This window comes from Elgaria multicarinata, chromosome 6, assembly GCF_023053635.1.
Source record: "Elgaria multicarinata webbii isolate HBS135686 ecotype San Diego chromosome 6, rElgMul1.1.pri, whole genome shotgun sequence".
NCBI lineage: Eukaryota > Metazoa > Chordata > Lepidosauria > Squamata > Anguidae > Elgaria > Elgaria multicarinata.
In genome coordinates, this window is record NC_086176.1 from 118,930,335 (window position 1) to 119,217,098 (window position 286,764).

General features: G+C 48.8%; 3 protein-coding genes across 3 annotated transcripts; 2 read left to right on the forward strand and 1 right to left on the reverse strand.

Moving 5' to 3' along the window:
- The first annotated feature begins 955 nt into the window (after positions 1–955).
- ARID3C (AT-rich interaction domain 3C) lies at positions 956–120,916 on the forward strand. Its single transcript, XM_063128807.1, has 9 exons — positions 956–994; positions 1,598–1,741; positions 1,785–2,246; positions 89,338–89,410; positions 111,887–112,070; positions 113,689–113,936; positions 115,791–116,060; positions 117,920–118,009; positions 120,780–120,916. Exons 1-9 carry the CDS (start codon positions 956–958, stop codon positions 120,914–120,916), a joined length of 1,647 nt encoding a protein of 548 aa, XP_062984877.1.
- Positions 120,917–157,223: 36,307 nt separating this feature from the next.
- On the reverse strand, positions 157,224–165,351 carry SIGMAR1 (sigma non-opioid intracellular receptor 1). Its single transcript, XM_063128307.1, has 4 exons — positions 165,185–165,351; positions 163,143–163,343; positions 160,488–160,580; positions 157,224–160,404 (listed from the first exon to the last, which is right to left on the reverse strand). Exons 1-4 carry the CDS (start codon positions 165,348–165,350, stop codon positions 160,178–160,180), a joined length of 687 nt encoding a protein of 228 aa, XP_062984377.1. The 5' UTR covers position 165,351; the 3' UTR covers positions 157,224–160,177.
- Positions 165,352–165,843: 492 nt separating this feature from the next.
- Positions 165,844–180,422, forward strand: GALT (galactose-1-phosphate uridylyltransferase). The gene is made up of 11 exons (XM_063128309.1): positions 165,844–165,951; positions 166,682–166,851; positions 168,913–168,988; positions 170,122–170,170; positions 173,395–173,524; positions 173,835–173,891; positions 175,423–175,545; positions 175,621–175,753; positions 176,824–176,907; positions 178,147–178,301; positions 179,128–180,422. The coding sequence occupies exons 1-11, from the start codon at positions 165,909–165,911 to the stop codon at positions 179,191–179,193; spliced, it is 1,086 nt and encodes a 361-aa protein (XP_062984379.1). The 5' UTR covers positions 165,844–165,908; the 3' UTR covers positions 179,194–180,422.
- Positions 180,423–286,764: the final 106,342 nt, after the last annotated feature.

Genomic DNA, 286,764 nt, shown 5'->3' on the forward strand with positions numbered 1-286,764 from the left:
TGCTGGGGAACATGGGTGGGAGGGTGCTGTTGCACGGTCCCTGGCCGAGGGCTGGTTGGCCCCTGTGTGGACAGAGTGCTGGACTGGATGGACCCGCCTCGGCCTGACCCAGCAGGGCTCTTCTGACGTCCTTGTGCCTGGGCTTTGGCGCGTCTCTGCCACTGAGGCTCAGCAAGGCCGGTGTCCACTCTCTAGAGTTGGAGAACTGCGGGAAGCGGCAGCCGAGCTTTGGCTCCAGCAAGCCGGCTGCCCCACGGCGCAGGCCAGAAGAGGGGCTCTGTGGCGCGGGGGTCCTCCTCCTCGGAAGGCAATCGCGCCGCTCGCAATGGGGCGCCTGCCCAGGTAGGGAGGCAGCGGCACTGCCGGTCTCTCCCTCGGCTGGGCCGGGCCCTCCTCTCCCCGCCGGGGGCCTGCGAGCGCCGGAGCAATTTCCCCCTGCGGCTGTCAGTCCGCCCCCCCCCCCCGGTCGATTTATCACTCCCTTGACGTGTTGTTAGCAAATGGGGACGCGATCTCGATCTCGGGGGAGGGAGGAGGAGGAGGAGGAGGAAGGGGTCAGCCCTGCTTCGCCTGCCACTTGTTGCAGGGGGGAAACGGGGTGTGTGGGGGAGTGAAGGGAGGGGAGGAGGAAGAAGAGCGAATAAGGACCCCCCGACCTCTGATCTCGCCCACAAAGCCGCAGGATCAAAAAAGGGAGGCATATTGGGGGGCCGATCTGACACATGCCCTGCGGCGGGGGGGGGGAGGTGGAGAGGAGGGGGGGCGAGGAGCCCGCGCCGCCCTCGCCAGACCTGCCCACCGCGTAGCAGACCGTGATTAAAATTACATTCAGACGACGCGGCGATCTGCGCCTCCCTGCCCATCCCACCCCCCACCCCCCCGCAGCCCCGCGCGCGCGCCGGCTGGGCTTTATTTTTTTGCCCGGCGCGGCCAGGTGCGGAGCGAGAGGCCGAGCATGGGCGAGCACACGCGCCTCGCCCCCAAGGCCGCCCTGGTAAGCCCGCGCCGCGCCCGGGGTCGCCCTTCTCCGGGGGGGGGGGGAGGCGGAGCGTTTCCCGGGACGGGGGCTGTTTGCAAAGAATGCCGTTTGCAAAGGGTTGCATGGAGTGGACGGGGGGGGGGGGCGAGAGAGAGTTTATTGGGGAAGGAGAGCGCGCGGGGCAACTTCTGAACTACTCGACGTCCCCCCCCCCCCCGCTCCCCAATCCGGCTCCCGGACGTCGAAGGAGCCATGCCGGGGACTCCGCGGAGGGGGGGGGCACACGGGGCGTTCTCGTTTCGCTTCCTTCCAGGGATGCTGCTTTCCCAGCAAACTTTTTACGCGCTCGACATTGGGGTGGGGGGGAGGGCGTTCTCTGGCTTCCTTCCTGGCCCCCCCTCGGGCTCGTTCCCCTCGCCTTCTCCCCCCCCCCCCCGCTTCGGTGGTTCCACTTTCCTCCCCTCGCTCCCCCCCGTCCTTTCCTTCCTCCCCTTTTCTCTTCCCTCCTTTCTCCCCTTCCCCCTCCCCCCCAGGCGCCTCTTCTCTCCCCCCCCCGCCGGGGCTCTCTTGCGTTCCCCTGACCCCCCTCTGTTTTCTCTCCCCCCCTCCCCCCCGCAGGCTGCCAGCGCCTTCTGCTCGTCGGCGTCGTGCTCCCCCGGGCGCGGCGCGGGCGCCTCCGGAGGGCTCCGGCTGGAGGCGGTGATGGAGAACCTGCAGCGGGCGCAGGCGGCGCGCCTCGAGGAGAAGCTGCGCCGGGCGCAGGCCGCCCCGCCCGGCCTCGCCGCCGCCGCCGCCGTTCCCGGAGGAAGCGGGCCGCCGCCGCTGCGCCCGGCGCTGGAGACGCGCGCCCCCCCCGCCTGCCGGCCCGACGGCGCCCCCGCTGGCGCTGCGCCTCTTCCCGGCGGGCGGGCTGCCCTCGGCCCGCGCCCCGCCGCCGCCGCCGCCGCCGCCGCCCCCTGCGCGCCCCCTGCCCGACGCCGCCGACGCCCGGCGCCGCGCCGCCTTGCGCCCCGAGGAAGAGGAGGGCGGCGGCGCCCAGGAAGAGGACGACGACGACGAGGAGGAGGACGAGGAGGGGGAGGAGGAGGAGGAGGAGGAGGAGGAGGAAGGCGAGGGGGACGAGCCGGAGCGAGCGGAGGAAGGCGCCGCCGCCGCTGCGCCCCACCACCCGCCGCCGCCGCTGCGCCCCGCCGCCCTGGCCTCGCCGCCGCCGCCCCCCGCCCCGCAACAGCCCCACGAGTGGACCTACGAGGAGCAGTTCAAGCAGGTAGGGAGGAGGGGGCCCGCCGCACCCCCCACTCTTCGCCAGACTCCCCCTTTGGGTTCCCAAGCGGCGCCCGGAATCTCAGGGTTACCGTCCCCCCCCGACCCTTCTCGTTTCCAAGAACACCCCCGATCCTTCCTTCTGCCGTGTGCGCCGAAGCGTCCACGCCCCGCCCGCCCCCCATATTGTAGGAGGCTCATAATCCCCCCCCCCCCCAGTCGTAAATCGCATTGGCCCCACGTCGGTCCTCCGTGTGCCCCAATTAACCTGCCCACAACCCCAAGCATTTCGTTTACCCAAACCCTAACCCAAGTCTCCCCATACCTGCTGCAGCCGGGCACCTGGGATGCCTGGGCAGCACTTCTTTTTTGCTTATTACAAAATTCTTCCCACCATCGTTTCCAAATATGTACCTTCTTGCATTCTTTGTCTCCCCTCCCCAATATATCATGCCCTCCCCCCCCCAAGTCCCATTAATTGCCCAACATTACATGCCCTTTGCCAACTTATTTATTTGGAATAGTTATATGCTACTTTTCAACGCAAAAAGTTCTCAATGTAGTTTAGGTAGCAAAAAGTTGGCTTACAAATAACCTTTTTTGGAGCGACCTGCCAGAGGGATACCCTAACATCCTAAATCCTTCTCCATTCACATAATTTTTTTTTCTCCAGTCCCTCCAAAATTCCCTTTCCTATATTAGCACCAGAGTAATGTGTGTAAATTAGTCCCAAACTGGAACAACCTTCTCGTTCAGTGCTACTGAGTTTTCTCCCTGATTCTCAACTTCCCTCGTCTTTCTATGTGGCAGTCTAATAAAAAGAGGTATCAGGTATCTAGCAGAAGCAACGTCTCCTCCATCTGCTCCACCCATAATATTTAGTATTATCAGATGATCAAGCAGGCAGGTTTTTCTTGGACGAAGTGCCGCCATATCCTGATCTCACCTCCAATTATTTAGATATTTAGGGCTGGAGAAATATTTCCATTCTTCAGATGCCAGTTATATCACATTTTAAAGAGCCAATAATATCATTTTTGGGATTCCAACATATCCCCTTATATCTCAATCTCCTTAGTAAGGAGTCCAGCAGAGTACATCCTGGAGTCGCTCAAAATATACCCTGGATCTCTGCTCCCAAATCCATTTGCAAGTGTTGCGATAGCTGCTTCGAAATGTTCATGGTCTTGGCTCCTATTAATTCCATCACCCTTCCGGCCTCTGTGTCTTCTCGCCAAATAGCCCCCACTGTCCACCAGAGACATGCATATTCCACCAACAAGTTCCCTTCCCAATTTTCACTCCTGAGTATCTTCCAGTTATCCTGAGTGGATGTACGGGATTTTGAGGCGTCCTTTTGCCTCCTTAAACTTACCAGTGTTCCCAAATAGAGAATCAGCATCTGCTACCTTGATACAGAACGACTTCTACTCCTACAGTGATCTTTCTCTGAATATCTTGAGTGAGAGAAACTATATATGCACACACTGTGGCAACCCACAAACTAGTTCAGCCTTCTCCAACCTGGCGCCTTCCAGGTGTGTTGGACTGCAATTCCCATCATCCCCATAAATTGGGCTACAACTCCCATCATCTGGAGGGCACCTGGTTGGGGAAAGCTGAACAAGAGCCAAGGGGCCATATGATTGTGTCAGAATTGTTGCAGAATCCCTATAAAGTCTGTGTGGGGTGGAGGAAGGGGATGCTGAACCCCCTCCCCACGGCACTTTCTGCAGCCCCTCCCCAACCATCTCTTCCTAGATGTTTTTTTCTGCTGGTGGGGCTGTGAGACTAGGCAATGCTTCCGGGTGTGTGTGGAATGTCTGGGGAGAGTTGTTAAGGTCAGGGGAAATGTCTCCCCACGCCCCCGTGGCCGTGATTTACATTAATTTTCAATTCCCCCCCCCCCAATAATTTGGGTTGAGTCCACTATCTAGTCTACTTTGGCCCTCAGAATGTCCAGCTTATGTCCCACAACTCAATCTCTTGGCAAGATACTCCCAGCTTAAGGTGATTTATTGTCTAAGATCTACATCCGTTTGCTCCTTGTCCTTTGCAATTCCCAGAATTTCCCTTTAAAAATGCTCTTCTCAACAAACTAGGCCAGTGGTTCCCAATTAGCTAAGTGCTGCGGACCCCTTGTTTTTCAAATGCCAAGCCACGGACCCCCTACTTTTGAAAATGTTGTTATCTCTATGGTAGTTACCTGTGCGAAGCAATTTTTTTTGGAGAAAATAAGGGGTAGCCCCTAATAAGCAAAGGATTTTAGGTATACCAAAAAAAATCATAAAATTTGTGATATTTGTGATATTACCATGCAAAAATGACAATGATTTAGTTAGGAATATAAAGACGAATTTAATTTTACTAAAGTCTAGTTTACAATTGAATAACTTATGACTTGTCTAGCAGCTACTAAACCTGAATGTGATGGGAGAAATCGTGCCTCTTTTTGTCCCAAACAATCCCTTCCACATCCGGTTCAATATTTCCTACTTTTAATCTCAAATCTGGATCAATGTTGAGCGTATTTTCTTTTATTGAAATGTGGACCTTGCAGAGCTAATATGTGAATGGTGCCACGGACCCCCTGGGTGGCTTACACGGACCCCCAATTGGGAACTGAACTAGGCTATTTCAACTTACTGCTGTGATCCTAGAAACTCTTACCTGGGAGTAAATCCCTTTGAACGAAATGGGTCTTCACAGCCAAGTAAGTGTGGCGAGGATGGGGCTGTCCTAGCATGTGACCCTGGGGCTTGTCTTTTTTGCCAACCTCTGCCTCTGATGGAGAAACATGGAGTTGGAAGGGAACAATGAGGGCTAGCACCTTGTTACCTTGAATCCTGCTTTGGAGTTGTGAAGAAGGGAAGAGGCCCAAAGGTTGTGTGGCTAGATACTAAGGAAAGGAGGTCTGATTTCAAGAGCAAAAAGGATGCCCAGGTGAGGTGGGTGGAGCCCTCCGGCTGCCCACTTCCTGGCAGACTTTCTGCTTGGTGCTTTCCTTCACTATAGGAGCTGGGTTGAGAGCAAAATGATGTTGGAGGGCAGAGGGCATTCAGCGCCCCCCTCCTCCGTCGTTACACCTGTTTGCTCCTTAAATCGGACCCCCTCCCCTTCTGCACACTTTATACGTGCTTGGGACAAACCTGCATTTTATGAGCCTGCCGCTGCCTCGCTTCCAGACTGCCGCTTGGGTCTCTTTTCCGTTGGGAAGGAAGACGCCTCTGCGGTCCCTTGTAGGCGGTGCCAGAAGGAGAAGGGGGGATAATAACCATACGAAGACGTCTTGCTCGCCTCTTCCTGAATTAAAATAGAATTTTGTTTGGGGAGATCGTAAGATGTGAAAACCGTTCTCACCCTAAATAGTTCACAGATTCACGCCCAGAATCTGCCTGCCCTCTTCTTGACCCAGTTGAGATGGTGGGATGGAGAAGAAAGAGCCCGTGTCCTTCTCACTGAGAATGCGTGACTTGAGGGAAGAAGGTGCTTTAACCACTTGATTTCTGATCGGGGGTGGGGGTGGGGGCGGCGGCAGAGTAGGGGGGGCATAAACGTCTTCCTTCCCCACTTGGCACAACATTATTCCCGTGATCTCTGTGGTTCTGTCAAATGATGATGATTCTGCACTCGGAGTCCTGTGTGAAATGATTCCGTTGCCCTAGAACTGTTTGCAAAACGTTTTGTCTTTCGGCTAGGTTGGCACTCTGATCCTAGACATGTTATGAGGAATCAGCAGGGGTGCTTCAGTCATCAGGATGTGCGTGTCTGGGGCCACAGCTAGACCTAAGGTTTATCGTGGGATCATCCAGGGTTCGCCCCTGCCTGAGCACTGGATCCCCTGTGTGTCACCTAGATGAACAGGTTTGACCCCTGAACGATCCAGGGATAAACCTTAGGTCTAGCTATGGCCTGTGTCTCCTTGGTATCTTTTGTTAGGAAGATGCCTTATACCGAGTCAGACCCTTGGTCCATGTAGCCCACTGTTGTCCACACTGGCTGGCAGCAGCGGCTCTCCAGGGTTAGGGTTAGGGTTCATCATGAATCTGATGAAGTAGGCTGTGATCTATAAAGATGCCGGAAAAGAAACTAATTTAGGCCAGTTCACAAATGCAGTGAGTTTTCTACATGCAAAAGGAATTCCACGTCGAAAAAATTGTGGAAATGGTAGGCAGGTCATCATGTGTTCTTTATTGCACATGCAGGGTAGATATACTGGTAAGCCACACGTGGCTGCAGCCTCCCAGGGCGTGTGCGGTGCATGTGAATGTTGATTCCGTGCTATGTCCGACATAGAACTGCTTTAAGTGCAAAGAAATAAATCCCATTTCACGCGGCGCTTTCCTTTCTAAGATGTCCAAATGCATTCCTTCCATCTTGAATGAAATAATTTAGCAGGAAACTCTAGAGAATTGCAAAATTCTGGTGATTGTTGCAGAGTAGATTTGTGTGCCTGCTTGAACTTTGCTGAGAAGATGAATACGGCCTGTTTGTCATGTTGGTGTGTCCTTCTTTTTAAGGCTAGCATGTCAGTATTGGTCAGATCCGACCTCCAGCCAACCGATGATGGTCCAACCTGCTGCTGTTCTTGCATGAAGATGGGTTAGGGGACCTCTTCTTGATTCAGCAATCACACTTCAACTGTGTGTGTGTGTGTGTGTGTGTGTGTGTGTCTATATGGCCACAGGAAGCATAATGCATGGCCCTAGTTTTGGACTAGGGATGGTCATAAAGACCATCTCTGGCTCACAAATAACTTGAGCCCGTTATTCCGAGCAGGACATGGAATAACGGGCTCACGATAAAGGAAGCCAGATTCCAGCTGGACATCAGGAAAAACTTCCTGACTGTTAGAGCAGTGCGACAATGGAATCAGTTACCTAGGGAGGTGGTGGGCTCTCCCACACTAGAGGCCTTCAAGAGGCAGCTGGACAACCATCTGTCAGGGATGCTTTAGGATGGATTCCTGCATTGAGCAGGGGGTTGGACTTGATGGCCTTGTAGGCCCCTTCCAACTCTGCTATTCTGTGATTCTATTAAGCCTTAGTGAAATAATGTTGGCACTTCCATAAGGAAGGGTGCTAAAGCACCTGCTTTGCATGCAAAAAGTCCCAGGATTGATCCCTGGCATCTTCAAGGTGGTGTCACGAAAGACACTTATCTGAAACCCTGGAGAGCCATTGCTGCCAGTCAGTGTCAATACTGCTAGGCTAGACGGACCAAAGGTCTGGCTCAGCATATAAGGCACTTTCCTGTGGGTTGTATCCATTGTTAGTCCTTCTTAGAGTAGATCCATTGAAATGAATGGGACTTAACTTAGGCACTTTCTACAGCTATGGGTGTAGAGAGGGAGAAGGGGTGATCCTGGACTTACCTTCTTCTGGGATCATCACCCACAGTCTAAATGGGCCGCACAACGTCATGGGCATCACGCCTGTTGTGGCCGCCATTTTTTTTTAAAGGGCCAGAGCTTGAGTGCAGTCACGCTCCAGCGAAAATTAACAGGTAAGGGCGGGGGAACGCCTTGACCCTGCTCCCCACCGCACTCCCGAAGGCCCTGGACTCCCCCCGTCCTGGCTCCTTCCCTCTAATAATTATTATTATTACTTATTTATTTATTTATATAGCACCATCAGTGTACATGGTGCTGTACAGAGTAAAACAATAAAACAGCAAAACCCTGCCGCATAGGCTTACGTTCTAATAGAATCATAATAAAACAATAAGAAGGGGAAGATGACCCCTGCTACTCATGAGGAAGAGGGAAGAAGCCAGGACGGGCGCCCCCACACCGCCCGCGGTCCTTGGGATCGTCCCAGGACCACATGTAAAACTGGGATAACTGAGGTCTCAGTTATCCTGGGAAAATGGAAGGATCAAAGGAAGTGAGGCAGGTGGCTACCAGGAGGAGCAGGGCCTTCTCTGCTGTGGGACCCTGGCTGTGGAATGAGCTCCCTAAGGAGGTTCGCTTGGCACCTACATTATATGCCTTTAGATGCTGGGTGAAGACCTTTTTATTCTCCCAGCATTTTAACAATTTGTAAATAAATTTTAACTTGGTGTTTAAATTTGTAATTTTGCATTGCTGCTGTTTTCATCTGGTTGAGCTTTTATATTGTATTTTATAGTATGGTTTTATACTGTTGTTTTATGCTTTGAATGTTTTTAATTTTTGTGAACCGCCCAGAGAGCTCCGGCTATTGGGCGGTATAGAAATGTAATAAATAAATAAATATCATCCCTCCCTGATCCCAGGATCTCCTGTGCGTCATTTGGACACACAGGGATGATCGTGGGATGATCCCTCCAAAAAAACAACGGTGTAGAAAGGGCCTTAGACTAACAACCCGTCTGTCCCTAAGACGTCTTATAGCAAAAGAACTGTGAGCAAAGCTTTACTCAGGTGTGTAACCCCGTTACAGTCAAGACCTTGATCCTGCTGTGCTTATGGTAGTTCCTGGTGGGCTTCAGGCGGTCACAGCAGATCAGAAACGAAGGTTGCAGGGCCCGCCTCGCTCATGTCAGGATGGGTGTTCCCCAGTGCAAAAAGGTGACGATTCCCAGACGCTCCTTTTGCCTTCGCCTAAAATTCCTGGTAGGAAATATGCCCTTCGGAATTAGGAAATGGACATGGTGGATCTCTGTCTTGTTTATTCAAAGGGGAGAGAAGCTGAGCTGTTTGACATGCTTGGGGGCGATAAGGAGATGGAAAGGGCTGATAAGGGACTGGGGCTACCAGGCAGGCGCGGCCCCATCCCCCACAGACGGACGGACAGACAGACAGACAGTGGCTGAAGGCCATGTCAGGAACAGACTACCAGACCTGTCTCCACCACAGTATTTGGCAGGCAACCTGGTGCTCTCCAGATGTTTTGGACTACATCTCCCATCAGCCTTAGCTAGCATGGCAAATGCTCAAGGATTGTGGGGATTGTAGTCCGAAATACCTAGAGGGCACCAGGTTGCCTATCTCCTTGAATAACTTCAGCTTGTTTGAAGTGTGGCACTTTCTACACCTCCCGGTGTTCCAGGAGGTAGCAGGGAGGCTCTCGCGATACCTTGATTGCAAGAGCCTCTCCCAGCGTGCGCACATGGTGGTAACGTCCTGGGAGGAAGCAGGGATGTCACAGGTGCTCTTCCCCCCCCCCCACTGACTGGGGCCGGTCGCACAAGAGCGAGGCCCCGCTCCAGTGAAAATGTGAGTTTAAACAACAGCAACAACGGAACTGCCCCACAAGCCCCCTCCCTGCCATCCCAGGGGTGGTGAAATTGCTGCCACTCCCTCCCCTGATGGGCACGGAGCCACACAGCGCAGCTCTGTGCCCATTTCTGGTGGCGCGCTTACTTGGGAGTAAGCACGGCACAAGGCAGGACAGCCGCATCCTCACAACAAACCTGTGAGGTAGCCTAGGCTGAGAGTAAGTGACTAGCTGATAGTCAACCAGTGAGCATCATGGCTGAGTGGGGACTAGAATCTGGGTCTCCTGACACTCAGTCCAACACTCTAACCACTATACCACATTGGGCCTCCAGTAGGCTGGCCCTATGAAAAGGAGGACAGGGCTCCTGTATCTTTAACAGTTGCATAGAAAAGGGAATTTCAGCAGGGGTCATTTGTATATATGGAGAACCTGGTGAAGTTCCCTCTTCATCACAACAGTTAAAACTGCAGGTGCCCTGCCCTCTTTTAAATCTGGTCACTCTAGTATAGCTCCTGCACTTTAACTCTTGTGATGAAGAGGGAATTTCACCAGGTTCCCCATATATACAAATGACTCCTGCTGAAATTTCCTTTTCAATACAACTGTTAAAGATACAGGAGCCCTGTCCTCCTTTTCATAGGGTCACCCTAGCCTCCAGTGTGAACTGGAAGTGAGTATGGCTGGGTGGCAAACAGTCTGGGGGGCATTTGCAGGGGAGAAGAAGCCGGCACAGAAGGGGTTAAGCTCCTGTTGCTCCCGCCAACTCTCCCCTGCAAGTGCCTCAACCCCTGCACCCCCGGGATCCTGGAAAACACAATGTTAGGACTTTGCAGTTGCTCATGGACGCCTAGTCCGCCATTGCTCAAGTTGTGTTGTGTTGCCTTCGACACAACATCTGTGGGGAAGATCAAGATTTCTCCCTCCCCATCACTGCTAGAGAGTTTCCTTGTTCCAAAGCGGATCGCTTGAGCGGCTGCTGCCTGAAAATCCCGAGGGGCTTGGCTGTTTGAGGTCCTGGGCCCAGCGTGATGTGAACATCAGAAGAGCCATTCTGGATCAGGCCAAAAGCCTCTGTAGCCCCACATTCTGTTTGCACAGTGGCTGACCAGATGCCCCAATGGGAAACTCACAAGTGCAACGGCACCCTCCTGCCCATGTTCCCCAGCAACTGGAGGTAATCTATAGCCATGGTGATTAGCAGCTATGGGCATCTCTGTCGGAAGGTTTTGGAATCATTGCCCTGTTGTGTAAGGGACCCACGGGGTTCCAGGCAGAGCTGGAAAATGGATGAAAGATAGCTTGTGGCTTTAATTCTGTGGCTTCATTTGTTGCTCTCGGGGTCCTGGAGTGGTTTAGTTTCCACTTTTGGTGTGGCATCCAAGCAGATGTCCGTGAAGTGGACTCAGCAGGCGGCCTTTTGCTCACGCTGAAGGTCTGAGCCCACCTTCCCCCTCCAGGTGTCTTAGACTACAATTCCCAGCATACACAGCCAGCACCTTGCCCATCCTGGAGCTCTCCAGATGTGCTGGACTACAACTTCTAGAATCTCCCAGGCCCCTATGCTGGAAGACTGGTCTAGAGTGTTGTCTAGGGCGACCCTATGCAAAGGAGGACAGGGCTCCTGTATCTTTAACAGTTGCATAGAAAAGGGAATTTCAGCAGGTGTCATTTGCATGCATGCAGCACCTGGTGAAATTCCCTCTTCATCACAACAGTTAAAGCTGTAGGTGCCCTGCCCTCTTTTAAATCTGGTCACTTTAGTATAGCTCCTGCACTTTAACTCTTGTGATGAAGAGGGAATTTCACCAGGTTCCCCATATATACAAAAATGACACCTGCTGAAATTTTCTATGCAACTGTTAAAGATACAGGAGCCCAGTCCTCCTTTTCATAGGGTCACCCTAGTGTTGTCCTCTTTGACTGTTCATACCTGCTCCCCCCGCCCCCTGTGATGTGCCTTGAATTTGTGTTTAATACTGTTGTTGCCCGTTTAGCTGCCTCAGGGCTCTCTTACTCGAGCGCTGGATTTCACAACGGGCTGCTGTTAGTAGTGTGTTGAAATTCTAAGGGTTCTAATATTCAGGGAATGAGAGGAAATACAGGGGCAGTTCGAAGTAACTGGAAAAGCAGGCTGTTGGGGTTTTCATACTCGCAATTGTGAATAACGTGTAGTTTGATCCCTGGATCTCCTGGTTTAATAATAATAATAATAATAATAATAATAATAATAATAATTTATTTATTTATTTATTTATTTATTTCTTACCCGCCTCTCCCTCTGGATCGAGGTGGGGAACAACGCTGAATACAAAAATACATAAAACTAATACATTATTAAACTGGCAGTCAAACATTTAAAAACTTGACTGGGTAGGCCTGCAGGAATCTGGTTTGCTTGCTGCTTCTGTGCTGCCAAATCTTCTGGCTCCCTCAGTTCAAACACATCTGTAATTTGCCCTGTGGACGATAGGCTGGTGTGACAAATGGTGATGGGAGTGATGCGGTGGGTGTGGTGGGGGAGCTGCCCCCCCCGGGGGCCCAGCCCTGGCCCTTTTGGATGAGCAGGGAAGCTGTCCTCACCTGCCACCTGACTTAGACTCCCCTGTTCCCTCTGAGTGTAGCGGCAGTCTTCGGAGTAGCCATTGGCCATTACACCATTGGGAAGATGGAGCCAAGGTTGAAAACCAATGGGGCCAAACGTTCCAGGATTTGGGGGTGGAACAGGAGTGGGGGCGTAGTCCAGTGGTTTGGGTCAAGGGGAGGGAAGCTCCGAAACGGTCTCTTCGCCCGTAGCTCCCGGGCTATGGAATTCCCTGCCGAGGGAGGCCAGGTTGGCACCGCCACCACGGCCTTCCCACCGGCGGGCAATGGCCTTTTTATCCCAGCAAGCGTTGGGCATGCAAACAGGCCTGCTGGGTTGGCTGCTGTCTGTATTCTGTCATTACTCTGGCCTAATCTACACCGAGAAGGATATAGCACCATGAAAGCTGTCTATGGTCTGTGTCCATGGGCTATATACGACAAAAGGTATAAACCTTAACCGAAACAAGCTTGTAGAAGGAGTGAATTGTAGCCAGCAACAGCAAAACTGAGCCTGATGTAATTAGCTCCACGGGAGTGACAAAGGCTATCTAATTTTGGGGCCTCTTAATTTGAGTCCGCCCGGTCTAATACATATACAGAAGCTTGGTTTATTTAGGGGTCACTGAAGAAGACACTTCTGTCAAAACGCGTTTGACCTGTTTTTATCGTTGTGTTTTTATAAAATTTCTCTGTTTATATTTGTATACTCTATGGTGGTTACTAGTTTATTTGCAAGTTTAATGTCTATTTCAGATGTTAACTGCTAGTGACATGATTTTGTAAATATAGTTACTTACGTGACCATATGAAAAGGAGGACAGGGCTCCTGTATCTTTAACAGTTGTATTGAAAAGGGAATTTCAGCAGGTGTCATTTGTATATATGGAGAACCTGGTGAAATTTCCTCTTCATCACAGCAGTTAAAGCTGCAGGTGCCCTGCCCTCTTTTAAATCTGGTCACTCTAGTATAGCTCCTGCAGCTTTAACTGCTGTGATGAAGAGGGAATTTCACCAGGTTTTCCATATATACAAATGACACCTGCTGAAATTCCCTTTTCTATGCAACTGTTCAAGATACAGGAGCCCAGTCCTCCTTTTCATAGGGTCACCCTTCCCAACAGTTGTCAGTGCCCTATAAAGCAGTAGTGTGGCTCCTGCCTTTTATATACCACTTTCATAGTGCAATAATCATCATCATCATCATCATCATCATCATCATCATCATCATCTCCCTCTGGATCGAGGCGGGGTGCAACACAAATACAAACACCATAAAATAATATAACTAATTAAAACATTTAAAACTAATACATTATTAGAGTAATAGAGAATCCTGACACATAGGATGAACAGAGGACAAGGGGGTAGAAGAAACTAAATCATTGAGATTGGGCCTAATCTACCCTGCTTGGTGTAGATTAGGCCCAGGTGTGCTGTGTTTTGAATGTGTTGGTTTTACCACTGTTTTAACCAAGTTTTCATTTGACTTTTGACTTTTTAAAAAATTCCTAAGGCCGTTGGCCGCCTTGAGCGCCGTTTTCTTGATAGAAAGGCAGGATGCAAAGCAAAGCAAACGGGTTCAATTGGCCTGAAAACAAACAAAAAAGACCCAATGAAAACATCAGCACGCCAGCAGTGTGTGTGCGCACGCGTTTCTTAGTTAGGTGGAACCCTTAATACACCCAACGGGTCTGGTTTAGTAGATCCTCCGTGCTTGCGTCACCTCTGGCCTGCCGGGTGGCGGGCTTCAATGCAACGGACCCCAGCCTCGCCCCTCCCCTCTTTCCAGCCTCCGCTTGGGACCAGCCCTCCTCAGTTGGTAAATATTTAATAAGGAGTGAAGTGGCTTTTCTATTTGGTCCCCCTCCCTCTTTCTCTCCCTGACCTTTAACCCCTTGACCCCTGTACATAAATCAACTCTCTCTCCCCCCCCCCCCCCGAATTATCCAGATCTGCTCTTGTCAGGAAGTGCCTGATGGTGGCCGGAACACTTGGAATCTAGATTTGGGGCTGTGCTTGGATGCCTCTGGTTCATTCACTCCCAAGAGATCAGGGCTGTATGGATATTCCCCCACCCCCCTGTGGCCCCATGCTTAGGAAAAGGCAGAGAGGTAAGAAGCTCGTCTACTGCCCTGATCCTGAAACATTTCTCCTTGCTCCAAGTCAAAATCTTCCCAAGCTGTTCCTAGTTCCATGGAATGGCAGGGTTCATGTCTTTTCCACAAGGCATATGTACCTGCAACACCTGTGCATAGCGCAGGATGGTGCCTGCTGGTCCTGTCCTTTGCCTCTGCCGGTTGATCTGGAGAAGAGAAGATTGAGGGGAGACATGATAGCACTCTTCAAATCCTTGAAAGGTTGTCACACAGAGGAGGGCCAGGATCTCTTCTCGATCCTCCCAGAGTGCAGGACACGGAATAACGGGCTCAAGTTAAAGGAAGCCAGATTCCGGCTGGACATCAGGAAAAACTTCCTGACTGTTAGAGCAGTACGACAATGGAACCAGTTGCCTAGGGAGGTGGTGGGCTCTCCCACACTCGAGGCCTTCAAGAGGCAGCTGGACAACCCTCTGTCAGGGATGCTTTAGGGTGGATTCCTGCACTGAGCAGGGGGTTGGACTCGATGGCCTTATAGGCGCCTTCCAACTCTACTATTCTATGATTCTATGATCAGTGTGGTGCATTGCCTTTGTGCATGAGATCAACAGGCCAGAGCTTGTGGGCAAAGCCAGCAGGCACAATCCTGCTCTCTTTTGCACGCACTGATTGCACGTGCAATTTTTGCAGGCGCGGGGGGTCCTGTTTATAAACACTGCAATGCCAGAGGCGTATGTAGGCTCAGGCGTAAAACGGTACACTGTATGCTTGAAAACAAACGAAAACAAAACTCCAAGCTGCAAAAGATTCTTGCACTAATTTCTGCAGCCTGTTTACATTATGCAGACTAAGCAGGATGTATTTTTCCTGTTTGCATAAACCTGCTCTGTTCCACCGCCATCATGCAAAGAGTTCTGCAAGGCCTTATACTTTCCTCTCTTTGGACTCCCATAAATCTTTCTTAGGCTCTCCTCCTCTCTTGCATTGCACTCATATTTTACTTGATGCTGCATGGACCATTTTTCGAGCCTTCCTTTTCAGCCAAGAGGGCTAGGAACTTGTTTTTATCAGGGTGAAAGCTGAGCTTTTCCAAATGCTGACTTCTGCACTCAATATAAAATCCCCTTACTTTTGTGTAACATTCTCGCAGAATTGCTGAATGTACTGTGCTTAGAAGCGCGCACAGTTTTGACCTGAAATCAGCCAAAAGAGCTGTTTTCGTCTACTCACACCAAACAGCAACAATATGTAGCATAATGCGCAATTTATTAGCATCAGCATGGCGGCAATCCTGTGCAGTTACCTGGGAGGAAGCTCCATTGAAAATGTGGTCTGACTGCATCGGTTCAACTTGTAAAAAGCCTTGAGCATTAACAAAAGATCTGAAGCCAGCTGAAACGCAGCATTTGGCTTTTAATTAGAAGTGCAAACAATCTGGAAAAGAAGTGTTACTGTGAAGTAGGAACTCCATCAAACAAAAGGAAAGAAGTAGCCAACCTCTACTTGACTATATTGCTCTTTCTCTGACTTCCTTTATGCATGTTAATGTGTCACAAACTAGAGTGACTCTGAAAATCTCATTATTATCTCTTTCACTTGCCAGAGCAAAGAGAGCCCTTAAATTTCCCTGGTTCAGTTATCCTGGTGCTCAGAGATTGCTTCTCCTACTCTGAAAAGAATCCCGGAGTTGCGCTCCCCTGCATTACCAGAACACTACCAGTTTGGGGGCTAAGCCCTCCTGAGCCTTAGATTGCAGTATGCCCTACAATTTATTACTGGCATCACTGATGTTTGAGTAGAGTGAAAACCTCTGGCTCAGAAGTCTGAAGAGACATGACCTATGCACACACTTCCTTTGGGTGCGCCTCCGAATGGTTGTTTTATGTCCAAATATCATTACCCAAACTACTGGATCATCTGGATTGTCGGAGGGTTGCATCTCTACCTGTCCTGTTTGGGCGTTGTGCAAGAATTTGTTCATTTGCTGAGATTTCAGGCTTGATAGCTGGCCAAATGAGAACTAGATTACTTCAGCAAATACCGATCATGCATAAAGCATGCAAGAAGGTAGAATTCCTGGGTTTCCTCTGTCCGCTCCTACTGCTGTTGGCCTTTGGCTATTTGTGGGTGAAAGCTTATATTTATCAAGTCAGAATGGAGTTGGCCATTGGCTGTTCTTGTTGGGGCTGAAGGACAACGTAGTTCAACACAGACCTGGAAGGCACCAGGTCGGGGAACTTTGAGTCCTGGAATATTGATTCATTTTTTTAAAAAGTATACTCCATCTTTCCTCTAAAGCAACTTGCATGCCAATATTAAAACAATAGCAAGACAAAACAGAAATATTATAACAAATGACTAAACTCTGTGGGTAAAAGGACGCTTTTGATAAGCAGGGAACGCTGATCAAATTTGCAGATGACACAAAACTGGGTGGGATAGCTAATACCCTGGAAGACAGAAACAAACTTCAAAGTGATCTTAATAGGATGGAGTGCTGGGCTGAAAACAACAGAATGGAATTTAATAGGGATAAATGCCAAGTTCTACATTTAGGAAATAGAAACCAAAGGCACAGTTACAAGATGGGGGATACTTGGCTCAGCAATACTACAAATGAGACGGATCTTGGGATTGTTGTAGATCACAAGCTGAATATGAGCCAACAATGCGATATGGCTGCAAGAAAGGCCAATGCTATTTTGGGCTGCATTAATAGAAGTATAGCTTCCAAATCACGTGAGGTACTGGTTCCTCTCTATTCAGCCCTGGTTAGGCCTCGTCTAGAGTATTGCGTCCAGTTCTGGGCTCCACAATTCAAGAAGGACGCAGACAAGCTGGAGCGTGTTCAGAGGAGGGCAACCAGGATGATCAGGGTTCTGGAAACAAAGCCCTATGAAGAGAGACTGAAAGAACTGGGGAAGTTTAGCCTGGAGAAGAGAAGATGGAGGGGAGACATGATAGCACTCTTCAAATACTTGAAAGGTTGTCACACAGAGGAGGGCCAGGATCTCTTCTCGATCCTCCCAGATCGAGAATAACGGAATAACGGGCTCAAGTTAAAGGAAGCCAGATTCCAGCTGGACATCAGGAAAGACTTCCTGACTGTTAGAGCAGTACGACAATGGAATCAGTTAGCTAGGGAGGTTGTGGGCTCTCCCACACTGGAGGCCTTCAAGAGGCAGCTGGACAACCATCTGTCAGGGATGCTTTAGGGTGGATTCCTGCATTGAGCAGGGGGTTGAACTCAATGGCCTTGTAGGCCCCTTCCAACTCTACTATTCCATGATTCTTTGATTCTGTGACACCAGAAGACATGTGAAACATGAGTCCAGTGAGCTGCATATCTTGCTTACGTGCAGATGGTGAGATAGGTGTGGAAGACGTTGCTCACAGGCGTGTTGTTTTCAGTGCAGCCGTAGCCACTGCTGGTGCAACACTTGGTTGGAGTCGGTACAGTTGGGTCAAGCTTTCACATTGTGACTCCCTTAATGGGTGACCCCTTTTTGTTAGAACCTAGATCTGGGTCATTTGTGGTTCCTGGCGAGTTGGTGAATTGAGATGCTCCTCCTTGTTATGCTCTGGGTGAATTGTTTTTTCCCCGGAAATATTCCGACGCATCAGAAAACGCTCAGTTTGCTGCTGCAGTTATGTCCTGCTTGTGGATTTCCTGTGGGCAGCTGGTTGGCCGCTGTGTGAACAGAATGCTGGACTAGATGGGTCTGATGCAGCCTCAGGGCTCCTCTTATGTTTCCACATTCTTCTGCATCCAAAATTTTTCTGATGCTACAGAGCAAAAAAGTGTTGAACCTCCTTCAGCCTGAGAGACAAAGGGCGACATACGGGTGTAGAGGGAGGAAAAAGGGAGGATTTTGCGATACTCTGATCGCGAGATCCTCCCCTGAGTCCAAGCGGGGGCGCGACATCCCAGGAGGAAGGAGGGATGTTGCAACCGCCAGTGGTTTTTTTTTAAGCAGAAGATGAGCGCACCTGCGCTCCGACTAAAACCGCTCCCCCCTCCACCCGCAATGGGCATGGAGCACCTGAAGAGCTCCATGTCCAGTGCCCATTGCAGCGTCCTCCCATTTACTCGTGAGGAAGCAGTACGAAGTCAGGACGGGCGCCCACACACCTCCTGCGGAAAGATTCGGACAAGATCCCGAGACCGTGGGAAGATTTGGGTTTTCCCAGGGATAAATAATCACTGCTTGCCCCTGGGAGTCCCTGTGTGTCATTATTTATTTATTTATTTATTTAGCACCATCAGTGTACATGGTGCTGTACAGAGTAAAACAATAAAATAGCAAGACCCTGCCGCTTAGGCTTACATTCTAATAGAATCATCATAAAACAATAAGAAGGGGAAGAGAATGCACCAAACAGGCACAGGGGAGAATAAAACTAACAGTATAAAAGTCAAATCAAAATCAAGTTTTAAAAGCTTTAGAAAAAAGAAAAGTTTTTAGCTGAGCTTTAAAAACTGCGATTGAACTTGTAGTTCGCAAATGTTCTGGAAGTGCGTTCCAGGCGAAAGGGGCAGCGGAGGAAAATGGAAGACTCGGCTGTGACCAGCCCACATTTTTGGGCTGGTGTAGAAACAGCCAAAGTCAATTTCAGAGAAGCACTATCGGGCCACATTCCAGTGGTGGGTGGAGCAAAAATGCCAGCATATGTTAGCTTAAAGCTCTTATGCCTAGTAACTAAGAGCTCCAGCACACCAGCGATTTAGGGCGCTCTCGCCGAGCCTGGTGTGCGGTTCTGCAGCACGGTATTCACATGACGCCGTGCCTGTCCTGCTGACACCCCGCCTCTTCCCTAGCCTTTTCCGTCTTTTCTTAGAACGCTGAAAGTCAGGATTATTTTCCCTAAGTGCATTTTGCTTTGTTGGCGGTGTGTGCTGTGACGGGAGCCTTGCTGTTGGCTTGAATGGATTGCATCAGGTCCTGGCAGGGAAAATCGATTTCTCCCATCAGCCGGCCCCAAGCCTCAATATAAAACCCAAACCTTGCATCCCAGGCTTGAAAGCATTTTTTAAAAATAATTTAACGCCCGAATCTCTGCAGAGACAGGGTTGTACTCGCTCAATGCCTCCAAAGAGCCAGACTAAAGGGTCAGTCCATTTTTGCTGGCCAGAAAGGCAGTCTGGTTGAAGTACTAATCTGACAGGACTCATCTGAAAGGGGGGAGAAGCAGCAACCATTATTATTATTATTATTTATTTATTTATTTATATAGCACCATCAATGTACATGGTGCTGTACAGATTATACACAGTAAATAGCAAGACCCTGCCGCATAGGCTTACAATCTAATAAAGTTGCAGTAAACAATAAGGAGGGAAAGAGAATGCAAACAGGCACAGGGAAGTGTAAACAGGCACCGGGTAGGGTGAAGCTAACAGTATAGAGTCAGAACAAACTCAATATTTAAAAGCTATAGGGAAAAGAAAAGTTTTTAGCTGAGTTTTAAAAGCAGTGATTGAGTTTGTAGTTCTCAAGTGTTCTGGAAGAGCGTTCCAGGCGTAAGGGGCAGCAGAAGAAAAAGGACGAAGCCGAGTAAGGGAAGTGGAGGTCCTTGGGCAGGCGAGAAGCATGGCATCAGAGGAGCGGAGAGCACGAGCGGGGCGATAGTGTGAGATGAGAGAGGAGAGATAGGCAGGAGCTAGACCGTGAAAAGCTTTGAAGGTCAACAGGAGAAGTTTATATTGGATTCTGGAGTGAATTGGAAGCCAATGAAGAGATTTCAGAAGTGGAGTGACATGGTCAGAGCGGCGGGCCAAGAAGATGATCTTAGCGGCAGAGTGGTGGACAGAGACCAGCGGACTGATGTGAGACGAAGGAAGGCCAGAGAGAAGAAGGTTGCAGTAGTCCAACCGAGAGATAACCAGTGCATGAACGAGAGTCTTGGCAGAAGAGACAGACAAAAATGGTCGAATCCTGGCAATATTATACAGGAAGAAACGACAGGATTTAGCTACTGCCTCGAAGACCAAACGATCAAAAGAGCATTGGAGGTAAAAAACACGGAGACAAAGCAGGGGGAGAAATTACGTGTGATGGAGCCCTAAGTGTTAGGTGAAGCATTTAGAATGGGTGGGAGGGCGGAGCAGAATATGCAAAAGCTTTGGAAACCACCCAATGAGTGGTGGTCAGAGGAAACGGGGTGGGGCTGAGGAAGGTCCATCTGGGAAACCCCAGGGGGCCAGAGTTGTGCACTTCTGCCATAGAGAGTGACCTACTTTACCATGTTCACATTAAATTCATTTAAGAAATAAAGCATAAAAAGGACCCCGTGTTATTATTATTTTTGTCCCCACATACCACAAGTATTTCTACTGAAACCTTTAAAGAGAGAGTTAAAACTCACTTAAAGTCATTTAAGTATAACGTTACGTAGAATTTTCATTTTTTAAAAATGGAATACTTGTAACTTTAAAGGCAATAGCGTTTACTTCTCTTATAATGTTTCAATTAACAAAACACGCACGAAGGTTTATGAAAACTGTTGACACACTAACAAATTTTAGCAAGCTAAGGAACTATGCATGATATGCCGATGGCAACCTCCCACCTACAACTTTGACACTGCCAGATTTGCCTGATATTGAATCTACAGTTGGCATTATTTCAGAATTACTGGAAATGGAAACACTTCCAGGGAGAAATAAAGCACTGGGAATTTTTCGGCCCCACATCACTGGTCTTGATAAGACCAGACATTCTTGGCGTACATCAGCTCACATAAGGCAGCAGCCGCAGTGCTGTTTGTCATGCTAAGATAGGAAATCCAACGAGTTTATTTTATGAACTACGTGTTAGTAGAGGCTGGTGGCTCCGATGTCAGTGGGTCGGCGAATCCGTTCTGGCTTTTAATCAGAACGCTGAAGGAGCTCTCCAACGTAGCTCCCCAAGGTAACTCCTTTAGAGTTCTGACTGAAACCTGGAGTGGATTCACTGACCCACTGATATCAGAGCCACCAGTCTCCACTGAAAAGAGTTGGCTCTAATAATAATAATAATAATAAATACATTTATTTCTTACCTGCCTCTCCATTCTGATCAAGGCGGGGAACAACAATAAATGATGAAATACATAAAACTGAATTAAAACATAATATACATTGTTAAAAACATCCTAAAAAACATCCTAAAAACATCTTAAAAACATCTTAAAATTCCACTGGATAGGCCTGCCAGAAGAGATCAGTCTTTATAGCTTTCTTGAATGCTAGTAGACTGTTAAGTTGACGAGTCTCCTCCGGCAGGCCATTCCACAGTCTGGGAGCAGCAGAAGAGAAGGTCCTCTGGGTAACAATTGTTAATCTAGTTTTTGCTGACTGAAGTGGATTTTTCCCAGAGGACCTGAGTGTGTGGGGCAGAGTGTATGGGAGAAGGCGATCGTGCAGGTAGCCTGGACCCAAACCACATAGGGCTTTAAAGGTGATAATTAACACTTTATACTTTGCTCGGAAACTAATTGGCAGCCAGTGAAGAGATTTTAAAGCTGGTGTGATACGGTCACGCCTAGGTGGGCCGGTGACCAGCCTGGCTGCCCTATTTTGAACTAGTTGAAGTTTCCGAACTAGGCACAAAGGTAGCCCTATGTAGAGCGCATTGCAGAAGTCGAGCCTTGACGTTACCAGCGCGTGCACAACCGTCTTTAGGTGTTCTGACTCTAGGAAGGGGTGCAGCTGGCGTGTCCCCCCATTGCTCTGGTCCACCCCTCCCCATCAAGACTCTCCTTTCACAGGACTGCATGCCTGGACTAGGAGGAGGGGTGTGGCTGTGTCCTGCGCTTTGCTCCTGCTGTTGCACCGTGTGTGGTCTTTGCATTCTGCCCCCCCCTCCCCCCGTGCATCGCACAGATCCCAGAAGGACAGTCAGGCTAAGCAGAGACCTTCTCTTCATGCTTCATTCTGCTCCACACTCTTTTCTTCGCTGCCCTGACAATTCACCAATCCCTGCATTTCTTTTCGAACCGTGAAAACTCTTGCGCTACAACCACGTAGTGAGATGCGTGTGTGTGCTGCGAAACGGTCTTTTGTAGAAAAATGGGAGAGTTGCCACACTAGAGAAAATACGGGCAGGAGTAATCCTTAGCATTTATAAGGCATTTTAGAACACATCGAATCTTATTGTAAGCCTTACAACAACCCTGTAAGGTAGGTCAGTATTATTATCGCCATATTCCAGGTGTGGAGCTGAGGAGGAGGGTCTAGATTTTAGCGACTTTGCTATATCCAGCTTTGTACTGGATTCTCCGTTGTTGTTCTTCTATTTTTCATACTGCGAGTTTTTTATACAAACAGTTCTGAAGTTGCTGAACATAGGGTGGCCATATGGAAAGGAGGACAGGGCTCCTGTATCTTTAACAGTTGCATAGAAGAGGGAATTCCAGCAGGTGTCATTTGTATGCATGCAGCACCTGGTGAAATTCCCTCTTCATCACAACAGTTAAAGCTGCAGGAACTATACTAGAGGGACCAGATTTAAAAGAGGGCAGGGCTACTGCAGCTTTAACTGTTGTGATGAAGAAGAAATTTCACCAGGTTCTCTATATATACCAATGACACCTGCTGAAATTCCCTTTCCAATACAACTGTTCAAGATACAGGAGCCCTGTCCTCCTTTTCATAGGGTCACCCTACTTAACACAAATGTATTAGTCTCCAAAAATAAACATAAGAATAGCTGGTGAAGCAAACAGCTCAATGTGGGAAGTGGGCATTTGAATCTTTGCTCAGCCCATGGAACTCCGTGCGGGCTCTTGGGAAAGTCTCTTGTCTCTCTCCCTAACATGCATTAGCAGGGGTGATATGAATATAAAATACCCCCCAGTACTCTGAGCTCTTTGGAAGAAGGGTGGAATGCCATTGCGGCAAAAAGATACATCTCTTTTGCTCTTTGTTTCTCCTTAAGCCTTTTCCCACCCCACAGTCCATTAACCCCTTTCTCCCGTCTTCTGCTGTTTCACAGTCTTTGCACAGTCTTGACAGACTTTATTCTGTCAAGACCCACATCAGTTGCCTGGTGAGGTTGTGGGCTCTCCCACACTGGAGGCCTTCAAGAGGCAGCTGGACAACCATCTGTCAGGGATGCTTTAGGGTGGATTCCTGCCTTGAGCAGGGCGTTGGACTTGATGGCTTTATAGGCCCCTTCCAACTCTGCTATTTTATGATTCTATGATTCCCTTGGAGATACTCTGGGCAGCCAGGCTGGTGTAGTGATTAGAGCATTGGACTGGGACTCGGAAGATCTGGATTTTTAGTCGCCACTTGGCCATGAAAACTCACTGATATGGGGGATTGCATATTTATGAGAGCGAATGTGGCATAGTGGATAGAGTGTTGAGCCGGGATTCCGGAGATCCGTGTTCTAGTCCCCGCTTGGCCATGAAGTTCAGTAGGCGACTTTGGGCCTCTCCCTGTCTCTCAGCGTAACCTACCTCACAAGTTGTTATGATAAAATGGGGAAGTAGACATTGCTCACTTGGATTTCCAAAAGGCTTTTGACAGAGCTCCTCACTAAAGACTCCTGAGCGAACTTAGCAGTCATGGAATAAGAGGAGAGGTCCTCTGATGGATCAGTAACTGGTTCGAGAACAGAAAACAGAGAGTAGGAATAAATGGTCAATTCTCCCAATGGAGGGGAGTAAATAGAGGGGTCCCACAGGGATCAGTATTGGGACCCATTCTTTTCAACTTATTCATAAATGTTCTGGAATTAGGAATGAACAGTGAAGTGGCCAAGTTTTGCCGACGACACCAAGTCGTTAAAACACAAAGGGATTGTGAATTTATTTCTATACCGCATTTCTATACCGCCCAATAGCCGAAGCTCTCTGGGCGGTTCACAAAAAGCTCTCTGGGCGGTTCACAAAGAGCTCCAAAGGGATCTCTCCAAGCTGGGAGAGTGGGCATCCAAATGGCAGATGCGGTTCAATGTAAGCAAGTGTAAGGTGAGGCATGTTGGGGCAAAAAAAACCAACATCAAGTATAACCTGATGAGATCTGAGCTGGCGGTGATGGAACAAGAAAGAGATCTTGGGATTGTGGTGGTCAGCTCGATGAAAATGTCCACCCAGTGTGCGGCCGCTGTAAAGAAGGCAAACTCCATGTTAGGCATTATAATAAAAAGAATTGAGAATAAAACGGCCAGTATCCTACTGCCTTTATACAAATCTATGGTGCGACCACTCTTAGAATACTGTGTATAGTCCTGGTCACCACACCTAAAAAAAGATATTATAGGCAGGGCATGAGGTCAACAGCAGCTTCTCCCTTGGGTTCCCCAGCATTGAAATCCTGGCTGCAAAGGAACATTTATGTATGGCAGGAGACCCATGTAGGTTCCCACTGTGGTCCTCTGGGGTTCCATGGCTGGCTACGCTCCTTCCCATTGCCCACTAATCGTTGGGGAGTTTCCTGGCTTTTCTGCACTTTCCTCCCTCTTTGTGAAAGGCTGAAATGCCTCTCCTCAGGCTGGCAGGAAGAGCTTTAAGCTAAAATAGGGTGGTGTCCTTGGTACTTTCATAGAATCGTAGAATAGCAGAGTTGGAAGGGGCCTACAAGGCCATCGAGTCCAACCCCCTGCTCAGTGCAGGAATCCACCCTAAAGCATTGATCCCACCCACTTTGCCTTTGGCCCCGCCCACCTCTGGAATGTCCCCCCATCCCCAGCGCTCCTCTGAAATTGAGTTTGGGCCTTAGGCTGAAAGTAATTTGACCGGCTTGATGTACGGAACCAAACACCTGCTTTTTCAGGAGAAAATAGCACTTGACTTGTCATCAGGGTTGGACAGTCTTGTGGGTCTTTTTTGCATTTGATCGTAAGAACATAAGAAGAGCCGTGCTGGATCGGACCAAAGGCTACATGAGGACCAGCAGACCTCGTCCAGCATCCTGTTTGCACAGTGGCCAACCAGATACCCCAATGGGTTGCCCAGAAGCAAGGCGTGAGGGCAGGAGACATCTCCCAAGTCGTATTTAGGATCATTATTTTTGCATTTCATATGTTCACTCCGAAGAGGAATTTCCACCTGGCTAGAGACTTTGATCTCTCTGCTCTGCCATCGTCCCTGCTCCCAATCTGGCTCAGTTGCTTGTAGGGATGTTTGGGAAATTTATTTCAGGTCGTTTTTGATCAAAAACTACCCAGTTTGTATCTTCTGGATCGATCACAGACACAGACTTTGAATCTGCAGTCAAAGTCTGTACATTTCTGAGCTTGCGATGAGACTCACGGACTCCAAAAAATTGTGTCCTCCAGAATGTGGACATTTGAAAAGTTAGCATGAAAAAAACTTGTACTTTTTCAAATATGCACATGAATGCACTACAGTCATTGGAAGAAGAATGCTTCCATTTCAAAGCTGTGCACAATTGATGTGTACATTTGGAAAAAAACCATGAATTAAAATACCCACGGATTTTCATGCGAAAGAAACCCAAAGTTTGCAATCTGATATAGGCTCAAGTTGGAATTCGCTTCGGGATTCGATTTGGACCACTTCGTTGTGTTCGAGTTCTGCCGATTTCGCACATCCCTTCTATTTCCCTGCCTTGCGACTTTTTGTTCCGCAACCCCCTCCTCAGCTACGGACTGTGTTCATGGCTGCTGCCTTCTGAACGATTTGGCTTTTGTCGGTGTGTGGGCCGTCAGTGGGAGAACACTGCTTTGCAGATAACCTCTTGATCTCCTCCCAAACCTTGGATTCTGTCTTGCTGGGGGCGGAGGGAGAGGAAGGGGTAGGAACAGGAGCTGCTACTGCAAATGCCCCAAGAGCCCAACGCATGCCTCGACGCCCTTCTGGAGACCTTGCTTTGCAAGCGGGTTCGATCCCCGGCAACTTCTCCAGGCAGGGCTGGAAAAACTCCTGCCTGGACCTTGGAGAGCTGCTGCTGCCAGTCAGAGTCCACAGTCCTGCGCTAGATGGGCCAAGGTGGGTCTGACCCCGTAGGAGGCAGCTCCCTGCTTCTCCTGTGCAGAAGGTCTCCGATGAAAAGCCTCCGGCGGGCGTTTCTCCCCGCTCAGCGCTCAACACCCAACCAGAAATCTCTTTAAGCAGAAATGCTCCCCGTTGAGCCCGCGCTCCGCCCCCTCCCTCTGAGATCAAAACCGTGCGAGGAGGTCAGGGCTCCCATCCACTGGGCCGGTCAGCTTCTTGTGGCCGGCTTGGCAACTTCTCTCGCCGGCCCGTTCCCCCTCCCCTGCCAATCCTGTTCCTGGAGCTTTGGCCGGTGCAATTTCAGGAATGCTGCTTCGGCCACAGCCCTGGCTGGGGGAGGGGAGAGAGTGAGTTGAAATCGGCGTGAGCAGCGGGCGTCCTTTAGCGATCCTTACTATTACTCATGTGAAATGTTTAGGTGCCAGCCTTTGTCATGAAATCGCAGGGCGGGGTACCACGGTCGTGAAAACGATTGAAATAAAACGCAGCGGTAAAACCCAAGTTTGTTTGACAAACTTACAACGAAGGTCCACGCTCATAAAATGGGAGTGCAGTTAAGCGGGAGCTGTTCCCCTGTTGTCTGCCTGCAGCATTTGGTTGTAGGTTGGCTAGTTTAGGGGTCACAGTGGGCCTGTTCAGGTGACACGCTAAGCCATGGTTAGGTCGCTAACCCTTTGGCAGCAAGTGGTTAGTGAGTGTGTTTAAACCGTGGTTAGGAATGGTTCACATGTCACGCTAAGTCATGGTTCACACGACACGGTAAGCCATAATGTTTAGCTCAAAATGCTTCACTACCGTGGCTTTAGTGTGTCATCTGAACAGGGTCATAGAATCATAGAATAGCAGAGTTGGAAGGGGCCTACAAGGCCATCAAGTCCAACCCCCTGCTCAATGCAGGAATCCACCCTAAAGCATCCCTGACAGACGGTTGTCCAGCTGCCTCTTGAAGGCCTCTAGTGTGGGAGAACCCACCACCTCCCTAGGTAACTGATTCCATTGTCTCACTGCTCTAACAGTCAGGACGTTTTTCCTGATGTCCAGCTGAAATCTGGCTTCCTTTAACGTTGATCCATGACCATATCAATGAATGGTCATGGATAGAGCGGAACTCTGTGGAGTTCTCCAGTCATCATCCCCTCTGATTCCGATGTTCAGGGGTGAGTGCCGTTCCTTAGCCAAAAGAGTGGGAGAGGACCTCAAGCTTTGCAGAGTAGGAAAAATAGTTTGAAAAACAACCACCACACTCTACAGAGGGGAGCACAGTCAGGACAGAGGATGCCCTGTGGCCATAGGGTGCTGGCTGACTGTGGTGGGGGGAAGACTAAAAAAACCCACACCCCCAGATGGGAGGGAGAATGGAATAGAATATCGTGGAGGAGGTCATGGCTGGCTGGCTGGAACAGTGAACAAGAGCACTCCACACTGCAACATTCTGTTGCAGCTCCCAACTGCATGTGCAGACAGTGCTCTCGGTTCTCCGTGTGGCGGTCCTGAGGTAGCCAAAATGGCATGGCCCATGTTCAAGAGGGTGGCAGCAGCAGCCTTGAGGGGAACGTGAGGTTTGCAGAAATACAAAAACTGTTTTAAAAAAACACATCAGGAAACTGGTTGGATAAATTCCTGGAGGCGAAGGCTATCAACGGCTATTAGCCCTGATGGTTGTGTGCCAGTATTTGAGGCAGTAAGCCTGGGTGCACCAGTTGCTGGGGAACATGGGTGGGAGGGTGCTGTGGCACCGTGTCCTGCTTGTTCATCCCTGGCCGAGGGCTGGTGGGCCCCTGTGTGACCAGAGTGCTGGACTAGATGGACCCTCGGTCCGATCCAGCCTCAGGGCTCTTCTGGTGTCTTTGTTCCCTGATGAGCCCAGTGAGGACTGAGTCTGCTCTGGATGAGTCAGTCAGCAAGAGATCCTGACTGACAGAAGGGGTGGGGTGGGAAAATGGGGAGGGGGAGGTAAAACAGAACAGAGTGGCAGGAATCCTGAGCAGGGGGCAAATTCTATTGCTGGAGTCTCTGTTCCTTTTTGATAGCCACCCAAGCGAGTGGTGGCGGAGAATCCCCTGAGTGAATTTTGGGTTGTACGTAGCTGTAAATCAGTCTTGAACCTCCTGCCAGCCTGCCTTGCTGGATGACTTCCAGCCCCAGTGTTTTTGGAGCAGGAGCATAAATCGTTCCTGCTCCCTCTTTGCATGGAAGTTTCTTTGATACAGGCGTGTGAAAGGGTCAGAAGCATCCGCCCTCAGACAAGCCCCCCACCCCGCGCCCGGCCCGGTGTCTCTGCATGATTTGCTATCCTGAATGAGCCTCCTGCTTGTGGTGGCGGCTCATACAGAGGTGTGACGGGCACCCTCCTCCAAGGGTGGGCAACTCTGAGGCAGGTCAGGCAAAGTGTGTGTGTGTGTGTGACTTGGAGCAGGTGGTTTGGAAAGGACTGGGCTACAGCACGCCTTTCCTCTCCAAAATTGCCTCTCCCTGGCTGCGTTATCTCGGTGGGTCTCTCCGAACAGAAGTGCCCCCTGACCTGGCAAGAGGAAAATGTCCCGGGAGAAGGTGCTTTGGGAAGAAGAGCTCCCATGCCAGGAGAAAGACTCCATTCCCTGCTCCTCGTTCCTGTCTTTGGTCCCCTTTTCCCACTAATTCTCACCCGGCCCCCATCACTGGATTAGCCCTGGCACGTCCTTGCAGTGCTGAGCTTCCATAGAACTGTGAAATGGGGAGGGACCAGAAGAGGTACTTCTAGAAACACTGGATGCCTCAAGGAAGCAAGTCAAGCCGCATTTGACGGGGTGGAACAGAATGCTGGGCTAGAAGGTCCCTTGGTCTGATCCAGCTTGGCTCTTCTTATGTTCTTATTTATTTATTTATTACAATTCTATACCACCCAATAGCCGGAGCTCTCTGGGCGGTTCACAAAAATTAAAACCATTCATTCCACAGCCGGGGTGCCACAGCAGAGAAGGCCCCGCTCCTCCTGGTAGCCACCTGCCTCACTTCCTTTGGCAGGGGCTCGCGGAGAAGGACCCCTGAGGATGACTTTAGGGTCCGGGCAGGTACATATGGGAGGAGGCGTTCCTTCAGATAGCCTGGCCCCAAGCCGTTTAGGGTTAATACCAGCACTTTGAATCGGGCCCAGACCTGGACTGGCAGCCCATGAAGCTGGAAAAGGACTGGCGTGATGTGGTCTCGCCGGCCAGTCCGTGTTAGTAACCGTGCTCTCTTATGACTCTTACATTGACTGGTTGGGGCATTATGGGAGTTGTAGTCCAGTAGATATAGAGGGTACCGTGTTGGGGAAGGCGGCATTAAGATCTCCTGGGCAGGCTTTGCTTGTTTCCCACCACCTTCTTGAGGTGTGTTTGGTGGGTGGGACATAGACTTCTTGGTGGTGGCACCGAGGTTCCCTTGGGAGAGTTGATTAGCCTGTTGCCTCTCGCCTTTGAGGAAGGTGGCCAGAACTGTGCTTTGGATGAAGCCTGATCCCCAGAGACTCCGCGAGCGAGTGTTGTATTCCGTGTTTTGGTTTGTTTGTTTTCGGATTGATTTTATTTTTGGATTGGTCCTGTTTTATGATGCTTGCGAGCTGCTTTGGGGCCTCACATGAGTTCGAAAAGAGGCACATAAATAGGCACATCAGTCAATCAATCAATTAATCAATTGCTGCAATCATTTTCCTCGTCATTTTCCTCACAAAGCACCTAAAACCACCCCTGTGCTCCTTGCAGTGTGGCCCACTGGGCGCTCTCTTCCCACCCCGCCCTTGGGCTGGCTGGGGTGGGAGACCCGTCCAGCGTCCTGCGCTCCTTTCCGTAGCTGCATCCTCCCAAACCGCAATAAATCCATCCCTTGAAACAGGGCTGGGGGAGGGGAAGTGGCAGATTCAGGGAAGGAAGTGCAAAAACCAATCAAGGGTGTGAAAAAGAAAGAGGGGCCTTTGCGGGGGGTGGGGGAGGCTGCCTGGCCGAAGAAATGTCCTGGGGAGGCATGGGGGTGGGGTGGGGGGAGGCAAAGGCCGAGCGATTTGTAGGGGAGGTACAAGAAGCAATTTCCCCGATACTCCGTCCTCTCGAAGGAAAAAAAACCCCACACATTGAAATTAGTTCTTTGCTTGGTTCATAACGGGCACAGAGTTCCAGAATCCGGTGCAGATTTCCCCGGGGAGATGTCAGTGGAAATTGTGGTGGAGATGCCACAGGTGCAAGTGTGTGTGTGCATGAGCTTTGCCGTCTCCTTGGTGACCACACAGAGGCCTCCTCCGAAGGAGAGCAAAGACAGGATGCTGGCTGAAAATCCTCAACTGCCCCCAAGGTGATGGAGTCGTGCTTGTTTTGCAGTTAAACATATCTGCGGGTTTTGGGGGATGCGTGTTTAGTGCGATATGGCTGCAAGAAAGGCAAATGCTATTTTGGGCTGCGTTAATAGAAGTATAGCTTCCAAATCGCGTGAGGTCCTGGTTCCTCTATATTTGGCCCCGGTTAGGCCTCATCTAGAGTATTGTGTCCAGTTCTGGGCTCCACAATTCAAGAAGGACGCAGACAAGCTGGACCGGGTTCAGAGGAGGGCAACCAGGATGATCAGGGGTCTGAAAACAAAGCCCTATGAAGAGAGACTGAAAGAACTGGGCATGTTTAGCTTGGAGAAGAGAAGATGGAGGGGAGACATGATTGCACTCTTCAAATACTTAAAAGGTTGTCACCCAGAGGAGGGCCAGGATCTCTTCTCGATCCTCCCAGAGTGCAGGACACGGAATAACGGGCTCAAGTTAAAGGAAGCCAGATTCCAGCTGGACATCAGGAAAAACTCCCTGACTGTTAGAGCAGTACGACAATGGAACCAATGACCTAGGGAGGTTGTGGGCTCTCCCACACTAGAGGCCTTCAAGAGGCAGCTGGACAACCCTCTGTCAGGGATGCTTTAGGGTGGATTCCTGTATTGAGCAGGGGGTTGGACTCAATGGCCTTGTAGGCCCCTTCCAACTCTGCTATTCTATGGCTCTATGACTCTATGAGAGCCAGTGTAGTGTAGTGGTTAGAGTGTTGGACTGGGACCCGAGAGATCTGGGTTCCAGTCCCTACGTGGCCATGAAGCTCCCTGGTAGATTTTGAGCCAGTCACTGGCTGAGTTCACACAATACGCTAAGCCACCACGGGTTAGTGCGCTGTGTGAATGCAGTGTGTTTTCCGCAGGGTGGGTCATCGTTTTGTCTGAACTCAGCTCATTTTGTTAACCATGCAGTGTGGTTTATTTTTCCTCGAACAGCCACCTTGAGAACCCATGGTTTGTTGCTGGGTTGTTCAGGGTGGTTAACGAGCCACACTGCACGGTCAATGAGCAACACTCCGGAAAACATGCTGCATTTAGACAACGTGATAACCCATAGTTCTGCAACAACCCACACTAGTGGGGTGGGTGTTAGTGTGTTGTGTGAACCCAACCACTGCCTCTTAGTCTAACCTGCCCCAAAGGGTTGGGAGGATAAAATGGAGAGGAGGAGGACCCTGTAAACTGCCTTGGGCTCCTGCTGTTGGTGAGAACCGGGCCATAGGCTTCTCCACACTGTCGTTCTGCCAAGACAATTGCATTCTCCCCATTGTATGGATGGCAAAACTGAGAGAGAGAGGGAGAGACTGACTAGTGACATGCAAGGAGTTGGGTTAGCCAGGCTTGTGATGCAGCTTGTCTACCTCCTAACCCTCCCCTAGTGCCCCCCTCAGTTATATTTATTATTAATTTATGAAGACATTTGTGTCCCGCCATATATCACAAGGATCCCACTTTTCCCTGTCCCACAAGGCAGGCGGTTTGGGTGTGAATCAGGCTGGGGAGGAAGCTTGTGAGCTGCCGTGCTCCGTTCGCAGCATCTTTGGCCAGCTGCTCCTGTTTAATTGAATGTGTCACAAGAATTAGGGGGGAGGGGAGATTCCTGACCCTCCCCTCCCTTGGGCTGAGACCGGACTAATCCAGTAATGGGCTTAATAACGAAAGGGCACTCTCCTACTGACAATCAGGCGTGTGCTGAGGAAGGGGTGGGTGGGGGTGGGGAGTGGGCTCTTGGCTGTCCTCAAGATGGAGGATTTGGGGAGGGAGAGATATTGGGGGGGGCATAAAAGCAGAAGACTTCCCTGCCTCTTCACTTCCTCTTGGTAGCTCTCTGGATACAAAGGGTGTGGATTTGTGCTCCTCCGAGGCCACATGCCTTGGGCTTGTTGTAGGTGCCCACACAGCGTCCTCTTCCCCCGCCATCCCGTGCAGGCTTCCTTGGGAGTAAGAGCCGTTGGACTCCGTGAGAACGCCCCTCTGAGTACACATGCGTAGAACTGCGCTTTTGGCCCGGTAATTGTGTCGGCTCAGTTAATAACACTCCGGCCGTTTCAACTGACGTCCGGATCCAAGAACTACCCTGAAACGCTGGGTACGGAGGCGTTTTGGAAGTATGGAACGGAACGGCAAAAAGCGGCAGATCTCAATTTGTGAGCTTGAATCCTCCACGGAAGCAGTTCCTGGGAAGGAAACGAGCAAATGTGTGTTGAAGTTATTATTTCCAAATCATAGCTGAGCAATACTTCCAATCCCCACGGAGTCCGGTTGCTCACGTACTTGGACTTGTGCGGCGTCTCTGCGGAGAAGAATTGATGAACCCACAGATGCCAGTGGGGTGGGGTGGGGGCTCAGATTTTCTCTCCCCCCACCCCCAAGTATACTTTTCTGCCCTGTTTGACCACATGAACAGAGTGAATCATGACATCTTTGTAAGAAAAGGGTCCTGGAGTCTTCTGGCAGAATATTTATGTATTTATTTATTGCCCAAAGTGCAAGTTGGTTATGAGTGTTTTTCTCCCCTCCTCGAAGGAGCTCAGAGCGAGGCCTTTTCTTCGCCTTACAACAACCCAGCGAGGCGTGACTGAAAAGACTCTCAGCTAGGACTGATCTTGTTTTATAGAATCATAGAATCATAGAATAGCAGAGTTGGAAGGGGCCTACAAGGCCATCAAGTCCAACCCCCTGCTCAAGGCAGGAATCCACCCTAAAGCATCCCTGAAAGATGGTTGTCCAGCTGCCTCTTGAAGGCCTTGAGTGTGGGAGAGCCCACAACCTCCCTAGGTAACTGATTCTATTGTCGTACTGCTCTAACAGTCAGGAAGTTTTTCCTGATGTCCAGCTGGAATCTGGCTTCCTTTAACTTGAGCCCGTTATTCCGTGTCCTGTACTCTGGGAGGATCGAGAAGAGATCCTGGCCCTCCTCTGTGTGACAACCGTTTAAGTATTTGAAGAGTGCTCTCATGTCTCCCCTCCATCTTCTCTTCTCCAGGCTAAACATGCCCAGTTCTTTCAGTCTCTCTTCATAGGGCTTTGTTTCCAGACCCCTGTTCATCCTAGCTGCCCTCCTCTGGGTTTTACAACAACCCAGCCAGGGATGTGGAAGAAACCTACCATACGCGGGCGCAGCGCATTTCATTTGGGTGTGCACCCAGGTTGTGGGGTGTGTGTGTTTTTAAAGGTGAACATTTATTGAATTCTCAAACATAAAAGACATTATTTTTATTCATTTATTTATTAAGCTTTTATATTGTATTTTATAGTATGGGTTTATACTGTTGTTTTATACTTTGAATGTTTTTAATTTTTGTGAACCGCCCAGAGAGCTCCGGCTATTGGGCAGTATAGAAATGTAATAAATAAATAAATAAATAAATAAGCACTGCAGACACTGATGCCCTGACCGCGGGAGGGCTGTTGTGTGTGTGTGTGTGTGGGGGGGGGGGGGGAAATGAGGGGACTCTGCTCAAGTCCTTGCATTTTGGGGGCATTGTGGTGACACCGACCAGAGGAGGGGTTTACGAGGCGCTATCGGCCTTCGGGCCTTCCTCCTGGCCTTCTTGAAGCAGTGCTCCTTGCAAAGAGGCTCCCAGCTGAGCGATTCCTTTTCGCTCCTGTTCCTGCTGCGTCTGGGTCCCTGCTCAAAGGCCCCCTCATTTCGGTGCTTATTGCTTGAGACATTAGGGTGTGCTTGAGCACACCCGGCACACCCCTTGCACGCGCATATGAAACCTACCAATGTGGGGCTCACTGCAAGCCGTGGGTTGATGCTCCTGGAGCATGCAGCATTAGCACGCCACCAATCTATGGCTCTGGTGCACACACTGCCATCACTTGTCTGAGCGCATTGCATCTAACCTTTCTACCCTTAAAGGTCGACTAAAAATAATGAATGAGTGAATGAATACAATCGTGTCTCCCGTGCAGCCACCTTGCTTTTCAATGGGTCCTTAGTCCGGATTGAGACAAGTGTCAGATTTTCGCCCAGGGCAGCCTGTGGGGTTTATGGCAGAGTGTGGGGGCATAGGTGTGTGTGCGTGTGTGATGCTGAGTTTCTGATCTGAGCCCAACACCCTTCTCCCGCCTCCAACACACCAACGTGCTAGAACTCTGGTGTGTTTAAAGCCCTGAAAGGGAAGGACCAGGTGCACCCGGTCAAACATGCCCTGAGACAGCTCCTAAACGTAACTTTGAAAGCCGTTGGGAGGTGTGGCTGGACCAGCCAGTATTTGATGAGGGGGGGACGACAGAGGTAACAGATGCCGTGATCACACAGGAAGGAAACCCTAGAAGCTTGTTGTCAGGAGGGTGATGGTTTGGCCGCTGGATTTATGGCTCTGGCGGGCAGCGCGCATTCCTTCTTCAAGAGGCTCTGGGGAGGGGTGTTTCCTCCCCCTGGCAAGTGTTGCTGATTGGGGAGCAGGAGGTCACTTCACCCCACCCCCCGAGTGCCTGTTGAGGGTCTGAAGGGCAGAGTCAACCTTGTTAGCATCCTGGTGAAGGGTAATGGTTCTGGTTATTATTATTATTATTTATTTATTTATTTATTTATTTATATAGCACCATCAATGTACATGGTGCTGTACATTGGTGGTCAGCTCTCTCTGAAGGTTGTAGAGGAGTCCAGTGAAAGTCAGGCTTCATTTGGTCTTTGGCACCATGTCACTCCGCTTCTGAAATCTCTTCATTGGCTCCCAATTCACTCCAGAATCCAATATAAACTTCTCCTGCTGACCTTCAAAGCTCTTCACTGCCTAGCTCCTGCCTAGCTCTCCTCTCTCATCTCACACTATTGCCCCGCTCGTGCTCTCCGCTCCTCTGATGCCATGCTTCTTGCCTGCCCAAGGACCTCCACTTCCCTTACTCGGCTTCGTCCTTTTTCTTCTGCTGCCCCTTACGCCTGGAACGCTCTTCCAGAACACTTGAGAACTACCAACTCAATCACAGCTTTTAAAACTCAGCTAAAAACTTTTCTTTTCCCTATAGCTTTTAAATATTGAGTTTGTTCTAACTCCATACTGTTAGCTTCACCCTACCCGGTGCCTGTTTACACTTCCCTGTGCCTGTTTGCATTCTCCTTCCCTCTTTATTGTTTACTACAACTTTATTAGATTGTAAGCCTATGCGGCAGGGTCTTGCTATTTACTGTTTTACTCTGTACAGCACCATGTACATCGATGGTGCTATATAAATAAATAATAATAATAATAATAATAACAATAATAATTCTACTGCAGAATAGGGGGAGCAGGCTGTTGCTGCTGGGTTTTTTGGGGGGGGGGGGCACACATGGCACAGTTTAGTAATTCTGTGGCAGAGTCCCCCCCCACCCCAATTTTTTGGTTAACGCAGTGTGGCGGCCATAACTGCAGCCCCATGAGTCAGCTGCCAGAATGTCTCACGTTTAGCGTTCCACAACTTTATGGGCCCGGAAGCAGCCAGGAATGTTGACACGGGCTGCAGATGGACAGGATGAGACCAGCTGGGGAAATTTATCAGTTGACCCTTGAGGCACCCCTGAAATTCTCGCTGAAGGCACGTCAGCCGCGGTTTATAATTACGATTTGCAGAGTCGTATGAGCACAAAAAAAAGGTCCCCTGCCCCCCAGGAGTCTACAGCCTGAAGTAAATGAAATGCTTGGCGTCCTGGTGCAACCACTGGTTCCTTGAGGTGTCTGCAAGCGTGCTGAGATGCAACTCTGTGCAGAATCCGAGAGTTTTCACCCCCAACATTTTCACCCCACAAACCTCTGCAACATTTGCAAGATGTTCTGGGCCACACAACGCAGGTATGCGTGGGGGTGGGAGTTTGCCTTGGTTGGGGCAGAGATTGCTGGTTCCAGAAGGTGCTCTCAGTTAACCTGAGACACTGTGATAGGAAGTGTGTGTGTGTGTGTGTGCGAACGAACTTTTACCGGAGGTCTGTAAGAAGCAGCAGCCAATGGGACGAGACACCTCACAGCTCCTTATCATATGAGCTGTGCTGGATGAGACCAAAAGCCACTCTAGCCCAGCACTCTGTTCCCACAGTGGCCAAGCAGATGCTCCAATGAGAAGCCCACAAGCACAACAAGAGCGCAACAGCACCCCCATGCCCATGTTCCCCAGCAGCTGTCTTGCAGAGGGATACTGCCTCTGATACTGGAGGTAATGGATAGCCATCACGACTAGTAGGTGAGGAAAAATAGCCATTTAATAGCTCTCCTATCCGGCTGCACGATTCCTCCTCTCTTCCCGTCTGGCGATCCATTCTCCTGCCGTGGCTTCGGAATTTCTTAGCGCGAGTTACGCCTCCGCTTCCACACTTCTCCCGAGCGCAGTTTATGTCTACGTGCATATAAATCAGCCGCCATCTCAACCTCTCCCATCATACTCTGACCGAAGCCTTTGGACTCCCAACGTTACCCTCCAGTTTGCAGTCCTTTCTGCTCCTGCATTTGATGGGAGCCTGATTTCAGTTTTGCACACCGTACTCTTCCAAGGTAGTGGCAAAACAGCACAGCCCGAGAATTCCCCCCCCCCCGCATTCTGGCTTGCTTTGCCCTCCCTCTTGATCTGTGTACTGTTTGCGATCGTATTTTATATCCTGCAGTTTGACCATTTCTTTGCATGTCTGTGTGACTGTTTGTTTCACGTGTCTTGGTGGTATTTAGCCCAAGTAAGGAAAAAGTAGAATCTGCTCTCGGCCTCGAAAATGGCAAAAGAACAGGCTGAATCTGGAGAACCCCAAGCAGAGTTTGGGGCCGGATCTACACTATTGCTTTAAAGCTCTTTATAACAGTTTTATAGTGCTTTAAAGCAGTTAAAGCGCTTTATAACTGTTATAAAGTGCTTTAAAGCAGTAGTGTAGATCTGGCCTGGGTGTTTGCTGACAGGTAGCTTTGGGCAGAGGTCTCCTCTAGGACACAACTGTGCAGATTGGTGTGTGTATGTGTGTGTGTGAGAGGGGGGGTCTCCATGGCCCCCTCCTCTAACTACTTTGTTTGCTCTGTAAACACTCTGGGCTTCACATTCAGCCATAGGTGAGGAAAGGAAGTGCTTTAACTCTTTCCCTCCTGGACGGCCCAAGCTTGTTGAGCTGGCTAAGGAGGCTTTGCAAGACTGACCACCTGGAAAAAAACCCCCCCCCACCTCCTGCTGGCTGTTACACATTTGCATTTAGTCATTCACGGAAATGTTACATGTATATACACTGGCCCATTCAGAGGGTTTTGATTACCAATCCGCATCCTCAACGCTAAGTAATGAAGAAGAGAATGTTCCTGATCATGTACAGTGTGCCAAGTAGGGCTGTGCACCGCTTCGGATCCGAACTCCGAATCCGAAGCGGATCGGGGTGGTTCGGACCCTTCCGAAGCGGATCCGAGGCGGTGCGGGTGAAGGCCGAGGCGGTCCGAAGCCGAAGCCAATTGGCCCTAGTGCACAGCCCTAGTGTCAAGTAGCTTGTTAGCTCCTCACCCCACTCCCTGCTCAGAGCCCTGGGTGTTTAATGGCAGCTCTTTCATTCCTAAAATAAGCAGGTGGACGTTGTGCCCACCCACCCCAATTTTCAGAGATAATGATTAAAATTGCAGGGAGCGGAAACAACACTGGCAGATTTATCTGTGGCTGGATCTGTGCTACTGCTTTAAAATGGTTCATAACAGTAGCGACAACAGTTGGGGCCCAGGACGCACTCCAGACGCCGTTTTCAAAGTGTCACGACCTGCTCGGTGTAGATCTGGACCTGGTCTTTCTGCTGTTCAAAACACAGGAGAAGATCCAGTTGTGGTGCTGAGGGGGAGGGAAATGTGGCCACCCGACCGGAGAATAATAGCAGCCACCTCCGACGCATCGTGAGTAGGAGTGCTTTTATGGCACTGTTGCGCGGCCTCATTTGCAGAATTGGAATGAGAGGTTTTCCCACCTCCTCTTCCGTCTCTCCCCCCGCTATACAATTAAGGAAAGCAAGATGGAATTGCTGCACGGTGCCTTCTGATTGGTAGTGCTAGGAGCCCTCCGTCTGGAAGCACCCCAAGCGGGTTGGTGGTGGGTTTAATGGTGTCATTTTCAGGGCTCAGCATGGCCCGGTATTTAGGAACAAGCCATTGCATGTCCTGGCTGTGGCACCTAGCTGGGGCTTTTTGTTGGAGGCTACTGAGAGGCATTGTTTTAGCTGCTGAGTGTGTGTGTCAAGCTGCAGAGGAAGATGGTCACTTCCATGCCCCTACCTCCCCCCTGGACACACTTTGGTCTGATCTGGCAGGGGTCTCACAGTTAGCTTCTCTTTGCTGTTAAGACCCTGCCTATGTGAAGCGTTGGCACTGCTGGCATCTCTGTTTGGTCTGAACAAACTGGGGAGAGGCAACGAGTGGGGTGCTGCAGGGCTCTGTCCTGGGCCCAGTGCTCTTCAACATTTTTATTAATGATTTGGACGAGGAGGTGCAGGGAACGCTGATCAAATTTGCAGATGACACCAAATTGGGTGGGGTAGCTAATACCCTGGAAGACAGAAACAAACTTCAAAGTGATCTTGATAGGCTGGAGTGCTGGGCTGAAAACAACAGAATGAAATTTAATAGGGATAAATGCTAAGTTCTACATTTAGGAAATAGAAACCAAATACACAGTTACAAGATGGGGGATACTCGGCTCAGCAATACGACAATCGAGAAGGATCTTGGAATTGTTGTAGATGGCAAGCTGAATATGAGCCAACTGCGTGATATGGCTGCAAGAAAGGCAAATGCTATTTTGGGCTGCATTAATAGAAGTATAGCTTCCAAATTGCATGAGGTACTGGTTCCCTTCTATTCGGCACTGGTTTGGCCTCATCTAGAGTATTGTGTCCAGTTCTGGGCTCCCCAATTCAAGAAGGACGCAGACAAGCTGGAGCGTGTTCAGAGGAGGGCAACCAGGATGATCAGGGGTCTGGAAACAAAGCCCTATGAAGAGAGACTGAAAGAACTGGGCATGTTTAGCCTGGAGAAGAGGAGATTGAGGGGAGACATGAGAGCACTCTTCAAATACTTAAAAGGTTGTCACACAGAGGAGGGCCAGGATCTCTTCTCGATCCTCCCAGAGTGCAGGACACGGAACAACGGGCTCAAGTTAAAGGAAGCCAGATTCCAGCTGGACATCAGGAAAAACTTCCTGACTGTTAGAGCAGTACGACAATGGAATCAGTGACCTAGGGAGGTTGTGGGCTCTCCCACACTAGAGGCCTTCAAGAGGCAGCTGGACAACCATCTGTCAGGGATGCTTTAGGGTGGATTCCTGCATTGAGCAGGGGGTTGGACTTGATGGCCTTGTAGGCCCCTTCCAACTCTACTATTCTGTGATTCTATGATTTCAGGATGAAGCTATTCTGTCCGTTTTTTCCTTTCCAGATTCTGCCTGCATTTGCTTTCATCCATGATCTCTCTCTCTCTCTTTCTGTATCTCTCTTTCTGTATCTCTGTGGTCCATAGAGCTGGAAAAAGTGCAGAAAAGGGCAACTAAAATGATCCAGGGGTTGGAGCATCTCCCCTAGGAGGGAAGGTTACATCAACTGGGATTGTTTAGCTTGGGAAAAAGGAGGCTTATGGGAGACATGATAGAGGTGTGCAAAACTGTGCAAGGTGTGGAGAAGGTGGAGAGGTAGACATTTCTCTCTCTCTCTCAAAATACTAGAACCCAGGGTCATTCCATGAAGCTGATTGGTGGGAGATCCAGGACAAATAAAAGAAATGACTTCTTTACACAGTGCATGGTTAAATTATGGAACTCACTACCACAAGATGTAGGATGTTTTAAGGATGTTTTAACAATGTATATTATGTTTTAATTCAGTTTTATGTATTTTATATTTACTGCCTTGATCAAAATGGAGAGGCAGGTAAGAAATAATTTTTTTTAATTATTATTATTATTATTATTATTATTATTATTATTATTATTATTATTATTATATTTAGTGATGGCCACCAATTTGGATGGCTTTAAGAGGGGGTTGATAAATTCCTGGAGGCGAAGGCTATCAATGCCTAGTAGCCCTGATGGTTGTGTGCTACCTCCAGTATTCGAGGCAGGAAGCCTGTGTGCCCCAGTTGCTGGGGAACATGGGCAGGAGGGTGCTGTTGCACCATGTCCTGCTTGTCCATCCCTGGCTGATGGCTGGTTGGCCACTGTGTGACCAGAGTGATGGACTAGATGGACCCCCGGTCTGATCCAGCATCAGGGCTCTTCTTACGTTCTTATGATGTATGAAGTTGCTTTCTATACACCAAGCCTATATGCATCAGTTGCTGGGGAACATGGGTGGGAGGGTGACGTTATACCATGTCCTGCCTTGTTGGTCCCTGGCTGATGGCTGCTTGGCCCCTGGGGGAACAGAGTGCTGGACTAGACGGACCTTTGGTCTGAACTAGCCTCAGGGCTCTTCTTACGTTCTTATGTTCTTGTTGTTTAAACCTGCCACTTGGCAGACTTTGTCTGCGCTGTTCTTCTGCCGCTTGCCTGGCAAGACAGGAGTTCCACGGACCAAAGTGTCTGCCCAGGCTGTCATCTCCATGACCGCTTGTCTGAGCTGCTTCTTTGCGCCTCGGACTCGCCCTGAAGAGAACGAAAGCTTGCCTCTTCTGGCAGGCCCTGCAGAGCGAGATGAAACAGACTTGGCTGCGTTCAGCAGCGCTGGCACGGGGAGGCATGTGGGCAAACCGCACCGTCCGGGAGCAGAGTTGTTCCTTGAGGGCACGAGGGCACGGAGCGGCTTCTGGGCACGGCGCCCGGAGTCCCCGTGTTTCCTACTCCAGCTGCGCCTTGGCGGGGAGCTGGTGGCAAATGTGTAATCGATGTGGGCGCGACGCCAGCCATGCCCAGCGAGAGACAGAGGGGAGGCAGCATCACAAGGTGAGCTTCTGCCAGGCCTCCTGCGTTGCTTGTTGATTTTGGACTACGGGTTGTTTATTTAGGGCAAGCCGTGCGCGAGGCACGGCCCAGATCGTCATAATACTTAAGAGCGTGTTTTCGAAAGTCTTCAGAACTTATTTTATTTATTTATTTACTAAGACGTTTGTATCCCGCCCTGTATCACAAGGACCTCAGGGCGGCGTACAGATAAAATCATACAACCCATATAAAACAATAAAGCTAAAAACAAATTAAACCATTAATAAGCTAAAACCAGTGCAGAATTTAAAAACAGTAAAACCAATTAAAACTATGTATAGGCTTGGTGAATATTAGCCACCAAAGGCTTTGTTAAAAAGCCATGTCTTAACTTGGGGCCGGAATAAAATCAGCGGTGGCGCCAATCAGGCCTAAAAAGGGGAGGGCATTCCACAGCCGGGGGGCCACCACGGAGAAAGCCCTCTCCCATGTCCCACGATAGCGTCTGTCTCATGTTGGTGGGATGTGGAGGAGGGCTTCTCCAACTTTCAGCAGTCCTTAGAAGAGCCCTTCTCCACCAAAATCATTCACCTCTGCACATGGGACGCCCCTCCTTAAATCCGTATACACCAGCAACCTGTTTGACTCCGGAAACAGGATACACTCTTTATCCTTACTTATTTCTTTGTTTATTTATTTGCCCTTACTTATTTCTTTGTTTGCACTTTTAAGCTGCCTAATAACTCAGGTTCTCTGGGCGGTGTGCTAAAAGAGGGGTCTTGAATCTTATTCAGCCGGCCGGCCGGCTGGCCAGCCCAAGTTCCATTTGAGAGAAGCTCTCAGGGGTGGTGTCCCAATGGTGGGCGGGGCTGAAGGCAACATGGGTATGTCAAAGGCAAAATGGGCAGGGCCAAAGTGCTGGCACATTTCTGCTTAACGCTCTTCCTGCCAGTCACCTTGGGAGAGGCATTTCAGCTTTCTGGAATGGGGGAGGGGGGATGCACAAAAGATGGGAAACCAGCAAATGATTGGTGCTTGGTGGAATGAACGTGGGGGCAAAGGAAGGCAGAGTAGCCATCTGGGGAACCCCAGGGGGCTGGATAAGGACCCCAGCTCAAAGGTTCTACACATGTGATCTAAAAGCAATAAAACCTGTTCGTGAATTGCCTGGGAAAATAGAAAGGACTTTCCCTGCTGGCATCAAAATGTAGGCACCAGGCGAACCTCTCTGGGGAGGGCAATCAACAGGCAGGGTGACACCACCGAAAAGGCTTTCTCTTTTGTAGTCACCCACCCCTCCTCATTTGGTGGGGGCGCTGGACAAGGACCTCAGATGATGACCTTATGGTCCAGGTAGGGAGTTGCAGCAGGAGCTGTTCTTTCAAGTATCATGGCCCCTAGTCTTCAAAGCCCTCTGTGTGCCCCCTGGCTCCCATCTCTCTGGTTTTATATTCCACTACACCCCTGACTGTGACCTTCACTTTGCCACCCTCAGCGATCCAAAGGTTTCCTGCTCGTTCAAATCATCCTTTCTTCCCTGTTGCCACTTAGGCTTAGTTCTTACTTCCTTAATGTAGGGTGACCATATGGAAAGGAGGACAGGGCTCCTGTATCTTTAATAGGTGTCATTTGTATGCAGAACCTGGTGAAATTCCCTCTTTGTCACAACAGTTAAAGCTGCAGGAGCCCTGCCCCCTTTTGTATCTGGTCAAGAGGGCAGGGCTCCTGCAGCTTTAACAGATTTAACAAATGCTATTCTGGGCTGCATTAATAGAAATATAGCTTCCAAATCACGTGAAGTACTGGTTCCTCTCTATTCGGCCCTGGTTAGGCCTCAGCTAGAGTATTGCGTCCAGTTCTGGGCTCCCCAATTCAAGAAGGACGCAGACAAGCTGGAGCGTCTTCAGAGGAGGGCAACCAGGATGATCAGGGGTCTGGAAACAAAGCCCTGTGAAGAGAGACTGAAAGAACTGGGCATGTTTAGCCTGGAGAAGAGAAGATTGAGGGGAGACATGAGAGCACTCTTCAAAGACTTCAAAGGTTGTCACACAGAGGAGGGCCAGGATCTCTTCTTGATCCTCCCAGAGTGCAGGACACGGAATAATGTGCTGAAGTGACAGGAAGCCAGATTCCAGCTGGACATCAGGAAAAACTTCCTGACTGTTAGAGCAGTATGACAATGGAATCAGTTACGTAGGGAGGTTGTGGGCTCTCCCACACTCGAGGCCTTCAAGAGGCAGCTGGACAGCCATCTGTCAGGGATGGTTTAGGGTGGATTCCTGCATTGAGCAGGGGGTTAGACTCAATGGCCTTATAGGCCCCTTCCAACTTTACTATTCTATGATTCTGTGAAATCATGAGCCCGGACCTTTGCAAGCCACGCCTTGGACCTCTGCGCTGCTGCCCTTTCCCTAAGAGTGGTGGATGCCTTACCCACATGGCTTCTGTCCTACGCTGGACAAGTCTGGGGATAGGTGGCTGGGAGCAGAATGGGCAGGAGACACAGCAGACCTAGTGGGATGGGGGTGAGGACTCAGGCCAATGGCAGGGAAGGGACAGGGTTGTCCGGGGTGCTTCAGGAATGTCTTGAGCAGGGGCCTAAATGGCAAGAGGAAAGCAGCCACTGAGGAAGGAAGGAAAGGAATCTCTCGTGCAAGCATTGAGTCATTACTGACTCTTGGAGGGAAGCCAGCTTTTGCTGATGTTTTCTTGGCAGTCCTTATAGCGGGGTGGTTTGCCGTTGCCTTCCCCGGCCGTTATTACCTTTCCCCCAGCTAACTGGGTACTCATTTTACCGACCTCGGGAGGATGGAAGGCTGAGTCGACCCGAGCCGGCTGCCTGAAACCAGCTTCCGCTGGGATCGAACTCAGGCCATGGGGAGAGTTTCAGCTGCAGAAACTGCTGCTTTACCGCTCTGCACCACACGAGGCTCCACTGAGGAAGAGTTCTATCAATTATCCCATGACAATCTTATCTCAACCGCCGATAGCAACATGGCCAGGGCTTGAAGGTCTGACCCCCTCCCAGCTTAATCCTCAAAGTCAGCCCAAAGGGAAACTCTTCCAAAACATGCCCTGGCAAGTCTCCAAGCTGAGGGTGGAGCCCTGTCGTGACATGCGGATGGCAGGGTTAACTGGGGATTCTGAGTCAATTCTACGCATTTTGCCAGGCAATCGGAAGGCAGAGGGGATACGGTCCTCAGCTGCGTTGAGCTCAGGGAGTGGAATGTTTCTGTCTTCGCCGCACGAGGCTCCTCCTGTGCTGGCAGGTGGCCGGGAGTCGGCGGAAAGCTGACAGGACCCATCTGCTCTGCCTGTGCGGATAAAACAAGGATTTATCCATTCCTCGTCCCCCTGCGGAAGAGATTAAACTGTTAGCAGGCCTTTTCTCCCGCTAGGTTTAAATGCTGCCTGCTTTGAGCAAGAGGTCTCCTGCGGAGACAGCTGTGGTCCACCGATCACGGCAGCCAATCACTAAGCCCAGCTTGTGGGGGGTGCCAAAGAGTGCGGGATCCAAATGGGTCTCTCCGAACCGGTCGACCGGGCCCCCAAATAGGAGGCAGGGTCCAGTGGCAGTCAGTGCGAAAACCGCCCCCTCTCTGTATTACAGCGCATTGACCCCGAACCCTTGTTGGGGCTGATGCAGAGGTCTTTGGTGCCGCTTGGCTAGGCGGCGGGAGGTATCTGGTGTCCTGCCGGGGGAGACGGGCCGGCTGGAGGCTCTAGGAGCTCAAAGCCTCTTGAGCCTGCCTGCCTGTGATGGCCCTCTCTGACCTCTCCGTTTCCCTGCGTGACTTGCCTTCCTTCTGGGTTAGGGCTTGGGGGAGAAGCTGAGCGGCTCCCCGTGGAGGCTGTTAGGTAATCGGTGCACACTGAAGAGGTCACCAAGCATCCTCCGCTGCGGACGGAAGACAGCTTTGCACCTCAACTGAACCTACGGTCCCAACTCAGTAGTGGAATGCATCCTGATGGGAAAAGCCCGGGGTTCTGGAGCAGTGGGTTTCAAGCAGTGGGGCAGAGGAATCTGGTATTCCTCAGCAATGAGGAAAGAACGTGAGAAGAGCCCGGCTGGATCAGACTGAGGGTCCTTTGAGCCCACCGCCCTTTTCCCCAGAGGGTTGAATCGGATGTCGCTGGCACTCAATCTCACAAGCAGCAGGTGACGGTACCAGCCTCCCCCGGCTGTTGAACCCCTCCCAGGGCCTGGATTCAGGGGTATGCATTTGTCTAAGCCCACCTTCCCCAACCTCACACTTCCCAGTTGTGTCATAGGCCATGCTTTTTGGGAATTCGGGGTGTTGCGGTCCACCACAGCTGGTCCCTTGCACGAAGGCTAATCGCCCGCGGCGATCTGCGTCTCCATTAGGGCCTCACAAAAGGGACGGAGGCAGGAATGATGGCATCCTTTAGCCCCTGCCTGCCTGTGACAAAGAGGGAACTGTTGCAATGTTGAGAGGCAGCGTCGTCTAGGCTTCCCCATAGCTGGCTGGGGGATGCTAGGAATTGCGGCTCAACAAATACGGAGGTCCCCAGGTTGGGGAAAGCTGGTGGCACTCCACAAGTGGAGATTTGGGAGTTTCCCCAGACACAAGGTTTGCTTGTGCAGCTGCCTCCAGCACTTGTACGTTAAGTGTGGCTGGGTGGGGTCTGATGCAATGCTGCTCCCGGGGTCTCTCCAGAGCCATTGTGAGAGCTTCCATCAGTGGAGAATCATAGAATCATAGAGTTGGAAGGGGCCTCGAAGGCCATCGAGTCCAACGCCCTGCTCAGTGCAGGAATCCACCCTAATGCATCCCTGACAGATGGTTGCTGAGCTGCCACTTGAAGGCCTCTCGTGTGGGAGAGCCCACAACCTCCCTAGGTCACTGGTTCCATTGTCGTACTGCTCTAACAGTCAGGAAGTTTTTCCTGATGTCCAGCCGGAATCTGGCTTCCTGTCACTTGGTCCCATTATTCCGTGTCCTGCACTCTGGGAGGATCGAGAAGAGATCCTGGCCCTCCTCTGACTGCAATAAGGGTTATTTTGCAATGAAGGTTATTTTACCTATGGTGGGTTAGGGTGTGGTCTGCTGCACAGTATTTATTTATTTTATTTATTTTTTATTTATTTTATTACATTTATATACCGCCCCACAGCCGAAGTTCTCTGGGCTGTTTACAACAATTAAAAATAGTAAACATTAAAAGTATACAAAAATTTAAAAAATATAAAAACAGTATAAAACAACAGTATCCATTTAAAAACAACAATTCTGGGGTCCAATAAAAACAAACTTAACGTTGTTAAGTGCTGTTAAAATGCCTGGGAGAAGAGAAAAGTCTTGACCTGGCGCTGAAAAGATAACAACGTTGGTGCCAGGCGAGCCTCATCGGGGAGATCATTCCACAGTCGGGGGGCCACCACCGAGAAGGCCCTCTCCCTTGTTGCCATCCTCCGAGCTTCCCTCGGAGTAGGCACTCGGAGGAGGACTTTAGATGTTGAGTGCAGTGTACGGGTAGGTTCATGTCGGGAGAGGCGTTCCATCAGGTATTGTGGTCCCAAGCCATGTAGGGCTTTATAGGTTAAAACCAGCACCTTGAATTGGGCTCGGAAACATATAGGCAGCCAATGCAAGCGGGCCAGAATTGATGTTATATGCTCAAATCTCCCTGTTCCAGCTATCAATCTGGCCGCCGCATTTTGCACAAGCTGCAGTTTCCGGACCATCTTCAAAGGCTGCCCCATGTAGAGGGCATTGCAGTAATCTAATTTGGAAGTTACCAAAGTATGGACAACTGAAGCTAGGTTATCCCTGTCCAGATAGGGGCGTAGCTGGGCCACCAACCGAAGTTGGTAGAAAGCACTCCGTGCCACCGAGGCCACCTGAACCTCAAGTGACAAAGATGGTTCTAGGAGAACCCCCAAGCTACGAACCTGCTCCTTCAGGGGGAGTGCAACCCCATCCAGAACCAGTTGAACGCCCCCCATCCGATCAGAGGAACCACCCACCAGCAGCATCTCAGTCTTGTCTGGATTGAGTTTCAGTATGTGTTATGGAGAACGCCTACAGAGCTACTCGGCAAGAATGGCCGAAAACACTGCTCCTCTTGAGTGATCTGTACTCCTGCCACAAAGGAAGCTGGGATACCTGCCCAGCTGAGCGGGAGGACTACAAGAGCAGGATGGGCGAGGGGTGTGTGCGAAATAAAATACTATGTGTAGCTTGTCTGCCTGATCATCTGGTTGGAAAACGGTTGGTTGTTTGTATAACCACCTACCCAGCGTAGCTGGCCACCCACCCATCATGGGTTAGCAAGTCTTTGCAAGACTGGGAGCGGTGTTGCCCATGGAACTTTGCCAGGGAAGAGGCTAAGAATAGTGGTGGAGATTGTGATGATAAAGATCTTCTTTGGACGTGGTGGAGGCCCACACGGAACCAGAAGCACACTCCCATCAGGCCTCTTGGTAGGAGAAGGGTTGCCATGTTACTATAAGTGCAATTCACTCATGTTAATTATAATGATGCACCTGATCTGGACTCCTGCGCGGACTCCGATACACATAATTTTTGCTTGCTTTTGTGTGTGTGATGTTCTGTTGCTTCTGCAGTGCATTGTCCCAGGAAATGTTAAAAAGGATAATGCATAGGGCCACGGTGGGGTGGGGTGGGGAGCATTTTCTGTCTCTGCAATAAAAGCTTTGCAGGACCCAGGGACAAAGGCACTTAAAAACAAATATCTCATCCGGTCACTCGATACAAAATGCAGAGCGTAGGCAAAGAATCAGATGACTTTGGACTGAAATGAGCAAGTTGGGGATAAAACCACCCCCCTTCTACATCCAACCAGGAATGTTGAAGTTCGTTATTAAAGGCCTGTTTCTTGCAGGCAGAACCTGTTTAGCCTAGGATGAAATCGAGCCAAGTAGAAGGTCTTTTGCCTCAAATGCTGATGACATGGGGGTCTGTTCAGAGATAGAGGTTGGTTGGGAAGACCCCCACGCAAAAAGCTCCCTTTATTTATTTTTATTTTTATTTTATTATTGCATTTATGCCCTGCCTTTCTTCCAAGGAGCCCAAGGCAGTCCTCCTCTCTGTTTTATCCTCACAACAACCACCCTGTGAGGTAGGTTAGCCCGAGAATCACCCAGTGAGTTTCATAGCCAAGTGGGGACTAGAACCCAGATCTCACGAGTCCATGCTATTTCCCTTGGCATTCATGCCTCTCTCCCTGCTCCTCTCTGAACGGCTGTCCCCCACTTCCGCTCTAGGCTATAATTCATGTGGTCACTAGGCAATTTCTTTCCTGTTGGTCAGAGCCAGCTGCTGGGTGCTGCTCAGTCCGCCTTTCATTTGTAATAAAGGACGTTGGTGCTCCAAATTGACATTGATTCATTGGTCCTCCTGTGGGGAGGAGACGGAGCACGGAGCTCTGTGATCCGGAGATGCTGATGGAAGAGAGCTGTTCCGATCTGAGGCCTCCTCTTTTGTAGTTTGGCTGATGAGACAGAGACAGGAGATAGGAAGCGGAGGCGTTGTTTTGAATCCATCAACGGGGGCCTGGCATGGGATGGGAATTAGGAAATGCTGTCAGGATTTGTTTTGGTTCAGTAGGAATAGAAACGCTGAGGGTCACGGAAAGGGACGCTCAAGGAGGCCATTCTCACTGGGGGTGTAATATTTCTGCCTTTTTAAAATGGGAACGTTTTGTACACCGAGGGTATAGAAGATCCCAGGGAGATGCCCAGCTGCTCATCACTTTATTCCACATTTTTAACATGTGCAGGTCTTCCTCCTCACCACAACTTTTAAGTGTGGCCGCTGTTATTCCCATTGTACAGTTGGGAAACTCTGGCTGGCACCATCTGGTACGTTCCACCTTTGAAGAGATTGTAGATGTTACTGCTTTTGAAACACTTATTTGGCTTTGTAGAATGGGGTGGGGTTGTGGGGTATGTGTGGAGAAGATAAAGTAGGCAGAGATCTACTGATAGATCTAGGAATGGTTTGCAGTAGATCAGCAAGGATTGAGAACGTAAGAGCCATGCTGGATCAGGCTGTAGTAGCTGACCAGCTGCCCCAGTAGGAAACCCACAAGCAGAGGACATGGTGCAACAGCGCTCACCCACCCATGTTCCCCAGCAACTGGGGTACATAGGCCTATTGCCTCTCTGATACTGGAGGTTGCACGTAGCCCTCAGGACTAGTAGCCATGGATAGCCTTCTCCAGGAATTTGTACAATCCAAATTGGTGGCCATCACTACATCTTGTGGCAGTGAATTCCATAGTTTAATTATGTGCTATGTGATTAAGTAGGGGTTTCTGCCCCCTAAATGTTTAACAGCGACAACAACCAAAATAAAACCTCTCCCTGCTAAAATGTAGAAAGCTTGGAGATGGAGGGGAATTGGATAAAAGGATTGTGAACTGGGTTCTGGTGTGAAAACAAATTCCTGGCCTGGGCATGTGCTCAGAGTAGCTATGTATGAAAATTCCATTTGAGGGATGAAAACTTGATGGGTTTTTCTGGTTCAATCCTGGCAGTTTTCGTTCTGTTTCCCCCAGCTGGCATTGACTCGCTCTGTAACTATTCAATCCAATACACAAATTCGATTATTTAATGGTGGCAATTTGTGCAAATTGGATTTTTTGCTGGGTGGGAACCTGAAATTTGCACGAATGGTTTTTTTTTTAAAAAAAAAAAAAACCCTTTTTTTGGAAGTGCGCAAGAGCATAGATTCAGCTGTCCAATACATGTAGTCATGGCTTGTCAATTTCCTTGTATGTTTCAGCTACCAATGGGAGCACCCAAGTGGAGTGGGTAACATACAAGGACATTGACATGGACAGGCTGCATATAGGCTAATTTGCGCACAGATGCAAAAGACTGGGGGCAGGGGAGGAATAATAGTAAGACAGAGGAGGAATCCATTTGTGCATTCAGAAGCACCAGAAAAAAATGAACACCAAAGAGGGGTGTTGGCTGGATTCCTGCATTGAGCAGGGGGTTGGACTCGATGGCCTTGTAGGCCCCTTCCAACTCTGCTATTCTATGATAAGAACATAAGAAGAGCCCTGAGGCTGGATCAGACCAAGGGTCCATCTAGTCCAGCACTCTGCTCAAACAGTGGCCAACCAGCCCTCGGCCAGGGACCAACAAGGCAGGACATGGTGGTACAGCACCTTCCTGGGTGAAGCCCTATGAAGAAAGACTGAAAGACCTGGGCATGTTTAGCCTGGAGGAGAGAAGATTGAGGGGAGACATGACAGCACTCTTCAAATACTTAAAAGATTGACACACAGAGGAGGGCCAGGAGCTCCTCTCGATCTTCCCAGAGTGCAGGACACGAAATAACGGGCTCAAGTTAAAGGAAGCCAGGTTCCAGCTGGACATCAGGAAAAACTTCCTGACTGTTAGAGCAGTACGACAGTGGAATCAGTTACCTAGGGCGGTTGTGGCCTCTCCCACACTAGAGGCCTTCAAGAGGCAGCTGGACAACCACCTGCCAGGGATGCTTTAGGGTGGATTCCTGCATTGAGCAGGGGTTGGACTCAATGGCCTTGTAGGTCCCTTCCAACTCTGCTATTCTATGATTCTGTGATTCTAAGTACGAGTGATTCTTTGAGATAGGAAGTGGCACATGAGCTCCCTAAGCAGACGTTCAGATGCTCTGTAGGCACACCCGTAAAAAGGTGCGCAGATTCTGTGACACAAATCCTTGTCTGACCTGTTGGGTGGCGGAAGTGAACACACGGTTTGTCTTGCACCACTGTGTAATTGTGCAACCTGGTGACATGGGTGGTGAGAAGCCCCTCCCTTCTCACCCTTGTGTTTGGGACTTGATGTGCGGAGAGTAGTCAGTCAAACGTTATCGGATCGGGATGGGCTCCTGACAGGGGTTTTTGAAAGCAGAGAGGGCTGTGCTTAAATATTCTACTTTTGCATGTTCTGTGGATCCTCTTTCCCAGCATTTGAGATTCACACCTTCACACCCTGCAGCTGTGGGGACTGAAAATCATCCTGCATACCTTTGGTTCAACAAATGGTAATTTAAGGAAACTTTGTCAGAATTCCATAGGGGCCAGTCTAATGCTGGAGAGTGATGATTGTCTTTAAGAGATGTGAACGTGGCTTGAAAGAGTCATTGCTTCCTGAGTGGCATGTACACACCCGCACACTTCTTTTGTCTCACTTTCATCTCAAATAGGTTTGGTGGGTTTTTCCAGTGTTTCAGAAACCTGCCAAACCTATTTAACCAGGGGCATAAGTTGGGTGTGGGTATACCGCGTGATCTGCAGTCTCTCTTTCGTACGGCCTTTGGCCCTTCTCAGCCATGCAATACTGGTGCATAGGGTGCATGCCCCCTTGCTGCAGCCATTAGCTGTCTGTTCTTCAAACCTTGGCAGTGAGTACCCATGTTGCTTTATGATAAGATTTTTCTCTGCCACTTTTGCAGTCGCAAGAAGGAACATAGAAAAAAAAGCCCGAGGAGACGGAGGCCTGGCCGATCTCGGCCCATAATGCCAGGCGGAGAGAGAGAGCAGGTCATGGAGGTTAACTTGAACAAATCCCTTCATTGACTTCCTGTCGACTTTGGGCCTGAGCTAATAACAGGAGCCAGGCTCTTGTGTGGGGCAGGGGCAGGGGGAGGCGACCGCCCAGAACAAGACCCCCCGATGCTGGGGATTCCTCCTTGGATGGAGAGCTAGAGAGAAGCCAGTTGAGGGAAAACGAGACTCATCAGACTTGCCTTGTTTCTCCCCCCCCCCTCCCAGCGCGTTCCACGTCCTGGTCTCAAAATAATTGGGTTAAACTTTTGCAGGCCTCTGCTCTGGTTTTAGCTCAACATCTTTTCCTTAAAAAAAAGAAAAGATTCTGCCACTTTTGAGTGCTTTTGAGGGCTGCCCCCTAACAGAATGGAGGGTGCTTTGATGTGGATGGAGGGCTCCTGTCACTAGCGATCAAAAAGCATTGTGCACCTGTCCTGACTTTCCCTCCTTAGGGTGACCCTATGGGAAAGAGGACCGGGCTCCTGTATCTAACAGTTGTATTGAAAAGGGAATTTCAGGATACAGCACCTGGTGGAATTCCCTCTTCATCACAACAGTTAAAGCTGCAGGAATCCTGCCTAGCATGACCAGATACAAAAGAGGGCAGGGCTCCTGCAGCTTTAACTGTTGGGATGAAGAGGGAATTCCACCAGGCTTAATCCTAGGCGGGGTCAGCGCTGCCATGTCCCCCTCTGCGAAGTGGGGAGGCGGAGGGCGAGATAAGTTCGGAGGATGGCAACAAGGGAGAGGGCCTCCTCGGTGGTGGTCCCCCGACTGTGGAATGGTCTCCCCGATGAGGCTCGCCTGGTGCCAACATTGTTATCTTTTCGGTGCCAGGTCAAGACTTTTCTCTTCTCCCAGGCATTTTAACAGCATTTAACAATGTTAAGTTTGTTTTTAATGGACCCCAGAACTGTTGTTTTTCAGTGGATACTGTTGTTTTTATACTGTTGTTTTTATGTTTTTGATGGTTTTTAAATTTTGTATACTTTTTAATGTTTACCATTGTTAACTGTTGTAAACCGCCCAGAGAGCTTCGGCTGTGAGGCAGTATATAAATGTGATAAATAAATAAATATAAATAAACTCCCCAGCATGTCCGGGTTCCTCTGCTGGAGTGGCGGGTGTGAAATGCCCCGAGTTCAAAACCATGCAGACGCAGCCTGTATTTCTTGTGTTTGTGTGTGTGTGTGTGTGTGTGTGTGTGTGTGTGTGTATATATATATATATATATATATATATATATATATATATATATATATTGCGTGTGTGTGAAGTGGTTCCATGGATGGAGTATTGGACGTGGACTGGGGGACGTGGTTTCTAAACCCCTTCCTCAACTATGAAGACTATCTCTCAACCTAACCTACCTCACAGGGTTGTTGTGAGGGTGGTAGTGGTGGACTACGCACATCTCCCAGAGGAACAATGGGATAAACATGATCTAAGCTGGACAACCCTCTGTCAGGGATGCTTTAGGGTGGATTCCTGCACTGAGCAGGGGTTTGGACTCGATGGCCTTGTGGGCCCCTTCCAACTCTGCTATTCTATGATTCTATGATTCTAAAGGGCCCGTTAGACAGACTCCTGCTTCCTACTTTGTCCTCTCTGCTTCTGGACAACAAGCTTCTTTTACCTTCTGACGCTTGTGGTCAGTGTGTTGCAGCATCTTCCTTGGGGGATCAGCTGAGTTTCTTATTACATGGGGGACCCCCCCCCCCCAAATGTCTAAGTGGGGACAAAATATGTGTTTGTTAAATTATGAAGTGAGACTGACATTTTGCTCCTTCTTTGACACCCTCAAGTTGACAGGCAGCTAAACCTCCCGGACCAAAGGCAGTATAGCTTCAGGTGCACACAGACCTACCTTTTAAATGCACCTTGACACTTTGTTTTCTCTTCCGTGGGGTGAGCCCAACTCCCCGTAACTTCATAATGTCTTTGACAGATGTACTTCTCAAATGTTGGTTAGCTGATTTTCTTCCTGCCCCCCTCCCCCCCAAAACCCCCACTTCCAAGTAGACCACCTTTTCCTTTTTTTTTTTTTAGTGGATTGTGAATGTTTATTCATTTAAACATTCATGCTTCATCACTTGAAAAAATAAAATAGGAATGCCCATTTGAAAAGAGCAGCAAAAGTGTTCTGGGGAGGGTTGTGGGGAGAGATGTGTGACGTTGCGAGCATTAGCCAATCGGTGCTGTGCTCCGCCGTCCCCACGGGGGCAGAGCATGCTGTGGAAAAAGGCCTCGGTCGGGCAGTCTTTTCATAGAATCATAGAACAGCAGAGTTGGAAGGGGCCTACAAGGCCATCAAGTCCAACCCCCTGCTCAATGCAGGATTCCACCCTAAAGCATCCCTGACAGAGGGTTGTCCAGCTGCCTCTTGAATGTCCCTAGTGTGGGAGAGCCCACAATCTCCCTAGGTGACTGGTTCCATTGTCATACTGCTCTAATAGTCAGGAAGTTTTTCCTGATGTCCAGCTGGAATCTGGCTTCCTTTAACTTGAGCCCGTTATTCCGTGTCCTGCACTCTGGGAGGATCGAGAAGAGATCCTGGCCCTCCTCTGTGGGACAACCTTTTAAGGATTTGAAGAGTGCTGTCATGTCTCCCCTCAATCTTCTCTTCTCCAGGCTAAACATGCCCAGTTCTTTCAGTCTCTCTTCACAGGGCTTTGTTTTCAGACCCCTGATCATCCTGGTTGCCCTCCTCTGAACACGCTCCAGCTTGTCTGCGTCCTTCTTGAATTGTGGAGCCCAGAACTGGATGCAACACTCTAGATGAGGCCTAACCAGGGCCTAACCAGGTTTTTAAAACCTCAGTTCGAATCCCTCCATGTTCACTGTCGCTCCAACTTTTTTGGAGGGCCAACGGTCCTGACCAAGCATGGTGGGAAGGGCAGAAAAGAGCCACAAAATAAATTAACTTGTGTCTGTTTGATCTTGCTGATTGAGCCCCTCCTCTGCAGTGGTGGGGGCAACGGGAGAGTGTGGTGGGGGGGGGGGAAGAGGAGGAGAGGCAAAAGCCGGTGGGTTGATTCCAAGGTCAGACTATAACACCCCCCTCCCCGTCTTTCCCAAAGCTGGGTTAATGTTTGCAAACGGAGCCCCCGGTTCCCCCCACCTCTCTGTGGGTTTAATGACCCGCCTGATTGGTTGCATTATCAGTGCTTATTAAACATGCTGCTCTGTAAAATGATGTTAAATATTAAGCACGGATTAAAGGTTCTGTTTAAGCGCAGGAGGGGGGTGCTGGAAGGGGGGAAGAGGTCACCTTCGCTTTGGGAAAACGCAAAAAGGGCACAGCTTGGGGGGACGGACGGCTGGAGGAGAGTTGTGGTGAAGTGCATTGCAGGAGCAAGGCCGACTGGGGTGGGTGGGTTGCAAGCCATCAGCCTAAAGCTGGGTTGATTCGGTAACTAAGTAGTGGGGGTTTCTCACCTTTTGAATTTAATGTTAGTATGTGGTTAGAACGGCCTTCCGCAGCATGGGGTCCTCTAGATGTGTTGGACTGCAACTCCCATCATCCCCAATCAGTCCAACACATCTGGAGGGCACCAGGTTGGGGAAACTGGTTTAGAAACTTGGATTAGGACCAGGAGAACCTGGGTTCAAATCTCCAGTCAGCCACAAGGATCACTGGGCATCCTAGGACCACTCTTGGCCTGACCTACATCACAGGGTTGCTGTGAGACTAAAATGCATGAGCTTCTTGGATAAACGGGGGATAAAAATGTAAATAATCTTCGTCACCTGAAACTCTTGCCTGAAGCTGCTTTCTGCTCCACGGAGTTCTAGAACCTCTGCACCATGGAGTCTTAGGCCACAGCTAGACCTAAGGTTTATCCTGGGATCATGCAGGGTTCGCCCCTGCCTGAGCACTGGATCCTCTGTGTGTCACCTAGATGAACAGGTTTGACTCTTGGACGATCCAGAGATAAACCTTAGGTCTAGCTATGGACATAGTGGATGGCCCTGTAACTGAGGAACAGAGCCCTTGCATGGCATATAGAAAGTCTCCAGTTCAATCCCTGGCTTCTCCAGGTAGGGTTAGGGAGGAATCCTACCTGAAACCCTGGAAAGCTGATGTTGCCAGTCAGTGTTGACATTACTGGGCTCGGATGGACTAAGCATCTCTTGAATGCCTCTAGTGTGGAAGAACTCCTTAGGCAATAGGTTCCATTGTTGTCCTGCTCTAACAGTCAGGAAGTTTTTACTGATGTCCAGCCGGAAACTTGGGCCCATTATTCCATGTCCTGCACTCTGGGATGATGGAGAAGAGATCCTGGCCCTCCTGTGTGTGACAACCTTTCAAGTATTTGAAGACTGCTCTCATGTCTCCCCTCAATCTTCTCTTCTCCAGGCTAAACATGCCCAGTTCTTTCAGTCCCTCCTCATGGGGCTTTGTTTCCAGACCCCCGACTCAGTCTAAAGCAGCTTCCTATGTTCCTGTCATAGCAATAGTGGTGGTAAAAGCCAGGAACCTTTGGGTGCTTCCGCACTGGGCATTTAGCATGGAACTGCCATGATTCACTCCCTCGCTTTTTACAGGGAACTCACATGATGTCGTCATCCAATCATTGTCGTGCTGTATTTTTTCCTGTGGTTTTTCTGTCCTTTTTTCAGACTGCCGAAAGTCCTAGTTTCCCCCAAAGAACGGAAGAGCAGTGCAAAATCAACAAGTGTAGATGCTTATAGCACTAATCTTCTATCTTTTTGAAAGGGTGGAGTTTCAAGGTGAGCCGTGATGTGTCAGGCAGGTAAACCTATCACAGCTCAGCACACGTTCACTATTACAGGTTGGCCCTTTTTTTTTTAATCACCCTGTGTGTTTTTTTAAACTACAATCTTTTAATTAGTACTAAAATGCTTTCCCAGATATATATTTTTAATTGAAATAATAGTGGAATGCCACTTAAATGAAAGATTGTTATAGTGCTATAATGCAATAATGTTAGTTAGAAAAAGATTAATAAGAAGTCTCTGTAAACTGCTTTTTCAGCAATGGACTTAATTGCAGTGACCGGAAAGTTTTTATGTATGTGTGTGTGTGTGTGTGTGTATATATATATATATATATATATATATATATATATATATATAAATCTTTTTTAAAAAATTAGCATTATGGTATTACAGAGCTTAGCAATATAACACTCTTTCATTGAAATTGTATTTTAGCCATATTTTTAAAAAAATGTATCTGGAGCAGTGCTTTAGTGCTACTTAAAAGATAAACTTGGAAAAAAACACTAAATAAAAAGGCTGTTAAAAGGCTGGTCGCCTTCTCTGATTCAGACCTGTGCGGACACTTAAGATCAGTGGAGAAGCCTTGATCGTTGTGCTGCGACCTGTGGACTGTCATCTGGTGGCAACCTCAAAGTGGGCCTCCTTTGTGGTGGCACCTACTTTGCAGAATGCTGCTAGAATCATAGAATAGTAGAGTTGGAAGGGGCCTCTAAGGCCATCGAGTCCAACCCCCTGCTCCATGCAGGAATCCACCCTAAAGCATCCCTGACAGATGGTTCTCCAGCTGCCTCTTGAAGGCCTCTTGTGTGGGAGAGCCCACAACCTCCCTAGGTCACTGGTTCCATTGTCATACTGCTCTAACAGTCAGGAAGTTTTTCCTGATGTCCAGCTGGAATCTGGCTTCCTTTACCTTGAGCCCGTTATTCCGTGTCCTGCACTCTGGGAGGATCGAGAAGAGATCCTGGCCCTCCTCTGTGTGACAACCTTTTAAGTCTTTGAAGAGTGCTCTCATGTCTCACCTCCCTCTTCTCTTCTCCAGGCTAAACATGCCCAGTTCTTTCAGTCTCTCTTCATAGGGCTTTGTTTCCAGACCCCTGATCATCCTGGTTGCCCTCCTCTGAACACACTCCATTTGGGAGACACCACCTTTTGCGTGCTTCAGGTGCATGTGAAAAATCTAACTTTTCACTCTGCCTCCCCTGACAGATTGTGCAGCCCAGTTTGTTAATGGTTAGTTTTCTGAATTTCAAATGTTTTAACTTAGGACATTTTGTATTTCCCAGTATTAAATGCTTTAAGTGAGTATGTTTTGTATTTTGATCTTGTATTGCGAACTGCTTGGAGGTGTCTGTTTGGATGCAAGTGGATTATAAGTGCATTTAGGGTGCGATCCTATTGAATGCGCCTCGCTGATTGGAAGCCCCCAAACTTGGAGGTTTCTGATAATCCAATGCAGGGCGGGAGATGCAGAGGAAACAGGTCCTTCGCTTTCTGGTCCTCCTGCCCTGCCTTTTGCGGTAGAGACGGACTTCTCTGCCCGTCTTGCGTTGATGATTTGGAGGGGGAGAGAAGGAGGCTGAAGAAGTCTCAGGACAGCTTGTATCCTGGCCTCTAACTCTAATGTCGCCTTCCTAGGTCGGAGAGCTGTCTTTGAACTTGAAGGGGGTGGGGAATCCCCAGTAATTTGTGACCCCTCAAACTGTGTCTAGGGCCCATGGGATTGCTCCCTAAATAAGTGAGAAATGGAAAGGCGGCTACCGCATGGGTTACCGTGAACGTGTGCTGAGCTGTGAAGGGCTGCTCAGGTGTACTGGACCCTCCCTTTCCCCACCCTCAGCACCTAGGGAGGGATGTGGCCACACAGGGTGGGGGCCCTGTGTTGCATGCAGAAGGTCCCAGTTTCAATCTCTGGCATTTCCAGGTAGGGCGAGGAAGGAATCATTGGACTCGATGGCCTCATAGGCCTCTTCCAACTCGACTATTCTATGATTCTGTGAATCCTGCCTGGAACCCTGGAGAGCCGCTGCTGCCAGTCTGTGTTGGCAATGCTGGGGTAGATGAACAGAGGTTCTGACTCAGTATAAAACCAGCTTCCTGGATTCCTGCGTCATGTCCCTTTGTGCAGGATAAACATATACAAAAGTGCGAACGTCAGCTGCGACTCCGTTTGTAGTTTGCAGCCCAAGAGCGGCGATTTTGAGCCCTCGTGGCCACCTGGCTGCAAGCAGCCTTCGTAAGGAGAAGGGGCCGTTGGACCAACATGGCATGCGACCACCTGTTAATGTGGCTGTTGGCCCCCGAGGAAATACGCCCTGCGTTTGCCCAGTCCACACAGACCTGCAGTGTGTGTGTGTGATTTTGTGTAGGGTTTGAAGGGACAGCCCCTAGAGTCTCGCTTCAGGTGGTCTGCTTTGGGGTGCTCTTCACCCATGGGTGCAAGAGATCGGAAATGTGGCTGCCTCCAAACATTTTGCACCTCTCCCCAAAGGGTCGCCCTGTGTGACCCTAGAGGTGTGACCTAGAGGGTCCTGCTGTGACCCACCTCTTCATTGCCCCCCATGAAATATTACACCCCCCACAGTGACTTGGGTGGGCTATGCAGTTGGACCAAGCTGCTCCGAAGAGCTCCCCCCCCACCTTAATTCCATGAGAGTTAATAAAAATTAAGCTGCTTCATAAACATTAACTTATTAACGGCTCTGTTTGGCCCGGCCCTGTGGCCATTAAACGTTAATTGGGGGAGATTTGAATTTTGGCACTTGGCTTTGAGCGCAGAGCCGCTGTGCAAGGTCATGCGGCACGGCTGCCTGGCTGGCTGTGGATTAACCAGGCCCCGGCCTTCGCGGGAGGGAGAGGGACCCTCCAGAGATCAAACTCACAGCCATGTTGAAGGTGCAAGCCGGGAGACCCTTAACCTCTGAGACATTTTGCAGAGGTGGCACTTTAGGGGCAAACGGGGGGCAATTCTGCTCCCAGGAGATTACATTCTCAATTGAATTGTATGGGAGCGCGGTAGGTGGACTGATGGACCAAGGGCAGGGCGAGAGGAGAAAACAAGAATGGTGAGGCCCAAATAAGGCCATCAAGTCCAACCCCCCGCTCAATGCATGAATCCACCTAAAAGCATCCCTGACAGATGGTTGTCCAGCTGCCTCTTGTAGGCCCACGGACTCCCTAGGTAACTGGTTCCATTGTCGTACTGCTCTAACAGTCAGGATTTTTTTCCTAATGTTCAGCCGGAATCTGGCTTCCTTTAACTTGAGCCCATTATTCCGTGTCCTGCACTCTGGGAGGATCGAGAAGAGATCCTGGCCCTCCTCTGTGTGACAACCTTTTAAGTATTTGAAGAGTGCAATCATGTCTCCCCTCAATCTTCTCTTCTCAAGGACTTAATTTGAGCCAGGACCAGAGACAACGGTAGGTATACTTTCCTTCTCTTTCCCAAACAAAAATTGAAACGTTTCCCCTATGAGGATGATCAGGGGTATGGACTGAAAGAACTGGGCATGTTTAGCCTGGAGAAGAGAAGATTGAGGGGAGACATGAGAGCACTCTTCAAATACTTGAAAGGTTGTCACACAGAGGAGGGCCAGGATCTCTTCTCGATCCTCCCAGAGTGCAAGACACGGAATAACGGTTACAGGAAGCCAGATTCTGGCTGGACATCAGGAAAAACTTCCTGACTGTTAGAGCAGTACGACAATGGAGCCAGTTACTTAGGGAGGTTGTGGGCTCTCCCACACTAGAGGCCTTCAAGAGGCAGCTGGACAACCATTTGTCAGGGATACTTTAGGGTGGATTTCTGCATTGAGCAGGGGGTTGGACTCGATGGCCTTAGAGACCCCTTCCAACTTTAACTGTTCTAAACCGCCCAGAGAGCTTCGACTATAGGGCAGTATATAAATGTAATAAATCATCATCATCATCTATGATTATGTGACTGCCCAACTCTCATTTAGCCTGGAGCTGAATTTTGATCTGGAGGGAGAGGCGGGTAACAAAATTATTATTATTATTATTATTATTATTATTATTATTATTATTATTATTATATTACAACATAAACCAGCCTTCCCCAACCTGGTGCTCATGCCAGATGTGTTGTTCTGCACTTCCCAGCCACTCTCAGCCAGCATGCATAGAACCATAGAATAGTGAAGTTGGAAGGGCCTACAAGGCCATCCAGTCCAACCCCCTGCTCATTGCCGCTGTCTTCTGCTGGCTCCTGGTAAGGCTCCATCTGATTTGAGTGCTGAGGCTCTCCCCGGGACTGTGCCTGCTCTTGCGTGCCCTTCATCCCCCAGGGCAGCCCGCCGGCCTCCCCACATCTGGGCGATGGCTTCCAGGACCCATGCTCTGACCGAGCTGTGGCATCTCTCCGGTTCGGAGTTCAGCCATGGTATTGAGCCTGCCAATTGAGCAAGCTTCCATGAGGTCTAGTAGCATAGGCCCAACCAAAGACATTTGGAAGTGTTAACGTCATTGAATATATTTCCCATTTAGAGGGCGTTTAATCGAATAGAAACCCTTTCTGTGTCAGCCACATCTTGAGTGCTGGGAGGGAAGCTCAAGCTTTGGACAGTGGAGTTCTCAACAACTTTTGCATGAAAGCGGGCAAAAGGTAATGTTCTTAGAATCATAGAATCATAGAATAGCAGAGTTGGAAGGGGCCTACAACGCCATCGAGTCCAACCCCCTGCTCAATGCAGGAATCCACCCTAAAGCATCCCTGACAGATGGTTGCCCAGCTGCCTCTTGAAGGCCTCTAGTACGGGAGAGCCCACAACCTCCCTAGGTAACTGGTTCCATTGTCGTACTGCTCTAACAGTCAGGAAGTTTTTCCTGATGACAAGCTGGAATCTGGCTTCCTGTCACTTGAGCCCGTTATTCCGTGTCCTGCACTCTGGGAGGACCGAGAAGAGATCCTGGCCCTCCTCTGTGTGACAACCTTTGAAGTATTTGAAGAGTGCTCTCATGTCTCCCCTCAATCTTCTCTTCTCCAGGCTAAACATGCCCAGTTCTTTCAGTCTCTCTTCATAGGGCTTTGTTTCCAGACCCCTGATCATCCTGGTTGCCCTCCTCTGAACACGCTCCAGCTTGTCTGCGTCCTTCTTGTATTGTGGAGCCCAGAACTGGACGCAATACTCTAGATGAGGCCTAACCAGGGCTGAATAGAGAGGAACCAGTACCTCCCGTGATTTGGAAGCTATACTTCTATTAATGCAGCCCAAAATAGCATTTGCCTTTCTTGCAGCCGTATCGCACTGTTGGCTCATATTCAGCTTGCGATCTACAACAATTCCAAGGTCCTTCTCGTTTGTAGTATTGCTGAGCCAGGTCTCCCCCATCTTGTAACTGTGCATTTGGTTTCTATTCCCTAAATGTAGAACTTGGCATTTATCCCTATTAAATTTCATCCTGTTGTTTTCAGCCCAGCACTCCAACCTACCAAGATCACTTTGAAGTTTCTTTCTGTCTTCCATGGTATTAGCTATCCCACCCAATTTTGTATCGTCTGCAAATTTGATCAGCGTTCCCTGCACCTCCTCGTCCAAATTGTTAATAAAATTGTGGTTGTTGATACCTTTGAAGAGGGGGCTTTTTACCACAGCAACTAGCAGTGGATGAGGGAGCCTGTCCACTTGTGAGGTACCTTGTGGGGAGGAACTCAAATCTCACTGCTTTTTCAGTATGTTAAATGAGCTAAAGTCAATATTATTTTTCTCGGAGAAATAATTGGAAGAGAGAAAGCCACGGAACAGGTCTTAATTCCAGGCCTTTAATAAACACCGTCAACAGCGTGACCTTTGGCCCCGCTGGCGAAGCCCCCCTGGTTATCCACAGGCCTGAAGTAATAACATCTCCATGACTATCAGAGGAGGGCGGGGGGCCGGCAGTCGGATAGGTCCGGAAGACCCCCCCCCCCCAGGCAAGACGGGTCGGCGACCTGCAGCGCACGAGAGCCAGGAGGTAGAGGAGTCCTTTCCGTGGGCAGGAAGCAAGGTTTCGGGTTACACAGAACGCTTCTTCATCAGCAACTCCCCCCCCCCCTCAAAAGTATGCAGGGTTAGTTGGACGGTAACTGAGCTGTATTCTCTGCTTTTAGAGTAAAAGAACGAAGCAGGTCAGCGCAGGTGTTGTGTTCAGTATGTTTCGGATACTTCGGCCGTGTTATAATTCTGCTCACATCTGTCATTTTATTTGGTATCACAGAGGAGAGAATAATTTGCGCTTTTGAGGGCCGAAGTAGATGAAGTAGTGGAAAATATGATGAGACCGCCTGCTGTTTTGGATGTGCGTGCCCAGTTCCAAACAGTTGGGTTTTTTGTTTGGTTGGTTTATTTATTATATTTGTTAGATGCCTCGTAAAAGAGATTTCTGGGTGTTGTATGCATCAATTTAAAACATAATAAAAATACAACCAAATCACCATAAAACAACAAAATCCAACTTGGCATGAAACCAATAGACATATAGCAACACAGCATAGAATACCGTACAAAAGTAAGAAACTAAAACCACCATTAGGTACCAGAGTTAAAGCCACAGCGCAGGGATGAACTACTGAAAATACTAAAAACGCTTAAAATGCCTGAGAGAAAAGTCTTAGCCTGGTGCTGGAAAGTTAACAATACGGGTGTTAGGCAAGCTTCCCCAGGGAGTGCATTCCAGAGAGCCAGGAGGCCACCACTGAAAAGGTCATAGAATCATAGAAGAGTAGAGTTGGAAGGGGCCTCTGAGGCCATCAAGTCCAACCCCCTGCTCAATGCAGGAATCCCCCTTAAAGCATCCCTGACAGATGGTTGTCCAGCTGCCTCTTGAAGGCCTCTAGTGTGGGAGAGCCCACCATCTCCCTAGGTCATTGACTAGATAGACCATTGTTCTGACACATAGTATCATAGAAGAGTAGAGTTGGAAGGGGCCTACAAGGTCATCAAGTCCAACCCCCCGCTCAGTGCAGGAATCCACCCTAAAGCATCCCTGACAGATGCTTGTCCAGCTGCTTCTTGAAGGCCTCTAGTGTGGGAGAGACCACAACCTCCCTAGGGAACTGATTCCATTGTCGTACTGCTCTAACAGTCAGGAAGTTTTTCCTAATGTCCAGCCAGGTCTTTCCCTTTGATGCCACTCTCGGAATGGGGCACTAAAAGACGTTCCGTGACCTTAAGCAGGTGTTCTGACAGGTACTTCGAATTGGGCCTGGACATGAATTGGAAGCCAGTGAGAAAAGGAGCAGCGTAACATCATCAACATTAAGGATGGGGGAGAAATTTGGTTTACATTTAAATGCGAACTTACGAAACTTGTGAACCAAAACTCGGTTGTCTTTCACAATTTGCACATCTCCAGATTTCTCAGTGGAGTTCTCCAATCCTAGCAGGTGTGCACAAATGCACATAATTAGTTTTTAATTTGTTTTTAACTGTACATATTTATTGTTTTAGGCTTTTATCTGTACACTGCTCTGAGATCTTAATGATATAGGGTGGGATATAAATGTTTTAAATAAACTTTTATTTATTCCTGGACATCAGGAAAAACTTCCTGACTGTTAGAGCAGTACGACAATGGAACCAGTTTCCTAGGGAGGTTGTGGGCTCTCCCACACTGGAGGCCTTCAAGAGGCAGCTGGACAACCATCTGTCAGGGATGCTTTAGGGTGGATTCCTGCCTTGAGCAGGGGGTTGGACTTGGCCTTGTAGGCCTCTTCCGACTCTGATATTCTATGATTCTATGATTCTAAATAAATAAATAATAGGGGAGGGTTCCTCTAGAAGACTAATAAAGAATGTTATCTTAAACCAAAAACAAACCTGAAAGCAAAATAGGTTTAAGGAAACTGGTAAAAACAATATATCAAATTTTGGTATAACTATGCCTGTTAAAATAAAATCATGTTGTTTGTAGAAAATATTTTTAATCTTAAAACAAATATGTACACTTTAAATTTAAACAGGTCGGTCCACATACAGCAAACATCAAATATAAATCCCAAACGTGTTTCGACCATAAAAGGTCTTCTTCATCAACGGGGAGAGAATTATATGCGGATTTTAAAAAAACTTATTATGCAAATTTTAAAACAACTTTTTATGCCCCAGATAGAGGGGGAGTTTCTATAGGGCGCAAAGCTGATTTCCATAAGTCTTCAAGAATCTTACAAAAAAGGTGTTCCCTCCTGTCTTCAAGAGGCTTGACTCCCAAGTTATAATATCTGATTGCATAAGCTTATCCTGCATATTCCGGCCTACATGAAGTTGAGATATTAGTTACGCAATCAGATCTTATTTTAAGATTAAAATATTTTCTATATACGGCATGATTTTATTTTAACAGGCATAGTTATACCAAAATTTGATATATTGTTTTTACCAGTTTCCTTAAACCTATTTCGCTTTCAGAGGGTTCCTCTAGGCCAGTGGTGCAGAGTGCCTTTCGGACTGAAGACTGAGTTCTGCTGTGGCAGCCTTCCTCAACGTGGGGCGCTCCAGATGTGTTGGACTACAACTCCCAGAATGCCCCAGCTGCTGGCTGGGGCATTCTGGGAGATGCAGTCCAACACATCTGGAGCACCCCAGGTTGAAGAAGGCTGCGCTGTGGGGACACTCCCACCCCACCCCGTTCCAGCAATGGGCGGGGCCGAAGGTAGGAGGGGCGGGGCCAAGACAACCAGCATCCTTTACTGCCAATAACGAAGCCTTTTTAAGCTCTTACGATGGGCCGGGGGGGGGGGGCAAACTGCACAAAAGCCGAGAAACCAGCAAACGGTGGCTAGGGAGAGGGGGAGACCCCAGGCAGGCCAGATTTTGCCTGAGGTCCTGCACCCCTGCTTTGGCCCAGTAAAAGTTTTAAGCATGCTCATTAGCACCCCCCCCCCCGCATTCTCCCCTCTACTATCACACCCCACTTTGGGATGGTAGCCCACTTCGGAAGATGTGGGACGTGGTTTTGTCCTGCACTTGGCTTCCAGGAGATTCTTATATTTGGGATCAGGCAGGAATTGACCACCAGGTCGGTGTGGCTTTTTTGCAAGGCAGAGGGATGGTTTTTTAGGTTTTTTTTTTAAAAAAAATAGATTTGCCCTGCAGCATGTGGCTTGGCTCACTTGCTTGAGCCGTCTGCGGCTGTTGCTTTGAGAAATGCCTCTGGCAGTGCACCTGCTTTCTATTTGTAGTCCATCGTGGTCTGGATGGTGCTGTATGATATTGGCCCAGGAGGGGGGTTGTGGGGTTAAGTCCCTCCGCTGCAGGAGGCCATTCGGACCAGATGACCATCCAATTCCAGGGTTCCGTGATGCTGCAATTTTGTGCAGAGGCAGATACGATACATCGGCTTGTGCGCACAAGGACGTGCACACCCCTCTTGCCTTCTGGTTTTTGAACGGAGAGCAGCCCAGGCCTGTTCTCGGCGGGGGTATTGATTTCCAGGGCTTGACAGTTTAATTCTTCTGTTTATAGAGGAATATAGCTCTATCGATGGTGTTAAATGAGTTACTAATTATATCAATACAAACATGATTAAAAAAGGGCTTTTTTGCTTGGAGGTTGCTATCAAGGAAAGGCAACAGTGTGATTGCACAATTGCTCTGTGTGTGTGTGTGTGTGTGTGACAAAGAGAGGGAGGTGAGGGAAGTTGTACATTCCACCTGAGCAAAGTGCAACTCTCTGACTGCTTACAAAAAGTGCCACAATAGCAGGGGACTTTGGCATCCCTTACCAAGTCTTCCATCTGAAACTCTGGATAACAGTTGGGGGAATTTCATTTGCAGGCTCCTAAAAGCAGCAAAAGCTTTAAAAGCCCAGCACTTTTAACTTGCCAACTAGGGCCTAATGGCTACTTTGTGGGGTTGTAACGGGAACGGCCGTGAGGCACAATAAAAAAAAGGCTCCTTTAAGTATGTGAGGGTCCCCTGTGCATCTTTCTTCTGCAAAGATATGAAAGCTTAGAATCATAGAATAGTAGAGTTGGAAGAGGCCCACAAGGCCATCGAGTCCAACCCCCTGCTTAATGCAGGAATCCACCCTAAAGCATCCCTGACAGATGGTTGTCCAGCTGCCTCTTGAAGGCCTCTAGGGTGGGAGAAGAGCCCACAACCTCCCTACGTAACTGATTCCATTGTCGTACTGCTCAAACAGTCAGGAAGTTTCTCTTGATGTCCAGCTGGAATCTGGCTTCCTTTAACTTGAGCCCATTATTCCGTGTCCTGCACTCTGGGAGGATCGAGAAGAGATCCTGGCCCTGCTCTGTGTGACAACATTTTAAGTATTTGAAGCGTGCTATCATGTATCCTGCTTGTGGGTCCCTGTCCAACGGCTGCCTGGTCCCTGTGTGGACAGACTGCTGGACTAGATGGACCCTTGGTCTGACCCAACATCAGGGCTTTTCTGATGTTCTTAGCTCATTGTTGCAAGAGGAACCCCAAAACCTTTACTGTCTCATGGCCCCCCAATAATGTTAATCAGGATCCAGTTAGGATAGCTGGAACATTAATACTTTCTGTAGATCAAGGACAAAATACTCAGGGCCTGTTTATACAAACTGTTACTCTGGGGTAACAGCCCCAGAACTCATCCCAGACTGAGTTTTGATTTCGTGGTCATGGGTCAAAGGGTGGAGTGACCTCTCATAAGAGGAGGCTCTCAGCAGGGGTGGGCAGTGGATATTTATCCCTTTTGAGTGGCATTTGCCATTTCCTAGGGCAGGGGTGGACCTCTGGATGTTTTGGACTTCAACTCCCAGAAGCCCCTGCCAACATAGCCTATGGTCAGAAATGCTGGATGTTGAAGTCCAAAACAATTGGAGATCTATTTTCTGCCCGCCCTGTCCTAGGGCAGATCTACACTACAGACATAAAGAAGTATAATCAACATTCCTTCTTCATTGGGTCCTGGAATTGTAGTTCTGGGAGAAGGAGCGGGTGATCTCTAACGCAGAATTCTCGGCACTTTGCCAGACTTCGGTTGCAAGGGCTCTTTGATGGGCAGACTATATCAGTTTAGCAAACCACACCAGTTGGGCAAGTGGTATAAAACCACCAGGTTTGTAGTGTGGCTATGCCATAGTCCAAAGCAGCCTTTCTCAACCTGGGGCGCTCCAGATGTGTTGGACTACAACTCCCAGAATGCCCCAGCCAGCTGGCTGGGGCATTCTGGGAGATGCAGTCCAACACATCTGGAGTGCCCCAGGTTGAGAAAGGCTGGTCCAAAGCTTTAAGATGCAGCTTTTATTGTGCAACTGCCCTGCCTCGTTCGTGGAATTTTACGGTGGTGGCATGAGGCTGAGCATCGCAAGCGGGCGACCGTGCTGGAGTCCGAAGGGACCCGGGAGTCGGCCATCAATGTGGCTGAGGGGGACAAGCAGGCTCAGATCCTGGCCTCGGAGGCGGAGAAAGCAGAGCAGATCAACCAAGCGGCTGGTATTCTCTTCGTGATGATTTCTCTCCGATTGCATTTCTATCCTGCCTTTCTTCCCTTGTGGAACTCATGGTGGCTGCAGGCGGTCATAGAACAGTAGACTTGGAAGGGGCCTCTAAGGCCATCGAGTCCAACCCCCTGTTCAGCGCAGGAATCCACCTTGAAGCATGAATTTGTTCTGACTTTATACTGTTAGTTTTACCCTACCCAGTGCCTGTTTGCTTTCTCTTCCCCTCCTTATTGCTTTACTATGACTTTATTAGAATGTAAGCCTATGCGGCAGGGTCTCGCTATTTACTGTTTTACTCTGTACAGCACCATGTACATTGATGGTGCTATATAAATAAATAAATAAAAAAAAACACAAAAAAAATCCTGCATGACACCCTCTGATCAGTAGGGCTAGGAGCCATCTGTCTGTTGTTTGCCCACAAAATGGCTTGTTGCCTGCAAAATGAGATTGCAGCTGAACGGTTGACCGGCGGTGTGTCTTCGTAACGACACCTGCGGACAAGGGTTGACTCTTGCTTGCATTCTATTCTTTCAAAGTTCAGGGTGGAGCAGCGCAAAACATTCGGGGCTGCCAGGTTGCGAGCTAGTGCCGCTTTCGATTCTGCAGCGCCGCGTCTTGCACCTCTTCCGCTTGCCTCCCCCGTCACCTGTGCAGCACACCTGGAGTCGTGCTCATGATGGGCCACGGAGAAGCTGGCAAGTAGGACGAGTGGAGAATCTGTGTCTGTCTCTTCTCACGCCTCCTCCAGGTTGCAGCCTGACCCATATTCTATCCAGCTGGCAATCCAGCAGTTGCTGTCCCTGGATTTCAGGGCCTGCTCTTCCGGAGCCGGCTGTTTGCAGGTGACCAGAGCTGTGTAATTTGGTCTCGGCCCTTTGATGCCACTCCAGACCTCAACTGGGAGATTGTCACCTGTACCTATTATTTATTTTATTTATTACATTAATAAGTTCATAGAATCATAGAATAGCAGAGTTGGAAGGGGCCTACAAGGCCATTGAGTCCAACCCCCTGCTCAAGGCAGGAATCCACCCTAAAGCATCCGTGACAGATGGTTGTCCAGCTGCCTCTTGAAGGCCTCTAGTGTGGGAGAGCCCACAACCTCCCTAGGTAACTGATTCCATTCTCATACTGCTCTAACAGTCAGGAAGTTTTTCCTGCTGTCCATCTGGAATCTGACTTCCTTTAACTTGAGCCCGTTATTCCATGACCTGCACTCTGGGAGGATCGAGAAGAGATCCTGGCCCTCCTCTGTGTGACAACCTTTTAAGTATTTGAAGAGTGCTCTCATGTCTCCCCTCAATCTTCTCTTCTCCAGGCTAAGCAGGCCCCCAGTTCTTTCAGTCTCTCTTCATAGGGCTTTGTTTCCAGACCCCTGATCATCCTGGTTGCTCCTCTGAACACGCTTCAGCTTGCCTGCATCCTTCTTGAATTGTGGAGCCCAGAACTGGACGCAGTACTCTAGACGAGGCCTAACCAGGGCCGAATAGAGAGGAACCAGTACCTCACGTGATTTGGAATCTATACTTCTATTAATGCAGCCCAAAATAGCATTGGCCTTTCTTGCAGCCATATCGCACTGATGGCTCATATTCAGCTTGTGATCTACAAAATTAATACATGGTGACAGGGGCCACCAACTTGGATGACTTTAAAAGGGCTATAGACAAATTCCAGGAAGAGAAGGTTATCCATGGCTACTAGTCCTGACGGCTATGTGCTACCTCCAGTATCAGAAGCAGTGAGCCTACATACACCAGTTGCTGGGGAACATGGGCAGGGGGGTGCTCTTGCACCTGCTTGTGGTTCCCTGGCTGATAGCTGGCTGGCCACTGTGTGAGCAGAGCGCTGGACCAACATGGCTGTTCTTATGCCCTTATGCTGTCCTTTCTGCAGGGAACTCACCCAGGTATACATACTTTCCTCTCCTTCTCTCCTTCTTTATCCTCACAAGAGTCTTGTGAGGTACAGTAGATGAGGCTGAAAATAAGTGACTGGCCCCAGGTCACCCAGTGAGTGATATGGCTGAGTGCGGATTTGAACCCGGGTCTCTCCTGTCCTAGTGCAACTCAACTACTGCACCACAGTGGCTCTTGCATACGATCCGGCAAGAGCCGGCATGGAGTTTTTCGCAAGACGTTTGCTATCCCACATGCATGTGGCAGAGAGTCTCCCAGGCCAGTTTTGCCCGGGCTTCGAAATCCTTCCCTTAGATCTGCTTGTGGGCTGACAACGTCCCTTCTCCTTGGTCGTGCGGTGCTTGCGAGAGGAGGAGCCAGCAGCTCGGCAATCGGCATTTTCTCATTATTTTATAGACCCGGTTCCATCCACGCTTATCAGTCTCCTCTCCAGTGTAAATAGAGCCCATCTAATCTCCCCCCTGAGACCTTGGCCTTCAGGCCTTGAACTTTTCACATTGGAAATCTGTGTCAGCGTTTGCGCGCCTGTCTCCTGGACAAGCTCCAACTCGGCCAGCTCAGTGGAGGCGGGGTGGCTCTGATGTCGGTGGGGCGGTGAATCCGTTCCGGGTTTCAGTCAGAGCGCTAAAGAAGCTCTCCAAGGTGAAGATAGCTCTTTTTGAGTTCCGACTGAAACCCGGAGCAGATTCATTGCCCCACTGATATCAGAGCCACCCACGTCCACTGGGCCAGCTCCTCCCTCACTCGGCTTTATTCCTCCGGTACCTTCAGCCGGACGAGGGATCCCTCTCCCTGGCTCTGCTCAAAGCGGCAGTGTGGTCTCGACAAATATTCTGATGCATGTCTCCATTCATCCCTGGCAACTTCTGAAAAGATAAAAGTGAGGAATCCAGGCAGGCATTCTAATGACATTTACCTGGAAGCAAGATCCATTGAAATCAAAGGGACTGATGCCTAAATGAATATTATTATTATTATTATTATTATTATTATTATTATTATTATTATCATTACATTTCTATACCACCCAATAGCGGCCATTCTCTGTTTAGGTTAGTGGTGCTAACCATTGCCCTTGGCTAAATAGTACGAGGCAGTGTTGTTATAATTCGTTTTAAAATTCTCAGCGTTTCAATTTTTGTTGGATGGCAAAGGACCTGAGTCATAACAGTTTGCTAGACCTAAGCAGCAAAGTAACTCACATCTAGTGCCTTGCAAGGCTTCACTGCAGGGCCTTAGACATAGAATCATAGAATAGTAGAGTCGGAAGGGGCCTACAAGGCCATGGAGTCCAACCCCCTGCTCAATGAAGGAATCCACCCTAAAGCATCCCTGACAGAGGGTTGTCTAGCTGCCTCTTGAAGGCTTCCAGTGTGGGAGAGCCCACAACCTCCCTAGGAAACTGATTCCATTGTCATACTGCTCTAACAGTCAGGAAGTTTTTCCTGATGTCCAGCCGGAATCTGGCTTCCTGTAACTTGAGCCCGTTATTCTGTGTCCTGCACTCTGGGAGGATCGAGAAGAGATCCTGGCCCTCCTCTGTGTGACAACCTTTTAAGTATCTGAAGAGTGCTATCATGTCTCCCCTCAATCTTCTATTCTCCAGGCTAAACATGCCCAGTTCTTTCAGTCTCTCTTCATAGGGCTTTCTTTCCAGACCCCTGATCATCCTGGTTGCCCTCCTCTGAACACGCTCCAGCTTGTCTGCATCCTTCTTTGAGTGTGGAGCCCAGAACTGGACGCAGTACTCTAGATGAGGCCTAACCAGGGCCAAATAGAGAGGAACCAGGACCTCACACCATTTGGAAGCTATACTTCTATTAACGCAGCCCAAAATAGCATTTGCCTTTCTTGCAGCCATATCGCGTTGTTGGCTCATATTCAGCTTGTGATCTACAACAATTCCAAGATCTTTCTTGTTTGTAGTATTACAAACACATGAACTGTGTAGCTGTTGAGAATTAGTAAAGCGACCTTCATGAACTTCATAGAATCATAGAATAGCAGAGTTGGAAGGGGCCTACAAGGCCATCAAGTCCAACCCCCTGTTCAATGCAGGAATCCACCCTAAAGCACTTGAACAAGAACTGCAGTGTTTGCCTAGATCAGGGGTGGGCAACTGGTGGCCTGTGGAAGGTTCTCATCCAGACCCCAGCTTCTCCCTCCCCGCCTTGCCCTCTCCTCCTTGAGATGCCGGCGGACGACCAGGTTGCCCTGTTTCTGTGTGCGCCCTGTGATGGATAGCACTTGCCAAGGGCTCCCAGGAATTAGAGCCCACTGACAAGACCTCCCTTGAGTTGTTCCTCCTCTTCACCATTGCAACCTGTTTGTTCTTCCCCTGCTTCTTACTCTGGCCCAAACAAGGGTCGTGTTGAGAAGGTGGAGGAGCCGATGACTCTTTCTACCTGTCAAACAAGCAAGTGGGGGGCAATCATGAGAAAGAGGAGGAGGAGCAATAACAACTGGTGACAATGGCAGTGGGAAGGTTGGATCTCAGGTTGGACATGCATTGGATCTCTCCAAGCTGGGAGAGTGGGTTCAATGTAAGCAAGTGTAAGGTGATGCACGTTGGGGCAAAAAAACCCAACTTCTAGGATAACCTGATGGGATCTGAGCTGGTGGTGACCAAACAAGAAGGAGACCTTGGGATTGTGATGGAAAAGCTCGATGAAAACGTCCACCCAGTGTGTGGCCTCTGTAAAGAAGGCAAACTCCATGTTAGGCGTTATAAGAAAAGGAGTTGGGAATAAAACGGCCAGTATCCTACTGCCCTTATACAAATCGATGGTGTGACCACACTTAGAATACTGTGTACCGTTCTGGTCATCACACTTAAAAAAAGGATATTATGCAGCTGGGAAAAGTGCAGAAAAGGGCAACTACAATTATTAAGGGGCTGGAGCATCTCCCCTATGAGGCAAGGTTGCAACAGCTGGGATTGTTTAGCTTGGAAAAAAGGAGGCTGAGGGGAGACATGATAGAGGGGTACAGAATTATGCCTGGTGCGGAGAAGGTGGACAGGGAGACATTTTTCTCCCTCTCTCATAATACCAGAACCTGATGGGGTCATCCCCTGAAGCTGATTGGTGGGAGATTCAGGACAAATAAAAGGAAGGACTTCTTCACACAGCGCATAATTAAATTATGGAATTCACTACCACAGGATGTAGTGATGGCCACCACTTTGGATGGCTTTAAAAGGGGGTTGGATCAATTCCTGGAGAAGGCTATCAATGGCTACTAGCCCTGATGGTTGTGTGCTATCTCCAGTATCTGAGGCAGTAATCCTGTATATGCCAGTTGCTGGGGAACATGGGTGGGAGGGTGCTGTTGTACCACGTCCTGCCTTGTTGGTCCCTGGCCGATGGCTGGTGGGCCCCTATGTGAACAGAGTGCTGGACTAGATGGACCCTTGGTCTGATCCAGCATCAGGGCTCTTCTTATGTTCTTATGAAACAGAAAAAAGTCCTACAACTCCCAGCGTTCCCCAGGAAATGCTGGGAGTGATAGGACTGTTTTTTCTGTCTGAACATGCGTAGGGTTGTACTCTTAAACAGAAATGAAGTACAGTGGAAGGCGGTGACCTGCCCAGCCTTCTTTCCAAGTGTTCCCTGTGGATGGTTGGAGTGGAAAAGGGACAAAAGCGCCAATGACAATAGAAGAAAAAGGGAGGCGTGTACGGATTGACGCATACACTGATGAAGGACCTAAGGGCCCAAAATGTCGCGCTAGTGTACGCGTCAATCTGTCTTATTTGAATTTACATATCATTTTTTATTGAAGAAATCATTATTAAATATTTTAAACCTTACTTCGCACCAGAGTACACGTCTGCCTTTTTCTTCTTATGGTTTTTTTCCCCTACATGCGGTACTTGGACAGGGCAGCCCTTCAAAGAGAGGATGGTCCGATGTAAAAGAAGCCACCTGGCCACTTGGTTCTGAACAGTGGTGTATAACGTGGCTCTAGCGCAGCCTTCCCAATCCTGGCAACGCTCCAGATGTGTTGGGCTGCATGGCCCTAGCTGGGAATGATGGGAGTTGTAGTCCAACACATCTGGAGGGAGCTAGGTTGGGCAAGGCTGAGACCACTAGAAGTGGGCTTTCAGTGAAAAGAGGCAGTGCCAGTTTCCAGATGCCACCTGGCATCGCCTGCACGAGGTCATGCGCACGGCGGCGGTAGCATGAATTCCTCTGCTGAGCTTTGCCAGGTTCTGCGCCTGCACAAGGCATCAGAACCACGCGGCGAAAGCCTGCGCCGTTTTCTCGAGGCTTTTGGAAGCAGAGGGGATGAAACGGTTAAGTCGACACCCCCACCCACCCACCCACCCCGGGCCCATCTGCTTGTGGCAACATGCGAGAAAACCGCCCTGCGTGCCGCCTCCCCCCCCCCCGCCCCGCCCCGCCCCAAACGTTCCCCCATTAAAGGGTGGGATGACATTATCAAAGGCTTTGGGAGCCTGCTGATCAATGCGTTTAATGAAGGCCTAAAACCCTCCGTGCCGCCACTGCCGCCGCCCCTCTGTCATTTCGCTCCGCAATTGTCTCCGCTTAAAAGGCGACCTTTGGCCCCGGTTTGATGAAACATGTTTATGCATCTCCAGGCGCCCCCCAGATAAAAGGTTAGAGGTTAATAAATGGTGGAAAAATAGATACCAAAGCTTTGAGGTCACACCTGTTTTTGCTTCGTTGAAGTTCCGCGCTGCAAACATCAGGCAGGCAAAGCAGGCCGGGCGGTAATTGTGCCACCGGGCTCCGAGTGGCTGAACATTCCTGCCTTTATACGGCATCGGTGGGTGGAGCGGCCCCCGAGGCTGTGGAGAGACGAGCAAGTCCAGATGCCTGCCCGTTCGCCCCCGGACCTCTCCGAGCCGGGCGGCACTGCTGTGCGGTTGCTTCACTCCACTGACGGATTGCGAGGTTCACCGCAGTGTGGTTTTGGGCTTTGCCGCCGCTTTTTGTGTGTTGTACATGTGTTTTAACAAGAGCCGGTCTGTTCTTTAAAAACGTTTTCTTAATAAATTTGAGTGACTCCTTTTTTTTAAGGGGAAAAACAAGGTTCAGATTCTTAAAATGAAATAAAAATAAATGTGAGTTGTTGCAAATGCTCTTGCCCAGAGTTATATACCTGCTGAATATTTATCTGTGCGTCAGGGCTTTGTGGAACGCTAACCCTTTGGCTGCCAGGACTCGACAGAAATTACCTGGCTCAATTTAGGGTAACCTCACTCACTCAATGGCTGTGTTCACACATAACGCTAAGCCTAGTTTATGGTAACCATGGCTTTGTTCTTTAGCCATGGATTGTCTTGTAGATGAACAAACGGGGGGTTATTTTTTACCTTTTTCTGGTTTGTTTCTCTCCTGCCAATTTTGCTAGCCTTCAAAGCAGTTTCATTTTTAGGTTGCTCTTGCCGGGCGCCTCTGGTTCTAGGCAAACCTTTGCGCAAACAAGCCAGAGATAAGCCATGGTTCTGCATTCTGACATCACGACAAGCTGTGATTTAAACATGCCAGACTTTGTAAGCCAACAACAAACCATGGATTCTATTTGTGGTTTACAGCTGGTTAACAAACCATGGTGTGTTTGCAGGGATGAGTTCAGACACTACAGCAAGCCACCCCATGGCTTGTTGTAGCATTATGTGTGAACAAGGTCAATGAGACCTTCAAATGAGCCATAAATCCAAAATCCACTGCCCTGAGAGAGTAAGGCTGTACTCGTAGGAATACTTACCTGGAAGAAGACCCACTGAATACTTAATACCAAATACTGAAAAGGTTGTCACACAGATGAGGGCCAGGATCTCTTCTTGATCCTCCCAGAGTGCAGGACACGGAATAACGGGCTGAAGTTAAAGGAAGCCAGGTTCCAGCTGGACATCAGGAAAAACTTCCAGACTGTTAGAGCAGTACGACAATGGAATCAGTTACCAAGGGAGGTTGTGGGCTCTCCCACACTCGAGGCCTTCAAGAGGCAGCTGGACAACCCTTTGTCGGGGATGCTTTAGGGTGGATTCCTGCATTAAGCAGGGGGTTGGACTCGATGGCCTTGTAGGCCCCTTCCAACTCTGCTATTCTATGATTCTGTGAAATCAGTGAGACTTACTTCTGAGTGAAGGTGGCAAGGATTGTGCTTCAGCTCAAGGGTGCAGAGGGCGAGCGTCGTTGCTTGCAGGGTTGGGCCTGTGATGTTCCTTTCCGGAAGCGACCTGCTGGAACTCGTTCCCTCCTAATCCCAGATTGGGGGAAGGAGCAGGTTAGCAAAGGCAGGTCAGCTGCTTCCACGGAAGTATTCTTAAGAGCACAGCCATTATCTCTCTCTGGTGACTTGAAATGTGCCTTGCACGGGCTCAGAGGCACTCTTGCTTTCCTTATGGCTACCTTTATTTTGTGGAATATTTTTTTTTTTTTTGGCTTTTACTTCTGAAGCAGTTTCTGTCTCTCTCTCTGTCTCTCTCTCTCTCTAGTTCATGTGTGTTTCTGTGCCAGAATTTTTGGCTTCTTACCAGGATAAATAGATGGATAGATGAGCTGGAATTTTTGCAATGAAAAGTCAGCATCAGCATTGTCACTCATTGTGCAGGTGTGAACTTAAGTAGCTCACGCATGCGCACAGTAAAAACTGATCTGCAGTTAGGAATTGTAACAACTATTTATAAAAAGCATTCTATACAGCTGTGAGGACTGTCAGCCGGGGATTTGTAGCTTTGGGCTCAGAGGTTGCTCTGCCTTCCGAGATCACTGGGCAATGCAGTGGGCGCCCTTTGGATCAAGCCCTGGCTCTTTTCTTTTGCTTTAGGTAGGGGTGGAAGCCTGAAGTGAGGCCCCTGAAACACTTTGCACCTTGATACCTGCAGGCTGACTAACAGAGCTTTGCCTCCGTCAGAGTGGGGGCTGCATGGCCCACAGGTATCCCTGGGCTCAGGAGTTTCTTAGCCTTTGTTTGCAGGCACAAAAGTTGCTTTATGACTCTGCCTGGCCATTAAAAGCCAGAGAGTTTTGCCTAAATCACTCTCAGCCCAGCTGCCTCATCTGTCCTCTTCCACCTTCTCCTCCGATGCAATGCGTCTCCTGCTCCATCTTGTTGGTTGTGCACAAGCCTCGGTTTTTAACGGCTTCTCCTTCGAGCGCAATTGTTTCTTTAAACGATTCTGTTTTGTCCTCGTTTCTGTTGTGGGGCTGGATTCCTTTGTGTGCCTTTTGGAAATCCATTCTGGATTGCTGAGTTTTGTTTCTTTTCAGTCGGCTTTAAATTCTCGCCCAGGTTTCCTGGGAGGAATTGGTGTCTATAGCACCTTCGATTAGCACTAATTTTTCCTTCATGCGCCCTGACTTTTATGGCCGGATCATCGATCTCCCGTCCTGCAGTTTGTCACGGTCAGCGGAGCATTGGTTAGTGGCAAATGGGCCTCGGAGCTTTAAAACCGGGAGGGCCTCTGCCGCTCGCAGGGTGTCGCTAGCTGGCGTGAGGTAGCTGGTGACCACTAGGCATTGCTGCCCTGGTGAATGTGCTGCGGTCAGAGGCAGAGCTGCCACAAAGGAGGATGGAACCACACATTCAGCTGCCGTAGCGGGAGATAGATTAATCAGGCAGATCCGGACGATAAGGCTGTTTATGTCTACTAGTTACGAATTTGGGGATGTATGAGAAATTCATTTGTTTGTTTTTGACCAGAATTTACTCATTTCATGTCACTCGGATCCAAATGTGGATTCGAACACAATCAGCAGTTGAACTCCATACATTTGTAAACTTGCAATGTGATTCGCGGACCAAAAAATAAAATAAAAAATGCCCCCGACAACGAAGGGTACATTTGAAACGTGCACAAAAGAATGCTTTAATCAGTGGGGGAAAACACATAGATTTAAAAATGCGCACAATTGATGCAGACATTTGGAGAAACGCACATGTAAATGCGCTTGGGATTTTGTGCAAACAGAATAAAAACAAAGCTCGTGATTCCTGCACTGAGCAGGGGGTTGGACTTGATGGCCTTATAGGCCCCTTCTATTCTATGATTCTATCATCCAGACATGAGTCAGGATGAGCTTTGAGGTGAAAATTGGAGAATCCCAATAAGCTTGAGTTTTGCTGATTTGCATTTTTTTTAGCTACGATCGCAATAATAATAATAATAATAATAATAATAATAATAATAATAAAAATTTTATTTATTTGTTACCCGCCTCTCCCTCTGGATCAAGGCGGGGTACAACACAATTAAAAACAACATAAAACACATACAACTAATTCAAACGTTTAAAACCAGTGCATCATTAAAAGCAGCACACCATTAAAAAAGGCATCTTCAAATTCAGCTGGGTAGGCCTGCCGGAAGAGACCAGTCTTTACGGCTTTCTTAAATTCAGGGAGTTAAGTTGACGAATCTCTCCCGGCGAGTCATTCCACAAACTGGGAGCGGCTATATATTACCATTGTCAGAGGCTGTATGGCTTTCAGGACCAGGTGCTGGGGATAATGGGAGTGGGGTGTGTGTGCTTTTGCCCTCATGTCCTGCTTGTGGGTTTCTTGTGGGCAGCTGTTTGGCCGCTGTGTGAACGGAACGCTGGACTAGATGGACCCTGGGTCTGATCCGACCTCAGGGCTCTTCTGATGTTCTGATGACCCATGGGACATGCTCTCATGCGCGGGGCTCATGAAAATGAATGGGAGCTGTGCAAGGCGCCATAGTGCAGGACAGTGTACAGAAGACCATGCCTGTGGATGGCACCTTATGATCATTAGTGCATGGCGGGGGAGAGCATTTCAATATACTACCGGAGGTAGAATCATAGAATCATAGAATAGTAGAGTTGGAAGGGGCCTACAAGGCCATCGAGTCCAACCCCCTGCTCAATGCAGGAATCCACCCCAAAGCATCCCTGACAGATGGTTGTCCTGCTGCCTCTTGAAGGCCTCTAGTGTGGGAGAGCCCACAACCTCACCAGGCAACTGATTCCATTGTCGTACTGCTCTAACAGTCAGGAAGTTTTTCCTGATGTCCAGCCGGAATCTGGCTTCCTTTAACTTGAGCCCGTTATTCCGTGTCCTGCACTCTGGGAGGATTGAGAAGAGATCCTGGCCCTCCTCTGTGTGACAACCTTTTAAGTATTTGAAGAGTGCTCTCATGTCTCCCCTCCATCTTCTCTTCTCCAGGCTCAACCTGCCCAGCTCTTTCAGTCTCTCTTCATAGGGCTTTGTTTCCAGCCCCCTGATCATCCTGGTTGCCCTCCTCTGAACACGCTCAGGTGTTGAAATCTGTTGGACTGTGCTGATGTTGCCGGCGGAGTGGGGACTTGAAGCTAGGCTCTTCGGAGACCAGCTTCAGCTTGACCGTCCCTGAATCCCAGCGGCTGCCGAATGGCCCCCTGCTCTGGCCGTCAGAGGGCCTGGCTGTTGGCAGGTGGCGACTCGGAGCCCTCCGCGACCTCTCCTGCAGATCGCCTGCCGTAGCTTTGTCTTCCCGTCACCTCCTCCCTTTGACGGCCACGCTTATCGCATCATCAATAGGTCCTCTCCTGGGTCAGAGCCCCGGCTCCCGGCTCGTGCTCCCTTGGAGATGCAGCCCCCGTTACAAGGCACTAGCCCCGACCTCTGACCTCCCGGGGCACGGAGCGTTCCCTGGGGGTTATGTGAGGTTGAGCCTCCGGGCCACGCAGGGAAAGCGCTGAGACGCTTTTCGAGAGGGTCCCGCCGCAGACATTTTGAAACAGCGATACGTTTCTTTAGGTCAGAAGGAAAGCGTCAGTCGAATGGTTAGGAACAGAGGGAGGTGGCCTCGGTCCAGCTGGTAGCCACGGTACGCCAGGGATTGAATCGCACCTGGGACCTGCCGAGTGCAAAGCAGAGGCCCTCCCACCTTAGGCTTTCAGGTGGATTCCTGCCCGGAGCAGGGGGGTTGGTCTCGATGGCCTTATCGGCCCCTTCTAATGCTGCTAAAGCAGATGTAAAGGGAGTCAAACATTGTGCTTTAACATGCCCCCAAGCCAGCTTCTTACAACAACCCTGTAAGGTAGGTGAATATCGTTATCCCCGTGCTATAGACTGAGTCTTCTGATGCTGATGGAGAGTGGCTAGAGAGGAAATCCAGAACCGGTGACTTCCTTGGTTCATAACTCATAGGCTTAGCCATTACAGCAGCCTTCCTCACCCGCCTGCCTTCCAGGTGTGTTGGACAACAACTCCCATCATTCCCAAACAGCGTGGTCCATGGCTGGGAATGGTGATGGGAGTTGCAGTCCCACCTATCTGGAGGGCACCACGTTGGGGAAGGCTGCATTATGGTATCGTAGCACACTGAAAAAAGGAGATGAAGAAAGGAAATGGGGATTTTTTTTCCTTAGGAGGTTGACTAGGAAGGACAAGCCATTCTCCACATCCATGAGGGCTAGCTACATGCCTCTTGAGCATGAAAGAGCAAGAGAATTTCGGTTCTTGTGACGGGTCCATTGAGTCCAGGCTCAGCAGCCAGGTTCGTTTTCAGATTCTTAGGGTCTGCATGTTTGAAATTGTGCACATTGTGCTGCATGTTTGAAATTCCCACCCTCTTTAATCCTTACTTTAGGCCAGGGATGAGGAACATGTGGCCTTCCAGATGTTGTTTGGACTACAAGCCCCATCATCCCTCACCATTGGCTTGGTTGGCTGGGGCTGATGGGAATTGCAGTGCAACAACATCTGCAGGGCTGTGACATGTTCCCCACCCCTGCTTTAGGCGAAATGTCCCCAGTTCTGTAAATGCCCTGCAAAGCAGCCATAAATATCACACCAAACTGGGAAGTTAATCTGTATCCAGGCCGCTTAATAAATATTGTGCTGAAAGGCAGGATTCCGCTGTCTCCTGGTATCCAGTTTGATCCAGTTGCCTCTGGCATACTCTGATTTGGAGTTTGGGTGGACAGCCCACCCCGGCCCCAGCTTGGATCCTTCCAGAGCTTCCCAAGGTCCAGTCCCTCCTGTATACTTTTGTACAACCTGGTGCGTCTTTCTACATCACCGTGCTGTACAACCTGCAGTTCTTTGAAGGTGCTCAGCCTTTCTCAGGGTCTGGATTGAAAGGGTCCACAGATCTGCCACCCAGACTCATCTGTATCACCTTGCGTTAGATAAAAGCGTAACCAAAGGGTTTAAGTTGCAAACGTTTACCTGTGTCCGACTGTTGCAGGAAAAGCATGAAAGAGTCTCTTGTGGCACCGTAAAGACAGTTTCTTTACGGCGGAAACTTCTGTGGACTCGGGTCCGTTTCACTTGACGCTTGGAGAGCTGGCAGGTGTGTATATAGAGAGGATTGTGCACATAGGGGCAAGGGCTTATGTTCACCCCCACACTTGGAAAAATGATCTCCCAACCACCCCACCGCACCTGGCCACATTCACCTTCATTATGTCCACTAGCAGGCCCAGGGGAGTTGGGAGCAGAGGTCCAGCAGGTAGAGAGTCCCTTCAGCAGGCAGAGAGCCCAAAGGACAGGATCTTAGTATTAGTACTATGCCTGGCCAGCCCGGAGGCTTCAGCCTGGAGCCTTCTTGACTGAGGCGGATACCTACTTAAAACATGGGGTGAAATCCCCCCCCCCCAAGATCTCAGTGTGCAAGATCAAAGCCAGAGGGTGTTTTGAAACGATGACGTTATCTTGCATTTCCTTCAGTTTCTGAGAAAATACAGGCATCTGTATTGAGGTTTTAGAAAAGTGCAGGTTTATTTCAGTCCCGTGGATTGGATCTGATGATTCATTGTCTTGAAATTCTTGAATGGGCTGACGAAGGCGTCCGCAGTAGAGGAAATTGGGGGCCGGGGTCTTCTGTGGCCGGGAGAGGGTGTGCCGTTTGTGCAGGGCCCCCGACTTGCCTAGAACTGCCCGTCAGCATATGCCTAAGAACGTACGAAGTGCTGGGAATCAGCCCTGCATGAGGGAAGTGGCAGGTTCTGCTTTATCTGGCAACTCGGCCTCCTTCTCCCATCGGACTCTGCCGGGTCCGGAGTCCACGAGGTCAGCGCCGGGGGTCACTGTGCGAGCTTTCGTGCTGCCTGCTTGCCCCAGATTATGTAATCACTCATAATTGGCAACACGGCCCTCTCTCGGTGTTGGATCTATTCAAGGGCAGAGGGCAAGGAGGCTGGTCGCAAAACACATCAGGCGCGAGGGGAAGGCTGAAGCTCAGCAGCAGCATTAATGCCAGAAGTCCCAATTCCATCCCAGCCAGGTTACGGCTCTCAGCCACAGGTGATGAGAAAGTCCCCTGCCTGGGACCTTGCAGAACCCCTCACTGCTGGTCAGAGGACATGGTGCTCTGCTCCAAGGACCAATGAGGCAGTACCGGGCAGATTTGTATTTATTTAATTTATATATAATTTATATTTATAAATATAATCTCTTGCCCTTTTCGCAAGGGGCCCCGGGTGGCTAACAACCCACATAAAAAGAATGCAACACACGCAAAGAGTTGAAATAATAACTCTACATTTTATTTATTTATTTATTACATTTTTAATCCGCCCAGGGTGTGTTACAAACTTTCAAATTACAAAGGCACGATAGAATACAGTACAATCATCACTATAGCACCAGAAAAGAGATAAAACACTCAGCAATATCCCCTAAGCTTGCTGAATAAATACATCTTTAATTGGGTGGGAGAGGCCATGACCTCCCTGGGTCATTGGTTCCATTGTCGTACTGCTCTAACAGTCAGGAAGTTTTTCCTGATGTCCAGCTGGAATCTGGCTTCCTTTAACTTGAGCCCGTTATTCCGTGTCCTGCACTCTGGGAGGATCAAGAAGAGATCCTGGCCCTCCTCTGTGTGACAAGCTTTCAAGTATTTGAAGAGTGCTCTCATGTCTCCCCTCAATCTTCTCTTCTCCAGGCTCAACATGCCCAGTTCTTTCAGTCTCTCTTCATAGGGCTTTATTTCCAGACCCCTGATCATCCTGGTTGCCCTCCTCTGAACACGCTCCAGCTTGTCTGCGTCCTTCTTGAATTGCGGAGCCCAGAACTGGACGCAATACTCTAGATGAGGCCTAACCAGGGCCAAAAAGAGAGGAACCAGGACCTCACGTGATTTGGAAGCTGTACTTCTATTAATGCAGCCCAAAATAGCATTTGCCTTTCTTGCAGCCATATCGCACTGTTGGCTCATATTCAGCTTGCGATCTACAACAATTCCAAGGTCCTTCTCGTTTGTCGCATTGCTGAGCCAAGTATCCCCCATCTTGTAACTGTGCATTTTGTTTCTTTTTCCTAAATGTAGAACTTGGCATTTATCCCTATTAAATTTCATCCTGTTGTTTTCAGCCCAGCACTCCAGCCTATCAAGGTCACTTTGAAGTTTGTTTCTGTCTTCCAGGGTATTAGCTATCCCACCCAATTTTGTGTCATCTGCAAACTTGATAAGCGTTCCCTGCACCTCCTCGTCCAAATCATTAACAAAAGTGCTGAAGAGCCCTGGGCCCAGGACTGAGCCCTGTGGTACCCCACTCGCTATCTCCCCCCAGTTTGAGAAGGTACCGTTGAGAAGCGCTCTTTGGGTCCGATTCTGTAGCCAACTGTGGATCCACCTAAGAGTTGTTCCATCTTAGTACTGCTCTTTAGTAGTAGTTCTCCTTCTGTGCAACTCTTCCAGGCACAGGGGCCCTCTTGCAGCTTTGAACTTGTAATCCTAGAGTAGGCGGTAAACTGCAAAGAATTGCTCCCCTTTGCAGCTGGATCCCTTCTATAGCTGAACCTGAGAGAGATCAGGGGCAGGGCTGGTGGGCGGGCTCTGGATCTGCACAACAGCTGAAGCTCTGGGCAGTTTACAAAACACCAAGCCCTAAAAATACAACCTAATAGCATTGTTGTTTATTCGTTCAGTCGCTTCCGACTCTTTGTGACTTCATGGACCAGCCCACGCCAGAGCTTTCTGTCGGCTGTCGCCACCCCCAGCTCCCCTAAGGTGGAGTCCGTCACCTCCAGAATATCATCCCTCCATCTTGCCCTTGGTCGGCCCCTCTTCCTTTTGCCTTCCACTTTCCCTAGCATCAGCCTCTTCTCCAGGGTATCCTGTCTTCTCATTATGTGGCCAAAGTACTTCAGTTTTGCCTTTAATGCCATTCCCTCCAGTGAGCAGTCTGGCTTTATTTCCTGGAGTATGGACTGGTTTGATCTTCTTGCAGTCCACGGCACTCTCAGAATTTTCCTCCAACACCACAGTTCAAAAGCATCTCTCTTCCTTCGCTCAGCCTTCCTTATGGTCCAGCTCTCGCAGCCATAGGTTACTACGGGGAATACCATCGCTTTAACTATGCGGACCTTTGTTGTCAGTGTGGTGTCTCTGCTCTTAACTATTTTATCGAGATTTGTCATTGCTCTCCTCCCAAGAAGTAAACGTCTTCTGATTTCCTGGCTGCAGTCAGCATCTGCAGTAATCTTTGCGCCCAGAAATACAAAGTCTGTCACTGCCTCCACGTTTTCTCCCTCTATTTGTAATAGCATAACATGATATAAAATCTGTGATAAAGTTTAAAACAGTTTTAAACCATCAACAATACAAATACTGGGACCTGCTGAAAACTTACGGTACACTGTCGAGGTCCTGGGGAAAGGCCAGGCAGACTTCACTGGGGAGAGCAGTCCTCAGTCAGGGAGCCACCACTGAGAAGGCCCTCTCCCTTGTTGCCATCCTCTAAACCTCACTCAGAGGAGGCACTTGGAGGAAGTTCTCAGAAGATGAGATTTCTGTTCTCCCCCACCCCCCCCACCCCAATGTCTTTCAAGATCTTTCCATAGCCGGAGTGCCTGTTGGTGAACACAGCCTCAGTGGAAATGACAAGGCACCCCTGCAGTCCCTGCCACTCTGCCTGCCTGCCTGCCTGCCTCTTGAGTTCTTGTCCCCTTGGCTTCTTCTGGGCAATTCTTCTAACCCCGAAGCATGCCCAGAACACGCTTCAGAGACATATCTACTGTAGCTCCTCCTTGCATTTTGCTTGCCCCGCTACTGTGGAGAAGTGAATTGCAGCGCAGCGTCCCAGCAGAAGGACTTCAGGGAAGGGCTGCCGCACGGCCAGGCTCCGAGCCAGCAGCCTGCTGGAAAGGCTGCCAGTTCAGTGGTTATCTGGACTGCGGCCATGAGTTGGCTGTGACAACAGTCTGCATTATCAGGGGAGGCTGCAAAGACGTCTGGCCTGGGAGGGAGCCAAGACTTCAGGGCAGGAGAAGTGTGCGCAGTCACACCTGCCAGCCGAGGAAGGGCCAGGGCAGCGGGCGGCTGGCTAGCAGCATTGCGGGGAACCAGGGCTTGGTGGCAGCGGAGTTGTCCTGGAAGGCGGTTGCCGGCTGTTTGCAAGGAGAAACACTCCTTCTGAGTAAGACAGGTGGACATTAGGGAGTTCATTCCACAGTTGCTAGCGTGGCCATTCTCCGGGTTTTGGCACATGCATGTAAGCGCCATGCAGTGCACGGATGTAGCGGCTGTTTCCCATGACGGCAACGCTCATGGGGAAATCTTGATAGCAGATCTTAGGAGAATTGGGGATTTTTCTCCAGCTTATCTTCAACCAAAAGAAAAATCATCTTGGTTTTTAATGCACCAGATATTAAACGAATGCAGCCTGTAGCTAGCAGCCCTCTGGCTGGGGCTCATGGGACTTGTTATCCAGAATAACTGGAAGGCAGTAGGTTCAGGGGCGGGAAGGCTGCTAGGGGATCGAAGACGAGCCACCTGGCTGGCCACCAAAGGGTCACGGACGAAAGCCGCCATCTGCCCGGCTGGCTTTTCTCCAGCTGGCCCGGTGCCTGTTCCCCACGGGTCGTGCCAAGCATCTGCCGTGTCACCGCTCCAGCCGCAGATTCTGAGCTAATGAGATGCGTCCGGTTAACTCGGCAGCCGAGACTCTTGCAACTTCCTTTGCGCTCAGGAATGTGATGTGCTGGCAGTTTTGAAGATCTGGGGAATGAAAGGGTCTGTGCCAGGCAGGGGGCAGCGGGGGGCGGGGGGCGGGGGCGGGGGGTGGGCAGTCCAGCCGGCGGCCCTGTCCAAGCCAAGGGGTTACCCCTTGTGAGGAGCGGCGCAAAGTTCACCTCCACGCGGCAGCGGACTCCGGCTCTTTCTGTTGCTGCTGTTGCCAACCTGGCGCCCTCCAAATGGGTTGGACTGCAACTCCCATCATCCCCATGGCATGCTGGCTGGGAATGATGGGAGGTGCAGTACGACACATCTGGGAAATGCCAGTTTGGGGAAGGCCAATTTAGGCTAACAAGGATTGCGCCGCATGGCGGCGACGTCCGTCGGGTGCTGCACGGTTGAGGCCTCTCAGTGCTACTGAGGAGAAGGCTGAGACGGAGGTCCGGGCCGTGATGAGTGGGGCGGAGAGGGGAGAGTCAGGTGGAGGAGCTGCGCTCCCAGGCTGGTGCTCTCGCGTCCGTCTCATGGTGCAGGCGCAGTCCCTGGAGAAGGCAGGTGGCTGTTCTTGTGGGATGCCTGGAACAGGCCCGCCATGAAGAGGGGCCCACTCACTTTGTCCCGTGGGTGGAAGGGGGCGAGTGCAGGTGGAAATGGCAGGCCAGCGGGGTCTGCCAGGCTGGGTGTCCCAGCACCAGGCCTCCCAACTAGCCACAGGATGGATCTCCTTGGAAGAAAGAGGCCTGGTGGGCAGAGCTGTAAAGAGCCATCTCACCAGGACCAGATCTGCCCGTCAGTACCACGGACCTCCCTAAACAGCACTTGCTTTTGCAGCCCACACGGTTCGGGCCCAGGGGCGGAATTCTATGCCTGCCCCCTCCCTGTTGCTGGGGGGGCGGGGCGGCAGACCCTCCTCAGGGAAACGGACGGACCCCTCCCTCAGGGGGCACCATGGCAGGGGCCATGCCCAGGGGCGCCAGGGGACATGCCTTCACTCAGACGGAGAAGCACAATGTGTCCAACTCTGACTGCTATGTGGGTTGGCTTGAAGCCTTCGCGGTGTCAGATGAAGGGCTATTCCAACCCGTGTGAAGCCAGGTCTGTTGGCTATTTTAAAAGAAGAGGAGGAGGAGGAGGAGGAGGAGGAGGGGAGCCTTAGGGTGGATTCCTGCATGGACAGGGGGTTGGACTCGATGGCCTTGTAGGGCCCTTCCAACTCTGCTATTCTATGAGTCTATGAGTCCGTGCTGTGCCCCTCCAAGTTCTGCGTCTCACCAAAGCTGGATTTGCCTTTTACGTGCACACTTAGAGGATCTGCATGCATCTGCTTAGCTTGCACCGTTTATTCTCCGGGCGGGCGGGGGGCAATGAAGTCCTGCCAACTGGACATCCCAACCATCTCCAGCTCCCACACCTTTTCCAGGCTCTTTTTGCAGCCTTGAGAACTAGAAACTTGCCTTTTGTGTAAAGCTGCTGAATTCCGCGCATGGCGCATGTGCCCCAGTTGCTGGGGAACATGGGCGGGAGGTTGCTCTTGCGCTCCTGCTTCTGGGTTTCCCATGGGTGGCCAATGTGCAAGAAGGACCCTTGGCCTGATCCAGCCTCAGGGCTTTTCTGATGTTCCCATGTGCGGGCCAGTGCGTAACGTTGCTGCGCTCGCTTTTCGTGGGTTCGAAGCGGCGAAACGTTCACACTGTCAGCAGTACTTTTACGAGCGACGCTTGGGCCTGGCGGTGCTCAGTTGGGACCCTTTCGTGTGTCCAGCCTGGTCCTTGCGAATGACGTGTTTCTAAGAGGAGTATCTTGCCCAGAGATGAGTGATTCTGTTGCCGTTCATTTTACTTGGCTGCTGAGTTTCAGAATCAGGAGCCTCCCCTGCCCGGAGTTCCGTTGCCAAGGGGCGGGGAGACGCAAACCCTCCCTCCCCATCCATTTGACTCTGCTGGAGCCTGGATAATAGAGGTTGGAGGTCAGTAGGGGGCTGTCCCCATCTTGCTAATTGCCCTGATGCAAGGGAGGAGGAGGAGGAGGAGAAAAGGAGATGGATGAAATCCCTACAGGTGTCAACCCAGGCTCAACAGAGATCGCGGAGTGACATCAAATATTTATCTCTTCCACCCGCGCAAAGGTGAAAGGTCGCTGCTGCGGAGGGCCAGGAGGGGCAGTTACGGCTCCCTTGGGGTGCAGCGAGCTGCTTTCCGGCCTCATCCAGGCTGGGAAGAGCCAGTTGTACGGAGGAGGCGCCGTTCGGATCTCCCGCCTGTGTCGTGTTGGATGGGCGGAATGAATTAGGCTCTTGTTTGGACACATGGACAAAAAGGGGAAGGGGAAGAGTGCGTGGGGGAGGGGGGAGGAGATGATTTTTGTGGGGGGTGGACGGAGGATGGGGAGAAGCCTCCTTCCCGGCACAGGACCGGTTTCCCTTCGAAGTGTTAACAAGAGTGTCCCCCGTTGTTGCTGTTTTTAAAGAAACTAAATCTGTTCTTCTGCAAAATTATCAGCTGAGAAGGGAATTTTCAGGCATGTGTTCAGGCGTTTGGACAGGGGTTTGATGTGTGATGTTCCCATTTCGGGGAGGCTGACGCTCCTGGATGAGGGCCAACTTTGTGGCAGGTTGGCCTGGACAGTGTGAGGAGAGCCTTTGAAGCCGATGGAGGTATTCCGCATGGCCCCGGAGAAGAAGTCAACTGGGAAAAGAAGCTGGCTGTGTTGGCTCTAAGACACAGCACCCTTCCCCAAGCTGGTGCCCTCCAGATGTGTTGGGCTACAATTCCCAGTACTCTCCAGTTGCTGGGAGTTGTAGCCCAACACAGCTGAAGGGCGCCAGGTTGGGGAAGAGCAGTGGCATAATGCATTTAACCACAACGACAACAGTCTCTTCCCAAATAATTGCACGGCAGAAAGAAGCCGAATTATTATCAATGTACATGGTGCTGTACAGAGTAAAACAGTAAAATAGCAAGACCCTGCCGCATAGGCTTACGTTCTAATAACTCTGAGTTCAGTACATTTTGTGTGGATCTGCTTGATTTCTCTGATTTCCCATCCTTTATTTTGCAACGCTTCCTACGTTGCACGGTGTCGTTTGATTTTACCAGTGGTGGGGGTCCTGTGGTGAAGCCCCCTCCTTCCCAGCCACTGGTGACCTCGGCTTCTGAGCTTTTAGCAGGCTGCCGCTTGGACACACACGCGCGAGCACGCCTTCCAGCCACATGGGTGCAGAACCTTGATTCCACAGCCCCCAAGAACGAACGCGGAAATTGGCTGCGTTCTGCACCCAGAACCACAACCTGTGCTTTCCCTGAGCTTTCTTGGAATCGAGACGTACGCACAGCCCTGGTATAGCCTGCCTTTTACAGTACATAAAAGGGGTGGAGTCCTGGAGTCCCATTTTGGGGAAGACCTATGGGGATGCAACTGCCCCCCCTCCCGCAATTCCCCCCCAAGGATACAGGGATGTGTCCACTGTTCCCCCATCAGCTCAACCGCTGTTGACCTTCTGGGACCTGTGGTGACCCTTGGGGGTGGGGGGGTACGTATGGGCCCCTGGGAGGGTTTTACTGGAGCTCTGCTAATATCCGGCCTTGTTCTTCCCCACTCGCAGCTCTATGAACTGGACAGTGACCCCAAGCGCAAGGAGTTCCTGGACGATTTGTTTGGCTTCATGCAGAAGAGAGGTGAGTCAGATCCTCCCTGTAGCCCCAAACGGGGAGAAAGCAGAGGCGAGCTGAGGACGGTGCTGAGTGCTGCTGGTGAGGGGCTCAGGACTGCTGCACTCCGCTCCCCATGTGGGACTGCTCTCTCCGGGGGATCTGGGGCCACCGGCGTCTTGTCTCAGTCTTCCTGGAGGGTAGGTGGAAAGTCGTGCGTCTGCGTTGGCGTTGGTGTGGGGAGCTCAAGTCCCATCTTGTGGGTGTGGGCGAAGCAGTAACTCTGGCGCTTCACAGATGACCTCGGCGTCCCAGGGCCTGGAAGCTGGGAACCCCGAGCAGCCCTGGAGAATTCCGATGGCCTCGGGGTGGGTGGGTGGAGCCGGCTTTTTTGGTGCCCACTGAACCCTCGGGGAGCTCTGAAACTCTGTACAACCCCTGTTTGAAGGAGAACTCTGTAGAACCCACATAAGGGCGTGAAACCAAGTTTGTCTTGGTTCAGCCGCTGAAGGGGAAAGAAAAGGCCTTGCGTTTGATCTACCCCCCCCCCCACTCTGGAGTAGCTGATCACCCTGCCCCAATGCAGGAAACCAAACATCACATCTCCCCATATCATCTTGGGAGGGAAGGGGATCCCCCAGCCCCCAAGAAACAAACTCATTCTCTGCATACAGAGTAGGGAAGGGAAAGGGGACTCCAGATGTTCCCCCCCCCTCCACCCCCCAGCTCCAGCCTGGGCATCAGGACCTGAAAGGCGGCAGGTTCCAGAAATGGGGGTGGAGTGAAATCAGGTGGATTCCTGCCTTGAGCAGGGGGTTGGACTCGATGGCCTTATAGGCCCCTTCCAACTCTACTATTCTATGATTCTATGATCTCCCCTTCCATGGCAGGGCAGAAGCTCTCCTGCTTCGCTTCGCTGCTGAGGATCAGGGCCATCTTGCTGCCTGCAGGGGATTGAGGTGGCACCTGGTGAAACGCGTGAAAAAAAATCCTCGCCAAACCGCAAAATAATTATTGTTCTGCCTTCACCGCGTGGCGAGAAAAGCAAAGACTCCCATCAGGGGAGTAGAGTTGTTTTACCTGGGTGGCATCTTGTCTCATGCCAGAAAAAAACCCAGGAGAAAACTTAAGACCGGTTTCTTAATGATTTTTTTTATTGCATTTTTATACCGCCCAATAGCCGAAGCTCTCTGGGCGGTTCCTTCCCATCTGTATCCCCAGAACCGGGCACCCTCCAGATGTCTTGGACTACACTTCCCATCATGCCCAGCTAGCATGATTGGAGGCATAGAGCAACACATCTGGAGGCCCCCATGCCAGGTTTAAGGCAACCCGAGGTGAATCTGCAGCTCCCCGCAGGCACGTCCTTCGACGACATCTTTCTCCTGCAGCTTGTTCCTTTAAACAATTCCTGCCTTGTGTGTCCCCCCCCCGCCCCCCCAGCCTCCCCCCTCCCAGTTAATTAGTGCAACATTAACCTCTGCCTGGGGTTTTATTTCCTATCGAGCGGCATGTTCATTAATCCCGATGCTGGCAAAGGGCTCTAATTGATGGCGGCCCCCGGACGGCGTGGGCTGCAGTTTGGGAGGCTTTTGAAAATTGTTCCCTGGCTCGATGGGGGATTGGGAAGGAGAGGTCAAAGGTTAAAGCATTTATCGAATCACCTCAATTGCTGGAGCTTCCTATTTATCCCGCCTGGCCGTGATAACAAAACCCGGCACCGATTTCCAATGCGGAGTCGCTGTCCGTCAAGGGCCGCGCGGGACCCACCGGCGGCTCCAAGGACTGGGGGGAAACTTTGGACTCCGGATTCTGCCAGATTCTATCGCCCCCGACCCCGTTCCGTTCCAGTACCAGGATCCGACCCTGAGAATCTCATGACATTATGTTAAAAGCAAGAATATTTATTTTATATTATTACAAATAATAATAATAATAATAATAATAATAATAATAATTATTATTTTATTTATTTGTTACTCACCTCTCCCTCTGGATCGAGGCGGGGTACAACACAAATAAAAACACCATAAAACTCATAAAACTAATTCAAACATTTAAAACCAGTGCATCATTAAAAGCAGCACACCATTAAAAAAGGCATCTTCAAATTCTGCTGGGTAGGCCTGCCGGAAGAGATCAGTCTTTATGGCTTTCTTAAATTCTGGAAGACTGTTAAGTTGACGAATCTCTCCCGACAGGTCATTCCACAAACTGGGAGCGGCAGGAGAAAAGGTCCTTTGGGTAACAGTTGTCAGCCTTGTTTTTGTTGGCTGGAGTAAATTCTTCCCAGAGGACTTGAGTGTATGGGGCGGATTGTTTGGGAGAAGGCGATCCTGCAGGTAGCCTGGACCCAAACCATGTAGGGCTTTAAAGGTGATAACCAACACTTTATACTTCGCCCGGAAACTAATTGGCAGCCAGTGAAGGGATTTTAAGACTGGTTTGATGTGGTCACCCTTAGGTGACCAGCCCAGCTGCCCTATTTTGAACTAGTTGAAGTTTCCGGACTAGGCACACAGATAGAGTGGCAAGGGGTCTGGAAACAAAGCCCTATGAAGAGAGACTGAAAGAACTGGGCATGTTTAGCTGGGAGAAGAGAAGACTGAGGGGAGACATGAGAGCACTCTTCAAAGACTTGAAAGGTTGTCACACAGAGGAGGGCCAGGATCTCTTCTCGATCCCCACAGAGTGCAGGACACGGAATAACGGGCTCAAGTTAAAGGAAGCCAGATTCTACCTGGACATCAGGAAAAACTTCCTGACTGTTAGAGCAGCACGACAATGGAATCAGTTACCTAGGGAGGTTGTGGGCTCTTCTCCCACACTAGAGACCTTCAAGAGGCAGCTGGACAACCATCTGTCGGGGATGCTTTAGGGTGGATTCCTGCATTGAGCAGGGGGTTGGACTCGATGGCCATGTAGGACCCTTCCAACTCTGCTATTCTATGATTCTATGATAGCACTATGTAGAGCGCTTTGCAGAAGCTGAGCCTCGAAGTTACCGGTGCGTGCACGACCGTCTTTAGGTCTTCCGACTCTAGGAAGGGGCGCAGCTGGCGTATCAGCCGAAGCTGATAGCAGGCACTCCTGGCCGTCGCATCTACCTGGGCTGCGAAGGCAGTCTTTCCGACGGAGTATAACCTCATCCAGAACTGGCTGACACACCTCCAGACCCAGGTTGTGGCCCTTGACAGCAAGCACCTCCGTCTTGTCTGGATTCAGCTTCAGTTTGTTTTTCCTCCTCCAGCCCATTACCGCCTCCAAGCATTTGCATCCTGCCTTGTATCGCAAGGATCTCAAGGCGCCGTACAGATAAAATCATTTGAGCAATATAAAACAGTGAAATATACACAGCTAGAAACAAATTAAACTGTTAATAAGTGAAAACCGGAATAGTACAGTAAAACCAATTAAAACAATTTAAGCTATGTACAGGCTTGGTGAATTTAGCCATCCAAGGCTTTGTTAAAAAGTTATGTCTTAGCTTGGCGCCAAAATGAAGCCAGTGCTGGCGCCAGTTGGGCCTCCGAGGGGAGGGGTTCCACAGCCGGGGGGGGGGGGGACACACCACAGAGAATAACATTTCTCTTTCTTCGGAACCACGGTGTTTTGGGTTTTTTGACACAAAATTGGGTGGGGTAGCTAATACCCTGGAAGACAGAAACAAACTTCAAAGGGATCTTGATAGGCTGGAGTGCTGGGCTGAAAACAACAGGATGAAATTTAATAGGGATAAATGCCAAGTTCTACATTTGGGAAATAGAAACCAAAGGCACAGTTACAAGATGGGGGATACTTGGCTCAGCAATGCGACAAACGAGAAGGACCTTGGAATTGTTGTAGATCGCAAGCTGAATATGAGCCAACAGTGCGATATGGCTGCAAGAAAGGCAAATACTATTTTGGGCTGCATTAATAGAAGTATAGCTTCCAAATCACGTGAGGTACTGGTTCCTCTCTATTCGGCCCTGGTTAGGCCTCATCTAGAGTATTGCGTCCAGTTCTGGGCTCCACAATTCAAGAAGGACGCAGACAAGCTGGAGCAAGTTCAGAGGAGGGCAGCCAGGATGATCAGGGGTCTGGAAACAAAGCTCTATGAAGAGAGACTGGAAGAACTGGGCATGTTTAGCCTGGAGAAGAGAAGATTGAGGGGAGACATGAGAGCACTCTTCAAATACTTGAAAGGTTGTCACACAGAGGAGGGCCAGGATCTCTTCTCGATCCTCCCAGAGTGCAGGACGTGGAATAACGGGCTCAAGTTAAAGGAAGCCAGATGCCAGCTGGACATCAGGAAAAACTTCCTGACTGTTAGAGCAGTACGACAATGGAATCAGTTACCCAGGGAGGTTGTGGGTTCTCCCACACTAGAGGCATTTAAGAAGAAGCTGGACAACCATCTGTCAGGGATGCTTTAGGGTGGATTTCTGCACTGAGCAGGGGGTTGGGCTCAATGGTCTTGTAGGCCCCTTCCAACTCTGCTATTCTATGATTCTATGAAGTTTTTCCTGATGTCCAGCCGGAATCTGGCTTCCTTTAACTTGAGCCCGTTATTCCGTGTCCTGCACTCTGGGAGGATCGAGAAGAGATCCTGGCCCTCCTCTGTGTGACAACCTTTCAAGTATTTGAAGAGTGCTATCATGTCAGTGATTTCTTCAAATACCTTTTAAGTGTTTGAAGAGTGCTATTCAAGCCAGTGTTCCCCACCAGTCGCTGGGGAACATGGGTGGGAGGGTGCTGTTGTACTGTGTCCTTCTTTGCTGGTCCCTGGCCGATGGCTGGTTGGCCCCTGTGTGAACAGAGGGCTGGACTAGATGGACCCTTGGTCTGGTCCAGCCTCAGGTCTCTTCTGAAGTTCTTATGTTAGATGCAGTAGGGCTCTCACCTACCTGCGCTCTTTCTTCCCGTTTGTCTAGCAAGCAAGAGGGAGCTATGATGGAAAAGACGAGGAGGAGGAGGAGGAGGCATGAGTGACAGCGGTGGAAAGAAGGGAGGCTCCCTGAGGGGGGCCCCCCTTTGAGGGCTTCTTGCCCACAGGGCCTCCATCACCCAGTGCTGGCCCTGCCCTTCAGACTGTGCTCAACGGATCCAGAAGCCAGATGGGTCCCACTTCTGCCGTCCCCTGCAGTGCTGTCCTTGTGTTTCCCTCCCTTCCCTAGTGGCCGCCCTGTACAGCGGTTTTGCCTCCCTGTACCTGCAATTGCAGCCTGTTCACTTCCTTCCATAAGATGTGATGGGGGGGGGGCATTGAGAGCTAACCCCACCCCCAAATCAGCCCCTTCCTTGGCCTAGGGCCGTGGCTCTTTCGGCGCTGTGCCTGTTCTCCTTCGCTGTCCCCAGAACTCCTGTCCCAGTCCTCCTGCCCAGGGCAAGGGTCTCCTCTGCCCCTGTCCTTCCAAGCTCTCCTTAGGCAAAGCCACGCTTCCGCCTGCCCCAGGTGTGCTGTGCGGAGGGTCCTGCGGATGGGTTGAGCAAATGAGCCAAGCTGCATGTTCCAAGGGAAGGGAACTGCCCCCCCCAAGCCAGTGAAAGCACCAAGGTTCTCTTGACGACATAACCATGGGGGGCGGACACCTCCCTCCTGGTCTTAGAGCCGATCCAGTCGCCCCTGGGCTTAACCCACTGGCTGCGTCTCCCGAAGAGGGGAGGGCCTGGCCCCACCGGCAGGCAACGGAGGGCCTGCAGTCATCTTGAGACGGGCGGGCGATGACAAAGCCCCCGGCCCCGGCCCGCTCCCTCTGACACAAGATTCATGGAAGCGCTGCTGCGTGCGGGCCTCATTATTCTAGCCGAGCTAATTAACTGGCTCTCTCCTGGCTGAGATAAGGGTGCTAATTAACAGCCATTCTCCCCGGCTGTACATCTGTACCGGAGGGGCCTTTGTGAGCCTCCTGCCATCGGGGGCTGAAGGATCGAATCCCGTGGGGGGCTGGGGAGGCTGCTTCCCCAGGGAGGGGCCCGGTCGATGCCCATAAATCCACCGCAGGGAGATAAGGGCCGGGACACTCAGCCCCCTCTCTGCCCGGAGCATCGATCTTGGGGAAGGGATAAATAACCCGAGTCTCGTGGCTTCTTGGTTGGCATTAATCTGCCTGCTGGTCCCTTCCACGAGGGCTAATCGCCCGCGGCGATCTGCGTCTCCATTAGGGCCTCACAAAAGGGACGGAGGCAGGAATGATGGCATCCTTTAGCCCCTGCCTGCCTGTGACAAAGAGGGAACCGTTGCAATGTTGAGAGGCAGCGTCGTCTAGGCTTCCCCATAGCTGGCTGGGGGAAGCTAGGATTTGCGGTTCAACAAATACAGAGGTCCCAGGTTTGGGAAAGCTGGTGGCGCCCCACAAGTAGAGATTTAGGAGTTTCCCCAGACACAAGGTTTGCTTGTGCAGCTGCCTCCAGCACTTGATTTCGGGTGTGCGTTAAGTGCAGCTGGGTGGGGTCTGATGCAATGCTGCTCCTGGGGCCTCTCCAAAGCCCTTGTGAGAGCTTCCGTCAGTGGAGAATCATAGAATCATAAAACAGTAGAGTTGGAAGGGGCCTCTAAGGCCATCGAGACCAACCCCCTGCTCAATGCAGGAATCCCCCTTAAAGCATCCCTGACAGATGGTTGTCCAGCTGCCTCTTGAAGGCCTCCAGTTTGGGAGAGCCCACCACCTCCCTAGGTCGCTGGTTCCATTGTCGTACTGCTCTAACCGTCAGGAAGTTTTTCCTGATGTCCAGCTGGAATCTGGCTTCCTTTAACTTGAGCCCGTTATTCCGTGTCCTGCACTCTGGGAGGATCGAGAAGAGATCCTGGCCCTCCTCTGTGTGACAACCTTTGAAGTCTTTGAAGAGTGCTCTCATGTCTCCCCTCAATCTTCTCTTCTCTAGGCTAAACATGCCCAGTTCTTTCCATCTCTCTTCATAGGGCTTTCTTTCCAGACCCCTGATCATCCTTATTGCTCTCCTCTGAACACGCTACTTAGAAGATTTCCGTGTGGACTTTCTATCTCTAGCCAAGGTCCGACCCGGGTTCAAATACCACTTTGGCCAAGGACTTACTATGAAGCCTTTTTGCAAGTCTCACTCTCTTCACCTTGCTGGGAATTGTAGTCCAAAAGGCTGTGTATATTGATGATGGTGACAGTAAATGCCCATTAAATATATTATATACCTTATCTCAATAATTTTTGCAGTAGCCCTGTAAAGTAGGCCAATATTATTCTCATCCCCATATTGGAGCTGTGGGGAGAGAGGCTTGTCTAAAGCAGCCAGAGGAGTTCATGGTAGTGGTGAGATTTGAACCACAGACGACCAGTAAGGGCCCACAATTCCCTCCTTCTGTCCTGTCTCAGTGTAAAAAAGACCAAACAAGGGCTTCCTTTTGAATTAACATTTCTGCGAAGCACGCGACCAATTAAAGGGACTGTGTAACAGGGCAGAGGTAGCAGTTGTGCTAAAACTCAGGAGTTCCGGCCCAGGGTTTGGCTGTGCTCCTAGTTTCTTCAAAATTTGAACCAACTCCATCCTCACACACCAACCCTGTGAGGTAGCCCTGTGCTCTGTCACATCCCAGATGGAACAATGAGGCTGGACTGTTGTGACTTGCATTTCTTCACCCCCACCCCCCGAGATTGGGGTAGAGGGGACTACAAAGCCCACCACTGTGGCCATTTAAAGCCCTCTGCTCTCTTCTCCCTGTTGGCTCCGAGATCTCCCCGGACGCCACGCACATGAGTTTGCAAACTTTTCTTTGTGACCGGTGAGGGCTAGAAACTTGCCTTTTAAATTTTGGAATGAGATGTGAGTTGTTCAGAACTCTGGCTTTGCTCCAGTTTCCACATGCGATAATCCATCCGGGCAGACCTGCCTCTGTAGTGGTTCCCCTACATTGCTTAGTGGTGATGTGTTATTCCCTTTGCGGAGGCCTGAAAATCAGCAGGCTTCATTTCTCCTGGCTTTTTACAATATTTGCCCAAGCCGGGCGTTTCCCGTGAAACTTGTTCTTCCTGATCCTCCGCCCTGCAGACGGCCAACCGCTTCTTCTGGGTGGGGAGGGGAGGCACTGAGCGGCCGGACACTGACCAGGGCTGTACGTCAGCATTTGAGTCCCCCTTGTCCCCCGGTACGAGAGCAGAACAGAGAGGCTGGTGCCGTCTGGACATCCGGAGCCCCAGGGGCTGAGATGGTGCAGCCAAGGGCCGGAAAAGGGCAGCAGTGGTGACGGCGGTGTAGTCCAGCCCCCTCCTGTGAGGCAGGGCTCCCAGGCCACTGACTAGCTGCTCTTGCTGCACATGTGATCTCCACTTGTGGCACACGGCGGTCTGGAGGGCGCAGGTTGGTCTGTGAAGGGCAGGTCGATGGGTGCTCCAGCCTCACAAACCTCCCAGCTCAGGCAAAAGGAATCCCCTTTCATGCTCCCCACCCAAAAGAATTTTGTCCTGGTATTTGCCACCTGCTCTCACTGCCAGATGGAAAAGGGGCTGCCCACATGCTCACATGCACCGCTTGGCCCTGCCCAGAAACACACCATTTTGGGCTGCATTAATAGAAGTAGAGCTTCCAAATCCTGGTTCCTCTCTATTCGGCCCCGGTTAGGCCTCATCTAGAGTATTGCATCCAGTTCTGGGCTCCACAATTCAAGAAGGACGCAGACAAGCTGGAGCGTGTTCAGAGGAGGGCAGCCAGGATGATCAGGGGTCTGGAGACAAAGCCCTATGAAGAGAGACTGAAAGAACAGTTTAGCCTGGAGAAGAGAAGATTGAGGGGAGACATGAGAGCACCCTTCAAATACTTGAAAGGTTGTCACACAGAGGAGGGTCAGGATCTCTTCTCGATCCTCCCAAAGTGCAGGACACGGAATAATGGGCTCAAGTTAAAGGAAGCCAGATTCCAGCTGGACATCAGGACAAACTTCCTGACTGTTAGAGCAGTACGACAATGGAATCAGTTGCCTGGTGAGGTGGTGGCCTCTCCCACACTAGAGGCCTTCAGGAGGCAGCTGGACAACCCTCTGTCAGGGATGCTTTAGGGTGGATTCCTGCATTGAGCAGGGGGTTGGACTCGATGGCCTTGTACGCCCCTTCCAACTCTGTTATTCTATGATTCTAAGCTGTCTTCTCCCCCTCTGCCCTGAGTGAGCTTTTGTGTAACTGCTTGGCAACTGAGCCATGTGCTTCTGCTCTCGAGGAAAGGAGCATGGGCATATGTATATGTCTCTGCTGGTGGGGAAAAAAGTAAGCAGTTTGAAAGGCAAGCAAGGAAAAGATGAGGATATAATATATCTTGGGGACGCTGGGTGGGGCTGGTGGCAGGTACAGGCCAAAACATCTGGAGGGCTCGAAGTTGCCCACCCCTGAGTCACAGGCTGAGATTCCTATTTATTCATAGTTTGCGATTGTTTCCTGCCCTGTCCCAGAGGCTTTGGGCTGGTGCAAATCGATCAGAGACGTCAAGGAAGCCTAACAGAGATAGACGTGACACACGTCGTTCTTCTGTGATCCGTTTGCTGTTTTAGAACCTGCAGGTTAAATGCAGAGACGCATTGAAGGCCACGTTTGGTTTGTCCCTCCATTCTTCCAAGGTGAAATCGAAACTTGCCTCGCCGTCTCAAAACATTTGGGTTTTCAGGGGCTTGCTTCCAGACGAGGCCTTTATTGTGCCATCGCACAGACTCCTTCGGAGAAGAGTACAGGGCGTCCCGCATCGTCCTCTTCCATTTGTAACACTCTCACGTTTTCCTTCTGCTCCTTCCATCTTTGTTCTTCACCCAGAAAAGCCGTTAAGGACTTTGCATGGTTAGAAGAGAGTTGCGCAAGGGCTTCTCACTGGTAGCGCTGGGAGCCCTCCATCTGGAAGCGCCTCTGCAGATGTACCTCTTTAATTTTGGGGTGCGTGTGTGTGTGTGTGTACGCCTGCCTCTTCCCCCTTTTTTAAAGTTAGGAACCTGCCTTCTACCTGGGCGGGCTATTTGCACCTCAGCCCGATATTGTCTACGGCAGCCTTCCTCAATTTGGCATCCTTCAGATGTGCTGGACTGCAACTCCCATCTGCCCCAGTCAGCAGGGCCATTGGAGGAGAAGGCTACCAATGGCTACTAGTCCTTTTTTTAAAAAAGTAAACAATTTAATAAACATATATTCTAACTTAATTCCATTTAACATAATCATAATTAACAAAAGTGTGCTCCCCCCAACCACGGAATCTTATTCATATTTCCAAAATCTCATTACTTCCTCTGGAGGTGTTTTCCCTCTCCCCTTTAATAGTACAAATTCCAAGAACTGTTTCCATATTCCTTCAAAATCATTTGCTTTTATCATTCCTTTTCTAACTTTCATGTTACATGTTAATTTATCATTAATAGCGATATCCCATTTTTCTTTATACCAATCTTCTATATGATAATCCCCTTGAACCTTCCAGTTCCTGGATATCATTAGTCTTGCGGCTGTTAACAAGTTCGTTATCAATTCTTTTGTCTCCTGATTACAATTCAATTCTCCGTAAACTGATAATAATGCTACAATAGGTGTCTCTTGAATCTCCATTCCTACAATTTCTTTTATCTCTTTAAACACCATTTCCCATAATTTTTGTACAAATTCACATTCCCACCACATATGTAAATAAGTTCCTTTCTCTTGACAACCTTTCCAACAAGTTGCTGAATTCATCTTATTTATTTTATTTAGTTTCACAGGGGTTGGGGACCACCTCCAGACAAGCTTGTAATAATTTTCTTTTATCCTCACAGACATGTTTCTCAACACTCGTTGTTTCCATATCCCTTCCCAACTCTGTTGCCCTATTTGTTCCTTCAAGTCAGTTTCCCAAACTATCTTGCCTACGCTTTCCGACTCTCCCTTTCCCACTAATACTCTATATATTTCGCTCGTTAAACCTTTTATTGATTTGTTTTCCCTTTTCTCATTTTCTTTTTTTAAAATCAGCTCCTCAAACTTCGTAATTCCTCTACACACTCCATTATCATTTAACCATTTCTTCACTGTTCTAATTGAATATAGTTTAACCACGATGTATTTCCCTCTTTTAGTCTCTCTTCCCTCGTTTTCTTCCCTCGTTTTCATCCGTTCTAACCAATCTTTTAACTTCATTACCTTTCCTTCTTTTAAACTTTTTCCCAACTCTTTTTTTAAGTTTTCCAGAAAGTTCCTCATCATTATCACTGGTGATATTGGGGAAATACTCGGAAGTAAGTCTCTTTTATATAATCGCCATATTTCCCAGTGATTCCAGGAAGAGAAGGCTATCCATGGCTATTAGTCCTGATGGCTATGTGCTAGCTCCAGTTTCAGAGGCAATAAGCCTATGAACGCAAGTCGCTGGGGAACATGGGTGGGAGGGTGCTGTTCCACAGGTGTCCTGCTTGTGGGTCCCTGGTCGACAGCCGGCTGGCCACTGGGTGAGCAGAGTGCTGGGCTAGATGGACCCTGGGTCTGATCCAGCCTCAGGGCTCTTCTGATGTTCTTAAGGGGTTGATGGGAGTTGCAGGGTGCCTAGTTGGGGAAGGCTGGTCTTGGCCAACGCACAATGGCTCACCTGCTCCTTTTGAAACTGGAGGTGCCAGGGCTTGAACCTGTGACCTGGGCCAAAGACACGCGCGCCACCATTGGGCTCCCCCTGCCCCCGACACGAGGGCCAAGGCTGAGAGCGGGTGGGCTTGCTTGTCCATTCAGGGTTCGGCTTGCCGGTGTGCGAGGTTGTACCAACATTTGCACAGCTGGGTCATGCTGGGGACGAAGAACCCGCTGTGACCATACCCCATGTCCTGTCTCCACCAAACTGGCTCTGATGCCATGGTGTGGGGCAGAGATAATGTGGAGATAATGGCTGTGGTGATGGTGGGAGCTGGCTTCGGCTGGTGCCCCCTCCCCCCGAATCGAACCCTTGTGACCGGGTCAGATATCATAGAATCATAGAACTGCAGAGTTGGAAGGGGCCTACAAGGCCATCGAGTCCAACCCCCTGCTCAATGCAGGAATCCACCCTAAAGCATCCCTGACAGATGGTTGTCCAGCTGCCTCTTGAAGGCCTCTAGTGTGGGAGAGCCAACAACCTCCCTAGGTCACTGATTCCATTGTCGTACTGCTCTAACAGTCAGGAAGTTTTTCCTGGCTTACAGAGGAAAGTTCTGGAAGCTGAAGCGTACGTGCAGAGGCACTCGCTTTGCAGCAGGGCAGAAGGCAGAGGAAAAGATAAACCCTCCGCGCGTGCACACACACACAGTCTCTTTACAAAACAGAGACAAAACAAGTGAAATAAACTCTTGGCGAAAGAATAAAGCCAGCCATTTCTCAGGCCCATGAGGAGCAGCCCAGCCAATATCAGGGCCATAAATTAGGGGAGCGAGAAAGCGGCGCTGAGTGACAGCCGCGCTTGAGCTGACGGCCTCCCTGCCGCAAATGGATGGCTTTTCGATAGCTTCCAGGCTCCCTCCCCGCTTCCATTCACGGCCACCCAGAAGAAAGGAAGGGCGCCGTGGAGGAGCTTCCCTCTGCCTGTCAGTGGCAGCGGCGGCCTCCCTGGCCTGCCGAGGAAACCCGACGCACGCCGGGCAATTCCGGGGCTGGTGGGAATGTGGGGCACATGGGTCACCCCACTGCCCCCTGCTTTGCCTCATGTGTCGCCAGGCAGAGCAGGGCCTTACCAGCAAAGCAGACGTCTCATCCTCCCTTTCCAAAGCCACGTTTTGCTTCTGGCTTGAAAGCATTGCCATATCTTGTGGCAATGGATTCCACTGGCTCATGGCGGCTTGAATGAGCGAGCGGCCCCATTTCCCCTCGTGCTTTTTGCGGCTTCCTCATGGAGACCATGCTTCTGAGCATGTGCAGAAACCATTCTCGTCTTAGCAACGGCCTTCCCTATGCACATCCAGGATGTGGGGGCGATCCCACTACGCAAACGCGCAAAAAGGGCATTCGGTGAAGATTACCCCCTGTCTTTAAAATCAAGTTACTAGTCCTTAAGGCGGTGCAGTTGTAGGCAGGGCTTGGCGAAATGTGAGATGAGAAGTTGAGAAGCTGAGTGAAATGATCAGTAGTCAGCAATTGAGGTTCTTTGCTCTTCAGAAACAGAGAACATGAAAATCTGTCCCAAGTAAGCTGAAGATCATAAAAACGGGCCTGCTGGGGCAGTGGTGGGTGGCTCCCAGTTCACCCAGCATTCTGCTTCCTGCAGTGGTGAAGCAAATCCCAGCAGCCGTGTCAAGCCACTGAGGCCCAGCAGAGATGAACAAGGAATGGTCACGCCAAGAAGGGATTAGGGCCTATCAGGTGGGGTTTGAGTAGCCCATTCCAGGCAGATGCCTCTGGCGAGGGTGGGGGGTGGGTGGGGGATCCATCAGCAGGCCATGAAGGGCAACTCAGGTCCAACAATAGACTGCCTCTGGGTATGGAGGTTTCAAATGACCATCTTTCCCCATGAATTTGTCTCGTTCCCTTTTAAAGCCACCCAAGTTGGTGGCCGTTGCTGCCATTGGTGGCAGTGAATTTCACGGTTTGACAACATGCCGTCTGAAGATGTCCTTCCTTTTGTCTCTGCCGAATCTTCCAGCGTTGAGGTTCATGGGATGGTGAGCAGGGGAGAAAATCACCGCCTTCTCTACTGTCTCTCCACCAGGTGTTATTTGATAAACCTATAGAATCATAGAATAGCAGAGTTGGAAGGGGCCTACAAGGCCATCGAGTCCAACCCCCTGCTCAATGCAGGAATCCACCCTAAAGCATCCCTGACAGGTGGTTGTCCAGCTGCCTCTTGAAGGCCTCTAGTGTGGGAGAGCCCACAACCTCCCTAGGTAACTGGTTCCATTGTCGTACTGCTCTAACAGTCAGGAAGTTTTTCCTGATGCCCAGCCGGAATCTGGCTTCCTGTCACTTGAGCCCGTTATTCCGTGTCCTGCACTCTGGGAGGATTGAGGAGAGATCCTGGCCCTCCTCTGTGTGACAGCCTTTTAAGTATTAGAAGAGTGCTCTCATGTCTCCCCTCCATCTTCTCTTCTCCAGGCTAAACCTGCCCAGTCTCTCTTCCAGTCTCTCTTCATAGGGCTTTGTTTCCAGACCCCTGGTCATCCTGGTCGCCCTCCTCTGAACACGCTCCAGCTTGTCTGCGTCCTTCTTGAATTGTGGAGCCCAGAACTGGATGCAATACTCTAGATGAGGCCTAACCAGGGCCAAATAGAGAGGAACCAGTACCTCACGTGATTTGGAAGCTCTACTTCTATTAATGCAGCCCAAAATAGCATTTGCCTTTCTTGCAGCCATATCGCACTGTTGGCTCATATTGAGCTTGTGATCTACAATTCCAAGATCCTTCTCGTTTGTAGTGTTGCTGAGCCAAGTATCCCCCATCTTGTAACTGTGCCTTTGGTTTCTATTTCCTAAATGTAGAACTTGGCATTTATCCCTATTAAATTTCACCCTGTTAAATTTCACCCTGTTAAATTTCAACCTACTCCAAGCCTCCCCCCCCCCCGGTTCTCTAAACTAAAAGCCCCAAACGTGATAGTCATAGTTTTTACAGGAGGTACTCTAGAACCCCGATGGCTTTGCCCTCTTCTGCACCTTTTCCAGCTCTAAAACAGTCCTTTGGGGACGCACTTGCTAAATTTGCACAGCTCATACCGGCTGGGGGATACTGGGAGTCGTAGTCCATCCGGAGGGCACAACGTTGGGTCACAGAATCCAGGATTTCTTTCTGCAACGGTTGGGAATGGGATATCTTGGTGTGGGACCCTGCGTTTTCTCTCCTGCGGAATCATCTAAACCTTCCATAAAGGGGGTGAGACTGTGCCGCACTGAGGCCTCCCCGCCCCCATCAACTTAAGAATTTGGACGTGGGAAAGGCTTTTCATGCTCTAATGTCATCTAAGGGCTCCCTCCGCACACCCACCAAGAAGGGATTATGGCCCATTGGGCGGGGTTCCAGTAGCCCAGCCAGGAGGGCTTTGGCCAACTCCCCTGCTCCATGTGGCATGGGAAGGGAGGCAGGGCAGGCTAGCCTTGTCTGTGGACCCAGTGAGACACCCCCCCGCATCCATGCTGAGGCTATGCAGATTCTCCTGGTGACCCAAGAGGCTGTTAATTAGCCCATGACACCCTGTGAAGGGCCGTTGATGCTGCAGGCGTGTTGGGAATGAGTTCAGTTTAGCTGTTCATAGAATCATAGAATAGCAGAGTTGGAAGGGGCCTACAAGGCCATCGAGTCCAACCCCCTGCTCAAGGCAGAAATCTACCCTAAAGCATCCCTGACAGATGGTTGTCCAGCTGCCTCTTGAAGGCCTCTAGTGTGGGAGAGCCCACAACCTCCCTAGGTAACTGATCCCATTGTCGTACTGCTCTAACAGTCAGGAAGTTTTTCCTGATGTCCAGCCAGAATCTGGCTTCCTGTAACTTGAGCCCGTTATTCCATGTCCTGCACTCTGGGAGGATCGAGAAGAGATCCTGGCCCTCCTCTGGGTGACAACCTTTTAAGTCTTTGAAGAGTGCTCTCATGTCTCCCCTCAATCTTCTCTTCTCCAGGCTTGCAGACAGAGTGCATGCTGGGAAATGCACGGCCATGGGGGCTGGTCTGCAGCGACCTGGCCAGGATTCTGCTCTTGGGGAGCGTCTGGGTTTGGGGGGCTTGAGATTCAAGAGCCTGAGGATGGCAGGGGGCATGGCGGTCTCAAAAGAAAGGAGCCTCCAGAAGATCTTAAGGACCAGGTAGGCTCATACGAGAGGAGGCGGTTTTCCAGGTAGTCTGCCCCCAAGCTGTACAGGGCTTTATAGGTCATCTCCAGCACTTTGAATTCCGCCAGGAAACAGTCTGGTTGCCAGTGAAGCCACTGTAGCAAGGGAGACATGTGCTGCCTGGAACCAGCCCCAGTCAACCGCCTGGTTGCAGCATTCTGGACCTGGTGAAATTCCTGGACAGCTTCCAAAGGCAGCCCCACGTAGAACGTGCTGCAGTAGTCCAGATGGGATGTAAATAAGGCACATGTGACTGTGGCCAGATCAAACATCTCTAGGAAGAGCCCCAGGTGGCGCAGCAGCCTCACCTGTGCGAACACGTTCCTGGCCACTGCCAAAACCTGGGCATCTCGTGACGTCTCTGGTTAAAAGGGTTTGGGAATGCTGGATGGCAAACAGATCTTGAGCCTCTGGAGAGCTGTTGCTAGGCCAAGGAGGCAATGCTGGCCTAAATCAGGGGCTCGGGACTGTGGTCCCAATCCGGCCCTTGAAGGCTCCCCACATGGCCACGCCACCTTCTCCTGGTCCCACACCCTTTCCCCCCCCCCCCCTCCGGAGCACTGGTCATTCCGTGCTTTCCTGGCATTTGTGCCATTTTATTCCCTGTTCTAAACGGTTGAAATGCTAAAATAGGCTGGCGCATTTGCACTGTTTGGCCTCGTTCCTTTTGCTTTTGGCTCCAGCCGCCACTGGAATTTGCCCCCGAGATTTTCTCTGGAACGGAATTCAACCCTTGGGCTGAGTGAGGGTCAGTGTCCCCCCTCTCTCGGTCTAGAACAGCCTTCCTCAACCTGGGGCGCTCCAGATGTGTTGGACGGCAACTCCCAGAATGCCCCAGCCAGCTGGCTGGGGCATTCTGGGAGATGCCGTCCAACACATCTGGAGCGCCCCAGGTTGAGGAAGGCTGGTCTAGATGGAGCCATGGTGGCATAATGGCTATGTGCTGCCTCCAGTATCAGAGGTAGTAAGCCTGTCTGCTCCAGTTGCTGGGGAACATGGGCGGGAGGGTGCTGTTGCACCGTGTCCTGCCTATGGGCCCCTGGTTGACAGCTGGACTGGATGGACCCGCGGTCTGATTCCGATGTCCTTCTTGGTAGCCCCCAGCACATGGTGATGAAGAATCGCCGGGAGGGAGAAGGAGCGGTGAGCCCTGGGTGGAAGGCGATGGCTCTGGAGCTGGTGCTCTCATCCTGTCCCGATGCGCCATGCGCTGCGTGGTGCTTCGGCATTGTGGCTTCGGTTCCTGGTGCAGCAGCATGCCTGCCGCAATCCAAAGCCAGAGACGTTTTACCACCCAGGCCTGGACAATGAATGACTGGGGAGGGGGACGTCCCCATCAGCAGGTGCTTCAAAGTCAAGACACAGGCTGGAAAAAACCGCCCTGTCCACCAAGCCCTGGGTGGGGGCTCTGTCCCCGAGCAAAGCCCCTTCTCTGACTTCTACTCCCAACCAGAAAGCCGCAATCCAGCCCCTTGGCTGGGCACCAGTGGGGCTCCATCCGTGGCCTGCAGCCCCTTCCGGGGGCAAACGCCCTCTCGCCCAGCAGCCCCGTGCCAATCAGGCCCCCCCCCTCAAGGCGCCGGTCGTGTTTGCTGCCTCCCCTTAATAGAAATCATTCTGTCACCGGCGGAAGTGATTATCGTAAACATTTCCAGAGGGAGCCTGAACGGGATTAACAAGCTTTCTGACAAGCCGGCAGTTTTATAAGCTGATAATGCACCTTGTGGCCCGGGCAGCAGGGAGCAGGTGAGTAATTAACTCAGTCGCCCAGGAGGGAGAGGGGAGAGCCCGCCGGCGTGGCAGAAGGAGCACCCCGTTCTGACCGCAGGGCTGAGACGACTCCCCCCCCCTGCACTTCTGCAGCCAACGGCAGTTCCCCCCCCCCCCCCCCCGATCCAGCTCTATGCCTGTATTCAGAGGCTGGCAAGAAAAGCTGCCCCATTGACCCAGCAGGCATTCACCTGTCAACGGTACAATTCAGTTCCTTTGATTTGGGATACCCAGACTGAATTACGAACACCCTCCTAGAAGTCTTTTTAGGGAAAGGACTGTAGCTCTGGTAGAGCACGTGTGATGTGGGCAGAAAGACCCAGGTTCGATTCCTAGTATCTCCAGTAGGCTTCCTGGCTTTTCCTTCTCTGCCAAAAATGATAGAGAACCACTGCAGTCACAGGGCATTTTAGGCCCTGGTTAGGCCTCATCTAGAGTGTCCAGTTCTGGGCTCCAGACTTCAAGAAGGACACAGACAAGTTGGAGGAGGTTCAGAGGAGGGCAACCAGAATGATCAGGGGTCTGGAAACAAAGCCCTATGAAGAGAGACTGAAAGAACTGGGCATGTTTAGCCTGGAGAAGAGAAGATGGAGGGGAGACATGAGAGCACTCTTCAAATACTTGAAAGGTTGTCACACAGAGGAGGGCCAGGATCTCTTCTCCATCCTCCCAGAGTGCAGGACACGGAATAACAGGCTCAAGTTAAAGGAAGCCAGATTCCAGCTGGACATCAGGAAAAACTTCCTGACTGTTAGAGCAGTATGACAATGGAATCAGTTCCCTAGGGAGGTTGTGGGCTCTCCCACACTAGAGGCCTTCAAGAGGCAGCTGGACAACCATCTGCCAGGGATGCTTTAGGGTGGATTCCTGCATTAAGCAGGGAGTTGGACTCGATGGCCTTGTAGGCCCCTTCCAACTCTGCTGTTCTATGATTCTATGACATCATTCTTGGTTAGCAAGGTTTAGTGTGATGTGTGAACCAGACAGAGTAGACAAACCTGGGCTACATTGACAAAGCATCTGACCTGGTTTAAAGAGGCTCCCAACATTCTTGAGCAGGAAGGCCAAACAGAGCCTGGGTTTTCCCATCTGATCCCATCTGGGTAAATTCAGATAAAGGGAATGGGGCAAAAAGCAAACTAGCTGGGTCAATCAAGAGGCCCGACATGTGCCCGCAAGCAATGTGCTTCATTGGTGCAAGCCAACAACGTTGCATTGCATTGGATTTCTCATCAGAAGTGTGCCAGGTGCTGTACAGAACATGGACGTTATGTGGCAGGCAAAGCAGAGATAACTTTGCGAGAAAATGGCCTGATTACTGAGTAATGAGTGCAGATGGGCTGTTGGCAAAGCGCCCCGCCGAGCGGAGTCTGGAAAATCCCAAGAAGGGTTTGGTGGCCCTTGGTGCGTGGGGGACGTGTGGTCTGAGACTTGTCCAGTGATGTGTGCAGATATGATTCTACGTTTTGCTAGTTCAGGCTCACTGATTTATATTCAGCTTAACTTTTCATTGAGAAGGGCCCCTGATCGTGAGGAACTCGCCCTTTCGCTAGGTAGCTTATCCCAAAGGTTCACCAGCCTTCCCCTTTTTGAAAAATGCTGCAATTTCTAAATTGACCTGTCCGGATTCACCTTCTTCTTCTTCTAATCATTCTCTCTGATTTTGTCTCCCTCTACTGGATGGAACACATCTACCGTCATAAAATACTTCCTTGCCACAGAACGAAGTAAATATTGCGCAAGGGACCGGGGTTTTCTAAGTTTTAATTCGTGACGTGACCTTCATTTAGGGCTTTATGTACGCTGTGAGAGCCAAAATAACATGGCAAGAAAAGCTACGTTCTGCAGCCCGCGCACGCCAGTCACAGATGAAGTATATAGGCATGGTTATTAAAATCGTTCGTTATTTTATGCTTTTACAGTTCAGCATAATTTGTTCTGGTTTAGCCAGTTGCAGGGAAGGGGCAGAGGGCTGTGTGGGGCAACAGTGCCACCCCCCAACCTGCCCCACTGGACCTCTTATCCAGCCAATCCTTGGCACCAGAGAATTCAGCATGCATTGGCCATACACTTGCATAGAATCATAGAATAGCAGAGTTGGAAGGGGCCTACAAGGCCATCAAGTCCAACCCCTGCTCAATGCAGGAATCCACCCTAAAGCATCCCTGACAGATGGTTGCCCAGAGATCTTTCAAGCAGATTGTTCCAGAGATAATGGCTAGGAAAATGCTGCCTTTTTAAAAGGAAAGCTGACATCCCACCACTGTGCCTGCATGCCTTGAAACCTGATAGAATCATAGACTTGGAAGGGGCCTACAAGGCCATCGAGCCCAACGCCCCCTCTCAGTGCCCCTTGGTGGGCTCAGCTGTGCCTCTCTGGCATTATTAACTCTGACACCATATACAAGGTCTCCCCCACTCAGCCATAAACACAACAGCAATTCTGCAAGGATGTTTAATGCTTTTTAAACTTGTAAAGGGTTTTTTTTAAAGAAAAAGAGGGAAAAAAGATTGCTTCTGTTTTTATTTATTTTTTAACCCATTTTACAGATTAAGAGCTGAGGCTGGGAGACAGAGAATTACTCCAAGGCCTAATCTCCACCAAGCAGGATATTGCACTATGAAAGCAGAATGGAAGTGGTATATAAAAGGCAGGAGCCAGACTATTGCTTTATAGCAGTATTGAAGTGCACTGGCAACTGTTGGAGCCCACTGACACATATTATTTACCGCTTTCATGCCGCTATATCCTGCTTGGTGTGGCTGCTGCCTTTTATAGACCGCTTTCATAGTGCAATATCCTGCTGGGTGTAGATTAGGCCTAAGTCACCAAATGAGTACAGGTGTGAATGGAAATTTGAGCCCATGGCTCTCCAGATTTCATTTGAGACTCTATGTGCTCTGCGTGGGGCTGCCCTTGAAGACAGTCTGGAATTTTACATTGCTGCAAAATGCGGCTGCCAGAGTTTAAAATGGAGCCGGTCAGCCAGATCATGTTACACCAATCTTGTCCCAGCTACACTATTTCCAGGCTTCATTCAAGGTGTTGGTTTTGGATGCTAAAAGCCTAAATAGCTTGAGATCAAAATATCTCTAGAATAGGGTGAACCTATGAAAAGGAGGACAGGGCTCCTGGATCTTTAACAGTTGTAGAGAAAAGGGATTTTCAGCAGGTGTCATTTGTATACCTGCACATCTGGTGAAATTCCCTCTTCATCGCAATAGTTAAAGCTGCAGGAGCCCTCCTCTCTTTTGTGTCTGGTCAAGAGGGCAGGGCTCCTGCAGCTTTAACTGTTATGATGAAGACAAAATTTCACCAGGTGCTACATGCATTCAAATGACACCTGCTAAAATTCCCTTTTCTATGCAACTTTAAAGATACAGGAGCCCTATCCTCCTTTTCATAGGGTCACCCTATAGATTCTAGAACTGCCATCTGTCTTATAAGCCCGACCAACAAATTTATTGTTTTTCAGCCCCTGCATTGCCCCCACCCCAGAATTACAGTAGGTGAGCAGGTACTCAAGACGGGGTCTTTTCAGTCATGGCCCCGAAGATTTGGAATAGTGCCCCGAGCAAGGTCCACACAGCCCCATTGCTGCTCTCTTTCAAACAGGCAACAAAGGCTATTTTAATTCCATGAGCTTTTATAAAGTACTGGGGAATGCTTATTTATTATTTATTTTATTTATTACATTTTTATACCGCCCAATAGCCGAAGCGACTGGAAGGATCCAGACTTCCTTCTGTCTAAACCTGCACAGGATTGTGCCTTAGGTTGTTTTATGCCTCAACCTTTTTAAGATTGTTTCTGTGTTATTGATTAAAAACAACAACGACACTTGTGTATTATTATTTTTTTACATAATTTTTATTTTCTAAACTTTCAAACAATACAAACAATGTAGTATAAAACACTACCCCATAATACACAATAATACATACTAAACAATTTAATAAACATGTATTTTAACTTAATTTCATTTAATATAATCATTGATTAACATTAATGTGCTTCCCCAACCCCGGGATCTTATTCTGATTTCCAAAATCTCATTAATTCCCCTGGAGGTGTTTTCCCTCTCCCCTTTAATAATACAAAATCTAAAAACTGTTTCCATATTTCTTCAAAATCATTCGTTTTTATCATTCCTCTTCTAACTCTCATATTACATGTTAATTTATCGTTAATAGCAATATCCCATATTTCTTTACACCAATCTTCTATATCAGCCTTCCTCAACCTGGAGCGCTCCAGATGTGTTGGACTACAACTCCCAGAATGCCCCAGCCAGGGCTGGGGCATTCTGGGAGATGCAGTCCAACACATCTGGAGCACCCCAGGTTGAGGAAGGCTGTTCTATATGATAAACCCCTTGAACCTTCCAGTGCCTGGATATCATTAATCTTGCAGCTGTTAACAAATTCGTTATCAATTCTTTTGTCTCTTTACTACAAATTCAGTTCTCCATACACTGATAACAATGCCACAGTTGGTGTCTCTTCTATCTCCATTCCTATAATTTCTTTGATCTCATTAAACACCATTTTCCATAATTTTGGTACAAATTCACATTCCCAACACATGTGTAAATACGATCCTTTCTCTTGACAACCTCTCCAACATAATGCTGAGTTGGTCTTATTTATCATATCTAATTTCACTGGGGTTAGGTACCACCTCCAGACAAGCTTGTAATAATTTTCTTTTATCCTCACGCTTGTGTATTTTTATTCCTATTTTCAGCGGCCTCAGATATTTCGGAGAAAGGCAAGATATAAATGTACCACGATAAATTCACCTAATGGACAATTCACTCTCCCCAGAGCTGTCTAGGACTGAATAACTGTCTGTCTGTTCGTTGTGAAACCAAGAACGTTGTGAAACCAAGATCTCCTGGTTAGGGTGTGTGGGGGTCAGCGGACGTCTTGAGGAAGGCTGGCTCCCCGTTCCTCCTCCTCCTCTTTGGATGTCCGGCTCTTCACCTTTTTCTCTCCCTACCTCCAGGGACCCCCGTGAACCGGATCCCCATCATGGCCAAGCAAGTGCTGGACCTCTACACCCTCTACCGGCTGGTCACCGAGAAAGGGGGCCTGGTGGAGGTCATCAACAAGAAAATCTGGCGGGAGATCACCAAAGGCCTCAACCTGCCCACCTCCATCACCAGCGCGGCCTTCACGCTCCGCACCCAGTGAGTGGCTCTGGGCTTTGGGCTGGGCCAAGGGGAGGCGCTGGGGCCTGCCCCCCCCACCTCACAGGGTGGCCGCTTGGTCAGCGCCAAAGGAGAGGAGGCCCACTTGCCTCACCTTTGCATCTGAACATTGTTCTGCAGAGGCGCAAACGTAGAAAGAACACGTTTCGTTTAAGTAGTCATAGAAGACGTCTCACCCTGGCGGGGAGGACGGACCGGGTGTCCTGGGTGCTGGGCTGCTCAGTCTGCTGTCCAGGTGCTGCTTGCTTTGGATGGGCGACGCCAAGGCCCCGGTGCTCCCTCCGCCCTTAAGCAGGCTTTGGTCTGGGCAGCCCTTCCAACAAGGGGCACCTTTCAAAAGAGGACTGTTCTCTACCACCTCTCCAAAATAGAGGACTGCCCTTTGTGGCCACCCTATGCCTTAAGCGCCTCTTGTTTTGTGAGCAGCGTCACCACTGTCACCATGCCTTGAATAGCGGCACGGCAGGCTGAAGTCCTACAGGTGCAGATCACTAGCTGAATATGAGCCAACAGTGCAATAGGGCTACAAGAAAGGCAAATGCTATTTGGGGCTGCATTAATAGAAGTATAGCTTCCAAATCACGTGAGGTACTGGTTCCTCTCTATTCGGCCCTGGTTAGGCCTCATCTAGAGTATTGCGTCCAGTTCTGGGCTCCCCAATTCAAGAAGGACGCAGACAAGCTGGAGCGTGTTCAGATGAGGGCAACCAGGATGATCAGGGATATGGAAACAAAGCCCTATGAAGAGAGACTGAAAGAACTGGGCATGTTTAGCCTGGAGAAGAGAAGATTGAGGGGAGACATGATAGCACTCTTCAAATACTTAAAGGGTTGTCACAGAGAGGAGGGCCAGGATCTCTTCTCAATCCTTCCAGAGTGCAGGACACGGAATAACGGGCTCAAGTGACAGGAAGCCAGATTCCAGCTGGACATCAGGAAAAACGTCCTGACTGTTAGAGCAGTACGACAATGGAACCAGTTACCTAGGGTGGTTGTGGGCTCTCCCACACTAGAGGCCTTCAAGAGGCAGCTGGACAACCATCTGTCAGGGATGCTTTAGGGTGGATTCCTGCATTGAGCAGGGGGTTGGACTCGATGGCCTCAGAGGCCCCTTCCAACTCTGCTATTCTATGATACAAGTTCTCTCTCCTTCCGCCCCACAAGCTCACGTCTCTTTCAGCCCCATCTCTATATTTCCACTATGCACCACACCGCCACCGTCCTGCAAACATATTGACACTGCCTTATACCAAGCTGGCCTGGGAGTCCAAGATACTGCTCTAACAGTCTGTATGACAATGGAACCAGTTACCTAAGGAGGTGGTGGGCTCTCCCACACTGGAGGCCTTCAAGAGGCAGCTGGACAACCACCTGTCAGGGATGCTTTAGGGTGGATTCCTGCATTGAGCAGGGGGTTGGACTCGATGGCCTTGGAGGCCCCTTCCGACTCTGCTATTCTATGATTCCCTGATGCAGCGAGCGGGAAGCTGCACCTGCTGGATTTCTGCCTGCCATGTAGCCATTCAAGGCCAGTGGGAAAAAGGGGCGTTTGTGGCCCTTGCTCAATTTCTGCCCCGTTGTCTCCCTCCCCGCGGCAGATACATGAAATACCTCTACCCCTACGAGTGCGACAAGCGTGGGCTCAGCTCCCCCGGCGAGCTGCAAGCAGCCATCGACAGCAACCGGCGGGAAGGGCGGCGGCAGACCTTCGGGACGACGCTGTTCAACTACTCCCCGGTGGGCACCCCGGTGGGCGTCCTGCCTCCCCCCAAGATCCCCATACCCTCCCTCACCATCTCCACGCACAACTGCAGCCAGATCAGTCAGGTGCACGCCATCAAAAAGGGTGAGTGGCCTAGCTGGATGGGGAGGTGGTGGGCCGGGCAAGTGCACTGGCCAGCGGGGCAGAGGGGGGTGGGGGCGCACGTGCTGGGTGGGACGGGAAGAGTGGGCTCTCCCACAGTGGAGGCCTTCAAGAGGCAGCTGGAGAACCACCTGTCAGGGATGCTCTAGGGTGGATTCCTGCATTGATTGAGCAGGGGGTTGGACTCGATGGCTTTGTAGGCTCCTTCCAACTCTACTCTTCTATGATACTATGAATCAAAACATTGGTCTATCTAGTCAATGAACTAGGGAGGTTGTGGGCTCTCCCACACTGGAGGCCTTCAAGAGGCAGCTGGACAGCCATCTGTCAGGGATGCTTTAAGGTGGATTCCTGCATTGAGCAGGGGGTTGGACTCGATGGCCTTAGAGGCCCCTTCCAACTCTGCTATTCTATGGTTCTATGATTCTAGGACTTGAGGCCAAAGGAGAGGCGCAAAGGCGCAACGCACAGAACAGAGCTCCTGCCCCAGCCGAAATAAGCCCTTTGCCGGTTTATTTTTCCGATCATTATATAAATTTTAATACTCACCTCTCGCCACAGCTGAGGCTAGTAGCTCCGATGTGGGGCAGTGAAGCTACTCAGAAAGAATCAGAACTCTAAAGGAGGTCCCCAAGGGGCCTGGATAGAGTTCTGACTGGGCATGTTCAGCCTGGAGAAGAGAAGATAGCACAGGATCTCTTCTTGATCCTCCCAGAGTGCAGGACGCGGAATAATGGGCTCAAGTTAAAGGAATCCAGATTCCAGCTGGACATCAGGAAAAACTTCCTGACTGTTAGAGCAGTACGACAATGGAATCAGTGACCTAGGGAGGTTGTGGGCTCTCCCACCGTAGAGGCCTTCAAGAGGCAGCTGGACAACCATCTGTCAGGGATGCTTTGAGGTGGATTCCTGCATTGAGCAGGGGGTTGGACTTGATGGCCTTAGAGGCCCCTTCCAACTCTACTATTCTGTGATTCTATGAATTGTGGCCCTATCTGTTTGCATTTAGCTCCGCCCACCACTGGAAAGCAGCTCCCATGAGCCCCTTGGGCTGGAAGGGGTTTCGCGACCTTGCTGTAGCCCTGCCCCAAATTAAGCAAGCCTCTCACCAAAGGCCTCCAGAGGGGTTGCCTTGCTAGTCCGCTGTGGCAAGAATAATAAGAAGTCTTGTGGCTCATCTTTTAGGGCAGAGGTTTTCACGGCCCACTCAGGACCACGCCACACACTTCCCGTTTCTTTGTAGACGAACGAATAAATAAACAGGGAACCTGTGTGTCATTCAAGCCCGCCCGCCTTTGGCTCCCTGGGGATTTCTGTGCTGGGAAGCTGCAGTCCCAGGGTTGTATCCAATGTTCGTCTGGCTGAAGTCCCATTCATTTCAGTGGGTCTACTCTAAGGAGCACGAACATCGGATACAACAACCCAGGGGTGGCTTCCCACAGCGAAATGAACCCCACGGCGATGGTGACGCGTGACAGCCCACCCGTGGGTCCCATCCAGTTTTCTACACAGAAGTACTTTCTGTTTGTACAAATCATGAAGTGCGAATGGAGGAGGCAGCACAGATCTTGCGTAAACGGTCCAGGTGCTGCACCAGCCTGGAGAAGGAGGAAGCCCCAGAGCTGAGCATTTCAACAGAGTGACACATGTGCAGATACATCTGTGGTCATACTGGTGTGCATATGTGTGTGTGTGTGTGTGTGAGAGAGAGAGAGATAAAGAGAGACAGAAAAAGTGCTCGCTCCACACCTGGATCCCTCCAGAGGCCTCAACGTCTTCCCTTCCTCCTTGTTCAAATAAGTAAGCACACCTCCCCCCCCCTTTTTTTTTTGGCAGAGGAAAGCATCCTTTCGTCGGCGGTGCCCGGCCGCATCGCCATCCCCGTCAGCCTAGCCGGGCATCACTTGGTGGCGGCACAGGCAGCAGCATCTCAGGCAGCTGCGCTGGAGCAGTTGCGGGAGAAGCTGGAAACCGGTGAGCCGCCCGAGAAGAAGATGGCGCTGGTGGCTGAGGAGCAGCAGCGCCTGGTCCAGCACGCCCTCCAGCAGAACCTCCTGGCCATGGCCTCCCAGTTCCCGGTCAACATCAAGATCAACAACCGTGGAGGCGAGTCGCTTCTTCCATGTAGAACTTTCCTACACAAGGCATTTATTGTGTGCTCACCATTCCCTTCTCACTGTTGTTTACGGGTTCTTTAGATGATGACGTGACCTTCCCATTTCGCTTCTTTTGGGCAAGTTTTGTTAGAGCAGGGAAAACGTGATATTAGTTATGAAAGTGAAAGAAAATGCTTTTCCCACTTGTATTTATGCACTATGCTGCTATACCACAGCGCCACTTAGAGGTTATGTAGTGGAACGGCAGGAAAGGAAGCGCTCTTCGTGTAGTGCTCCGATCTCAAATCATGTCCAAAAATAACTGGTTTACTAGTCATTCCCTCGCTCAGAGGAACTCTGGGAAGTGTAGTTCTGTGTGGGAGGATAGCAGATCTCAGTGTGTGGGGGGTGGTCCTTCAAAGGAGGGACGAGGGCTCAGCAGCAGAGCACCTGCTTCACATGGGTCGGGGGAGGCTAAAGTAGGCAAAACTGAGACAGATGGATAAACCTGGTGTAAGGCTGCTTTCTTAGGGTGAGCATATGAAAAGGAGGACAGGTCTCCTGTATCTTTAACAGTTGTATTGAAAAGGAAATTTCAGCAGGTGTCATTTGTATATATGGGGAACCTGGTGAAATTCCCTCTTCATCACAACAGTTAAAGCTGCCCTCTTTTAAATCTGGTCACTAGTATAGCTCCTGCAGCTTTAACTGCTGTAATGAAGAAGGAGTTTCACCAGGTTCTCCATGTATACAAATGACACCTGCTGAAATTCCCTTTTCTATGCAACTGTTAAAGATACAGGAGCCCTGTCCAACTTTTCATATGCTCACCCTACACTTTCTAGAGCCTTAATCCAGATCAATTCAACTGGTGCCACGCCATTCCATATGTGATGCAGCTCCGCTGTATGGAATGGAAAGAGACCTCCACCCTTCAATTCCTGTTGAATCACTCCAGTGCAAAGGTGGTGTTTTTCCATTCGCCTGCTCAGCTGGGGCGAGCGGCAGGCAAAGAGGGCGAGGGGCAGCCCCGGGCCTCGCCTCCTTCAGCCACAGCGGTGCCTTGTTCCCTGAGGCAGAAGGAAGGCTGGGGAAGAGCCTGGCCTTGTCAAGCCTGCCGTGACCACCAGGGTCTATGCAGAAACCCCTGTGATGCTTATTCCGATTTAGAATCATAGAATCATGGAATAGCAGAGTTGGAAGGGGCCTGTAAGGCCATCGAGTCCAACCCCCTGCTCAATGAAGGAGGGGATCCTGCACCTGTTCTTAAAATTGTGCATGTGCCGCCCTGGTTTCTTCTTTCTTCCCCACTCAGCAAGGGCTTATACCACACAGAACGCATGATATCAGCATCTTCACAAAACCCGTTCCAGTAGTTTCTAAATGATTTATTGGCATCCAGAGGGAAGCTAACCCTGCTTGGTTTTCATATCCCACTTTAGGCAATGCTGAGAGTGCTTCATAGCCATTCCCTTCTTACAGCAAACCCTGCAGGGTAGGGCCCCGTTCTCCCTATGTTGCAGAGGATGAGAGGATGAGAGCCGGGCTCCCCGGCAAGTTCACGGCAGTGGCGAGATTCGAACCGGGGGCGTCTTGGTTCGCAGAAGGGTCTCTAAGCCGCTTCGCCACTGCTGGAGTCGGGGCCCGCCTCTCATTTTGACTGAACGCCCCCCCCCCCCCCCCGGTAAAACGGAGAACTGGCCTTGCGAAGAACAGCTCGGACCACCCGTTCGCGGCGCACTCTGCAAAAGTGCGACTCGGTTGTGTGAAGAGGGGCTGGGCCGGCGCGGGCTGAGCTCCCTCCACCAGCTGCCCGCCTGGCTAACACGCCTCTCGGCCTTTCTGCTTCGTCTTCTTCTCCCCTTCCAGATGACAGACAGGAAGCTGCATTGAACTTGTCCACCAACGGCATTAGCAGCATCAACATGTCAATAGAAATAAATGGAGTTGTCTACACAGGTAAATAGAAGGGTCGCTCGCCCCGTGTAATTGCAGGCAGGAAATCCAATAAGTTATAGCCGCGGCCTCAGCTGCCGATCCTTCCTTGCAATCTGATGTCTTTACTATAAAATCCATCATAATGAAGTAGTGGGTCCCATAGTGCCCGAGGAGTCTGGCCCCCTTCGCAGGCAGGGTGCTACTGGGGGAGTCAGCAAGGGGTGCCTTAGGGGAACCAGGCAATGCAAGTAGTAGTAGTAGTAGTAGTGGTAGGTGTGTGTGTGTGTGTGTGTGTGTGTGTGTGTGTGTGTGTAACACATGCAATTGCTCTTGTACGCTCACCCACTGCACACAAGATCATAAAAAGTGCCCTGATGCTGGATCAGACCAAGGGTCCATCTAGTCCAGCACTCTGTCCACACAGGGGCCAGGCAGCCATTGGCCAGGGACCAACAAGGCAGGACATGGTGCCACAGCACCCTCCCGCCCATGTTCCCCAGCAACTGGAGCACACAGGCTTCCTCTCTCAAATACTTGAGATAGCACCCAACCATCAAGGCTAGTAGCTATTGATAGCCTTCGCCTTCAGGAATTTATCCAACCCCCTTTTAAAGCCACCAAAATGGGTGGCCATCACTACATCTTGTGGTCGTGAGTTCCGTAATTTAACTATGTGCTGTGTGAAGAAGTCCTTCCTTTTATTTGTCCTGGATCTCCCACCAGTTTCATGGGCTGACCCCTTGGGGTCCTAGTATTTGGAGAGAGAGAGAGAGAGAGAGAAATGTCCCTCTTCACATTCTCCATACTGTGCATAATTTGGTCCACCTCTATCATGTTTCCCCTTCGCCTCCTTTTTTCCAAGCTAAACTTGCCTTTTCATCATGAAATGGGACGCATTTTTTAAAAAAAAGTCTCAAAGGTAAGAGATGTGCTACTATGACATTAAGAAATCCAAAACACTGTAATGCTGCCTTATCCCAAGCTGAATTGGGCTCCATCGCTAGAGCTGCTGTCAGTATCAGAACAGAGCCTCTGACCATGTATGGAGTGCCTTTAACGTACCACTGTGCAAATGAAGTTACAGCCTGCAGACATGTATTAGTATCCACCTTAATCCTGAACCCCAATCTCTGGTCTCCCTGATGCCATTTATCCCCACCCCCACCTGGAACATCACTCCTCTCCTCTGCCATCCCCTTGCAAAGGTGTCCTCATAGAATCATAGAATAGCAGAGTTGGAAGGGGCCTACAAGGCCATCGAGTCCAACCCCCTACTCAATGCAGGAATCCACCCTAAAGAATCCCTGACAGATGGTTGTCCAGCTGCCTCTTGAAGGCCTCTAGTGTGGGAGAGCCCACAACCTCCCTAGTTCATTGACTAGATAGACCAATGTTCTGATTCATAGAATCATAGAATAGCAGAGTTGGAAGGGGCCTACAAGGCCATCGAGTCCAACCCCCTGCTCAATGCAGGAATCCACCCTAAAGCATCGCTGACAGATGGCTGTCCAGCTGCCTCTTGAAGGCCTCTAGTGTGGGAGAGCCCACCATCTCCCTAGGTCACTGGTTCCATTGTCGTACTGCTCTAACAGTCAGGAAGTTTTTCCTGATGTCCAGCTGGAATTTGGCTTCCTTTAACTTGAGCCCGTTATTCCGTGTCCTGCACTCTGGGAGGATCGAGAAGAGATCCTGGCCCTCCTCTGTGTGACAACCTTTTAAGTATTTGAAGAGTGCTATCATGTCTCCCCTCAATCTTCTCTTCTCCAGGCTTGCAGACAGAGTGCATGCAGAGTGCAAGTATTTGAAGAGTGCTCTCCTGTCTCCCCTCAATCTTCTCTTCTCCAGGCTAAACATGCCCAGTTCTTTCAATCTCTTACAGCTTTGTTTCCAGACCCCTGATCATCCTAGTTGCCCTCCTCTGAACTATTTAGCCTGGAGAAGTGAAGGAGGGCCAGGATCTCTTCTCGATCCTCCCAGAGTTCAGGACATGGAATAACGGGCTCAAGTTAAAGGAAGCCAGATTCCAGCTGGACATCAGGAAAAACTTCCTGACTGTTAGAGCTGTACGACAATGGAATCAGTTCCCTAGGGAGGTTGTGGGCTCTCCCACCCTAGAGGCCTTCAAGAGGCAGCTGGACAACCCTCTGTCAGGGATGCTTTAGGGTGGATTCCTGCATTGAGCAGGGGGTTGGACTCGATGGCCTTGTAGGCCCCTTCCAACTCTGCTATCCTATGATTCTATGATTCTATTGCTGGCTTTTCTGCATGGACAATCCTTTGTCATAAGTTCTCCCACCTCTGATGGGTGCATTTTCCTGAATAGGGCAAACAAGAAGAAAACTGCTTTGCTTTGCAAGTGAGAAGACTGGAAACTGAGAGTATCCCTCTGACCTAGCTGGAATCCATAAAGCACAGAATTGCAAATATGGGGGTGATTCTCCTTCAATCCACAGCGTCTTGGTAGGGGGTCTTGTGATCAGTAAGGAGAGCAGAGTGGGGGCCATTAAAGCCACGTTTGAAGTGTCCTGCAAAAGGCATCCAAGAGCTGAGCTGGGATTGGAGGAGAAAGGAGAAGGTGGCCGTGTGTTTGTGTGTGTGTGTGTGTGTGTGTGTGTGTGTGTGTGTGTGTGTACTTGTCCCGGGATTGGCTGGGAGGGAGGTTGGTCATCTCAGAGCCAGTTTGGGAATGGTTGAGCAGCATCCCCTCCCCAGGTTGCCTGGTGGAGTGTGAGAAACCATGCAGAAGCCAGATGGTCCGGGTGTAACTTTGGGTTCTCTCTTGCCCCGGCAGGTGTGCTGTTTGCCCGAAGGTCCGGCATCACAGGAGGTGCTGGGGGCGCCCATAGTCACATCAGCCCGGTGACGTCCCAGAGCCAGCTGCTGTCCACAGCCTCGCGCGGTCACACTCCGGCCAGCACCTCGCCATGAGGGGAGACGTCCCAAGAGCCTCCCCCCTCCATCCCATTGACCTGGTGCCAGAGTCCTCGGACAGCGGAGCGGCGCAGCTGCGCCAGGCCCCAGCACCAGCCGTCTGGGCCTTTGGCTCCGGGCAGCGGGGTTTTGCAGCCTCATCCGTGGGGGACTTCTGGGCAGGGCAGGAGGACAGGAGGGAGAATCCCGCTTGGACAGAGGAGGCTGCCGAGGAAAGCTTTGGCGAGGACCCGAAGGGCTCACGGGGGAGGTGGAGTCAGCCGTGGGGTGGGCGGTGCCACGTTTCCGGCTGCTTCTCCTTCACTTGCGATGGCCGGTGCTGAGGTTGGACTCTGGACTCCATTTGGGCACCCGAGAAGACGCCGCCGCACGCAGGTGGGGTGGGTGTGCCCTTCCTCTTCTTTTCCTCTGCCCGGCGATGCGCGCCCTCCTCGGCCCTGATGTACAGCATGCTCTTCACACACGCCGCCGCCGTCCCCGCTACACGGACCTTCCCCAGTTTCTCTCTCGCACACCCAGCCCTTTCCTCCTATGATCCGGGGCCCAGCCGTTGCGTTCACGGTTGCCGTCGGGGCGGGGCGGGAGGCAGGATCCCAAAGCGCGTTGACTTTACAGGTAACGGCAGGTTGGGATGCAGGCAAGAGGGGGGAAAGAGGAAGGTAGAAGAAGAAGGGGAGGCCTGAGGACGGCCAGGTGCAGAGGTGGTGGGGGCGGATTGGGGGCATCTGTGGGGACGTGAGGAACGGGTTTTGAGGTCAAGGCCATCGTGGGGCTTCTAGGATGGGCTGGAGCTGGGCGGAGGCCCCGGAAGGGAATCGGTGGGCGGCTGAGCAGAGGTGAGGCTTAGGAGATGGATTGCACTTGGCCCTAGAAATGGGTGTCCTTGTCCAACTCCACCACTGTGGAGCTGCACTACCTGTTTGCTGTAGGACTTCAATTCTTCCCCCGCCCCGCCCATTCCTCTGTCCTCTCCTCTCAACACACAGACCTCCTCTTGCCCAGTACCTCACTGGCCTGATGGGAAATGGGGCACCCATCCGGGATCCTGGCGCACTTTCATTACGCCACCCATGCGGAGCGGGACAGGGGTGGTGGGTGGGTGGGCCTCTGGCCATGGTTAGATAGCCATGGAGGGAGGCAACTGGATTTTGTCTCCTTTTGAATCACTGGAGTCTTGTTTGGGTGGGCAGGCGGGCGGGCGGGCGGGGGGAAGGTTGGGGATCTCTTTTGTGCTCGTGCAAAACGATAAATGTACCAAAGAAGAGACCGATTTCATCTACCTCATGTTCTGTAAGATGTGCCAATGGGTGGGGCTGGCTCTGGGAACAGCACCTGTGGGGAGCGGAACGAGGGAGAGGGGAACCAGCACCTGGATCCTGCTCACGGCATGGCTGTTCTTGGACCAGGGCTCCTGCCAGGCCGACGGCAGACACAGGCAGCGGCAGACGGCGGGTTCCTCATTCCTGCCTCGATCTTCCTTCCCCGGCCGTCGAAAGCAATCATGCGCTTGACCAAAGAAACGCTCTTCCCGTGCCTGAGCTCCAGAGCCACGTGCCACGCCCAATCCTGTGGCGTCCCGTGGTGGCGGCACGGCCGCAGGCGCAGTGGATGGCCGGCACCTGTGGCCTCGTGGGGATGCCCACCTGCGGAGACGGACATTGCCAGGGCTGCCTCCGGAGGAGGACCTTCGAAAAGACCTTCGGAAGACCCTAACATGGGCAGGACCAAGGCTCGGGCGCTGTTGCGGGTTCTCGTTTTTAAGCTCTTGTACCAAAGATGGAGCGCGTTGGGGCACTTGGTTTTCACGCTGCAGGAACAGTAGCACCCGAAGAAGCGGCCGACGATCGCATTTCTGTGTCTCTGTGTCTTTCTGACTTTCTGCAGTTCTTCTTCCGCTGTGCTGGGGTGGCAGCGCTGGATTATCTCCCCCACTTTGTGTAGACAATGCTCTCCCCCCCCTTCAGCCCCCCCCCGCCCCGGCTTCATTCTTCTCCCCTGCTTGGTTTTTCCTCTCTACGACGTTTCTCTCCATCTTTCTTGTATGTTTCGGAGTCAGTCCAGTGCTCTGCGTGGAATCTGGATTGTGGTGCTCAGGGGAATGAATGCAAGTATCAATGAGATAAATAAAAATAAAAGTGGAAGTAATTTTAAATGATAAATCAGGCGCGAGAGACGTGTTTCCTTCCGTTGCTCTGAATGTTGGCACATTTTGACAATTAAAATGATGGCTGCTTTTCAGGCACACCTGACCGACTACGGCCTTCTTCTTGCGCCTGGCGCGATTCACACCCGGAAGGTACTGCCTCTCCTCCCCAGGATGAATCCTCTGGAAAAAGGGAGGTTAGCAACGAAGGGGCAGACCCTACAGGGCTGTCGCCGAGGGGAGGCGGGGTGGGCTCCTGCCACGGCCACCCCTCAGCAGGGCTTGCTGCCAGGAGTCCCCTGGATTTCCTCCTGTGCCCCCCCATTGCAACCTGCTTGCTCCCCTACTTCCCACACAACGGTGCTGGTGAACGGCCAAGTTGCACCCTATCGCTCTGTCAAGCAAGCAAGGGGGCTAGCAAAGGGGGAGCAAGACAAGCAGGTGACAATGGTAGCGAGAAGGCAGACTTACTGAGGGTGCAGCACGGGGATTCCTCCTTCCCTTGGGAAAAGCTCCAATCCTTGGTGCCACTCTGGAAAAGGCCCTGCTCCAAGAACCTCCCGCCATACCTGATAGAATAACTTCTACAGCAGGTCTCACTGAAGGTGGCGGGGTGGGTGGTGGTGGTGGTGGTGAAGATGGGAGAAGTCAGCCCTTCAAACGCCTGGGAGTTGTACTTCTTAGACCCTAAACATTTGGGTTTTCAGGGTGCTGACCAGCAGTTTGAATTGAACGAACTGGAAGTCAATCCTCCCAGAGTGCAGGACATGGAATAATGGGCTCAAGTTACAGGAAGCCAGATTCTGGCTGGACATCAGGAAAAACTTCTTGACTGTTAGAGCAGTACGACAATGGAACCAGTGACCTAGGGAGGTTGTGGGCTCTCCCACACTAGAGGCCTCCAAGAGGCAGCTGGACAGCCCTATGTCAGGGATGCTTTAGGGTGGTTTCCTGCATTGAGCAGGGGGTTGGACTTGATGGCCTTTTAGGCCCCTTCCAACTCTACTATTCTATGATTCGAAGGCAGCTATTTCAAAACTGGTATCGTGCTCTCTGAAGGCAAAGCGCCCTGGGTAGAAGTTCAGCAGCTGCAAGCCAGACCAATTCAACAGGTGCTGCTTTCTGTATCATTATATTTCCATCCTGAAGGAAGTTGCACTTGTTTAAGTCCTCTCTGTCTTGCCATTAAATGCACAGGAGCTGAGCCTGGGGTGAGGAGATGACAACTCTGTAAGAAAGTAAGAAGTTCGCTACAAATGGCTCACTGTCTACCGTGTTATTTGCAAATTATGGTAATAATTAGTTCAATACAAACAATTCATACTGTTGCCTGTTTCATTTCCATTCTGGGGTTTTCTTCTCTCAAGTGCTAGTAGCTAGTTACAACAATATATCATGGGGGGAAATCACCACTTTTATCTTCATAGCAAGTAGAAGAATGAATGATTTCCCCCTCTGTATTAAAAAGGTGATGGTGTAAAATGACCTTGAGGCCCTTTGGGGTGAGTGAGCAACTGTGTTGAGTAATCCCAAGGCAGCCTGACCCCAAATCTCCCACCACCTCTGGGCTGAGATCGTCCATCATCAGGAGAACTTCCATTTCAAATAAAGCAGGAGATCAGTTACAGACTTGCCCCCCCCCCCCCCCGGTACGGCACGCCGCTGTCTGCAGTGAGAACATAAAAGCCCGGCTGGATCAGACCCAGGGTCCATCTGGTCCAGCACTCTGTTCACACAGTGGCCAGGCAGCCCTCGGCCAGGGATGAACAAGGCAGGACGTGGTGCCACAGCCCCCTCCCGCCCATGCTCCCCATCAGTTGTAGGCCCCTTCCAGCTCTGCTATTCTATGATTTGTAGAGACAGAGGGGAAGTTCATCAACAGGGATGAGTTACGATGTCTACCTGGAACCCCCCTATAGCAGCTCAGGCACTCAGTGGGGTGGCCTGCAGAAATGTCAGCTGTGCCCAGCGGCCCAGAACATGCTCCCAGCAAGACAGGAAGTGTCCCGCGGCCCTAAGCAATGTAGCAGCAAAACAACGGGTTTGGTTAACTGGTGATAATATATGATGATGTTTCCTGGGGCATGTGGGGGGGGGGTTTGTAACTCCCGCTCCTCTGTCTAGAAAACAGTCCTAGATTCACAATGGTTTTATTTTACACTCTACAAGATCAGAAGCTTTGGTTTGAACAAGCAATATGAAAATGATTCAGCAGAAGGGCAGCGGCATATATAACGCCCAGGAACAAATAAAAGTCTGCTCTCTCGCTCCCAAATTCCCAGAACCTTTCGTTCCTTTCCTCTGCTCTCCCTCAACAGCCCACCTTTGCCGACCTAACTCGCCCTCCCCTGCATTCTGTCTCCCTGGTAGCCAGCCCCACTCACTCCTGTTCCGCCCCCCAACTGGCCAGTACTGTGATAGGAACCCACCAGAGGTTCCCATCGCCACCCTTTGGCAAATAGGCACCCTTTGGCAAATAGGACTCCCCTCTGTCGATCCCTGCTTTTGTAAACGCAAGCCGAAGAGGCCTGATGCTACGTCTACTTGGGGCTGCCCTTGAAGGCTGTTTGGAAGATTTGGTGGGTGTGGAATGCATCAGTCCACCTCCTGATGGTGCAGGGGGACGGGCAGCGCGTGACACCCAAGCTCCAGTCTCCCTCGTGCCTCCTGAGCTTCAAATAAGTTGCCTGTGCCAAGCCCTGACCCATTTGGGCCCTCTGGGCTGAAAACACCAGCAGCTTCTCTCAAAGGATCATGATCTTGGACGTCCTGAAGTTGTGCAGGGAGCAGCAGCATAAACCATTTGCCCTGTGCATCAAGGGAGTCCGTGTGGCAGAGCAGCGATCTCGGGGGCTGCCCCTCAGCTCCTGAACTGCCTTTCCCCTGGAGATTCCTCCAAAGCCTGAGGCTCTGTTCACATATTAATGTTTCCGTCTGGTCCAGTCCACCGTACTGGAACTGCACGAGTTACCCAGGGGAGCTTCTGGCTGACCACTGCTGGAAGCAGAAGACTGGGGTACATAGATCCTCGCCCTGATCTTGCAAAGGCCGTTCTATTTCTATGCCCTCCTGTAGTGAGAAACACCATCAGGCCTGGCTCACGGCATTTTGCTGCTTGGGGCGAGAGACAAGACGCCCCTCCTGTCATTCAAATGGGCCGTTGAATCTGATCTCAACGCAACATTGCCCACCACGCCTGAGGGCAAGTGGCTAGCTTAGGCGGCACATCGCCGGCCACCTGGCCCATGCCGCTCCAACGCCTTGCCGCCACTCACTGGCTGCTCCAGCTGGCTGCCCTCTCAAGCAGCTGCTGCAGTTCAGCACTGGTGGCGCCAGTGCGCGTCAGAACAGCCGAGCAACACAGGGTGATGCACGAGGCCTGGGCTGAGCTGCTTCTCTGCCTGCTTTTCGGGGGGTCACAGTGCTACCTGTGACAAGCTGGGAGAAGGCAACAAGGCCAGCCGCAAGGCAGAACCACCGGCGCTTGTGACTTCACCTGATTGGAGAGGGAGAATCTTGCCTCAGTTGTTCATGCTCTGGTGGCATCCAGGCTGGACTACTGTAAGGCACTGCATATGGGGCTGCCTTTGAAGACGGTTCAAATGCTTCAGCTGATGCAGAATACGGCCTCTTACATATCTGAACGGTCTGAACGGTCTGTTCATATGGCACTGATTCTGCAAGGGCTGCATTGCTGGCCAGCATCTTGCTGAGCCCAGTTTAAAGTGCCGGGTCTCACCTTTGGGCCTGAGCTCCTTGAAGGAACACCTTAGAATCATACTTCTATTAATGCTTCTATTAACTTTTCTTTTCTCCCAGGCATTTAACAGCATATGTTGAGTTTTATCTGACTCCCGAAATAACTTTGGCCTGGTTGAGAGTTCAAAAGTTGTTTTAAAAGTTAGCTGTTCTTATGGTTTAAAATTTTGTATATTGGTTTTTAATGTTTAGTCTTTTAATCTTTGTTAACCGCCCAGAGAGCTTTGGCTATGGGGCGGTGTATAAATGTTGTTGTTGTTGTTATCATTATTATTATTATTATTATTATTATTATTATTATTATTATTATTATTATCCAGCCACCTCTTGTACACAGAGAACTGGGATGGGGCGGGAGGGGGGGAGAAGGTCAGTGACACCTGGCAGACCCCACAATCCTGCCCCCATGTTTCATTATCCACAGTACTGAAGGCAGCAAAGTGATCCGTTCAGTAGCATGAAACTGGCCACATTCATTTCGCGTAACCAGAGCACTGCAAGCAAGTCCTCCGTGCTTTGTCCAAAGCCGACCTGGCAAAGGTCCGGAACATTCTTGTTCTCCCAGGTTAGCCTGGAGCCAACTAATGTTATTCCACTCCACAGAAAGCCCCCCCCCGCCCGAAGGGAACGGCGGAAGCACCCCCCCACCTCTGCTGCCCGAGGCGAAAAGGGCATCGCGAAGGCCCTGCCGTTCACTCCGCATAATCTTCCCTTGCAGTTGGCTCACGGGCTGTCGATGTCATGATTTATTGACCACAGTCCGGCCCCAGTCAATAGGAACTGCTTGGGCTAGTAAATTGTAATATTGACTTGTGGGAGAGGGCAGGGTGGGGGGAGGGAGGGGAGCAGAGGGAGCGGAAACCTTCTCCGAATCTGTTTACCAGCTGATTAGAAACCAGATGAACCTGGAAAGTGGAGAGAGGAATCTCCTGGTAGTTTGGGGCAGAGGAGGAGAACCACCAGGTGAACAAGCAGGTTGCACTGGGGAAGAGAAGGAGCACGCCCAGGTGGCTCTTGTTGGGGCCCCCAGCTGGTGCCCCTCAAGGCCTACCCTGCCGCCTCCGACAAATAACGTGGAGCAGCCAATTAGAACAACTTGGAAACCCTTTGGCTTCTCAACCTGGCCTCTGGCTTGAACATTCGTGCCTGTGCAAAGTCCCTTCTGCAACCTGCTGGCAGCTTTAGGACAGATTTGCTGCAAGACCCAGGACTGCGCACTCCGTAGCTGCTGCAGAATCCACAGGTGACTGGCTGTAGTTTGCTGCTGAGGGTTTTTTTTTTTGGAGTGGGGGGCAGCCAGCTGGAGACCAGCCAGGTGATGCAGCCTCCCCCAGCCTGGTGCCCTCCAGATGTGTAAAACTCCCCTGTTAAAACAGCTCCACTGGCTTCCAATCTGTTTCCGGGCAAAATTCAAAGTGCTGGTTATGACCTATAAAGCCCTATATGGCTCGGGTCCAGGTTATCTGAAAGACCGTATTCTCCCTTATGAGCCTGCCCGTGCTTTGAGATCTTCTGGAGAGGCCCTTCTTTCAGTCCCCCCATCTTCACAGGCACGCTTGGTGGGAACATGGGAGAGGGCCTTCTCGGTGGCTGTTCTGGTGCTCTGGAACTCTCTTCCCAGGGAAGCTAGGCTGGCTCCTTCCTTGATGCAGGCTAAAACTTTTTTGTTCCAGCAGGCCTTTGGAGAATAATCTGGCCCTCCATCTTTGTTAATGTCTTATAATTTTGCTGTGTATTTTAAATGTTTATGGTTTTGTTTCCCTCCCTCCCCCATGTATATTTTAAACTTTGTAAGGCCGCCTTGAGTCCCAGCATTGGGCAAAAGGCGGGATACAAATAAATATAATAATAATAATAATAATAATAATAATAATAATAATAATGTGTAGCAGTGGAGGTGAAGCACCTTGGATAGTTCCTGGACAAGCGCCAACTCAGCCAGCTCACTGGAGGTGGGGGCCTCCAATGTCAGTGGGGCAGCAGATCTGCTCCAGGTCTCAGCCAGAACCAACCAGAACTAGCTCTTTTAGAGTTCTGCCTTGTTCTGCCTTAGAGCTCCATCATAGGAGTGTTTTATTGCATGCTGGTTACTGGGCACTCAGGGATTTTTACGGGTCCCTTTCTCACGATGACGTCTGCCTCCCACGTGCCTCCCGCCCCTTCTAGCCTTCTTCACATGACAAAAAAGCCCACCCCAGTAAGTCCGACTTGTTTTTAAAGCCGGAAGTCGCCGCTACCGCCTGCTGTGTTCAGGAGAAGCAGCGTGATCGGAACAGCGCACTGCATGGGCCACGGGCACGCTGTTTACTTGCTCTTTTGAAAGAGGAGGTATCACGCAACGAAAGCGGGGATTGAGAAGTGATGTGGGGAAGTGAGATAGCCCTGCCCCATGTCTGATATAGCTCTTAAACCTGGAGGAGATTCACAACCCCACTGACATCAGAGTCACCAGCCTCCACTGGGTGGATTGCAACTCCCATCATCCCCAGTCACCAAGCATTTCTACACATCTAGAAGGTCCCTGGTTGGGGAAGACTGGTGGAGGGTGTTGAACCTGGACTGGGGAGACCTGCGTTCAAATCCAAGTTCAGCTATAAAAGTCACTGCATAACTCTGGGCCAGTTGCCACCCATCAGCCTATCCTGCAGGAACGTCGTGAGGATAGCATGGGATGCCCCACATCCTGGGCCCTTCACATTCTTCTGAGAAGAAAATGAGATAGTTTCAAGCACTGAAATAGAAACAGCGGGAAAGAGACGGGAGTGCGCCAGAACAGGATGGACCTATTTGGGTTTTCCTGGACTGAACTAATTGAGTAGATGGAAAAATTGAGCTCTGGACTCTTCTACTGTCACCAATCAACTCTGAGCATAACTGGCCCCAAGACAGATCAGTGGCAGGAAAAGAAGGGAATGAGTTAGAGATGGGTTCTTAGCTTCCGCTTCTTTTCTGCTGCCCTGCAACTTAGTTAAGCTGCCGCTTTGGAGCTGCCCAACATATTTAAGCTACTTGTATGACACTTTTAAGGGGGAAAGCGCCACCCCAAACCGATGTAAACACAAATCATCATAACAAAAGTCAACTTACAAATGAGCTAAAACGAGCTAAAAACTGCTGTTTTAGTAAAATACAAAAGACCGATCAATACTTTAAACAGCAGCTAAAAACCATCTCAGTTCAGTTGCCCCATAAAAAGCTCTCTTAAGAGAAGGCCAGAGAAAACAACGATATGTCTGCAGGTTCTTTTAAAGGCCTGTAATGATGGGGCCGGACACACCCCAGTTCACAATGGGTTCTGCAACTGTGTGGGTAGGGTGGGGGGCCAAAACCAAAAAATCCTCCCCCCTAATGCTCACCAGTCCGATAGCCCTGACTGGCAGGCAAGTAAAGAAAACATTGGCAGCTGAGCTCTAACTGCAGGCTGGCCCAGTCTTCAACTAAACTCGCCCCCAACTGTTTAAGGCTTTGAAGGTTAAAACCAGCATTTCAAACTGGTCTCAGAAATGCACTGGCAACCAGTGTCACTGGTGCAGTATAGGTGTCCTATGGTCTTACCACATCTCCCCCACCAGTGCTCGGGTGGCTGCGTTCTGCACCAGCTGAAGTTATTGAACTGCCTTCAAGGGCAGAACCACATAGCGCATGTTACAGTAGTCCAGCCTGGATGTCACTTATCTGTCTTCTCCAGCTAGCAATGCAGCTTGTGTACATACCAGACCAAGCTGGTGAACAGCACTCTTTGACACCACCATGACCTGAGCTGCCCCAGTTAGCCCCAGTGGTGTGTGGGCCCAGGGCTCACAGGGACGCAGTGCCAGCACTTTTTCATTAGCAGGGACACGGACGTCCTCTACCTCCTCCACTCTGGCTTCCCAGTTCCCTCTGAGCTTAGCTGTAATCCTTGCAGGAGGTGGAAGGAAATGAATTTTCCCAGCAACAACATCTGCTTCCCTGTTGTCATGAAAAATATTTTGGGTTGGCCTGGTCTCGAATGGGAAGTAAAGACCCATTAGCTTTACCAAAATCCTGCTCCTGGTGGGGATGAAAACAGCTAGAACTGGTTTGTTGATATGGATCAAGGCAGCAGCCTGGATTTTTGGACTCTCCTTGGGGTGTGTGACTGTGAGGACTGTCATGATGCCTGCCTGCACTTCAGAGTTTACCACTACACCACTGGTTAGTGCAGAGCCCGGAGAACTCCCAAATGGTGCCTTTGGCCCTTCAGAGGGAGAGCGACCCCATTGAAGACCAGTTGTAAACCTCCACCCAGGGTGGTCGGTTTCCCTACCCGTTGGACCTCCATCTTATCCAGATGAAGTGTCAGCTTGTTACTCTTCATCCACACCCAAACCATCTCCAGATGTTGACTCAGGAGTTCCACGGCCTCCTTGGGGTGTGTAGATGGAAGCCAGAGGTAATCAGCCAAACAAGGACACCTCAGTCCAACCCTCCCTAGATGAGTTCCCCTAGATGTTTCAGGTAGATGTTAAAAAGCACGGGAGACAAGATGGAATCTCGTGGCACCCCACAGGCGATTGGGTGGAACAGAAATCTCTCAGCACCAACTTCTGAGAACACGCTTCCAGAAAGGCGCAGAACCACATAATACTGTGACTCCTCAGCTCAGACCAAATGATCCAGACAGATGCTAAGGACGACGGTATCAAAAATTGCTGAGTGGTCCAGAGAAACAAAGAGTCTTGCACCCTCCTCCCTCTAATCCCCTAGTGTGAGTTACCCACTAGCACGATGGAGGCTGTTTCTGTCCCAAAACTAGGTCTACAACCAGACCGAAATGGATCTAAATAGTCCGTACCACCCAATAGGGTCTGGATCCGAGAAGCTGCCACACGCTTCAACACCTTGAACAAAAATTCAATGTGGCGTGGTTGATTAATTCTGAATTGCAGGTGCTCAGCACGACCGTCTCCACAGCCGTGTCCCCATCGAGGGCCCATATCTACACCCATGGGCATCCACAAGAAATTTCCCACGGGAGGGGTAAAGTATATACATGCAAAATGTAAACATTCAAACATTGTAAACGTGAAATCTAAACACATAAAGCAAGCATTTTATGCTATACTTTAAAAAAAGCTTTTCTTCAAGTTTCTTTGCTATTCTCTCTCTTCAAAATATTGAACATGCTCTAAAAACTTTTTATATAATCCAAAATTAACGGTGAATTCTTCACTTGAAGTAGGGCAATAAACCAAAAGGCCTACGCTTAAACAGTTTATACATCTCCAGTGCAAACCTTTTAATGTTGCTACATTTTTGCTGATTATTATTAGTACCTGATTAAGGTTGCAATCCTATGCATATTTAGACAGAAAGCCATCCAAGAACTCCAGCACGCATCCTGGGAAATGCAGGACCTTTTTTTTTTTTTAATGTCTAAACATGCATAGGATTGCACCTTAAGATTTTAATTCTATGCACGTTTTCCTGGAAGTAAGCCCTACTGAATCCAGTGGGGGTTACTTTTGAGTAGACATACATAGGATTGTACTATATGTGAGCAGGATTTAATTATTTGTTCAGCGTCCAACAAGAGTTCTTAGGGATGGGTGGGGAGAGAAACGGAGCGACCCATCTTCAGATAGGGCCACTCAAAAGGGCACGTGACAGACAGACAGGCATCCCGACACACAGGAGAGGTTGGGACCTGCCCTCCTCTGCTACTTTGCAGCAGCAGGAGGAGGGCTCCACAGGGCACGAGAGAGGCAAAGAGCAGAGCCCAAGTTGTCCCCAAATAGCATAAATCTAGAAGAAGCTGCCGTTTCTCCAGGGCCGTAGCTAGACCTAAGGTTTATCCCAGGATCATCCCGGGTTCGCCCCTGCCTGAGCGCTGGATGCCCTGTGTGGCACTTAGATGAACAGGTTTGACCCCAGGACAATCCTGGGAGAAACCTTAGGTCTAGCTACGGCCCAGGACTTTCTTTTCCCAGCACCAGGGGAAAACATTTTCTGTCCAAGACACAAAGCAAGCAGCCGCCTTTTTCAGGTCCACACAAAGAGATGGTCTTTGGTAAAGCGGATGGGTCTCAATTGCCCTTTCAAGACCAAGGGCCTGTCTTGGTGAGGGGTTTACCCCTGGGTGGATCCAAAGTGGCGGCAGGTCATCTATGACGCAGCCGCCATCCCAAAGCCATCCAGGGCCAAACCCCTGGAACTCTGCTTAAAAAAAGTCGGGCACTGCCACAACAGTTAAAGCTGCAGGAGCCCTGCCCAGACACAAAAGAGGGCAGGGCTCCTGCAGCTTTAACTGTTGTGATGAAGAGGGGATTTCACCAAGTGCTGCATGGATACAAACAACACCCGCTGAAACCCTCTTTTCTATTCAACTGTTAAAAGATACAGGAGCCCTGTCCTCCTTTTCCATAGGGTCACCCTACATAAGATCTTAACTGGGTTTTCAACAGGGGCCTCGCCATAACTTCCTTCAAGCAACAGGAACCATGCCATCCACAAAGAGGCATTGACCATTTGAGGCAAGTTATATATATATAAAAATATTTCACCTAGCTTATGATGGTTTTTTAAAATTTATTTTACAATTGGCTCTCTGGTGTTTTTTGTTTTTAAATAAATATTGTTCTGTTTTGTTTTTAATTGGTTGTTTCAAAAATTCTAGTATTGCCCTGGGAGCCTTTATGGTTTGACTGGCAATTCATAAGCTTTTAAAATAAATAATAATTGAGATAATTTAACCAACTTCTCCATTCTGTATTAAAGTAAACTCATATATTTTGTAATAATATGCAAGTGAGTGGCAGTGTGGTGTAGTGGTTACAGTGTGGGACAGGAGACCCTGGCACTAGTTCCTACTTGACCATATGAGGCTCACTGGGTGGCAATGAGCCTAACCTACCTCACAAGGTTGTTATGAGGATAAAACAGAGAAGAGATGGACCGTGAAATCTACCTTGGGTTCCGTGCAAGAGGGAAAAAGGCAGGATTTAAATGTAAAAATAAACAATTAAAAAGAAACACCCCTATATACTTTGGTCTGTGTCTAGGAGCTAATAGCTCCCTAGTTCAAATGCCAAGTGTGACTTCCCCATGGTGTAGAACAGCACTCTGCATATGTGCAGAGGTATGCTCAACTTTATTAAAACTTCACATGTTCAAGGCCTTCCGGTCTTGACTTACAAACAGGCCCTGGGGACAAGCCCCAACTCCGGCTAAGCTCTGCTGATTGCGCCTTCTGCTCAATGATTTTGTTTGAGAGAAGCAGGAAGGAAAAAAGATGACTTAATTAAGGGCTGAGCAGTTGTTTTAATTAGGACTAACAGAGATTTGTAGTCTTGGCGATAAACGTGTGAGGGTGTTTTCTTGCCACAATTTGCAGCTAATGGACTTATTATTGGGTTGCAGGAGAAGACTCATTAACACCAAGAATAAACACAAACGAATTAGCAGCCACCATTTTGCCCAGCTCAGCCTGTCAGGGTCTGATGGATCCACCTGTGAGGAGGTGGCCCCCAGGGCAGGGGGTGGAGGGGAGCAGGAAGGAACAGACGTGGGTGTTTCCCCCCCTGCAATGTTCATTTTACACCTCAGCAATTCAGTGTATGGAAGGTGGGGTGGGGTGTATGCAGGTGTCAGGCCGGTCCAACTACACTAGCAACCCAAGCAACTGCTCAGGATGCTCCCGTGTCCTGATGAAGCAGCACAAGATCTGAGAACCCTAACGGATCCCTGGCAAAGCTGCTGAGATCATAGAATTGTAGAATCGTAGAGTTGGAATCGGCCTATAAGGCTCAGTGCAGGAATCCACCCTAAAGCATCCCTGACAGAGGGTTGTCCAGCTGCCTCTTGAAGGCCTCTAGTGTGGGAGAGCCCACAACCTCCCTAGGTAACTGGTTCCATTGTCGTACTGCTCTAACTGTCAGGAAGTTTTTCCTGATGTCCAGCCGGAACCTGGCTTCCTGTAGCTTGAGCCCGTTATTCCGTGTCCTGCACTCTGGGAGGATTGAGAAGAGATCGTGGCCCTCCTCTGTGTGACAACCTTTCAAGTATTTGAAGAGTGCTCTCATGTCTCCCCTCAGTCTTCTCTTCTCCAGGCTAAACATGCCCAGTTCTTTCAATCCCTCTTCATAGGGCTTTGTTTCCAGACCCCTGATCATCCTGGTTGCCCTCCTCCGAACACGCTCCAGCTTGTCTGCGTCCTTCTTGAAGTGTGGAGCCCAGAACTGGACGCAATACTCAAGATGAGGCCTAACCAGGGCTGAATAGAGGAGAACCAGTATCTCACACGATTTGGAAGCTATACTAATGCAGCCCAAAATAGCATTTGCTTTTTTGCAGCCATATCACACTGTTGGGTCATGCAACAGGGCTCCTAATATGGAGTGAAGCAATTTTTATTTTTTTTATTTATTATTGCATTTATATCCCACCTTCTTTCCTCCAAGGAACCCAAGGCAGTGTACATAATCCTCCTCCTCTGTTTTATCCTCACAACAACCACCCTGCAAGGTAGGTTGGGCTGAGAGGGTGTGACTGGCCCAAAGTCACCCAGTGGGTTTCCATGGCCGAGTGAGGGCTAGAACCCGGATCTCCTGACTCCCAGTCCAACACTTCAGCCACTACACCACACTTTTGGGTATCATAGAATCATAGAATAGCTGAGTTGGAAGGGGCCTACAAGGCCATCGAGTCCAACCCCCTGCTCAATGCAGGAATCCACCCTAAAGGATTCCACCACAAAGAATCCACCACAAAGGATGAGAAAATGTGCTGGGCTGCCTCTGAATCCATTTATCATTTTATTCTTCAAATTTTATGGGGTGCTTTACAGAGTATAAGAGAAACATGGGTCCGAGGGTGTGGCACTCATGTCCTGCTTGTGGGGTTTTTAGATTCCCCCCACCAGACTGGATTGAACCAAAGGCCCTTTGAATCTACCCCTTGCCCCCACCAGTGCGGGAAATCTGCTGCTACGGTGTCCCTGGCAGGTCCAGCGTCTCCCCCAAAACCTCTGAGGATGGAGACTCCACTGCCTCCTAAAGCAGCCTCCTCGCCACTGTCAAACGTTTTGTAATGCCAGAAAATTCTTCCTCATGTTTAGTTTTAAAAAAACCCCATCTAGCCATTCGAACCAATTAATTTGAGCCAATTGCTTGCACAGCGACAGAGGACTGGTTGGCTCCACCATCTATGTGACACAGTCTTTAAAACATTTGAAGCTGGCTGTCGCGTCTCCCCTGTATCTTCCTACCCTGTATTAACAGTACTGAGACAGATCACCATGTGCCCGTGCGGAGATGCGCTTGATGTCGTGGGTGAAAACAACCATCGTGGATTAGCTGCTGTTCTGCTCTTTTCGACAATGCTGCTTTTGCATCCTGCTTTTCTGAGGCAAGCTGTGCAAAGGGTATTTCCTGTCCCCTGTAACTTTCCCTGGCTGTCCTTCACATCTTACTAGGTGGGCATTTAGAAGGGGCAGAAGGACACAGAAGCCGTGAACATGCAAGTTGGTTCGAGGAGAATCCTAGAGAGGAAGCGTATGGGCACATCAGTGCCACACACTGCACATCCAGGCTTTAGCTTCAGCAGTACTGACTAGGCCTTTTCCCCCTAGGAGACAAGCTTCTCTAAAGGCGCCATGGCAATGGCCGCTCCAAAGCTTCGAGTCCTGCTCTTAGCTGCCTCCTTCTGCCCTTGGCCTGTCCAATCTTGTTTCTGTGATGTGCAAAGAAGAAGGTCGCCCAAGAAGAGGAGATGGATTCTCTGCTCCCTGCTCCCGGACAGGCTCTTTGCTTCCTTGGTAAGGACCATCACTCTTGCTAGGCAGTGTGGAGCCACAATGATCCAACACCTGTAAACGTGTGCTGGAGAGGGTGTTCAGTTTGATGAGCCTTCCCCCCTGTGTGGAGCTGTCCTTCCCAGAGATGAGCAAGGAAGAAGGTAGTAGTGGTAGAGTGTGCTGGAAAGAAACCCAGTGGTTTGCAGTACTGGCAACTGTTGAATTCTGGGGAAAGTGCAGAAAAGAGCAACTAAAATGATTTAAGGGGCTGGAGCATCTCCCCTAGGAGGGAAGGTTACATCAACTGGGATTGTTTAGCTGGGGAAAAAGGAGGCAAAGGGGAGACCTGATGGAGGTGTACAAAATTATGTCTGGTATGGAGAATGTGGACAGGGAGACATTTTTCTTCCTCTCTCAAAACACTAGAACCCAATGGGGTCATCCCATGAAGCTGATTGGTGGGAGATCCAGGACAAATGAGAGGAAGTACTTCTTCACACAGCACCATGTATTTCTGGGCGCAAAGATTACTGCCGACGCTGACTGCAGCCAGGAAATCAGAAGACGTTGACTTCTTGGGAGGAGAGCAATGACAAAGGTTGATAAAATAGTTAGGAGCAGAGACACCACACTGACAACAAAGGTCCACATAGTTAAAGCAATGGTATTCCCCGTAGTAACCCATGGCTGCGAGAGCTGGACCATAAGGAAGGCTGAGCGAAGGAAGAGAAATGCTTTTGAACTGTGGTGTTGGAGGACAATTCTGAGAGTGCCTTGGACTGCAAGAAGATCAAACCAGTCCATACTCCAGGAAATAAAGCCAGACTGCTCACTTGAGGAAATGGTATTAAAGGCAAGACTGAAGTACTTTGGCCACATCATGAGAAGACAGGAGACCCTGGAGAAGAGGCTGATGCTAGGGAAAGTGGAAGGCAAAAGGAAGAGGGGCCGACCAAGGGCAAGATGGAGGGATGATATTCTGGAGGTGACAGACTCGACCTTGGGGGAGCTGGGGGTGGCGACAGCCGACAGAAAGCTCTGGCGTGGGCTGGTCCATGAAGTCACGAAGAGTCGGAAGCAACTGAACGAATAAACAACAAACCCGCTCTCCACCAGCAGGCAGTTCCAGACCGTTCTCCTTCCCCTTAGGGAAACCGTGGAAAGGCCCCAAATGGCCCCCTGCTTTGTTCCAATCCATTTAGGCAGCAGTTTCTCTCCGTCTTTCTTGCCTGGGCGCTCTCCAGAGTGCTGAAGAGGAGCGGAGGAATTCGCCGGAGCCTTCCTTACTCAGCCTACCCTAGCTGTGTTGGACTACAGCTCCCATTATGCACACCCAGTGGGGATGATAGAGCTTTGTTCTAGCACATCTGGAAGGCCCCAAGTTGGGGAAGGCTGTCCTAACTTTTGAGCATTGGGCAGAACCGAATGAGTCTTGCTTCTTGCTGTAGTGATGCAGCTTCAAGCTGCATGCTGTAAAAGATGTCACAATGCAGCATGTCCTCTCCAGCTGCCTGTTCTAGGTGCAGGAGTGTCTTCCCAATTCATAATCATTCCTTCTATTTCTATCCAACCCTCCCTCCAACCACCTCAGAGCAAGTATAGCTTCCAAATCGCGTGAGGTCCTGGTTCCCCTCTATGAGGCCCTGGTTAGGCCTCAGCTAGAGTATTGCGTCCAGTTCTGGGCTCCCCAATTCAAGAAGGACGCAGACAAGCTGGAGCGTGTTCAGAGGAGGGCAACCAGGATGATCAGGGGTCTGGAAGCAAAGCCGTATGAGGAGAGACTGAAAGAACTGGGCAGGTTTAGCCTGGAGGAGAGTAGACTGAGGGGAGACATGATAGCACTTTTCAAATACTTGAAAGGTTGTCACACAGAGGAGGGCCAGGATCTCTTCTCGATCCTCCCAGAGTGCAGGACACGGAATAACGGGCTCAAGATAAAGGAAGCCAGATTCCAGCTGGACAGCAGGAAAAACTTCCTGACTGTTAGAGCAGTACGACAATGGAGCCAGTGACCTAGTGAGGTTGTGGGCTCTCCCACACTGGAGGCCTTCAAGAGGCAGCTGGACAACCATCTGTCAGGGATGCTTTAGGGTGGATTCCTGCATTGAGCAGGGGGTTGGACTCGATGGCCTTGTAGGCCCCTTCCAACTCTGCTATTCTATGATTCTATTCTATGATTCTATGAACATACACACTCCCTCTTGCCGTATCCTCACAGCAGCCCCGTGCGGTAGCTGAGGTTGGCCAGGCCTGCTGGCTGTCCAGAAAATGGCAGCTAACCCCACCCACTGACTTAATTCAGCCTTCCCCAACCTGGCGCTCTCCATAGACAACAACCCTCAGGTAGCCGTGCCACTCTTTCATTTTTGGAACAGCCCAATAAGAAACTCTCAGTGTGGGGTTGGGTAGGTTCCAACCTTGCATGCATATTCCAAGGGGCAACAAAATATCTAGAACTGACTCAAGCACCAGTGGGTCAGACTATATAGCTTGCTCCCCCCTTTTCAAAATTCTAAATATTTTCCAAAGCCATTAAAATAACATTTGGTTGGGGCTTGTTCTTTCATGTGCGTGTGGGTGGAAGCTGGATTGCTATTTTACTCAGAGTTATATATATGATGGACCAAATAAGTTGGGATCCCGCCCTTCGAACCCTCTCTGCCTCCTTTGCAGTACTTGGGCTTTCTCTCTGCGATCCAGGAACTGGAATCCTACAGATCAATAGCCCCTTAATAAGCTACGGCCACCCTGCGCTCTGGGCCTGGCCTCCATTTCTTTGGGGTATGGAGAATATTCTGAATCCTGGGAGCTAAGCAGCCTAACAAGCCGAAGCGTCTGACACCAGCAGCCCGGCAGCCTGCAGGAGGTCCAAGGAGCAGCCATTGATCCAGGGGATAATTGGGGTCTCACCTTGGCCTCTCACTGCCAATCATCTCCCAGCGGGGGGGTCGGTGTGCGGAGGGCTGCAGGCAGGGCCGGGATGCATCACATGGGTGCAAGTGAGACTCAGCCTCCAGAGCATTCATTAGAGGGCTGGGGGCAGCGGGACCCCCTGGGGCGGCAGGCGGGATGGGAAGGGCCACCTGCCATCTCCAGAGCATGAATCAAAGCGGATCCATGGCTCTCCAGCAGAGATTGTAATTGACCACAGAGCTGGGGTGGCAGGCGGTGGAGGGCGGGGAGGAGCCAGTCACATGAGCACCGGGCGGCTGCAGAGGGTGGGTGGGGGGAGACTGCAGTTGCTCAAGGGAAAGTCCTTGGGGGCTTAGTCGAAATCCTCCCCTGTGCCCTGGTGAGGGCAAACGGACCCCTTTCACTGCCGGGTCTTTGCTTTAGCAACTACTAAGCGAGAGGCTGCGTGGACAGAACACCGGGCAGCGGCTGCAGTCCACATTTCAGTGCAGGATGGACTCAGCAAGGGGTCTGGAACAATCTTAGTCCTCCAGCTGTAAAATGGATGCGCTGATGCCCTTGCTTACACACTGTAGAGCAGCTGGGAAGCAGTATGGAGGTCACGGCTGGCCAAAAGCATTTGGTTGGCTAACTAAGGGCAACGTGTGTGTTCAGAGGAGGGCAGCCAGGATGATCAGGGGTCTGGAAACAAAGCCCTATGAAGAGAGACTGAAAGAACTGGGCATGTTTAGCCTGGAGAAGAGGAGATGGAGGGGAGACATGATAGCACTCTTCAAATCCTTAAAATGTTGTCACAAGGAGGAGGGCCAGGATCTCTTCGTGATCCTCCCAGTGTGCAGGACGTGGAATAACGGGCTCAAGTTAAAGGAAGCCAGATTCCAGCTGGACATCAGGAAAAATGTCCTGACTGTTAGAGCAGTACGACAATGGAACCAGTTACCTAGGGAGGTGGTGGGCTCTCCCACACTAGAGGCCTTCAAGAGGCAGCTGGACAAGCATCTGTCAGGGATGCTGTAGGGTGGATTCCTTCCTTGAGCAGGGGGTTCGACTCGATGGCCTTGTAGGCCCCTTCCAACTCTGCTATTCTATGATTCTATAGCTCCAGAAACCAAGGGAAAGGCTCCCCTCATTCTCCTTTCCATCCAGACCCAAGGAAGCTGTTCTAATGGACTGGATGAGGGCAAACAAATCGAAGCTCAATCCAGACAAGATGGAGGTGCTCCTGGACAGGCAGAAGGCAGATCAGGGTGTAGGGATTCAACCTTCATCTGGTCTGCTCCTAAACACATCGACTTGGGAAGAAGTTCAGTTTTGTTGTTGAAAAGGCAAACGTGTTTTTAAAGTAAGAATAATTAAATGAGCATCTGTACCAATCAATGTGCCTGTCCAGCCAGCCCCCTCCTGGCTACGAAATGCTTTTAAAAAGAAAAAGAAACGAAGGAAGCTGCGATGAACGAGTCAGTCCTGGTGTTCTCCAGCGTGCCTCTGTTGGTCCATAGAATCATAGAATCACAGAATAGAAGAGTTGGAAGGGGCCCACAAGGCCATCGAGTCCAACCCCCTGCTCAGTGCAGGAATCCGCCCTAAAGCATCCCTGACAGAGGGTTGTCCAGCTGCCTCTTGAAGGCCTCTAGTGTGGGAGAGGCCACAACCTCACCAGGCAACTGATTCCATTGTCGTACCATGTGCTGACACAGGGCCTGTTCGCTACTGCCACTTCACCGTGGGCTCTCTGGGTGGTCATTTGTGGGGCTCTGAGCTGCAGGAGCCCTGGGCTACAGCCCTGAAGTCTGACCCAGGCTGCACCCCTGGGAGGAGGTGGCCACTGGTGTCTCTTCCCAGAGGCTGGCCTGCTCTGTGCAAACTGTGGGCTGGCCATCCACCAGCTGCACATTCAGGAGAGGCCATAGTTCTGTGGGAGAGCCCCTGTTTTATTATTATTTGTTATTATTATTTATTACATTTATATACGGCCCCATAGGCAAAGCTCTCTTCTGCATGCAGAAGGTCCCAGGTGCAACACTCCCAGCAGCTTCTCCCTTTCACTCTGTGGGCTGAGACATTTTGCTTACCTGGACCAGGAATGCAGAGAGTGCATCACCTTTGTCCTGCCTGACTCGGAAGGACTTATAGGTAATATCCCCTTTCTATTATGCTGCAATAGAAGCCTTTGCTTCAAATCTCACCACTGCTATAAACTTATGAGGTGGCACCAGGTAAGACTCTCACCTAAGTCACCTATCTGAAATATGGGGATATAAATACTGATCTACTCATAGAATCATAGAATAGCAGAGTTGGAAGGGGCCGACAAGGCCATCAAGTCCAACCCCTGCTCAATGCAGGAATCCACTCTAAAGCATCCCTGACAGATGGTTGTCCAGCTGCCTTTTGAAGGCCTCTAGTGTGGGAGAGCCCACAACCTCCCTAGGTAACTGATTCCATTGTCGTACTGCTCTAACAGTCAGGAAGTTTTTCCTGATGTCCAGCTGGAATCTGGCTTCCTTTAACTTGAGCCTGTTATTCCGTGTCCTGCACTCTGGGAGGATCGAGAAGAGATCCTGGCCCTCCTCTGTGTAACAACCTCTTAAGTATTTGAAGAGTGCTCTCATGTCTCCCCTCAATCTTCTCTTCTCCAGGCTAAACCTGCCCAGTTCTTTCAGTCTCTCTTCATAGGGCTTTGTTTCCAGACCCCTGATCATCCTGGTTGCCCTCCTCTGAACACGTTCCAGCTTGTCTGCATCCTTCTTGAATTGTGGAGCCCAGAACTGGACGCAATACTCTAGATGAGGCCTAACCAGGGCCGAATAGAGGGGAACCAGTACCTCACGTGATTTGGAAGCTATACTTCTATTAATGCAGCCCAAAATAGCATTTGCCTTTCTTGCAGCCATATCGCACTGTTGGCTCCTATTCAGCTTGTGATCTACAACAATTCCAAGATCCTTCTCATTTGTAGTATTGCTGAGCCATGTATCCTCCATCTTGTAACTGTGCCTTTGGTTTCTATTTCCTAAATGTAGAACTTGGCATTTATCCCTATTAAATTTCATCCTGTTGTTTTCAGCCCAGCACTCCAGCCTATCAAGATCACTTTGAAGTTTCTTTCTGTCTTCCAGGGTATTAGATATCCCACCCAATTTGGTGTCATCTGCAAATTTGATCAGCGTTCCCCGCACCTCCTCGTTCCCTGCGCCTCCTCGTACTTTATAGGGCAGTTGGAAGGAATTATTGAGATCATGCATGTGCTATATAAATGCGAAGTATGATTATTTGCCTGGGCCCTTTTGGTGGTGAGCTGGGAAACATAAAATGACATCCAAATAGACGCCCAGTTTAGGGGGATGTTTTCATTCCTTGGTCCCAGGTATGACTGAAATGATAGCAGAAGAGATTTGGGTAACACATTTTCAAACGACTAGAAAAGTGGATGTCAATGTCTAGAAAGGCAGAAGACCAGCCCCACTGCTGATATCCCGTCTTCGTCCAGGTCGTATAGTAATACGTCCTAGATTATATTATATTATATTATATTATATTATATTATATTATATTATATTATTTATTACATTTATATACCGCCCCACAGCCAAAGCTCTCTGGGCGGTTCACAAAAGTTAAAAACAGTAAACATTAAAAAAGTATACAAAATTTTAAAACCATCAGAAACATAAAAACAACAGTATAAAAACATCAGTATCCATTTAAAAACAACAGTTCTGGGGGCTGTTAGAAAACAAACTTAGCGTTGTTAAATGCTGTTAAATGCCTGGGAGAAGAGGAAAGTCTTGACCTGGCGCCTGAAAGATAACAATGTTGGCGCCAGGCAAGCCTTGTCGAGAAGATTGTTCCATAATTGGGGGGCCACCACCGAAAAGGCCCTCTCCCTTGTTGCCATCCTCCGAGCTTCCCTTGGAGTAGGCACCCAGAAGAGGACCTTAGATGTCGAGCGCAGTGTACGGGTAGGTTCATGTCGGGAGAGGCATTCCATCAGGTATTGTGGTCCCAAGCCATGTAGGGCTTTATAGGTTAAAACCAGCACCTTAATTGCACTCCACTGATCTGAGAGCCTTCATTATCTTCTTTAAAAGGCGATGACGTATGTTTGGCTTTGGGCACCCCCAAAGGAACTTGTGGGGATTTCTGTTTGCGTTTGTGTAGGTGTTTCCACTTGTCGGTTTGTTCCCAACTGTCCATTGCACACAGGTCAAGTGCTAGGGAGGCCCAGGAAGTTTGCTTAGATCTTGGAATGACCAAACACAAGTGAAGACTGTGCTATTCTGGTTTGGGGGAGTAGTAGGGCTATCCTGGGCCCCGGGTAACCATGTGCTCATCTCGAATGTAAATGCCCTCTATGCGCTATGGTCTTCCCTGCTACCTTTTGGTTGCACCAATGTGTGTTGGTGCGCACACAGGCTCCACATTTACCAAACTTGTAACCTTCCGGCCCTCTCACACCCACACAAGCCACAGCCCTCCCTGATTAGACACAGATTAAGTGCCATTGATTCCTTTTGCTCATTAAGTCTTCCACTTGAGGCTGTGGAGGTCCCTGGCCCCTGGCTAATCCCCTAAGGCCTGGCTCTTTTCTTCCCCCATGTCAATACTTCATTGACATTGTCAGCTTCCCTTTTGCTGGTTCCAGCAGCATAATTTACCAAACGCAGGGGGGGAATAAAAATCTGTACTGCAGGGTCAGGCTGGCACAACCTGCTGGCAGAGATGGCTTCCAAACAGCCCAAGGGAGGAAGATTCAGTTGCAGGAAACAAGGCCGTTGATCTGGAACAAATGAAGTTCCCATTTTAAGAGCTCTTAGATGCAAATTTTACGAAGTCCGTCTGAAAGGATTGTGGCTGGTTCCAATGAGAGAAGATTATGGGGGGACACTTTAGGATAAATATTTAGCAAACACCCAGAAAGATGAAGGGGTACTGTTGCTCACTCTGATGACCGCATGGAGCGTTAGCCCACCTAATTTGGTACTGCCTAGTCCTACTAACAGCAGATTTTCGTGGTTTTACATGGAGTCTTTCACAGCCTAAGACAGAGATGCCACAGCTCAAATTTAGGACCTGCATATGAACTGTATGCCATGGGGCCTTTCGAATGATGCAAAGAGCAGGAGTAGGCAGACTTCAGGCTTGAAAGAGTTACACTTTTCCTTCTTTTTTACTAGAACTCTGAGGTCCACTAAACAGAGCCAGGGGCAAAATAGTGCCTTTGGTGAGCAGACATTAAGGACCAGGGTGCCTCTGAGCACACACTCAGCCCAGGGATTTGCAATCAGTACCAGAACTAAGCTCACAAATCCTTTTACACAAAAATCTCCTCCAGTGGTTCCATGTAAAACAACTATTCTGTTAAAAAAACTACAACAAAAAACCCCCCTCAGTATATGTTGTTAACTGCCTGGGGGGAAAAAGTCTTGACCTGGCGCTGAAAAGATAACAATGTTGGCGCCAGGCGGGCCTTGTCGGGGAGATCATTCCAAAATTGGGGGAGCCACCACTGAGAAGGCCCTCTCCCTTGTTGCCATCCTTCGAGCTTCTCTGAGAAGGACCTCAGATGTTGAGCGCAGTGTACGGGTAGGTTCATGTCAAGAGAAGTGTTCCATCAGGTCCTGAGCCATGAAAGGCTTTATAGGTTAAAACTAGCACCTTGAATCGGATTCAGAAACATACAGGCAGCCCATGCAAATATATGTTCCAAACTCTTGGTTCCCATTATTAAGCAGGCTGCTGCATTTTGCACAAGCTGCAGCTTCTCAGCCTCATGTGGTGCAGAGTGGTAAGTGGCAGTTACTGCAGCCGAAACTCTCCCCAAGGCCTGAGTTCGATCACAGCAGAAGCTGGTTCTCAGGCAGCCGGCTCAGGTTGACTCAGCCTTCCATCCTTCCGAAGTCGGTAAAATGAGTACCCAGCTAGCTGGGGGAAAGGTAACCATGACTGGGGAAGGCAATGGCAAACCACCCCACTACAATGTCTTCCAAGAAAATGGCAGAGAAAGCAGGCGTCCCTCTAGGGGTCAGTAATGACTCACGTGCTTGCACGAGAAGTTCCTTTCCTTCCTTTTCCCTGCTGCATTTTGCACAAGCTGCAGCTTCTGAACTGTCTTCAAAGGCAGCCCCACAAAGAGTGCATTGCAGTAATCTAACTTGGGAGGCTACCAGAGCATGGACAACTGAAGCCAGGTTATCCCTGTCCAGATAGGGGTGTAGCAGGGCGGGCCACCAATCAAAGTTGGTAGAAGGCACTCCGTGCCACCGAGGCCACCTGGGCCTCAAGGGACAGAGATGGTTCTAGGAGAACCCCCAAGCTATGAACCTGCTCCTTCAGGGGGGACTGCAACCCCATCCAGAATAGGTTGAACACCCACGATCCAGCCAGAAGAACCACCCACCAGCAGCATCTCAGTCTTGTCTGGATTGAGTCTCAGTTTATTACCCCTCATCCAGTCCATTGTCGCAGCCAGGCACCGGTTCAGCACATATTGTAAGCTGCCTTGGGAAGGCTGTAGTGTAAGGAATGCATTAAATAAATAAAGACACCTCTGGCTTAGTATTGCCTGCACAGACTGGCAGCAGCAGCTCTCCAGGGTTTCAGGCAGGAGTTTTTCCAGCCCTAAGTAGAGATGCCACTGGGGACTCAGAGTACTTATCAATGGAACCTTCTCAAACTGGGGAGAGGCAACGAGTGGGGTACCGCAGGGCTCAGTCCTGGGCCCAGTGCTCTTCAACATTTTTATTAATGATTTGGACGAGGAGGTGCAGGGAACGCTGATCAAATTTGCAGATGACACCAAATTGGGTGGGATAACTAATACCCTGGAAGACAGAAACAAACTTCAAAGTGACCTTGATAGACTGGAGTGCTGGGCTGAAAACAGCAGAATGAAATTTAATAGGGATAAATGCCAAGTTCTACATTTAGGAAATAGAAACAAAAGGCACAGTTACAAGATGGGGGATACTTGGCTCAGCAATACTACAAACGAGAAGGAACTTGGAATTGTTGTAGATCGCAAGCTGACTATGAGCCAACAGTGCGATACGGCTGCAAGAAAGGCAAATGCTATTTTGGGCTGCATTAATAGAAGTATAGCTTCCAAATTGCGTGAGGTACTGGTTCCTCTCTTTTCGGCCCTGGTTAGGCCTCATCCAGAGTATTGCGTCCAGTTCTGGGCTCCACAATTCAAGAAGGATGCAGACAAGCTGGAGCATGTTCAGAGGAGGGCAACCAGGATGATCGGGGGTCTGGAAACAAAGCCCTATGAGGAGAGGCTGAAAGAACTGGGCATGTTTAGCCTGGAGAAGAGAAGATTGAGGGGAGACAAGAGAGCACTCTTCAAAGACTTAAAAGGTTGTCACACAGAGGAGGGCCAGGATCTCTTCTCAATCCTCCCAGAGTGCAGGACATGGAATAACAGGCTCAAGTTACAGGAAGCCAGATTCTGGCTGGACATCAGGAAAAACTTCCTGACTGTTAGAGCAGTACGACAATGGAATCAGTTACCTAGGGAGGTGGTGGGCTCTCCCACACTAGAGGCCTTCAAGAGGCAGCTGGGCAACCATCTGTCAGGGATGCTTTAGGGTGGATTCCTGCATTGAGCAGGGGGTTGGACACGATGGCCTTGTCGGCCCCTTCCAACTCTGCTATTCTATGATTCTATGATTGAACCTGGGTCGTTCTGCCCGCCAAGCAGGGGATCTACCCTGAACTCCAGTCCTCCCGCTTTTCCACCTAAAGATGTGGCTCCTGTGATGCAAAGTGACCAGACTGAATAAGCACCCTGCCACATGCCATGGGTACAAGTACAAGGTCATGTGACGACTTGGCCCCAAGCGTCCTGCAGGCCTATTTCTGGAGGAGATGACACAACGGAACAACCCTTTTTGCTTGGCAAATCCAGTTGGCTGAACTGTTGCCCTCTCAGCTGAGGCGGCTGGATGGAGCCACCTGGCACCCTTGGTCACTTAAAAGCCTCCTTGGCTAGCGCCATGCTTCCCTTGCCTCAAGATCTGCCAGTGCTGCATTTTACGGCACACAGTAGCCGTGACCATTGATTCTCCCAAGGTTATTCCCTCCTTATATCACAGCGGCTTTTGCTAGCCTTGCCATTTTTAATTGTCACTCTTTGTTGAACAAAGCTTTTATTTATCCTTTCTTTCTTTTTTTGTGATGGCGTCTCTTTCAATAAAACTATCGACTGGGCAGAACAAAGGCGGAGCGAGCGAGATGTTCCTTTATCTCGCTCCCCATCTGATACTTCTTCGCCTCCCCTGTCGAACTGGAATGAAACTTCTTCTCCACTAATTACAGTTGAGTTTTTAGCCAAGAGTTCTTGCAACGCCCCAAACTTTAGTGCACTTGGGAGGCCTTTCACACGGCTCACCTTTCAATAGATGTTGGGGTATCAGTGTGGAAGCCCATCTAAAATGAATGACGAATATCAGGCATTTCAGACTGGGTCCCATGACAGATCTAGCAATGTGTCAAAAGTACATAAGGAGAGCCATGCCGGATCAGACCATCTAGTCCAGCTGGTTCACAACCAACCAGCTGTTGATGGGAGATCCACAAGCAAGGCAAAAGTGCAACAGCACTCTCACCCTCCCCATGTTCCCCAGCAACTATGCAGCCCACAATGGCCAGCAAAACAAGATGGCGACAGCAGCAAAGTAATTTGAAGATTACTGTATTTGAACATGGAGTTTTGACTTGTAGTTATCACAGCTGATAGTCGGTAATAGTTCTATCTTGTTAAGTATATGAAAAGAAATACTTGCTTAGTCATTAAAATTGTGTGTGTATGGCTATCTCAGGGTTAAACAGAGAAAGTATATCTGTGGGCAATTACCTTGAGATAGAGGCTGTTCTGGGAAGCTTGCCAAGATTCTAAGTTAGCCTCATCACAGCTGTATGTAATGTAGATAAGAATTGTGTAGATCTGTATATAGTTTCTCACTTGTGTAAAATGGAACTGATCACTGCTTACTGATCACTGCTCTATGATCACTGCTCTCTGTGTATGCCTCAGTGTGCTGATCTGAACTGATCTGAATTGAACTGCATAGAAGCCTGAAGGAAATAAACCAGCTCTGCTGTGTAAGACCTGCGTGATGTGTGTTTGTTTCTGAGCATAAACAGAGTTCCAGAAGGAGAAAAGTTCTGGCACAATAACCCAACATATCTTTCATGTGTGTATCTAATTCTTAAAAAAAAGAAGAACCATCTATGCCTGGAGTAGGCAATTTTCATGCGTTTATCTAATTCTTTTAAAAAAGAACTCTCTATGCCAGAAGTAGGCAACCTCCCTTTGAGAAAGATGCATTATCCATCACGCTGTCAAGGTTTTCTGAAGCCTCTTCACAGGCCTTTATCAGGCAGAATGGGAACAGGTTTGTCCCTTCCACTCACCGATTTCAGACTGAAAGCCTTCAAGAAGGGCTACTATTTCATTAGGGTGACCCTATGAAAAGGAGGACAGGGCTCCTGTATCTTTAACAGTTGCATAGAAAAGGGAATTTCAGCAGGTGTCATCTGTATGCATGCAGCACTTGGTGAAGTTCCCTCCTCATCACAACCGTTAAAGCTGCAGGAGCCCTGCCCTCTTGACCAAATACAAAAGTAGGAAGGGGTCCTGCAGTTTTAACTGTTTTGATGAAGAGGGAATTTCACCAGGTGCTGGATACAAATGACACTTGCTGAAATTCCCTTGTCTATACAACTGTTAAAGAGACAGGAGCCCTGTCCTCTTTTCCATATGGTCACCCTAGATGCCAAGTGTCGTTTGGTACAGAATAAATACGATTCGGTCCTAACACGTGGAGGCTGTCCTCCTAGGTTCCACCACACTGTAGGCTTCAGTGCATTCAGACATATAATGCCAAACCACTATGAATGTAATAATAAATTTCCAACAAGGGAAATAATCTTATGAAGAAGGGGAAAGTCAGTGAGAAGGATGTCAATTGCAGTTTGGGTGAGCAGCTGAGGTGAAAAGGAACTAATTTTGACAGGTTTCAGAAAACATGATAAGGTTTCCTCCACATGTCTAAGTCTTCCAGAATCACCAAATGTTGAAATGAAGCCAATGACCTTTTAGGTGAGCCTGAAACAAGAGTGTCCGAGGCCTCAAGTTCTAGAAGCTTTCTTGGAAGTGTTTCTAATTAATCCAAGTGGATTCCTTCCACGAAGGAAACTTTGTAATTATGAGATACCAGTTCGAAGCTCCAGTGGATGCTGTCGCATTCATTAGCTCCTCCGTTTATTAATTAGTGTCACCTATTACGATCAATAGGATAGATTGGGCCCCGTGCAGGGGGACCTTGGGAGAAGTTCCCAGCAGGCTAGGTGATAAGATTTCAAAAGCCACAGCTTCCAGTTACTTGCAATCGCTATATCTATTTTGTTTTAAACTATGTTTGAGCAACTCTTTGCTGAAGGAATGAAGAACCTATCGATCTATCGGGCAGCGCAAAAGCCTGTGCACAGGAATGCAAATCGGCATTGATTTGCTTTAACTTTTTAGAATTTAGCTTTGAGATGGGCTTCACACATCTCACACTTGGAGTGGGGGAGAGGGGGGGACTCAGAGTGGGCTATGTCACCCTTTTCACGTTGGCTCTGCGTGGCCATGGCGTCTTTGCCAAGCAACTTTGGAAGCAAGGCCTGCACGAGCTGGAACTGGCTGGCGCCAGAGTCAGAAGGGCAAATACAAAATAAAGTATCAAAAGCACAACCAGGATAAAACCACGCAGCAAAATTGATATAAGATTAAAATACAGAGTTAAAACAGTAAAATTTAAATTTAATTTAAAATTAAGTGTTAAAATACTGAGAGAATGAAAAGGTCTTCAGCTGGCAACGAAAGGAGTGCAGTGTAGGCACCAGGCGAACCTCTCTGGGGAGCACAACCGGGGTGCCACAGCGGAGAAAGCCCTCCTCCTAGTAGCCACCTGCCTCCCTTCCTTTGGCAGGGGCTCACGGAGAAGGGCCCCTGTGGATGATCTTAAGGTCCGGGCAGGTACATATGGGAGGAGGCGTTCCTTCAAATAACCTGGCCCCAAACCGTTTAGGGCTTTAAATGTCAATACCAGCACTTTGAATTGGGCCCAGACCTGGACTGGCAGCCAATGAAGTTGTAAAAGGACTGGCGTAATGTGATCTCGCCGGCTTTTTATTCTGGATTATTATTGACAACAACCAAACTCAGGCTTTATAACTTTCAGTATTATCAGGGGTACCATTTTAAGAAAAGTCTTATTTCTTGTCAGATGGGGCTGCTGGCAACAGCGGCAGGGAAGAAAGAATCTAACATTCATACAAGCTGGGCCGGCCTCACCTGTGCGTCTCTCACTGGTAGAGTGTGTGTGTGTGCGCGTGTACACAGAGTTATGGCACTTAAACTTGATTCTACTAGACAAATGTGTTATGGAAAGTAGCAAATCCAGGGGCCTGTGGTCAGGCAAGGTAAGAGAGGGTCCTTTCATACTGAAAAGACTCTCTACTTTTAGTATACAACTTTCAAGGTGAGGACAACTGCTTGAGCCTGTCCCCAATGAGGCTTGTGCATGTACACCTCCCTTAGAATCATAGAACAGCAGAGTTGGAAGGGGCCTTCAAGGCCATCAATTCCACCCCACTGCTCAATGCAGGAATCCACCCTAAAGTATCCCTGACAGATGGTTGTCCAGCCGCCTCTTGAAAGCCTCGAGTGTGGGAGAGCTCACAACCTCCCTAGCTAACTGGTTCCATTGTCATATTGTCCATTGTCCTTGTGCCACTGGGGAATGGATGGAAGCACAGTATGCAACCACTAGGCCTGGGCAGATGGGATTTCGTTGTCTGAGGAAGGGAATGCATCCTGATGCCTCCCAACAGGTCTTGGGATGCGGTGCTGCCTTAGATGAAAGAAGGAGGGAGGTGAGGGGATACATAGAATCATAGAATAGTAGAGTTGGAAGGGGCCTATAAGGCCATGGACTCCAACCCCCTGCTCAATGCAGGAATCCACCCTAAAGCATCCCTGACAGAGGGTTGTCCAGCTGCCTCTTGAATGCCTCCAGTGTAGGAGAGCCCACAACCTCCCTAGGTAACTGGTTCCATTGCCGTACTGCTCTAACCGTCAGGAAGTTTTTCCTGATGTCCAGCTGGAATCTGGCTTCCTTTAACTTGAGCCTGTTATTCCATGTCCAGTGCTCTGGGAGGATTGAGAAGAGATCCTGGCCCTCCTCTGTGTGACAACCTGATCTGCCTTCTGCCTGACCAGGAGCACCTCTGCCTTGTCTGGATTAAGCTTCAATTTGTTTGCCCTCATCCAGTCCGTTAGAACAGTTTCCTTGGGTCTGGATGGAAAGGAGAGTGAGGGGAGCCATTCCCTTGGTTTCTGGAGGTATAGAATAATAGAATAGCAGAGTTGGAAGGGGTCTATAAGGCCATCGAGTCCAACCCCCTGCTCAATGCAGGAATCCACCCTAAAGCATCCTCTGTGTGACAACCTTTGAAGTATTTGAAGAGTGCTATCATGTCTCCCCTCCATCTTCTCTTCTCCAGGCTAAACATGCCCAGTTCTTTCAGTCTCTCTTCTTAGGGCTTTGTTTCCAGACCCCTGATCATCCTGGTTGTCCTCCTCTGATCACGCTCCAGCTAGAGCTTCGGGTGTTGGTTTGTTGGTTAGTGGGTTGGGATTGGGGAGTGTCAGTTAGGATTGTCAGTGGTGTGGAGAGTGAAAGGAGATAAGATTTTTTAAGAGACTTAAGATTACTGCTTTTAATAAAACTAGATTAAGCAGGTTAACTTGCATTTAAAGTAACTAAGATCTGTTAAACAAAAATAGACATTTTATTTTGTTTCGTTACCTCAAACCACGTGTCTGCTTGGCTTTATCACCTGCTCTACAGTTACTATTATAAACACCTTGTATATAATCATAGAATAGCAGAGTTGGAAGGGGCCTACAAGGCCATCGAGTCCAACCCCCTGCTCAATGCAGGAATCCACCCTACAGCATCCCCGACAGATGCTTCTTACATGCACAATAAAACCTTTTTAGATTCTAGCCTTTACCCTCTCCTAGGAGGGAAAGGTTGTGTTTTTCCCTATCCTCAGGTTGTTCAAGTGGTGGTGCTTGGCTTGAGGAGAGTTTGCGTGCGACAAGGCCCGGTGTGGGAGGTCTGCGGCGTGACAGTCACTCTTTAATTCTCATGAAGAGAAGAGGATTTCAGGCTTCAAGGAAGTGACTTGGCCAAGGCCAGAAAGTAAATCTTTGGCAGAAGCTTTCTTCCCATATCCATAGCAAACTATATATTTGTATTATAATTTTTTTTATCCCATCTTTCCACTATAGTATTAAAGGAAGACAGAATTCTATACTCATTTACATTTTTGAAATGTCTGCCACTGGTACACCTTGATGGTTGAGTACAAATAAACTGTGTTAGTATACGCTTCAAACTATTATTATTATTATTTATTTATATAGCACCATCAATGTACATGGTGCTGTACAGAGTAAAACAGTAAATAGCTAGCATGACAGTCCCATCCTCACAAAAAGCTCGAGAGCCACTGATAAAAGCAACAGATGAGGCAAACTGCTTTTGCCTGGACCAGGGACTTGAAAACTGTGTCTAACCTCTATAACAAACTTTTACATGAGGACATCACTCCCAGCTTGATTTGTAAAAAAGAGGAAATGGTTACTGGATGGGGAGTTCAATGTGAGTCAATTATCTCTCAATTGGTCTGTACTGCCATGGCCATGCTCAACCCTACGCTCCATAAGTGTGACTACCTTGAAAAGGAAAAAGGAAAGGAACCTCTCGTGCAAGCACTGAGTCATTACTGACTCTTGGAAGGACGCGAGCTTTCGCTGACATTTTCTTGGCAGGCCTTATAGCGGGGTTGTTTGCCGTTGTCTTCCCCGGCTGTTATTACCTAAGTGTGACTACCTTGCTACATGTTAAAGAAAGTTAGTTGTCTGCTTTCTCATAACCCTTCTCAAGTACAGTGTTTACCTCTTTGAGGGCAAGAGGGACCAGAGAAGAAGCCCTCGAGGCGCATCACAATCACACAAGCCCTGAACTCTGCAGGCGTGTTTGACACAAGTGCAAAAGAGAAATCCTCTCTTATTCATTACTGTACAGTCAGTCTACTATATGAGGGAATTTAGAAGCCAAGGATGTATCCTTTATTGAGAAACTTAAGGGTACAACGCTAAAATACTAGAAAGTAAGTCCCACTGGTCTCAATAGGACTTACTTCGGAGTAATCATGGCTAGGATTACTCTAAAAATCTATTCAACGGTAGAGTGGGCAGAATTTCTCCAGCAGTTACAGATGTGGAGGCAGCAGCTAAAACTTGGGCAAAATTGGTTCAGGTTAATAGTAGCATAATTATAACCTGAGTAGCAGCATGCTTCATTTTTAATATAGTTGGGTTGTATTTTGAACTACTTGTGTTTTGAAAACTGTACAGCTTGCACATCTGATGTTTCTGTCCATTTGCTTTACTTTTTATGGTGGGCTTCAGCTGACAAAATGAGGCTTTGGCTGTTTTAGTTTATGTACAGGATGTTTTATGGAATGTGTGAATTACTCACAAGCAAATTGTAATGGCTCAGAGCTACACGATAAAGACATTCACTCACAAACTCTAATGGCCTGGTTTAAAGTCTTACTGTAAACATTGTGTCGTGGGATTGGTCACTGAAAAGATTTTACATACATACATTTAATGCAGTCTCCTTCCAGATGTGTTGCACAACAGCTTCCATCATGGCCAGGTGGGGAAATCCTGCTTTTAACTTGTCAGTCTGTGCTTTTTCCATTCCACCTCCCCCAAACCATGTGTGTCCATAGTTGTCAATTTAGGATAACACTGGACACTAGCCCTACATTCTCCAAACTGGTGGCCTCCAGATGTGTTGGACTGCGAGCCCCATCACACTGAGCCAGCATTTATTTATTTATTACATTTTATACTGCCCCATAGCCGAAGCTCCCTGGGCGGTTCCCAGCATGATTGGGAATGATGGCAGTTCCAGTCCAGGAGGCCCCCAGCTTGGGGAAGGCCTGCTTTAGTGCATGAAGGCTTATTATGCCATTATCATTTTGGTAGTCAGGTGCTACAGGGTTCTTTGTTTCTATTTCTGCCCCCTAGGTTGTCCCCCGGAATTCAGAAGGGGCGTCTGCACATGGCCTTGACTGTTACGGAATACGAATAAGAAAGTAATTCCTACAGCAAAAGGGCAAATAAACTCCTGTTTAAGAAAAGTGAGGAATTCCAACAAGGATCTTCACAGATCCAGTTGAAGAACCACACCGTGGGTCACCTGGCATTAAAGCAAGACACTGCTGCCCCCTGCTGGAGCTCAGGACCAGCAAGGCGTTAACCCCACACTGTTTTAGTTTGTTGTTTATTCGTTCAGTCGCTTCAGACTCTTCGTGACTTCATGGACCAGCCCACGCCAGAGCTTTCTGTCGGCCATCGCCACCCCTAGCTCCCCCAAGGTCAAGTCTGTCACCTCCAGAATATCATCCCTCCATCTTGCCCTTGGTCGGCCCCTCTTCCTTTTGCCTTCCACTTTCCCTAGCATCAGCCTCTTCTCCAGGGTGTCCTGTCTTCTCATGATGTGGCCAAAGTACTTCAGTTTTGCCTTTAATACCCTTCCCTCAAGTGAGCAGTCTGGCTTTATTTCCTGGAGTATGGACTGGTTTGATCTTCTTGCGGTCCAAGGCACTCTCAGAATTTTCCTCCAGCACCACAGTTCAAAAGCATCTTTAGTAGCATCATCTAAACTCAGATATTTTCCTAATACTCAGCAGGTGTTCAGTCCAAAGTGGTCCACAGATCCTTCCTCTGTGCACCTCGCCCCCCTTGCCTCTGACTGGCACGTGGTGGGGGATCCAACAGTACGCTTCAAGGCAGAAGAAACCATGGTTTGCTTAGCATAAGACAACCTATGCAGGGTTATTTCGTATGTTAATGAAAACTCTTCTGCTCCTCCACACGGGGGGGGGGGGGAAGTCATAGAGCTCTAAGCTTAGGACCTCTTCTGCATTTCCTCTCAAAGCAGAGACTTTTTTGCACTACATACAACAGGAATTATGGGTGAACTGACTACATCTTGTCCTCAGGAGTTATTTTTTTTTCTTTTTGGCAGAGCTGGAAAAGTACCTATGTGATGCTGCACTAAAAGAAAAAGCAACAACTTGTCAACTTCAGTCATTAACACGAGCGAGGGGTTTTCCTTTTGAGACACGTAGAAGCCTTTTCTCACCTCTGATTATGTCCAACAAGGGCTGCAACCCATGAAACGGGAAGCCAGCGTCCAGAAGAGAAGCTGAAGAACCCTATCACAGCAAGACGGCAGGGCACGGCATCTTACCAAAACAGCCTGGCAGTTTGCTGCATAAGCATTCACGGGGAAGAGAGGACTGTTCCATCACATACAAGTAACGGATGAGAAGTTATACGGTTTATACTCTTAAGTTCCTCTCTATTCGGCCCTGGTTAGTTAAGCCCTGGTTAGTTAAGTTCCTCTCTATTCGGCCCAGGTAGGCCTCATCTAGAGTATTGTGTCCAGTTCTGGACTCCACAATTCAAGGACGCAGACAAGGTGGAGCATGTTCAGATGAGGGCAACCAGGATGATCAGGGATCTGGAAACAAAGCTCTATGAGGAGAGACTGAAAGAACTGGGCATGTTTAGCCTGGAGAAGAGAAGATTGAGGGGAGAGATGATAGCACACAGAGGAGGGCCAGGATCTCTTCTCGATCCTTCCAGAGTGCAGGACACGGAATAACGGGCTTAAGTTAAAGGAAGTCAGATTCCAGCTGGACATCAGGAAAAACTTCCTGACTGTTAGAGCAGTACAACAGTGGAATCAGTTACCTAGGGAGGTTGTGGGCTCTCCCACCCTAGAGACCTTCAAGAGGCAGCTGGACAACCCTGTCAGGGATGCTTTAGGGTGGATTCCTGCATTAAGCAGGGGGTTGGACTCAATGACCTTGTAGACCCCTTCCAACTCTGATATTCTATGATTCAATCAGCTCTGCTCAGAGAGAGAATCCAATAAACGCCTTGAAGCTATACAGCTTGCTCCTCTCTAGAAAGGCCGAGCGGATGTACTTGGAAGGCAAATCAGGAATTGGGAAGCCAGCGAGCAGTCAAGTAGCTTGCTCTTGACCCTCTGGGGCAAGGTGTAAACGTTGACGTCTGCTATTAAGATACCCAAAGGGTGCCTTGCTGATCCTCTTCAGTCTCAAGAAGTACTCTTCAGTCTTTCACTCTCCAGTGGCACATGCACTACTGGCTAACAGGATCTGTATTTCAGTGTCTGAAGAGAGGCAAAGTTGGCATTTTCTGCTGCAGATAAGAAGCTGCTTCTGACTTCAAAAATGAAAGGAGTGCTGTCCCCTAGTATCCACGAGAACCTTCTCCCACATATTCCACCCTTGCTGTCCTGTATTTCTCCCCTCTTCTTTCATTCCTTGTTAATAAAAGTTAAGACAGTATATGCAATATAAGAATAATTCCCCAAATGCAAAAAAATACATGTTCTGGTGCTGTGCAGTATAAGGTGTGCCAAGGGCCTGGGAACGCGCCCCGCAGAACCACTTACCAGCTCATACTTTGCTCTGCAAGAAACACAGCAGTTTATAGAAGATAAAGTGAATATCTAATTTGGAACAGTATTCAATTGTAAAACAAGAAAAGCAGACACACAAAGACAAGTTCAACCATGGTCCATTGTATTCCCCTTTTGTCAAAGTATAAGAATCATACACACTGATTTATTCCCAAATACTGGTTGGCAAACAAAAGACCCAAGATTTTATGTCGACTGAGACACATTTGCAGTAACTGAGAGACAAAAACCAGATACATGCTACGTGTGTTTGGTTGACGGGTTACTTACGAGGCTACTGCACAGAAAAGACTGCAAATTCTTGGCTACCTACAGCACGTAGCAAATACTTGCCCTTGGGACTGTCCTAATAAGAGGGGCTAGCAGAAGCGTGTGTGTGAAGAAATAAGGAGTCTGCAAACAGGTCAAGTGCATTTCAGCTCAAAGAAAGAACCGCTCAGTCCCAGAAGAAGAGGAGAGGGAATGAATCACCTTTCCAGTTTCTAAGAGTTGCTAATCAACTGCAACCATTGGGCAAACTACCCCCTTGTTCCAGGGCTTTCAGACAAATTCTATCAAATACATACAGGCACATCTGTGTGGCTCTTCCCCATGGGATGGGTTCGGCATTTTGAATTGCAGTGGTCACTTGCCAGTAAACACACACCCAATAAAGGGCAAGTATAAGACCAGCTTGGACCACGTAGTCTGTTCAACTGTGGTGTTGCTGAGGGGAAGGAGGAAAGGCCGAGGAGGGCAGGCAGCTACTACCTGGAACCCCCCTTTCTCCACTCTAACTGTGCTCCTTCCCTTTTCCTTGCTGAGCAGAATTATTGCATTGCGAAGGCCAAGATCAACCCATTTCTTCTCACCGCAAGCCAAGCGACCCCTTTTCACCTGCACTTGTGGGAACTGTATGCAACCCTCAGAAAGTATGAAGGGGAAGAGGGAAGGAGAAAAGCCATGCAGCTGGTTTCAACAGTATTTAAGGAAGGGGAATCTTCCAAAAGGAAAAGATTGGAAAGGGAAGGCAATGGCTGTTTCATCTCTGCACGGCCTTATACTGCTGGGGTGGGGGTGGGTGCTTGGGTCTGAGTTCTGGTGGTTCCAGAGAAGAAGGGCTGAGGTGGACAGGCAGAGCTTATTTCTGGAGTGCTCCCACCAGCAGGTAAGATTAGTTTCGGATGAAGGAGGGTTTCTTCAGCAGAACCAGTTATCTACAGGTCGCTTCAGGTGTAAGGTGTCAAGAGGAAGCAGCCCCGACCTCTCAGGTCCTTGGAAACTAGGGCTGGGCTAGAATAGATCAATGTCATGGCCCCCAGTTGCAGGCCATGAAAATGGTGCGCATGTCTGAACAGGGACACCGAAATTGTAGAGAAAGACTGGGACAGCTTGCTGATGGCTGGTGGCACAGCTATCCTTCCTTTGATATTTCTCCCAGAAACAATGCTGTGCTGAGGCATTGGGAGAGAAAAACGGAGGCCGCCAGTTGCTGGTCACCAAGAGCAGCTCTGCCTTTGTTGTAGAAGCAGCAGCAGCAGCCGAAAAAAAACCTGGCGGGAGAAGAAAGCTGCCATCAACCAGTAATTCCCCTCTGAACCTTTCAGCACAGTTTTGCAAATCGCTGGGTTTGGGCCCTGCTTTCTGATTTTCGAGGCAGGTTTGAAATTGCAACGTTTGGGCTCAGCCCGATGATTAGGAACTGTAAAAGAAAAAAAGAAGAGCAGTTTCTGGGCCAAGCAAGCTCCAGCCAAACTGGGCAGCTGTCATTCTCACCACAGGCCTCAGGCAAAAAAGCATCCCTGGGAACAATGGTCACCTGGCATCCTGCCAGATACATCAACACTAGGAGGTATATATCTATCTATATATCTATATACATATGCGTGCATAGCTGAAGAGGCCACCAGAGTAAGGCTCTAAGTTAAGGCGATGGATGGCGGCTCTCCCTGTTACAGGATCAAACTGGATGAGGTCCTTTGAGAACGTGCAGTCCATTGTGGGGAAGGAGGGGATGGAAGGAAAGTTTGCCACCTTCCACTCACTGACCCTGTGGGCATTAAGACATATGGAGAAAACTCATGTTATGAGCACAGACTGAGGGCTAACTACCACCCACAGCAGGCAGAGGTCCTAATGACTGAACTGCGATAGCGTTTCCTAACTCAATGAGAGCACAATTGGTAAATCGTATTTGCTTTTCCACAAAGGTAGCAGGGCAGGCGTGTTCTTTACACACACAGAGAGGAGATTCTTTCCAGGGAATGGAATACAAAATAACCTACTCCTGCGAAACAGAACTCCAACAGAATCCAAGATGCAACCAGGAGGGTCCGATCTGCCTTCTTTTTCCTTTCACAGGCTCCTGTAGGAGTTGATCACCTGGACACAGACATTGCTCAGTAAAGCAAAGAAGAGAAGGATAACCCATGTTCAATCTCATGAATTAAACGGAGTTCAAACAGGGTGGGGAAGAGAGTGAATTTAGCAAGAAGTGTTTGTCTGTGTTATACAGTAGTGCAAATATATCATTTGGTGGGCTCCGTCCCCCATGCGCTCAGGCTGCTCAACCTCCACTCATTTCTGCAGTGATCAAGCACCGCCCTGCTTGGCAAAATCGCCCAGAAGTTGTGCATCAACAGAGCTTGGTGGATTGCTCTTAGAAGGCTCCGTCATGCCCAGAGCGTGTCAACACGTTTACAGAATATTCTCTCTTCTCAGCTATGAATGGCTCCAAGACCCTCGGTCTCCATATTTCCAGGAGGCACCCAGTAATCACCTTGAAGAACATGGAAAAGGTATTTGACATCTATTCACAGGAATACACGAGAGAAACATTCAGGTATTAAGAAATAGCCATCTGGGTTTACATAGTAATGCCCTGTTAAGATTCCTGTTTGCTTGCGGAAACACACAGCACGCTCCCAATTTTGTGTGAGCTCATGAGTTACACCAGGCTCTCTAGTACAAGACACAGCCAGGGGAAGGCAGGTAGGGAGGAGCTCTTTCCATGTCAAAGGGAAACAGTTGGGACAGAACCGAGGAGGACCATGCTGTCATTGGCTCGTGTCGCTGAAGTAGGCGTTGGCCTCCAAGAGCAGCCCCTTGACGTAAACGCGCACAGTGTAGTAGAGTGTGAGGAAGTCCTGTGTGCTGAAGACTGTATCAGCGAGGGTAAAGGGGAGCGTGGAGGGGATGACGCCACGGCCGTACTCTACCATCCATGTGCCGGCACTCCACTGCACTGCGGCGGCTTCTCCGGACCAGTGGACAATGCTGTCTCCTGCACAGACAGCAGATGGCAGTCAGTTTACTCTCGTCCTTTCTCCCACAAAGGCCCAACCCTGCAAGAAATATGCAACTCACCTGGGTAATAGAGCTCGCTTTTCGTTGTACCCTCTTTCCATTGCCGCACAGTCCCTGAAATGACTGTGTCATAGATATCAGCCCAGTATCTGCCTGCAAAAGAAGAAATCATATCAAGGCACCAGTAACACATAAGGGCGGGGCGCCAATGTGCATCAGTAGTCAAGGTTCAATTGCGCTTCAAGATCATAGAATCATAGAATAGCAGAGTTGGAAGCGGCCTACAAGGCCATCGAGTCCAACCCCCTGCTCAATGCAGGAATCCACCCTAAAGCATCCCTGACAGAGGGTTGTCCAGCTGCCTCTTGAAGGCCTCTAGTGTGGGAGAGCCCACAACCTCCCTACATCACTGGTTCCATTGTCGTACTGCTCTAACAGTCAGGAAGTTTTTCCTGATGTCCAGCTGGAATCTGGCTTCCTTTCACTTGAGCCTGTTATTCCGTGTCCTGCACTCTGGGAGGATCGAGAAGAGATCCTGGCCCTCCTCTGTGTGACAACCTTTTTAGTAGGTTGTGTGTATTGGGATATGTTGCTCTAATATTTACAACCTTATTTTAGTTATTGCCAGACTGGGCTTCTGGCCAATAATCTTATAACAGAGTTTTTGCAGCGGTTTCCAGCACAGTCAGCACAGATACAGATTAAGACAGAGACTTTCAGTAGGTTTAAAGAAACCTTTACTGGCATATAAAATATAATTTAGTTATGGCAATCACAAATACAAATACTTACATACGGTCAGTCAAAACAGCTCTGATACATGGAGTGATACAGTGATACAATGATCTCTGATACATGTACATGGGAATACAATCCTTTTATAGGCTAACTGTACAGTTACGCAACTGCTTGCAATCCCTTAATTGAAACAATCAAGTCACCAATTATTCAATCATGACATCAATGTCCAGGTGCAACGTTGACCTTTAAGTTTTCTGCTGAGTCTTCTGATTCCTCCAGCTCCTCAGCAATTAGTAAATCCCTGGAAACATAACCAGGATCCATTCCAGGATCCAACAGTGTGCTCCCTCCAGTATCCGAGGCAGTAAGCCTGTGTGCACCAGTTGCTGGGGAACATGGGTGGGAGGGTGCTGTTGCACCATATCCTGCGTTAGTCCCTGGTCAACAGCTGGTCAGCCACTGTGTGAACAGAGTCCTGGACCAGATGGACCCTTGGTCTGATCCAGCATGGCACGTATGTTCTTATGCGGGGATAGGAATGCAGACTTGATCAAGGGACAGAAACACCTCACCAGTTAAATTATTAATATTATTAATAATCATTAATCTAAACTGCCTAAGATTTAAGTGCTCTACAGAGATTGAAAGATATGACAATCCCTGCCCCTGGGCTCAAAATCTAATAGACATGACATAGAAGCAACGGGGAAGGAGGGAGAAAGACCTTTACTGACAGTGTGTAACTGTAAAAAAAAACACTGGCTGCCAATAAGTCAACCTCTGCCATTTAGCCCAACTACTGCTATTTTAAAGCTTTAGATACTAATATATACATATGTTTATTATGAACCACCTATAGGACTTGTTGACTGGCAGTATACAAATGATGCAAATGAATACGCAACCTAGCTAAATCTTTGGCTGCAAGTTTCCAGTAACAAACTATATTGCAGTTGCATGCATCCACAATCTGCTATCATTCAGCAATGTTGAGCCTTTATTCAGAAATAACTAACAGCAGTAGTTTGGTAACTAGCCTGCAATTATGTAGCTAATGGGGCAGAGGGTGGGGAAGGGAGGTGGAGTTGTACACTTAATAAATTGTACTGTCCACCTTTGATTGTCTGTCCAATTGGAATAACCTTGTGCGATTTGCTGCCTCAGAGAGGAATAGTTAAAGGGTGGTTTTCAATGTACACACTGATGATTGCAAATGGATCTCCACCTATCTTCCAGTGTGGGAGTCAAATAGGCCACCTTGATACGCAATAAAAAAACCAAATCTGGAATAATCATAAGAAGAGCCCTGATGCTGGATCAGACCAGGGGTCCATCTAGTCCAGCCCTCTGCTCACACAGGGGCCAACCAGCCCTCGGCCAGGGACCAGCAAAGAAGGACACAGCACAACAGCACCCTCCCACTCATGTTCCTCAGCAACTGGTGCACACAGGCTTATTGCCTCGAATACTGGAGATTCATGCTCATTTTTGCAAATTCCTCTGAGCAAAAGGGAGAGAAAGTTGGGGAAACATAGTTCCAGGAAATGGAGCTTTCAAACACCCCCATAAGTCCCACTACCTCTATCTCTCCAGAACATGCAAGGCTTAAAATAACTTTTCTGGAGCTCATTTGTCCATACATGATACCTCCTCCCCACTATTCCGTGATATGGGCCATTGATATCTCAATTTTCAGATGATATGATGATGCCAAGACAGCAGCTTCTCCATAAACATCAATCCTTTGCGCTTTCCTAGGAATAAGCAGCATTGTGTATAATGAGATGGCGCCACAATCCTCTGCAATAAACATGCAGAGGATTGCAGTGCATGCATATGAACATGTTGCATATGAATGCAACATGAATGCATGCATATGAATGCATGCATATGAACATGTACATTGATGGTGCTATATAAATAAATAAATAATAATAATAATAGATCCAACCTGTACACTTCAGTCCAACTTACCCGAGTGTCCCCCGCTGTCAACGGCTGCGCCAAACAGCAGCACGTACTCTGAGAAGGAAGCATGGAGCAGGCACATGGAACCCATCCAACCTCCGGCATTGACAAATATCCACTGCAAGTCCTCATCTGGCAGGATGTGCCCTGGGTGCTTCTTCCGCAATTCTACAATGATCTTGGAAAAGGCCTGCTCATGGTCCAGACCTGTGGGGGAAGATATGGCCATAATGAACAGTCGCTGAAAGCAGCCAGTCAAATGCCAGCATACAGAGCGTGGTTGAAATAGTCACTCCCTGCTAATTATTCCTAGCAGCAGGTAATCAGAGGTACACTGTCTGTGTACACAGATGTTGTTATCACAGCTAATGCAATATCAGTAATTGCAATATGGCACTTTCAATACACACAGCTAACATACGCAGATACATATACCCTCCATGAACGAAGCAATTGTGTAGATTCAATTTCAAGGGAAAGCTGTATACGATGCAGTTTTAAAGCAAGTGTTAACTCTCGAGATTTAAACCCCCCCCCCCAAACCTTTCAAAACAATTACTGATACAGACAAATGATTTGGTTCCCTTTTCTGGGAAGAAGCCATTGTTATGCCACCCTTTCCCCTGACTTCCCAAGTGAAAGGAGTGGACAACTGATATCCAAACCAACCAATGGAAAATAGAAGGGGAGGTAGTGGGGAAAAAATATCAAGGAAAGCCCCATTCTCAACAGTATCCCCTTAAATATGAACATTGCTGCCTACTAACGTCACCTGCTGCTGATGGTAGAGAGGAGGCTGGAATCTCTGGAGTGTAAACAAGCCCCCTTCAATTGCAGGTGTTTCATTGCTGCAATTCTTGGTTTTTTAATGGGGGGGGGGAGTTTTTATATTCTGCATTTATAAACCACCAGATAAACAGCCAGAGGCCACCAGATAAACAGCCCTGCCAAGAACAGATAAGGAGCCTTCCTGGATCAGAGCAAAGTTCAATCAAATCATAGGAATGTCAACAAAACATTGCAACAGAATCAGATTAAGAATAGAGGGCTGACACAGTAAGAAGGGACCTTGGTAACCAAATCCAGGGGGGAAACTGTATGGTTGTAGCCACCAACCTAGCAGATGGTGGTTAACTTTTCTGGAGTGGAAAAGGAGGAAGAGATTCAGAAGGAACTGCCTCAAGCATTCTGGCCCCACACTGCAAATGGCCATTAGTAAACTTCTCTGTTCACCTGCCTATTTAGAATTAGTTATCAACATGAGCACCAATATAGTGTATTGTTTAAGAGTGTTAGACTGGGTCTTCATAGAATAGCAGAGTTGGAAGGGGCCTATAAGGCCATTAAGTCCAACCCCCTGCTCAATGCAGGAATCCACCCTAAAGCATCCCTGACAGTGCAATGCCTTGGGGATCCCTGAAGTGGGGGAGAAAAAAAAAACAGCAGAAAACAAATCGGACAAACATTTGTATACCACGTTTTCCATTTAAAAGCTCGTGACGACCAACAAGAAAGTCAGAATGGATGGTGGATTCCTGCCTTGAGCAGGGGGTTGGACTCGATGGCCTTTGTCGGCCCCTTCCCACTCTGCTATTCTATGATTCTATGAACAAATAAACCCTGAAGAGTTACCAGGCTGCAGAACACCCCACTGAACAGCAGAAGAGCCCTGAGGCTGGATCAGGCCCGAGGGCCCGTCTAGTCCGGCGCGCTGTTCACACAGGGCCCGCCCCGCAGTGGCCGACCTGCGAACTAGGAACCGCCTCAGTCGGCCATTAAACTGCCACCCCCCGCCCCGGCCTCCTGTCTGGACCCTTTCTCAGCCTGCCAGGCAGCCAGGGCCTCCTCCCGCAGGGCTCCCTGGAGCTGCTGCTGCTGCTGCTGCTCCTCTTCACCACTGCGTCGTGGCGGTGAGGAGGAGGAGGAGGAGGAGGAGGAAGGCCGCCCCCCCCCGGGGCCTGTCCCCAGCTTGGCTCCGTGCGTGGCCGGAGGTAGACTGCCCCTGCCCAGGGGGGCTCCACCGCCCGGCCCCACGACGAGCGACGCACCGGCGTGGTGCTTGCCGAGGCGCGCGATCTCCTCCGGGTCGAACTCGTAGCGGCGCGGGGCGGCGGCCCAGCTGCGCAGCGCCTGGATCAGCAGCGCCGCCGCGGCCACGGCCAGCCCCACACGCGCGCAACGCCCGGCCCAGCTCGGTCCCAGCAGCCACCGCATCCCGACGCCACCGACAGAGAGGGCCGGAGCCGCCGCCGCCGCCGCCGCCGCCCGCAGCGCGCCAGGGGAGCCCGCCTTCGCTTCATGGCGCCAGCCAATCGCGGCGCCGGTCCGCTCTTGGCGCGCTCCGGGGGGGACCAATGGCGGAGCGCCCCACCTCAGAGGGACCGACCAATCGCACGCCGCCCTCTCCTCGGCCAATGGGGCTCGCCGCGCGGTGCGGCCCGTCACAAGCCCCGCTGTCGGAAACGTCACACCAAGCCAGCCAATGACCGTAGACGTTTCCTACGTCACCGCCCATCGGCTCCGGGGGTGCAGCAGAAACCAAGGCGGAAAAGCCCGTGAAGGCCACTCCGCCCCATCCCCTCGCCTGACATCACGTGATGCGGCCGATGACGCGTCGCCTCAGAGGTTCAACCAATGGCTGCGCTTTAGGCCGGCTGGCGTCGGGTGCCGAGGGCTCGCTGGGCCAGTGACGGGTCGCCGACGCCAAGGTCACGTGCACTGTGCTGGTCACGTGAGTGGTTTGGGGATTGCGGCAGGACGGGCGGCAGCGCTATGGAGCGAAAGGCCGCGGCGGCACTGGAGTTCCAGCCAACCGGTACCGTGAGGCCTAAGCTCAGGCAGTGCAGCCCCGCCCCTAGTTACAGAGGAGAAGGCGTGGCCTGTTGCTACGGAAGGTGTTGTCATGGGGGAGGGCCTCTAGCGAGGGACGGAGGGTGGAGCTTAGGGGGGCGGCGCTTGTTGCTAGGGGGACCAGTCGAGTTGCTAGGGGAGGACGAGCTGGCCATGAAAGGGTGGGGTCTGTTGCTAGGGAGGAGGAGGGGCTAGTTTGGGAGGGGAGGGGCCTGTTGCTAGGGGGACTTCAGTCGAGTTGAGGAAGCACCTGTTGCTAGGGGAGGAGGAGCTGGCCATGAAGAGGTGGGGCCTGTTGCTAGGGAGGAGGAGGGGCTAGTTTGGGAGAGGAGGGGCCCGTTGCTAGGGGGACCAGTCGAGTTGAGGAAGCACCTGTTGCTAGGGGAGGAGGAGCTGGCCATGAAGAGGTGGGGCCTGTTGCTAGGGAGGAGGAGGGGCTAGTTTGGGAGAGGAGGGGCCTGTTGCTAGGGGGACTTCAGTGGAGTTGAGGAAGCTGCTGTTGCTAGAGAGGAGGAGCTTACTATGAAGGGGAGGGGCTTGTTGCTTGGGAGAGAGGGGCTTGCTGGGAAGAGAAATGGCTGGCCATGGGGCTGCTGCCCCCCCCGCTTTATGTGGCCCCTCCCTTCCCAGCCTTGTGACTTCCTTGCTCTGACCGAATTTCTCTGCCCCTCCCCAAACGCTTGCTGTTGGCCCAGATCACCAGCACCTCCGCTACAACCCGCTGCGGGATGACTGGGTCTTGGTTTCCGCCCATCGCATGCGGCGGCCGTGGCAGGGGCAGGTGGAGAAGCCCCCCCAGGAGGACGTCCCACGTTGCGATCTGGCCAACCCCTTGTGCCCTGGAGCGAAGAGAGCGAATGGCGAGGTACTGCGTTGCTCCGGAGGGGTGGTGGTGGGGGAGGCCGACGCACGGGCCTTTTCAGTCAAGCGCCCCCCCCCCCATCCTCCACCTTAGATGACAGGAGTTGTGTGTCAATTTCCCACCATTGGCCTCAAGAACATTCACAGTCTGCATCGCCAAATCTCAAGCCCTGCTCTTAAAATTGTGCCTGTCACTGACATAAGCATGTATCTAATTATTTAGCATAAACTTGCCCAATTTTTTTTTGTCTTTTGGCAAAATGCGCTATACGTGAGGGCCCTCCAGGATATATTCAAAGGAAGTTAAGGCAAACTTGCCTTGGAGAATGGGTTGTTTTGCCGTAGGCTTCTGCTATCAAACATAAACAAGCTCCTCCTTTTGTCCTTCCATGCAGTTGTTTCCAAAATCTCCAAGGCAGAGTGTATAACTCAGTAATTCGGGCAGCTCAGTTTCAGAGAACCGGGAGAGGGTGCATGGAGGCTGACTTCTTGTTATTTGTAGAGTGCTGGGTAGGATCAAAGGACCTTAATATACCAGCTGGTGCATAGTATTTGCCTCCATCCCCACTCCCAGCAGAGGTGGGAAGGAATGAGCTATGCACGCTGTGAAGCAGAGGGTGCCTGTAATCTAGTGCTTGGCATAGCCTTACGATTGCAGAAACATTCCAGGAGTGTTTGTAGGAGGTCCAGACACCAAAAGAGACTTCAGAGAGACTTCAGTAGATAGCATGTGTTGTCTTTTTCCTGAACTGCACAGCACTTCCTACTCTCCCTAATCGTTCTGCTCTTTGCAGTCATCCTCTGAGGCCCATCTTCTACTTAGTTCTTGCTGGAAATGTAATATCCTGTCAAGTCCACAATATCAGAATCAAAATAAAAGCAAATTGAAGTCCTCATTGGATGTTACAGTTGATGATAGGAGAGGCTCTGCTCTGAATTCTCTGTCTGCTTCCTTGGGAGTGCTTATCTCCTTTCCTGAACTTAAAGCAGGGGTGCCCAAACTGCAGGCCACATACAGCCCTGACCCACTCCTGGTGTGGCTTGCAAAGCCAGAGGCACCCCACCCATTCTTCCTGCAGCCCAGCAGATCTGCCTACCAGCTTCTTTCCCATCTCCCAGCAAATAAAAGCGCTCATCTCCAACCAGCAGCTGTGTGATTCAGTCCAGCAGAAGCTTGTCTGGCTTAGAACATAAGAGCCCAGAGGCTGCATCAGACCAAGGGTGGCTAACCAGTGGCTAACCTGCCGTTGACCAGGGACCCACAAACAAGACATGGTGCAACAGCACCCTCCTATACATGTTCCGCAGCAACTGGTGCACACAGGCTTACTGCCTGTAATACTGGAGGTACCACATAGCCATGAGGACTAGTAGCCATTGATAGCCTTCTCCTCCAGGAATTGATCCAACCTCCTTTTAAAGCCACCCAAATTGGTGGCCATCATTACATCTTGTGGTTGTGAATTCCATAGTTTAGCTCTGTGCTGTGTGAAGAAGGACTTCCTTTTATTTGTCCTGAATCTCCCACCAATCAGCTTCATGAGATGACCCTGGGTGCTAGTATTATGTGAGAGGGGGAAAAATGTCTCCCTATCCACATTCTCCGCACCATGCATAATTTTGTATAACTCTAGGTCTCCCCTTAGCTTCCTTTTTTCCAGCCTAAACAATCCCAGCTGTTGTAACCTTCCCTCACAGGGGAAGTGCTCCAGCCCCTAGGCATAGAGGCTTGCCTTGCTTTTTTATGAGAAGACATACAGAGGTTAGGGCTTTGGCATGCGATTTGAAAAAGTTGCTGGGTGATTCAGTCCTGCTTACTTATGAATAGAAAAATGTCCTTACACCAGCTGTGGCAGTAGGAAAACTGCATGTCCCAATAGTGGTGGGGTGTGTGTGCATGCATGAGCACTTGTGCAGCCCCCAGCAGACACTGATGGCTAAAAATGCAATGTTACAAATTCTTTGCAGCATATTGAAAGTAGAGCCAGGGCCATGATCTTTTCCATCAAGGTGAGGGAGCTCAGCAGTCTGGTGTGCAATTTTTCTCTTGTTCCGTCCCATGCAGGTGAATCCCCACTATGAGAACACATTTGTCTTTGACAATGACTTCCCTGCACTGCAGCCAGATGCCCCAGAACCTGGTAAGGATTCACTTTGTCCTCCTGACAAAACCTTAATTCACCACCTGGGGAATGAAGTTTGGTCATTCCAGTAGAAAATTGTGCATTGACCATTTCTGCACAAGGAAGCAGGCTGTGATCCCCTGGAATGATTTCAGAAGCAGTTTAAAGTTGCTATGTTTTTGTGGGGTTTTTTTTTGGTGGTGGTGGTGGTGGGGGGCAAGGTTAGCTGTACAGTAAAAAGAATTTCAGCACTAAAAGGCAGAGGAGTCCCTGTAGAAAAACCAAACATGGCAATTCTACTGAATACTGAAGCAAGGTGGGTGTTTATGCCTTGGTTGGAGAATTTTAGTTTGAACAGATGGAAGTGCCCAGTCCTAGGTGTCTAGTGGAGAAGTTACGGGGGAAAGGAGCCCAAATCTGAAATGATTTGGTGTGACGGTATGTTGCCAATCTACTTCTGGTGGAGCTCTTGTCTGTTACGTTGCCTTTCCCAAATCTTGGGCTTCAGATACAAATGTCTTGGAATGTACTTGTTTTGAAGGCAGTACAGATGCATGTACATCCCAACTGGCTTACTGCCTGTTCCTGCAACACAGACCAGAACAATAGTGGGGGCATTTTGGTCTCTGCATTTCCTGTATTGTGGGTGGCTGTGCTGTCTGCAAAATGGTAGAATCTGCTTTGTCCCGTTTGCTGTATGTGCAGAAAATGCCATCTGGACCTGCTATCTATAATGGATATCTGCTGTCCATTCTTGATCTGGCAGCAGATATTCATGCAGAGCAGCATTTATGTTGTGCCTGTTGTTGTCCAGGATGAGCTGCGGTTTCTCTTCCTTGATTTATAATAAACTGGAAAAATGGGTATAGGCTTGTTCATTTGTACAGATACCTTGCTTGTCTCTCCAAGTGTTTGAAATGTATGAAAGTCTCTAGGATTTGGCAACAGCAAAAACATTATGGGTGGGGCTGAGGGCTGGTAACAAAACTAATGAAGAGCCTGTGGCTGGTCTAGAAAGTGATTTTGGGGGGTTTAAGGGATGCCAGCACTGCTGCGCAGATTCAAAGTGTGCCGGGCTTCCTTTTAACTCTTGCCCTTTCTTACCCATCACCTCCTACCTGTTTCTCATTGGGTTTCCTCTCCTTCCCCAGATGCTGGTGACCACCCCTTGTTCCGTACAGCGTCTGCTCGAGGCGTGTGGTAAATCTAGCCTTGCGCTCCCTGACATTTCTACTTAGCCAAGTGGATGGGTTAGACTCGCCTTGTGCTATTCTTTCCTGCTTGGTGTCTTTTCATGGAGCCCTTTACATAGAATCATAGAATAGCAGAGTTGGAAGGGGCCTACAAGGCCATCAAGTCCAAGCCCCTGCTCAATACAGGAATCCCCCCTAAAGCATCCCTGACAGATGGTTGTCCAGCTGCCTCTTGAAGGCCTCTAGTGTGGGAGAGCCCACAACCTCCCTAGGTCACTGGTTCCATTGTTGTACTGCTCTAACAGTCAGGAAGTTTTTCCTGATGTCCAGCCGAAATCTGGCTTCCTTTAACTTGAGCCCGTTATTCCATGTCCTGCACTCTGGGAGGATCGAGAAGAGATCCTGGCCCTCCTCTGTGTGACAATACTTTCAAGTATTTGAAGAGTGCTATCATAGAATAGTAGAGTTGGAAGGGGTCTACAAGGCCATGGAGTCCAACCCCCTGCTCAATGCAGGAATCCACCCTAAAGCATCCCTGACAGATGGTTGTCCAGCTGCCTCTTGAAGGCCTCTAGTGTGGGAGAGCCCACAACCTCCCTAGGTAACTGATTCCATTGTCATACTGCTCTAACAGTGAGGAAGTTTTTCCTGATGTCCAGCTGGACTTCTCTCACTTCACTCTGTTTTTAAGCAATGGGGAGCAGTCTTTGTGCACCACGAATTCCCAACTTTGTTTGCCGGTCCTTCATATTATTGGGGTCTATTTGTCAGCCAGGTTATTTGTATCTATGGGATTGCCTCTGTGGCAGTCTTGAACCAATCAGCTGTTATGGCCACTTCCTGATCCATTCTCAGCACCATTATGAAACTTGAGCTTCATGAGATTCAATGGCTCAGCTATGTCAGACTGAGCTCTGGGCCTTAAATGTTCTCCATTCTCAGGTATATTTTTTATCATCATCATCATCATCATCATCATTATTATTATTATTATTATTTACAACATTTATATACTGCTCAATTATCTAACACAGTTTCCAGAGCAGTGGACGTAGTTATAAACAGTAAAAGAAAGAAGATTTAAAAAGTAAATTAAAATGATTCAATTTAAAAACAAAGGAGCCAGAAAAAACAGTGGCTAGTCAGTGGGAAAGGCTTCTTCAAACAAAAATGTGTTTGGGGAGAGCAAAGCAGTGCTGTTTTCACTGGCACATCTGTAGCTGCTATTATTATTATTATTATTATTATTATTATTATTATTATTATTATTATTACATGTATGACCCACCTTTTCTCCTCTTGCAATGAACCAAAAGCGGCTTATGAATTCATTGTCGTCATTGATTTAAATCAAGTTTTCCATTGAAGGTTTTTCATATAATTCTTAAAGAAAGGTGCAGATCTGACCACTAAGCCATGTTAATTTACAATTAAATAGATTATTGCCATCTCTTTGACTCACTGTATATATTTTGCATGCTTTCCTTTTTATCTGTGGGAGGGGGGGGAAGTTTTGAAATATTCCCATATAGGGTTGGTCTTATGACCAGCATCCATGACAGTTTGAGGTTAACAGCACAATCCTATAGATATATCCTCATAAATTCCATTGAGTTCATTGGGGCTTACTCCCAGGTAAATTACTATAGGATTGCAATTTTAGAATGAGAATACAAGAAGGTGAACACTGGACAATTTTGTCTTCTCTTTTAATTTCTAGTGCTGCTCCTTTTGGCTTCACTCTTTCTCGGCCCAACCTATCCCTCACACAAAATGAAGTATCAGACATGCCCTTGACAGATAGATCAAAGTGAAGTTTGAGAGTTACTGGGCTGAAAAAATGCAATTTATTTTTTAAAAAATCCAATTGTTTTTATTTTGGCGGGGGTGGGTGGGTGTTAAGCATTAATTTTTACCCACCCCGCTATATGGTTTTTCTGGGTTTGCTAACACCTCTGCCTTCCTTGGCCCAACTCCACCACCACATAAGCACACAGAACAAAAGCCCTATCTAGCATGTGTCTTTGCACATGTGTCTTTAGTCAGAGAAAATGAAAGTCCGGAATTATCAAGACACAAGAGCTGTAGGCTAGGCTGGACTGAGCCATTTCCATGAGATGAAAAACTGAAAGTAATATCCATGTTTGATTAGTAGTAATTCCATTTTTATGAGACCGAAAGAGTAGGTTTAGCATGTTTATGATGAGATTTAATTGGGATGTGGTAGGTCTGGCTCTTAGTCTTATCTCTGCTGATGCCCTGCTTGCCACTCTGGGATCAGCCTTTTCCTCTCTGCTTCTTTTATTGGCCAGGGGATTGCTCAAAGAGAGCACGGGCAAACGGAGAGAAAGTTCTGGGAGAATATGGATGCAGGCATATCAAATATCAGATATTTCATGAGGTTCAGCGTGCCTCATATCTTGAGGGGTTGCAGAGATTTGAGGTTGCTTTGATTTCCTGTCACAAGGATACCAGGTTTCACCTGTGCTCTTCATTGTACCTTAGCTCTAGGAGTTTGGCTGCTCCATACTGCAAGGGGGACGTTGCAAGGAGTGAGATGCACAACAGAGATCTGGGGGTCAATTGTTTCCTAGAATGTTCGATCTTGCTCTTCTCCCCGCTGGGACTGAATGATACTTTTGAGATGGCAGGGATGGAAACCTAGTTCGAGAGGCTTCCCTCCTCCCCCACTTCTTCTAGCTCAGTGACATGGAATAACGGGCTCAAGTTACAGGAAGCCAGATTCCGGCTGGACATCAGGAAAAACTTCCTGACTGTTAGAGCAGTACGACAATGGAACCAATGAACTAGGGATGTTGTGGGCTCTCCCACACTAGGGACATTCAAGAGGCAGCTGGACAACCCTCTGTCAGGGATGCTTTAGGGTGGATTCCTGTATTGAGCAGGGGGTTGGACTTGATGACCTTATAGGCCCCTTCCAACTCTACTGTTCTATGATTCTATGACTCTGGGGGTTACTTTGTGCCCCCCAAGCGTAGCTTGTGATTTGGCTCACTTGGTTGAATTACCTCGAGTTGTTTGCTCTGCAGCTGCTTGGGGGAGGTGTATTTACTCATTGCTGTCCCGTACTTAAGGCATAGTCTCATCTAGATTGGGACAGGAGCTGATAAGTGGAGGAATCTGATTTGGGATGGGGTTGAGTTGAGTGACCTTCTGTCTCCTTCCAGACCCTTGATGCTATAACCCCTGGTCTGCTTTCTTCCCTCCCAGCAAAGTCATGTGTTTCCATCCCTGGTCTGACCAGACTCTACCCCTCATGTCGCTATCCGAGATCCGCACTGTGATTGACAAATGGTCAGAGATCGCTGTGGAGCTGGGTGCCTCCTACTCTTGGGTGCAGGTCAGTGTCTGCAAGAAGTCCTCCCACGCCTCCTGCCAGATACTACTTATTTTGGGGGGGGGGTGATGGTGGAGGCAAACAACTTGCACTGAACTCTTTCTCGGGCAGCCTTGCTCTATAGAAGAGACTTGGGAAGAGAACGGGGGTGCATAGGCCCCCTTTGCTGGAATAAAAACAGGCATAGAATAGCGTTCGCTTGTGCCTCTGGCCCTTGTTTTCTGCACCTCGATCTCTAGAAGTGCTTCTGTTCATTAATTTTCATTGAAAAGGTGTAGCCATTGCTGAAGGGTGTATACGTTTCTCTTTACAGATCTTTGAGAACAAAGGAGCTATGATGGGTTGTTCCAATCCCCACCCTCACTGCCAGGTAAAGAGACTTTCTTTGTGCACCCAAGCAGTGGAGTTCCATGGGTTGACTGTTACCAGTTGCATGGTCTAAGATGGGGTGGGCAGAATTTAGGCTTATGGGATGTACCCTTTTTGTTGTTTTGTTTTGTTGCTAGAGCCTTCAGATCCTCCAATCAGAGCCTGGTACAAAAGACATTAAAGGATTCTGCACCCAGGAATTTGTTCTGGGTACCAGAACTGAATGGCATTTATACTAGTTTTATGCAAAAATGTGTCCCAGGTTATCTCAAGTGTTCCTAATTTCAGCAGTATATTTGGGGTGGGAGGCTGGCATGTTGTTGCTGCTATTGTTGATCTCCTGCAAATCTACTCTTGTTGCTGCTCTTGTTAAACAATTTCCTGCAGATGACACAAGAGACCTACTAGTAGATCCAGATCTACTTTCTGTCTAGGAGAGAGCTTACACAGATACAAAAAGGGCCTCTGCTTGAGTGCTTGCTCAGTCTGGTCGGGCATGGAACTTCACCCCCAACTGAGTTTTTGTGGGTCGTTTCAGGAACTGAACAGCTCCTTGAAGCTTTAAGGTGTCCGGCCATTGGGGCTTCTGGACAGCTGAGCAGTGCTCAGTGTCCAGGATGTGAATGAAAATGGGGAAATACTTTTATTTTTGTACAGTTTTCATACTATGATGAAAGATTCTCCACTGTTGAAAATGAGAATTTTGACAGGAACACCGAAGCTTATGAACGTTTTGGCTTGGCCCTGCCCAGCTTTGAGAAGATGTTTCTCCATGTAGCAGAAACATCTTGCCCTCCTGTCTTTTATCTCTGAATGCACAGACACACACCGGTGTCTTTTTACAAAGTCAGAGAGCTGCTCCACAACTCACACTGCCCTGAGGGCTGCGCATGTGTGCTGCCTTTGTGCTGCTCGGGTACCCTGCAGGAGAGAGCAGAAGTGAAGGCCTGAGTCTTCCGTATGCCGGGGCTAGCGGGGAAAGAAATTCGGCCAGAAATACTGGCTGAAGGGAAGCAGTTGGCCTGCTCCTGGCTTCTCTTCAACCTGGAGGGGGAAGGATTTGGTTCGGACTACTTCCCCTTATCCTCCCTCCTGGTGGTGGCCGTGGACACATGCCCTGGGGTGCACATCCTTCAAGCCCGATTTCCACCCCCGCCAATGCTTTTAAGTTGGAGGTGGGAGGCCTGCCAGGGTCATGGAGGGTTGGGAATGGTCCTCTCAGGATGTGCGTTCTCTGAGCTCAACTTCTCTTCCTCCCTTCCCTTCTTTTCACCGGTCCTGGCTTGTATGGTGCGACTTACTAAGTCTAACTCAAGAGGCTCCGACCTTTGCTCTTCGTACCCAATGTGCTGCTTGCTGTATCTGCTCACAGAATCGCCACACGGTGGCACTGCAAGCCTGGAAATAGCGGCTGTGTTTGTTTTTGTGTGCAGCATTGCTTCCAAGTCAAGTTGGGGCGTTTCGACTTGAGCAGGCAGAGGTTTTGCTTGGACCAGCCCCGAACACCCCGCCACCTTTTCTCCTTTCCTTAGATCTGGGCCAGTAACTTCCTGCCCAATGAAGCCTCTCTGGAGGACCAGACTCAGCAGAAGCACCATCGTGAGCGTCGCATTCCCATGTTGCTCGAATATGCCCGGCTGGAGGCGGAGAGGAAGGTAGTGGCCGCTGGCCGGTGGGGAGAGGGTGGTGCGTGGGTCTGCGGCTGACCTGCCGCTTGGGATCGCTTGCAGGAGCGGATTGTGGCGGAGAACGCCGACTGGCTGGTGGTTGTCCCCTATTGGGCTGTGTGGCCGTTCCAGACCCTCTTGCTTCCTCGACGGCACGTCTGTCGCCTTCAGGACCTCCGAGACAGTGAAAGAGACAGTAAGTGCCCAGCGCTGTCCCCCTTGCGGCTGGTGGAAGAAGGAGAGCCTGTGGCGGGTGCCAGGATGCTCCACTTGAACCATGGGCACAGGGAGGCAGGGACCCCCAAGTAGAGGGGAAAGAGGGTGGCCGTGCCCATGGGCTGCCCTTTCCCCTGGAAATCAAGGTCAATTGGCTGAGAGGAGAACCAGCATTATTACAAAGAACTAAGTGTAATATGTGTGTGCTGTAGGGGTGGGGAGAGACGCTGCAAGCAGTTGCTTGAGCCTGTGTGGAAATTTCAGGTCTTTGAGGGATTTGTTGAGGCTGGAGGAAGATAATTTGTGGTTTGTGGGGCCACGTACGAGCCACTAAGGCCTTTTCCCTGTCCATGAGGCGTTGTGCTGCTGCTTCACTGCAGCTCAGCACTGCTGTTCCGGGAGAAAAGTAAGGGAAACGTTCCTGTAGACAAGGCCCTGGCAATGAGGGACCCTGCTTAGCAGCATTTCTTAGGTGGGTTTGAACAGTGAGGCTGGACGAATGTTGGGGCCAGGCTGAGGCTGAGAGTGGCAGTGACAGAATCCAGATGTTTGTTAAGCCCAGGCAGCCAGCTTCTGCAGGGGTCTGAAGTGTAGAAGACAGGCAAGGACATGAAGGCCAGGCTCCAAGCGCTTCTATCAGGCCTGGCCAATCCAGAGGGTTCACACTGCCTGTCGATCGCAGGGGCTGGCGCTTTGCAACTCTCTTCTTCTGTGCCCGAGGGGGGAGTTGGAGCCTGCGTGCACCCAGTCCCAGGTCGCTCACTAGGGTAGATCCTGTCTTTAGCCCATGAGGTTCACGGTTCAGCCTCTGGAGTCCATGATAAGGAGCTCCCTTCCAGCCATGTGATCCAAGGGTGGGTTCGAGGCGAAATGGGTGCAGATGGTTTTATTCTGGTAGAGAAGCTTAAGGCAGAATTCCCATTGCTGACAGGGGCTTGGGCTTGAGGCCTCTCCCAGGGTCTCCAATCTGGGAAGATTCTGCATATGAGGAGAACTCTGATGGGGGGGGGGGGAAGCAGGGCTGACTTTTCTGGGCCTCTTTTGTTACAGGCTTGGCTTCCATTATGAAGAGGCTTCTCACCAAATATGACAATCTCTTCCAGATCTCCTTCCCCTACTCTATGGGATGGCACGGTAGGCACCTAGGAGGAGAGGAAGCACCTTCATTCTCCCAGGCATTTAGCAGCATATGTTCAATTTTTAACTGGCCCTGAGTAGTTGTTTTAAATGGATATTATTATCTCTTCTGTTTTTATGGTTTTAAATTTTGTTATATTGGTTTTTAATGTTCAGTGTTTTAATCGTTATAAACTGCCCAGAGAGCTACGGCTATGGGGCGGTATATTATTATTATTATTATTATTATTATTATTATTATTATTATTATTCAGATCTTTTGACATCTGAAAAGGGGAGAGATTTTTTATTATTATTATTATTCAAATCTTTTGACATCTGAAAAGGGGAGATAATTTATTATTATTATTATTATTATTATTATTATTATTATTATTATTATCTCCCCTTTTCAGATGTCAAAAGATTTGAATAATAATAATAATAATAATAAAAAATCTCTCCCCTTTTCAGATGTCAAAAGATTTGAATACCCCTACATCCATCCATCCATCTATCTATCTATTTTCAAGTCTTGCTTGACACAATGGGAGGGACTGTAAGTCAGTAGTACAGCACCTGGTTTGCATCTAGAAGGTCCCGGGTTCTATCCTTGGCAGCATCTCCATATTGGGCTAGGAAGGAGGAGAGGGCCATCAATAGCTACTAGTCCTGATGGCTATGGGCTACCTGCAGTATCAGAGGCAGTATTCCCATGTATGCCAGTTACTTTCTACTTGTGTCCTGCTTGTGGGTTCCTAGTTGACAGCTGGTGGGCCACTGTGCGAGCAGAACGCTGGACTAGATGGACCCTTGGTCCGATCCAGCCTCAGGGCTCTTCTGACGTCCTTCAGGAGTCCTGCCTGAAACCCTGGAGCGCCTTTGCTGCCAGTCAGTGTTAAAGAAATCATCTGAGGAAAACCTTTGAGAAAGGAAGCAGGCTGAGGCTGCTGGCAGGCTGAGGAGAATTCTGCTGCACACCTTCCACTTTGCCTCACACCAAGGCCGGCCTCCTTGAACCTCTCGTTGTCTGCCAGGGGCTTCCTTTGCTTTAGACCAAAGTTCCGGCTTGCCCAACCCCTTCTTCAGCCCTCTCCTTTTCCTGCTGCAGCACTGAATTCCTTCCCATTCTGGCCTCCCTGATGAGGCGCAAATTTCTCTGTTTGGCCCTGGTCCAGTCAACCACTTGCATGCCCCGTACTTGCTTCTGGTCACCTGCTGCACTGCACCCTGTCTCATTACCTGCTGTCTCGACAGGGGCCCCAACAGGGTCATACCTAGACGCCGACTGCAGCCATTGGCAGCTGCATGCCCATTACTACCCGCCCTTGCTGCGTTCCGCCACAGTACGCAAATTTATGGTTGGCTATGAAATGCTGGCTCAGGCCCAGAGGGACTTGACACCAGAGCAGGTCAGTAGAACTGGTTAAGATGGTGCCAGGAGCAGGTGGGAAGCTGTGGGCAGGGTCATAATTTTTGCAGGGTGCTCATAGATTCGTCCCCCCCCCCCCCCGAGATTGGAACGAAAGCACATCTCTGATGCCTCAGGGGCTCCTCCAGGAGGACGTGAGTCAGGGTTGGGGAATCTGTGACTCTCATGATGTTGTTGGACTACAGTTCCCATCATCCCTGACCAGTGGCCCTCCTGACTGGGGATAATCGGAGCTGGAGGGAGCAGGTTCTTCATCACTGACGCCAGCGCTTGGCCACTTGGGCTCGGATCCTGCTTATTAATGGGCAGGAGAGGAAACTGCGCCCGTTGGGTGGTGGAGCTGGGCAGGCCGCGTGGTCTCCCCGCTGTTTACAGCATTGGAGCTGGCTGTGTGTAAGTTACGCCTCCACCGTGGCCTCGTATGGATTCTTGGCCTTGGCTCCTGTCCCCAAAGTTGTGATCAATAAACACTTGCCTCGTGGTGGTGGTGGTTCTGAGGATGGCCATGCGAAGGCTCACAAGCAAGGACTGTGTTCCTCATGAGCTGTGGGGTGGTGGTGGTTGGTGCTAGAGAAATGGGTGGCAGGGATGTGGGGAAGCCATAAAGACAGTTACAAGGGAAGAGAGGAGTAAGATGGTCATTTCTGGGATAGTTAAGTCTTTGGCCTCTCATCTTCAGGGACTTAAACAACAGCCCGGGTCTGTTCGAATGCAGTAGAATCTGTTTCAGCGCTAGCGGGCTGGGGGCTCTTTCCCGGCCTCTTCTTCCAGGGCCTCATCCACCTGCTGCTCTTCTTCCCCCACAGGCTGCAGAGCGCCTGAGGAACCTGCCTGAGGAACACTATCGGCTGGAACGGAGGGAGAGTCCATAGCGCAGAGCTCAAGGGGTCCTCCTTGGGTGTGGATGATCATTGATTGAGATCATGGGGATCTGTGTGGATCATTCCTGAGGAGAGGGGAGGGGAGAGAGGTTTCTGTAATTTGGGGCTGCTCAGGGAACGTTACGAGAACAGCTTGACTCGGACAGTCAGGTTTGAGCTGCTGCCTTCCTGTGCTGCTAAACTGAGGCCTTGTAAGACTAGTGAGTTTTTGTGGGAGAAGCCACCTCAACTCTGGTCACGAGGCTTCAACAAAACCCGTTTGATTCCTGGTACGCTCACCAGGGCTAAACGATCTGCCGTGCATCAAGAAGTGGATAATTGGGGAAAACTCCCTCCCCATCAGTGGCTTCCAATACTTCCATTGATAGGTCGCTGCTTCTCACTGTGCGCTCCGCACCCATGGGGAGCCATTGTTATTAAGGTGAATCTTTATATACAAGCTATAGGTGGCCCACATCTTTCTCTGTAGCAACCCCCCCCCCCCAAAAAAAAATGTGATTACAGTGCAGGGTTTTCACTAAGGACTTGCAACAAGGAACATCCTGCGTGCTTCTGAATGTTAGTCTGTCCTGCACTAGTTAAGGCTCCCGGGCCTCATAAATCAGACTAGTATCATTATAAAACGATGCCCCTGCCCCCACCCCCAAGATGCCAATCTTGGTCATGTTGAGGAAGCCAGATGCAAATGTGAGACTTGAGAGTTTCTGAGCTGCTCCCAGGAGTTCCGCTAGACGACAGCCTCGTATCTGCACCTACCTTTTTCTGTGCTAGTTATCATCTTTTTCCCTTTAAGAAATGACGTGGCCCGTTGTCCCTGCTAGAGGCAGCTGGGAGACCTGAGAAGGCCCTGATTTTCTACCCTTTACTTCTGCCAGCTGTTTCCTGTGAACAAGAAGATCGTTCTTAGATGCCTCTACGTGCCTCCAATCCCTACCCTCAACCCAAAGTGTGGGGCTGACCACAGACAGATAAATCTTAGTGTGACGGTACAGGTGACTAGGAGAAGGTAGTTCGGGGCGGAAGACCCTCAACTGTGCCAACTATGAAGGGTGACTTGAGGGTTCTGTGCTTCTTGGGCCCAGAGCCTTTCCAGAGCCTCAAACAGAATGAAGTTAAGTGGAGACTCTTTTGAGTGGAAGGTTTTGGTTCTAGGTGCTGTTTTCTTCTATATTTTTTTCCGATCCAAATGTACCAAAATAGAATAAAGAAAATTTCTTCTACTCCTCTGGCCTGTCCTTATGCTTTACATTGTCTTGGTTCTACTAGAAATAAGTGCTGGAATAAATCGGCCTGCCTTGCTTGTGTGTGACCTTTGTCCCAAGGTGCTAGCCACTTGTGTGGCGGGATATGCTCCCTCTCACTCCCTTTTCACCACTCTCTCCCACTTCAGTTTACCTTTCTCTTGCTCTCCTTTGCTTGCCCACGTTTGCATTCCAGTTAAAGGAATCTTAGTGAATTGAGGGAAGCTTAACTAATTGATCTATCCGTTTGTAAATGTGTGTAGTTTCAGACAAAAGTGAGGTGATGGGCCTGTTGCCCCAGGTGGCATCATAGAAGAGGTGCTTCATTCTGTTGGGCAGAAAAGGTCTCCTCTGAGATGGTGCCTGCCACTCAAGGTACTTTTGAGGTGGATGCTGCTGATAATATATATGTACACATGCGCGCACACTTAACTCTCCCCTGTTTACCTGTTTGTCAGAGGCTTCTCTCTATGCGTCCTCCCTCAATCCCCCCTTTTCCCCTAGCCTGACTGTGCATCTCCTGCCATGCTGCTGTCTCTCATGTGCTGTGCTGTCATGCGCCAGCCCTGCATCTCTTTCCCTGTCTTGATCAGCTAATATACAACCTCGGTGCACCTCAGGAACTGCACAGCACTTGTACAGCACTTGGCACTGAGGTAGAGTGGAGCCTGGCTTTTGACTTCTTTTGAAAAAGTAAGTTTCTAACTTTTCGTAGTTTCCTGGGAAACGGAAGAAGTGAGTGGCGATCACCCCATTTGCTGATGGGGTCTTGAAGAGGGGTCAGGCACGTTGGGTCTAACACCTTTGTCGTGACTCACCCCTTTAGTGTGTTACCTTGAAAATGGTGGCTGAACGCTATTGGCCCCGAGCGTCACTCCCGGTCTCTGGCCAGAATGCCAGAGCTGCTCAGAGAGAAGCTGGCCAAAGCATCCGACGACTGGTGGAGCCATTTCACCAGCCCTGCTGAGGGACTACTTTTTCTTCTTCTTTTCCTATCCTATTTTCCTTGCGTGTCGTGACTTTTTAGATTGTTAGCCTGCAGGCAGGGTGCGTGTGTTGTTTTACTGATTGCATGTGAGCCACTCTGTCAGGCCTTCTGGCTGAGGAGCAGGATAAAAGTACTTTAAATAAATCAAAGCTTCACTGTCTGGTTTCCTGACTGAGAGCAAGGAAAGGTGAAGTCCTTAACAAACAACCATGCGTCTGGCCATTCTCACCAGACCACATATGATTGCTTGAATTTTCCTCCTATGTTCTGTTCAAGGTCTACTGTTAACACATGTCCCATTCTTGCTCTGATTTTACTCCCCTTTACCCTTGATTTTTATGTATTAAAATGTATTATTAATGATATGTTTTAGATGCTTCGGTTATCTTATTGACCTTTTGCTTGGAATGACTGTACCTTTCTTTTTCTGGTCTATTGACTGTAAATAAAGGATTGATTGATTGAACAACCATATAATACTAAACAAAAAGTTAAGGATATGTATATAGATAGATAGATAGATAGATAGATAGTAAAGCAATCGTATTTAATGTACGAGAATAAAGTTAAGATAAACAATAATGTTGCATTAAAAGTGCAATAGCATATTGCATAAAAACAGAAGTCTAGCGGAAACAACGTTGAATAAAGAGGCCAAACGTGTTTCAAAACGAAGTCTTCGTCAGTGGCCAATGCGGGCTGCTCTATGCTCCCTGGAGATTTAATTGGGCTGACTTTACAATTCCCACAATTATGTGGTAGAGGGTGTCACTCCCATTTGAAAATAATGCAGGGGCTCAGCCTTTTCAAACCGCCTAGGTCGTGGTCTTTAGATAAATGGCGTGAGTGATGGGGAAGTCCTGCGTCGGCACATCCAGCCTTGCTTGGCTCTCAAGGGTTTGCCTACCTGATGCAGCAGGACCTGCTCTTGTCCAGTGGCTCCTTTTCATCCTTGTCGCCTTTCAGCCCAGCGCTTGCGAAGACATTCTCGAGTCCCAGGGATATGGTTGCAGCAGCAAAGAAGCGATGTTCAGGGGCCAGTAGGGGGTGCTCTGGATTGAGCCCAATGTTTGAGATTCAGCAAAAAGTTAGAACTTGAATTCAGCATTTCAAATGTCAAGTTATGCAAAGGTTGCTTTTGATGCAAAGATGTTAAGAATGTACTTGCTAAGTTCAATTTTTTTTTTGCGCACTCTTAAAAAATCGCTTGTATCTATAATTGGAATTGTAGAGGAGGGAGGTAATAATAATATAATACTTTGCATTTGCGAGTGTTCAAAGTGCTTCATGTGTGTTAAGCAGCTCTCTGAAGGTATTATCCCCATAGTGAAACCTCATATGTCAGGATAAGGCTGAAAGGGAATGGCTTGCTTTAGGCCACCCAGTGAGTTTGTGGCAGAGATCAGATGTGACCCAGGAGCTGTTGGATTTGTAGTTCGGTCTTACAACGCAACCCTATACATGACTACTCAAGAAGTAAGTCCCATTGAGCGGGAATATTTATTTATTTATTGGGACTTGGCTGTGTGGCATTCCCATTCAAATAAGTGTTTTCAGCCAGGTTTCTGTAAGTGTCCGCCAGGCGTTCTGCAATTATTTTAGAGCTGCTTACTTTAGGCAGGTCATCTCCTTGTGAACTGGTCAGTCACCCCCCCCCCCCAAGCATCCAGAAGTAGCATTGAATGACATTACCAGTATTTACTTTGTTCAGTGGGGAGGTGCAAGAAGAAGTGTTGAAGTTACACAGGATGTCTGAACTTTACAAGGGTTCCCCATCAGTTAAAGGGTTAAAAACCACTGCTTTAACTGTTTGAATTCTTGCAGACGTTGTTAAGCATGGCCAGTGGTGCAATATGTAAATCAGTGTTGGCAGATGATAAAACCTGGCTTGGAACACGAACACACACACACACACACACGGTTCACAGTATGCAGCCCTTTCCCACTGAATTTGGTCACTGTGGAAGTGGAAGGAACCTTTTACAGATGTGGAAGGAACCTTTTACAGATGCTTTGATGCTCTTCCCACCTTGCCGTGGTTGCTTTGCTCAAGCGGGTTGTAGCAGATACTTTGGCATTGATAATGAGTAAAGTTGATGGGCCAAATTTGGGACCGGCCTTGCTGTTGGGTGAAATGAGGTGGCTGCATTAGAGAGTAGGTGCCGGGGGAGCAGCAGGTGAGGTGTTGGAGGCCTATGGAAGCTACACAACCTGTCCTGCACTCCCCAAGCTATCTTGCTCTCCTTGGACATGGTGAAGGATGTTGTCCCATTGCCAGAGTTGAAGTAAGATTCAACCATCGTACTGGTTGACCTATGTATGGTGTGTGTGGTTTTATCCTTTGCCTCGGGCAGCAACACGTCTTGGGCTGGCGCTGGCTAGTTTGGAAGCAGCAACATGTGCAAATGGTGTGTGTGTGTGTGTGGGTAGGTAGGTAGGTAGGTAGGTATTCTCGGCTGTGCAAGAAATGCTCACCAGTTCTAAGCAACTGCATGGGTGTGTTCTTCAAGGTGTGCAAGAGCACTTTGGCTTGGAAGCCAAGGAGGCGTCTTCCGGTGGAGTGCGAGAAATGTTCCTGCTCCAGCCTCGCTGACAAAAGCCATTGTGTCTCATTAATTACCACAGTTATCTGACCTCAGCGCAGCTCCAGCGGCGTCCTCCAGCCTCCTCTGCTGACGTGCCCAAGGCAGCTGGCCTGGTGCCGGCGTTCAGCTGTTTCTGAACGCTGTTAACACAGTGTATTTAGAAGTCATCTTGTTCCTAATGGAAGTCACAGCTTCATTTCTCTCCCTCTCCCTCTTCTGCATCTAAATTGTCAAATTTATTTTTAAAGGCCCATTTGTAATTAATCTTTACTCTGCCTGAAGGAATTGAGATTCTACTCCTGGCTCCGACCTACTGCCTTCATGCAGAAACAGATGCCTTGTGCGAAAACACCCCCAGGGTGTGGAACGGCATTTTGTGCCTTGAAACACCAGAGGGGGCGAGGAGGAAAAGAAAAAGAGGGCTGCGTTCGAAGCCCTGGCATGGATTCCTCATTTGACCTTGGAGAGGTCCTCTGCCAGATGTGGTTCAAACAGCAGCCTAGATTGGGCAGGGTGCAGAAGAACAGCGTTCTAGGTATTTCTATGCTGGTTAAAATATTCGTCTCTGGATCCTGGCAGACCCATTTGAAGAGACTTGCAGAGAGAGAAAAACAGCCCCCAGACCTTTCCCCTTCCTCCTCTATTTCGTTTGCCCGCTTCAGATTATTTATTTTTAAACGTACAACCTTGCAAACGCAGCAGCTCTGTTGCAATCCCTGAAAGCTTTCATGGTTCAGTGAAATGAGTTTGAAGAGATGCAAAGCTTTCCCGTTCTCTTATGTGGGAAACATGTCCCAAGTACATGGAAATCAGTGCATAGATCATTTCATTGCTCAAAGTACATGGAAAAAAGGGGAAAAGAAAAGAGAAAGGCTTTTCTGTGAGGGAGAGCTCATCAGCTCATGCAAGTTCTTTTTGGGCAGGTAAGTTGTTACCCTGGAGAAGAGGCTGATGCTAGGGAAAGTGGAAGGCAAAAGGAGGAGGGGCCGACCAAGGGCAAGATGGATGGATGGTATTCTGGAAGTGACAGACTTGACCTTGGGGGAGCTAGGGGTGGCGACGGCCAACAGAAAGCTCTAGTGTGGGCTGGTCCATGAAGTCACGAAGAGTCGGAAGCGACTGAACGAATAAACAACAAAAAGTTGTTAATGACTGAAGGAATGCTTAGTTTAGCCTCCAACCCCGGTGCCCTCCAGATGTGTGGAACTGCAGCTCCCATAATCCCCAGGCAACATTTCCTGTGCCCTGCCGCGCTTAACGCTCCACTCCCACACTTCTTTAAGATTGGAAATCGGTGTTCCTTTGACAAGTTCTGATCTCTGCCTAAAGGCCCTGGTGCCTTTTTGGGAAAAGGTTTTGGTGATGTTCTTCAGCCTGACCTTTGGGCACCTGCTTCTCCGTAATGGTGTGCGTGTTTTGAATCATCCTGCGCTTGTGTATTTATTTCCATCTATTTACTGATCTGACCCAGCAGGCTCCTCGTTCTGTTTGTCTTCTGAAACGAAACAACCGCAGCTCCTTCTGAAGCCTGTGGGTCCTCTCCCAGGCACTTTCTCCCACACAGTAAACACACGAGGGTGCACAGCTATCTGCACGGCCCCAGCTTTTTAGGTATAATTTGGCTGGCTCAGAAAGCTCACAGTCCGAAGATGGGGACGTGATTCTGAAGAGCAGACAAAGGGCTCCAGGAGCCAACCAAGACTGCTGCAAAAAAGCATGAATTGCTTGCAACCACTTCCAATCAGCAGAGATGATACTAAGTCCATGCCTTGTTTAAAGGGCTGCCAGAGAACTGTTCAACGTTCTGAAGGCATCCTCTATTTTAAGGGCTGTCCAATCCAAATTTGGTTTCATAGAATCATAGAATAGTAGAGTTGGAAGGGGCCTACAAGGCCATCGAGTCCAACCCCCTGCTCAATGCAGGAATCCACCCTAAAGCATCCCTGACAGATGGTTGTCCAGCTGCCTCTTGAATGCCTCTAGTGTGGGAGAGCCCGCAACCTCCCTAGGTCATTGGTTCCACTGTCACAGAATCATAGAATAGTAGAGTTGGAAGGGGCCTACAAGGCCATCGAGTCCAACCCCCTGCTCAAGGCAGGAATCCACCCTAAAGCATCCCCGACAGATGGTTGTCCAGCTGCCTCTTGAAGGCCTCTAGTGTGGGAGAGCCCACCACCTCCCTAGGTCATTGGTTCTACTGTCGTACTGCTCTAACAGTCAGGAAGATAAAGAACCACCAGAAGGAAGAGTTGGGCTTTGAAGTTGCCTATCAACCACACAGGTCACCTGTGCAGTCTTCTAGGCAATGGTGAGATGTTTTGAATTTTTATTTAAATCATAGTTTCGAAGTGTGCATCTATACTTATAAATTAGCACATGCAAATCCGTGTCCTCTTTTGATGCACTTCCTCTTTTTTGGCAATTCATCAGTAGCCACTCTGTTCATTGTTTCTTATCCTTATAGATGGAATCATGTGCTTTTCTTTGCTATTTCACCAGACCTGGATTCGAGCTTGCTAGAACCTGCTTTGCCACAAATTCCATGCTGAAAAGGTTGCGTGAACTGGCTGTTTGGGTTCAGTCAACCACTAAAGAGCTCAATCCACTGGGAACTTCTCTTGTGCAAATCGCATTTGTGCAATAGCACTAGCCCCAGGCATTTCAGAAGTGAGGCCTGTGCAAGAGGTATTCTCTATTGATTGGGTGGTGTCCCCACATCCCTAATTGCTTTGCAAGACCTGCCCTGTGGAGCAGCTATTCAACATTCATCAAAAGCTTGGAAGGATAAAACAATCAGCTCTTGTGATCTGGAGGTTTTGGTTTATTAGGTTGCAATCCTACGCATGTCTGGGGAATTCCGAAAGTTGCAGGACTTGTTTTTCCTGTCTACACATGCGTAAGGAATTGCACCCTCGGGGCATCTACAGTCACTAAAGAAAACGCAAGTGGGATCTGGTCCCACCGGGGCATGTGCTATATATAAATAAATAATAATAATGCAATGTGCTCAGCCTTCTCCAGTGCCCCTACGGAAAGTGTGCGTTTCATCTCCGTTCTCCAGCTGTCATCAGGGAAATTTTCCCCCATCCCATAATGAGAATTGCATTATCGTATTGCATGTAATTGGTCTCTTGGAGCCTGGGAGTATCCCTCGGAGGGAGCAAACGGCATGCTGGTACAATTGGCTCCCTGCTTTTTTTAAAAAAAAAGATGTGCAAATGGCTTCTTTCTCCACCCTCGTTTCTTTATAAGTGTTGCCAGCGTCCTGAGTGTCAAAGTTTGGGGAGCTTTTAGCAGACTTGTGGATGCAAAGCATTTGCTTTTGATGGTGAGCTGTTGGGTTGAGCCAAATCTTTGCAGCAGTCTGGGGGGTGGGGGTGGGGGAGGGGGGCATTAGTTGCAAACAGGATGGATTAAGGGAGCAGGACCACAGGCCTGTGGGGCAATTCCGGCCCTCCTGCTGCACACCCCGGATGGTCATGCCCCATTCCCCAACCAGTTCTTCTGGAGTTTCCCAGCTTGTGGTGTATTCCTCCTCTGTTTTAAAAGACTGAAATGCCTTTCCTGAGGCTTTAGTTCCTGGCAGGAAGAGCTCTGAACTCCAATAGGCTGGTATTTTCCATATTTTGGCTCCGCCCCCTTTGCCTTTAGCCCCGCCCACCCCTGGGATGCAGCCCGGCAAGGGCTTCTTTGGAATGGAATTCGTCCCCCTGGACTGAAAGCGTTACAACGCCCCTGAGATCCAGCCTTCCACAGCATGGTAGCTGGGGATGATGGGGACGCAGACAAGCTGGAGTGTGTCCAGAGGAAGGCAACCAGGATGATCAGGGGTCTGGAAACAAAACCCTATGAAGAGAGACTGAAAGAACTGGGCATGCTTAGCCTGGAGAAGAGAAGATTGAGGGGAGACATGATAGCACTCTTCAAAGACTTCAAATGTTGTCACACAGAGGAGGGACAAGATCTCTTCTCGATCCTCCCAGAATGCAGGGCTCAAGTTCCAGCTGGACATCAGGAAAAGCTTCCTGACTGTTAGAGCAGTACGACAATGGAACCAGTTACCTAGGGGCATTGTGGGCTCTCCCACACTAGAGGCCTTCAAGAAGCAGCTGGACAACCATCTGTCAGGGATGCTTTAGGGTGGATTCCTGCACTGAGCAGGGGGTTGGACTCCATGGCCTTGTAGGCCCCTTCCCACACTGCTATTCTATGATTCGATGTAGTCACACACACCTGGAGAGCACTGGGCTGCATTAGAAGGTGCAGAAGATTCTACTGTCTGCTCCTCCCCCCTCTCTGGGTCTGGACTCTGGGGTCATAACAGGGACAGAGTTTCAGACCAGGAACGTCCTTGCTCAGGCTCCTAGCTGCTCTGCCATAAACCCACAGACGCAAGCAAGGGTCCGGCTGTGGAATTGCCTTGCCCGTCGCCACCCGTTCTAGGGCTGCGGCCTCCCACTTTGGCACTGGACGAGCCATGACATGCCAAGCCATCGTCCCCGTGGCAGAGGCAGCTGGCTGTACATTCAGCGGCTTCAGCTGCCAGTTTGGGAAATCAGTCGAAATCCGGCGGTGTCGGCTGTTGTGTGCTCCGGCGCTTGCGTTTGGCGGTGGAAGTGTGCGGAAACAGAAGCTCATGCAAATCCCTGCTTCTCTCCTGGGCTGCGTTAGGCATTGCCTCCAGGAGGTCAAGGCACGCAGCCCTGCTGCTCCGCGTAAGTTCCCGTCCCCCGAAGCAAAGCAAACAAACACAGCTCAATTTGCACCAGAGCAGGCGCCCACCTTCCCCCAGCCGCCATGCCGCCTCCTTTCCCTGACAGATGCCCTATCTGGACGGCACCGGCCTGGCCTACCAGCAGCATTTGCAAAGACCGGCTCCTCCGCTCATGCCACCTGATCCACGCTGCCTGGGCTGGCAGCAGTGCGGTGGCACCGGGGAGACAGCGGCCTCCTCCTGTGCCCCTCAGCTCAGCCTCAGCCTGCTTTCTTCAACACTGGCAGGAAGCTTTGCTTTCTCATACTCCCACCCGCTGGTTGCAAATGGCCTTTATTTCTCATTGCAATATCTCCTCTGTCCTTGGCAATGGGAATAGCCGGCATAGAGCTCCGGCTATTGGGCAGTATAGAAATGTAATGAATAAATAAATAAATAAATAAATAAGTTTATTTATTTATTACATTTATGTCCCACCTTTTTTCCTCCAAGGAAACCAAGGCGGCGTACATAATCCTCCTCCTCTCCATGTTATCCTCACAACAATAACCCTGTGAGGTGGGTTGGGCTGAGAGTCTGTGACTGGCTCAATGTCACCCAGTGGGTTTCCATGGCTGAGTGGGGGACTAGAACCCGGATCTCCCGACTCCCAGTCTGACACTTTAGCCACTACACCACACTGGCTTTACAGGTTTCCAGTGGGGTGAGCAGAAAGGAAAAGAATCTGTTCTCTTGGCCCTACTGCTCCAACCCTTCGCCTCTTTTAAACATAGGATCATAGAATAGCAGAGTTGGAAGGGTCCTCCAAGGCCATCGAGTCCAACCCCCTGCTCAATGCAGGAATCCACCCTAAAGCATCCCTGACAGAGGGTTGTCCAGCTGCCTCCTGAATGCCTCTAGTGTGGGAGAGCCCACCACCTCCCTAGGCAACTGGTTCCATTGTCGTACTGCTCTAACAGTCAGGAAGTTTTTCCTGATGTCCAGCTGGAATCTGGCTTCCTTTAACTTGAGCCTGTTATTCCGTGTCCTGCACTCTGGGAGGATTGAGAAGGGATCCTGGCCCTCCTCTGTGTGACAACCTTTTAAGTATTTGAAGAGTGCTCTCATGTCTCCCCTCCATCTTCTCTTCTCCAGGCTAAACCTGCCCAGTTCTTTCAGTTTCTCTTCATAGGGCTTTGTTTCCAGACCCCTGATCATCCTGGTTGCCCTCCTCTGAACATGCTCCACCACATCCATCCCATCTTCCCCTTTCAGGTGCTTCAGTTCTGGGAGTCCCCCGCGTAGTTTCGAAGCACGTCATCTCCTTGTTTTCTGCTTAACAAATTACATGATCATCAGAGAGCTTTAAAAATAACCCTCTGAAGCTTACATACCTCTGGACAGTAATTGAGTTCATCTCCTGGTGTGGCATCTCAATTTAATTAGGCTTGGAGGATTGAAGAAAGGAGAGAATATATTATGGATAAACTTATTTTATTAAGCAGCAGATTAACAGTGATGTTCTTAGTACAAAGCCTTTTATGTGGTAGTTGCAAATGTCTTTGCTCTCTAATTGAGCGGCCCACTTATGCCGTCCCTCCTTAATCCAAAGAGCCTTTTAAAACTGCCCCAAATTTAGAGGCCTTTTTTCATTCTCAGCAACTTTAGGCACATCCCTCTGGCCGGCCCCATATTGACTAAGGGAAGCCCCTGTTTTCTGGCACCTGTCCCTGCCTGGTAAAACATGTTATTTGTAGTCTGCTTTGGAAGGTGGTGGGATGTCTCTTAAAGATTTCCCTGCTGTACGCTAGAAACGGTCAGGTTTTGCTCCTCTTCTTTGGGTCTCCAGGAATATGTAACTGGGGGTGTGGATGTGTGATCATGGGGAAATGCATATACAGTAGACTCTTCAGATATTTCCCTCCATACACCTGAGGAACCCAAGGGGGATGTGCCTGCTAGCCCCACACATGGTCATCATCCCCAGTCTTGATGTCTGTGCATGTGACCGAATGGACAAAAGGTGTGTGCATGTGGGTCTTACATGAGCCTGGGTACCCCATTTGCACGGGATATCCAGGCATGTGGAAGGTCTCTGTGTGTACAGCTGTATGTGCATAGAGGCTCCATCTGTGTCAGCCTTCCTCAACCTGAAGCGCTCCAGATGTGTTGGACTGCACCTCCCAGAATGCCCCAGCCGGGGCATTCTGGGAGTTGTAGTCCAACACATCTGGAGCGCCCCAGGTTGAGGAAGGCTAATCTATGTGCTTGGATGAGTGAGTAGATGACAGCTATGATCAAGACGAGGAAGTAAAGCAGGCTTAAGTAAATATAAACCATGTAAAATCACCATCAAAAGCTCTGTCCAAGTCGTAAGTGCAACGTTTCATGCTCTTCCAGAGGCCAGGGTAAGAGGTGCATACAATGGAGTCGTACAATGGAGGCATACAATGAAGGTGCTAGATGCGAGTCAGAGGGAAGAGGAATTCCACAACCATAAGGCCAGCTCAGAGAAGGCCCTTTCATACACTGCTGCTCCGTGAAAGTCCAGTGGAGGCGGTATTGATAACAGAGCCTTCCTTGCTGATCTTCGCAGCTGGGCTGGTGATTTATAGGGTGGGAGAAGCACTGTTTCCAATATTGGAGACTCAACTTGTTTAGGGCTTTATGTGTTAACATCATCACTTTGAATTGAACGGCTGGAGTGCTGGGCAGAAAACAACAGAATGAAATTTAATAGGGATAAATGCCAAGTTCTACATTTAGGAAATAGAAACCAAATGCACAGTTACAAAATGGGGGATCCTTGGCTCAGCAATTCTACGAACAAGAAGGATCTTGGAATTGTTGTAGATCACAAGCTGAATATGAGCCAATAGTGCGATACAGCTGCAAGAAAGGCAAATGCTATTTAGGGCTGCTTTAATAGAAGTATAGCTTCCAAATCACGTGAGGTACTGGTTCCTCTTTATTTGGCCGTGGTTAGGCCTCATCTAGAGTATTGTGTCCAGTTCTGGGCTCCACAATTCAAGAAGGACGCAGACAAGCTGGAGCGTGTTCAGAGGAGGGCAACCAGGATGATCAGGGGTCTGGAAACAAAGCCCTATGAAGAGAGACTGAAAGAACTGGGCATGTTTAGCCTGGAGAAGAGAAGATTGAGGGGAGAGATGATAGCACTCTTCAAATACTTAAAAGGTTGTCATACAGAGGAGGGCCAGGATCTCTTCTCGATCCTCCCAGAGTGCAGGACACGGAATAATGGGCTCAAGTTAAAGGAAGCCAGATTCCAGCTGGACATCATGAAAAACTTCCTGACTGTTAGAGCAGTATGACAATGGAACCAGTTACCTAGGGAGGTGCTGGGCTCTCCCACCCTAGAGGCCTTCAAGAGGCAGCTGGACAACCATCTGTCAGGAATGCTTTAGGGTGGATTCCTGCATTGAGCAGGCGGTTGGACTCGATGGCCTTGTAGGACCCTTCCAACTCTGCTATTCTATGATTCTATGGAAGAAGATTGTCAACCAATGTGGATCCTTTAGGGCTCAAGTGCTATGAGTCTTACTAGAGCTACATATCAGCACCTGGACTGCTGCATTCTGCCCCCATTGCTGCTTCTACACAGTCTTCAAGGGCAGCCCCACATGCATTGCATTGCAAAAGTCCAATCTGAAGGTTACAAGACCCATGCTAATACAGGACTACAGTACATAAAGTGCTGTGTGAAAGCTCCATTTCACTTCTACCTAATTATGGAAAGCAATGGCCAGGCAGCTCTAGTGTGGAAGCCACCTGAGTTAGGGAATCCTTGCTTCACTGCAGATCGTAAACTATTTTGGTGGGTCGGTATTCTGCCTCAGATACTTTTAGCTCAAGACAGATACCAGATGGGAGGCAGTTTTCTCCTTACTCTGCACTCTTCTTCTGAGAGGCAAGAAGGGAGTGTGCAGAGGAGAGGTATCCTTGACCTTATAGTCCAATCTGTAAGTAAATCCAAAGATAAGAAAAGCGTCTCTAGTTGGCAGGTAGAGTCAACCTGTTAAAAGTCAGCACTGAAGATCTATCTTCTGGAATCACAAAAAGTATTGTATTTAGGATAGGTATTTTGTATAGTCAATCAGTCCCTTTTCTTTCCTGGTGAGAGAACTGAGCCTTTAAAACAAGAACAACAACAACACCCTGATTGTCTACCAATAGTCTCCACAATGAAAACCTGCTTCGACTAGGGATGTCAGAAAAAAATCCATTGGGGAGGTGTAGTTCAACGGGATTTCCTAGGCTCTCTCCTCTCCCCACCCCCCGGACTTTGTTTCGGTTCCCACTGTTGCACCTGACTTGATTTGCAGGGTGTCAAGCCAGTGTGTGGATTTTCTGGGAATTTTGTGCTTTTTTTGTAGTGTATGTGTCTGTGTTACACAATTTGCACAAATTTCTGAGCAATGTGTGCAAAATATGGCAGGATTTGCACTAATTATGTAATTTGAGCAAATTAGGCTGCAATTTAAGCAAATTGCTTGGAAAATTGTGCATATTAAAGAGCCCTCCATGTGTGTGTGTGGGCAAAAAGGTCATGGAGTTTGGGGAACAACCTGCAGCTCAACTCCCAGACACAAAGCGTACACGTCACAGAATTCCATCAAACGAAAAAAGATCTGGATTTCCCAGCAACGGACATAGAATCATAGAATAGTAAAGTTGGAAGGGGTCTACAAGGCCATTGAGTCCAACCGCCTGCTCAATGCAGGAATCCACCCTAAAGCATCCCTGACAGATGTGTTAAGTATATGAAAAGAAATACTTGCTTAGTCATTAAAATTGTGTGTGTATGGCTATCTCAGGGTTAAACAGAGAAATTCTATCTGTGGGCAATTACCTTGAGATAGAGGCTGTTCTGGGAACCTTGCCAAGATTCTAAGTTAGCCTCATCACAGCTGTATGTAATGTAGATAAGAATTGTGTAAGATGTGTATATAGTTTCTCACTTTGTAAAATGGAACTGATCACTGCTTACTGATCACTGCTCTCTGATCACTGCTTACTGATCACTGCTCTATGATCACTGCTCTCTGTGCATGCCTCAGTGTGCTGATCTGAACTGATCTGAATTGAACTGCACAGAAGCCTGAAGGAAATAAACCAGCTCTGCTGTGTAAGACCTGTGTGATGTGTGTTTGTTTCTGAGCACAAACAGAGTTCCAGAGAGAGAAAAGTTCTGGCACAATAACCCAACAAAGGTTATGGGCCCAGTCCAGTCCAGGAAGCCTACGCCAGCCTAACCCAGGCAGAAGAACCAGAACTTGGTGGGAACGGTGCAGTATCAGAACCAGAACCAGGAGTCTGCTAAAACAGAAAACTGTTGATGAAGGAAGACATCAAGCTAAAGCCAGTGCTGCAAAGTGAGGAAAAATCTCAGTCGGCTGACTCTGAGGAGGACTCTGAGCAGGAGGACGGTGAGATACCAATTCCTAAAGCAGAGGGAATGGCAGGAGCTAATATGTCTGGTTTGCATCAATTGTTAGAAAAGCTGAATGACTCTAACTATGCATTATGGTCTTACAAAATGCAAATGTATCTGATTCAGGCTGAACTGTGGTATGTAGTCACAGAGGATCCACCAGATAGAGCAGATCCACAGAATGCTAAATGGTTTAAGGACGATGCAAAAGCAATGGCAGTTATTGCATTAGCTGTGGAAGACTCTCAAATTTCCTTCATTCAGTTTTTGAATACATCAAAAGAGTGCTGGAATGCACTACAAGCTGTATATCAAAGAGAAACAGCGGGCAGTAAAATAATTCTAACCCGGAAGCTGTATGGAATGAAGCTGAAACCAGGGGAGTCTATGTCAAACCATTTGAAAAGCATGAGAGAAATCTTCAATCAACTCAGGGCACGAGGGATGGAGTTTACAACTATACACCAAGTCTATGTGATTTTGTCAAGTCTTGATTCATCGTACGACACGGTTGTCACCATGATGGAAAGTCAAGAGGAGAAAAATTTAACCCTCGAGTATGTAGCTGGAAAACTACTGGAAACCTATGAAAGAAGACAAGCTTCAAAACAACAGAGCCTTAAACTTCCTGTGGCTGAATTTCAACAAAGCCATAAATCTTCTGACGTGGTGGCTGCATTAAAGGCAAGGAAATGCTTTAACTGTGGTTCCACAGGACACTTAAGGCGGGATTGCAACAACAAGAAGAAAAAGCAGTCAACAGCAAAGTGGAGAGAAGAAAACAACATGAATGAAGCTGAATCAAAAAAGAAGTGTCTTCTAGCAAGAGTCAAAGAGACAATGAATCCTTGGTTTTTGGACTCTGGGGCTTCAATAAGTATGGCAAAAGACAAACTTTCATTTGTTACCTTGGAAACTTCTACTTCAGAGCAAAAGTGTGTTACCCTTGCAAATGGAATAAAAATCCAGATTTGTGGTGTGGGTAATGTATATTTTGATTGTCTGGGAGTTGAACTACAAAGTGTTTTATATGTACCAGAATTAGAAACAAACCTTCTAAGTGTGTTTCAGTTAACAGAAATGGGGTATGAGGTTTGTTTTACTGAAGAAAATTGTACTATAAAACATGGAAACAAGGTGTGTGTGCAGGGAATAATGAAAGAATCTTTGTATGTGATTAATACTTGTACAGAAAATGAAGTTGTAGCCAACAAAGTCACAACAAAAACAATAGCCAATTGCAAACCACACCAAGAGTGTATCCATTTAACTCATAAAAGGTTTGGTCATGCTAACTATAAAACAATTTCTAAGATTCCAGAATTGTGTGAAGGGGTGAAAATCAAACCATGTTCTAACTATGTAGAATGTAATGTATGCAGTGAAACCAAGTGTCATAAGTCAAACATTCCAAAACATAGTGAGAGAACAACAAAAAGAATTTTTGAATTAATTCACGCAGATCTTGCAGGTCCTTTTGAGACAAGTCAAGGAGGAAACAGATTTTTCTTGTCTATTGTTGATGATTACAGTAGATTTGGATTTGTGTATGTGTTAAAACAGAAGAGTGAAACTTTTGGAAAGTTTAAAGCCTTTGTTAAGTGGAGTAAAAATAGATTTAAAGAACCTATAGCTAATCTAAGAACGGACCGGGGAGGTGAATTTCTCAGCAACCAATTTAAAAAATTCCTCAGTGATGAGGGTATACAACATGACCTTACTGCTCCATATTCACCATTTCAAAATGGAGTTGCAGAAAGGAAAAACAGAACCTTGCAGAACATGTTAAGAGCTCTATTGAAAGAGTCAGGATTGTCTAACCTGTTCTGGGCAGAAGCTTTGTCCACCTCAAATTATTTGTTAAACAGGCTTTACCACTCTGTACATGAAAAAACTCCATATGAAATGTTTTACAAAAGAAAACCTAGAGTGTCACATATAAGAGTTTTTGGAAGTAAATGTTTTGCTCATGTTCAGAAAGAAAACAGACCAGGAAAGCTAGCTCAAAGAGGTTTGGAATGTAAACTGTTGGGATATGATACACAAACAAAAGGCTACCGTTTGTGGTCTCCATATCACAAAAGTGTAATTGTAAGCAGAGACGTAGTTTTTCATGAACAAATGCAGGAAACAAAACAGTATGTAAGTTTGCCTGTAGAACAGAAAGCTGTAGAAACAGAAGAAATTCCTGAACAATCTCAACAAGAGAGGGAGGGGGAAGAAACTGTAGAGGAGGAAACTATGCCTGTAACTATGCCAAGACGATCAGAAAGGGAACGCAAAGCTCCAATTCGTTACTCAGATGAATACCAAAGCAAACAGGTTTCTCATAGAGCTTTACTAATAGCCTATGAACCTACTTCATTTGAGGAAATTCAGGAAATGGAACCTACAGAAGCTCAGGGCTGGCATGAAGCAATGTCAGAGGAAATCAGAGCAATGGAAAAAAATGAAACGTGGGAGCTAGTACCTTTACCTGAAGGTCGTAAAGCCATTACCTGTAAATGGGTATTCAAAGTAAAACAAAATGAGAAAGGACAGGTGGAACGTTACAGAGCAAGATTGGTAGCAAGAGGATTTGCTCAAAAATATCTAATAGATTTTGAAGAAGTTTATGCACCTACAACAAAATACTCAAGTGTAAAACTTTTGTTAAAAATTGCAGCAGAAAAACAATTGAATGTATTTCATTTTGACATCAAAACAGCTTTCTTATATGGAGATTTAACAGAGGAAATTTACATGACTCAACCAAAAGGTTTTGTTAAAAATCCAGGGTTAGTTTGTAAATTGAAAAAATCCATATATGGTTTGAGGCAAGCAGCAAGGTGTTGGAATAAGAAACTGGACAATGTATTGATCAAAATGGGTTTTAAACAAAGCAAAGCTGATCATTGTTTGTACACAAAACAGGATGGTTCAAATGTAGTGTATTTGCTGATTTATGTAGATGATTTGTTACTGGTTTTTAATGAAGAAGAACAGAAAAACACATTTGTAAACCAGCTGCAAAGACATTTTGAGTTAAAAGACCTTGGTTCAGTGAAAAGTTATTTGGGAATGCAAATTTCAAAAGATTCTAACACAGGGTCATTTCTGATTGAACAAAGTGGCAAAATTAAAAAATTGCTGGAAGAACACAGCATGGAGAATTGTAAAATTGTTGCCACTCCTATGGTCACTGATTTTCAAAATCAGACAGACAGTACTGAAATGGAAGACATACAGAAATATCAGAGTGTGATTGGAAGTTTACTTTATCTAGCAAACCTAAGTAGACCAGATATTACATTTGCTGTAAATCTTTTAAGCAGAAAAATGACAAAACCTTCTGTAACTGATTGGACAGCTGTAAAACGTGTATTGAGATATTTAAAAGGTACAATCAATTACAAATTGGAAATATCTACACACAAAGATGGAAATTTCTGTGTTTATGCAGATGCTGACTGGGCTAACGCAATTGATAGAAAGTCTACCAGTGGAGCAGCATTCTTTTACAATCAATCCTTGATTGATTGGTATACAAGAAAACAAAATTGTGTAGCAACCTCTAGTGCAGAAGCAGAATATATCAGCTTATCTCTGGCTTGTAATGAGATTGAGTGGTATAAACAATTATTTGCTGATCTAAGGTTGGAAATTGAGACACCAGTAACCATATTTGAGGATAATCAGGCATGTATTAGTATGGCTACATCTGAAAAGTGTAAACCAAGAACTAAACATTTGGATGTTCGTTATTCTCATGTGAAAGATATAATTCAGAAGGGCTGGATTAAGCTTGAATATTGTCCATCTGAAATGATGTTGGCTGATTTATTCACAAAACCAGTATCAATGGTAAAACACAAAGAGATGCTTTTAAAGCTGGGTCTCAGATTGTAACACAATTTAAACAACATGCGCAAGAGGAGGACTGTTAAGTATATGAAAAGAAATACTTGCTTAGTCATTAAAATTGTGTGTGTATGGCTATCTCAGGGTTAAACAGAGAAATTCTATCTGTGGGCAATTACCTTGAGATAGAGGCTGTTCTGGGAACCTTGCCAAGATTCTAAGTTAGCCTCATCACAGCTGTATGTAATGTAGATAAGAATTGTGTAAGATGTGTATATAGTTTCTCACTTTGTAAAATGGAACTGATCACTGCTTACTGATCACTGCTCTCTGATCACTGCTTACTGATCACTGCTCTATGATCACTGCTCTCTGTGCATGCCTCAGTGTGCTGATCTGAACTGATCTGAATTGAACTGCACAGAAGCCTGAAGGAAATAAACCAGCTCTGCTGTGTAAGACCTGTGTGATGTGTGTTTGTTTCTGAGCACAAACAGAGTTCCAGAGAGAGAAAAGTTCTGGCACAATAACCCAACAAGATGGTTGTCCAGCTGCCTCTTGAAGGCCTCTAGTGTGGGAGAGCCCACAACCTCCCTAGGTAACTGGTTCCATGGTCATACTGCTCTAACAGTCAGGAAGTTTTTCCTGATGTCCAGCCGGAATCTGGCTTCCTTTAACTTGAGCCCGTTATTCTGTGTCCTGCTCTCTGGGAGGATCGAGAAGAGATCCCGGCCCTCCTCTGTGTGACAACCTTTCAAGTATCATCAAATCCTTTGATGGTTAAACTCACTGGCGCATTGTTTTAACTGTTTTAACTGCATTTATTGCTTTTAAATTATATATTGTTTTAACGTGGATCATGGTTTAATTTGTTTTTAACTGTGCATATTTATTGTTTTATACTGTATGTTTTTGTCTGTAAACTGCTCTGAGCTCTTAATGATATAGGGCGGGATATAAATGTTATAAATAACTAAATAAATATTTGAAGAGTGCTATCACATCCCTACCTACCACCCTTTGGAGGGATGTATGAAGTTTGTAGTGATCTGCACGAAGTGTTCTCTTCATATATGTCCCTGCCTCTTTCCTAGAGTCCAGGAGAGCAACGCTGGATTTGCACGAGTGTGTAAATCCGAATCGCGATAATTACCAGCAAACCGATTGTAATGAAGCCCATCATCTATTTCTGCACGCGCAGTTAGCATTGATTTAATAGGCCAGCAGCGCTTTGCTTTGGGCTGGGCAGTTTTGGCATCTGGAGCGGTAAATGAAACTTGCAATAAGTCAAGCGGTATTAAACTTTACGGCCGCCGTATTTAAAAATGAGACACTTTCCCCAATCAATCAGAGCGAGTGGAATTGTAAATATCGAGGCAGGATCCATATTGCTTAATTAAACAGCAGCTAACGAGCACCATGGTTGTTGGGCTGTGATTTAGGACAAGGATTATGCAGATGGCGGATGCTGCCGGAAGGTAGTTGAACACAGGTCTCCTCGAGTCCGTAACCGACTCAACGAAGGGGCAAAAAGCTAGCAACGCGGTGATGGAGCTGGACTGAATCGGAACAACAATCCAGAGTCAAATTGGCTGAATCTGACTTACAATGTTTGAGGCTTTTTAGCTTAGGGGAAAAAAAAGTCGGGAATGGATAGATCTGTGTAACGTTAAGCAGAGAGATAGAAAGAAATTAGAAAAGGAGAGAGAAACCAGGGGTCATCCAATGATGCTGAGTGGTGGGAGATATAGGCCAGATAAAAAGGATTTTTTTTGTACAGCGCATAGTCAAACTATGGAATCCACTATAACAAGCCCTCTACATGGGTGGCCATCACCACGTCTTGTGGTAGCGAATTCCATAGTTTAACTAGGCGCTGTGTGAAGAGGGACTTCCTTTTAGCTGTCCTGAATCTCCCACCACTCAGCTTCACGGGATGACACCGTTGGGTTCTCGTATTAGGGGAGAGGGAGAAAAATGTCTCGCTATCCACGTTCTCCACACCACCAAGGCATATTTTTGTACATCTCTCCCACCTGGTGACCCCGATGCTGGCTGGGGATAATGGGAGGGCCGCATGTGGGGGAAGGGGTTGCCTCAGCCTCTTCACAGGCCTTCTTCTTCCCCCTTAGCACCGTGTGCAGTTCCTCTGGCTGGTGATGGGCAACTCTGGTGCGTTGCCTTACACCAACGTCTTCAGCAAGCTCCAGGCCATGAACCACCTCCCTTCTCTGCAGCTCTTTCTCCTGTTGCCAGCTGAGTGGCCGCTGGAGGGCCTTTTGCCTCCTGCAGCCAAGGCTGGTGCTACCATAGAGGCCACTCAGGTGGCCGCATAGAGTGCCAAGGTAAGATGGGCGCTGAACGCCGCACCTGGAAGCTGCTCTCCCACAGCGGATCAGAGAGGGCGGTTCTCGGGCACGCCATTCTGAAGCCACCCGCCCGCCCCAGGGTCCTGGCTTCGCGAAGCCAGGACCCTGGGGCGGGCGGGCGGCTTAGGAATGGCCCGCCCGGAAGTCGCTCTCCCAGAGCGGCTTCCGGCCAGGCGCGCCGTTCCGAAGCCGCCTGCCCCCCCCCCCCAGTGTCCTGGCTTCACTTCGGCTGGGCGCCCACCCAGCCAAAGTGAAGCCACATCCCCACCACCCCAGCATCCTGGCTTCGCTTTGGCTGGGTGGGTGCCCAGCTGAAGCGAAGCCAGAACGCTGGGGTGGGGGGTGGGCGCGCGCGCCCGGAAGTCACACTCCCAGAGCGACTTCTGGCTGGGCGTGCTGTTCCGAAGCCGCCCCCCCCCCCCAGTGTCCTGGCTTCACTTCAGCTGGGCAGACGAGATGGCGCCCCACGCCCAGGTACACTGGGATGGGTGTGGCTGTGGGTTGGTGAAAGCAACTGACCTGCCTAGGGCGCAAAATAGTCTGGGACCGGCCCTGCCTGCAGCTGCTAAGACGGAAGCAGTTTCAGCACATGGCACCAAACTCTGAAACTGGTGCAGAAGCTCTGGTCCACAGGCCAAATCTGGCTTGCCAAGCCCCCCCCCCCCCACCATCCAGCCCTCTGAGGTTCCCCAGAGGGCCATGCCTCCTCCCCGCAATCCCTCCCTTTCCCCAGACCACCAAGAGTTCTGTGGTTTCCCTGCTTTTGTGAAGCTTTTCTTCATTCTAAAAAGGTCGGGATGCCTCTCCTCAGGTTGAGCTACTGTCAGGAAGAGCCTCAAACTACAATACGCTGGGGTGTGTGGTTTCATAGAATCATAGAATAGCAGAGTTTGAAGGGGCCTACAAGGCCATCGAGTCCGACCCCCTGTGTTGGTATTTTGGTGCCACCCCTTTTGCCGTCAGCTCCACCCACAACTGGAGACACCCCCCCCCCCGGTGGAGCCTCTCCAAAATGGAATACGGCCCTTGAGCTGAAAGAGGTTCAGCGCCTCTGCTCTGAAACAAACAAACAAACAAACAAACAAACAAACAAAAAACGACAAGTAAAAACACTACAAACAAATACAACAAAATCAAGTTAGCCTTTAAGTGACACTTGCACTAAATGGGTTACAATGGCACCTGTGTGTATGTGGGTGAGCAGAAAGGAGGGCCAGAGAAATGGCCTGGCCCAATTGGTCTGGTCTGTGTGGAAGCCCAGTCAAGTTCCAATGGAAGAGAGAACCCTACAGCCCTATCTCCGTGCTCAACCAACATACAAAGATCTTCATGGCGCTGTTCGCTAAGTATTTTAATATAGGGTGACCATATGAAAAGGAGGACCGGGCTACTGTATCTTTAACAGTTGTTTTGAAAAGGGAATTTCAGCAGGTGTCATTTGTATATATCATAGAATCATAGAATAGCAGAGTTGGAGGGGGCCTACAAGGCCATCGAGTCCAACCCCCTGCTCGATGCAGGAATCCACCCTAAAGCATCCCTGACAGATGGTTGTCCAGCTGCCTCTTGAAGGCCTCTAGTGTGGGAGAGCCCACCATCTCCCTAGGTAACTGATTCCATTGTCGTACTGCTCTAACAGTCAGGAAGTTTTTCCTGATGTCCAGCTGGAATCTGGCTTCCTTTATCTTGAGCCCGTTATTCCATGTCCTGCACTCTGGGAGGATCGAGAAGAGATCCTGGCCCTCCTCTGTGTGGCAACCTTTTAAGTATTTGAAGAGTGCTGGTGAAATTCCCTCTTCATCACAACAGTTAAAGCTGCAGGTGCCCTGCCCTCTTTTAAATCTGATCCCTCTAGTACAGCTCCTGCAGCTGTACTAGACATGCATACAAATGACATCTGCTGAAATTCCCTTTTCTATGCAACTGTCAAAGATACAGGAGCCCGGTCCTCCTTTTCAAATGACAATTATAGGGCCTGTTCAGACAACACGCTATGCCATGGTTAGGCCGCTAACCCTTTTGGATCAAAGAGTTAGTGAGCATGTGGTTATATAGCTGCCATGGTTAAGAATGCTTCACAAGACCCACTAAGCCATAATGTTTAGCTCAAAATGCTTAACCATCATGGCTTAGCATGTCGTCTGAACAGGGTCATAGAACTTCCATGGTGCTGACAAGTCTGTATTCAGCCCTCTGACAGGACTGCTCAACATTAAGGATTTTATTGCAGGGGAGGGCAGAAGGCAGATCTTCAGATGTTTTGGACTTCAACACCCAAAAGCCCGCCAGCATGGCCAATGGTCAGGAGTGCTGGAAATTGAAGTCCGAATTTTCTGGAGGTCTACTTTGTGCCCACCTCTGCATTATTATTGTCCAGACCCTAAGCAATCCTGGCAATTGTGGCCCTGAAAGCTGAAAAAAGCACTTGTTTGCCTAAACTCTTCTCAAGACTTGCTGTTGTAAGGATGGATTTTGGGCAAACTTTCTGTTCCGTTTACGCTAAATGGTGTGGTAGTGTTGGATGCATTTCTGCTGCAGGAAGGGATGACGGGGAGGTGTCCCCTGTCCCCCTCACTTCTCTTTGTGATTTCTGTTGAGTGCTTTGTGAGAACAATTAGAAAAAAGTATCCTAAATCGTGGGTCTCACCGTGAAAAATCAATGGACAAAGTTATGCAATTTGCAGACGACACGGCTTTATGGATGAGTGTCCTGCAGAGACCTCTCTTGCAGAGACGCAGCAGAACTCCAAGAATATAGAAACAGCTCAGGTTTTAAATTTAATGATGATGAATCTAAAGCCGTGAAAGAGTTTCTGCCCAAAATGGCCTAGATGCCTTTCATGCACAAATTTCCTTAGCAATAGATCGCCAATTTTGGGAACTATCTGAGGATCATAATTCTTTCAAATCGGAGGGAGATTGAGGAGAATAATATATAGTCAATTGTTTTCTAATAATGAAAGGAGAGAGAAAAGAGGTGGGACCATTGATGCTTCCTTGACAGGACTGCAAACACTAAAATGAATCTTCTACCTAAAATCAATATTTTACTTCAAGTAATCCCATTATCAGACTCGGAACAGAGATTGCAAGGCTGGAGAAATGGCTTCATTGGGGCAAATAAAAAACTGGAACAGCATCAGACTTTCTGGGGTGTTCAGCTTGGGAAGAAGGAATGGGTGTAAATCAGGAGTGGAGCTTGCTCCACCCCTCCCACGGCCACACACACTGATTCTGCCCAGATGGAAGGTCTGAGAAGGCCACGAAAGGAGGGCCTCCTAGGCAAAGGAGTAGAAATGAGGATGTTTGCCTGTAGACAATGTTGCCCAGTTGAGGCCTTTTTTGTCATTAGACTGAGTCCAAACCAGAAAAATGGAACCACTGAAAGGGAACTTTCCCAATGAAACGTAGAATGTTTTTTACGGCAAGTAGCAGCATGAGTTTCTGAGCTCCATCACACCAGCGATTTATCACACTCTCGCCATGCCTGGTATGTGTTTTTGGAGCGCGGTCCTCACATGACGTCGCCCCAGTCCTGCGCTCATCTCGCCTCTTCCCCTCTGGTTTTCATCTTATTTTGGAACAGGGAAAGTCCGATTTCCCCCCTCTGTGCACAATAAAGCTACTCCTCCATCCTGTGTACTGCTGTCCTTGCACTATATCGGACCATTCCGTTTTTTGTTGGGGAGTGTACTCCTGTTGCCCCCCCCCCCCAAGCCAGATCCTTCTCCTCTCTCTCTGGCAGACCAGGGGCCCAAGTTTATAAGCTCTTAAGTTCTGGGCACCACACTTCAAGAAGGATGCAAACAAGCTGGAACGTGTTCAGAGGAGGGCAACCAGAATGATCAGGGGTCTGGAAACAAAGCCCTATGATGAAGAGAGACTGAAAAGACTGGGCAGGTTTAGCCTGGAGAAGAGAAGATGGAGGGGAGACATGAGAGCACTGTTCAAATACTTAAAAGGTTGCCACACAGAGGAGGGCCAGGATCTCTTCTCGATCCTCCCAGAGTGCAGGACATGGAATAATGGTCTCAAGTTACAGGAAGCCAGATTTCGTCTGGACATCAGGAAAAACTTCCTGACTGTTAGAGCAGTACGACAATGGAATCAGTTTCCTAAGGAGGTTGTGGGCTCTCCCACACTAGAGGCATTCAAGAGGCAGCTGGACAACCACCTGTCAGGGATGCTTTAGTGTGGATTCCTGCATTGAGCAGGGGCGTTGGACTCTATGGCCTTATAGGCCCCTTCCAACTCTACTTTCTTTGATTCTATGAAGGTCTTGATTTCCTGGTTGTTTCAGCTGCTATGTAAACTCACCTGCAAAGAGCTGGTAAGCGTAGATCTTGCTTAGAAAGTAGAAGCTCTTGTGGGAATTCCCCATCGGAAAGGGGAAAGCATCTGGTCTGAAGGTGGCCCAGCATTGGCAGTACGTATTGGCGAAGCTCATTTCAGATGGTATGAAAACCCCATTGAAAATTTCATCTGCAGCCCTTTAGTTTTGTTGGTAAGATTTGGGGAGAGAAGTACTTATAGACACATGCAGTGGGAATGCCCCTGCTTGACAGGTTACCGGGATGTAGCACAGACATCCCACTGCGATAGGCTTTAGTCCCCAGCTCTCTTCAAGCTGTGCTTCTTCAGACATGTCAGGAAAGGAAAGGAACCTCTTGTGCAAGCACTTAGTCATTACTGACTCTTGGAGGGACGCCAGCTTTTGCTGATGTTTTCTTGGCAGGCCTTATAGTGGGGTGGTTTGCCGTTGCCTTCCCTGGCCGTTATTACCTTTCCCCCAGCTAACTGCGTACTCATTTTACCGACCTCGGGAGGATGGAAGGCTGAATCGACTCGAGCCGGCTGCCTGAAACCAGCTTCCGCTGGGATCGAACTCAGGCCATGGGGAGAGTTTCAGCTGCAGAAACTGCTGCTTTACCGCTCTGTGCCACACGAGGCTCTTCAGACATGTTGGGAAGCATAAATTTCTTAAAAAGAACTCTAAACAGCCAAGGTTTTACTTATTAGGAGCCAAATAGGTGAGTGCTGGATTTTGGAAAGCTGAAACAATTCCTACAGCGGAAAATTGGCTCCTTCAAACCAGGCATCTTTAGATAATGTAGAAACTTTCTCACCAATTAAAAGCAGCAAGAGCTTTAGGGCAAGCCAGAGGGCTTCCTCTCGCTATCATTCTCTTCTATCTCTTACATTGTCAGTGACCCAGAGTCGAGGTTAAATAAACTGTAGCGCGGTGGTTCCATCTGTATGTACTAATATAGTTTTACCACTAAATGGGGGTGTAGATAATTGGAGAAGAAGTAAGAACAAGAGAAAAGAGTTCAGCCCTTTCTGGACATTCACTGGGGTATAATGAATGTGCGTGGGTTGGTGGTGTTGTGGCTGCAGCATCCCAGCAAATGGCGAAGGGGGAATCTTTCAATCTTTCTCTCCAGGTGTTTTAATGAACATGCTTGTCTCACTTAATTGTTATGTACACTGCCCTCAAATCCTCTTTGGGATGAAGGCACAATATATACATTAAAACCAACCAATCAATACAAGACTGACTCTGATCCTAGAGGATAATATATCGCCATGGTGACTAATAGCCATCGATAGCCTTCTCCTCCTGAATTTGTCTTGTCCCTGTTGGAAAAATTGTGGATTACAACCCAATTAAATCAAATAAAAAGGCATCCGGATGCAGTTTCAAAAGGAAAGTTTATTTCCACCTCAGGTACCAAAAATCTCTTTGTACAAAGGTCCCTCTCCCTTGTCAATGTAAGGGAAAAGGCCCGGAACAGAAGTTTACGTTTCATTTTATACAGGGCAGGGGGAACATTGTATGCAAATAATTGGTTGCTTGCTCAGATCGTCACAGCTGATCCTCCTCGCTGTTTTCTTGACATGCCCAGATGGGTGAGAGACCCTATTGCAGCCTTCCTCAACCTGGGGCGCTCCAGATGTGTTGGACTGCATCTCCCAGAATGCCCCAGCCAGCTGGCTGGGGCATTCTGGAAGTTGTAGTCCAACACATCTGGAGCGCCCCAGGTTGAGGAAGGCTGCCCTATTGACTTTGCAAACTCCATTATCACATGATTCTCTTGGTAATGAATCCTGGGACCTTCCCGTCAGGTATTCCATTGTCTTTAACTAATCCCCGTCCACCACTCCCACCCTGGTCCCCCCCTCGCAATGTCCCCTGGGACATTCCTGTCCCACCTTGCCTACATGGCAGAAACCTTCCTGCTTCACCCTCCCTTGGCGCCTGACATTCCTCTCGATGGGCGAGCTGCCCACCTCTTATTTCTCTCCCTGGTTTCCCACTGAGCTGTGGGGAAGGAGAAACAAGAGGTGTGTGGGTGTGCCAAGCGCCTGGTGATTTAACCAGCGGCTGGGGCTTGTCCTTACCCCTGAGCAAGCGACCTTGCCCAAATAGGTAAATGGGACTTTTCTCTCCTACTTGGGAGTAGGGGGGGGGGTCTATTCTACTCATCTAAATCACTTAGAAATCACCCAAGGGTGGCATTTTGGGAAAAGGAAATGAGGGATCTTAGAAGAAGGACGGGAGAGAAGAGATGGGCGAAGGGAGTAGTGGGAAATCAGTTATTTTTCCATAACACCCCCTTTTAAAGCCATGCAAGTTAGTCTCCATCTTGGGGCAGCAAGTTCCATTATTCAACTGTTGTTGTTGTTTATTCGTTCAGTCGCTTCCGACTCTTCGTGACTTCATGGACCAGCCCACGCCAGAGCTTTCTGTCAGCCGTCGCCCCCCCTAGCTCCTCCAAGGTCAAGTCCGTCCCCTCCAGAATATCATCCCTCCATCTTGCCCTTGGTCGGCCCCTCTTCCTTTTGCCTTCCACTTTCCCTAGCATCAGCATCTTCTCCAGGGTCTCCTGTCTTCTCATTAGGTGGCCAAAGTACTTCAGTTTTGCCTTTAATACCATTCCCTCAAGTGAGCAGTCTGGCTTTATTTCCTGGAGTCTGGCCTGGTTTGATCTCCTTGCAGTCCAAGGCACTCTCAGAATTGTCCTCCAACACCACAGTTCAAAAGCATCTCTCTTCCTTCGCTCAGCCTTCCTTATGGTCCAGCTCTCGCAGCCATAGGTTACTACGGGGAATACCATTGCTTTAACTATGTGGACCTTTGTTGTCAGTGTGGTGTCTCTGCTCTTAACTGTTCAACTAGCTGCATTTAAAAAACAAAAACAACTTTGGCCAAGGCCATCTCTTATTGTGTGCTCTGCCTATTGATACATTATCAGCTAGAACGGTCCTGTGCGGCTCTGCAACATTTCAGTGCAGTGTCATCGTCTTTCTGAGAGTGCTGCAAAGTATAATATTTGGGGGGGGGGAAGGAATGAAGTTTATTAGAAGATGGAAAAACCTGAAAAAGAAAAATGGGGAGATGGAGAAAGTATAGGGCTGTTCTCGTGGATAAGGAATATTGCTCAAGTGGGTGCAACTACAATTCCCCCACCCCCTGCCCTGCCGTGACAATTGTGTTTCTGAGTGGCTCGTGGTACGCTATAGTCTCAGCCGATACGTTTCCTTACAATATTGCACATGTGCGGAATTGAATGGATTGACCCATTCAGCACCCCTGCAACTTGCCTGATGTATTTCTCTATATCCATGCGAGATAGGATTCACAGTGTCGGCAAATGGTTCTTACAGAGTCTCTCTCTCTCTCTCTAGCAGGAATGAAATAGTTTAATGCAAATGAATTAATATCTCACTTTATGTGATCCAAGGCAGAGCCGTGCTCAGATCGTTCTATACTTGTGGCACTAAATTCGTCCCCAGATGGATTTTTTTTTAAAAAATGAAAAAATTGCAATCAGATTGTACTGGAGTGCATTACTAGCTCAGCCAACCCCCCACCCCCAACCTGGCTAGTGAGAACTTGCTTTGGTCTGCACAAAAGGGCCCCCCCTCCTTGGAATGACAGATACTACTGGTGGCAAATTGTCTGTTGTTCCTCATTTTGCCTGCTCCTTCCAATTGCCATCAGCCATGAAAAGCAGGTTCTTAAAAAAGGGATTCAAAACCTGTGATGAAATTGTTCCCTTCTGTGCTTTTAAAAAGGCATGCAAACTTTAAGTCCCAGCATTTATTAAAAGGAAAGAAACACTTGAATTTGGTGTGTAAAGGTGGAGAAGGCAGGCTCCTACTACCTCCACAAAAGTTCAAGTGCAGTTATTTGAAAGTATGGCAGGATGGCCTGGAATAGAGTTCATAGCCCCCCACCCCCCTCAAAGTTTTGGCTCTGCCTCCACAAACCAACCTCTACACTGGCTTGCAAATGTCCACCATGTACATTGATTATACATTAATAATCAATGTACGTAATAATATATTTATTTATTTATTGCATTTATATACTGCCCCATAGCCGAAGCTCTCTGGCCGGTTTACAAAAGTTTAAAACAGTAAACATTAAAACAAATATACAAAGTTTAAAAACATAAAAAGCATAAAAACAGCTATGCTGGGATCCGTTAAAAACAAACAGACTCAGCATATGTTGTTAAATGCTGTTAAATGCCTGGGAGAAGAGAAAGGTCTTAACCTGGCGCCGAAAAGATAACAATGTTGGCACCTGGTGAGCCTCGTCGGGGAGAGCATTCCATAATGGGGGGGCCACCACTAAAAAGGCCCTCTGCCTTGTTGCCATTAACATTAAACCTGTTTTGACAGTACAACAGAGAACCACACAAAAGAGAGGGTGTATGTGCAGGTAATCCTACACCTTAGTCCCTTAACTACCATCGGTGCCAAGCCCTGCCCAGCCTTTCCCACCCTAGGGCCCTCCAGATGTTTCAGACTTCAATATACCAGAGGGAAGAAGCAGTTGCATTGCATGCAGAAGGTCCCAGAATCTTTTCCTGGCGTAGCCAGGTAGGGCTCAAAGGACTCCTGCCTGAAAACCAGTTAGAGCCACAGGGCTCTTCTACCTGAGGCATTTATCATGTCCTCCTCATTCCCTATCATGGTGACTCTCCAGTTTCATGTCTGTGCTTAACCAGCACTTTCAGGCCATTTTCTAGGAGAATAGCCCCTATTGCCCCTCTTCCTGGCATTCACAGAAATGTCGAGATTTTCTTAGGTCACATAGGGAGATTCTAGCCATGGCAGTTGATTTGCAAAGAAGCTGAGATACCTTGCAAAGTGCTTGGCCCATGAACCAGCCCATGCTGGTTTCACTGGGAAAGAGCCTTCTCTGCGGTGGCCCCCTGCTTGCGGAAAGTCCTCTTCACTTGCATACATTTGGATGCTGGGTTAAGACTTTCTTTTCTCAACAGGCATTTATTTTATTTTATTTTATTTTATTTATTACATTTTTATACCACCCAATAGCCGAAGCTCTCTGGGCGGTTTAATTTGTGCTTTTAACCTGTTGGTTTTTTTATTATGGTTTTAATTTTTGTGAACCGCCCAGAGAGCTTCGGTTGTTGGGCGGTATAAAAATGTAATAAATAAATAAATAATCTGTTGCTCTGGGTATGAACTTTACTGCCGGCTCTTTAATACTTTTACTATTTTGATAGTTTCATTAGTTGCACCAATTGTAAGCAAGCAAACAAACACAGCAAGCCCAGCTGTTTGACAGCTTACTCTTGTTGCTAACAGCAACATAGTTTAGGGAAATGACATGCAGGCAAAGTTGTGGTGACTGTTCTGCATAGCCTGCTCTGCTTATTCGAAAAAAGAAAAGGGCCCTGAGAACTTGGGGGTACCTGTGGATAGTGGAAACAGCGAGGCCCCTTCCTCAGGTGCGTTGCCAACTCCCACACACACACCTGTACCTTTAACAGAATCCTGACACCCAAGAAGCAAGCAGGTTTAAGCATCGCTTACCTCCATGCCAGGAAAGCCTTTGCTAGACTGATTTCTGTGTGTCAAATTGCGCAGCAGCAGCAGCAGCAGCAGCAAAGAAATGTGGGCAACATTCGTACCCCTCAGACTGCCTCCGTAGGAAGGAGAGCAGCAAGCCCTTGGGTAAAATGTGTCTGAAAGAGGCACATCCTTGGTCTAGGGTCCTCTAGCTCATAGCCTCCCTGCCCCCCTCCCCAGATTCCACCCTTACGAAAGAAGGACACACACACATCAAGATCAAGTGAGCAAAGAGTCAGAGGCTGGGTTTTTTGGGGGGGTGAGGCTATTCATTGCCAAGGAAGACAGTAAAAGGTAGCTGCAATCCATGGGTGCCTGCTCTCCCCCCTCCCTCTGTGGCTAAGAGCAATGGTGGAGTGGGGTGGGGTGGATTAGGTTGGGGCTGTGATGTATAGGGAGAGGGTTCCTCCCCCTCCCTCCCCACACACTGTGCTGGTGCCCATAGTCCAAATCCCCCCCCCCGTGCCTCATGAAAGGAAAACAGCTTGGTAGGAGAACCAGTTGTGAATCCGTTCTATGTACGGTACCATACTGGCCCCCCTGTTTAGGGGCTTTTCAGGAAACGTCCCTGCGTTTCAACCTGTACTTTCACCATCCTATAGCCAGGACACGAGAGTTCCTGGAAGCCATACCATGATTTATTTTAGCAAAATTGGGTCTCCAACACAAAGCCATTTTTATTGTAGTTGACAGAAGACCTTATGTATTGACACAAATTCCAACTTCCATCATCTCCAGTAAGCGCTTCTGACAAGCTAAACTGGAAACTTCTGGCTTTAGGTCAGACTCAAGACAGCCGAGTCAGGAGGGTCACATATCATATGAATCATTGGCAAAGAGATATATACATCCAGCTATTCTCTCTCTCTCTCTCTCTCTCTCTCTCTCTCTCTCTCTCTCTCTCTGTCTGTGTGTGTGTGTGTGCCTCTCTGACCCAATTTCTTGCCTCCTTTCCAGATCTCCCTCACTCAATAGAGAGACATAAACCCACCTGCCTGAAGTCCTGCCTTTAATGGCATCGTGATCCACAGAAGCCAGCAAGTGCAGCCTTTCAGGGCATGGCTTTATCAGTGCTTATGATGGCCAGGTGTCCTATCTTACAGAGGACAGGCCTCTATTTGAAGGTGTCCAGTCCAATCAATCCAGCAGTTCTGCACGTGCTAAGTGTGTCCAATCTGCAGTGAGCACCTGAACTACAGCTGAATGTGCCGAGACAAGGATCACCTGGCCACCGTTTCCCCCACTATGGTGAGAGCTATTGTATGTCTATTGCAGCTGTATTGGTTATTTCTAAATGTGCATTGCTCTATTAAAAAAAAATAGCTTATGCAATTGTTATAGGAATCTGTGTCCACTTTAGTCCTCTTTCTTGGTGATACATGACCAAGTGGAGAGTGCAGGACATGGAATAACAGGCTCAAGTTAAAGGAAGCCAGATTCCAGCTGGACATCAGGAAAAACTTCCTGACTGTTAGAGCAGTACGACAATGGAATCAAGTTGCCTGGTGAGGTGGTCGGCTCTCCCACCCTAGAGGCATTCAAGAGGCAGCTGGACAGCCATCTGTCAGGGATGCTTTAGGGTGGATTCCTGCATTGAGCAGGGGGTTGGACTCGATGGCCTTGTAGGCCCCTTCCAACTCTGCTATTCTACGATTCTATGACTTCGGTGGTCACTCTAATGATCACCTGTTAAGGTCTGCATACTAAGTTTCTATCAAAGGCTGAAGGACCAGGGACTGGTCAAAAGGTTAGCAAGTCTATCTGGAGAATGGACCCATTAACCGCTCAACTACTTAAAGCAATTCACAAGTAAACTAGTTGCTGACCATAGCTTAAGGCTCAGAAACAAGACAAATTAGTGAACCTACCAACTTGTGCTTATTAACACACTCACACATACTCATATAAACATGTGAGCACACACACACACACACACACACACACACACACACACACACACACACACACACAAAGGCATGCACCCTATTTACTTGATGGTGCCTAGATAATCTGTTTTAAAAGGTATCTAATAAATCTAAACATTTATTTATTTATTTATTTATTGCACTTATATACCGCTCCCATAGCCAGGGCTCTCTGGGCGGTTTACAGAAATTCTAAAATTGAGATAAAAACGAGTATACAATAAGTATACAATAAGTAACTAAATAAATTGTCAGCATTAATTTCACATGAACCTGGAAATAACAGCGAGGTAATGAGCTTGCTGATTGAGTAAGCTGTTTCCATGAGGTATGGTGGTTTGTCCCGCCACAGACATTTAAAAAATATTCACTCTCTGAGATTGCTGCTTTTTATGCTGCAGTCTTTTTATGACCCATTTGCTCTGTTTAATAAAATGGAAAAGGAAACAACATGGATAAGGTAATTCTAGGGAAAGTATCACCTAAGAGCTTTATCACACCAGCGTTATACTGTGCAATCAATGCGAATTGCATGCAAAGGACTCAGAAGTTTTCCACCTTATAATCTGCTTTGATTGTGAAGTACTCCCAGGCATCCGGCCTTAATTGTGCTATAAAGCCAAAAGATTTGCCGTATTTAGCCCCTACCTTTTGAGCTTATCTTCTGAGCCGCCGCTGGGGAGCAGGAGCAGGATTTTAAAGAAATGCTTACATCTGCATAAGCTTTAAAGATAAAGACACCAAAACTGGCACAGTAATAGATATTAGGGAGAGCTTTAAGCATACCAAATTTGATTGAATTGGGTCATCCATTGATTTTTTAATGACTTTTTTTACATTTCCCCCCCTTAAACTCACTTCCGGGTATGCAAAGGATCGCTGTCGCCCGGTCGCAAAAACAACAACAACGGCGAAAGCTTAGCGCTACGGGGATAATCTGAGGGAAGCAGGTACGTGGGATGAAGCTCTACGTCTTATCTCTTGTTCACTCTTTGGGCCGAAAGGCAAAACCTCGACAAATTTTGTGTAAAAACTCCCCCCCCTGCCCTTAACTCCACTTTCTTAGAAGTGGAGAAGATGCAATTGGACTTACTTCTGAATAGACATGTACAGAATGGCATGTTTACTTAGCCAGTTTCTTATCTTCATTGTGTTCTCTGTCTCATAACTTTTTTTAAAAAAACTTTTCATTAAACATCAATACAAATCAATACATCAATACAAATAAAACAATACTACATAATACGCAACAATATAAAATAAACATTTGATAACATATATTCTAACTTAATTCTATTAACATAATCATACTTAACATAAAAGTGCTCCCCCCACCCACGGGGTCTTATTCATGTTTCCAGAATCTCATTGCTTCCTCTGGAGGTGTTTTCCCTCTCCCCCTTGATAAAACAAATTCTAGAAACTGTTTCCATGTTCCCTCAAAATCATTTGTTTTGGTCATTCCTCTTCTAATTTTTATATTACATGTTAATTTATCATTAATAGCAATAGCCCATATTTCTTTATACCAGTCTTCTATATGATAATCCCATTGAACCTTCCAGTTCCTAGATATCATTAATCTTGCTGCTGTTAACAAGTTCGTTATCAATTCTTTTGTCTCTTTATTACAATTCAGTTCTCCATATAATGATAACAATGCCACTATAGGTGTCTCTTCTATCTCCATTCCTAAAATTTCTTTGATCTCATTGAACACCATTTTCCATAATTTTTGTACAAATTCGCATTCCCACCACATATGTAAATACGTTCCTTTCTTTTGACAACCTCTCCAGCAGCTTGCTGAATTAATCTTATTTATTTTATTTAATCTTACCGGGGTTAGGTACCACCTCCATACAATCTTATAATAATTTTCTTTTATCCTCACAGACATATTTCTCAACACTCTTTGTTTCCATATCCCTTCCCAACTCTGTTGCCCTATTTGTTCCTTCAAATCAGTTTCCCAAACCACCTTGCCTACGCTTTCCGTCAACTCCTTTCCCACTAATATTCTATATATTTCACTCGTTAAACCTTTTATTGATTTATTTTCCCTTTTCTCAGTTTCTTCTCTGTCTCATAATAACGATCCATCTGTCAGGGATGCTTTAGGGTGGATTCCTGCATTGAGCGGGGGGTTGGACTCGATGGCCTTGTAGGCCCCTTCCAACTCTGCTATTCTATGATTCTATGATCCGCTACATGCATCAGCCTGACCCTCTGCATGGTTTCTCAGAAAAGTCCTGCTGGATTTAATGGAGCCTCCTCTCAAGTAAGCGTGCATAGGATTGCAGCCTTAGCTGATGAGAAGGAAAATGCGGTGCTGCTTCTATAGCCATTGTTCCTCCCACCCAAATTTCTAAACTTGCTGGCAAGCATCAATCACTAGTTGAGGAGGGACCCTGCCCATCTGTTGCGGGTTTATTCTCTAAAGAGATGGAGGGAGGCTTTCTGGTCTCTGCATCCAGATGGCATCAGCAGAACAACTTTGGAGAGGCAGCAAAAGAGCATCACAGCCCCTCAACCAAGTGGGTAGCAGGCTGCCAGCATCTGGCAGCAGGGAAGGGCAAAATTTGGCAGGGACAAGGAAAAAAACAGAGATTCCAGAATAGGAAAGAGATGGAGGCCTCATGTAAGGCAGAAGACAGCAAGGATCTTCAAGGAAAAACTTTTCCGGGGCAGCTTGCAGAAATCAACGAGAAAGCAGCAATACAACACATTAAATTACAAATGCAATAAATAAATAGTAGGATAAAAAACAAAAAAAATCTTAGTTGTAGTACTTGTAAGATAAGAAAATATCTAAGAGATTTACATGCCATTTTTTATTTTATTTTTTTAAAAATCACAGTTAAAAGTACAATATAATATTAAAAAGTTTCAACATACATAAGAGCATAATAGGAGCCCTGAGACTGGGATCTTCATCGGATTATCCCCGTAGCGCTAAGCTTTCGCAGTTGTGGTTGTTTTTGCTACCGGGCGACACGACAGCGATCCTTTGCATACCAGGAAGTGGGTTTAAGGGGGGAAATGTAAAAAAAAATCATTAAAAAAATCAACGGATGACCCAATTCAATCAAATTTGGTATGCTTAAAGCTCTCCCTAATATCTATTACTGTGCCAGTTTTGGTGTCTTTATCTTTAAAGCTTACGCAGATGTAAGCATTTCTTTAAAATCCTGCTCCTGCGCCCCAGCGGCGGCTCGAAAGATACGCTCAAAAAGTAGGGGCTAAATAGGGCAAACCTTTTTGCTTTATGGCACAATTAAAGCAGGATGCCTGGGAGTACTTCACAATCAAAGCAGATTATAAGGTGGAAAACTTCTGAGTCCTTTGCATGCAATTCGCAGTGATTGCACAGTATAACGCTGGTGTGATAAAGCTCTGAATCAGACCAAGGGCCCATTTAGTTCAGTATTCTGTTCACTCAGTGGCCAACCACTGGCCCACAAGCAGGACATGGGTGGAACAGCAGCTTCTTGTCCATATTCCCAGCAACTGAGGACCATAAGGCCTATTGCCTCTGGTGCTGGAAGTAGCACATAGCCACCAGGGCCAGGAGCCACTGACAGCCTTCTCCTCCAGGAATTGGCCCAACCCCCTTTTAAACCCATCCAAATTGTTTAAAACAATCCAAATTGTGGCAGCAAATTCCATGGTTTAACTCTGTGCTGTGGGGGGAATTACTTCCTTTGCTCTCTCCCGAGTCTTCGCTGAAGACAATAACAAAAGTAAAATAGAAAAGAAACAATAAAAAGAGGCTATAAAACAGAGCAACAAAATGTCGATCGGTTATGATCCAGGGAACGCATAAACAAGTACGTTTTCAGGAGGTGTTTAAAACCCGGCACATTTTCTCCTTCCTGCACCTTACAGGGGAGGGTGCTCCCGGGGGTGAGCGGCACTGCAGCGAAGTCCCACTTTCGAGATGTTCCCTGGTGACATTCTGTTGGCTGTGGAATGGCCCACAAGGCTTCCTCTGAAGGTCTTCGAGGTTACCTGGGAACATCTAGGGGAATCCTGGTCCTGACTTATTTAGGGTTTTATATGTCAACAATAGAAGCTTTGAACAACTCCCAACAATGAAAGTGGTTCCAGTACTGATTAAAAATTAGAAGCCTGTGAAAACAGAAAGGTCTTTGCGCAGTCGCCCGAAAGACAACAGTGTTGGTGCCTGGTGAGCCTCCCATGGGAGGAGCATCCTGCAAACAGGGAATGACAAGTGGAATGGCCTGATGGAGGAGATTCGGCAACTTGACAGTCTTTTAGAATTTAAAAAAGCAATAAAGACTGATCTATTCTGGCAGGCCTATCCAGTGGAATTTTAGAATGTTTTTAGGATGTTTTAAGGATGTTTTAATCATGAATGCTATGTTTTAATCAGTTTTTAATGTTTTTGTATTTATTGTTGTTCCCTGCCTCGATCCAAGTGGAGAGGATAGTAAGAAATAAATTATTTTGTTGTTGTTGTTGTTGTTGTTATTATTATTATTATTATTATTATTATTTTGTCATTCCTGAGGAGCTCTGCGCCCTGTGCGCAGGTCCTGGCTCCTCACGAGTAACTGTAAGGAGCTGGGACAAACTGCGACGCCCGCACACACATTCTGCGGTCTTGGGATCAGCCCGAGGCCGTGGAAAAAGCAGGCTCAAAGGGTAGGGCAAGATCCCGGGTCAAGGGAGGGATCATCCCTCCTTGCTCCTGGGATCCCCTGTGCATCATGTGGACACACAGGGATGATCCCAGGGATCGCCCCGGGATATCGCCCTGTCTAGCTATGGCCTGAGAACTGGTGCCTGCATTTTGCTTTTTTCCTCCTCCTTCCCAATCTCATTTCCTTTCGTGTTGTGTTTTTCAGACTGTAAACCTGAGGGCAGGCACTAGGTTAAACTACACCTGCAGTCATACTTCCTGTGGTGTTCCTCAGAAAACTCCTGCTTTCGATAGGAGGCAAATGATGAGGCTTGCTAAGTAATATACAAAGCTTTTATTAAGCAACAAACGTCTCTTCTACCTGAAGAGAGTCTAACCTCTTGGAAATGTCACCCTAGGCAAAACTATGCAAACTAAGCAAGACAATTGTCAGCTCAAGAAGAATAGGAAGCCACTTCCCAAACGCCCTGTAACTTTAGAGAGCCTGGTGCGGAGGCAGGTTCTGTCGTAATCGAACTGACTTTCTCACACCTTCCTTCCGCCCTGTGCATTTGAGCTTCTGGTGGACCCTAGCATCCACTAGCTTGTTGGGACGCTCACCTCTGGAAGAAAGCTCACTTCCCACTGAGTGTATAGGATTTGGCCTTGAGGAGATAAGCTCTGGAGAGGGCGGACCCCCAGCCGGGGAATCGCCCGTGAGAGCTTCCTTCCACACTGGTACAGGCTGGCTGGTGTCTGGTGCTGCGTCTTCTAGTTCTGAATCTGATTCTGATTGATTACCTGAAACATCTTCTCACAAAACAGGGGCAGTAGGGCTAGACATGTCACTTCCAAATGTCCCCGCTTCTGCAATCAGCACTCACAGGGCACATGGCGCTGATGTGTACCGCAATTTCAGGAGCGCCGTTGCAGGAGCCCATGTGCCCCGTTATACCTCTTGTGCATGTGGATCGGTAGAAGAGGGCAGGTGATGTGGCTGGGCAGGTGATGTGGCTGCGGGGCAAAGATTTTTTTTAATGACTCGTGAGGGATGTGCACAAGTGCAGACACGCAGCAACACATGGGGTGGGGGATAGGAACTCCGTTGAATATGCACTCCTGTGTAGAGATAAGTTTGTATTAAAAACACAAACACTTCATGGTAAGACACAATGATACCCATCCCAAACAGGTGGCAATGGCACACAGGTCCACCCCCACACACCTCCGATACCCATGCACGTGCCCCTCACAGCTGATCGGCTGTTCGCTGAGCCCGGAACTCGTGGTGAACCACAACAACCTCACAAAACGGGGAGGGGTCACACCGCAAATGTTCGTCAGAATGGAAGCGAGAGAGCAGGAAAAACCGTGGCAAAAGCAGGTCAGTGATATTCCGGGATAACTAAGAGGTGGAGCCGAGATTGCCGCAGGAGGAGGTGAACGTCATGTGCCCCGTAAGTGATGACTGTGATACAATCCTGCAATAAATCATAGAATCGTAGAATAGTGGAGTTGGAAGAGGCCTACAAGGCCATCAAGTCCAACCCCCCGCTCAATGCAGGAATCCACCTTAAAGCATCCCTGACAGATGGTTGTCCAGCTGCCTCTTGAAGGCCTCTAGTGTGGGAGAGCCCACAACCTCCCTAGGTAACTGGTTCCATTGTCGTACTGCTCTAACAGTGAGGAGGTTTCTCCTGATGTCCAGCCGGAATCTGGCTTCCTGTCACTTTGAGCCCGTTATTCATAGAAACATAGAATCATAGAATAGCAGAGTTGGAAGGGGCCTACAAGGCCATCGAGTCCAACCCCCTGCTCCATGCAGGAATCCACCCTAAAGCATCCCTGTACTCCGTGTCCTGCACTCTGGGAGGATCGAGAAGAGATCCTGGCCCTCCTCTGTGGGACAACCTTTCAAGTATTTGAAGAGTGCTCTCATGTCTCCCCTCCATCTTCTCTTCTCCAGGCTCAACATGCCCCCAGTTGTTTCAGTCTCTCCTCATAGGGCTTTGTTTCCAGACCCCTGATCATCCCGGCTGCCCTCCTCTGAACACGCTCCAGCTTGTCTGCGTCCTTCTTGAAATGACTGCCATAGATTCCCCCACTGACTCATTATTAATTTTTATAAGCTGCTCTGGGAGCCTTCTTTGGCTGAAGAGTGGGTTTAAAAAATGGCAATAAATGAATGAATGAATGAATGAATGTATTAGTCCCTTTTTAGCTGTTGCATCACACTGCTGAGTCGTGTTTAGTTTGTGGTCTAGTAAAACCCCTAGAACCTTTTCACATGTATTGCCGTCAAGCCACTGCCAGATGTAATTTCATCCTGTATTAGCGCCACTCAGTCTTATTACCCCAAAACAGATCTTTGCATTGACCTGAGTTGGGTTGACCTGAGTGAATTCATTGGGTTAATTTTGGCCTGGTTCTACATCCTTTTGAGGTCATTTCAAATCCTGTTTCTGCCTTCTGAGGGATTAGCTTCCCCATCCAGTCCGGTGTCATCTGCACACCTGATGAGTGTCTCCTCTACCACTTTGGCGAATTCATTTGGGCCAAGGACAGAAGCCTGGGGCAACCTACTTGTCACTTCTCACCAGGGTGATGAGCTGCTGCCCAGCACTCTTTGGCCACGGTCCAGCAAGCCCACCTTCCACTAGCATCAACCGCGCCTACTTTCCTGTCCTCAAAGGAAGCAGTTTTAGCACTGGCAGGTTTCAAGAAGTGCTTCCCTTGCAGTCCAAAGTGCTGAATGAGCAGAAGGAAGTTTTACTGGGCCTCCACACGCCTTTCCTTGCGTCCCCCTCTGTTCAGCACCTTTGGCAGGGAGAGTCCCTGAGAGTTCCAGCACAGGAAATCCTTGTCAAAAGCTAGGCTGCTTGGCCGGTGGCCAGCCCCGGCCTGCCAGGGCCCGCGTCAGCAGAACAGGCGCTTCTGCAGGGCATGCGTCCAGCGAGAGAAACGAGGATCTCTGTCCCTTCCCATATGACCTTCCAAAAAGGGGTCGAGACGAGGCAGAAGGAGATCACGCCAGCCGACCGGCTTGTGCCTGTGCGCTGAGAGCCTGTGCACACGGAGAAGGTCCCGGTGTCAATCCTCGGCCGCGCCACTTGAAAGGCTCTCTGGGTCCCTGGTAAAAACCGTAAAGAGTCTTGTGGCACCATAAAGACGAACACATTTATTATGCCATCGGTGTTTGTGGATGCTCGCTTCCCCCGCCCTGCCAGAAAGAGCAGCCAGTTCCAACTGGCAGTTGCCCTGCTGGGACTGCAGAATTAAGGGGGGGGGCATGGAAGAGCCACTCTGCCCCCCCTCCATGGCCCAAAGGAACAAGAGCCTCGCTCAAGCAAAACCACCAGCCAGGGAAAGTTTTGATGAGGTTCTAATGAAATCCTGGATTTTTCTCACTGTTGATTGTTGATCATTGTTTTAGATGTACAGGTGCTATCTGCTTATATGTTTGCATGCAAATGGTTTTTACACTTTGCATCATGTCTTTTTAAGGTTTTTTAATCTTTGTAAACTACCCAAAGTGCTTCGACTGTTGGGTGGTATAGAAATGTAATAAATGGAATGAAATACAAAAGGGACGATCAGCCTGGACCAAACTGCATTGAAATGCTTTATTTATTTAAGGTATAAGCCACCTTTCCTCCAAGGAGCCTAAGGCAGCGTGCGTGAACCTCCTCTTCTCCATTTCCTCCTCACGACAACCTTGTGAGGTAGGCTAGACAGGGAGCCAGTGCCTGGTCCAAAGTCACCCACTGAGCTCTCCTGGGGACTAGAACCTGGGTCTCCTGAGTCCTAGTCCAACGCGCTGCCCGCTGGTTCTCAGCCGGCCGCCTCTGGAGTTCTGACTCTTCTGTTTGCGGCTGCTGCCCTCCATGTGGCCGGGTGGCCGGGGGCTGCTTTTGTGGGAATTCATGGGACAATTAGAGAAATGTCAGGAGTGAGCGGCCTTGGCGAGCTTTGGGAGAGAGCAGCGGCTCTCGGCTGCAAAGTAAATGCATTGAAATTCATAGGCGCTGTCGGAGTGCCTCCATAAAACCTCCATAACCTTTTAATATTGCAGCAGGTACAACTCAGTGCAATTGGGAAAGCAATTTATAGTAACTGCTGAATAGGCACAGCATCCGACTGGAGGGCTGCGGGTGAGGAGCTGAGAAGGAGCCCAAATAATGGTCCAGAAGGATGCGTGGAAGGGACGCGTGTAGTCTTCTGATGGGCACCTGGGGCCTGTTTTACCCCCTGGCTTGTGTTAGCTGGGGGAAAGGTAATACTGGCTGGGGAAGGCAATGGCAAACCACCCCGCTATAAGGCCTGCCAAGAAAACGTCAGCGAAAGCTGGCGTCCCTCCAAGAGTCAGTAATGACTCAGTGCTTGCACGAGAGGTTCCTTTCCTTTCTGTGCCCAGGCAGCCACGCCAATGTACTGCCTGGGTTATATCCACTACGACTACTGCAAGGCATCCAAGACTTGGACGGTCTTGGCTACTCAAGGCGTGGCTGACCGTTTAGTGAGAGCTAAACAGTTGAGTAAATTGCCACTTTTATGAAACATGGCCAGGAAACTCCACTAAGTTCAGTGGGACTTGTTCCCATGGTTGGTGCACAAGAGATTGTAGCTTTAGGCTTGCAATCTTGCAGGGCGCCACCACGTTGTGCCACCGTGAAGCTAAATGCCAGGAGCACAAGAGACATGCTTCCCACCCCCCACTTCCTGTCTATGGTTATTATTAATGGACTGGGATGGTGTGTGTGTGTGTAGCTGAGCTGGAAGTCTTTTATCAGCTTATACCAACTACGCCCTTATCTGGACGGAGATAGCCTAGCTACAGTTATCCATGCTCTGATAACCTCTCGTTTGGATTACTGCAATGTGTTATACGTGGGGCTGCCTTTGAAAACGGTCCGGAAACTTCAACTGGTACAAAACAGGGCATCCCATTTACTAACAGGACTGGCTGGCGAGACCACATCATGCCAGTACTTTTCCAGTTTCATGGGCTGCCAGTCCAGGTCCGAGCCCAATTCAAAGTGCTGGTATTAACATTTAAAGCCCTAAACGGCTTGGGGCCAGGCTATCTGAAGGAACGCCTCCTCCCATATGTACCTGCCCGGACCTTAAGATCATCTACAGGGGCCCTTCTCCGTGAGCCCCTGCCAAAGGAAGTGAGGCAGGTGGCTACTAGGAGGAGGGCTTCTTCCGCTGTGGCACCCCGGTTGTGGAATGAGCTCCCCAGAGAGGTCCGCCTGGCGCCTACACTGTACTCCTTTCGTCGCCAGCTGAAGACCTTTTTATTCTCTCAGTGTTTTAACACTTAATTTTAACTTAAATTTAAATTTTACTGTTCTAACTCTGTATTTTAATCTTATATCAATTTTGCTGCGTGGTTTTATCCTGGTTGTGCTTTTTATACTGTATTTTGCATTTGTGCTTTTAACCTGTTGGTTGTTTTATGATGGTTTTAATTTTTGTGAACCGCCCAGAGAGCTTCAGCTATTGGGCGGTATAAAAATGCAATAAATAAATAAATAAAAGTCTTGTAAGACTCAACCAATCAGAGGTATCCCGGCGGAGAGTAGGCCAATGAGATCATGATGCAACTACAAGGAAAAGCTGAGCCAAGCTGGAGTTCGTGACTGTCTGTGTCATCCCTTGTCTACATTCCCTGGCCCTGCCATTGGACAGGGTATGGAAGCTTGCTCCACAGGATGGATTCTAGGGTACCATTAAAGGGAAAACAGACTGCCAGTCATTTAGCTTATGTTTTACTACCATTTTACTTCTCTCCTCATCCCTTCTTCTTTTTCAGATGGTAGGCCTGCTGGCAGAGAAGGTCTTATTTACGGATTGATTGTAAGCCACTCTGGGAGCTGCTTTCTTTTAGCTGAAGAGCAGAATAAAAATGCCTTAAATAAAATAAATAAATAAATAAATAAATAAATAAATAAATAAATAAATAATCCAGACATGCCTTGCCTCTTGGTCGCGTAGAGACTCAGGTGAATGTTAAACGCTCTCCCAGCTGCGTGGAAGCTACTGAGTGGCTCTTTCACCACTGGGAAAGAGAAGAAGAGACTCAATGGCTGTGTGAAAAGTGTACATGATCCTCAGCCACACATTTATTCGTTCTCTTAGCTACAAGGGATCTGCTTACAGATAAAGGTACTGTGGGAGATGCACTGATCCCATCAATTACGGACGTCAGAATCTGCCTTGCATTGAGAACGGCCCTTGGTCCATGTAGCCGAAGATGGTCTCTTCTGACTAGCAGTGGCGCCCCGTGGTCTTAGGCAAGGGTCTTTCCTTTCCCGGCCTTGCAATCTGAGATCCTATTAATTATGGACAGGATTGCACCCGGATCCTGCTGCATCCAAAGCATGGGTTCTACCATCAGACTCCTCATAGACCTACCCCTTCACATGTTCCCACCTAGAATTGCTAAAAAAAATTATTAAAAAATCCAAAAATGGGGTTGCTTGCCTCCAACCCAGCAAGGCTAGAGCAGCCTCCCCAACCTGGCTGGACTGCAACTCCCAGAATTCCCTGCCAGCATGGGATTCTGGGAGTTGCACTCCAACCCATCTGAAGGGTGTCAGCTTAGCAAATGCAATAAAGGGTAGAAGGGTGTGAATTCATAGACACATTACATACAATATTTGATGAAAAGGGATTTATTCGTTAGGGTATCAGAATTGCTAGGCATTGAAACATGAAATAAACGAAGCTATTTCTGAATCTCGCTAAGAAGCCAATTTTCTTTGACAGGGGATAGCATAAATCATAGAATCATAGAATCATAGAATAGCAGAGTTGGAAGGGGCCTACAAGGCCATCGGGTGCAAACCCCTGATCAATGCAGGAATCCACCCTAAAGCATCCCTGACAGACGGTTGTCCAGCTGCCTCTTGAAGGCCTCTATTGTGGGAGAGCCCACAACCTTCCTTGGTAACTGGTTCCACTGTCGTACTACTCTAACAGTCAGGAAGTTTTTCCTGATAGAATCATAGAAACATAGAATAGCAGAGTTGGAAGGGGCCTACAAGGCCATCGGGTCCAACCCCCTGCTCAATGCAGGAATCCACCCTAAAGCATCCCTGACAGACGGTTGTCCAGCTGCCTCTTGAAGGCCTCTAGTGTGGGAGAGCCCACAACCTCCCTAGGTCACTGATTCCATTGTCGTACTGCTCTAACAGTCAGGAGGTTTTCCTGATGTCCAGCTGATCAACCTTCCCTACCCTTGGCACCCTTTGGATGTGTTGGACTACACTTCCATCATCCTCAGCCAGCAGAGCCATTGGACTGGAGATGATGGGAATTGTAGTGCAACACATCCAGTGGCCAGCAGTTTAGGAATGGTTGTCATGAACAGACCAGGACCACGCTTGGCTGATCAGCCTTAGACATCACGGCAGGATGGTAACATTCCCCACGGGGCCTTCAGTTCTCCCCCACTTTGTCCACCCAAGTGTCTAGCACACTGGAGGTTGATTTCCTTTCCTCCAAGCCAATGCTGTGATGTGGCTGCAAAAAAAGCAAATACTATTTTGGGCTGTGTTAATGGAAATCTAGCTTTCGAATTGTGAAACGTACTGGTTCCCCTCTATATTCAGCACTGGTTAGGCCTCATCTTGAGTACTGTGTCCAGTTCTGGGTGCCACTCTTCAAGAGGGGTGCTGGAAGGGTTTAGAGGAGGGCAACGAGGATGATCAGGGGTCTGGAAACACTCAGACACCCTATGAGGAGAGAATGAAAGAATTGGGCATGTTTAGCCTGGGGAAGAGAAGACTGAGGGGAGACATGAGAGCACTCTTCAAATACCTGAAAGATTGTCACACAGAGGACGGCCAGGATCTCTTCTCGATCCTCCCAGAGTGTAGGACACAGAATAATGGGCTCAAGTGACAGGAAGCCAGATTCTGGCTGGACATCAGGAAAAACTTCCTGACTGTTAGAGCAGTATGACAATGGGACCAATGAGCTAGGGATGTTGTGGGCTCTCCCACACTAGGGGCCTCCAAGAGGCATCTGGACAACCATCTGTCAGGGATGCTTTGAGGTGGATTCCTGTAGTGATCAGGGGGTTAGACTCGATGGCCTTGTAGGCCCCTTCCAACTCTACTATTCTATGATGCAAGCAAACCCAAAATGTAGGGTTGCCATCTGGCCTTACTCCTATGCCGTTTCCAACACACACAAATGTAGAGGGAAACTTCCTGGTGTGGAGATGTAGCCACTCAAGGCACAGGGGAAGGGCTCAGGAATCTATGGGCAAACGTGGTCTTCCCTTCCCCGCGGCATTACAAATCCCTACGTCAGGAATTACACGCTCGCCAGAGCGCCGCACTCTGCAACGTATGGAGCTGGAGGATCGATCCAGGCCCTGTTTATGCAAAATGGGTGTGCTGAACTCTCCAGTTGGAAAGAAGAAATGACAGGAGGAGGGGAGCCGGGCCGGGCCTGGGAGGAATGATTTCTCCTGGCGGCTGCCAGTCGTGGCGCTGACCCATTAGGAACACATTAAAATCCCATCAGCATGTTTGCTTTTGCCACATCGCGCTAATAACCCTCCTCGAAGAGGGCCGCGGTGCTTCAGCAGTAGATTGCGTTGCTGGGTCAGCAAACACGCACTCTCTGCGCATGAAAACAGAAAGCTATTAACACACCAGGAGGCGAAGGAGATGAAAAGGCATTTGTGACTGGGTGGCAAAGGGTCCCCGCCATTTCTTCCCATTTTCATCTCTTCTGTCTGTGCTGCTCAGTAAATGGAAGAATTTAAAGCCACATTTAGAGCAAAGTTACTTCTCTCTTCCTTCCCCCCCTCTCTCTCTGATAGAAGCATCCAATCAGTTCTCACTTGTTGAGCAGGCAGCCATCTTGGTTTAGAGCTCTCAATAGTATGTGGAGATGTTGGCCGTATTGTCTGCTAGCACAGTGCCAGACATGAACTAGGGTGGGTTATGCAGAGAGGGAAAGTTTGTATCTTGCAAAGATTCCTGGGTTATGTGACTGTCAGCATGTTAGAACAGAAGAACAGAAGAAGTGCCCTGAGGCTGGTCCATCTGGCCTAGCACTCTCTTCACACAGTGGTCAACCAGCTGTTGACCAGGGAACCACAAATAGGACACGATGCAACAACACCCTACGAACCATGTTCCCCAGCAAGTGGTGCACACAGGCTTACTGCCTCGAAAACTGGAAGTAGCACTTAGCCACCAGGGCTAGTAGCCCTAGATAGCCTTCGCCTCCAGGAATTGATCCAACCCTCTTTTAAAGCCATCCAAATGGGTGGCCATCACTACATCTTGTGGGAGTGTGTTCCATAGTTTAACTAGGCGCTGTGTGAAGAAGGACTTCCTTTGGTCTGACCTGAATCTCCCACTGATCAGCTTCATGGGTTTAAAAACGGCAGTGGGTTCTAGTATGATGGGAGAGGGAGAAAAATCTCTCCCGATCCACATCCTCCACACCAGGCATCATTTTGTGTCCTGGGCCAAACCATGGTCACTTGCAGCACCTCACAGCTCCCCATTGGAGCAGTGGACTCACAGGGATTTTTTGTTCAGCAGGGATGCTGACCTCATCTGTCAGCCCCACTCCCAAGAATTCCTCCAAGCTTAGCTGCAATCCTCAGAGTAGCCGTGGTGGTGGTGGTGGTGGTGGTGGTGAGGAAATGAACTTTTCCAGACACAATCTCATGTTCCTTGTTTTTAATGCAAAGTGTTTTGGTCTCAGATTGGCTTTACAAAAGACCTGTTTGTGTTGGAGGAGGAAACTGCTAGAACAGGTGTGTTGATGTAGAACAAACACCACAGCTGCTGGCATTTTTAGCCTTTCTTTGTGGGGACTGTCATGATGAGCACCTGCCCGTCACAATTCACTGCAGAGGAGTGAATGGCTCCCGTCCGAGGGCACTGAAAAGCGCCATTCACTTATACGGGGGAAATGAAGCAGGGCGCCACATTTATTTTATTTTATTTTATTTACAGGATTTCTGTCTGGAAGGATTCCCGCGTGGTAAACCCTAAAAGAAAGAAAAAGAACCAAATTACAGCTTTGTGTACTGTTCCCTGTTGTAATGCAAAGTATTCTGAAGTGCTGAAGGCTAAAACAGTGTCCCTGCCTCTTATGACACCAGCTGCTTAGAACGAAGCTAGCCCATATCTGATTTTGCGCTTTGTATATGGAAGGTGGTGGAAGGATGAAATAAATCTCATTGCGGACCTGTTTGGTTATTAAGAACTTCAAGAGAGGCTCTCCTGAGGTCACTGGTGCCCTCAGAGGCCTGTCGGTTGGGTATGCAGGACAGGGTTTTCTCCATGGAAGGCCGGGATCAAGGATATGGTGTGGTTGGGTACCTGCCAAGGGCCCACGATCCAGTAGGGGCCCACTGGCAGGAGTCCCTTGGTGTGGCTCCACCTCTTCACCATGGCAGCCTGCTTGTTCACCTGCCTCTTGCTCTGGTCCAGACAACGGTGGTGGTGAGAATTTGGTGCTGGAGGTGTCATGGCCTCCTTGCTTCCTGTCTCTGTCTGTCAAACAAGCAAGTGGTAGCCATGATGAGAAAGGAGGAGGAGTAAGATCGGCTGGTGACAATGGTGGTGAGAAGGTAGACTCACTGAAGAAGTGTTGCCCAGGGAACCCCCAAAACCTGGAGCTGGCCCTGGGCCCCTGCCAGAATCACGGTTGCCACCCACTGGCTTTCGGAACAGGGGTTACAATGCATCTCTTTAACCTAACCTTTAAAATGATTTTTTTTAGTGTGTTATTGCTTAATGGTTTTATTCATGGTTTGTGGTTTTATGGTGTAGAAATAACAACAACCCTAACAATGAAGTAGTGCGAGGGCAGGCTGGAGTGTGTAGACATGTTTAGCTTGTAGCAAATAAGCTGAAGGTATAAATCACTCAGCTGGCTTAGAAACAGCTTGCAAATATTTGGACAGAAGGGAAGGGACCCAGAGAAGATAAGAAACAATGGATTTATGGTACAGAAAGGCAGATTAAGTCAAGACATTAGGGGAAATGACAAATTAGAAATTCAGCAAAGGGATGTACTTCCTGCTGGGTTTGTGAACATTCGCAGGGAATGGTTGGAAGAACACCAACCAGGGGACATCAGACAGCCTGCCGTAGCCATGAACAAAACAAAGAAATAGGGATCAAGACAGGGAGATGGTGGAAAGCACGTTTTGGAGTTATACAGAATGTTTCCTCACATGTAAATGTTCAGGAAAGACTAATGGATTTGCGTCAGGGAGAGGGGAAGAGATGAAAGTTAAGGAACTTCGTTAGGAGTAGTCTCAGATATTTCTCTGTTCGAGGTGGCCTTGTCCATACATGTAAATAATGCTCATGTGTACAGGAAAAACCCTCCTGCCCATGTTCCCCAACAACTGGTGTATATAGGCTTACTGCATCTGATACTGGAGGCAGCACACAACCATCAGGGCTAGTAGCCATGGATAGCCTTCTCCTCTAGGAATTTGTCCAACCCCCTTTTAAAGCCATCCAAATTGGAGGCCATAACTACATCTTGTGGCAGTGAATTCCATAGTTTGACTATGTGTTGTATGAAGAAGTCCTTCCTTTTATTTGTCCGGAATCTCCCACCAATCAACTTCATGGGATGGCCCTGAGTCCTGATATTATGGGGCTATAATACGGGACCATAGTGTGGAAGACTGTGACCAGGTGATCCGTGTGTCTGCTTCTGTCCAGGTGCTGTTAAGAACATCAGAAGATCCCTGCTGGATCAGCCCAAAGGTCCATCTAGTCCAGCATTCTGATCACACAGTGGCCAACTAGTTGCCTACAAGAAACCCACGAGCAGGGCATGAGTGCAAGAGCACTCTCCCACCCATCTTCCCCAGCAGCTGGTGTACATAGGCTTACCATCTCTAATACTGGAGGTACCATATAGCCATCAGAACTAGGAGCTATTGATCTCCGTCTCCTCCATGTTGTCCAGGTGCTAATTCTTGATGGGCAAACTTCAAGGCCCTCAACTCCCTGCCTTCTTAGGATTCTTTAGCTTAGGTTATTGGGCAGTATCAAAATGTAATAAATAAATATCTTTAAACAAGCTTTGGACTTGGCAGCTCTCCAAAGAAAGAACTGTAAAGTAGGGCACATGGCAACCCTAAGGGAAGGAAGATGTTGGTTGGAGGTATTTTTTCAGATGTCCTGGTCACATGGGGGAAATTCGTGTTTCCTTTCCGTCACTTCTCCACCCACACGTTTGTCCCTCATTATTTCCTCTTCTGGCCTGAGGGGAAAGAGGAAGTAAACAAAGACCATGTGGCCCATTCAGGGGCCGTTTTAATCACACTGCTTTTCCTGCACAGAGCAGGAAACAGCGGCACATTCCGGGGTTTTTTTTAAAGAAAGAAAGTCGGATTAAAAGCGGTCTATTTTGTGATGGAAAAACAAGCAGAAGGAGCAGGAGGCACGTGGGAGGCAGACGTCATCATCTAAAGGACGCGCACACCTCTGTAAGTGGGCAGTAGCGAGCGTGTGATAAAATGTTCGTCTGATGAACCTCTTAGAGTGTTCAAAAGCAGCACTTTGAGTTGTTCCCGGAAACGAACAGTGAGTTAAGACAGCTCTTTGAATGCATCTCTTACTAAGGCGTGAACCACCTGGCTGCCGTATTTGGGGTTAGCGTCAAAGGCAGCCCCCGGAGAGAGTGCCCAAGAGCGCACCAGTCTGGACGGTGCAAAGGTGGTGGCATGGACCACGTTGGCCAAATGGACCTCCCTAAGCCCCAGCAGACGGTTCAGCCTTGGAGGCGTCTGGCTCCCTCTTGATCCCGGCAGACGATCTTCTGCCTTCCTTCTAGCTTCTAATGATTCTGTGATCCAAATACGAATTCACATCTGGAAGCGAGTGATGTCATTCTCCACTCTCGCTAATAATTTTCCTGGGGGATAAAAGCTCCGACTCTGCTGTCAGAAGCACCCTTTGTTCTCTACCTGTAACCCTGCCGTTTTTAAAACCACTTTGTTCCGTTGGATTTATAGAGCAGGCTTTGTTAGGCAGGGGGCAGTCATCCCCCTGTTTTAAGGGGGTAGGAGGGAGAAAGAAGCAATAACTTTTTAAGGAGAGAAGGAGAGGGAGAGCCGGGAGGGGGGGTGGGGGCTGATAAGGGAAGAGGGAGGCTCTAAAGTTTATGCCGGCTCTGTTTAAATGTCTCATAGCTAAGATATATCGCTGTATCTTATATCCATTTCATTGTAGATTTCAAAATCAAAGAGCAGCTGTAAAAAAAAGCCCAGCTTCCCCCTTAATGTAGGGTTAGTTATATCAGGGAAGTTTGGGGATGGTTTATGAGCAGGTTTTAGTGGCTTCCTTTAGATTGCAGCAGCCTGCTGGAATACATGCAGTGGCGCGTAAAATTGTATATTGCAACGCAGGTGGAGGAAAAGGCAGCATAGTGCAGTGGCTACAGCAGCCTTCCCCAACCTGGTGCCCTCCAGCTGTGTTGGACTACCATTCCCAGCATCCCCAGACAGCACCAACAATCTTTCTTGGCCTATGCTGCTCCGTGCTACCACGAGGTTTTGCATACAGATTTTATTTATTTATTTATTACATTTTTATACCGCCCAATAGCCGAAGCTCTCTGGGCGGTTCACAAAAATTAAAACCATAATAAAACAACCAACAGGTTAAAAACACAAACACAAAATACAGTATAAAAAGCACAACCAGGATAAAACCACGCAGCAAAAATTGATATAAGATTAAAATACAGAGTAAGAACAGTAAAATTTAAATTTAAGTTAAAATTAGTTAAAATACTGAGGCCATAGCTAGACCTATGGTTTATCCTTGGATCGTCCAGGGGTCAAACCTGTTCATCTAGGTGACACACAGGGGATCCAGTGCTCAGGCAGGGGTGAACCCTGGATGATCCCAGGATAAACCTTAGGTCTAGCTGTGGCCTGAGAGAATAAAAAGGTCTTCAGCTGGCGATGAAAGGAGTACAGTGTAGGTGCCAGGTGGACCTCTCTGGCGAGCTCATTCCACAGCCGGAGTGCCACAGCAGAGAAGGCCGTCCTCCTGGTAGCCACCTGCCTCACTTCCTTTGGCAGGGGCTCACAGAGAAGGGCCCCTGTGGATGATCTTAAGGTCCGGGCAGGTACAAAGTGACTTTAGTAGATCCTGCCTGGATTAAAGATCCCAGGGCTCTTACCATGTGACATGTGTGATGGTTATGTGTGCAGGAAGAGTCTTTAGCCAAGAGTCACAGGAAGAATTGAGATGCCCAAGTGGGGAAAAGCAATAGATCTAAAAGTGGGCTCTCTAAAGCAGGGAAAATAATGACGAGATAAGAGCCAACATTAAATAAACAGGTACGAACCTGTTAAGATGACACGCTAAGCCACAGTAGTTAAGCATTTTGAACGAAACATCATGGCTTAGCGGTTGGGTGAACCATGACTTAGCATGTCATGTGAACCATTCCTAACTAGTGTGTTCTCTGACTCTGAACAGGACCTATATCATTCATTACAGACATAGGAAGAGTATACATGCAGGCAGCAACCCACAGGACTTGGCAACTTCTTAGTAGTGTCTGTGGTAGAGAGAAGGGCTATAGCTCTTGCCTGTGGTGCCGGCATCAAACCCAGGACTTTCAGCATGCAAGGCATCCCCTGCTGTACCACTGAGCGATGGCTACTCCTCCTAAGTGACAGATTCAGCTAAAGGCAACACTCCACTCAAAGGATTCCAACCATCAGGGCTGCGAAGGGCAGACATCTTGGAAAACCACGTTAAAATATTATTGGACTAGCTGTACCCACGTTCTGACTGAGTATAAGCATCTCCCGGCATAGAATCATAGAATAGCAGAGTTGGAAGGGACCTACAAGGCCATCGAGTCCAACCCCCTGCTCAATGCAGGAATCCACCCTAAAGCATCCCTGACAAATGGTTATCCAGCTGCCTCTTGAAGGCCTCTAGTGTGAGAGAGCCCACAACCTCACCAGGTAACTGATTCCATTATCGTACTGCTCTAACAGTCAGGAAGTTTTTCCTGATGTCCAGCTGGAATCTGGCTTCCTTTAACTTGAGCCCGTTATTCCGTGTCCTGCACTCTGGGAGGATTGAGAAGAGATCCTGGCCCTCCTCTGTGGGACAACCCTTCAAGTATTTGAAGAGTGCTCTCATGTCTCCCCTCCATCTCCTCTTCTCCAGGCTAAACATGCCCAGTTCTTTCAGTCTCTCTTCATAGGGCTTTGTTTCCAGACCCCTGATCATCCTGGCTGCCCTCCTCTGAACATGCTCTGAACATCCAAGACTGAATTTCACCAGAGCCTGAGAGAAGGTGGACAAGTCTTGAAACGCTGACTTCTTAATAGGGCTGCTGCCACGTTGCATTACTGTCATCTTTTGGGGATTCAAAACCTTTGCAGTTTGCATATGTTAGCCATTTTGGAATTCCTTCTCATCTTGCTGATTTCGGCAGCATTTAAAACAAAACTGGAGCCCACATTTGGTGGTAATCAGTTGTCTCTCTTTATTGCATTAGTCTGCTATCACGTTAAAACAAAAGATTCTTTCAGCACGTGCCAAATTTAGGGACAACCTGGAGCCCTCCAGATGTTTTGGTACCAGGTTTCCTGTGTGGGCATACTAGGTTTGTTTGCTTTTGGTTGTGGTGGGGGAAATCTGAACGGATTTCCTTCGAGTTGGGGCCGTGGGGAGAGGTGCTGGTCAGTGCCTGGTAGTGGTGGGAATGAGGTTTCTAACTACCGTAATCTGCTTCATAAAACCAATTTGGCCAGCTCATCATGTCCTTGGCTGCTACGTGAACAATGGGCCTCCCCTGATTCTTCAAAAGGTTGGACTGGTAAACAAGCATTTCTGCTTTCTGTAGACGAGGTGCTGGAGCCACCTGCTTTGTACATACATGCCCAGATCAGGGCATGGAGCTCCTTTCAGCCTAGGGGCTGAATTCTAGGGCTGTGCTTCGCTTTGCTTTGGTTTGGAGAAGAGATAGCGGAGCGGCCTGATTCACCTCTGACAAAGGTGGAGACGAATCGGGTCAGGGGGGCTGCAGATCGAGGCAAAGCGGTTCTCCTCGATCCGGAGCACCGGATGCAGGTAAATGGGGGGAGGGGGACTCACCTGGCTCTGTCGCCACCACCATGGTCCATTTGGGGACAGCGATGGAGCCGGGTAAGGGGCAGGAGGGAGGGGGGCTTACCTGTGTCCGTCACGGTCCATCGCGGGCTTCAATTGAGGCCCCGGCTTCAAGCCGGAAGAGCCCGCGGCCTCCTCTTCCAGCTTCAAGCCGGGGCCTCAATTGAAGCCTGTGATGGACCGCGATGGACACAGGTAAGGGGGTGGGGGGAGTTGGGCTTATCAGCCCCCATTTTGTCCCCCCTTCCCCACTTACCTGACTCCGCCATCCGCCATGGAGGCAAGTAAGTAGGGAAGGGGGAGGCAAAATCCCAATCTGCCCCTCCGGATCCTGCTCCGCAGAGTGGAGCAGGTGACGCACGCATCGGCCCGAAGCGGTTCGGGCCCAATCCGGAAGTTCTGGATTGGGCCACGAAGCGGTTTGGGGTGTGTGTGTCCGTGCACAGCCCTAATGAATTCAATTTCAGAGAAACTATGAGGTGGGGCTGCATTTTAGTGCTGGATGGGGTCAAAGGAAAAATGGTGTGTGGCAAATATCAAAGAAATGTCAGCATGTTAGATTTTCTAGGTTAGGCTTTTTAACCCGCTACTTCAGCTTCTGTATTCTTTGAAGAATTAAGATTGGATATTTCCTATACACCTGTCTTTACCTTTCCTGTCTTTCAGTACAGTCTGCTACATAACCTTTACACTGGTAGGTGGACCCTGGTAGGATACAAGAGATATTGAATCACTGAATCATAGAAGAGTAGAGTTGGAAGGGGCCTCTAAGGCCATCGAGTCCAACCCCCTGCTCAATGCAGGAACCCACCTTAAGCATCCCTGACAGATGGTTGTCCATCTGCTTCTTGAAGGCCTCTACGGTGGGAGAGCCCATAACCTCCCTAGGTCACGGGTTCCACTGTCATACTGCTCTAACAGTCAGGACATTTTTCCTGATGTCCAGCCGGAATCTGGCTTCGAGCCCATTATTCTGTGTCCTGCACTCTGGGAGGATCGATAAGAGAGCCTGGCGCTCCTCTGTGTGACAACCTTTCAAGTCCTTGAAGAGTGCTCTCATGTCTCCCCTCCGTCTTCTCTTCTCCAGGCTCAACATGCCCAGTTCTTTCAGTCTCTCCTCATATGGCGTCTGTTTCCAGACCTCTGATCATCCTGGTTGCCCTCCTCAGAACACGCTCCAGCTTGTCCGCATCCTTCTTGAAGTGTGGTGCCCAGAATTCTCCCCCCCAACAACTTCCTCAATGCAAAAGTTCCTCCACATATAGCTATTCTGTCCCTGTCACCTAAATGATTCCCCCTTATAACACGTATTAATGTTTTTCCTGTCAAATGGGTCAGGGGTGTGTGCAAGGTTACTCACTGTGTGCAAGGAGAACAAATGGCATCACCTTTTGGTTTTCTGCGTTATTACTTGGAGGCCTCTTTAGGAGGCGCTGTGACATAGTAGAACAAAGTGAAATGACACAACTACACTGCTGAATGGTGGCAGCTTTGGTTCGCATTTTTTTTTTTAAAATAGTGCATTTTCCCCTTCCCAAAAATAACCTCCTGGGAAAAATAGTTGGAAAGCCCGGGAGAGAGACAGGAGGGTACTAACATCACCCAAAGCACCCATAAACTACTGTAAGTGAGAAATGGTGAGCGCACCGTAGACGCCTCCTCTATAAAAGCTCTAGAGCTCATATTGCCAGTAAGGAAGCCTTGGGAGACGTTTCGACCTTTGACAATGGGGAAAAAACCAGTGTAAAAGCTGGGAAACCCCCAAAGGATTGGTGCTTTGGGGAAATGGGGTGGGGGCCTGGAGAAGGGGGTGGGGCCATCTGGGGGCCACTGGAGGGCTGAGTTGGGGCCCCCCAGAGGGCGGATATGGCCCCCAGGCCTTTGGTTCGGCACTCCTGCTCTAGATGAAGCTGCCCTTGTTTGCTGCATGGTGCGTGCAGACTGAAAATGCAATTCTTTACTGTGATATTAATTCTTCGTGAGCCACCCTGACAACTCGTAAATGATAAATCCCCTAAACTAACAAACAGAGCTGTGCGGATAAATAATGCATATACAAACCTAGAGAGGGGTTTCAGGTGGAAAAAAGTGGAGCGTTCTTGGAGCACTCATTAAAAAAAATTGCTCAGAACGACTCCACCAGGTCCACCAGCTGGAGGAGGAAAAGGAGAACCTTGTCCATCACTATTTCCTGGCTGAGAGACCCCCTGGGACCCCCGATGTAAACCACGCTGAGCGTCATGGAAGAAAAGGTGAGAAAGGTCAATAAATAGGCAGGGGAATAAACTCTTCCTGATTGTAGCAGCTACAAACTTTGCCTGGAAGAAAAGGTAACCTTTCGGTAATAATTGCTGGACAGAACAGCAATAACATCTGTTATGGCTACTAGTTCTTGGTTTTTTGGTTTTTTTTAAGGAGAGGGAGAAGCAGAGGATGCCGGCAATGCGCATCTCAAAACTTGCAGGGGCACAAGGAAACAATAACTACAGATCAGGTTGGTTATCCTATATCCAGAGTACTCTAATAAAGGAGAGAGAAATCAACCCGGCTTTGCCAGCCCCTGCCAAGCTGCGTTTTTAGTATTGCCTCCAGCGAGAAGTTTATTGTGCCATTTCCTTGCATGACTCTCACCTTCCCTTGCCTTTGATTTGGAAGAACTTTCGGGCCCCCAAAGTGCCGCATTATCTAGATCAAAGACGGGCATTTGCAGAGCAGCAGCTGGCGTGAAAAAACACCTCTTTTCTTGAAGCTTCTGTTCAGGGCCGCGCTCTCCAATAGCCGAAGCTCTCTGGGCGGTTCACAAAAATTAAAACCATAATAAAACAACCAACAGGTTAAAAGCACAAATACAAAATACAGTATAAAAAGCACAACCAGGATAAAAACCACGCAGCAGAATTGATATAAAATTAAAATACAGAGTTAAAACAGTAAAATTTAAATTTAAGTTAAAATTAAGTGTTAAAATACTGAGAGAATAAAAAGGTCTTCAGCTGGCGACGAAAGGAGTGCAGTGTAGGCACCAGACGGACCTCTCTGGGGAGCTCATTCCACAACTGGGGTGCCACAGTGGAGAAAGCCCTCCTCCTAGTAGCCACCTGCCTCACTTCCTTTGGCAGGGGCTCATGGAGAAGGGCCCGTGTAGATGATCTTAATTTTAACAAATTTGTAATTTTGCATTGCTGCTGTTTTTATCTGGTTGAGCTTTTATATTGTATTTTATAGTATGGTTTTATACTGTTGTTTTATACTTTGAATGGTTTTAATTTTTGTGAACCGCCCAGAGAGCTCCGGCTATTGGGCGGTATAGAAATGTAATAAATAAATAAATAAATAAATAAATAAAAACATGCAGCCTTTGATTTCTGTGTTGTTGTTGTTTTGCTTCTTTTTAAATTTTGTTTTAACTGTTTTATTCTGTTTTTATTTTCATTTTACCTTGTACACCACTCCGAAATTTTTTCAATGAGGAGCAGTATATAAATATTCTAAATAAATAAATAAATAAATAAATAAATAAATAAATCTTAAGTTCCAGGCAGGTACATATGGGAGGAGGCGTTCCTTCAAATAACCATGGCCGAGCGGGGACTAGAACCCAGATCTCCCGACTCCCAGTCCAACACCTTAGCCACTACACCACACCGTCTCTCAAAGCATGGCACATTAGGTTATGTATAATGGGCCACTTGTAAGAACAGAAGAGACACCATTAGTCCATCTCACACAGCATCTTTTTCCAACAGTGACCAGATGGATGCTCCTGGCCATGGAGATATCTTCACCCCTTTTGCTATGATAAGCATTGAAAGGTGTGACTCTAAGTTCTACAATGATTGGGGAGAGGGTCCAGCCCTGCAGAGGTTACATGGACTGTATCTACTGGTGTAGCGGACCCAGGACTCACGGGGATGCAGCATTGGCACTTTTTGATTAGCGGGGACACTGACGTCACAAGTCAGGCTGCCCTTCCCTGCGTGAGCTTAGCTGCAATATTCACAGTAGCTGAGGGAGCGGCGGGTGGATTTTCCCAGCAACTTTGTAGAATTGTGAGCTGTCCTTGTTGTAATGCCAAGTATTTTGGGGTGGCTTGGTCTTGAATGCGCAGTGAAGGCCGCTTTGCTTTACAAAACGCCTGCTGTTGGTGGAGATGAAAACTGCTAGAACTGGTTTGTTGATGTGGATCAACACAGCTGCCTGCATTTTTGGACTCTCCTTGGGCATGTGGCTGCAGGAACTGCCATGATGAGTTCCTGCACTTCAATTCACCACTGCACCATTGACTGTAATTATGAAGTTCTGGGTGCCACACTTCAAGAAGGTTCAGAGGAGGGCAGCCAGGATGATCAGGGGTCTGGAAACAACGGCCCATGAGGAGAGACTGAAAGAACTGGGCAGGTTTAGCCTGGAGAAGAGAAGATGGAGGGGAGACATGAGAACACTCTTCAAATACTTGAAAGGTTGTCACACAGAGGAGGGCCAGGATCTCTTCTCGATCCTCCCAGAGTGCAGGACACGGAATAACGGGCTCAAGTTAAAGGAAGCCGGATTCCAGCTGGACATCAGGAAAAACTTCCTGATTGCTAGAGCAGTACAACAATGGAATCAGTTACCTAGGGAGGCTCTCCCACACTAGAGGCATTCAAGAGGCAGTTGGACAACCATCTGTCAGGGATGCTTTAAGGTAGATTCCTGGGCCAGATCTACACCTTGCAGGATAATGGTTTGAAAACTGTACATGTAGTGTGTCCTGGTCCTAAACAGTTGTCACTACTGTTATAAACCATTTTAAAGCAGGAGTGTAGATCCTGCCCTACATTGAGCAAGGACTTGGACTTGATGGCCTTAGAGGCCCCTTCCAACTCTACTATTCTATGATTCTATGATTCTATGAATACCTGGTTGTAAAACTGATATTGCACATTATTAGAACAGTTGCTGACGTGAATCCTACACCTTCAAGAAATCCATGCAAGTTTCATTGAACAAGAACCAGAGAAAGATTCTCTGTCCCCACCCTCCTTGGATTTTCTAATCCTCGTTAGAATTTGGCAGATCTGTTCATGGCCATTTCTTGCAAATGTGTTGCCCATTTAATGCACCACGATTTGTTACACGGTGTGCTGTTCATGATGGAGTGGTTCAAAATATAAATGGGTTTTAGCATGAAGTATTGGTTTATTTTTTGGTTTATTGATTTACTACATTTCTATCTTGGCCATTAGCCAAAGCTCTCTGGGCAGTTCACCAAACAAAACTTCAAACCACAAGATACATTGGCATAGTAAAACAGAATCTAAAAACCTTAATTTCAAAACAGAGTAAACCAAAATGGAAGATAAAAGGCAGGAGCTCTGCAAAGATCTGAAAATGCATAAACTTGAATGTATCATGAGGGATTTGATGAGATGCTAGGAAGAAGTCTCCTGGTTTAAAAAGAAAACTGCATGAATGACGCTGTTGTACGAATACATTACTCTTGTGATAAGTGTCAAATCAACAGTGATTTCTTACTTTCTTCCAGGATAAATATGCAAAAGAGCAGATAGAAACAGGGAAAAGTTGGATATGGCTGTCAGGGACTTATGGAGTAAGAGTCTGACTTTTTGAGAACTCCAATATTTGCCCTCAGTTCTATTTTGGCAAATTTCGGTTGCATCTGGCCTGATAATAATGGTTTTCTAAAAGGTCATGTACACGAAGCCATGGGCCCAGCGGGTCTCCATTGCTCTGGTCTTTGCAACACCTGGGCAGAGGCAGGTTTTGATTTTAACCTCGCATCAGTATTCGCCCTGCTCTTTTGATCATCCCTTTTCCACCCGGGGGATTCGCCACGGCGCCGCGGCAATAAATAATTCATGCAAACCAGCTGTCAAAACAATCAGCGAGGGTTCGCGTCTCTTGCGCGCGGCGTTGCTGCCGCTGCAACGGATCGCAAAGAGCCAGACACCTGCAGGGGGGCTTCTGGTGCTTCCTTGAGGCTGGGGAGCATTCCGAAACAGGACATTCTCTGTTGCCCCCGCCAACGTGATGGGTTTCCTTGCAGACTCGTTCGTCTGCCGACACTCTGGGTTTCCGTCAAAGAAAGGAAGGAGGTTGTCGCTAATACGCAAAACCAAAGTCTTGATAATGAATACCGAGATCATGGTCTGTATCCAGATGACTACGAAGAGTCATCTGGATCCAGCCCATGTTCTACGTAGAGTAGATCCATTCAAACCAGCAGGACTTGCTAGCTAGGGCTGTGCTCCGCTTCTCCTCGGACCGGAGAAGCAGAAGCGGATCGGGGTGCTTCGCCTCCCCTGAAGGCAGAGGTGAAGAGGATCGGGGGAGCAGCGGAGTGTCGCGGATCAAGGTGAAGGCAGATCCTTCGCCTCAATTCAGAGCTCCACAAAAAAGGTAAGGGGGGCTTATTTGGCCCTGCCGCTGCCTCCGCTGCCCATGCGGCGATGGTGGCAGAGCCAGGTAAGGGGACAGGGGGGAGGGGGTCTTACCTGGTCCGTTGCAGCCCATCACTGGCTTCACTAGAGCCCATGGCTCAACCCGGAAGTGTAGTCCGCATGCGGGGCCTACAGTTCAGGGTTGAGCCGTGGGCTCTAGTGAAGCTGGCGATGGGCTGCAACGGACACAGGTAAGGGGGAGGAGGTAGGTTTTTTTTACCTGGCCCTGCCGCCGCCGCCCATGCGGCAATGGCAGCAGAGCCAGGTAAGGGGGCAAGGGGGAGGGGGGGTCTTACCTGTGTCCGTCTGCGGTCCCGCAGCTGCTTCAACTGAGCCCAAGGAATCAAACAGGAAGACCAGGCCGCAACCGAGGCCTACAGGTCCTGGTTGAGCCACGGGCTCTAGTGAAGCTGGCGACTGGCTGGGATGGACACAGGTAAGGGGGAGGAGGGAGGGGGACTTACCTGGCGCCACCACCCGCTGCTGCAGAGCTCCTATTCAGAGCTGGAGCTCCGCAGCGGAGCGGAGCAGACCCTAGGCGGATTGAGGCGGGGCGGAGTGGGCCCGATCTGCAATTTGCGAATCTGGAAGAGAAGAGGATCGGGGGGTCCATGCACAGCCCTATTGCTATCCATGCTTCAATTAAGTTTCATCAATTTCAATGGGTCTCTTCTAAGAATGACTGAAAGCTTCACCCCATGTACCTGTTTCCCTTGAATTATCCCCTACAGCGCTAAGCTGTCGCCATTGTTGTTATTGCTACCGGGCGACTAGATCCTTTGAATACCAGGAAATGGGTTTAAGGGGGGAAATGTAAAACAAAAATCATTAAAAAATCAATGGATGACCCAATCCGATTCAAATTTGGTATGCTTACAGCTCTCCTTAATATCTATTACTGTGCCAATTTTGATGTCTTTATCTTTAAAGCTTACGCAGATGTAAGCATTTGATTAATTTTTCTTCAAATCCTGCTCCTGTGCCCCAGTGGTCACTCTGAAAACAACAAATGAAACGCTCGAAAACTAGTAGCAAAATATTGCACTTCTTTTGGTTAAGAAGCACAATTAAAGCAGGATGCCTGGGAGTACTTCACAATAAAAGCAGATTATAGGCTGGGAAACTTCGGAGTCCTTTGCATGCAATTCACAGTGATTGCACAGTATGATGCTGGTGTGATGAAGCTCTGAGTCTGGATACAAGCCCATATATGTCAATTGATTCTGAGTGCATAAAACACACACTAGAAAAATGTTCTGTATTACTGAGGCAGGCCATATTAATTTCTAATTTATTTAAAACATTTCTGCGCTGATTTTTGGGGAAAAAGTGGTCAAGCTGTTTGAAAACATAACCCCCCCCACAAACAAATAAAAACATAGGGCCTTGCTAGACTATGCCGGATAAGCCGGCAGGGAGGCGGGGCGACAGTGCGCTAACTTTAGCGCGCGCCGCCCTGCCTCCTACACGCACGACGCGCAGGGACTCTGGAAGCCCTGCAGCATCGGCCATTTTTGTGTGTGTGTTAAAGGGGCCACGTGCGCCCCGAAGACTCCGGACAAGGTAAGTGGGTTTTTTTTTAAAAAAATTTTCCATCCCTCGCCCCCATCCCGTGCCATCCCTGGCTCTCCAGCTTTCCCCCACCCTATGCCATCCCCGATGTCCGGCTTTCCCCCGCTCTCTCCTGGCGGGTCAAGCCTTCCCCCTGCCCCTCTCTCCCCCCCTGGGATCCCCGCCCGGCCCGATGTGCACAGTGCTCATATGAGTGCTGTGCCCAGTCCGTGGCTTTTCCCGGCTACTCGTGAGTAGCGAGTTGCCGCAAAAAGCCACGGACCCTGCTAGACGTTTCGCAGCCCCGGCCTTGGGCCTTGGCTGCGGAAAAGCCACACCATAAGCAACTTCGCTTATGCCAGCTTAAGGCAGGCTTCAGCGCGGCCTGACCCCGGATTCCCCTGTGTGTCATCTGGATGCACAGCAGGGAAACCGGGCCTCACAGTGCACTAAGACCTCGTCTAGCAAGGCCCATAGTAAACTTCCAAAAAAGTCTTCAAAACCATAACAATAAAGTAATGAAGGAGCTAGCGGAAGAACTCTCAGAACCTTTGTCTATTGTCTTTGCAAAATCATGGAAGACGGGTGAGGTGCTGGACGACTGGAGGAGGGCTAACGTTGTCCCTATCTTCAAAAAGGGGAAAAAGGAGGAACCTGGGAACTACAGACCAGTCAGTCTGACATCCATCCCTGGGAAAATTCTGGAGCAGATTATAAAGAAGTCAATCTGTAAACACCTTGAAATCAATGCAGTGATTACTAGAAGCCAACATGGATTTGTCAGGAACAAATCCTGTCAGAATAATTTGATCTCATTTTTTGATAAGGTAACCTCCCTTGTGGACCATGGGAACGCTGTGGACGTCATATATCTTGATTTCAGCAAAGCTTTTGACAAAGTACCACATGACATTCTGATTAACAAACTAGCTAAAAGTGGGCTAGATGGAACAACTATTAGGTGGATTCACAGTTGGCTACAGAATCGGACTCAAAGAGTACTTATCAGTGGAACCTTCTCAAACTGGGGAGAGGCAACGAGTGGGGTACCGCAGGGCTCAGTCCTGGGCCCAGTGCTCTTCAACATTTTTATTAATGATTTGGACGAGGAGGCGCAGGGAACGCTGATCAAATTTGCAGATGACACCAAATTGGGTGGGATAGCTAATACCCTGGAAGACAGAAACAAACTTCAAAGTGATCTTGATAGGCTGGAGTGCAGGGCTGAAAACAACAGAATGAAATTTAATAGGGATAAATGCCAAGTTCTACATTTAGGAAATAGAAACCAAAGGCACAGTTACAAGATGGGGGATACTTGGCTCAGCAATACTACAAATGAGAAGGATCTTGGAATTGTTGTAGACTGCAAGCTGAATATGAGCCAACAGTGTGATATGGCTGCAAGAAAGGCAAATGCTATTTTGGGCTGCATTAATAGAAGTATAGCTTCCAAATCACGTGAGGTACTGGTTCCTCTGTATTCGGTCCTGGTTAGGCCTCATCTAGAGTATTGCATCCAGTTCTGGGCTCCACAATTCAAGAAGGACGCAGACAAGCTGGAGCGTGTTCAGAGGAGGGCAACCAGGATGATCAGGGGTCTGGAAACAAAGCCCTATGAAGAGAGACTGTAAAAACTGGACATGTTTAGCCTGGAGAAGTGAAGATGGAGGGGAGACATGAGAGCACTCTTCAAATACTTCAAAGGTTGTCACACAGAGGAGGGCCAGGATCTCTTCTCGATCCTCCCAGAGTGCAGGACACGGAATAACGGGCTGAAGTTACAGGAAGCCAGATTCTGGCTGGACATCAGGAAAAACTTCCTGACTGTTACAGCAGTGCGACGGTGGAACCAGTGACCTAGGAAGGTTGTGGGCTCTCCCACCCTAGAGGCCTTCAAGAGGCAGCTGGACAAGCATCTGTCAGGGATGCTTTAGGGTGGATTCCTGCATTGAGCAGGGGGTTGGACTCGATGGCCTTGTAGGCCCCTTCCAACTCTGCTATTCTATGATTCTATGATTCTATATGAGTTGCTGTCTGGAGAGCCCCATGTCAGGGAAGGCCTGTCTGTCCTGAGAATACAGAGCCTCAGACCCAGGGGTCAAATCTGGCCCTCTGGGATTTCCCAGTCATCCATCCCCTTTCCTGGCTTTATCCCTTTCCCTGTACTGCTGAACGTTTGGTGCTTTCTCAGCTTTTGTGCATTTCAACTTCAAATGTTGAAATGCCTCCCCTAAGGCTGATCTACCGGCAGCAAGCGCTTTAAGCTAAAATACGTCATGGCATAACATCAGAAGAGCCCTGAGGCTGGATCAGACCGAGGGTCCATCTAGTCCAGCACTCTGGCCACACAAGGGCCCACCACTGACGGCCAGGGTCCCACAAGCAGGACGTGGTGCCACAGCACCCTCCCACCCATGTTCCCCAGCAACTGGAGCACACAGGCTTACTGCCTCGAATACTGGAGGTAACACACAACCATCAGGACTAGTAGCCATTGATAGCCTTCTCCTTCTCCAGGAATTTATCCAAACCCCCTTTTAAAGCCATCCAAATTGGTGGCCAGCACTACATCTTGTGGCAGTAAGTTCCATAGTTTAACTATGCACGATGTGAACAAGCCCTTCCTTTGATCTGTCCTGAATCTCCCACCAATCAGCTTCATGGGATATGGCCCCATTGGGTTCTAGTATTATGAGAGAGGGATATTTTGCTCCTTCTCTTTTGCCATTGGCCATGCTCACCACTGGAATATCCCACCCCCACCCCCCTGAGAGCTTCTTGGAAATGCAGTTCAGCTCTTGAGCTGAACAAGGTTCAATGCAGCTGGTCTCCTCTGAAGTGCTCTTGGCTCTTTAGTAAGGGTTTAACGCTGTCCAGGAGTGCCTACATGAGAGTGTTCAGCTGCCTAAGGAAAGGAAAGGAACCTCTCGTGCAAGCACTTGAGTCATTGCGGACTCCTAGAGGGACGCCTGCTTTCGCTGACATTTTCTTGGCAGACTTTGTGGCGGGGTGGTTTGCCATTGCCTTCCCCAGTCGCGGTTTCCTTTCCCCCAGCTAGCTGGGTACTCATTTTACCAACCTCGGAAGGATGGAAGGCTGAGTCGACCTGAGCCGGCTGCCTGAGAACCAGCTTCCGCTGGGATCGAACTCAGGCTGTGGGGAGAGTTTCGGCTGCAGTAACTGCCGCTTACCACTCTGCGCCACACGAGGCCTGAGGCTGCCTACCCATCCCCTTAATTCACCAGCCACTGATCCAAGGCTCTTTTCTTTGGGAACACAAGGGGTTGTCCGTAGGCAGTCCAAGAACCTCAACAGACACTGCCAATGGTCACGGAATAATAGGATGCCTACATGCTCACGTGGGCAAAGCATGCTCAGTGCTCTTCCATGGTGGGGTGGAGGAAGAGAAGGCTCTCTTTTGGGGAGAGGCGTAGATGAGCAGAGAGAGTAAAAAAAGATGGTGGCCACAGCTGCCTCTCGGAGGGCCCACCCAGATCGCTCCAGTGAGCATCTGAAAACCGCGACGGGCGGGCAAGCTTTTTCGGTTGCCATGGTGAGCCTGGCTGTCAGACGCCTCTCCTTTGTGCGAGCTGTCAGGTGCCCATCAGGAGCGGTGGCCCAGATAAATGCTACCTGTCTCTCTGAGGCCCAAATTGCACAGTGGAAATGGCAACAACCCTTCTCCAACAAAGACTGTGTGTGGATGTGGTGTAATTGGTAGAATTAGTTCCCTGAATGGGCGAAGGCACAGCTCAGGGGAAGGGGAAATTGCTGGAGGGCGGCACCGGGGTGGATGGGTAGGAGGGAACCAGACCTTCTCGCTCGACCCTGGGGTGCCCAGTGCTTGGCACAACAAGTTGAAGGAAGAGGGGGCGGCACGGCGCTTAATAGCCGCTCTCCGCACCCCGGCAGGGCCCGCCGTTGGCTTTGGAGAGCAATTTGGCAGCCGCTAATTACCGAGCGCATGAATATCAGACAGCTGCTAACCCATGGGGGAGACACTTAGCTAAGGTTGCTCAGAAGTGTTTGGTTTTGCTTCACTGTCCGTATAAATATCATTAGCTCTGAATTGCCAATCAGGAAACTGAGGCGTGGAACATGAAGCCGGATCGCTTGGGGGTAAACAACCCCCCCTCCTCAAACAACGGAATGGGTTGACTGAATTGCTTGTTTAAGTTCTTTTCAACAATGCTTTCCTTTGAAAACAACACGTGCTGGGATTGAAGCCTGCCTACAAGTCACGGGGTCTGATCTGGAATCCCTGATGTGTGGGAGATGGTTGTTATTGCTATTTGGAGTTTAAGACAGGGACTCCACACATGCTCAAAGGCTCTGATACCAGTAAAATCAGGGGCAGGTTTTCTTTTCCTTAAGAGGGGGTGGGTGGGATCAGTTATAGGACATTATGGTGTAAACAGAAGGCTCACAAATAATTTATACAGGACTCAAGTGCGGCTTGCCATTTAATTTGCAAAATAAATGTAGGGTACAATCTTATGCATGCTTAGAGAATTGTAAACTTCCTTCTGTCTAAATATTCATCGGATGCAGCCTGACAGTCTTTACTGCCCTGGCCTGAGCACTAATAACTCAGTGATGTTGATGGTGTTATTCCCACTTTACAGATAAGGAACTGAGTCCGCTAGGCAGACCCAAGACCATAGAGTGAACCTGGGGATGAGGAGGGACCCGGGGTGTACGTCATACTTTATAACTTTAAATGGAAGTAAATTCAAATTCTGCACCTGCGTAATTCTATTTCATTGCCAAGAATCACAGAATTCACCCACATGTGCACACAGCGGGGATTAAACTGAAGCCACGAGGCACAGAAATATGGTCCATGCTGAGGGAACAGGGTCCCATGGGTGGGTGAATCGAAATTGGAGCCCAACCTGGGAGGCAGTAACCTGTAAGTCTGGTCTTTCTGGCAATGGAGCCAGAGAGGAGAGTTTCATAGAATCATAGAATCACAGAATAGCAGAGTTGGAAGGGGCCTGCAAGGCCATCTAGTCCAACCCCCTGCTCAATGCAGGAATCCACCCTAAAGCATCCCCGGCAGATGCTTGTCCAGCTGCCTCTTGAAGGCCTCTAGTGTGGGAGAGCCCACCACCTCCCTAGGTCACTGGTTCCATTGTCGTACTGCTCTAATGGTCAGGAAGTTTTTCCTGATGTCCAGCTTGTCGAACCCGGTCTGTGTATGTTTCACTTGACTGTCTAGCGTTGTTCATTATCCCTGTCTGTTCTCAGATGGATTCAAGTTTTTGGGAAAAAGATGTGGAAACATATTTTAAAAATCCCATAATATGTTTTGTCACAATTTCCGTAATTTCCGCTAGTTCGCAATATTTGGCAGAACACTCAAAGAAGATGCCTACACAGAGGCTGCAGAGAGATGGAGTAAATTAGAGCTGTGCACGGACCCCCTGAACCGCCTTGTGGCCTGCTCTGGAACTTTCAGATCGGGCCCGAACCGCTTTGGGTCGATCTGACCCTCCCCCGCTCCACTCCGCAGAGCGAGATCCGGAAGGGCGGATTGAGATTTTGCCCCCTCTTCCATACTTACATGCCTCCATGGCGGACAGCGGAGGCAGGTAAGTGGGGAAGGGGGGACAAAATGGGGGCCGAATAACCCCCTCCCCCTTATCTGGCTCTGCCGCCATCACCGCATGGACTGCAGTGGCAGCGTCGGAGCCAGGTAAGCCCCCTTCCCCCCCACTTACCTGCGTTCGGAGCTCTGGATGGAGGCGAACCGCTTCGCCTCGATCCATAGCTCCCCCGACCCGCTTTGGATCCGCCTTTGGCAGAGGCGGATCAGGTCGCTCCGCTCCGGATTCGCGACCCGAATCGGAGCGGAGCACAGCCCTAGAGTAAATGTGTGGGTGGGTGTTTGTTTTAAATGTCGTATATATTTGCGTATTAAAATAATAGTTACATATATGTTTCTGTGGAGTGGGTATCAGCATAAACTGTTTGTAATTTCTAGTGAATCAAGGTGAGTGCATTTCAGGAGGTAAAAACTGGTCTGAAGGTCCACGGAGTCTGCACCACCCAGGGAGGCTGAATTGCCACGGAATCCGTAGGTTGAACGTGTAGAAACCCAAACTCATTTTAATCCTTCTCAGATGACTCCAGCATGGATGACCCAGGAGAGGAGGAGGACACCAGGAAGCTCCAGGCCTCCGGCCCAAGCCACATCCCTTGACCAGAGCAGGGACCGCTTCAGAACCAAGGGCTTACTTGTGTGCAAGGTCCCACTTATGAGAGGGGAGTAGAACAAGAAACGGGTGTAGCTTGGAGGACTGCCTGTATGAGGCAGAAATATGAAGGATCTCTTGAGTTGCCCTCAAAGCCAGCCTGAAGATAAGGCTGGTTACTTCCTCATCCTACAGCTGGAGATGCCTGGGATTGAACCTTTGGCATATTGCAAATCAATGGCATGAAGGAGGGCCCCACTCTGGTGTGTGTGTGTGTGTGTGTGTGTGTGTGTGTGATGTCCTGCCCCACTAGATGGCACCAATTTGGATATCAATTCTTAGTGTGCTTAATGTTCTTCTGCGATGCTGATTATTTTTCAACATGTATGCTGGATAGGTAAATACATCCCACCCATGTTTTGCAGATTGTCAGGAATCTTCCATTGTCTGCTCATTGATGGAATCGGATTTCTTCCAATTTCCCAAATTTGCATTCACATTAGAAAGTGTTTGCTTGTGCAAATCCCCCGCCCAATGCCCCCCTCCCTCCAGTGAGCATGCTTTAACCTACAGAGAGAAATGTGTATTTTCGTTTGGGTTTTGAGAAATAGTTTGCGTTTTTGTTTGACTAAATTTGTGTACAATTCTGGAAAGTTAAAAAAGAAAAAGACGGTCTGCTATGGAAGCCATGGATTGGATTCACAGAAATCGGATCTCATTTGAATCCATTGTGGATCTCTCTGACCTCTCCAGATGTAGCTATGGTAGGGGGGAGAAGCCAAGCAGAATAATGAAGCCCTCCTAGGTCCCTGGAGGTCTTATTTAGGGATCTACTGGATGTGTGAGATTTCAGCCATAACATCACAACCGTGAGAGAGAGAAAATTATTCCCCGCCCCCACCCTTTTAACAGAAAGCTGAAATTCTCAGGAAGCTGAATTCTCTGCCTGAACTTCCTGACAGTTAGAGCAGTACGACAATGGAACCAATTGCCTAGGGAGGTTGTGGGCTCTCCCACACTCAAGGCCTTCAAGAGGCAGCTGGACAGCCATCTGTCAGGGATGCTTTAGGGTGGATTCCTGCATTGAGCAGGGGGTTGGACTCGATGGCCTTGTAGGCCCCTTCCAACTCTGCTCTTCAATGATTCTATGATTCTATTATTTTATTTTATTTTAATTTCATTTCTATACCACTCAATATCTGAAGCTCTCCCCTCCTGCACTTCCCTGGATATGTGGTTTAGAGGAGCCCCCTGACTCCAGGCAACTGAGACCTAGCTTCTGGGTTAATAGTCTCCACAGTCACATTCAGAGTCTGCCAACTGACATTCATTTCTTTGAGGTTGCAGTGATTAAAGAGTGTGGAGTTGACAACCCTAATCCAGAACTGGGAGAGAGAGAGAGAGAAAGAGAGAGAGGAGAGGGGCCTGGCTAGACAGGGTGATATCCTGGGGTCTTGGGATCATCCTGAGACCCCAGGAGGTGTGGCCAGGCATCCTATTTTCGTACCGGCTCCTCGCAATGTCCATGCCCATCAAGGGTGGGGTGGGGGGAGTGGGAGATTTTTTTAAAAAAACACCATACTTTTTGCGCTGGAGTGCGCCTGCGCTCATTTCCAATTAAAAAGCAAAAACAAAATGGCGGGCGCGACGTCCTCTTCCTCCTGGGACATTGTGCACTGCACGTAGACTAAGGGGGAGGATCTCGCGATCATCATACCCGCTCCACCCCCCTGGTCCAGCCATGCCCAGAGAGAGCGTGTCTGTGTGCGCTACCCATCAAGGCCACATCAACTGATGATTCCCAAGTCCTCGCAGAGAGAAAGATGTAGCTCAACGGCTGCCCATGGGTGATGCATGTTTCGGAGACCACCTGCCCTCTGCGGCATGAAATATGCATGGGATGTAGAAGAGACCCAGGAAGGAAGGCTGGGTGTTGAGCCTCTGGACTGCGCAAACTTTCCTTGGCTCAGCGCTTCCTGATTTGTAGAGCGAGACACATCACACCGGCTGTGTGTTTGCCAGGCAGCCGGTTGCAGAGAGTTAACCTTTCTTTGCTTGGTCATGATCCATCAAGCTGCAGGGAGCAAGTCGGCGAAGGATCAAAGAACAGCAGGGCCTGCTGCGAAAGATAAATCAGTGGACCTTTGGCCTGTATGCAAAGCCCCTTCCCCACTCCTGCTACGAGCACGGGCACAGAAGAGACCAGGCTGGGTTTGATGGATGTAATACATTTCACACTCAGGTGCTCAAGAGGAAGTGGGTTAGACACTCGTCTGTGCTGCTCAAACTTCACTCATGCATCATTCATCGAGCCTTGGATGTATGTGCTGAAAGAGTCTTGCAGACTCTGGGTTTTGAGACTCTGGTTGTGTATCTGTACAAGAAAGCCACTGCCTGCTGCTTTCCAGGACCTTCCTAGGTCTTGTGTTGGCCATCAAGGATCCTGAGGAGGTGGTTGGTTTAGTGACATTGGTCACCTTTGTATCCTACCTCTCCTTTAAGGAGCTCAAGGAAGCTCCAGAACTATGAATTAATGAATTCATTAACTTTAAAGTCTACATTTTATTTATTTATATATTGCAATTTTATACTGCCCAATAGCCGAAGCTCTCTGGGCGGTTCGTTTTGACCGGATTAGTCCTCAAAGCAACTTACAACAATAACTACAAAATAAGAATTTAGGATCGGCCTTTCAGAAGAGACCTTTTACTTCCTTCTGCCATTACAGCATGTCTCTTTAGTCATATATACTAAAGGCAGGTGCTTCGGGTGCCCTATAAAGGATTTTATGAGCAAGACTACTGCTGACAGCAGCCAACATCAATCCAATATATTCTTCTGCCCCAAACAACTACTCTCTTGCGGCACAGTCAAACAATATAGCAATTTCCAGTTTGGAGGCAGAAGCGCCCTCTTGTCCCCATTTCATTTATGTGATCTACCTCAGGGTTTCATCAATCGCATCAGCTGCATCCTTCAGAAAGAAGGCCGTCTTCGTTAGGGTCCACTGCAATTAAAAGAGCATCGCATCACACACACCCCTACATCGTTTCCTCTCTCTCTCTTTGCTTCTGGTGAAGTCATAGCTTTGCTCTTTCCTTTGTGGTGTTTCTGTTAGTCCTAAAATACCCACCCAAAGGCATTGCAGTGTTTTTTGTCTTTCTCTACAATGCCAGGAAGGAAAGGAACCTCTCGAGGAAGCACTGAGTCATTACTGACTCTTGGAGGGACGCCAGCTTTCGCTGACATTTTCTTGGCAGGCCTTATAGCGGGGTGGTTTGCCGTTGCCTTCCCCGGCCGTTATTACCTTTCCCCCAGCTAACTGGGTACTCATTTTACCGACCTTGGGAGGATGGAAGGCTGAGTCGACCCAAGCTGGCTGCCTGAAACCAGCTTCTGCTGGGATCAAACTCAGGCTGTGGGGAGAGTTTCAGCTGCAGAAACTGCTGCTTTACCACCAAGAGAGAGGCAATCTCAGTCTGTCAGCCATGGAATTCCCTCTGTTTGGATTAGACTGGTGCTGGGTGTGGGGCTTAAACTGGTATTTTGAGGTTCTGTGGGGTTTCAGGCATTTTGATGTGGATATTGGCCTAATCTACACCAGGCAGGATATTCCACTATGAAAGTGGTATGAAAGCGGTATATAAGAGCTTTATCACACCAGCGTTATACTGTGCAATCACTGCAAATTGCATGCAAAGGACTCAGAAGTTTTCCACCTTATAATCTGCTTTGATTGTGAAGTACTCCCAGGCATCCTGCCTTAATTGTGCTATAAAGCCAAAAGATTCGCCGTATTTAGCCCCTACATTTTGAGCGTATCTTTCGAGCCGCCGCTGGGGTGCAGGAGCAGGATTTTAAAGAAATGCTTACATCTGCGTAAGCTTTAAAGGTAAAGACACCAAAATTGGCACAGTAATAGATATTAGGGAGAGCTTTAAGCATACCAAATTTGAATTGAATTGGGTCATCTGTTGATTTTTAATGATTTTTTACATTTCCCCCCTTAAACTCACTTCCTGGTATGCAAAGGATCTCTGCCTCCCAGTAGCAAACAGCGAAAGCTTAGTGCTACGGGGATAATCCGAGGGAAGCAGGTACGTGGGATGAAGCATTCATTTAGGGTTTTGTATGTCAACAATAGAACCTTTGAACAACTCCTAACAATGAAAGTGGTTCCACCACTGATTAAAAATTAAAAGCCTGTGAAAACAGAAAGGTCTTTGCACAGTCGCCTGAAAGACAACAGTGTTGGTGCCTGGTGAGCCTCCCATGGGAGAGCTTTCTGCAAACAGGGAATGAGAAGTGAAAAATTTGTCATTCCTGAGGAGCTCTGCTCCCTATGCACAGGTACTTGAGATGAAGCTCTAAAAGGCAGGAGCCACACTACTGCTTTATAGTGGTATTGAAGTTCCTGACAACTGTTGGGGCCCATGGACACATAAGGCTATAGCTAGACCTAAGGTTTATCCCTGGATCGTCCAGGGGTCAAACCTTTACACCTAGGTGACACACAGGGGATCCAGTGCTCAGGCAGGGGCGAACCCTGAAGCATCCCAGGATAAACCTTAGGTCTAGCTGTGGCCATACATACCATATACCGCTTTCATGGTGCTATATCCTGCTTGGTGTAGATGAGGCCATTGTCATGGTTTTGAGTTTGGCTCTATGGTTTTGGCTTCTACAGTTTGGGGACTCACCATGAATCTTCTGAAACAAGAATGGGTATAAATCCAGATCAATACATAGTCTTGCAGGATATCAAAAATCAGTTGCTTTGCTTTGTCTTGCTCCAGCTGGGAGAACAGAGATGGCATGGTTTTGCTCTCAGCCATGATCACAAGAATGTAACAAGAGCCCTGCTGGATCAGACCAAAGGTGCATGTAGTCTCCAGCGTTCTGTTCACACAGTGGCCACCAGGTGTTGACCAAGAACCCACAAGTAGGACACGGGTGCAACAGCCCTCTCCCACTCAAGTTCCCTAGCAACTGGTGTATACAGGCTTATTGCCTCTGGTACTGGAAGGAGCACGTAGCCATCAGGACAAGTAGTCACTGATAGCCCCGAGTGCTTGAAAAATGCACCCTGCCCAAAGCAGCCTCCACCAATTGCTTTGCTCTTTTGATTGCCTCTACGTGCAGAAGATGCCTTGAAGTTAATCTGACCATTGATCTATCTTGCTGAGTATTAAGTAGCATCAACAGAAGCTCTCTTGGGTGGCTTTCTTCAACCAGAAGCCTTCCAGATGAGATGGACTACAACTCCCAGCATCCCCTATCCAGGTGGGCTTGGGGAGTGGGTGGGTTGGTAGCCATTTTATTTGTTTCAGTTTTTAAAAATGCCAACATGAGCAGGGGTGAATGTAGCTAGCAAGTGTTGTGTTTGTTGTTTATTTGTTCAGTCGCTTCCGACTCTTCGTGACTTCATGGACCAGCCCACGCCAGAGCTTTCTGTCGGCCGTTGCCACCCCCACCTCCCCCGAGGTCAAGTCTGTCACCTCCAGAATATCATCCCTCCATCTTGCCCTTGGTCGGCCCCTCTTCCTTTTGCCTTCCACTTTCCCTAGCATCAGCCTCTTCTCCAGGGTATCCTGTCTTCTCATTATGTGGCCAAAGTACTTCAGTTTTGCCTTTAATACCATTCCCTCAAGTGAGCAGTCTGGCTTTATTTCCTGGAGTCTGGACTGGTTTGATCTTCTTGCAGTCCAAGGCACTCTCAGAATTTTCCTCCAACACCACAGTTCAAAAGCATCTCCCTTCGCTCAGCTTTCCTTATGGTCCAGCTCTCGCAGCCATAGGTTACTACGGGGAATACCATTGCTTTAACTATGCGGACCTTTGTTGTCAGTGTGGTGTCTCTGCTCTTAACTATTTTATCAAGATTTGTCATTGCTCTCCTCCCAAGAAGTCAACGTCTTCTGATTTCCTGGCTGCAGTCAGCATCTGCAGTAATCTTTGCGCCCAGAAACACAAAGTCTGTCACTGCCTCCACGTTTTCTCCCTCTATTTGCCAGTTATCAATCAAGCTGGTTGCCATAATCTTGGTTTTTTTGAGGTTTAACTGCAACCCGGCTTTTGCACTTTCTTCTTTCACCTTTGTCATAAGGCTCCTCAGCTCCTCCTCGCTTTCAGCCATCAAAGTGGTGTCATCTGCCTATCTGAGATTGTTAATGTTTTTTCCTGCGATTTTAACTCCAGCCTTGGATTCGTCAAGCCCAGCACGTCGCATGATGTGTTCTTCATACAAGTTGAATAGGTAAGGTGAGAGTATACAGCCCTGCCGTACTCCTTTCCCAATCTTTAACCAGTCCCTGACTCGGGCCTCTTTTATATTAAAACACCTCTGATTGCACCTCTGCGTAGAATAAGCAGTGATGCCATGTGTGACCCAGCTCATCTCTTCCAAAGGAATGAAAAAGCCGGTGGAAAGACGTCTGCATATCCGCACATGTATCAGTGGTTATGCCCGGCACTTGTAGGCACGAAGGGCGGTTGCTTTCCATGGTGCTGAAATCAACATCTGTCCCTCCCAGTCCCAGGAGAGGCCTCCCACATTCTGGAGAGATGACATACCCAATGAATGGACAGGAAGGGGTGTGGGTAGGGGTCGGACTTCTTGAAATGGCTACAGCACGATGGAAATTCATTCTTGGGCTGGTTTCCCATCTGAGCCACAGTACACTGCCTTTAAAGATTAGCTTGGATACACCATTCAAAGTGAAAGAAAGAGAGAAAGAAAGAGAGAAACCCCCCCTTTAACCATGATTAAAATCCCTTTAGGAAACTTACAAAAGTCAGCTCTATGGTCATTGCTCATTCACCCACACAACCCTCTAATGCAAAATATCCATTTTGATGGTCTTACAGCAAATCAGTACAACGGTCTTTCATTCTTGCCTTTTTAACATGGGCTGGTGTGGCGTTACACCCCACAAGTCAATTCCAAATATATGTCTACAGTTTGTAAGTCTGTGGTTTTTAGAATGTTGGCCTGAGTGGGCGGAGTTAGAATGTCTTGGGAGGGGGGAGGAGTGATATATAAGGGAAGGACGGAGGGGATTGAGAGTTCTTGTTCTTGTTCTTTTCAGAGGTTCTTTTGGAGAGAACCTTTTCAGGGAGACTTGTTAGGGACTCTTAGAGTCTGTAGTGCTCTCTGTATTTATGGTACTTAAGTTCTGGGAAATTTGAGGGTCAGTGTAGTGAGTGGTGTCTTTAGAGTGTGCTGTGCACGTAGTGAAAGTATATTAATCAATACTGAGAATAAAGAAAGTTCAAGAGTGATTGTGTGAGAAAAAGGAAAGCGCGAATGTGAGAGTGACCGGATTGTATGAAAGGTTTCAAAAAGGTTTTTAAATGTTGTTATTTGAAACAAAGCTTATGAACTTTTAAAAATAAATTTTGATTGTTTTGTTTTTAAACTACCACAAAAATCCCACGTGTCTGTTTGGCATTTATCATCTTAAGTTTACACATTTAACACCCACTCTGACAATCATTCACCTAAGCATTTATAACTCACAGCGCATTATTATATGTATTAAAATCCATTCTCCATTTTAAACCCCTTTCTCCACATAGTTTGGAGGAAGGTGGGCTTTATCCCTTGCCTCAGGCGTATCAAGCGGTGGTGCTTGGCTTGAGCAGGGAGTAGCCTCGGCCGGGTCTGGGGTTCAGAGCCTGTGTCGCCCCATAATAAGTGGTGGCAGACGTGAGGTCTGGTGTTCAGAGCCTGTGTCATGGCAGCTGGTTCTCCAGCGGACTTTAACCCACATGTTCAGAGGCTTTTCCAGTTACCTTCATATGTGTAGAGATGTATGAAAACTCATACCTCTATTAGCCAGTGAGTCTCTAAGATGCCAAATTTGCTGAGGAGGTGTGACATGGCTGGCCAAAATTTGGCATGTTAGCCTGAAATGATTCTGGATAATTCAAGAAGTTTAACAGAATTAGAAAGGGGGGAAAGCCCCCAAAGTACATTTGTGTGTTAAAGGCACAGGAATAATATATATTTCACATTCTATAGCCTCCATGCCAAGCCTGTGCTGGGACCAAGTGAATCCAGATGAAGGGGTTTGATTATGACTCCAGAAGCTGAATGTTTGAGGAAGGTTATGGGAAGATGATGATGATGATGATGATGATGATATACACCACTGGCCATGGAAGTTAAAGAACTACAGCAACGGGAAAAGGTTACAATTATTCTGTTAGTCACATCAAATTTTTTTTACAGAAAACCTTCCGAAACTGGGCCTACCAAAATACATCTGTACCAACATCTAGAAAGGAGTCATACTTCAAACATGCTCATTAGTAAGGAAATGCTTGAATCAGTAAAAGACAGCATGACTTGGCAAAGCCCATCATAGAATCATAGAATAGTAGAGTTGGAAGGGGCCTAAAAGGCCATCGAGTCCAACCCCCTGCTCAATGCAGGAATCCACCCTAAAGCATCCCTGAAAGATGGCTGTCCAGCTTCCTCTTGAATGCCTCTAGTGTGGGAGAGCCCACAACCTCCCTAGGCAATTGGTTCCATTGTCGTACTTCTCTAGCAGTCAGGACGTTTTTCCTGATGTCACATAATCATAGAATAGCAGAGTTGGAAGTGGCCTATAAGGCCATCGAGTCCAACCCCCTGTTCAATGCAGGAATCCACCTTTTAAAGCATCCCTGACAGATGGTTGTCCAGTTGCCTCATGAAGGCCTCTAGTGTGGGAGAGCCCACCTCCTCCCTTGGTAACTGATTCCATTGTCGTACTGCTCTAACAGTCAGGAAGTTTTTCCTGATGTCCAGCCAGAATCTGGCTTCCTTTAACTTGAGCCCGTTATTCCATGTCCTGCACTCTGGGAGGATTGAGAAAAGATCCTGGCCCTCCTCTGTGTGAAAACTTTTTAAGGATTTGAAGAGTGCTCTCATGTCTCCCCTCAATCTTCTCTTCTCCAGGCTAAACATGCCCAGTTCTTTCAGTCTCTCTTCATAGGGCTTTGTTTCCAGACCCCTGATCATCCTGGTTGCCCTCCTCTGAACACGCTCCAGCTTGTCTGCGTCCTTCTTGAATTGTGGAGCCCAGAACTGGACGCAATACTCGAGATGAGGCCTAACTAGGGCTGAATAGAGAGGAACCAGTACCTCCCGTGATTTGGAAGCTATACTTCTATTAATGCAGCCCAAAATAGCATTTGCCTTTCTTGCAGCCATATCGCACTTTTGGCTCACGTCCATCTAGAAAAAACACCACGAGTGAGAAAAGAGAGTTAATGATAATGATACAACCACTACTACCCCACCACCTTTTTATGGTAGAGCAGTCAAAGAAAAAGGCAACAAGGACGTGAAGGGGCCGTTGCAGAGTTTTGAATGAATTGGTAACAACAGAGCACATTTGGAAAGAAAACTAGGCTGTTCATTTTTGGAAGCCTCTTTTAAGCAGGCAAGAGGTTACAACGCCCTGAAGCGATTTTTTTGTGTGAGGAAAGAATAATAAAATAATCACAGTCTCCTGAATAGTAGGGTCGGGTTTTTAATGTTCCCAATAAAATTACTGCACAGTGCAAGAGCAATTTAAGAGAATTGAAAGGCATTTCTTGGTAGTGGGGGAATATCTGGAAACATTCTGAAGGGGTGTGTGTGTGTGTGTGTGTGTGTGAGTGTGAGCGTGAGAGAGAGAGAGAGAGAGAGAGAGAGAGAGCGCAACCAGGGATGATGAGGCTTTCTAATGCCATTTATTTGTACTCCAAGGATGATTGCTTAACATGTGACTCTGGGTGTTTAACTTCTCAGGTTTTGGGAACATGTGTACACAACATGGGTTATTTTTTCACATCCAAAGTGTGTGGGTGCGAGTTCTTGTTCTCAGAAGATCCCTACACTGTCTTCCCTTCTGTCTCTGAAGGCTATCACAACCTCCCTCCACCATGTAACCACAAAAGCCACTTATAATTAAAAACAGATCCCCAACCATTCCTTTCTAGTTCATCCAGCCACAGAAATGTTGAATTCGCCAGAGATTTGTTATTACAAAGAGGAAACTTAAAACAAAAATGAAAGCAAAAAACAAAACTAAGAACCCAAGGAAGCAGTCAGCAGCGAAAGGCCCCAAATCACACACACACAGTCCAGAGAGTGTCTTTGGGTCTTTTGATTTCAGCATGACTGAAGGCAAAAGCTTCACATCCCGGTTTCAGCTCACTGGATTTGCCAGTAGGCAAATATTTCGCTGGCAGCACACCCACCCTCTCCTCCAAGGCTCCCAAATCATCCTTCCAGGGTGAGGAGTGCCTTTGATTCAGATTTTTTTTTTAAAAAAAAAAACCTTTGTGGTCTCTTTTCTATTTTGGTTCCCCCCCCCCATGTGTAATAGCCAATACTGCCATTACCTAAAGTAAATACCTGAAACTAAGGAGGTTGCAGAAAGGTGCGATGGATTCGAATGAGTTTGGATTTTTATAAATCCAACCTGCAGATTCCGCGAGGCTTCTGTGGACTTGCAGATCGACTGGTTGTTCACTTTCGGGGTGAATTTGCATAAATTCGCACTTGCGCTAATCGCAGCAGGACATTTGCGCAGGGAGACGTATAGCTTGACAATACGTGTTCTGATTCCATTCTCATCGCTTCTGTTGGTTGCTGGGTTTTTGTGTCCTTACGCCATTGTTCCAATGATTTCTTTATTCACATTGTCACTATTCCTACCTCATTTCTGCTCTGCTTCGTTATGCTGTTGATTATCCCATTGTATTGCTTGGATGGGTTTTCCCTTATGTTCTTGTGTAGTCATTTGGGCGTAGAAAATTATTTCTCTGCCATTGCTGCCTTGAGCATGGCATATCAATAAACCATTTAATTCATCTCAGTTATGATCTTGAGCCTGTGCTCCGTGTCCCCGCTGACGTTTTCCCCACACGGGTGCAGTCTCAAACCCTGGTTAACCAGGCTGTTTGCTCAGTGCTAGAATAGAGCAGAACTCTTTGTATGCAAAAGGGCCTGGCTGCATCCCCAGAATCTCTGGAAAGACTCTTGTGTGTACCTCTGAATTGCTGCTGCCAGTCTTCCCCAAACCAGTGCTCTCCAGATGCATGGACCAGAACTCCCATCTTCTCCATGGTTGAGTGCCATGCTGGCGTTGGCTAAATGCGCCAAAGGCCTGGCTTGGTAAAACTTGGCAGTTTGCCATGTCAAAAGTCAGCCCCAGAGCTGGATGCAATCTGATAGATGCTCATGTCAATACTGCATTTCAAACCTTGGGTTTAGCCATTTTTCCTTGGTGGAATAAGATTTATAGTGGAGTTTTAGGACTCAGTGACAAGATGACCTTCTGTACTGCCCCGAAATTTAGATTCGGCCACTGGAGCACAGCTCTTGGATGACAACAATGCCTGGTTGAATATTTGCATATGAACGTGCCCCCCGCCCCCAAATGACAAGGTTTGGCAGGTGATTCAGGACAGGTAGAAGAAAGTCCTTCTTCACACAATGCATAATTTATTAACAATGAACTTATCTGTACGCCGTGATCATCTTCTGAGGCCCTCCTCCACGTGGAAGGTTTGGAGGATAACAACAAGGGAGAGGGCCTTCTCGGTGGTGCCTCCCTTATGGGATACTCTCTTGAGTGAGGCCCGCCTGGTGCCAACATTGTCATCTTCCCAGTGCCAGGCTAAGACTTTCCTCTACACCCATGCATTTGACAGCATATGATAAAGCATTTCATGGGTTCAGGGATTAATGGTTGATAGTTCAAAATTGTTTTACATTTTTGTATGTAAGTGGTTTTTATACTATGCGATTATATTGTATTTTTCGGGTTTAAATCATTGTAAAATTCCCAGAGAGCTTTGGCTATTTATTTATTTATTTATTTATTTATTTATTTATTTTATTACTTTTTTATACTGCTTGATAACTGGAGCTTTCTGGGCAGTGCACAATTTAAAATATTAAAAATGCAATAAGTATACAATTGGATGGTATAGAACTATAATGAATGAATGAGCAAATGTAGATCGCAAGCTGAATATGAGCCAATCGTGCGATATGGCTGCAAGAAAGGCAAATGCTATTTTGGGCTGCATTAATAGAAGTATAGCTTCCAAATTACGTGAAGTACTGGTTCCTCTCTATTTGGCCCTGGTTAGGCCTCATCTAGAGTATTGCGTCCAGTTCTGGGCTCCACAATTCAAGAAGGACGCAGACAAGCTGGAGCGTGTTCAGAGGAGGGCAACCAGGATGATCAGGGGTCTGGAAACAAAGCCCTATGAAGAGAGACTGAAAGAACTGGGCATGTTTAGGCTGGAGAAGAGAAGATTGAGGGGAGACATGAGAGCACTCTTCAAATACTTAAAAGGTTGTCACACAGAAGAGGGCCAGGATCTCTTCTCAATCCCCCCAGAGTGCAGGACACGGAATAACGGGCTCAAGTTAAAGGAAGCCAGATTCCGGCTGGACATCAGGAAAAACTTCCTGACTGTTAGAGCAGTACGACAATGGAACCAGTTACCTAGGGAGGTGCTGGGCTCTCCCACACTAGAGGCCTTCAAGAGGCAGCTGGACAATCATCTGTCAGGGATGCTTTAGGGTGGATTCCTGCACTGAGCAGGGGGTTGGACTCCATGGCCTTGTAGGCCCCTTCCAACTCTGCTATTCTATGATTCTATGATTCTATGATTTGATGCCACAAGATCAACTCAGCCATCAGCTTAGCTTTGGCTATTGGGTGTTACAGATATGTAATGAATGAATAAATGAACATTTGATGCCACAAGATGAGGCCATCAACTGCGATGGCTTCAAAATGGGATTAGACAAATTCAGGGAGGAGTAGAGCTCTAGAGCCATCCACTACTCGTGATGGCTATATGCAGCCTTAACATTCACAGACAGCAGCATTCCATTCAATGACAGTTGCTTGGTGCTGGGGGCACATCATGGTACCCTAACCCTTCCAAAGGTGTTTTATATACACCTGTCCGGACCCTAAGATCAGCTTCAGCGGCCCTTCTCTGGGAGCCCCCATCAAAGGAAGTGAGGTGGGGCGCTACTAAGCACCCCGGTTGTGGAACGAGCTCCCCAGAAAGGTTCGCCTGGTGCCTACGTTGTGCTCATTTTGGCACCAGAACATCTTTTTATTCCTGCAGGCATTTTAGTTTTTCAATTTCTGTTAATGTGGCATTGCATTTAAATTTTTTTGCACTGCTGCTTGCTATAGTTTGATTATCTTTATTTTTATATTGTAGTTTAAAACTTTAATACTTTTCTATACTTTTCATCGATTGTATTTTATTGTCTTGCATTTTTAATTCTTGTGAACCGCCCAGAGAGTTTCGGCTATTGGGTGGTATGAAAATGTAATTGATCGATCGATCGATCAACATCACAGCAAACAAGCATGCACACAGTCGCTGTGCGTGTGTTTTTTAAAAGCCATGCGGATATGCAACATCTCAACAATGAAGTCATGTCATCTCTTGCTGGGAAGACTCTCCATTCTCTGGAAACTCTTCCGCAGGCAAGCCTGCCTGGCAGCTTCACTCCGTGAAATGCCTACCAGCTGGGCCAAAGCATTTCAACACCAAAACCCCTTCCACGGATTCTGACCCATCATTATTATGACTGCTGAGGCTTTGATTGTGCTGCTGCCACCTGTTTGCCAATGAACCTTAGTCTTACTGGCAGGTTATTTTACGCAACTGTAGTAATATTGTTTTATTGATTTTATTTGATGCTGTCTTTGCCTTGGAAAAATGGCCAATAAATCATGTTCTAATTTTTTAATATTTTCATTCTTGTAGTTTTTGCTTTAGGTTTTATTATTATTGTTGTTGTTGTTCGGTGTGTGTTTTAAACTAGGGGTGTGCACGGACCCCCCACTCCGCCCCGCGGGCTGATCCGAAAATTTCGGGTCGGCCTGCTCCGCTCCGCGCCGCTCCGCCCATACTCTGTTCCTCTTCGCCGCGGAGCTCCGGCTCCGAATCGGAGCTCCGCAGTGGAGGGGAGTGGCGCCAGGTAAGGCCGGGAGAAGAGGGCGGGAGGTTTACCGGGACCTGCCGCCATCGCCACCCGTGCGGCGACAGCGGGAGAGCCTGGTAAGGGACCAAGGGGGAGGGGGGCCTTACCTGCCTCCGTCCGCGGTCCGTCGATGGACCGCGGACGGAGGTAGGTAAGGGAGAGGAGGGCGGGGTGTGTGTGGTTACCGGGTCCTGCCGCCGTCGCTGCCCATGCGGCGACGGCAGCAGAGCCCGGTAAGGGACCAAGGGAGAGGGGGGCCTTACCTGCCTCCGTCCGCAGTCCGTCAGTGTCTTCAATTCCGGAGGCAGGTAAGGGAGAGGAGAGCCGGGGGGGGGGATACCGGGCCCTGCCGCTGTCGCCGCATGGGCGACAGCGACAGTGGCAGGGCCTGGTAAACCCCACTTACCTTTCCGGCGGAGCTCCGGATTGAGGCGAAGGATCCGCCTTCACCTCGATCCTCTTCGCCACGCTCCGCCGGCCCCCCAATCCTCTTCGCCTCCGCCTTAAGGGCAGGCAAAGCCCCCCGCTCCGCTTCTAATTCGCCGGTCCGTCGCCGGTCCGATTAGAAGCGGAGCACATCCCTATTTTCAACCATCCTGAGAGCAATTGCCAGTATATACACTAATAAATAAATAAATGCAACAAATAAGGCAACAAATAAGGCAACAAATAATCCACTGCTTTAGGGTGGATTCCTGCACTGAGCAGGGGGTTGGACTTGATGGACTTGTAGGCCCCTTCCAACTCTGCTCTTCTATGATTCTATGATTCTATGAATACGAGTTCACAAGGCCAAGTTTTGAACTTTACCCGATATATGAAGCAGACTTCCTGTGCAGAAATCCAGTCTGTGTGTGTGCGAGACAATCGCTGCTGAGTACAAATTGCCGGAGTATTTATTTCCGCAGTGTGACATTCAGTATTATTATATTATTTAACAGGCTTTTCTGAGAGTTGGAGGAAGCAGACGTGGATGTCTGGAGACAAATTGCAAGTAAGTGCGTAAGTAGGATTACAGCCGCAACTTTTTGACTGGACGCAACCGTCCTACCATGTGATCTTGGGGAAGTCACTTGAGTTTTGAGTCGTCGTGTTCCCCCCCCCCCCCCATGACTGGCCTCGAAGTCAAGACTTCCAGTCCTCTTGTAAGGGGGCCAAATGCAATTTAATGGGGTTGATCTAATCGTTCCTAGAGGAAATTAAATTGCCTGGAGCTAAATGGGTTGACACCAGTGATCTTTTCCTTCTTTAAAATCTATGGATCTTTGTTCCTGGAGCGACTCCATGTTTATACTACTTGTTGGCAGAGTCCAGAGATGGGGGGGGGGGAAGCATCTGCAGAAAGTAATTAATCTCTCTTCAATGGATTGTAATATCTGAACTTGAAAATAATAATAAAAGGACAGGCATTTGAATTCATACTGGGAGTGGGTGGGCGATTCAGAAGTTGTTTGGGGTAACAGGGTGTGTGTGTGTATGTAGCTAACCATGTCCATTGCTGAGGTTTTTTCCCCTCTGCTTTTTCTTACTTCCCCATATCAACATTTCTACTGCCTGCCCCCCTTCCTTCCTTCCTTCCTTCCTTCCTTCCTTCCTTCCTTCCCCTCACATAGGCTTCAGGTGTTGGAAATCATCATCACCATCATCATCATCAGCGTCATAGAATCATAGAATAGTAGAGTTGGAAGGGGCCTCTAAGGCCATCGAGTCCAACCCCCTGCTCAATGCAGGAATCCACCCTAAAGCATTCCTGACACGGTTGTCCAGCTGCCTCTTAATGGCCTCTAGTGTGGGAGAGCCCACCACCTCCCTAGGTCACTGGTTCCATTGTCGTACTGCTCTGGAATCATCTGCTGTTATGCTGCTGGCCAGGCATTCATTCCTCTCCTGCTGGTTAATAGCTCAGTTGGCTTCGATGATGGCTAAGGGGTAGTTAGGATCCTTTGGGGGCTCTTGAATTCGGTACCCATCAAAAGTTGAGGAAGGTGACATGATACCTCCTGCCGAAAAGACGGTGAAGGTGTAAGAGATACATAGAATCACAGAATCATAGAATAGTCATAGAATCATAGAATAGCAGAGTTGTTAGGGGCCTACAAGGCCATCGAGTCCAACCCCCTGCTCAATGCAGGAATCCACCCTAAAGCATCCCTGACAGAGGGTTGTCCAGCTGCCTCTTGAAGGTCTCTAGTGTGGGAGAGCCCACAACCTCCCTAGGTAACTGGTTCCATTGTCGCACTGCTCTAACAGTCAGGAAGTTAACAGTAAGGCCATCGAGTCCAACCCTTTGCTCGATGCAGGAATCCACCCTAAAGTGGTGGATTCCTGCATGTGGACTGTGAACTCTTTGTCACTTTGGGAGACAGAGACTGAGAGAGAACGAGAGAGTGAGCATGAATGGCGTGCAAGATGCCTTTTTCTGCACGCTGCTTGTCTCCACTTATGAGACACAATAAAGCAAACGTACAACATGCCACACATCTCCAGTGTTCTCCCATCCCCAAGAAACCAAAGCTGCCCCAGTGAAGTGTCACCATTTAGAGAAGTAGCGTCTTGGACCTCAGTTCCAAGCCTACCATGATTCATTGCAAGGACTGGAGCAAACGACTCTCTGTTGGTGTCTGTCCTCCCATTCCTACAATGGGAAGGGCAACATGAATGCCCAAGAACATAATGCAACGATTACATTACTGGATTAGACCCAGAGCCCTCCTTGTCCAGCACCCTGTTTTGAACAGTGGCCAGACAAATTAAAAGTGATGTGGGCATAAGGAACAATTTCAAGCGACTCATAATGCCAACATTGGCAGCTTTGGTGAAATGGTAGCAGCCTAAGACTGGGCCACTTGCTCTTTGCCCATCATCTAGTCCAGTATTGTGTTCTCTGCCTGGCAATAGCTCTCCTGGGTCCCAGGCATAGAAAGGACTTACCCATCACTTGACACTTGATCCTTCCAACTGTTCAGACTGAATTTGATGCCTTCAGTATTTGGGGCCTTCTGAATTTGGGGCCTTTTGTCACCATCTCAACATTGGCAAATGAAGTTCAGGCTTCCGGGGGCTCTGAAAAAGTGATCCAGCAGGTGGTTGATTTACCTGTCAACTTAGTTCCTGGATATGCCTGATTAAGAACATAAGAACATAAGAAGAGCCCTGCTGGAGCAGACCGAGGGTCCAGCGCTCTGTTCACACAGTGGCCAGGCAGCCCTCGGCCAGGGACCAACAAAGCAGGACATGGTGCAACAGCACCCTCCCACCCATGTTCCCCAGCAACTGGTGTATATAGGCTTACTGCTATACTTAACGGCTAAGATGCTAAGCAGTGAACCAGGAAGGGTTGAGTTCAAGTCTTGTCTGTCGTGAATTCACTGACCTGGCCTTAGGCAAGCCACTCTGAGTCTCATCCACTCCATCTGCAACATGGAGACAATACTGGCCTACCTTACTGGGCTGTTGTACTGGGCAGCATCCTGTTTGGCAGTTGCAATAATGTAAATTACATTGTGCTAGTGCATGCTACTTTTAATGTAATTGTGTATGATTTTTCTCAGATGGCTTGGGCATTGATTTGGAAAGATGGGATAGAAATTTTCATAATAATAAATTAATTACTGTTACTGAGGTACTGCAGGTTAGGATGCGAACAGAAGACCTGCATGCCCTAAAATGCTAATTTTTGTTACAAATGCCTCTTTTTCATTTTCTCGTTGAATTAACAATAATCGAATGTTCGCAGAAGCAGCCCAAAGAGGCCCAAAGGTGATGCATGGGAAACATTCCCAAACTTCAAAAGTGTTTTAAATCATTCAGAGTTCTACAGCTAGAAACGTTAAGAAAACCCAGTGTGATCAAAGAGAAGTTCTAGGATCTTAGGCGGTGAGGAAGACAGAGCTGTGAATTCACGCAAGGCATTTCTGTGCCCGTCTCTCTCCAATCGACGTGTTCACAAAGCATTCCAGGGCTAATTTGGAGATATTTATTCTATATGCCGGCACTGAGCCCAGCAAACTCCATATGTGCCTATTTCCTTCCTTCTCTGCCCCCCCTCCCGCCCCCCAAATCAGTAATTATCTGCGGAAGGGAAGATCGAAATCCTAATGCCATATGTTCATTACAGATTCTACTAATGAAAATATATCTTCCTGTCAGGCCCCGTGATGAATGGGGCTGGTTGCCTGCTGAGCTTTTGAAACCCCCAGATGAAACAAACACACTTCGTAAATGTATCTGTACATTTCCCAACAATGCATTCAAATAAAGTCCCTAAAGGCGGGGAAAGAAAATAGCGTTTCCTGTTTGGTCCCCTTCTTCATAGGGTGAGGTCTGATTCCCTTCCCATGTGTGCTGTTATGGGTGCGCGCGTGTGTCATGTTCCCTCTTTGGGAAGCTGCTGAGAAATGCATCCCTTGGGGGAAAGGGTTGGCCCTAGTTTGGCTGGGTCACCACCACACACAGTGGTCCACAGATGTGCTTTCCAATTCGCCGCTGGTGAGCGCATCGTTGAATTTGATGAGAAAAGCTCCACGCAAAGTCAAGGCAAGAGAAGGGCTGGGACTCTCCCCGGCTTGGGTGGTATTCATGGTGAGCACAAATATTGGCTGGCTACTAAGGCTCACCAACATTTCTGGATGTCACTTTGAGCTCCATCAGACGAGTGGCACTCATGGATTTTTGCGGGTCCCTCTCATGTCATCGTCTGCCTCCTGCCCCTTCTAGCCTTCTTTGCGCCACAAAAGAACAACACTCCAGCAAGTCTGATTTCTTTTTAAAGTCGGAAGTTGCCGCTATCTCCTGCTGTGTGCAGGAGAAGCAGCGGGATCAAATGGGCCACGGGCACGTTGTTTCCTTCCTCTTTCAAAAGATGAAGTAATGAGGGACAAACGCGTGGGTGGTGAAGCGATGGTAAGCAAACGTGATTTCCCCCTGTGTGATGACGCTTTCTGGCCATACTTGCCAACAAGTATGGTGGATTCCTGCACTGAGCAGGGGGTTGGACTTGATGGCCTTGTAGGCCCCTTCCAACTCTGCTATTCTATGATTCTATGATTCTATGAACAATTGTAAATATCCCAATGAGACTTTAGGCTCTGCCTGGCTTTGCCATTTCCATCTACAGTACCACTAGGGAGTGGAAGGGAACATTTCCACAAATGCCCACTTAACAGGGGAGGGCTCATATTTCAGGGCAGTGCCAGGCCCTTCCACCAGATTAGGGATGTTCTAGAAATCTGTAACAGATTCAAATGTGTTTGAATTTCTATGATTCTGACCTGCAGATGCCACAGAAGACTGGCTTTTCCCAAGTGACATGGCTTTTATGGATTCATAGAATCATAGAATAGTAGAGTTGGAAGGGGCCTAAAAGGCCATCGAGTCCAACCCCTTGTTCAATGCAGGAATCCACCCTACAGCATACTTGACAGATGGTTGTCCAGCTGCCTCTTGAATGCCTCTAGTGTGGGAGAGCCCACCACCTCCCTAGGTAACTGGTTCCATTGTCGTACTGCTCTAACAGTCAAGAAGTTTTTTCCTGATGTCCAGCTGGAATCTGACTTCCTTTAACTTGAGCCCCTTATTCCGTGTCCTGCACTCTGGGACGATCGAGAAGAGATCCTGGCCCTCCTCTGTGTGACAACCTTTCAAGTATTTGAAGAGTGCTCTCATGTCTCCCCTCAATCTTCTCTTCTCCAGGCTAAACTTGCCCAGTTGTTTGATGACTTTTTTTTTTTTAACTGGGGGTGTAAATGTGCACTTGCACTAAGTGTGCAAACAGGAATGAAATTCTAGTACATTCCTAAAAAAAGGTTCCAATTCTGTCAATGAGCAGATGCTGGAAGAAAAGACAGCTGTCAAGCTGCGAAACACAAACAGAATTGATTTAACAAAATCTGTATATCCCTAGCTCAGGGTGATCTTAGGTTGTCAACCAGCAACCATATTACTGAAGTTTGGAGGGCTAAAAATCAAGGAAGCTGCAGTTTCTGCCTAGTGGCACCCAAGACTAGGCATGTGGACAAGGGTAATCCTGTGAACATTGTTTGCATGGACCTGCCAAAGGCCTTGGATATGTTCCTCTCCAGAGACTCCTGAGCAAACTTAGCAGCCATGGAATAAGAGGAGAGGTCCTCTGAATGATCAGTAACTGGTTAAAGAACCAGAAAGCAGAGAGTAGGAATAAGTGGTCAATGATCAAGGACAGATAAAGAGAAGTCCTTCTTCACACAGCACGTAGTTAGACTATGGAATTCACTACCACAAGATGTGGCAATGGCCACCAATTTGGATGGCTCTTAAAGGGGGTTATACAAAATTCATTGAGGATCAGGCTACCTACCAATGGCTCCTGGTCCTGGTGGCTCTATGCTACCTCCAGTACAAGGGGTAGTATGTGCAATATGCACTAGTTGCATGGGTAGCTGGTCGGCCCCTGTGTGAACAGAATGCTGGACTAGATGGCCCTTGGTCTGATCAAGCAGGGCTCTTCTTATCTTCTCATGACAACAGCTTCCACCATCCCCAGCCAGCATGCTGATTTGTCATGCTGGTCGGGAAAGATGGGAGTTGCAGTCGAACACATCAGGAGGGCACCAGGTTGGGGAAAGTTGTCCATTTCCGCGTCTCGGCTGCTAGGCTCTGCCCCTCGGCTGCCCCATTCTGTCTTATGCTGATGGCAACGTTGCTCCTTCTATTAAAGGGCTGACACAGGTCTGTGATGGGAAGCTACAGAAACCTTTGTTTGCTAAATGCAGTTCCACCTTGTCGAAGGCAAACACAATTGTGTTCGTAGAAAGTTAATTTATATAGAAGAAGAAGAAGAAGCAGAAGAAGAAGAAGAAGAAGAAGAAGAAGAGTTCCTTCAGTCCCTGAGAAATTAGAGTTTAGCAGTTGTGGATTAAGATGTTTTCTCACCCGTTGAAACTCTGGAGGGAAAAATCAGCTAAAGCATGTGATTAGCCCTATTTATTTATTTATTTATTTATTTACATTTATATACTGCCCCATAGCTGAAGCTCTCTGGGCGGTTTACAAAGGAGAAACCATTTAGGAAACTGCCCCCTTTGCCCACCACCCCACCAGTGTGGTGTAGTGGCTAAGGTGTCGGACTGGGAGTCGGGAAATCCGGGTTCTAGTCCCCCCTCGGCCATGGAAACCCACTGGGTGACTTTGGGCCAGTCGCAGACTCTCAGCCCAAGCCACCTCACAGGGTTGTTGTTGTGAGGATAACACGGAAAGGAGGAGGATTATGTACGCCGCCTTGGGATCCTTGGAGGAAAAAAGGCAGGGTATAAATGCAATAAATAAATAAATAATAAAATAATAAAATAATATCTCTTTTGGCCCTTAGCTGTGCTGGTAGGGGGCCTTCTGCCATAAAATGTTAGTGCTGAAAAATGAAGGGAAGCGGAATCCCTACATACATACCCAAAAATAAGACAGTGTCTTATATTAATTTTTGCTCCCAAAGATGCGCTAGGTCTTATTTTCAGGGGATGTCTTATTTTTCCATGAAGAATACGGTACACATTTATTGTTGAACAAAAAAAGGTGTTATTTTCGGGGGGATGCCTTATATTACACATGAGGCAAAACTGGAAGTAGGTCTTATTTTCGGGGATGTCTTACTTTCGGGGAAACAGGGTATGCAGCCTGTTGGACCACCTGCACATCAAGGCTGCAATTCTGAACCCCCTTTCCACTGAACTCAGTGGTACCTGCTTCTGAGCCTATAGGTATAAGATTATTATTATTATTATTATTATTATTATTATTATTATTATTATTATATTTATTTGTATCCCGCCTTTTGCCCAATGCTGGGCCTCAAGGTGGCCTTACAAAGTTTAAAACATACATGGGGGGGGGAACAAAACCATAAACGTTTGAAATACACAACAAAATTATAAGACATTAACGTAGATGGAGGGCCAGATTATTCTCCAAAGGCCTGATGGAACAAAAAAGTTTTCGCCTGCTTCCGAAAGCCCATCAAGGAGGGAGCCAGCCTAGCTTCCCCGGGAAGAGAGTTCCAGAGCACCGGAGCAGCCACCGAGAAGGCCCTCTCCCATGTTCCCAACAAGCGCGCCTGTGAAGAAGGTGGGACTTGAAGAAGGGCTTCTCCAGAAGACCTCAAAGCACGGGCAGGCTCATAAGGGAGAATACGTTCTTTCAAATAACCTGGACCCGAGGCATATAGGGCTTTATAGGTCATAACCAGCACTTTGAATTGTGCCCGGAAACAGACTGGAAGCCAGTGGAGCTGTTTGAACAGGGGAGTTGTTGTCTGCTCCCTGTAACCAGCCCCGGTCAACAATCTGGCTGCAGCTCTTTGAACCAGCTGGAGTTTCCGAACACTCTTCAAAGGCAGCCCCACATAGAGCGCGTTACAGTAATCCAATCGGGATGTAACTAAGGCATGTGTCACCGTGGCCAGGTCTGACATCTCTAGGAACGGGCGCAGCTGGCGCACTAGCTTTAACTGTGCAAATGCACTCCTGGCCACCGCCGAAACCTGGGGATCCAGGCTCAGGGCTGAATCCAGAAGAACAGCCAAGCTGCGGACCTGCATCTTCAGGGGGAGTGTAACCCCATCCAGCACAAGCTGAATCCCTTAAGATTGTGCTTGTATCCTGCGTCTGCGCTTCCCATTTAGGCATCTGGTTGGCCTGGAGAGGCTTTTGGTCTGATCCAGCACCGCTCTTACGATGGATTTTATCTTCCTCTTCTGTGTCAGTCCAGGAAGACAGCATGGTTGGTCCGCACTCAATATTGTTTGAATTCACACTTCAATTTTACGCTTGAGCTTTCAAGTCTCCCATCAGTCTGTATCGGAAGTGTGCAAAAACAAAGGCAAACACGGCATGCGCCAAACGGGAAAGGACATCCCAAGGACGTGACAAGAGTCTGGCTGCTGGATCAGGCCCAGGTGGTCCATCTGCACCGGCACCCTCTTCCGTACAGTGGCCAGCTCAATGTCTCTGGGGAAGTCCACAAGTAGAACATGAAGGCAACAGCGCTTTGCAGCCAGAGCATGGGGCCTCAGACTCCCTTGGGTGCCCTGTGGCAGGCCTCTGAAATCTGCTCCGATTTGCCACCCTCTGGAGCCAGCCATGGCTGTACCTGCCCACATGGTCTGTAGGCCTGCAAGGGGGACAGAAGGGGAGGAAAGCCAGGCTTGTTATTCTCTGGCAGGGACCAGCTTGATATGGAGCCCAGGGGATAGAAGCCAGCCCAGTTATCAGACTGGGAGCGGAGGAGCCCAAAGGTCCTGATTCCAGACATTGCCACGAAACCCAGTGTAGGCTGGTGGCTCCAGTATCAGTGGGGCTGTGACTCTGCCCTGGTCAGAAGAAGTTTAGAGAAGCTATCCAAGGTGCTGAACCCAACACACACACACCAAGTAGGTTAAGCACATCAGACAGTTCATTTAGAGTTCTGACTGGTTCTGATAGATCCACAGAGCAGATCCACAGCCCCACTGACATCGGAGCCACCAGCCTTCACTGGTTGAACTCAGGATGCTGGGAAGTGAGGTTTGCCCCACTTGAATATTTGGGCTGGGCTTGGGGTGGCCATGAATTCTCAAGAAGACTCATCCACTCCCTTTGCCCTTGTGTTGAAAAGTAAACCCACAGAAGCCAAAGTAGTTCTACTAATGCCGGCGTTCAGTCGGGTAATAAGCCTCAATTTATGCTAAAAGCAAACACATTATTACCTAGCTTTTAAGGCTAAACAGTCGGAAGAAGGCATCATTATTCCACCACCCCTGCAATTCTCATGCTTAGACATTTTCACACCTGACACAAAAAGACCACGTTAGACCTTTTCCTGGCATAAATTTGGAAAAGCGACGTCGGCATTGGCCATCCATGCAGGCAAACTATATGCTATGCATACAGTCTTGCCCAACGTGGTGCGGCCCAGATGTGTCAGACTACAACTCCCATCATCCTGAGCCAATACGGCCCTTGGATTTCTCCCTCAGCAGTCAAGTAGAGTTTCTCTCTCAGCACTCAATCCATTCACCGGACAGCCTAACGTCAGGTTAAAAAAGAAAAGGGTCTCCATATTAAGTTTTCATTCACGCCTCTCAGAAACTTGGGTGAGAAACTCAGCTTTGATTAATTTGCTTTGTTCACAATTTCATTAAACTCAGACTTCAGTGCCAATTAGTTCAACCAGTTCATTTTAGCCTGAACTAATGAAACGACAGTAATTAAAGCTGATGTTTGGGACTCTGATTAAAATGTGAGCTCAGTGAATTAATTCAAACTAAATCCAAGCAAAAAAGGTCCTTTAGATTTGAATGGGCTTGAGCTGTCTTTCTTTCTGTTTTTCCTTCCTTCCTTCCTTCCTTCCTTCCTTCCTTCCTTCCTTCCTTCCTTCTTTCTTTCTTTTCACCCCCCCCCCAGTCGTTTATGGCAATGGTGAAGCAAAGAGTTGCCAACATTTGCACCCATAAATGAATGACCAGGTTTGTGAATTGAGGCAAATGGTTTACACAAGCTACTCTTCCTGAGTTTACAGTGATGCATTGAACTTTGCTGGTGAATGCAGTCGGAAAGTCTCTCTCTCTCTCTCTCTCTCTCTCTCTCTCTCTCTCTCTGAGTAAATAATTCGAGTCGTAAGATCAGTGGCTTCTACTGTTGAGAGCAGAAGGGTCTTTGATCACTGTGGGAGGAATATGGAGCTGTATGGGCTGTTGAATCTGTGAAGGATGGCAATTGGCCATGCTAGTTGTGTGAGCTGGTTGGCTGCTGTTGATAGGTCAATTTATTTATTTATTTATTTATTTATTACACTTATATACCGCTCCCATAGCCAGGGCTCTCTGGGCAGTTTACAGAAATTCTAAAATTGAGATAAAAACTGGACAAAATGGATCTTGGTTTGATCCAGCAAGCCAATTTGTCTGTTCACTGTCCAATTTGTTTACACAATGAGGGTTAAACAGAAACTGGACGAGAGAGAGAGAGAGAGAGATTGGGAGCTCTTGACATGTCTCTTGAGGTGGATCGTGGCAGTCTGAAAGCTAGCATACGGCTCACAAACAACCCAGAAGGTTGCTGTAATGATTCTGCAAAAATGCAGTAGAAGAGGGATGGAGGCCTTCAGTGCAGGCGTAGCTAGCAATTACTCACAGAAAGGAAAGAGAAGCTAACCCAAAGCAACTGCTCTGCCCCTAAGGGGCCAGGTCAAAATGACTAACCTGTGCAGTCAGGGAAGATCACCAGATGCCAACAACAGATATATACCACAGCCTTCCCCGACTTGGGCTGTAGCTAGACCTAAGGTTTATCCCAGGATCGTCCAGGGGTCACACCAGTTCATCTAGGTGACACACAGGGGATCCAGTACTCAGGCAGGGGCGAACCCTGGATGATCCCAGGATAAACCTTCGGTCTAGCTGTGGCCTAAGTGCCACGCAGGGCATCCAGCACTCAGGCAGGGACGAACCCGGGATGATCCTGGGATAAACCTTAGGTCTAGCTACGGCCTTGGTAACCTGCAGATGTGATGAACTACAACTACCATGCTGGCTGGGGATGCTGGGAGTTGTAGTCCCACACATCTGGAGGCACCAGGTTGGAGAAAGCTGATACAAAAAAAAGAGTGCAACTCCTATCGAGAGTTGAGTTGAATCAGGGGGTGAATGCTGTGTCCCTCCACCTATTTGTTGGACTGCAACTCCCAATACCCCTGAGCATTGGCCATGCTGGCTGGGGCTGATGAGAGTTGGTGTCCAACAACATCTGGAGATTCCTCTTCACTGTTGGACAAGGTTGACTGATGCAGTTCTCAAGACTGCAAGGCTGGAGACAGAGACTAGGGGCGTTACTAGACGAGGCTGTAGCGCGCGTTACCTTCCGCAGTCACGTCGAGGCTTCCAGATGACGTTCACGAGGATCCGCCGTTATCCTGCGGTGAAGCCTCTTTATCCCGTCTTTAAAAAAGTGAGTTCTAGTGTGTCTTTTCCTGCCGTCCTGCGCTAATTTGGAGTACGTGTGGGAGGATGTGAGGTCACTGCGGTCCGCACTGGTCAGGAAAAGGCGTGCTAAGGGGAGTGGCCAGCGGCTTCGGTCAAGCCACCTCCGCCATTTGCGCCCAGTCCGCCAGCTGGGGCAGCGCGGCGGAGCGGCTTTTTTTTATTATTCCTAAGTGACAGTTTGCATAGGAACGGAGGACCGCAAAAGTGGCTGGTGTGCCGCTGGGGGTGTGTGGGGGAATGGGTGGGGAATGTGTGCCTGCTTTTCCTATTTCAACCTTTGCGTGGGTCACTTTTCGGAAAGGCGGGCATCCCACAGTCATGGGAAGCTGGTGGCTCCTCGCGGTGGGCAGCCACCGCGGCCGCATAATGGCGGTGCTGTATGGTGCGCCGAAGATGTAAAGGCGAGCGGGGACTGAGGAGGACAGTCCAGGCATGAAGGGCTGTGTGCCTGTTGGTGTGGGTACGCGGCTGGAAGAGGGCACAGCTGTTTCTGGGCTGCTGCCATGCCTACGGACAGATGTGGGTTGGCTCCGTGGGATGGGGGAGAGGGCACAGAGGCGGTCATCGCCGCCGACACTTCAGAGGCATGATGGGAGATGTAGGCACAGAGTGTCCATGCAGACGACTGACCTCGGGTCATATGACACACGCCACGACCCCCATCAGGAAGTGACCGCATCAATGTTGACCCTCAGCACCAGCGCTCGCTGGCCGCGCCCCCTGTGAGCCATCCACCAATGGCAACTGGCTCCCCTCCGTCCCCTCCCCACTTCAGCTGGCACTGGCACTGCCGGTGCCACCGCCGCCGCTGCCGCTGCCACCACTGCCGCCACTACCGCGGCAGCAGCGCTGACGGCTGTGCAAGCGATCGGCGCTGTTTGCGGTCCTCCGGACTTGCGCAAACCGTGCGGCAAGCGAAAAAAAAGCTGCAGAAATCAGGCCGGTGTGGCTGCGCAACCATGCTCGCGCCGGCAACAGCACAACCGGCGCAAACTTCCGCAACAAATCGAAGGACGGTGTGGATGATGAGGCGTCACGGCTGAACGGGAAAATCCGCTTTCACCGCTCCTCAATGACGGAACACCCGGTAGGTCTAGCAAAGCCCTAGGTTTTTGTTGTTGGGAAATCTGAAAGTGATTGTTTTGTGCCTGAGAAATTGGAAAGTGCTTTAGCTTCTCATGTTGTCACACTACACATTATACAGACCTAGTTAGGAGTGGGAAGAACAGTGCAGGCTCCACCAAGAGACCCTCCATGGGCCCCTTCCCTCAGTGAGTCTTTCCTTCTCAGCACCATGGCCACCAGCTGCTCTCGCTTCTCCTCCACTTTCTCATCATGGCTACCGCTTGCTTGCTCGACAGGCCGAGAGCCAGGGAGCAAGACGGCCGTGGCCTCTACTGGTTCACCTCCTCACCACGGCCATTGCCTGGGCCAGGGTGAGAGGCGGCTGGAGCAGCTGGTCACAAGCGTCACGAGGAGGATCCATTCCAGGGGGTTCTTGTCATAAGAACAGAAGAAGAAGAGCCCGGAGGCTGGATCAGACCAAGGGTCCGTCTCATTTGGCATTCTGTTCACACAGGGGCCAATCAGCTGTTGACCAGGGAACCACAAGCAGGACATGGTGCAACAGCAACCTCCCACCCATGTTCCCCAGCAACTGGTGCACGCAGGCTTACTGCCTCGGATACTGGAGGTACCACATAGCCATCAGGGCTAGTAGCCATGGATTGCCTTCTCCTCCAGGAATTTATCCAACCCCCTTTTAAAGCCATCCCAATGGGTGGCCATCACCATATCTTGTGGTAGTGAGGTCCATAGTGTAACTCTGTGCTGCGTGGCCTTCCTTTTATCTGTCCTGAATCTCCCGCCGATCAGCTCCATGGGATGACCCCATTGGGTTCTAGGGTAGCAAGAGCAGGATAAAAATGTCTCCCTGTCTACATTCTCCACCTCACCATGTATAATTTGGGACCCCTCCATCTTGGAAAGGGTCCCCTTACTCACCTTTTTGTAAGCCGAACAATCCCAGCTGCTGCAACTTTTCCTCATCAGGGAGATGCTCCAGCCCCCTTGGTCTCCTTGGTTGCCCTTCTCTGTCTTTTGGCCCCCTGCTGGAACAGGCCCTTGGCAGGTGGCCAACCCTGCCTGCCCTCCATGCCAGTGCCAGGAATGGAAATACACCCACACCCACCCACCCACCCACACACACCAGCAGTCCCTCTTTCAAATCACCTCCAGCTCTCTCAGAAAACTGCTGCCCAGCCCCAGCCTCGGACTGTCTTGCCGTTCCTGGCAAGACAGTAGCGGCGTTTGGCAGGAGGAGAGACCCGGCATTAGGGAGACACGCCATGCATACTGCTTTTGCATGGGGAACAAAGATCCTGCTATACCCTTTAAGTAAATGCAGTTGGAGGAGAAGCTGAATTCTCCACTTCCAAATGTACCACGGAGTTACGTTCTTCCGCTGAAGGCCCCCCGCCTTTTTAGAGAGCGTGCCATGGGTCTTTGGCTAAAAGGCCTAAATGCAAAATCCACAGGGAGGCTTGAGAAATGCCACCCCGTCTCACTCTCTGCTGGCTCAGCGTCCAGAGCGACACTCTTGCCTGCCAGCTGATTTATCTCGTCTGAGCAGCTTCCTGCAACATCAGCCGTGCAGGCTGGGCCTTGGCAGGGCCTTGGCAGGGCCTTGGCGACAGAACGGCTCCCCAGGGAACCGGCAATGTCGAGGTGGGACGATGACTCAGAACTCAAAGCAAAGATGTGCCTCTAAAAGCCTTTCTGGTGGCATGAACTCTGTTCTGATTCTCCGATTGCAGTTTCCCCCCGTTTTTGTGTTGGGGCAGGCTGCAGAAATCGTGCGGTCCTCTACATTCTGGAAATCACATTCTGTCCCTGACTTCTCCAAACTTAGTCTGAACTGAGGCTTATCGCCAGAATGTATTTCTAATGTCAGGGCTCAGACCTGGAATGATTATGTAATATATAATGAAAGACTTCCTCTGAGTCTGTGCAGAGAGCCATTCATTTCCCGCAATAAACACAGCCAGCTCCCATACAGCCGGAACTAGAGAGCAGGGATTTAGGTTCGCACAGTGTTGCTACAAGTTCTGCATTGGGCTCCAAAGCACTTTTAGAAATTAAATAAGCAGGCTCTGTGGCCATCACCTCAATGCCAACTCTTCAGGGGGGGGAGTTATCAGAATATTGGAAGTTGCCTGACGCTGAGTCAGACCCTTGGTCCATCTACCCCACTGTCATGCTGTCTGAACAGGACTATTGTATTTGCCCCCCTGGGCTGCTCTCTGGTGGGTGGAATAAAAACTATTCAACCATGTATCCTTCGTCCTGTTTGGCTAAATCATAGAATCATAGAATCATAGAAAAGCAGAGTTGGAAGGGGCCTACAAGGCCATTGAGTCCAACCCCCTGCTCAATGCAGGAATCCACCCTGAAGCATCCCTGACAGACAGTTGTCCAGCTGCCTCTTGAAGGCCTCTCATGTGGGAGAGCCCACCACCTCCCTAGGTAACTGATTCCATTGTCGTACTGCTCTAACAATCAGGAAGTTTTTCCTGATGTCCATCTGGAATCTGGCTTCCTTTAACTTGAGCCCGTTATTCTATGTCCTGCACTCTGGGAGGATCGAGAAGAGATCCTGGCCCTTTTAAGTCTTTGAAGAGTGCTCTCATGTCTCCCCTCAATCTTCTCTTCTCCAGGCTAAACATGCCCAGTTCTTTCAGTCTCTCTTCATAGGGCTTTGTTTCCAGACCCCTGATCATCCTGGTTGCCCTCCTCTGAACACGCTCCAGCTTGTCTGCGTCCTTCTTGAATTGTGGAGCCCAGAACTGGACACAGTACTCTAGATGAGGCCTAACCAGGGCCGAATAGAGAGGAACCAGTACCTCACATGATTTGGAAGCTATACTTCTATTAATGCAGCCCAAAATAGCATTTGCCTTTCTTGCAGCCATATCGCACTGTTGGCTCATATTCAGCTTGCGATCTACAACAATTCCAAATCCTTCTCGTTTGTAGTATTGCAAATAGGAGAGTTCCAGGTTGAGCCGCGGGCTCTAGTGAAGCCGGCGACGGGCCGCAATGGACCAGGTAAGTGGTGTGCCCGAGGGGGGGTTACCTGCCGCTGCTGCCGTTGCTGCTTGTGTGGCGACAGCGGTGGAACCAGGTAAGGAGGCGGGGGAAGGGTCTTACCTGCGTCCGTCTGCGGTCCGGCAGTGGCTTCAACTGACCCCGAGGACTCAAACCAGAAGACCAAGCCGCAGCTGCGGCCTGGTCTTCCTGTTTGAGTCCCTGGGCTCAGTTGAAGCAGATGCCGGACTGCGGACGGACGCAGGTAAGTGGGGAGGAGGGACGGGGCCTTACCTCGCACCGCCGCTGCTGCGGCGGAGCTCCAATTTGGATCCGGAGCTCTGCAGAGAAGCGAAGTGGACCACTGGCAGATTGGCGTGAAGCGGAGCGGACCCGATCCGGAAGTTGCGGCTCAGGATCCAAAGCGAATCGTGGGGTCCGTGCACAGCCCTAGTGCATTTCCCCAATGATGCTGATTCCTCCTTCTTGCTTCTCATTTTGCTTCTCACTAACCAAGTTCACTCTTAGATAAAGTTCGCTATCCGTTTCCCCCACGGAACCTGGTGGGGTGGAGGCTCCCCACACGCTCTGAGGCCAAGAGGGCTGGGAAGGTCGGTGGGAGGACTGCTGCTTAGAATCCTCCTTAGAATCCTCCTTGAACTTTGGGGCGGGGACGAAGAGGTTAGGGAAGGGCTTGAGAATCGGCCCTGGGGAACAGAATGGATTAACAGAGGGTGGCAGAAAGAAAACCGAATGGGCCGTGGCTGCCGCATGCATACGGTGGTTGGAAGGACGGGCCAAGGAGAAAGAGGGGAGGCCACGGCCCACCACCTGGCTTGGAGAAATGGGCGTCATTACCTGGACCAAATTGAGAGAGATGGCCTGTTTACCGCCTTGGCTCCTCTGCAATCTGCAGAGGCACAGAATTGCCCATTTGTGCAAACCGGAATGGAGCCAGCGGCCTTCTCATCCTTCCATCGTCTCCTTGAGCAAATCTCATTACAGGCAGCCCCTAATTGAATCTTAGCTAATGGGGATGCAGTTGATTAGGAGCAGCGTGGTGTCCTCTTTTTCTCTGGGATCTCGGGACGGCTGTCGTCCCTTCACTCACTGGCAATCAAAGGCAGGGGCGGGGGCCAGGCAGCTCCTTCCATATTAATTATAGATGCATTAGCGCCCCCCCCACCTCCCCCCTTCTTTGTTTGCAGAGAAACCTCCTTAATGCTGGTGCCAGCCGTTTCTCTCTGGCTCTCTGCCACCCAGACCGCGGAAGCTTTTTCCACACCTTCCACCCTCCCTTTAATAACTGTAAAATTGTTTGCTTCCAAAATAGCCTTTGACCAAAGGGGAGCCGGGGGAGAAAAAAAAAGGGAAGAAAAGAAGGATATTGCACCAAAGGAGACTTCAAGCCAAAGACCGCCAAAGGACGCAGCCTCCCGGGGACTTCTGAGTAAGACGTGACGGAACGAGTGGAAGCCGAGCAAGAAGCAGGATGTGCTCAGGAACCACTCTGCAAAGGAGGTTTAGGCCTTTGAACCTCTCCCCACCCCTCCACCCCCATTTGCCATATTTCTTCTCTGCTGGTAGCTCATTTGAATACTATGTGCCTTAATGCGCGCTGTGTTTGAAGTGGCAGCAAGCGTGACGACAGGGAGACGCAGGGGCCCGTCTGGAAGCAACAGTCGTTGCTTGGGGTGGGGCCGGCTGGCTTGGGGGAGGATGGAGGCAGCTTGCAAGGGCACGAGACAGCAAGCCCCATGCGCTGGCAAAGAGAACCCACCGCTAACAGGGACTCACAGATGCAGGCTTCACTTCAACGCATGTTTTGCTGCCTTCGCCCAGCACCATCCCAAACGGCTTGTTAACTTTTCTTCAGCGCTACATAATAACGTCCCCACAGAGAACCACCAGATGGAAGAACTGCCGGGAGGGACTCCCCCCCACCCACCCATGTTCCATCGGTTTCTGTAGTGTGGGTTTCTCTTGCAATGATACCGTGGCTCAAAGATAAACATTGTTTTGTGGCCTCAGACCAAGCTGGTTCTAGTCTAGCAATCTCTGTTCTCGACAAGAAAGAGCGGTGGATCAACACGGTCTCTTCTGGCATTCGTCTCATTTTGTTTCAAGGCATCTGGAGAAGAGAAGATTGAGGGGAGACATGAGACCACTCTTCAGATCCTTGAAAGGTTGTCACACAGAGGGCCAGGATCTCGTCTCGATCCTCCCAGAGTGCAGGACACGGAATAACGGGCTCAAGTTAAAGGAAGCCAGATTCTAGCTGGACATCAGGAAAAACTTTCTGACTGTTAGAGCAGTACGACAATGGAATCAGTTGCCTGGTGAGGTTGTGGGCTCTTCTCCCACACTAGAGGCCTTCAAGAGGCAGCTGGACAAGCATCTGTCAGGGATGCTTTAGGGTGGATTCCTGCATTGAGCAGGGGTTGGACTCGATGGCCTTGTAGGCCCCTTCCAACTCTGCTATTCTATGATTCTATGATCTATGATTCTATGATTCTATGATCTACGGAGTCCTTTTTGTGATCCAGTATTGGGTGGGAGCTGGTTTTCCGCAGCCTCGTTCCATGGCAGGACCCACCTCTGGCCAGACTCCAAACCTGACCAGACCTTCCCTGGAGAGCAGGACCTCCCCCCCTGCACCCAGCATATTTCACTTGTGCAACCAGTGATGCATTATGGTTGCACAATGGGTCACGCAAGTGGTGCACAGCCATTTGTGCAAATGCATTGCACAACTGCTTGCATGACAGAACGATCCGCCCAACTCCGCTTGTGGAAACCACCGGAATCAGCAGCCCGTGACTCCTTGCAGCTGTTCCTTCTCTGGCTGAAAGATGTGTCAACCGAGTTCTGGATGGGGCTACACTCCCCCTGAAAGACTGCGTTCGCAGCTTGGGGGTGCTCCTGGATCCATCACTCCAAATGACAGCTCAGATAGATGCGACGGCCAGGAGTGCCTACTATCACCTTTGGCTGATACACCAACTGCGCCCCTTCCTAGAGTCGGAAGATGTAAAGATGGTAGTGCACGCACTGGTAACTTTGAGGCTCAACTTCTGCAATGCGCTCTACATAGGGCTACCTTTGTGCCTAGTCCGGAAACTTCAACTAGTTCAAAATAGGGCAGCCAGGCTGGTCATGTAGGGGTTACACCAGGTTTAAAATCTCTTCACTGGCTGCCAATTAGTTTCCAGGCGAAGTATAAAGTGTTGGTTATCACCTTTAAAGCCCTACATGGTTTGGGTCCAGGCTACCTGCAGGATCACCTTCTCCCGTACAATCCACCCCGCACACTCAACAAAAACAAGGCTGACAACCATTACCCAGAGGACCTTTTCTTCTGCCGCTCCCGTTTGTGGAATGGCTTGCCAGGAGAGATTCGTCAACTTAACAGTCTTCCAGAATTTAAGAAAGCCATAAAGACTGATCTCTTCCGGCAGGCCTACCCAGTTGAATTTTAAGATGCCTTTTTAATAGTGTGCTGCTTTTAATGATGCACTGGTTTTAAACGTTTGAAATAGTTAGAATCATAGAATCATAGAATAGCAGAGTTGGAAGGGGCCTACAAGGCCATCGAGTCCAACCCCCTGCTCAATGCAGGAATCCACCCTAAAGCATCCCTGACAGATGGTTGTCCAGCTGCCTCTTGAATGCCTCTAGTGTGGGAGAGCCCACAACCTCCCTAGGTAGCTGATTCCATTTCAGTTGTATGTATTTTATGGTGTTTTTATTTGTGTTGTACCCCCGCCTTGATCCAGAGGGAGAGGCGGTTAACAAATAAATAAATTATTATTATTATTATTATTATTATTATTATTATTATTATTATTATTATTATTATGTTTGCATTTGTGTTGTACCCCGCCATGATTCAGAGGGAGAGGCAGGTAACAAATAAATTATTATTATTATTATTATTATTATTATTATTATTATTGGCTTGATGTTTCCCTAGGAAGCAGGGGTGCTGCCTCCCAGTGGCCAAAGTTTCCCTGGCTGGTGGCAAAAGGTTGTTTCCTTCTGCTCTTCAGTCTCAGGGTTGAAGCATGGGCCAAAGGACCGGAAAAAAGAAGTAGCTTTGACTGCACTCCACACAGCTGCAGAGGGCACACATTCTCAGCCCCCTTCACCCTCTGGTCTTTGGCAATGCTGCTGTCCTCGGTTCAATAGAACCAGGGCAGAATGGGAACCGAGAGACTACATGCATGCATGGTGTGGTCTCCCGAAGGAAATGGTGACCTGGGGCCATGCATGTCCTGGATACAAAGTTCAATCATGTACACTAAGAAAAGGTGCTACTCCTGACTTTTACTCCAAAAGTCCTGGAAACTCACCCAAATTTCCAACTTTTACACAAATAATTCTGGCAACTGCCTCTCATTCACCTATAGTCTGATTTTATTGCTACATTATGTATTGTTGACATGTTTTTTTTGTGTGTGCTTCTTTTTACTATATGACGTTAGCCACCTTGAACATTTTCAGGCATGTTGCAAACTAATCACTTGATTACCTGCCATGAACTTTTAAGAGGGAGCAGCTTAGAGACCGAGGTAAATGGATAGATGGAACTGGGCCCGATCTATACCAAGCAGGATATAACACTTTAAAAATGGTATGAAAACAGTATATGTAATGTGTCCTGGGCCTGAACAGTTGTCAGAACCATCATAAATCGTTATAAGCAGTAGTGTAGATCCTGCCCTGGACATGACACCCAGGTGAATCCAGATTGTGATTCACCCGTGCCACAAAATCAAAAGGGCTCTGGTAGCTGGCGCATCGAGTAACAGAGATGTCAAGATGTATTTGTGCTTTTAACCTGTTGGTTGTTTTATTATGGTTTTAATTCTTGTGAACCGCCCAGAGAGCTTCAGCTATTGGGCGGTATAAAAATGTAATAAATAAATAAATAAACAAATAAATAAATAAATAAACATTTTCTCTAAGAAGCAGCCCTCCTCCAGTTCTTTGTTTCACAGATTGTATAACTAGTGACCTTTTTTCCTTTTGACAAAAGGGACTCCTAAGCAGAAATGTATCATGAGTCACCACCTGATTTTCTAGGAGAGGGAAAGGGCAGTACATGGTGCATGGCAGCCTCTGCCTTCCCTGCATCACCAAAATGTGACGGTGGCCTTAGCTAGATGGGGCGAAATCCCAGGGCGATCCCCGAGATCGTCCTTGTGCATTCACATGACACACAGGGGATCCCAGGATCAGGGAAGGATGATCCCTCCCTTGATCTTGCCCTCGCCTTTGAGCCCACTTTTTCTGCGGTCTTGGGATGATCCCGAGACTGTGGAATGTGCGGGTGGGCATCACGGGTAGTCCTGGTTCCTCGCGGTTCCTTGCAAGGCCCCGGGACCTGCGCATTGGGGGTGGGGTGGGGTGAGCGGGGAAATTAAGTTTAAATTTTAAAAAACCTATCTTTCTGCGCACGAGCGTCCGTGCACTCTTCTTTTTAAGATTTTTTTTTGTCCTCCAGCGTCCTCCAACGCCATCGCGTGTTGCGTGTAAACAGAGGGGGAGTTCTCATGATAAAAATATTGCGAGATCTTCACCCGTCCGTCGTGCTAGACTGCTAGGTTTAGCTGAGGCCAGTGTGGTGGCGGCAAAAAGACCAAGCTACCTTTGTTCCTTTTTAGCCTCCTTCCTGGTTTAACTGTTTTGCTGGCGTGGCAGCAGCTGCAGTAGGACTACTGCCCATAGGGTGGAAAGTGGCCCCGGACTCCCTGAATTTCCCACTCCTGTTCTAGGACCTGGTTCCAGAAGGAGAAAAGAGTGACTTTTTAAATGGAGTGTCGATCTTCTGGCTACGTTTTGCCGCGAAGCAACCACCGTCCGCCTCAGAGGGTTTGTGGAATCCTGCGAGGCCAGGAGGGTTGAGCAGACGGAGACTGGAGGCTGCCAGGTGGGTCTGATGGCTTTATTTGATGGAATTATGTGGCTGGAAGAGAACGGGGGCCATGTCATATTGCCCGCTTTTATTAAGGTCTCACAGAAAGAGCACTCTCCAAATGAATTCAGATTGGCTCAGACAAGAGTGCTTGTCGGGCAGAGGGGGAAACGGCTGACGCAGCTGTTCTCCGGCAGCAGCTCGTGGGCTGGAGGCTTATTACGTGCCTTGTTGTAGAAGGCGCTTGGGAGTGATTGACGGGCAAACAACAGGGCTCTTCTATGCCAGATGTTTGCCCGTTCTTGGAGGAAAGTGGATTAAGGCAGATTTAAAAGTGGCTTAAGAAAACATCCTTAACTACAAGAATAAATCAGCAGCAGAGGAGTCTTATATGCCAGGACTCCAGCCTTTCAAAGGAAGTTTGGGCAGGTATCTTTGGAGAAGAATTCAGGTATGGGATCTCCTGGCTGGAATCAGGGACATGGGTCGGATGAGCACATCACAACCATACTTCACCATCTTCATGGTCTCCAACTCCATTTCTAGTCGCTGGTTAAAATCCTCCTTGGCTTGGGGCCATGAACTGCCTCTCTCCACATCCGTCGGCCTGGGCATTGAATTCTGCTTCAGATGCCCTTCCCTGAGTGCCTCTGCCAAGCGAAGGGCAGGGGCCTTTCAGGGAAGAGGGCATTTTCACTGGCAGTGTCCTGGCTGTGGGCTGCCCTCCCAGAAAGGCTCACCTGGCACTCACCTTGGGGGTCATTTCTGTACCAAGTAAAGACCCTTTGACTTTCCCCGGTCTTAAAATCTGGGGCTTCTCTAGATGATGGTTTGCCCTGGTGTGGATTCGCAGAAGCGGCTGGTCATTTACATGACGCAGCCGCCGTTGCGAAGCCATCCAGGGGCAAACCCCAGAAACTCCGCTGAAAAAATGTCAGGCACTTACCCTGACTTTTTTGGCTGTGGGGTGTGTGTGTGTCAAAGCTGATGGCACCCCTTGATTGGTTGCCATCAGCTGGACAGGGAAGAAGGCGGACCTCCAGGAGCTCAGGACAGCCCTGTTGGAAATAATAATTTTAAAAAAGGGGGGAGGAGAGGAATGGGGCCCGTTCCTCCCCCTTGATTTTCTTTATCTGTATCTGCGAAGCTGTGAGATACAAATAATAATAATAATAATAATAATAATAATAATAATAATAATAGGGAAGGAGAGGAATGGAGCCTGATACAGATAATAATAATAATAATAATAATAATAATAATAATAATAATAATAATAATAATTTAAAAACTTGAGGGGGGGGAGGAAGGAACGGGCAGCCAGAGGGGTCAGAGGGAGGAGAGGTGGTTTGGGCACCCTGCGTCTCTCTCCTCATCCTCCCCTGGCTGCCTCCTTCCTCCCCCATCACCTCCTGGTGCTCAGCACAGAGGCAGTGGCAACTCTGCACTTGCGTTCCTTCCCGTGCAGATGGCAGAAGGAGTGAATATGTGGGAGCCCCAGGCCTGGTGGTGCCAAAGCGCCACCGTCAAGATGGGGGCCAGTTTTAGCATTAATGTGTTTTTTCTTCTCTGCCGATGTTTTAATGATGTATTTGTACACCTTTCTTTTTATTGATAGAATCATAGAATCGCAGAGTTGGAAGGGGCCTACAAGGCCATTGAGTCCAACCCCCTGCTCAATGCAGGAATCCACCCTAAAGCATCCCTGACAGATGGTTGTCCAGCTGCCTCTTGAAGGCCTCTAGTGTGGGAGAGGTAACTGATTCCCTAGGTAACTGATTCCATTGTCGTACTGCTCTAACAGTCAGGAAGTTTTTCCTGATGTCCAGCCGGAATCTGGGCTCCTTTAACTTGAGCCCGTTCTTCCATGTCCTGCACTCTGGGAGGATCAAGAAGAGATCCTGGCCCTCCTCTGGGTGACAACCTTTTAAGTATTTGAAGAGTGCTCTCATGTCTCCCCTCCGTCTTCTCTTCTCCAGGCTAAACATGCCCAGTTCTTTCAGTCTCTCTTCATAGGGCTTTGTTTCCAGACCCCTGATCATCCTGGTTGCCCTCCTCTGAACACACTCCAGCTTGTCTGCGTCCTTCTTGAATTGTGGAGCCCAGAATTGGACGCAATACTCTAGATGAGGCCTATTACTATTGAATTTTAAATTGTTTTCTTCCTTGGTGTGAGCGACTCTGGAAACTGTTATAAGGCACCTTCTAAATACTGTAAATAAAAAGAAATACAACAAAAATGTAATGCAAACTATTAAGTATATTATTGAACTATTGATTCATTGTTCTGTCAGAACTACTCAGTCTCCACTACTCTGTCCTCCCTGGCCATTTTGTGAAGCTCCAGAGCCCCCCTCCCTCCTGTGACCAACTGCCACTGCTGAGGCCATCAGTGGGAGAGGAAGCAGCAGCCAGGCACCTCTCCATCGGGCCTGGATCTGGATGAGTATAATTAGAGGGAGAGCGAAAGGAGAAGCTGATGAACTTTGCAACTAAGAATCTAGTGCCTGAATTTGCTTTCCCCCCCCTCCTCCCTCCCAATCCCCTTTCCTTTTGTGTCATTTTTTTTTTTTAGATTGTAAGCTGGTGGGCAGGGACTGTCTTAAGAAATATTTCTGTTGAGAGCCATTTTGGCTAAAGGGTGGGATAAAAGTCCTGAAATAAATCAATAAATGTTCCATCACTTCTCCAACCATTTTTGCTTAGATGCAGCAATATCTGTGAAGCTTTGCCCAGTATATGTTGTGAAAAGCTCTTTAATAGGATTGCCCACTGACTCAAGAACGTAAAATCAGTTAATCACCTGCCTATTAACTAACTGATGAATTAAGCAATTAATGTTAATTCATTTGAATTCCACAAAGTCTAATTAAGTTGAATTGCCTTTCTGCATATTTGAGCCCTGTTACCCCTACGCCTCTCCTTGTGCTTATCTCTGTTGGAACTGAGATTGTATGCTCTTTGGGGCAGGAATCACATATTTTGCTTATGTTACTGTGTAAAGTATTGTATAAGTGGATGGCCTGGAATCATCATTGTCAAAATCTAAATTTAGAGGTGCTTTTCTCGAGTGGCGCAGAGTGCTAAAGCAGCAGTTTCTGCAGCTGAAACTCTCCCCATGGCCTGAGTTCAATCCCAGCGGAAGCTGGTTTCAGGCAGCCAGCTCGGGTCGACTCAGCCTTCCATCCTCCCGAAGTCGGTAAAATGAGTACCCAGTTAGCTGGGGGAAAGGTAATAACGGCCAGGGAAGGCAACGGCAAACCACCCCGCTATAAGGCCTGCCAAGAAAACATCAGCGAAAGCTGGCGTCCCTCCAAGAGTCAGTAATGACTCAGTGCTTGCACAAGAGGTTCCTTTCCTTCCTTTTCTGTGATACAGAAGGATGTGGGAGATAACTAATAACTGAATAAACAAAAGCTATAATGCATTGTTAGAAGGAAAGGATTTGATTGATTGATTGCATTGCATTTCTATACTGCCCAATAGCCGAAGCTCTCTGGGTGGTTCACAAAAATTAAAACCATTCAAAGATATAAAACAAACAACAGTATAAAAACACAGTCTAAAATACAATATAAAAGCACAACCAGGATAAAA

Bases quoted from the DNA above. Each gene is read 5' to 3' on its own strand.
- GALT (XM_063128309.1), top strand. From the start codon at position 165,909: ATGGAGCGAAAGGCCGCGGCGGCACTGGAGTTCCAGCCAACCG. The intron at 168,989-170,121 runs GTAAGGATTCAC...CTCCTTCCCCAG, and splicing joins GCCAGATGCCCCAGAACCTG to ATGCTGGTGACCACCCCTTG. The intron at 176,908-178,146 runs GTAGGCACCTAG...CTGTCTCGACAG, and splicing joins CTACTCTATGGGATGGCACG to GGGCCCCAACAGGGTCATAC.
- SIGMAR1 (XM_063128307.1), bottom strand. From the start codon at position 165,350: ATGCGGTGGCTGCTGGGACCGAGCTGGGCCGGGCGTTGCGCGCGTGTG. The intron at 163,344-165,184 runs GTGCGTCGCTCG...CTTCCCCCACAG, and splicing joins CCTCGGCAAGCACCACGCCG to GTCTGGACCATGAGCAGGCC. The intron at 160,405-160,487 runs GTGAGTTGCATA...CTGTCTGTGCAG, and splicing joins AAGCGAGCTCTATTACCCAG to GAGACAGCATTGTCCACTGG.
- ARID3C (XM_063128807.1), top strand. From the start codon at position 956: ATGGGCGAGCACACGCGCCTCGCCCCCAAGGCCGCCCTG. The intron at 112,071-113,688 runs GTGAGTGGCTCT...TCCCCGCGGCAG, and splicing joins GCCTTCACGCTCCGCACCCA to ATACATGAAATACCTCTACC. The intron at 113,937-115,790 runs GTGAGTGGCCTA...TTTTTTTGGCAG, and splicing joins GGTGCACGCCATCAAAAAGG to AGGAAAGCATCCTTTCGTCG.